The sequence below is a fragment of the Mustela lutreola genome, chromosome 14 (assembly GCF_030435805.1).
Source record: "Mustela lutreola isolate mMusLut2 chromosome 14, mMusLut2.pri, whole genome shotgun sequence".
In the NCBI taxonomy this organism is placed as follows: domain Eukaryota; kingdom Metazoa; phylum Chordata; class Mammalia; order Carnivora; family Mustelidae; genus Mustela; species Mustela lutreola.
The window spans coordinates 44329822-44618179 of NC_081303.1; the positions used below are offsets into that span (position 1 = coordinate 44329822).

Genomic DNA, 288358 nt, shown 5'->3' on the forward strand with positions numbered 1-288358 from the left:
TTTTGCTGCTAGCCTGCCTTCTTAGCTTCTGATTTCCCTCTGAGGAGCCAGTCCCTCCTGCCCCATAGTGATGGAAATCCTGTCTAACCAATGCCTTGATTTACATAAGCAACACTGATTGAGTCCGAGATGGACACGTGACCCAAGTCAGGCCAATGAGACTCAACTTTGGGAATTGTATACAAGTTATTAAAGTAAGTATTCTTTTCCAAGGGCTCAGGGCCTGGAAATCCATGATGCTAGAGCTGCAGTGAGCCGAGAAAAGGAGAGAAACTGGATCCTGGTGACGTCATTGGTGCTGCTGATTCCAGCAGTGACTAAAGCCAAAAATAGTCTTGGATATTTTAGTTACATGAGCCAATAGATAGCTTTTTGCATAAGTCGTTTTAGTTGTATTTTCTTTGACATTTTCAGGCAAAAAAAAAAAAAAAAAAAATCTTATGGGATACTCCTCACTGTTTCCAGTTATTCATTTTTTTCAATCCACTGTGATCTGTTTTTTAGTCTCACCACACCACTGAAAGTTCTGTCACTCAGGTCATCTCCTCTTTGCCGGGTGTTATTTTGCTTGTCTTTTCTGTAAGATTTGAAAATATCCACCAGTCTCTCCTGGTTTGAAATTACCATATCCCTTGAATTTCTTCATTTCATTTTTGATCGGTTTTCCTCCTGCCTCTCTGTTTTCTTTTCTCCTTTCCTCAAATCTTAAATCTTATCACAAAGTACCATCCTCTTCTTATTCTCCAAATCTGTATTCTTTCCCTGGATGGTTTCACCAGCTCTCAACGTTTTAATTATCATTTATATTCTAGGAGTTTCCAAGTTTCTATCTCTCTGTAATAAATCCTTTTTCAAACTCTTGACTCTGACAGCCAAATGGCCTTAGGCATCCTCACCTAAATGTCCCAAACTACAAGTACCATCTTCCCCCCAAGCCCTTTTCTTATGTTTCCTGTATTTTCTTACATTTGTATATTCATCATGGCTAGCAACAACACTGCTAACATCTCCAGCTTACAAGTTGGTCACCATCTTTGGCTCTCCCACCTTCAGCCCTCTTCCCTACACCTAATTCATCACCAAGGAGCTGCATGACCTTGTGGAAATGTTCTAGGCTCCAGTTTTCTCATAACTAAAATAGAGGTCTCCATAGTATTTGTTAAGACTAAATGAAATATTCATATAAGGCACCACAGATAATGTTTGGCACATACAATGCCTTAAGGAAATTTTAGGTTTTGTATCAGTTGTCTACTGGTGTGTAACAAGCTACCCCATAATTTAGTAGTTTGAAACAAGCAACTGATAACTGTATTTGCTCATGAAACTGTAAATTAGTTATGTCTTGGAGAGGATAGCTTATCCCTGCCCTGTGCAACATCTGCCGGTTGACTGCAGGGGGACTGGAGGGTCTTTTTCAAGATGGCTCACTCAGATGGTTGGTAAGTTGGTGCTGATTATGGCTGAGCTCACCTGGGTCTATGGCCCAGAAACCAAGGTTCTTCTCCATGTGTGCTCCTCTGCCCATTAGCTGTCCTCACAGTATAAAGAATGAGTTCTGGGGAGATAGGAGGTAAGTTCTAAGAATAAGCACCCTACAGACAAGAAGTGGAAAATGTTAGTATCCTATGGCCTTCCCTGGGCCCAGAAATGGGCACACTTTCACTTTTACCGTGTTCTCTTTTTCAAGAAGTCCTAGAACCCAGATTTGAGGAGAGGGGTTATAACAATTTTCGATGGGCAGATTGTCAAAGAATTGAGTAACCAAGTTACAAAACCACTGTGGCTCTTTCCTTCCACACCACACCCTCCTCCTCTCCACAGCCACCGTTAGCACTTTGCTTTAGCTTCGAGTATATTTCCTGAACTCTTGTCACCGGATGTCAGCTCTATGCTTACTCTCCTCTGATCTCTTCTTCATGCTGATATTTCTAAGACTATGTTACTTCTCTGACACCCATTCATGGCTCCCCATGTTATAAATAATCTCTTAAATTCTCTAGCATTTTTTAGTATAGTGGCATAAACTGTGAGCCAAATTACTCAGGGACATCTCATCAAACTTGGGAGTGGTAAGGTGGATTATTTAAAATTTCAAGATGAACAGAGACATCTATCAGATCCTGCAAAAATGACCTCTAGCTGGAGGTCATTAACACTTTCAATATCGGCTTGAGCTAACTTTCTTGTGGTGATGTCATACCTTTGCAAAGCTTTCTTTTGGGTGATTTCTGTGATGAAAAACAAGTAAATTTCTGTGATAAAAAACAAGTGTGAAAATCAGAGTGGGACTGGGAGTAAGGCTGGTGGTGTGCAATCTGATTCCAAAGCTTGAGATGTTGTTCATTGGCTGATAGACATACATACCCCATTAGTAAATGATTATTAAAGAATGATAGGAAAATTTGCTTTTTTGTTCAATTTATGTGAACATAAATTTATTTTCAAAGAGTTATGTTTTTAGGACACAATTACTTAGGGAATTGTTTGGATCAATTACTTAATAAGCAGAACTGTTAGGTATTTCATTTGTCCCAGGACTTTTGTGAGAATAATTACTGAGTTGCTAAGGGCATGGTAAACTGAGGAAGCTTGGGAACGCTGCACATCTGAGACAGAAATTTAAGAAAAGATATTTTTAAAACTCTTGACTACTTTTCCTTTGTAAAGCCTCTTCCCCAGCCACCCCAGGACCTAGTGAGGAGGAGGAGGTACCTTGTTTGCTTGAGTTTGTATTATTTGACTTTGTGTAACTCACATCCTATTTCCTCTGTCTTTCCCCAAATTGTCAGCCCTCTCTGGCCAATTTTATTTTTCCAAATTCTCGATCTCGTAATACTTTCTGCCTCTTGTTCTGTAATCTGGGTATGTACTCCTTAGCTTCTGGTCATTGTACTCTCTGGAACTTTGTCCATGATTCAATGACTCTCCCATGTCCTGAATTTCTTAATAGCATATCCTACTCTTTAACCAAAGCCAAGTCCTCCCCTGTGTACGTGGCTTTTTCAATAGCCTTCTTAAATGGAAGCTTCTTATTTTAAGTATCTCCTTATATATTCTTTTACTAACTTGTTTTTAAAGCTAATATCAGACCTTTACTTCCCAATCTTTTTGAATTACTCCTACTCCTGTAAGACTCTTGCTGTGAAGTTATATCCTTTAACCTCACCCCCAGCACCTCTGTCATGAAGAGCCTTTTGTTTTTGTCTCCTTACTATACCTTCCCCCATTAATTGATGACTTTGCTTTCTGGCTCACAGTTCTTTTCTCCACCCTGTCTGGTCTCCATCCTGAGTGACCTCAGCAGCCATTGGACTGAGTCACCCAACACCCAAGCCTCCCAATTCCTTGGTCTCCTCATCTCTAATTACCTGCTCTTCAACTCTGTGTCAACCAGCCAGAGTCATAGTCTAGCCAGACTTCTCCAAGTGTGGTCTTGGGGCTGGCTCGACCAGGATTGTCTAGGAAGCTTGATAAAATACAGATTCTAAGGCTGACTGCCCAGTCCTACTGAATCACAGTTTTTGAAAAAGGGTCCTGGTATTTTAGCAACCCTCCCAGGTGATTCTTAGGCAAAGTGATATTGAGAACCACTGTGCTACACTTGGTTGTCATCAAAAACTACCTCAAAATCACATTCTTTAACCAGAATCTCCTGTCTTTCCAGAAAATTTTCTCAACTGTTTCCGCTACAACTGCTCTTGTTATAATGAGGCCTTTCTTTTTGCATTCTTTTTCTTTAGGTGTTCTCTTTTGTTTTCACTTCCCTCTCTCTTTAGCTTAGATCTTTAAAATAATTAAGACTAATAATAATAATGATAATAATTCTTCCCGAGTATTTACTATGTGGCAGACACTGTTCTAAGTCCTTTACTGTATTAATTTTTTAACCCTCACAATAACTTAATCAGGTGAGTACTTGTTTTAATCCTCATATTTTTCTTCCCTGAACTTTAAGTTTTCTTACCCTTTTATGCCTTCTTTGCTTCTGCCTGGCATTCCTCAACCCAGGATCCACCCTCTAATGCTTGCACCCTGGCCACTGAGCACAGCAAGAAAGATTGGTACAGTATGAGTTCGTGGGCACTTGCCCTAATGGGCTGTAAACACTGTATTTCTGGAGCTGCTATGCTCTCTGTCTTGGCAAGCTAGGTCATACCTCCCCCTCCAACCTCTCCCTTCCTTTCAGCAGAAAACTTTGACTTCTACTTCATATAAAATGCGAAATTTCAGAAAAATGCAACCTAAACTGCTCACCGTCAGATCTACAAAAATATTTCCATATCCCCTGTGCTTCTTTCATTGGCTCACCTATTTAACAAACATTGATAGAGTACCTAATGAGTGATCGGCTTCTGCAATGCTGTTTCAAGAAAGTCAAAAGTTGCAGGAGCTAGTCAGACTCAGCGTCTGAACTCCTACCTCGTGGATGGTACCGCTGCCCCACAATGCCCCAGGAGTGTCGTGGCTAAGGGATGGGGAAGCTTAGCAGCTGGCACCCTGCCTGGAGCTGCAGTTCAATGAGAGCAGCTGTTTTCTTACTTGTATTATGTATTGGATGTGTCTTAAGATTTTATTTTAAAAAATTAATTAATTAAAGGAAAATACTTTGTTTTCTTAACAAAGTTGGAGAAACCACTATACCTCATTTCTCCAGTTCCCTTTATTAATAGCCATCCATGATCTATTTCATCTGAGGATAGAGCTGGTGGTTCAAAATAACTTTGTTAACTCTGGGGAATCTATTTGCTTTATCCTCTGGGCATTGAGAACTACATAATTTATTATAGTAAACTTTTGCTTTGTCATCCTGGAAGCTTAGGACCAAATTCCAACTCAATGAGGAACTTGGGGCTTATCCGTTTGCATTGTTTTCTCTTGGGTCTTAACCATCCATTCCATTCCCCCCTCTGTTGATCCAGAGGTTTTCTGTTTTGTTTTGTTTGTTTCTTTAGCATATGTTTTCAGTGAATTGCTTCAAATCCTTTTTGAGCAAGATTTGATACAATCAGAGATAATGTATATGAAAAATTTTCCAAGCTATCACTGTAAACGTACAAACATAGGAGATAAATACAAGAGTTTTAGTCTTTCAACAACTGCCTTATAGTCCAGCTATGTGTCTCAGATATGGTCAACTAAATGTTTGGAGCACTAGATAGAGCTCTGTAATTCCCCATCTCAACTTTCGGCAACATTTGAGGGGAGCACCTACTTGAACTAAGGATTCATTAGTCGGCAGCTAAGAAAAATTGGGATTCCCCTTTCTTTTAGATAGTGTGCTTGCTATTTTTAGAGCTAACTTACTACTCTCATTCAAAAGGACTTTATTCTATGAATATTTTCTCTAATATTCAACTTAATTTGATCTGTATACAATAAGTATACAAGCACCTGTGGACAATCGACTACTCATAATTTTTAAAGAGATGGCTACAGACTTGTTATGTTTACTTAAATTATATAGTTACACGGAAAAGCTCACAGAAGGAAAAAAAAGTACACAATAATATTTTATAAAATAAAAAAAAGTACAAAGGCATTCAACCAACTATTAAATATTTATTGAGTGCCTACTATATACCAGGTGGGGTTCTAGGCACTGGGCACACAGTGATAAAAAACACTGGTGGGGCACCTAATGGCTCAGCTGGTTAAGCGTCTCTTTATTTCAGCTCCGGTCATGATTGTAGAGCTGTGAGATTGAGCCCTGAGTCCTGCTTGGCACTGAATGTGGAACCTGCTTAAGATCTCTCTATCTCTCTCTCTCTCTCCCTCTGCCCCTCCCCTGCTTGCACACTTGTGCACATGTGTGCTTGCTCTCTCTCTGTCTCTCAAAAACAAGCAAAAACAGAGGCAGGGGCTCTACAACCTATAAACTAGTTAAGATTTGCTCAGTCTCAACTATAATCCTGTTTTGGACGGATGCATCCCATTTAAAAATTAACTCATTTACCTAGACTTACATATTTCAAGGATATATCTGATAAGTATACCCATGAAGATGCTATTGCTAATTATTATATTATTATAGAATATTATTATTACAGAATATCTCAGTGAAGTGTGAGATGCTGTACTAGTCTTCTTACTGATTAGCTCCCTGCAGTGATCTATGTAGATCATTGAGAATTTCTTTGGATATTTTTATTTGCTCAAATGTATACTGGATAGCTTATTGAAATAACTCTATTTTAAAAGATAAATAAATATTTAAATCAAAAATATTTAATTTAAATAGGAAATATTGGGTTTTAAGTGATTTATGTTGATAAAGGAATGTGTAGCCTTATAAGCTCTTGGGAGCTTATAAGGGATAAGTTATGAATAGTAGTCACTATAAACTAGCTGCAAAAAAAGAGGAAATGGTATTTAAAAAAATATTTCAGATGTAAGACAAGAGGATATATTTCCTTGAAGTGCAGAGTAAACAATACAGGCTGTTTCATCCATGTCTGTCTGAACCATAAGGTTTACTGGTTTTAAGTTTTGCTACTCTATCTTATTTTTCTAATTTGACTTCATAGTCTACTCTCTTTTCAATTTTTAGAACATATTCCCCAACAAAATAAATAATTAAACTATAGATGAACTGTCAAAAGGGAACATTATTTTAATGCAACATTAACATTTTGGTAATTAACATGGAAGTTAATGCATTTAGCAGATGTAACAACATTAGACTTGTAAATTTTAATTAAAGTTAATGGTTCATGATAGCTGTAGGGAGCAGGCATCCTCTCTAGATACTGAAAACATGTCTAATGTGATTAGAAATACTAATTGTAGAAAAAAGGATAGTGCCGGCAATGACTGTTCCTCATTTCTCACTAAATCAGCAACTTGAAAGTCCTTTCAAATGAGGAAATTGGCAAGCAAATAGAAGTTAATAGAAAAGGTGATAACAAGATTTAAGGGGCTGCATCAAAACATAGAAACTGTTCTCATATACTTCCCTTTCTCTGTGAAACTACCTGAGATAATTCCAAGACAAGTGATGAAGGTATTTAGCAATTTTAAACTAGGGACTACTTTGTCATCTTTAATTCTCTCTGCAGCTTCTAATGGAAGGTTGTCCCAAAACTATATTCACAGGGCTCAGTCTAGATTTTTTTTTTTTAAAACAAGAGAGACAGTGACTTTGATAGGCAAACAAACAAAACCCCTCCATATTACAATTTTGTTAAAATGATAAAAAAGATGATGGATAGGTAGCCACACTTATCAGCTAGCCAAAAGGAAGTGTAATATTCAAGTTCAATCATCTTCATTTCCACTAGCGCCACTCGCTTGAGGTTTACTGTATATCTCTAATTCTAAGACATTTCTTTTTTATTTAATGAGATGTAAGCTCCTTGTCTGTCTTGTTAAGAAAGCAGCTTGGCAAAAGTAGGAACTCAAGAAGTACTAGTTGAATAAAAGAATAAATTTAGTAACTTTAAGTTTAAGTTAAAATATTTAAAAATATAATATTTTAATAGAAATTTAATAATAATTTACATAGAAATTTAAATTTATAAATTAGAATGCATTTATAATTGATATATTTCTTTAATTATACATTATATTACATATACAATTAATATTACTTTATTGTTCTGTCCCCAAAAGCTATCTTAAAATTCAAAGTGTCTTATAATGAGTGGTGGAGTAGAATCCAAATGTAGATAGTTAAAGGTTTCCATCAAATAAATATTCTGCAAAGAATAAACTGAACTCCCCAATAATAAATTATAACCTTTTTCCAAACAGCTCTGAGTGAAAATTTTTCATGAATCTTCACTGAGAGCACAAAATACAGAAGGCTCAATTAGGATGAGCTTTAAATACCAGGGACTTTGAATGCTGGCACTCCACCAAAGAAATCATTCTCTGAGACAGCAGAGCTCACTCATCACTGTCAAATTCCTCACAGTGTAAATTCCTCATAGAACTGGCCAGTGTTAAAACCTTCCTCATTTTTCACTCATAACAGTGGTGAGGTCTGGATTGCAGAAATTATGGATTAAATAGAGACCACTTTAACTTCTTTTAACACTCCATTCTTGGCTTGGTTTCCAACCTCGATGTAGACAGGCTAATTTGCAGGGCTAGTGAAAAGTGGTAGCCCTGAGGTTTATTGTATATTATAAACCCAGTGGAATGTTGAGAGTTAAAGCTTGCTTTCTAATTGGTTACTCTCCTACTCTTTAAACTATTTTTTAAAAAAATGACGAGAAGTACAAGCAGAACAGAATCTGTTGGCAAATGAGCATTCAGCTTCTCACATTTCAACACATAAAACATTGATTATGTAATATTTATATTATGAATTCTAAGCCACTTTCAATAATAGCAGTGACCCCTAGGTCAGGTATTTTCTGGTAATTAGTAACTAGCTGCGTTAGGAGTCCAAATCTCATAAAATATTGTTAAGATGATTTTATGTTTTTATAATTGAAAAGGGTCAATCAGTGAAGTTAGAAAGTTCTGTTTTTTCTAATGGTGAAAATGAACTTACATCTCAATATCATTTGTCATTTTACAAAACACGGACTCTTACTGTCACCGAGGCAGAAATATACAACTGCACAAATTTAAATATTTGAAAACACAGAAAAGGTGAATAATAAATTTGCTTGTGAGCAGAAATTTTAATTCAAAACATGATCTGTGTCAAAACAAATTACTGTGTCTACACTGTCCAATCCAGTGTAGACACAGTAATTTTTCCAGTCACTAATATTTAGGTCACTCCTGACTTTAAGAATAATAATGGTATATCAGCCTGGCATCTAGTTTTGCACCAGAGTTGCCAGATTTAGTAAATAAAAATGTGGATGCCCAATTAAGTTTAAATTTCAGATAAAGACCTTTTTTTAGTATTATATGTAACATACTGATGCTAAAATATTATGTTGTTTATCTGAAATTCAGATGTAACTGGACATCCTGTATTTTTTCTGGCAACCCTGCCTCCTTATCCAGACCCTGATCTCTTTCCCTCACTGGTCTTTCAACACTCTCCAGTCTCCCAAGGGTTGGAGTTCAAGTGGAACATCTTGCAGCAGCTGTGTGTGCTGTCCCACAATTATGGACAGTTGTCAAGGAGCAAGAATTTTTCCCTGAAAGGTCCATCTTGGCAGACTAAGAATCAGATTGCCATGATACAGATTAAAAGGAGAAAATCAAATTTAATAGGATAAGTAAAGGGAGTCCACATAGACATGGAAATTCCAAAGACAGTTACACAAAATGAAATATGTATATCATCTCCAACTAAGGAAAGGGGATAGGGGTCTGGGATTTCAAGGGGGAAGAATAGAATCCTCATCAAGATGAAATAGAGTAAATGTTTGATAAGTCAGTGTTTGCGGGGCCACTCAGAAACAATGGGTCAAAGAGGACTTTGATCAAGCAAGCCTTGCTAGGTTCTTTCCTGACTATTCTACCTACTTCATATCATAATGTAGTTATCTGTAGTGAAAACTCTCTTCCTGGAGCAGTTCTTTCATCCAAATTCTTTTTAGGCAGTTGTCGGGATAGGTGAAGGACTTTTCCTGAATCTGCTGGGTCTTCATTTCTTTTAACTCAAAATAATCTCTATGGCAAAGGGGCCCATTTAGGGGCAGCCTGCCCATGGTCCCTCCACGATCTCAGCCACTTCTCTCTCCCCAGCCCTGCCATACCACTGTTTACACTTCCCTGGGTCTGTCCTATGTTAGGGTGGGACTTTGAGGTCCTCTCTTCCTAGAGCTCCAGGGAGGAAGTAAGAATAAACACCTGTGCTCAGGTCAGGAAATCTGTCCAGTGGTCCCTAATGACACACCCTTCCAGCATTCTCAGCCACAGGGCAGAAGGCAGTTCGGAATTCTGATCCTGAGGTACTCCAGACCTCCAGCCAGTTCCCCTTTTTCCTTTATCCCCAGGGTCCTCCTCCCACTCTGGAATAACTGCCCCTCCTCTTTGTGAGGCAAAAAAAATCACTCCCTCATCAAGATTTTTCTCACTACAGTATGCTTTAATCACCTTGCTTTTGAATTGGATAACCCGGGTTTCCCATCTGTTGTTTCTGACAGACTTTGAAGACCAATTTTTGGAATTGTAAAGCTGAATATTGAGTATTTGTTTTTACCTTTAATCTATTTAAGGGGAAAGATTGGTTGAATTGGGGGAGGGGTACCAGTCACAATACAACAGAGGACAAAAAAAAAAAAAAAAAGAAAGAAAAAAAACAACTTTACTATTGTAGTTTCACATTATTGGGTAGCTACTCTTTGAATGTCACTTCTGCCTAAATGTTTTGTCGAAAACTACTACTATATTTTTAGACTGAGCCAACGGTCATATTTATCTGAGTGGGCTTATGAAAGTGCTTACCCTTTTTGGTTCTCAGATTTTTGCTGTATTTACAAAATGGAATGTGTTGGGGGGGTTATAAAATATGGTATCAAAAGATTGTTACGTGTCAGGCAATATGAAGTACTTTATTATACACAATACCAAATACAATAATTCCTAACCCATAGGGAACAAAATAGAGTACAAAACATGCATTTGAAATACAAAGAATGAATACAGAAGTCTCCAAGTTTCCTTCTTACTATGAAGTGTATGATTCTATGTGGTGATGTGATCATATTATGTTGTGGATGGGTCACAGAATTTCTGAGTTACAAGGATTCAGATTGCTTAGTTAGTCAAATCTCATTTCAAGACAGCACTTAATTATATTTTTCAATTAAGAGATACAGTTAGGAAACCTCAGAAATAGTCCCACTGTCCTTTATAAATGTGTAATTTCACACTTCGTATTTCGTGTACATCACACTTGCTATTTCATATTTGTCTTGTTAGTATGTGTCACTTTTTAGATTGGTAAGTCTAAATAAAAGAGATCCATCTACCTAAGATTGAGCTGATCTTTACTGGGAATACTATAGTCCTGTGTATTTCCCTCTTAGCTCATAAAAATCATACAGAATAATTTAAGAACCATGACAGGAACAAATGAGTCTATGGTGAAAATGTGTATTAATTACTGATAAAGAGGGGAAAATATGTAATTTTGTAAGTAATCAAAGAACTATCGAAGCACTTGGGTAGCTTGGTTGGTTAAGCATCTGATTCTTGGTTTTGGCTCAGGTCATGAGATTGAATTGCACATCAGCTCCCTGCTCAGTGGGGAGTTTGCTTGAAGATTCTCTCTCTCTCTGCCCTGCCCCTGTTTGCTTGTTCTCTCTCCCTCTCTAAAGTAAATTAAACTACATGTATTCAGACCTGTATAGTAAATACTTGATACTTACTTGGATGACTCAGTTACCTCAAACTCAATACCATAATGGGATCAAGCCATATATATTGTTCTGCGATTTTCTTTTCTTTTCTCTGATCTTTAATTGTGGGTGTTTTTTCATGGTGGGTTTTTTTTTTTTTTCATGATGGTACATTTATATCATTTAAAAAGATAAGCATATCTTAATCTGTCCAGTTTTGCTCTCCATTGTCAATGTTAATCCCCAGTCAGGCCATCATAATAGGTAACCCGGATTTTTGCAAAACTTTCCTTTACTGATCTTCTTGTATCCACTCTTGGCCACTATCAATCTATTTTTCCCTAATTAGCCAAAGTTATCTTTCAAAAATACTAAATTTAGGTCTTCAAGTATTAGCTGTGTGATCTGAAGGACCTAGTAGTCCATGGAAAGGAGTTTGAATTTTATTCCAAATGAAAAGGAAAACCATTAAAGAGTTTTGGGGTGGGGAAGTCACATGCAATGACTTACCCTTTTCAAGGTTTCTTTGACTGCTGTGTGGAAAAATGGATTGTAGGGAGCACTAGTGAAATCAAAGAGACTACAGTAATGAGGAGGCTTTAGCAGTGGTACAGATGGGAGGTGAGGGAGGCTGGGCTGAGGTAAAAGCAGTGATGAGAGGTGGATGAGTCCTTGAAATATCTTATAGATTTAATTGAAAAGACTTTTCAATGGATTGGATGTGCGAAGTGAAGGAAAGAGAGTAATTGGAAATTATGGAAGCTGGAGAAAGGAATTAGTTTAAGGAAACAATAAGAAATGTCACCTTAGGTATATTAATTTTGAGATGCATCCAGTATATTCAAGTATTTTTACTTGAATTTTTAAGTAAGCACTTGTACTAAATCTGGAGCTCAGCAGAGGAGTTTGGGCTAATCAAATAAATTTGACTCATCAGTAGAAGATGGTATTTATTACCAGAAAAATGGCAGAGGGTGGGAATATAGTAAGGGAAATGGACATAGTGAGGAGTCTAAGGAACTGGCACATTTAGAGATTGGCTAGTGGAGGAAAAGCCAGCAATAGAGACTAAGAAAGAACTGTCAGAGAGGTAGGAGAAAAACCAGGAGAAGGAAGTATTACAGAAGCTGAAAATGACTGTGGTTTAAGAACAAGGAAACACTGCTAAAATGTTGTGTAAACTGAGGACAGAAAAGTACCCAATGGATCTGGCAACAAAGAGGTCAAAGAGAATTTTGACATGAGGTATTACTATTATTATTTGTCAATCATAACTTGTGAATCTTCTGCATCAAACATTTATTTGGCTTCTTTTTGGCCTATGATACTGTTCAGAACACTCATTATGGGGCTCCTGGGTGGCTCAGTCGGTTAAGCATCTGACTCTTGGTTTCAGCTCAGGTCATGATTTGGGGTCCTGAGATCGAGCCTGGCATAGGGGTTCTACACTCAGCAGTCTGCTTCCCCTCTTCTCCCTCTGCCCCGTGCACACTCTCTTCTTCTCTCAAATGAATAAATCTTTAAAAACAAAATACTTATCATGTATTTTCAGTCACTCCACATTCCAGTCAGTGTTTTCTATCCTGACCCCTGTCTCCGCAGCCAGAGTGGACTTTTTTTTTTAAACACTTGCAGTTCTGGAACATACAGCGCTCTCTTTCCTCTCAAGGTCCTCACACTGGTCTGAACCAATACTAACTGCTAGACTCTATGGAGAATGAGAAATCACATAACATGGTGGTTCAGAGTACAGACTTGAGAGCCAGCTGACCTGGATTTGAAGTCTGTCTCTGGCTATTCCATTTGTGAAATCTTAGGAAGATCCTATTCTCTACTTCACTTTCTTCAATTCCGATTGGCCCTTCAGTAATATGGGAACAATAAAAATACCTGCCCTTCAGATCATGATCCTAGAATTGAGTTGTACATCGGGTTCCTTGCTCACCTGGGAGCCTCCTTCTCCCTCTACCTGCTGCTCTCCCTGCTTATGCATTTTCCTCCTCTCTCTGACAAATAAAATCTTAAAAAAAAAAACAAACCCAAAACCTTAAAGAATACCTGCCTTATAGAAGTATTGTTTGAGGGAAAAGTCATGTTCAAAAGAACGAGAATTCTAAGACATCAGACTATAGATGCTGAAAAGGTAATAGAATAATACCTTTCAAAGCTCAAAGGAAAAGTAGTTATAATCCATATTCCTGTATCTAGAAAAAGCACAACCCATTAGAAGGGCAAAACTAAAACATCTTTTCAGACATGCATAGATTTAGAAAATTATTGCCCACACTACCTTCCTTGGGAAATTATTTGAATACATACTCCTAAAAATGAATTAAACAAAAAGGATAGGGTGAAGACAGGGAGTGCAAGAATTAGTGACAATAACAAAGAAAGAAAAAGGCTGAAAATAGCTGTTGAGCAGGCTGAGATGACAATTAGTCCTGATTGGAACCAGAGGATGGAGGACTTTAGAAGTTCCAACATACAAAATCCAGAAATTTGATCAGATTCCTAGATTTAAGGTGCTGAATGGTCTGAAGAATGAAATAAATGCTAGCAGTACAAGAAACAAAGGCAATAAGATACTCCAAGATAAACAAAAATGGTACATAGGATATAGTTAGGTTACGGACGTGAAATAAACAACATTTACATAAAGATTAAGTTTCATTGACTCTTAACTTCTGGAATTAACTTATAGACAAAGCATAGAAGATTGAGGTAGGGGGCAAAACCAAATATAAATCAACCTTGGTTCCCTTGAAGTTCAAGTTTAGATGATTAAAGTTGGAAGGTAGAAGGTGGAGAGTTAAGCTGATGGGAAAGATAGGGCCGTCAGCGTCCTCATCTTAGAACACAGGGAATGAAAAGACAATGTCTCCAGTTTTGGGGATTGACCATGGGTGTTACTTGAGACCCAAGCAAAGGAGGGTGACTTTGACTTTACTAAGCAGGAAGGAGATCATTAAAACTATATGGGAAAGCTAACAGTGAGTTTAGTTTTGGCAGAACTAAAACAAAAAACCAGAAAACACTCCCCACCCCCCAAACAAACAAGTTCAAGGCTACTTCTAAGAACAGTACCCAAAAGCATGTTGCAGAACAGGTCTGTAACTCTTGGTGCTGTCCACTGAAGATTGCAAGAAACTGCCTCAGCTGCTTAACCAATTGGACTTTGTTTCAGGAATGCCATCATGCATCCCTGGCAAACCATTGCGCTATCATTGCCACCATCTGCCATCCACTGCCATCCACACACCCACTCAAATGGAAATTCCAGAGGAGCCAGTTTCTTTTCCCTCATGTTGTTCCCATGAAATTGGTGCATCTGGTTGGGAGAAACTAGGTCACCTGATTCTGTCATTGATGCAAGGAAAATGGGACTTGGAATTTGACTCTTTTTCTGGAAAGGAAAGAGTCACAATATAAGTTGCCCCCAAATATGATATTTAAAAGGTCATTGGAGGTAATGGCAGATGTCCACCACACCGAGGAACAATATATAAAAGCATATTATTCAAAGATACAAGGATAATTTAAATGGAAACTAACCCTATTGCTTGATAAAGCAATGATAATTTATCTCTTTTTCTTACAAGCTGAATCTAATTCATGAGGAAATTTTGTTCTACTTTTGAACTATATACAGAAAAGGACCTCTCTTAATTTCTCTACTGCTAACATCTTCATCCCAGCTCCTGCAGTCCTTGCCCTAGATTCCTAAAATAGCTTTCCAGCTGGTCCCCCTGCTTCATTCATTGTCCCTTTACAAAATATTCGAACTCAGGAGCCCCTTTCAAGATGTAAGAAAGATCCTGTTACGTCTCTGCTCACAACCATGCAAAGAATTCACAGATAACTCAGAGTAAAAGTCTAAGGCCTTCTCAGAGTCTTCCAGGTCTCCATGATCTACTGCTCTCCTTCATCCCACTGTGATCTCATCTTCTTGTACTTCTGCCCTTGCTCACTCTTCTTGCCACTGTGGTCTCTTGTCATTCCCCAGATGTGAGTAACGGGCTCCTAAGCACCTGCTTTGGCACTTAGCACTGATTGGTTCCTCCACCCAGGGAGCACTTTTCTCCAGGTATGTGAGTGGCCCACTCTCATGTCTTGAAGACCCACCTACACTCAGTCCTACCAGACTCACTTACCCTTTCTGCTTTACCACTTTATCTTTTTTTCTGTATCTCTGATTATCTTCTATTTATATATTATATATCATTTACATAATTATAATGTTCATCTTATGTCTCAAGAAAGGCAGTAATTTTGTGTCTTTTATCAGTTGATATAGCAAGGCACTTAAAATCTCCCTAAAATAGGAAAATAATAAGCAATCACTGAGTGAACGAATGGACAGATGAATGGATAATTGATTTGGAACTTTCTAGGGAAGAGTTAGAGGAGTTTATTTACCCAAACTCTGGTTTATCAGAGCAAAAAACCAATAGATAGGTCCTAAAATTGACAAACCAAGCATATATTATTTAGAATTGTGGTGGTAACTACCAGAATTGCTAAAAGGAAAAACAAGAAAGTGGTTTTGTCTGGGAACAGGGCTGAGGGAAGAAAGAACTGGGGCAGAGCCCTGTGGCTTTTCACTTGCAGTCTTTCTGAACTCTTTGATTTTTAAAAATCATGTACATATAACATTTTGACAAAAAACTCATTATCTTTTAATGTAATCAATATACAAGTAAATATAATGGTGTAAAAAATTAAGATGAAATGAGGAAGTAAATAATCAGCAAAAAAAAAAATTTTAAATACATAATAAAAAAAAATCATTACATTTTCCTTATTAGTAAAAGGCACAATTTACAATGAGGAGTTGATATGGGCTAAATGTTTGTGTCTCCCCATTCATGTGTTAAAGCCCAATACCCAATGTAATAGAAGGGGTCTTTGAGGGGGATGTAAGAGGAGGGGTCTTTGAGGGGGATAATTAGATTTGGATGAGGTTGGGGGCAGTAGCCTTCATGGTGGGATTAGTACTCTTTGAAGGAGGTGAAGAGCCCAGAGTTCTCTCTTGCCAGCTATGTGAGGATATAATAGGATATTGGCAGTCTGTCACGTGAAAAAGAGCTCTCACCAGAACCTGACCATGCTGGCACCCTGATAGGACTTCCAGCCTCCAGAACTGGGAGAAATAAATTTCTGTTGCACCTAATATATGGTACTTTGTTACAGAAACTCCAACTGACTAAAACAGAAGCAAAAAGCATATATAACAATTATAATAAAAATAAGTAATTTCAACATTCCTTTGGACAAAATATCTTGCTAATTTTTAATTTTTATTAAGATAAATTTTGAGCAAAGAATGAATAAATATACATGTGTCTACCTACCTAGCTTTATCAAATCCTAACATGACCCTTATTTTTAGGTTCCTGTTCTTTGATTTGCCTGATATGAGTCCCAAATATGGATTTAGATGATTCATGAACTTAGGGGTTTGCAACTAAAATACTGACAGATAACTCTACACATTCTTAATGGTAAAGGTAATAATAGCCCACGTGATACTCTGAAAGGAATTTTATAAATTACAAGTAGAATAATGCTGCTGCATTTTGCTAGGCAAAATATAGTTCAGAAGTGCATTTCTAAATATTTTTATGTAATAAATATCAGTGAAACCCTAAAAAACATGGTTTGTATGGGTTTTTTTTCTGGCAACTCAAAAATATGTATAGAATATATAACATATAGGGACACCTGGGTGGCTCAGTCGGTTAAGTGCCCGCCTTCAGCTCAGGTCATGATCCTGAATGGAGTCCTGCATCGGGCTCCTTGCTCATTGGGGAGCCTGCTTCTCTCTCTGCCTGCTGCTCCCCTGCTTGTACTGTCTGACAAATAAATAAAAAAAATCTTAAAAAATAAAAAAACAGGGGCGCCTGGTTGTCTCAGTGGGTTAAAGCCTCTACCTTTGGCTCAGGTCATGATCCCAGGGTCCTGGGATCCAGGCTGCATTGGGCTCTCTGCTCAGCAGGGAGCCTGCTTCCTCCACTCTCTCTGCCTGCTTCTCTGCCTGCTTGTGATCTTAGTCTGTCAAATAAATAAATAAAATCTTAAAAAAAAATAAAAACAAAAAAACCCACAAAAGAATATATGACATGTATGTAAGTGGGAGAACAGGATCTGAAAATTACTTTATGAAGATGTTATATACTCTTGTGCATAACTGAAACTCCATTGATGACTCTAGAAATCTGATTGCTGGGTGCCAGGTTCGTCCCTTGAATAATAATAGAAGTTAATCCCAGTTGTTTCTATTGAAATTTGCAGCCCTATCTCTGATCTGTTATGTATAATGCTGTCTTGATAAGAAATGTATGATAATGTTATCCCCAACAAACCATATTGTTTTAAATTGCCCTTTTAATGACTCTTTAACACATTTCTTTTACCTGGTTACAGTCTACCACTCAGTGAGGACGGTGGGCGTCAGCTGACTGACTGAGGAGGCCACATCACTCTTCAATCTGTCTTCTCACCAAATTAATGAGCTGTATTACCACCTGCCTCGGGGGAGAGTATGTGATCAATTCCCCCAGTTCTGGTAAGGCTGTCATGATGACGAATGGCTGAGAGATAGATTTTGGAGAAATAAACCTAGTTTAGTTAAAAAGGAGAAAGAGCATAACCTATTTTAATAAGAGCAAAATTAGTATAAGCACCCTTAACCATTTTGATCAATGTAACCCTCAAAAATAAGAAAAGAAAAATCTTAACCAATGTAGCTCTTTCTACTTGTTTAGTTTCCTTCCTAATGAGTGATTCAGACAGCCTAGGTTTTGAGCTAGCTGTCAGCTGTAGAATGTATAGGAACAGAGAAAGTAGTTACTATGCACAGTGGTCCTATGCACTGTCTAGTGAATTCTCAGCAGAAACATATTAACATAAAACCCTTGGGAATTACAATTTTTGACTCCAGATTATACTAAACTCACATTAAGGACCAATATTTTGTTAGTGATATGAGAAAGCATTTATTTTCTTCTTGTAACACCCCCAGTTTTTCATAACCATGTTACTGTCACCTCAACATTTTTAAGAACTTGAATTACATTTTAGTTGCTTACAAAACACAAACTTTATAAATTTAATTATTTTTATTGAGATAAATGTAAGGACTTCACAGACAAAGAGCTCTAACAATGTTTTTCTAAGTGTATCTCATTTTTATGGGAACACACCACCAAAACTGATCAGATTTATATGAACTTGCACGTGGTATGCAAATAAGAATTCAGAGAAAGCTATGAAATTAGAAAGAGCTATCAGAACTTATTATAAAATTTAACTAAACATCAGTAAAATTCCAGCTAAGCTCAAATTTAGTAACTGCCCTTCACTGTAAATTGGGCATACCTCAGAAAACACTATACTTGTTAAATGAGTTGAGAAAATCACATACCACTGGAATTTGCAGAGCACTGTTTCTCTCATGGAGTTTTAAAACAAAAGTAAACCTAGAATCATTTTTATTTCTCTTCTAGAATTCTATCCAGCATTCCTATCAATGGAGAATATTGAAGAGTTTTATAATAATTATTTAAAATCCATGCTCCATGTTGGTTCCTTAAAAAAGAAAACTGAATCTCCTCTGATTTTTGGAGCCTTCTATGACAGACTAAAACATGGTTGAGTAATAGCATAAGATTTCAAATATACTCTAGTTATTGTCTAAGATGCCGTATTTGTTTGCTAGGACTCTTACAACAAAATACCACAGACTAGATGGATTAAACAACAAATTTATTCTGATAGTTCTGGAGGCTGGAAGTTCAAGATCAAGATGTCGGCAGGGTTGTTTTCCTGTGAGGTCTCTCTCCTTGACTTGTAAATGATTCCCCTCTTGCTCCCTCTTCACATGGTCATTTCTCTGTGCACACATATCCCTCGTGTCTCCTTTGTGTCTACAAATAACCTGTTCCTTTAAGGACAGTAGTTAGAATGGATGAAGGCCCCCCCATCTTCATTTTAACTTAATCACCTCTCTAGAGGCCCTATTTCCAAATACAGTTACATTCGAAGTCCCAGAGGTTAGAACTTCATCCCAAAATATGAATTTTGGGAGGGTCACAATTCAGTCCATCACAAATGCCAAGCCAGCTCATTATTTCAGAATTTAAGTAATAGTTTTGCAAATAGCCTTCTCAGTGTCCCCCCGCCCACCACTGCTGAGTATGCCTACCTACTACCTACGGTTGTCATTCAAATTGAAAAGAGTACAAACTGGCCCTTAGGATGTTGTATAGGTAAAATGATTATAAACATTCTAAATGGTTAGCAGTTAGAATTGTTAGAATTACCTATGTAAATGAATATGTTTAATTTATCCTCAGATTTACAAAATAGATAATCCACCAGCTCATGGTTAGTGAAGGAGGAATCACTTTTCCACCTAATGGATGAATATGGGAAAGAACAAAGAAACCCGGGAATGGTGAAATAACATATTTGGGACACATGTGGGGAGCAAAGGAAATGTTTGATAAAGACTGCTTATTAATTCCCCCCCTTAGGTATTAGCGATCTCAGTAGGTGGCAGCCTTCCATTCAATGTAGTGAGTGTTTTCAACAAAGAAGACGTATGTAAAATGAGATTGTTTTCTTTTTCCTAAGCCGAGAAGGATGGCACTTTTTATTGGTGAAAACCCTTTGGCATAAGAGCAAATTTTAAAATGCCAAGTTCAACGTTCAGCTTGAATAACTATTGTAAATTTGGCTTATTTCAGTTCTTTTGTAATTATATTGATCTATTTCGCCTCCTCCTCCTTCTTCTCCTTTTTCTTTTTCTTTTTTCTTTTTTTAAAGATTTCATTTATTTATTTGAGAAAGAGAGAGAGAACATGAGCAGGGGGGAGGGGCAGAGGGAAAAGCAGACTCCCTGCTGAGCAGGAAGGCAGACTCGGGGCTTTATGGGGACTCTGGGATCATGACCTGAGCTGAAGGCAGAAGCTTAACTGACTGAGCCACCCAGTGCCCTTCTTTTGCCATTTTCTTGATAATTAAATAATTCAAAGTCTAGTTAGGGAATAGTGGAAGAAATAAGAGAGAATGTTTTAAAAATTTAAGTTTTTTTCACAATGCTTTATTCTAAATCTAAATCTGTCTCACTAAAAGAAATCATAATAAATTTTGGAACAATTCAGAACTTTAAAATATTTGAGGGCCTGAATTTTTTCTATGTCCCTTTGGTGTGCTTTGGCAATGGCTATGAAGTAAAATATAAAATAATTCTTTAAATGAACACTTAGGCATTTTCTAGTACTAAATTTTTATCACTTTACTTTGGTATTTGGAGTCTCTTTACTTAAAATATGAGTAGTAGTATTTGGTTTAAATTAAGAAAAAGGAAAAAAAAATAACTAGTAGAACTTTCCCAAGAGTGTTTATCCTGTGGGATCAGATTGTTCTAAAGTTAAAATTCTCCTTCCTTGTTGCCCAGCACATCTGGTGGAATCTCTCTTAAAGGTGAAGTGACTAATTTTTCACCCTTGAAGGGTAATGATCATGTTAGTGAATGTTAAGTCTGCCTTCCGGTTCCTTAGCCACAAATGTCATCTTGCTACTTTGTCTAAAGCTATTGTTCTGACAGTTTCAAATTGTCAAGTATATGGCACATGAAGTTTTCTTGAATTATTGATAAATCTGCATAATTTGGGGAAGGTAAAAATGATAATGTGGTAGAATTAATAGTTGCTCTAATTCTATCTTCAGGGATATGGTATTCTTACATGTGTTGCACAGAAGGAAGATCTTATAACTAAATAGCTCATTTTGTAGAAAGCATATTTGTGGAGGAAGATATAAAGGATACGTAGAAAAGAAGTCTTGTATCATTCATCAGTACGTGCCCGTGGGTATTTCGTACCTTATAGTGAGTCTTCAATAAATACTGGTTGAATAAATAGGTAAGTTGAGATGGAAACAAAGCAAATGCGGGTATATTAAAATTCAGACCGTCAAGAGCACTAATTCTCAGCTCCAATGCTGCCATTCACTGGTATGCTGCAATCTGATATACTATAAGCAGAAATTCCAAACTTTCTCAGTTCATGTATCAGTAATTTTTTTTAAACTGAAGTCCTTGGTAAAACAAACCAACCAACCAACCTAGCAGTTTAGTTCACCAAGTAGTTAAATCTAAACAACTTGGAACTCATGCCCTAGCAACTTAGAACTTACATCCTAACAACTTAGTAGTCATTTGAAAAATAATATGTATAATTTGAAAGAACAAATGCTATTTTTATTTCATTTTTGAACAATCATAATTGCTTACTAATAAAATATGCTTGTGTGTTGGACAGTGCCCAGCTTCTTAAATCTCAGTACCAGATTGGACACCCCCTCATCATTTTTGGTTCCACAGTGATTTTCTCATGCTATTTGCTTTTTTAACCTCAGCAACCTTCCAAGACGTAGTTGCACAATGATATGCTGTCCTGAAAAGGAGCGTAGCTCTATTTGATGTCCAAACAGTGAACTACCTAGAGTTAGTAGTTCATAAGATATCTGGCAAATGTCTCCAGTATTGCTGTGATTCCCTTGAATATTTCAAATATCCCTAAAGATTCCTAGATGAGTTCACTGTGATGAACACAGTTTGAGCAAATAATGTGTTACCAACAATAGTTAGAATGCTGAGGATATCAAGCATTTTCTTAAAAATAAGAGTGTATCCAAAGTTATCTTTATAACAATAAAACTCACTCATGGACTTCTTTTCTGTACTTAGAGGGAAGCAATAAAGATAACAGCTAGAATGTGGGGACTGTACATAGTTAACAACCCTGTTTATCTATGACAATGACTGTTAAGGATGTGTCATTAAGGGTCACCTGGGTGGCTCAGTGGGTTAAGGCCTCTGCCTTCAGCTCACGTCATGATTCCAGGGTCCTGGGATCAAGCCCTGCATTGGGCTCTCTGCTCAGTGGGGAGCCTGCTTCCTCCTCTCTCTCTGCCTGCCTCTCTACCTGCTTGTGATCTCTGTCAAATAAATAAATAAAATCTTTAAAAAAAAAAAAGGATGTGTCATTAATATATTTTGTAATTAAGGCTTAAGGCAATGTTTTTGATTACAGGCAAAATTTATTTCAATACCTAGATATAATGTCATTCCCTACCCCTAACCCCCAAGATCATATTCACACAGATGAACACTATCCCCAGAAGGAAAAAAAAAAATGTGGCTTATGCTAGTGGTTTGGAACTTTTCTGTGAATTAAAATCACCAGGGAGCTTACTTTTTAGTAAGATTTCTAGAATCCTTAGGCCTAGGCTCTGGAATTCTATAGTCCTGGGGTAGGGCGATGATATTTTTAAAATCCACCTGATTTTAATGCAGACCATGTTTTAAGAAACACTGGTAGAGGGGACTGTTTGTGTAGCACAATGAAAGAAATAATGAGACTCTCAATTTTTAAAATATATGTCTTATTAATGTGCTGTTTGAGTATGTATGTGTATGTGCACATGGAAGGTTCACATGCCTCCTACCAATACCTAAAGATGATAGTACTAATCTAAGTCTCAAAAGTACTTAGCATGATAGTGGTAGAGTTTATAATGGTTCAGGATCATATTATTGTGAATTCTTTATATATCTTATTCTTTATATTCCTCGGGACACTTAACTTTATGTTCCTTAACCCTTTATAACCTCCAAGTGTACTTAATATGGAGCTTTAGCCATAGTAGGAACTCAATAAATATCAATTACTTGTCATTCGTAACCAAGGCCGAATATTAAGATCACTTTGAGAGCTTCTTAAAATATGAATTATCAAAGACATCTCTCTCGAACTAACGGAAGCCGAATTTGTGCAGGTGAGGTCTGGCAGAGCCAAGGTTGAGACCACTGAGCTGTATCTTTCCTTGGGCCTCTATTTTTACCAAATGCATGCATCCATCTAATTGGGCTTATGGGTATCTGTGTGTATGTGTGTGTAAGTGTGTGTGCATATGTGTGTGCACACACGTTTTTATGGAGCTCTTCCAAGATAATACTATAAAGGAGTACTTCTTTCTTTTTCTTTGCAAGTATTTGTTACTCCCACCTTTTCTGGGCACTTATTATTCTTTCTCAGTTCATTTATGGAAAATGTGGAGAATATCACCAGTCTACTTGCTAGCTCCTGAAAGAGGTTTTTTTTTTTTTTTTTTTTTTTTTTAACATTTTAGAGTTTGCTTGGCAACTCATTCTTTCATTCTTGCGTACTCTCGCCTGCAATTAAGCTACTCAGCCACTTGGTGGTGATAAGTGCTTTATTCATAATGGTCAATTAACGTGTTTTTTGAGATCCAGTCAAAGTTATTTTTCCATTATTTTCAGATTTCTACAATTATTAAAACAATGAAAGTAGAAAATATTGAATTGTAAAGTAAATAATTCTAAGTCTAACTTGCAAAGAAATATGAAAGATCTGATTCAATGACCTCCTTAATAATCCTTGCATATAATTTACTTATAATTTGTATTTCATACTCAGATTTCAATAAAAATATTTTGATTAAAAAAACCCAGAGATTCACTGTTTGCATCATTGTATCCTAGGTCATTGATGATATAATTAGCTATGGGGTGCATTCCAACTCACAGAGGTTAAATGTTAAAAAGAAAAAGTGCGAAACAATGAAAATGCTATATTTGTAGAATCCACTAAAGTCTTAATGCATGGAAGACATTTAATAATCCTGCATCGGGCTCCCAGCTCCATGAGGAGTCTGCTTCTCCCTCTGACCTTCTTGCCTCTCATGTTCTCTCTCACTATCTCTCCCATAAATAAATAAATAAAATCTTAAAAAAAAATAAACACAGAGATAGGCACTAATGCTTAGTACTCTTAAAACTGCAAAACTGAAAATGTATGCAATGATGAAAATGTATGATTAATCCATGATAGTAAATGGGAACAAAGATCAGTACCAAGGAAAATAAGAGTGAAACAAGGACAAACTTGACTTCGTTTTCCTGGAGCTGGACTGCTAATTACCTATACTATGTACGCTTATTGTGACTTATGTCAACTAAAAGGTATGGGCATATGTGATTCTAGCCCATCTTCTTGTGTCTGGGCAGTTTATATTTGAAACCAGGCCAGAGGTGTGCCTGGGTGGCTCAGTGGGTTAAAGCCTCTGCCTTTGTTCGGCTCAGGTCATGATCCCAGGGTCCTGGGATAGAGCCCTACATCAGGCTCTCTGCTCAGCAGGGAGCCTGCTTCCTCTTCTCTCTCCCTCTCTGCCTGCCTCTCTGCCTACTTGTGATCTGTCTGTCAAATAAATAAATAAAAAATCTTAAAAATGAAAAAAACAAAACAAAACCAGAGAGATAAGCTAAATTCCATTTTAAAATTTTATTAGAGAAGGGTATTTGAGAACCTATTTTTGCAAGGTTAGGAATTGCTTCTTACACTTAATTCTAGGCTGTGTTTTTTCTAAGTTTTTCCTATTTCGCTTTAGGACACTTTACTACTCTGGAGTTTCAATCTCCCTTTGCAATCTTGGGATGTGATAACAGGAAAACCTTCCTTTGCTTTTTATAGTGGGCACCTTTATTCCCTACCTCAGCCCTACCATCTTTTCCTTTGCATCACATCACACTCTGTCATTCCAGGTAGAACCCAGAGGTGGAATACTGATGAAATTCTATCCCAAAGCTGTATTGGTCCCAGAGCCGGTTCATGAGCTGCTGCCTTATCATAGTATGAAAATCTCTTAATATAGCAGCTGATTATCTCTGTATGTGTTAAGAATGGAGGTATTGATTTTGAGTTTTGTATAGTTTATGTACACATAACTTTAAGTAATTGTGAAATAGGGAAATATATAGAATATCCATAAAATGAATTAAAATATTAGATTCTGAAAGTGATAAAAGTGGATTCTAGCTCTTAGGGCCTAAATAATAAGCAGCAAAGATGCAGATAACATTGATTGTTCTGACTTAATATAATCTTTTTACACATTTAGATTTAGGACAGTACAATAGCCTAAAATATCACTAGGTAGGTATTAGAAATAAAGGCTTGGTTATGTAGTGGCTACAGGAATGTATTTAAAACATTTACGTAGGAAATTAAAACTAATTCATGACATAAATCATTTTCATGTGTTTTTCTAGTCATCTCTAATTTACATTATGCTATTTCTACAAATTTTCTGTTGTAAAGAGTAAAACATACCTGCCTACTTAGACCTGATAAAGAGTTAATTACATTTAATTTAGAACATAAAGAACTAATACTTTCGCTATTCATTTGTCTTCAGAAAAAAGCTGATTATTTTTATCTTTCAATCTGAGCAAGGAAAGAGCAAAGAAAAACAACAGAATTTTAAATAGTTGCATACTTTGGCTATGTGTGTGTGTGTGTGTGTGTGTGTGTGTGTTTATGTAATTTAAAATTATTTTAAAAGTTATTTATATATATAAAAACTTTAAGTAAAATTTAAATGTATATACATCTTTAAAATAAGCTTTTAAAATAACCTTAAAAATAATTAACTTATATACAAAAGTAATAATTGTATATTTATATATAAATAACTTAAAAATAATTTAAAAGTTCTGTGGATTGACGAACCTATCAGCGATATAACAATAAATAACACCGATGAGAGGCACCTGGGTGGCTCAATAGGTTAAGCCTCTGCCTCTTGATTTCAGCTCAGGTCAAGATCTTGGGGTTGTGAGACCGAGCCCCGAATAAGGGGTTCTGTGTACAGTGTGGAGTTCGCTTGGGATTCTCTTTTTCTCCTCCTCTGCCTCCCCCTGCCACCTGCTCTCTCCCTCTTTCTTGCAAATAAATAAATAGATAGGTAAATAAATAACCAACCAACCAACCAACCAACAAACCATGATGAACAAATGTAACACTATTGTTCACTTAGGATGTTTGCGGTTTCCATGGCTGACAGTCCACTGTTAGTCCTCTTACACTGTTTCAAAGAACGGGTTATCCCATAAACCCATATGTAAATATTGGCTTGCCTTCTTTAGTAGTTGAATGAATTTACAGTTTTATGAATTTAAAGGTTCTTGCCCTGACTTTGAGTACAGGCACTTCCTCATGTTTTTAAGCACATCCCTGCCGGGGGCTCTTTGCTCAGCGGGAGCCTGCTTTCTCCTTCTCCCTCTGCCTGCCACTCCCCCTGCTTGTTCTCTCTCTGTCAAATAAATAAAAGTTTTTAAGTACATCTCTGATTTTTGCGCCCAAATTCTCAGCTTTGGAAATGATCCTGTTTTATTCTGTAGAGTGTTATTCTCGGGAGCCCTTCCTCTACAGAATGCTAACTTTTAGATGGAAAAGCTGATATAACAGAGTGATTAAAGAAATAAAATGTCTCCTTAATTTGAATTTTACCCAACAGTGACTTCAGTGGCAGAATTATGGAGGGTACTGAGGCTGTTTATGATTAACTAGGTTTATTGTCATAAAGACAATAAGAGCTGGTTTTGAGTATATCTTTGAGTTTGATGTGGCCAGATTCCAAATCTGGTTTACTCACATCCTGTATTTCCAAATAGATTGAACATTAACAGTGCAGTTGAACTGCTAAAGAAATAATTACTTAAGTATTTTAAAGTACACTTAGGGCATTAGAGAGAAAAGTTGAAGAAAAGATGAAGACCCGTAGGTTTTGAGCAATAAAGTCTGAAGTACGAGCAAAGAGGGTTAAAAGGTGAACACAATAGTGAATGCAACTTTTCACCCTTGTGTTGATATTATTAGGATGTGCTTTTGGATCTGTAGTACTGAAAGTACTACTGTCTCAATTTAACCATGCGAAAATACTAAAAGTGAGCAGGAATACTTATTATTTGCCATTTTTTCCCCTACTTAGTAAATAGAAATTGCTCCAGCTGTTCTTACCTGAATGGATTTGGTGCATCCCAAGATTAAGTGAAGAGCACAAAAGAGGGCTTGATGAGTCAGAAGATGTAGAGGGAGGCAGAAATTAGGTAGACCTTTTCAAGACCTTTCCATTCAGCTTTGTGAAATCACAGGGTATTTGTAATATCCCTTTCTCAGGGTAGATGCATGCACACAAAATACTCCAGAGAAATGTGTACCTTTAAAAATTATCTTTAGGATTTGGTTACTGTATCACCACAACTCTCTTTGAAAATAGAGAATTAAGAGGGGCTTGTGAATATGTGAAAATGCTATCATTGTTGAGGAGAGCGTGTCCTGTGAAATGGACTCACTGTTTGGCTCCACATCAAGGGTAGAGTGTACAAGTGTGAAAAGGGAAGCGATTTTTGAATATATTTCCTTCATTGCTTTGACTTTTGGCCCATTGCATATTGGCCTTAGGTTTTTAAAGAGACAAAAAGCATAAATTCCACTGGATTCTGTTAAACAAAGAGAATTATAATATAAACATGACCTACCAGTTGTACTCTTTCTTCTGTATTTTGCAAGCAATATAAACTGTTACATTTCCCTCCATTAAGAGTATGTATTTAAAAAATATGTATATAGTGTATTGAAATGTTTCCCCAGTTTTGTAACTACTACAAAAATAGCCAGGAAAAAACCACCATCAGTGTGCCCCAATTTTAAACTATGACCTGTATTTTCAAAATACCATAAGTAGATTCTAGGGACAGAGCAGAATTGCCTTCTTGTGATTTTGAATTCCAGGGATTTGGTGTGAGAATAAAATGAAGGCAGATTATTTTGTTTACATAGGAAGCTCATCTACATGATCCACTAAAAATTAATGCAAGGGGCCATTAAAGTGAAAAAGTAGCTTTCTAATATTTTTCACGAGTGTTTTCAAAGAAAGATAAAGATTTATTTTCTGATACTATATGGTGACCACAGCCAGGACTCGAGAAAAGTGATCTCCCTTGGGTTGTCTGCAGTCTGCACTTTGACTTCCTCCTCTTGGCCCAGTTCAGTCCAGACATTTCAACAGCTTGACTAAGCCTCATCACCATTTAGCTGCCAAGTTCAGTGGCTGCCAATATCACTAGTAGCTTTTTAAGTACACCTGTTGCCAGCACTATGTTTGTGAGTCAAGAAGACTAGACATTTCTGGTCTACCCCAGTGGCTAGGATCATTTTCAAAGGAAAATTATTTTTAATATTACTTCACCCTCCTTCATCAGGAAAACACTCCCCCCCCCCACCCCCGCAAGCTTCTCTTCTTACAGAGAAGTTGCATTTACCTTGAACATGGTATGTAACATCTGGTCTGGTTTAGCTTATGGATAAAAATGGTTTTAGTAATCAATTCTACATTTAATTTTTACTTTTAATTATGTGGGACCAATGAAGCTGTATGAATAATAAAATAGGAAGACTTGGTATAAGCTGATAGGCTCTCAGTGAGATAATCAAATATCATTTACAGCAAAGTTAACCTGATAGTTAATGGTATGTATTGTGTAGTAATTAGGTATAAACACAGCTCATATAAAGGACTGTGATTAATGCACTTCATGGAGTCAAACAGCATTTTTGGAGCAAGTTTGTTGGGAGATGAAGAGAAAAGCAGTTAAAGCCAGCCTCTGTTCTAATGATGGCTGGGGCCAGAGGAGCCTCTTTGGCCAGATCTCTCTGTTTTTCCATTAACATTTGCTCCAGGCCAAGAGCCAGTGGCTGGGGCAACCCTCCCTTATCTCCACACAGGGTGATAAAAAGTCACAATGAGAAAGTGCAGTGGATTCAGTTCTGACAGTTTTAACAACCTTGAAAACACTTTACTATGAGGATGTAGCTTTGTAGTCTTTTAAGGTGAAAGAAGAGGGCACATACAGATGATTTCAATACTTTGGGCACCATAGAGCCACTAAGAGGATATTAACTAGACAAAGTCTTTGTGGCTATTGGGGCTTTGTGAGCTAGTTTTGATTTACTTGCCTATTAGTGTTCATAAAGTATATAAAACTTTTCCTCATACCAATGATAATATCTGGTTTATATATGAATCTGAAGTTTATTTAAACTGGGATATTTTACTATCTATCAATCTACATTTTTTTTAAATTTATTTATTTGACAGACAGAGATCACAAGTAGGCAGAGAGGCAGGCACAGAGAGAGAGAGAAAGAGAGGGAAGCAGGCTTCCTGCGGAGCAGAGAGCCCAATGCGGGGCTCGATCCCAGGACCCTGAGATCATGACCTGAGCCGAAGGCAGCAGCCCAAACCACTGAGCCACCCAGGCGCCCCTATCTACATTTTTTAAAAGGTGGTCCAAAAGATAGTAAAATACAAACACCCCAACAAACCTTTAATCATACTTCCTATACCATATCGGGTTGAAATGTCTTCACCCTGGGAATATCTGGTTATTTTTCCTGCAAGATGTGCCTTTGTATGACTCAAGTGACACTGTTCTTATTTGATGGACTGATGTTAATTTGTTGTAATGTGACAGAATGATTTAGTTCAAATACCAACTTTATTGGCTTCATCTTTGCCTCCTTTCTTACCCCACATCCAACCCATTGGCAAATTTTAGAAATATATCTGTAATCTGACCATTCTTATTACCTCCACTATATGCTCGATGGTCTAAGTTATCAGTACGGTTCACCTGACCGTTAGAATAGTTTCCTCTTCTAGTTGTTATTAACTTGCAATCTACTCTTCACAGTGCGGCTCTTGTATCCTAAACGGAGCATGATTTGGTCACCCCTCCAATGACTCTACATTTCATTCAGAATAAATTCTAAAACTTAACAAGTTTCTACATTTGTCCCCTTCCTGTACCCCAGCCCCTTTTCTGATCGAATCTGCTTGTGCTCTCCCTTTGTTCCCTGGATTTTAGCTACACTTACCTCTTGGCTATTCCTCACAGATGCCAAGCCCACTTCCACGCAGGCAGGGTCTTTGCATTGCTGTTCCTTCTGTGTTGAACGCTTTACTCCTAGACCGACATATGGCTTATTTTCTCACTTCCTTCAGGTCTCTGCTCAAATGTCAGAGAGGCCTTCCCAGGTTAATGTATTTCAAACAGCATGCTCCTTGTCCCGTTTCCTTATCCTGCTTTATTTTTGTATGAATCACCATTTGACATAGTATGCATTTACTGGCTTATGATGACGATTATTGCCTTTTCTAGTACAATGTAAGCTCCATCACAGCAAGGACTTTGTATCTTGGTAACCGTTGCACCTTCATTCCTTAGAACAGTGACTCGTACATTTATTATTACTTCTTGAACCAAAGGAATCAACATCTCCTCTTGAGATCTTGACGTTTTTTTCCTTCAAAAAATAAACTTTCCAAATCTTAATTCCATAGTTGTAACTTCTTAAGTCTTTGAGCTATAATCCACTCATTCTTGGGTTGAATCCCTTTGGGGATTCAACTAGTGAAAGACCTAGGGGCAGTAACAACTACTTAATGAGTACTTATAAGCTAGGTTCTTGTATTTAAGTACCTTGCTTATCTCATTTAAGTCTAACCTTAGTCCCAGAGATCATTATTATTACCATTCTTGTTTTATAGACAAAGAGAATGATACTTCGGAGAGGTGAAATAACTTGCTGCCAGGTCACAGAGTTAATCACTGCACAAAGATTCAGATGAAGGCGTGGTTGACTCCATACTGCCTCCTAGCTGTCATCTCCAGTAATACGTACCCAATTATTCAAGTAATGAAGTCTTTTGCAGTTCGTGTACTAGGGGTCTGGGATATCCACCCCGCCCCTCAATGATTCCCAATACCAAACAAAGTCTTTACTTTTCAGAAATGTCCTAAAGGCCACTGTTCTTTATGCTAGGACTCTTACTTAAATGTAAGGTGTGCTTAGCGCGGGGAAGTTGGCCCAAAGAAGGGGAATGGGGCTCAGGAGGCAGATCGACGCACCCCACCCCTCGCTGGGTCTGACAACAGCGATCCGCACGCCGGAGGGGCCCCTCAGAGCAGCTTCGGCTCCATCGGGGAGGTGACGGGGCTCCCTGCGTTCACACAGCGCCGTGCGGAGCCCCGCGGGCAGCCCGGGCGCGCAGTCGGCGGGACCGGCGGCGCGGGGCTCCCGGCGCGGGGAGGGGCCGGCGCCCGCCCCGCCCCTCTCCTCGGGGATGCCGGGATGTTTACACTCCTGACAGCGGCGGCCGGGGGAGGAGGAGCGGGAGTCGCGGGAGGATGGGCCGCCGCTAGGCTCGCACTCGGGACGCGCCTCGCCGTGCGCAGGGTAGGGGCCCGCGCCTGCAGCGAGCGTCCGCGGGGGCGGCGCGGCGGGAGGTGGCGATCGGCTCCCGGCCTCGCAGCCACAGCCCCCGGCCCAGCGGGCCTTTCCGCGGCGCCGCCTGGCCGAGCCGCCCTCCCGCCCCGGGTCGCTTGCGGGCAGGAGATCGGAAAACTCCCAACTTCCTGGTGAGTGGCTGCCGGGGTCTCGGGCGCCGGGGTTGGGCCGCCCCGGCCGGGTGGGGCAGCCTGCGGGAGCCGGGCGGGAAGGGGGAGGCCGGGAGGGCGCGGGGCGGCCTCCGGGATCCCCACGCCGGGGGAGGTGGGGCGGGGCGCGCCGCCCTCGAGCTGGGTGGGGGTTTCGGTCCGGGTCGTTGGCCGTGGCGGGAGCGGCGGCAGGAACTTGGTGCCTGGCGCTGGCTTTGGCGGCCGGAGGCCGCCGTGGGCGCCGCGGTAACTAAGAAACTCCGCGGCCACCGCGCGGCGGCAACAGGTCTCTGGTTTCAGGACCCGAGGAACTTAGGCGAAGTCCCGCCTCCCACCCTCCGGCTGCTGCTCATTGGCGCCGTCGGTTATTTATCCGTCGCGGATTGGTCAGGTCCAGCTGTCAGGATTCGGCAGCAACCAGACTTAGAGGAGTGAAGTTCGCGGGGAGAGTGGGTGGTGGGAGCCGCGCAGCGAAGGGAGAAGCTGAAGTGTCTGGAGAAGTACAAGGGAGGACGGCCTAACCTGTCGGAGGCTGGGCTTTCTCGGGGCCCTGTCGGGATCAGCAAACGTGAGAGAGATCGCAAGGCAATAGAGATGGTGATGGTGGCAATGGCAAGTAATTACTTTGAGAATTGAGGCCAAAGTCAGAGAGAGGAAGGGGACCCCACGAAAGAAAAACGAGAAGACCACATTGTCTTAGGACAGTGTCAGGAAGCAACACAGCAACCTAGCGGATGGTACAGTAAGATCTGAAGAACTCTTGTTGCCTCTTTTCTGTGTACCGCGGGCCTCGGGAGATGATGTGTCAAACACAGATCATGCGCTCTCTTAGCTGTAGTCCTTATTAGGGGTAAATACTAAAAATTTACTTACCTTACAGTAGGTTCTCTCTCATCCTCCAGCAGTTCTGGTGACGGAACTGAAAGTCTGAAAACATCACAAAAACGAAGTGATTTTTCCTCGACCACTGATCGTAAGGACGCTGTTGAAAAAAATCGAATGCGTGTAATTCGTAGAGCATTGTGTGCCCATCATGACTAGAACCATTGTTTCTAATCCTTACTCCGAAGAGTTTGTAGTTTCCAGAAGTATGCATACGCCGCGTAGGCAAGAGCAGTTGTGTTGTCAGGTTGCTTTACAGGATAAAGTACAGCATGCACGCGTGATAAGTCTGTCCTGGGGCTTGAGCTGCTGCGGGTGTGGTCGAAGAGTGGCATAGTATTAGGGACAACCGGACAAAACCCTGAAAACGGTGGACAGTTCAACAAGGGATTCAGTTAACCCTGTCATACCTTGTGGCAAGTCTTACTGTGTGGACACCTAGTATTCTTGGCTTTATAGTACTTGGAGAAGGCCAGTGCCCTTAAAACAGTGGACCGAAGACTTAAGCAATTATCTCGTTGCCAGAGGAAGGAATCCTCTGCTACCCTCGGGAGATCCAGTCCACAGCTTGCTTCACTCCTAAAACCTCAGCATCTTTCTGTTTGGTCCTAGACTGGGAGCTTGTTGGGGTGGGAAAGAGATGTTGGAGCTTTGAAAAATTGCCGCGTGGAGGAGTCAAACGGGCAGAGACTGGATGGGGACTTTAAGAAGAGGGCCCGCAAAATAAAAAGGAGAAGGAACCCCTAGTGGACGCTGGCCGCTTTTTCTGGGGGTGGGGAATCCCCGGACCCTCGGAGAGGAGCGGGCCTGAGATTCTGCTCTGAGCCGGGAGGCCCCGCCCTCTGCAGCACTGACGGCTTCCGCAGCCAATGAGCGGCGAGGACACTGCCGTTCCCTGCTCGGGTGGGCGGGTACTTCCTACCTCGGCTCTGGGCTCGGAGGAGGGAGAAAGTTCCTCTTCCAAGGATGTCTGCTGGTTGAGGGACTCTAGTGTGAGGGATGAGAAATAAATGCGTACAAGTAAAGGGGTGGAGGTTCCAGTTTCTTCTGACTCCTCGTGCACGTCTCGTTTCATAAGTGAGCTACATCTTGAACACACTTCTGCACCTGAAGCTTTCTGGTCGTTAAGAAGCGAAGGTGGCCCTCAAATTAAATGTCCAGATGGACTGATGGAGTTTTGCTCCGAAATTATCTGTAAATGAAAACCAAAGAATGTCAGAATCTAAATTGTGAAGCTTTTCCACAATACTTGGGAGTCTTGCCACGGTTAAAAATCTTGATCAATTTAGAAAGTAAAGAGCGTAACTTGAGTGCAGATTTATTCTATACTTGAAACTATCTCGGTTTATTTATGAAGATCACACCTGTAGCACCTTCCAGTCCCTTTCCCACTTACACATTTTCTTGGCTGGACAATTTCAAGAGCTCTTTTCCAGCCCAATAAAACAGCACTTACTCCAAGAATGAGGAAAGCACATCTGGTGTGATGGCAACATACTGGTGGAGGAGGGGAGATTTAAGGCCAGTATAATAACATAACCCAAATCATAAAAATCAGAATTGTCGTTTTAAATGAGCAGAAGTTGCAGTTTTAGTTTGTGTAAGTATTTAACCTCATACTTCCCTTTGTCTTCCTGGTGGTTACAATTGACAGTTATGGGCTCTGATTTATCACCAAAATTTAGGTATTCTTTTTTTCTCATCTATTGTGCCTTTACTGAAATGTAGGTTTCTTTTTTCACTTAAAGATGTGGTCTGAGATATCATTAGAGAGTTTGCTGAGTTTCTGGAACCAAACTCTTTCATGTTTTAAAATGTATCTTTGTAATGTTACAAATGTAGCCACATTGGGGTATCTGGACAGGAGAGAATAGTGATTACTTAAATGCAATTTTGGAAAAGAAGTTGCTTAATTAGATAATAAGTTGAAAAATTCAGGTTTTGTTTTCTTTGATCTTTTTTTTTTAATGGGCTTTGGTATTTAAAAAATTTGCAATGTAGCTGCATTTGCACAAAGCTGCACTTTGTCCACATTCCTGGTTTCCTTCAATTAAAATATTTGTCCCTTTAGATATTTGCTCTAGTTAGTACAATATGCATAAAACATGGCCGTATACTTAGTATAATACTTGAGGGTGTCTTGGAAATGACACATATAGTTATTGTTTGCTCTGAATTGCTTTATCAACAATTTATTGACCGTTCCATAAATACATAGCTAGATGTTTTAAGAAGTGTTTCTTCATACTTTTGATTGTTTCAGTTTACTTCCTCCTCCCCTCATTTTTGAAGGGAATATTGGTGAGTAACATTTAGTTATATGACTGTAATGAAATATATTTATTTACAGGATATAATGGCCACTTAGAATATTTAAATATATGTAAAATTAATGTAGAATGATTCATTCTTAGATTTATAAAACTTCTAAACTGCTGATTCCTCTTTTGGTGACTAATAGTTTGATTATCTCTGTATGATACATTATAGGTCTATATAAAATATTTTTTTCATTCTGATGAAAACACTGAACGAACCTATTTCATGGTTTTTAGTGAGCGGTGGGAATGAGAAGGACAGATGATCATGAACTATTTCTTAATTTTCTTGTGCAGGAAGGCTTTTTTAAACTTTTGTCAAAATAATTGCTCTGCCATACTGTTTATATAATGTGCTTACAACGAGCTGTTTTGTATTAGCTATCCAAGGTGTTAATCAAAATAGTGTATACATGAATGAAACTTATTTAATTGGTCTGTAAAAATTTAGAAATACATGTTTTCTGTTACTTCATGGAAGTAGACCTCTTCCTGTAAACCTTACCATTGGTCTTCTGTTGATAATCAGTGTAAGTCATTAAAGGTAACTTTTTTACTCCAGGCTGCTTTTGTACAGAACAGGAGTTTGTAAAGTTTCTAAAGGGCCAGCTAGTAAATAATTCTGGCTTTGTGAGCCGTGTGGTCTCTGTCATTATAGTCATGGCCAGTACCTGAACCAGTTGGTCATGGCTGTGTTCCAATAAGGCTTTATTTATACAAATAGGTTGGAGGCCCACCCCAGCTCTAGAATATAATACCAAAGATCTAAATATGATTTTGGGCCATTGATACTTGACTTGATGTGGATTTTCCACAGCAGTATTTATAGCCTTTTTTGTTTCTTGAACTCAAAACCCTGAGATCAAGACCTGAGCTGAGATCAAGAGTTGGAGGCTTAACCAGCCAAGGAACCTGGTACCTATGGCCTTTTTTGGTTTTAGACATTTTTTACAATCTCTTGATCTTTCCCAATCCCCTCAGAATAATGCCCACTTATTCATACCCCAATTTTCATTTCAGAGGCTTTGTAAGTATATGAACCTCTTTTAGATTTATCTGCCTTTTCAGGGTTTTCTACCATTCTTTGCTCCTTGGGGATCCCACACCCATCCTGAGACATTGAATGACTATGTAACTATCCAGCTTCTTCCTTACTAAACCAAGATGAAATCTGATGTCATATATTTAATCTTTGCTTGATTGACAGATAACACTAATATAAAAGTATTTTAGTGTGTTTCTTTAACTCATAGTTTTCATATTAAACCTATTGGAATGACCACCTTTGTTGCTTTTAGAAGGAGTTTCTGGCATGAGCGAGAGGGTAGGCAGACTTTTTTTTTTTTTTTTTTTGAAAAAAATTGACTTAGTCTTTTATAAAAGACTTTTCCCCCCAGTTTAAAAAAAGAAATACTGGAAAAGGCCTGTTTGTGGGAGGGCCAGCAGTCAGGGTGTGTGTAGCCTGGGGATGTGTGGGTACCTCCTCCCTTTGTTTGAAGAATTGGCTGTAGGCTGACCTGGGTGCAGCTACTGAGAAGCCTGAGAATGGAATGGAAAATGCAGCCGCTTTGACATCAACTCGGTAGAGTTTCCTAGCCCTAGCCAGGAGTGGGTTCTGGGTGTGCCAGAATTTTCCTCTCTCAGCGGTCAGGTAGCGCCCAGGGCATTCAGAGCTACCAGGCTAGTTGCCATCAGCTACAGTGAGCCTCTTTATCAGAACCTGTGCACAAGTATCATTTTCTGTTTTTATTATGAAAAACACGAAGCCCAGGTTTGTCTCCTTAGTTGAGTTACTTGATTTGTTGGGACTATAGTTTTCTCAGCTCAGGTAAGATTGCTTTGAGGAATAAATGAAAACATCTTTGTAAAAATAGGATAGTAGGCTCTAAGTGTTAGTTTCATTTCACCTCTTTCTGTTTTTAGATGTTCCGCAGTAGGAAACGCATCTGCTGTTCTCAGTTTTTCTGAGGCAGGCTCCGTTGCCCAGCCTGGGCCCAGCTTCCCATTCTGCCTGGGCCCAGCTTGATCTCACCAGGCTTCCAGCTAGCTTTCCTGCCATCTCTACCTTCTTTACTTGAATTCTTCTTCCTCTTTACCTTGTGATTTCCATATTCATAATTAAGTGGTTCCCATGTTTGAGTTCATGTTTTTATGTTTTTTGGAGAATGGGAAGAGGCATTAATTCTTGGTTCCTCATGCAGGAAAAAGCACAAGAGGCTTGGCGGGGCCTTATACTTTGGACAGTAAAAAATGGGAGTTGCAAAAAAGATCCTTAAGTACTGATTAAAAATGGCAAAACTAAGAATATTCTTTCTAGTAGTCTTATAATTTGGATTTTTAAAAAATCTTTAGAATGTTTTCCTCATATTCTCATATATACCTGACAGATTAATGTAATTTTTGTTGTAGTTTTAATCATAACGAAGCCACATATCCTCTATTACATTATGATTGGGAAAATTGCATAGATATGTTTAGAAAAGTTATTGTACTTCTAAAAGGTAAGGGATTGCAAATCTTCCATTGCCTTTTATATCTAACAGGTGGACCATATAGTAAAATAATTTGATAGGCTTATATACTGTCAAAAAGACACCCAGAACTGGAAAGTAGTTAATTTTTGTAGGCAAATGGCATGACCTTATCCAAACAATTTATTTCCAGGCATGGTTTGTCATTTAACAAATACAAGTAAATTGAAAGATAGACAGAAAGAATGCTTATTGATGGCTTGAATTTATGGGAAAAAAACTGATGTTTATTCTGTTTCTCATGGCGGCTTACAAATTAACTTCTTTATAGTCTTTGGTGTTAGAACACGCTAAGAATAGTGTAGTGGCAGGGAATGTATTCAATAAAAACTGGCATTTTTTAACATCTTCAACATATATCTAACATAAAGTTTTAATATAGTTTATACATTTGATAAATATTTTCATTGTCGAATGGCATATTGTTTTCAGCTCTGCTTTATTACTTTATGACCTTGAGTGTTTAAATATGAACTGCTGGTAAAGAATTGTATTTTATTAAACAGTTCTCTTGTTCCATAATCATTCTCTTTGTTTTTGTAAAGGAACTTACTGCATTGTATTTAATAGTATTTGATGGTTGTGGGGCACAGGGTATTTTGCTTCAGCAAAGTTTCCCAATACCAGGCCACCAAGGGAGTTGCTGCCTCATTCTTGATCTTAAATCTGCCAGTGTGAGAGTACACAGTCTCTATCCTGATGAAGACACAGCCACAATAAGGAAGATACTGCTGTTTTGGCATCTCTAGAACCATACTCTGCCTGCCGTGGTCCAGGAAATGGACGCTCTGGGCACTGGCTCTTAACACTTGTGTTAGTTCCCTAGGGCTGCCCCAACAAAGTACCACAAATTGAGTGGCGTAATGCAACATAATTTTATTCTTTCATAGTTCCAAAGGCCAGAAATTAGAAATCAAGGTGTCCATACAGCCATGCTGTCTTTGAAGGCTCCAGGGAGAATTTATTCCATGCTTTCTCTTAGCTTCTACTATTGGCAGCATTCCTTGATATTCCTTGGCTTTAGACATTTATCACTTCCGTCTCTGCTTCTGTCACATGGCATTCTTCCTATGTGTCTCTCCTCTTTTAAGATCAGCAGTCACTCTTGCACTTCAAGTTTAACAAGCTAAATCGATACTTTTTTTTTTTCAGATTCTTCAGCATACAGATTACAGATTTCTGATCTTTTTATTCTGAACAGAGTATTTTAGGATTGTGCAGAAATTATACCCAAGAGATAAAGGTGCCCAGGTTATCCTACATATGTAATCTGCAGTTAGTACTCTTTTTTTAAAAGATTTTATTTATTGGGGCGCCTGGGTGGCTCAGTGGGTTAAGCCTCTGCCTTCGGCTCAGGTCATGATCTCAGGGTCCTGGGATCGAGTCCCGCATCGGGCTCTCTGCTCAGCAGGGAGCCTGCTTCCCTCTCTCTCTCTCTCTGCCTGCCTCTCCAACTACTTGTGATTTCTCTCTGTCAAATAAATAAATAAAATCTTAAAAAAAAAAAGATTTTATTTATTTATTTTAGAGAGAGAGTGCGCATGTGCACATGAGTGGGGGGAGGGGCAGAGGGAAAAGGAGAGACTCTCAAGTAGACTCCCGGCTGAATGCAGAGCCTGACGTGGAGCTAGATGCAGGGCTCCATCTCATAACCTTGAGATCATGATCTGAGTCGAAATCGAGAGTCGGAAGCTCAACCAACTGAACCCTGCAGGCGCCCCTGCAGTTGGTAGCCTGTTGCTACCACAAAACAGCTGTTCCAAACTCAAGTTTTCCATTTACCATTATCATCTTATAGTTTCCTTTAGGAGACCTAAGTGTATGATTCACTAAGTCAGTTATTTTCAGAACTGAAAGGAAACTTATAAGTTACCTAAACTGACCTTCTTCATTTATTGTGAGAATAAACAAAACCCAAGGATGTAAACTTGCTAACCCACACTCTGCTAGATTCCTTAACAGTCAGTATTGCCTCTGTTACCTTTGTAATGTTTCTGATAGTAGGCACAGTGATTTCTTTTTTCCCCACTTCTCCTAATTTAACAGAATGTTGCTCTGTTCATGGTACTTGCTTGATAGAGACTTGCTGGTGGAGTGATGACAGTATATCTCTGATTGCCTACATCAGGGCCTTGATTTAAGTTTCAAGTGTTTGAGTACCTGATCGCACAGGGGTGAAGTATTTCTTTTCCCTCTAAAATGAGGAACAGTAGGGTGAACAGTAGGGTGTGTTGCTGTATCCTCACTATTTAATAGTATCCAAGTGGGACAAGAAATTTATCATTACGGAGGCCAGTCCCAGGAAGGAGCGTTTCGTTAGAGGCAATTCATAGGATACTAATGGCTAGAAAGTTCATGAGTGGTTGTGTGGTCAATATTTCATAAGTACATACTTCATTATATTAGACACCTTGACTCATAAGAGCCAGCCTTCAGGTTGCTTGTCATTTTGGTATATTGAAAATAACTTATGTGCCCCCACTGCTTCTTGTATATACACCTGAAATGTTCTGCAGTGCCACTGACCAGTTTCTCCTCTAGTATCTTCTCTTCTTGCTGTGATTCAGAGATCGTGATTGGCTCTATCTCCTTTACTTCTATAGCCATAACCATCTCTTAGAAGTTGGTTGTCCATTCATTTATATGTTCCCTGTTTCAGTGAAAATTCTGCTTTACAAAGCAGAATGATTAGAGATTAATCAAATGAATCCTAAAGGATTTATTCATGATTCCTTGGAAGAGTTGTATCTGTTTATACATTGAAGATGATTTACAAAATTTGTACAGTTGTTCAAGAATATATGGGTGACTTTTTTGCTACCACCAAGATAAGTTGTATTTTCAAAGGATTTGTCCTATTACTGCGTTGCTCAAAATACAAAATGTGATCCTCAAAATGTCTGTATCAGAGATTCTGATTTATTAAGTATGAGCATTGGCATTTAAAAACAAGTACCTGGGGGGTGCCTGGCTGGATAGTCTGTAGAGCATGTGACCCTTGCTTTCAGGGTTGTCAGTTTGAGCCCCATGTTGGGTATAGAGATTGCTTAAAAATAAAATCTTTAAAAAAATAAAATGTAAACAACCAAGATGATTTTTATAATAAATACAGATTTGGAAAGCCTCTGGTCTGTGATGAGAACCCAATTGAAATAAGTACTGCAGGTGATTCTAATGTAGGTGTTCCTCAGGACACACTAAGAAATGCCATGTGGTCTTTTAAAAAAATATTTTTTAATTAAAAAAAAATATTGAGGAGGGCACGTGTTGGGATGAGCACTGGGTATTATATGCAACTAATGAATCATTGAATACTCCAGCAAAAACTTATGATGGACTATATGCTGGCTAACTGAACATAATAAAAAAATATTTATTTGTAATGAGAGCCCATTCCTACTGCTAACATTTCTGGCCTGGGGTGTGCAGCCCTTTGGAGCACTTTATATCTAATAATTAGACTCTTCTAGCATGTGTAACCTGTGTCTCAGCTCAAACACGGGATAGGTGTCATTGAAATGATGGTTATAAATCAATGAAAATCACTTAGATAAAGTATAAATATTTTATAAACAACAATCGAAGTAATAACAAATGAGAAAATTCTACTTCAAACAAGTAAAAGAAAATAATGCCATGTAAGTATTAGATTTTGTTCTGTCCCAACAAATGGTCCCTTGTTAATGTACTGCTTATGGTGCATGCTGTTCTCACCATTTTTGGCATTTCTACAGTATTTCTCTCAGCTAGGTGTGAAAGCTTACCACTTCCTTACCTCTGAGAGGGTTTGCTTTTTGCTTAAGGCTAACAGCCCTTTGCCTGCACCTAGAGAGTTTGCCTCTACTCACCATTACCTTGCTTCTACCTATTTGTTTCTGGGCTTGGCTGCACCAAGCTTTTATGTCTTGCGTATCTGGCCATGTTGGAAAGTATTCAAGAACATCATGATGAGTAACCTGTTCCTTTTTCCATGACTGCCTTATTTCCACTGATAACAAGTGTCTGGTACTGGAGTCGCCTCTAACTTCCCTCCTTGTCATTAGATACAGATCTCTGCATGCAAGTTGTGTTCTTTATTCAAGAAAGCCTCCTTGGTCATTCATTCATTCATTCATTTATTCAAGTTCATTCATTCATTCAAATGCTTGGTCATTTAAAAATTACTTTCTGTTGGTGTTTTTTAACATGTTTTTCTTAATTTGGAGTTCATCAAATCAGTCCAAGCCCTTGTTGTTTTTGACCCCATTTCTACTCCTATCTTTTTTCACATAATAAGAAGAGGCAGCTTGATAAAGAAGGTATTGAAGTCCTGGAGTACGTTCCGTTCATTTTTATATCTTTTCAAATGCCAAGCACAGAGTCCAGCTCTTAGTGTGAACTAAATTAATATTTATAGAATTCAGTTTAGGAGTTGAGTGTCTAGCCTAGGGGAGAGCATTGGTAATGTGATGAATAGTTCAGATAATAAAATGGAGCCTGGACTGTAATGCTGCCATGAGGATGTTGACATAGTATATATTGGGACCCTTGTCCCAGTGTGTGGTCCCTGATAAGGTAGTGCTACTACCATTCCAAGGCCTTTTTGGTTCATGTGTTGTGTTGTTATCTCTTGAATGTCACTATTTCCACAGTAAGACATGAATGCCCATTTTTCTTTTTTTTTTTTTTTTTGTGAACGTTGTGAGGGTATTTGCATATGTTTTTCAGAAGATGATCCAGTGGGTTGGACAGGGGTGAATGTTAAGCTTAGTTTCACAATGAGGTGAGGTTTCTCTGAAGTTGGACGATTTACATGCCTGCAAGCCAAGGGACAGACCATTTGATCTCTGGGCATCTCCAGCATTTGGAAGATGAATGATTCTGTGATTCTCTTCACTTTATTTGTTCTTTAATGTTCTCCCATTTTCCTACTGGGTTGCACCAATTCTTGGGTTGAAGAAGGAGAAATTTGGGGGTTGTTGGTACGTAGCTGGGAGTGAGTAATGAAAAAAAATAATCTAAAAAGATCTAGCTTTATGCTTTTAAAAATATTTCAGTTTTTATTAATCACAGAATATGGGAGCACAGGAATGACCAAACAGTGCATCCTATTGCCTGGCTCTACATTAGAACCTCTGCTTTCAGCCTGACCCTGACCTATCTTTCTAGATTCACTTCTTTATACTCTTCTATATTTTAGTCATGTTTGACCATTTTTTTTAAGTTAAATTTTATACCCTTTATACCCTTTCTGGCTTTACTACTTTATGCATTTCTCCCTCCTTTTAATGCCTATTTTCTGTGCTTTAGCTATTCAATCTTGCTATATTAATTATCTTCATCCTTTGAGGCTTTTCCCTAGTATAGTGATATAAAGACATCCTTCTGCTTCTTTGGGCCTTTAGTACCTATTGACTCTCCCTGTAGTTACTTGTCTTAGCTTCCTTCCTGGAAAATAAGCTTCTGGAAGGCATGAATCATGTCCTGTACATACTTGTGTTTCCTACAGGGCCTGGGACCATCTTTGTCAGAACTAGCCATTCAGGGGATGACAGGTGATTGCCTCCCAGTGATGATATGGGGCGGAAGGTCTGGGCAGATCCTAGAGTGAAAGAATGTCCAGAACAATTGAGCAGTTGGTTTCAGGGAAGTCTGTGATGATGGCCAGCTGCATGTCTCTGCAGGGCCCATAGGGCATGGTAGGAGGAACACATTACTGTGTGATAGAGAAAGATTGATCAGTAAGTGGTAAGTGTTGGGATATTCAGAGATCTAGTTTGGGAGTCTGGGTTTGGTATCTGAATTTTGAATTTAAGTTCTGGAAGATCTCAGAATAGGATAACATGGGAACAACCAGGACTAGGATAAATGGGTAGATGTGAAGTTGGTAGAAACGAGAAGAGTTATGGAGTCAAGAAGGGTAAGTTTAGCAGGTAGGTACAAGTTAGAGACTGGGGCAACAGGGAACAAGTTGAAATTAGGACATGAGGTTAAAACAGGACCAACAGTCAGATTAATTTGATGTGAGCCTGATTTATTAAACCGTATATCACATATCCTTATAGCTCTCTTCCTTAGAGGCAAGCCCATTCCTAGTTCAAGTTCAGTGGCCAGGCAACATCTCTCTGCCAAAAAAAAAAATTCTGACCATGTTGTGTTCACCAAATGAATCCCGTTTTGATGTTCTGACAGTCCCCTCATGAGGAAAACATTGAACTGAGTTAAATAAAGAAGTAACTAGGTTACTACTGGAAATTAGTCCCCTCTTAAGTATAACTACTAATTGGGAATTGATGAAGGTTATCCTTTGATTTGGGCCATCAAATGCTGATCTAGAGAAAAAGGTGGATCCTCTTCAAATAGATATATTTTATTTAGTATCTTTTCGTTGCTTTCATTGCTGGAAGTTTAAAAGAACAATCACAATGTCAATAATTATTTTAAAAACATTTAAGCTACTTACAAAAGGCCTGTGTCAGGTGGACCAAAGATACAGTGTATTTCCATGAATTAAAGGACAAGCACATAGTAAATGAGTCTAGAAAAGATACTCAGATATTGCATTATGAAAGGCCCCCCATACAATACTAAGAAGATCGGCCCCCTTCCTCTCCTTTAATATGACTGTAAGGAGTTATTTATACCTTTATGTTTTCAAATTTTGATTGTAATAGCAATGAAAGCTATAGTGCTTTGATATCTTTTTACTGGTTTTTAGGTGATCACGTATCAGGAACTAGTGTCAGAATTGAATCAAGATTATTATAAAGGCAGCCATGAGGTAGATTTGTTAAAAAATGTATTAAGAAAATGTGTTAAGGGATATATGAAAAAAGTTTAGACTGGAAAGTCCAGGCTTTGGTGACAGTATAGAACGCTTTTAGTTTACCAAGAAAAAGTGTTATTTTGTTTTTTATAAACAGAGCCTACTGTAGTTTCTGCTTTCTTTTTTCCCCCTTTTGAAATTTAGTATTGGGTTAAATTTATTTATGTATTTATGTCCTTTTCAATCTGTGTGTGCTTTTTTTTAAACATTTTAATTTTTTTTTGAAGAACCACCCTCTATACCGTCTACCCACTTAAGGTTTTTGTTGTTGTTGTTGTTTTGTTTTGTTTATTGTTTTTTGTTTTTTCTTTGCTTAACATCCTTCACTTAACTATCTTTGGAATAATTTCTAATCCCTTCGTCTCTGAAAAATGTGATTTGGGCCCTTGGCTCTTGGCGTCTGTTGCGTCAGACTCTCTTGTCTTACTGCGTTACTTGAGGTTCCTTCCTTGTTCCCTGCTTTAGTCAGGAATGTCCTGCCTCTCTTCTGCCTGGTTAGCTCCCACGCATTCTTGAGAACTCAACTTCCCGTGTCTCCTTTGCAAAGCCTTGCTGACCTGACAGCCTGCTTAGGCACCTCTCTTGCCAGTTCTTGTAGCAGTTCCCAGGGATGGTGTCTGTCAGAGTACTTGCTTCCTTATGCTCTCAAAGTCCTTTCTTCTGTCTCTCCTGGGAATAACTTGAGGGATCCAAACTGCCTGAATCCTTTTTGTATTCCAAGCAGCTGTAATAGACCTGTCAGTTGTGCTCAAAAGTGGACCTGCTGAATGGGTTGGGATGGGTAAGAGAGAGGAGGCGTCTAGGAGGGCCCACAGTTTGGGCAGGGGCCTGAAGTTCTAGCACCTTTATCTCCCTACCCCACTCGCCCCCACCTTTGAGTAACTGTGGCTTTAACTGAAAAAGGATGAAATAAAGCAATTAGCAACTTCACTTAGGACGTTTTATTTATGCCGTGGTATTTGTTGCCTCATTGAGGGTAGTGCTTTATATAGATGGCTCTCACTAAGTGTGGAAAGGTACAGCCTTCCATTTTTATTGGCATATTTTCTAATTCTTTTGCAATTTTGACTTTCTTCACAGTCTTTTATAGGCAGTAAGTAGTATGATCAAACTTTGTCCCGGTATGGTTTTAGAAGCCTTCTCATGTATTTACAAAATGTGTTTGCAGTTGGTCTTTGCATGTCATTTTAGTGTTAAGATAACCGTATAGGTCCTCCCATGCAGAGTCCCTACAAATCAAATGACTATCAAATGGTATATACATTTCTTCTTGTTGGCTAGAGAAAGTGAGAGTTGAAGTACTCTAAGATACAAGGGAATACAGTTTGCTTTAGTCATAGATAAAGTTGTCATAGTGCCTAATGCTGATGAAGAACAAAAAAGAAATCTTAACTGGATCAGCTTAAAATTCAGAGTCCTGGTGTTTAAGCAGAGAGTAGAGAATAACGTGTTCAGTTCTCATTGACGCTACATTCATCAAAACTAGCCAAGTGTGGTGGGAGGAGGAGGCCTCTCATGTTGAGTTTGGGCTGTTTGTGGGATATACAAGTGACCCTATTTAGGCAATTGGTCATACGGAGCTCCAGCTCAACAGTGAAGTCTTGCCTGGTGTAAAGCTGTGGTGTCATCAGTATAGAGGGGCAGTGGGTTATTGGGGTAGCAGGGAAGTCTGTTTAGAGAAGGTGTGTCAGAAGTCCTGTTCATCCTTGCTCACTTAAAAGAAGATAAATAAATACTCAACAAAATACTGAGAGAAACTAAAAGTTAACTCACGTGTTGCTGTCGGACTTTAAGTATATACTATGTAAGGTAAAGTGTTTTGTTGTGAAAACCCAAATAATGCCATTTGCATCCTTAATAAAACAGTGCTTCTAAAGTTTCTTTCTCTTTGCTGTCTTTCTAAGATTTTATGATTTTTTGGTTAGAGGATTGGATTTTCATAGATTCAGAAGGTTTCTGAAAATAAAATTTTAGATATCAATTATATATATTTTAGTGTTGGTAAGTCTATAATCACTATTAACCTGATTTTAAATTTTTTTTGTGAGTTATTTATATTTCAAGTCTGTCATAAAATCCCAGATAGCTTCTGATGAACAAACATTATGTTTATTATTCCTGTTGCTAATTTAAAATAACAATCCTGGGGCATCTGGATGGCTCAGTAGGTTAAAGCCTCTGCCTTCAGCTCAGGTCATGGTCCCAGGGTCCTGGGATTGAGCCCCACATGGGGCTCTCTGCTCAGTGGGGATCCTGCTTCCTCCTCTCTCTCTGCCTGCCTCTCTGCCTACTTGTGATCTCTGTCAAATAAATAAATGTAATATCTTTAAAAAAATAAAATAACAATCTTTATTCTTCGGTAGTATTTCCTTAAAGTCATAGTTTCACATAGTAAGTATGCCAGAGAAAGTACATTTGTTTGTATATGTGTTTGTGTATGTTAACAGATACACGGACACAGTTTGGCATGATTTCGTGGTGGGTGAAAAAGAGCAGGAGGGGGATTGCAGGATGGTGCAGGTCAGGACTGAAATAACTTGGCAGAGTTTGGTGAGAATGTTTGCTTAGCAGCTGTCTTGGTTAACTTTGTATAATCCACTCAAAGGCTTTTTCAGTTCTGTGTTATCAAGAATAAAATAGCAGCAGCTGCATTTAGTTTCTTAGAAGGCCGATTTTATTTTATTTATTTTTTTAAAAAAGATTTTATTTATTTATTTGACAGAGAGAGAGAGCGAGAGCACAAGCAGGGGTAGCGGCAGGCAAAGGGGGAGAAGGAGAAGCAGGCTTCCCAAGGAGCACGGAGTCCAATGTCCCGTGACCCTGGGATCATGACCTGAGCCAAAGGCAGGTGCTTAACCAACTGAGCCACCCATGTGCCCCATAAGGCCAATTTTAAATTATAAAATATAATCATGATTTACCTTATAAGTAAATACATTGAAAAATATTTTTATTAAAGTTAGGAAAGTTTTGTGTAGCCTATGAGTAAATGGCTTTTACATACTTGTTCTCCTTTCTTAATTTTCTCTTAACTTGCTTTGCATTGGAAGTCCCTGCACAGTAAAAAAGAGATGAAGAAAATCGAGAGATACGGTTGTTCTTCTGCTTTCTTTCTTTTTGAGTGGAGAAGAGAGCAGGCAGGAAGAGGGAAAAGGCAGTTTTCCCAGAAGTAAAGTAACACTAGCTTTGTTTTTTAAACACTGATTATGTCCTACTAACCTAATTATCCATTAGACAGACTCTGTTTTTAATGACTAAGTCAGATCTCAAGAACGTTTTGAGGGTCTGGGTGAGGGTTGAGTGAAAACGTTCACTGGACCTGTGTTGGGGTCATTTTTTACTACTTAGTTCTAGGTGTCAGTTTACTTGTTTAATTTTTAGGATCATCAAAAGAAATAATTGATAAATCTTTTAAAAACTATTATGGTTACTGTAAACTATAGTATGTAAAGAAAAGAGGATTTTGGAAATTCAGGAAAAAGTACAAAGAACAGTGCCTAGTAGAGTGGGTATGTGAAAAAGTATGAATAAACAGCAATTAATAAGCTTTTAAAAATAAGGATAAAATGTACAATCATGTGTTAATTCTGGAAAAAATCTACTAAAACTTCCCTTTATTTAAATGAGGAGTGTTTTTAATTTTTTTCTGATGACTCTTTGGTTAGTGAGTACTTGTTACAGACCAAAGTCTGTTAAAACAAATGACCTTACAATAAATAATTCACAAAAATGGAAGCATTTCCAACTACTATTATGTATTCCACAGGGTCTTATCAGCTTTGTTATGATAGAATTCACTGCTATGAATTATTTAGTACAAGGAATTCAGTGGGATGTTTTTTATAATCAAGTTGGGAAATGGGTCCAACCTATTTAATCATAGCTCTTTATTTGTCGGTCTTTTTAGCCTGGATGGTATCATTCAGTTGCCATGATTTTTCTAGTGTTAACAGCAGAATGGTTAGCTTAGTAATCATGTGCTTTTGCCAAGGGTTAGTTGTTGCTCTGTGAGTAACTGAATGACATGGCGGAAATATAAGGGAAAATTTATTGTATTTGTAACAGAGTCTTTTGCCCACAGTAAACTAAACAAATGGAAAGTCTGTGTTAAGCTTTTGGGCCAAAGTTCTTTGAAATGGCTGGTAAGGGATCACTTGTCTCTTACATCCGCTCAGGGAGATTCTTCTGTAAAGATAAACAGAAAAGATCATACTATCATTACATTTGTATACACATCACTTAACGCTTTGAGAAGCATTAATATTTTATTCTTCCAACTATTTCTTGGCCATAGGAAGCTCCTGTATTTGTTACTCTAAGGTAAGGATTTAGACCTTGCTGTCACCACATGCTATGTGCTTATTACGAACCTCCTTCAGAGGGAACTAAACTGAGACTTAGGGAGGATAGCTGGTTTTTAATTATTCAGAAGTAGATGCTCATGTAAATTCGAATTAATTAGGACCTGAATTTATGATAACTTCTCATTTTCTGAATTTGATTATTCAAGTACTTATTAGACCTCAATATGTACTGGAGGTAAAAGGAAGAAAAAATGGATTCTGCCCTTAAGTAGTAGTTGCTATAGTGTTGTTAATGATTAGGACCTCAGATGGACAGATGACTGATTCACTAGAATACTTTAAGACAAATATTTCAGAAGGTATTTACAAAGCACCACTGATTATTATATTTTAAAAATATTTTTACAAATTATTAGAGAAAGAGTGCACACGAGGGAACGCAAGTATGTATGGGGGTGGGTGGGCAGAGGGAGAGGGAGAAGCAGACTGCCCGCTAAGCCGGGATCTGAAGCTGGACTCTGTCGCAGGACCCTGAGATCATGACCTGGACCAAAGGCAGATGCCTTACCAACTGCACCACCCAGGCAGAGGGCCACTGATGATGAAGCGAGGTTGGCCGGGCAGACTGGCTTGGGAAGGGTGCTGTCAGTAAGTTAGCACAACCTCTGTCAGAGGCACATAGGTATGAAATAGCCTAGAATTTGGAGGAAGTATCAGTGGTTATGAGGGCTGACTACAGGATTTATAAGAAGGAAAGCACTGGCAAACCAGAAGTAAGGCTAACCAAAGTGTGTTTCATTCGTTAAAGGAATATGCCATAACTAGATTTTCATTTTAGGTAGATCATTATGGTGAGTGCATAGAGTGGGAATTATATTGCCAACGTCAGGCAAAACAGTTGTTAATAGTAGTAGCAAAGATTGTGAGGGTTCAGGATAAGCAGAGAGATGTTTGGGAGGTAGAGTGAGTAGAGGACCTACATGGCGTTGAGGTAGTAAGAGCATCTGGTATAACCTAGGAACTATATGGGATGACTGGGTGGCAATGACATTCACTAAGAAAGGGAGTAACAGTGTACAATGGGTTGGAGAGATTTCAGATTTTAGACATTTCTGTTTTGGCAATCAGGCAGAAAGAACAAGTAGCGTTGGAAATGAGGTTCCGGAGCTCCCGGTGCATAAATCACCAGTGTGCAGGACGCAGGTTATGTGCCAGCTGCAAATGCATTATTATTGATTTAAATAATAAAAGGATGAATAATCAAAGGAAACCTGAGCAAGAGAATCAGCAGAATTGCTTATTGATCATAGAGCAAAAGATGTATTTTGTATAGAAATGAAAAAGGCAGATAAAAGAATATCCTATCATGCCCCTTAGAGTGGTGAATCACATTACTATCTTGATTTATTCTAAGCTGGTCCTAGATGAAGTAATAGCAAATACATACACACTTTTTTTTTTTTTTTAAGATTTTATTTATTTATTTGAGAGAGATCACAAGTAGGCAGAGAGGCAGGCAGAGAGAGGCTGGGAAGCAGGCTCCATGCTGAGCAGAGAGCCTGATGCAGGGCTAGATGCAGGGCTAGATGCAGGACTCAATCCCAGGACCCTGAGACCATGACCTGAGCTGAAGGCAGAGGCTTAACCAAATGAGCCACCCAGGCAACCCCTACATACACACTTCTTAACTGTAGCTGACAAAAGTCACTGGAGCTGATATCTTTATCTGAGAAATTGGAAAGGATCAAAGTATTCTCTTTGAACACTTTAAACACAGCAACACAAAATGCAAGAAGTGACAGAACAATTGCTTCAGAGGTGTACAGAGAACAAAACAAAGGGTTGTGGCCAAAAAATTGTATACGCAGCCAAATTATGGTTCATGTGTGAGGAAGATGGAAGGGTATTTTCAGATTTTCAAGAGTTCGAGAAAATGTATTGCATGTGTGCTCTTTAAATTTTTTTTCTTAAATGAGAAAAACTTAAATGAGAAAATTCAAAATGGGGGAAAAGGACATTTTTGTCCAAAAGCACTAGGAAATAAGCATTGAAACAAATTAAATGTAGAAATAAGACTAAGCAGCTGTTATACATAGGATTGGAAATAGTGCGGAGTACCAGAAATAACTCAGAAAGATAGGCCGTGGTTATAAGATTTACAGTCTGATAACTCAGGGCTAGAGTATGAGGGGTAAGTGTCCTGGTACAATCAGTCCTTGGCCAACCTGCATCAGATTATGTATCATAAGATAAATTTCATTTTTTCCTTTGATAATCCACCAAAAAGTAGTGAGTGAAGAACTATAAAAAAAATCTGGGAAGTCACCGTTAGTAAAATTTAAAATAAGAGAAGACACATATTTGTTTTCTAAATAGCTAGACAAGATTAAAGATTATGGCAAAAGATGGAAAAAGAAAACCAGCAAGGAAACAATAAGGTTTAAGAAAGACAAGTATCAGCAAAACAGTTTACATATGGTTTATTATATTTCCCTTTTAAAAGACTGAATAAGGCTAAAAAAATGATCCTCAACTATGTACTGTTTTTGAAAGGTATACTTAGCACAAATAAACCTAGAAGAGTTAAAAGTAAAAAAAGGTAGGTCAGGGTTTATTGGGAAAACACCACAGAAAAGGTAGAAGAGTAACAGTACAAATTCCAGAGTAAAATTTAATGAAGAAAAGAACTAAATAAGGTAAAAGAACAGTTTTTTAAATTGACTGAAGATGTAATAACTTAATAGACCAGTAACTATGGAAGAATTAAAGTTAACATGTTGCCTTCACAACAGACTTCTAGGCCTGGCTTTTAATTTCTTTTTTTTAAGATTTTTTTTTTTTTTAATTTATTTGACAGAGATCACAAGTACACAAAGAGGCAGGCAGAGAGAGAGGGGGAAGCAGGCTCCTTGCTGAGCAGAAAGCCCGATGTGGGGCTCGTTCCCAGGACCCTGGGATCATGACCTGAACTGAAGGCAGAGGCTTAACCCACTGAGCTTTGAATTCTTAAGGTGGTTTTAAATTTGGTCTAATGGTTAAATGACAGGAAATTTGTAAGGATTCTTAAACAGTAAAGGGATATTATGAATACTATTTTAAAAAGGATTATTCTGGTTTTTTATGGCTGAGTAATACTCTGTTATATATCATAATTACACAAATTATATTTATAAATTCAAATGTTGCTGTGTTCAAGGGGGTACAGATATCTTTTCAAGTTAGGGTTTTCATTTCCTTTGGATATTTTCCCAGAAGTGCAATTGCCGGATCATATGGTAGTTCTGCTTTTAATTTTTTGAGGCTCCTCCATCCTCCATTTTAATTTTTGAGGATTTTACCATAGTGGCTGTACCAGTTTACAATCCCACTCACAGTGCACGGGGATTCCCATTGTTAAGACGTCCCTGCCAGCCTTTGTTATCTCATCTTTTTGATGATGGCCGTCCTAATTGACGATGGCTGTTCTAAGAGGCATGAGGTGGTATCTTACTGGGGTTTTAACTTCCATTTGCTACAGTGTGGACGGATCTTGAAGGCATTATACCAAGTGAAGCAAGTCAGTGAAAGAAGTGCGGTATGACCTCACTTATATATGGAATCTAAAACCAAAGACACCAAAACCAAAAATAACCAAATTCATAGAAAAAGAGATCATCAGATTTGTGGTGACCAGAGGCAGAGGAGCGTGAGGAGAGGGAGAATTGGAGGAAGGTGGTTAAAGGTTACCAACTTCCGGTTATAAGGTCAATATTACGGATGTAATGTATAACCCAACTATAGTTAGCTCTGTATAGGAAAGTTATTTAAAGAGTAAATCCTAAGAGTTCTCATCACAAGGAGAACTTTTGTTTCCTTTTTTCTTCTGTTTTTGCTCTCTATTGTGTTTATATGAGATCATGGATTCTTGCTGAACCAATGTAGTGATCATTTTAATCATTTCACAATGTATGTATATCCATCATACTGTATGCCTTACACTTCTGCTGTCAATGACTCATTACTCAGTAAAACTGGAAAGCCCCAAGCGTTCTCCTGGTCAGAAGTATTATCCTTGGTAAAGTAGGATGCATAAGGAGGACTCTTGTGATGGCAGAGCTGTTTGTTCATGTAGGAAATTCAAGGGATTTTGGACCTGAGGCTGGTTCAGGATGTGGTTGGATTTTGAGCTGAATAGTTTTCCTATGGCCTTAGGACTGCCTTACCGCCCATGAAACCCTAGCCTTGAAATGTGGCTTTGCAGGGCCTGGGAAAATTTCATTCATATGCAGATTTCTGCAGTCTTTCAATTTCCGGGAAGAAGCTGCCATTACAGCCTGTGTCTATATATAAACACACAAAATAGCCTGCATGTGGTACTGCTTTAGAGGAGTCTGGAAATCTGAGTTCTAGTGTTTTCTTCTTATGTAATCTTGGATAAGTCCTCTAGCTTTTCTCTTTTGAGTTTCCTCATCTGTCATCTGGAAATTCTTCCCCATTCACTCCACTGTGAAGTTTTGAGAAGATACCCATGAAAACTTCTTTAAATGTACAAAACTGGTAAGTGTGTAAGATGTCAGTAAGCATATTGGTACTCATTTTGCTGGAAGAGTATGTGTAAACACAGAATTTGGAAACTAAAAATCATGGCAATAGGGAAACATGAAGATTTTTTTCCTTTTTTTTCTTTTGGGTTTTCAGTCGCAAATTATGAATGAACTTTTAAATAACATTTAAAAGCCTTTGCAGGGTGCCTGGGTGGCTCAGTGGGTTAAGAAGCCGCTGCCTTCGGCTCAGGTCATGATCTCAGGGTCCTGGGATCGAGTCCTGCATGGGGCTCTCTGCTCAGCAGGGAGCCTGCTTCCCTCTCTCTCTCTCTGCCTGCCTCTCCATCTACTTGTGATTTCTCTCTGTCAAATAAATACATAAAATCTTTAAAAAAAATAAATAAAAGCCTTTGCATTGTAGGGGCGCCTGGGTGGCTGAGTTCTGTTGAATATCCCACACTTGGTTTTGGCTCAGGTCATGGTCTCAGGGCTCAGATTGAGCCCAGGGGTGGGCGGGCTCAGTGCTCACCACCTTACCTCTCCTGGGGATTCTGTCTCCCTCTCCCTAGGCCCCTGTGGCCCGCTTCCTCCTGCATACAGGCAGGCTTTCTCTTTCTCTCTCTCAATAAATAAAATATTTAGAAGCCTTTGCATTACAGAGAGAGAATTAATGTGCAGTGCCATTATGTAATAATTCAGAATCAGTATTTATGTTGCTAACATTTCGTTACGTATTATAAAGTGTAATTTATTCAGGATATACACTGAAACCTGTTGTTTTAACTGTATTGCTAGATGAAAATATGACAAAACAGGTTCAAATGAGTTTTCTTTTTTGGTAAGAGTTTGCTTGAGGGATGGGCAGGCTTTTCCTCATTTGACAGATGGCCCTGAGAAGGCAGATGGATTTGCTAAGCTTGCATTTGCTGGATGATGATAGAGGCAGGGCTTGAATTCTTAACTTTTGTTGTTACCTAACATGTTTTTCCCTTTTGGGTACAGCATTTTCTTGTTGATAATTATGACTGTGTAGTAATTTTTGGTAATCATCATACTCTTTTAGGAAAATAGTCAAATGAAATGTAGCTTTGCTTATTGAATGAGAACCCACATGAGGTATTTTCAAGAGGACATATAATTTCCATTTTCAGAAAACAAATTCTCAGGCTTATTAAGTAATTTTATATTCATATAGTCGCAGTCGTTTACTGAAAGTGTGAATAAGGAATGGCTTTGTAGCTCACATGCTTTTCAGTGTTGATTTATGATAGGAAAAACTGTTTAAAATACTCCATGTAATGATGCTTTAAACATACACTTATAACGTGATTAACTTTTTGAAAAATTATTATTTTTTAAAGTTTTATTTATTCATTTGAGAAAGAGAGAGACAGCATACCAGCAGAGGAGAGATGGAGAGGGAGAGGGAAAAGCAGACTCTCCAGGGAGCAGGGAGCCCAGTGTGGGGCTCAGTCCTAGGCCCTCCAAGATCATGACCTGAGCTGAAGGCAGACAACCATTGGAGCCACGCAGGTGCCCAAAGATTGACTTTTCTTTTTTTTTTTTTCAGATTTTATTTATTTATTTGACAGACAGAGATCACAAGTAGGCAGAGAGGCAGTAGAGAGAGAGAGGGAAGCAGGCTCCCTGCTGAGCAGAGAGCCAGATTCGGGGCTGGATCCAAGACCCTGGGGTCATGACCTGAGCCAAAAGCAGAGGCCCAGCCCACTGAGCCACCCAGGTGCCCCCAAAGATTGATTTTTAATATGAGAGAAATAACTGTGTGGGAAAAGTTAAAAGTGGGTAAGTTATGAAACCGAGAATGTCACCGGTTTTATATATCGTTTTCCATTAACTTTAAGCACAAGGTAATTCCCAGGCTACTTCGAGGAGACTAATAATTAGAAATTGGAATCTTAGAGCATTGCATCCATCATCTTTAAATAATTCAGAAAACAACAAATTAAGTATTAACTTAATTTTTTTGTGAGGTTAGCTAGATACTTGATATGTCATTCAAAGCAATCAAACCTTTTTCCTTCTTGGTATTTTGTTTTTCAAATTAACTGACCATTTATTGACTGTTCCCCAGTAGTGCTGTCTTCCATGAAGACTTTAATAAGGGATGGCTTGGGAATTAGTTGTGCATTCCTAGGAGGCTCTGTTCTGTGATAATAACAATTTATAGCTGCTATTCCACTTGAATAAAAAAACCTCTGAATTTATCCAACATGACTTTTTTTGTTTATTATTTGTTTAAGAAATTAGTATTGAGTGGACTTTTGAGACTGGAAGGGATTTTGGAGATCATGTAATCCAGTATCTTCATGTGATCTTTGAGGTAACTAAGGTTCTGAGGGATTGGTCAGATGTCACAAAGAAAATGGCTTAAGAGTTGTTGCCTCTTTGTCATATTCTAGTGTTTTTCCCCTTGTATTATTTGTGTCTGTGAGATTCTCCTCTGTAATATTGGTAAGATTACCAAAGGAGTAAACAGTAACAAAAATAAAGTTCTAAATTAGCAGGTTGCATGATTCTTAGAGTTCATGCAGTGCCATAATGGAAGAAATGATTATTTGGAAAATTCTGCCTGGATGGTGAACTAATCCACATAATGAATTTAAACTGTATTTTAACATTTACCAGCATATGGCAAATCAGTTTCTTAAACGTAGCATGTGAAAGGGTAAGTGCTTGAATTGAAATAGAGACCTTGTTAAACTGTGTCAAATAAAATAATTGCATTTGTTAGGACACTGGGTTTTATTTTTAAATATAAAAATGATAAAATGTACAGTTTAAAAATGTCTTTGTGTTTGACATATTAAACAAGATATGGGTAGATGTTCTTTAGATTTATCTCTGTTTGATGGAAATAAAGAGTGAAATAATCAAAAGATAGGCATTAGAGAGAAGTCAATAGAGGGTATCAGAATAATCAGCTTCTATATGCTTGATATTTGCCTACAAAACTGTAAATCCCAGAAGAGTTAGATGTGTACATAATCTGTGATGGTTAGCTTTCAGTTAGGGAGGTGTTGTTGGACATGCATTAATGGTTTCACCATTCTAGATTTTTCTCTATTGTTTAATTGTATATTAAATAATAAGTAGATCAGTTTGACCTCTATTTCTAAGTGGGCAAGGCTGCTTTAATCTTAGGCTTTGAATTGGAAAGAAAGAAAATGGACGTGAGTAAGTGTATGTGTGTGTGTGTGTGTGTGTGTGTGTGTGCGAGAGCCAGCAAGAGAGAGAGAGAGAGAGAAAGATAAATTTGTATATGCCTGCTCTCTTATTATGGTCCAAGATTATAATCATGAATTAAGACTTAAGGTTGGTTTTCTGGTTGGTATTCTTGGTGCTAGACCTGTGGCTTTAATTGCTGTAAGTGTTATGAATAATTAAGCTATCTGGAAAAGAACAATGCAGGGCTTTTAGGGTTATTTTTTGGGAAATCGTGCTTCTGTTTTCGGACTTGAGGAACTGTTCTTTTTAAACTCTTTTTTCTTTGTTCTGTGCTAACCACCTACTTACGGACTTTCACACACTCTAATGTTTCAGTAGATACAATCCAACTGCTGATAATCAATAGTTATTCATTTTATCTTGTGAAGGCGTATTGTGGAAAAAGAACTGTGGTAAATATGGTGGGAGATTCAGAGGAATCTACCACAGCCTTTGTTATCAAGGACTTTAAAATCTGGACTGATAGTGTCATTAACAATATAAGGAAGGTCCTTAGAGGCTCGGAAATATGCCCTAGGAGAGGGCTGCTACTGCGACATCAAAGGAAGGGGAGTTCTCTTTTGATTTGAATGGACTCCAGGAAGGTCCCATGGGAGCATAGGGATTTGTGCTGTGCTTTGAGGGGAAGCCATTGCGGTAGATGAAATTAGGATTTCTAAAGCTCAGAAATGTCCAGTTTGGCAAAAGTAGTGGGACATGAGGCTCTGATTCATTTCCCTTATAGATGCCAAAGTGGTATTTGTAAAATGAAAAACCAGCTCTATAACTCTCCATCTGAGAACCAATCTTGAGATTGTACCTAAGAGCCTGAAACTTGAGAGTTTAAAAAAAATTTTTACTGGCTGTATCTCTGCCAGATGCTTCTGAACACTTCTTCACTAGGTTGTGAACTCTTTAATGGAAAGGTCCATTTGTTGTTTATCTTTTTATCCTTAGTACCTGCCAGCTTCAAAGAAGAAAGTCAGTACATTCCTGTTGAATAAATAGGGGCCTGCAATCCAGGCTAAGGAATTTGAACTTTATTCTAAAGATAGTGGAGAACAATTTGAGATTTTTAAACCAAGGGATGATACAGTGGAAGATATAGTGACAGATATTCTAAGATAATTGCTTTAATTGCAGTGAATTGATTATTTTGCATGCTAGCCTTATAAACATTTTACTCTGAAGTACTTCTGACTTACAGCAAATAAACATTTACAGTTAATGATGTCCAAAACGTGTGTAATAATCAGTTCATGAAACAAAATTCCAAATTCCTGATTTTCTTTTTCTTTTTTTTCTAAATTAGCAATAAAAGTCAGTTTTTAGGGCACCTGGGTGGCTCAGTTGCTTAAGCGTTGAACCTGCTTTTGGCTCAGGTCATTATCCCAGGGTCCTGAGATTGAGTCCCTCATCTGGCTCCCTGCTCAGCAGGAATCCTACTTCTCTCTCAGCCCACCACCACCTACTCTCCCTCATACCCGCCCCCTCGCAAAAATAAATGAATAAAATCTTAAAAAAAAAACCAAAACAACTTTTTAACCACTAGCTTTTTAAACTCACTAAGACAAAGTGGGATTAGGTAGACCTTATGTTTTTCATTCATTCAGCAAATACTTGGGTGCCTACTGTGTGTCTAACATGTTCTAAGCATTGGGGACACAGTGTTAACAAGATTAACATAGCAAATGACTTCAGAAGGCATTTTAAATGTCTTTTGTCATCAGGAACCCTTAAGTAGTTCAAAAATCATGTGAAGAAAATATAAAAAAAATTTTTTTCCTCTTTTGTATTCTGGTTTCTTTTTATATGTTTGTTTTTGTTTTTGTTTTTTTTGTAAGAGGACATCACACATAGAAATCTGGGAGTTTAGAGGCCTCTCTTGGACTTATTTGGACATTGTGTGGATTGGTAGTACCTGTTCCATTAAACAGTTTGATGCTTAATTAACAATCACTCTTTTTAAATTGATTTTTTTAATGAGATATGCATATGCCAGATTGTTGTTTTTAAAAAATGTGTTGATGTTGCTTAATATTCCTTGATTATCCATGATATAGTAAGTTCTCTAGTAGTGTGCAAGGCTTTGACATTATTCATTGGACTGTTTTCACAAATGGTAGATACATTATAATTAAATGTGCATAATATTTTACTTAATTAGGCATCAGAATTCTTTATGATAATTAGTTTCTGACTTTATAACCAAGTAGTATTTTTTTGAATGAGTGGATAAAAGCACTGTGCAATTCTGAACTTTATTTCACCAGTTGTTAGGCTTGGCTGACTTCCTGTCAGCCTGTTTGAGAGACCAATTTTACATGGTTATTTTTGGAAAATTCAGAATATATTTTCCATTTTAAATAGTTAAACTGCTTAGATATTTATAGAGCTCTTGCATTATTTTTCTAGATCGTTCAGAAATCTTGAAGATTTGGGACTAATGGTGGACTTAAGGATTCTTAATTTGGTTTTTGTTTAAAGTAGCTTTACCAACTTTAAATCATGTATGCACATAATGCAACACAACAGTGATGGAAGCAGTGATTACAAGATTATCCTTATCTTCATTAATGCAGTGACAAAATATTCTAAGCCAAAATAGAATACTGCTGGTGGTTCTGGGAGAGTCTGGGGACAAGACACTTCAGAAAGGTACTAAGAACATTTGTATTAAAAAGAATGTCTTCACTCTTCTGTTTCCAGAATACAAACAAGCAAGACACTGGGTACATTAGTATAGATTTCCATCTTCCCCCTCTGAGGTGTTTCTTTTACCTAGCAGTTACTGTCCATGTTCTGTATTTTTCTTTTCTCAAAAGGGAAGCTTTTTTGCTTAGTCTGTGTTTCAACTTTGCTTGTTATGATTGGGAATTTGCATCCATCAGTTGAGATAAGCCAGGTTTTCTGGCAGATATTTTGTTTTAAAGAAGTGTTATCAATGATTGCCTCCTTTTGTGTGTGATCCAGATTTGTGAAACTACTTTAGACGTACATTTTTCACTTTATACCTCCCTGGGAGGGAGGGAGTGAATTTCTCTCCATTCAAAAAAGTAAAACTTTTTTGATAGATCTATTAAAATCGTATTCAAGTCTTGTTCTGACTTGAACTAAGAATGTCATTTCTTGAATTATAGTGGTCTAATATAAAATGTAAGAAATTCAAGAAATACCAAGTTTTGACATATTGAAAGTTAACAGCCACCTCTGACCGTCCGTGAAATGTAACCTTTCTGTATATAAATGAGTACTTGGAAGAGACAGACTACCTCCTATCCGGAGACAGTGCTGCCCGCAGTGCCTTCTCTGTGCCAGTCCTTCCCCTTCCGGTATCCCCTTACTGAATGAAATCCTACTTACCTGCGTATACTCTGCAGTGGAAGAGTTCCTTGACAGTCCCCTACCCCACACTCTATTATATGCTCCCTTATCACCTTGCATTTTTCACTTGTCAAACTTCTCACACTACCCCTCAAAGTCAGTCTTTTTAACTAGATCACAAGGTCCTTGGGGGGCAGAGCCCGTGTCAGTTTTGTGCAGGTGGTTTTGTGCAGAGTCTAGAATAGTCCCTGGCATATAATAGGCCCTTAAATAATGTGGTAAGGGTGTAAACATAAAAATATTCAAATGGATTGTTAAAGGTTTTTAATTAGATGTGTCATTGACGATGTCATGACAATGTCAATGTCATGACAATGTCATGTACACATGACATTGAGTAAAACACAAATTGAATGGGTCTGAAGAAAATAGAAGAAAAAGGCAGTGTGATTTGTGAATTGCCAATAATTGGAAAAGACATACTGGATTAGGAGATTTGATCTATAATTATACTGACTTGCTTCCCATTGTGCATTTTGACCTAAAAATAAATTTACCAGGGCCTTCCCCCAAATCAGCTATGATTGTTTTATTTTTATCTCCCCTAATTTTGTGGCTATCTATGCATTAAATGTGTTAAGGTGACAGCTATATTGCCTTCCTAATGACTGAATCTGGGTTTTTAGCATGTATGATTTTCGCTTTGCCTAACTGACCAGGTTCTCCTCAGAACTTTAATGTTGTGGCTGATGTTTATGTTTCCTTTCTTGGAAAACATTGATCTCCCTATTCCCCCCGGGTATGATGGATTTGGAAGCTATTTTTGTTACTGTTTATTGCCTTCTGTAGTGACCTTTTGATGTCTCCCGAGTGGTGGGAATAAGTTTGATACTACAGATATAAAAGGAGCATACATCAAAGAGTGTGCCTTTTCTTTTTCTTAATTCTTTTCTTTTTCTTAATTGTGCCCAAACCGATTTAAACATTAAAGACTATTACTCTGACATTTTTCCTCACACAAATGAGTGTTGTACTGCGTACAGAACATACCTGTGAACAACAATTATGAAGTGTAGGTTAATTTATGAGTGTGTTTTTTCTTGTATTCTTAAAAACTGAGAGCACCGCATTCATGCTAACTCAAGTGTCACCCGGCGAAACAGCCTTAGAGAGCTGAAAATTGTTGATTTTGATAAGAAAACAGACACTTTCCTCAGATAGCCTGAACTGCAGTTTTTTTCTGCACATTGTATGGTCGGTGTTTAAGCCTTAACTACAAATTGGTGAGGGAATAACAATGGATGAAAAGGGCCAGAGAGAGGAGAAAGATAGTAACTGTTACTTGTTTCAACAGAGTTTGCATAAGAAAATTATATGTAACTATATAAAGCTGGGTTTTGTTTAGAGAAGGACTCACTCAGTTCGGGGATTGGTTGCTGGTCGTCTTCCAGATGTCATTTCGATTTCAGTTTCCTGAGGATGTACCAGAGGGTGCATACTGAAATATTGAAAGTGAAAATAAAAATCTATAAAATCATTTTCTTTTTAAAAGCATATACACAGTATCTTGGCCCTGGAAGATGGCCTTGTCTTAAGGGAGCTGTGCAGTGCAGGAAAGAGATAATTTATGCCACCATTTTTTTAACTAGTTGCAAGATTTATGGTGCTTGATCACCTTTCTAATGGTCATTTTATTTAGACTTGTGATAAATGTGTTTAGAACAGTAAAATGATTAGTGGAGATTTTTTTGTTTGTTTGTGAAAGGATAGAATTGATATGATTTCTATAGCTGTTGACCCGTTATCTTTCTGCTTACTTAATTTTCTGTTTGGAGATGCATTCAGGTGATATTAAGGCATTATCAGTTGTGATGTTTGGTGAAATCAGAAGTTAAATTCATCAAAGTAAAATCCTGATTTGTGGAACTTTCTCTTCTACAATTTCTTTTAAAGGTTTACGTGCTGGCTTGCTGTGTATGGAACAAGTTGTTACTGTGTTGTTGGTTAGTACTGTGACTTGCTGGCCATTGGTGCAGGTTGGCTAGGAGTACCAAGGCTCTAAAGTAAGTGACGAAGCAAGCAAGTAGGATGTCTTGCCACAGCTCTGTAGGTCTGAAAGTAGACGGTGAGACTCAGAGACGAGAGCAAGAACCGTTCATTGTAGCAGAGCAAGCAGCAGGAACCTCCGCATCACCACATGAATTCTCTTGCTTGCAAGTCCCGAGGAACAGTGAGATGGACCTGGATGGTTGCTGTGCTTTCGTTGAGCTGGGTCAGTGTCAGAGGCCAGGGCTACAGGTGTAACACTGATGGAAGCAAGCCATAAGCAGGCCTGTCCCCCTGGCTGGGGATCCAGCAGGGAGCAAGTAGACTCCCTCAGTCATCCTGTGGTTGCCTTGACCTACATCACTAGCTACAGCTGGCTGGCAGACAGGGGATCGGTTGGTGTACTTGCAGTTTGGTGCATTTGGTGAGGAGGATATATAGGGGCTCTTGGGACCCATGATGGGTAGCCTTTTCTAATAGTTACCTTTGGCCCTAATTGTTCCACCATCTAGTGGTATTAATTCGTACATATTCTGCTCTGCCAGGGTGTAGTTTAAGGCTAGAGCGTTATCCATTGTGGCTTGTGCAAGAGAGTTTAAACTGACCTACTAATCTCCTTGAGCTTGCATGGTCCCACGGCTAAAATTAAGGATCAGGGGGCACCTGGGTGGCTCAGTGGGTTAAGCCGCTGCCTTTGGCTCATGTCATGATCTCAGGGTCTTGGGATCAAGTCCCACATCGGGCTCTCTGCTCAGCAGGGAGCCTGCTTCCCTCTCTCTCTCTGCCTGCCTCTCTGTCTGCTTGTGATCTCTGTCAAATAAATAAAATCTTTAAAAAAAAATAAAAATAAAATAAAAATAAATAAAATTAAGGATCAGTTCCTGACCATTTGCTCTAGGGCATGAATTCTCCTGCCAGGGAATAGTACTTGAATTGCTTTATGGAACCAGGAGTCTGTGTAACGCTAATAGGATCGCCTAGCGATCGCATGTTGTCTCCAGTCCCCAAACAGTCCAACTTACTGCCCGGCCTCCTTTTTAGTAGCTGGAGGCCAGAGGATGAGTAATTTTTCCTTTACTGACTCAGGGTAGCTCACATTGCCCCAAGTATTTGCCTTGGAATTTGCAAGTCCCCATGTCTTATCAGGATTAATGAACCACCCCTGGGCTTTCGTGTGAGTCAGTTTCTGTTCCAAAGCCCTTGCTACCTGCTCTTTTTTGATTGAGCCTAACAGTCAGCAGGATATCACGAACATATAGTGGAACCAAGTCCTTCCTGAAGGGAAAGGCCTTCTTCCACATTGCGTTTGTGGAAATGCCAGGAGAATTCTAGTGCCCCTGAGGCTATTTAGTAAAAACCTGTCTTAGAACCTGCAGGTGAAGGTAAACTGATACTGATCTTACCGTGCCAAAGGGATTAGGAAAGAGGCATTGGGGGGAGCGGGAGGAAGATGTTAGCAATGGCGGAGAAGGCGGCATACCCAGTGTGGTCAGTTCGCGCCGTTGGTTCAGTCACAGTCACGGTACTGGGAGTAGCCAGAGCCAACAGGGGCGACAACTGAATTCAGGGGGTGGCAGTCCACTGTAGGCCTCCAGCTCCCAGTAGTCTTTTTCACAAGGCCACACAAGCTGATTTTATTGAAATATCACATCTCAGTATTCTTGCTGCCTTGGGGTTTTTAACCAAAATCGTGATTTCTTTTTTTTTCTATTTGGAATTCTGTATTGTTTTTGTTGTGTAACATAAGGAGAGAACTGCCAGACTAGGCAATCTGTTATGCACTTGTTCTGTGATCCCCTCCAACAAGCGTATCTTCTGCATTGAGAAAAGACCCCTTGGATTAAATGAGCACATACAGTACAACTACAGTACGTCAGACATTGATACCAAGTGTATCTTCAGCAGTGAGAGGAACTGTAGGTGGCAGCGCACAGCAGGGATTCAAATGTCCCCACCTGGAGATAGGGGACTTCAGCTAGTTGAATGTGTGGCTTCCATCTTCCCTTCAAGAGAAGCTGATGAGATAGCTACTTAGTATCAGTACCAAAAAAGCCAGAAAAGCTTCTGTCTCTCACCTGTCTTTTCTTCCCCTGCGGTCCTCCCTTGGGACTGGAGAGATCTTGGCTCCCTCTCTCCATCTTCTTTAAATGCTGGTAAGTCAGGGTGCAAGGGCACAAAATTAGGTAGTGGAGGTACTGAAGGAGTATTGTGTTTAACGGTGGTTGCCACTCAGCTTTGTAGATCTTCCAGTAGTTGGGGATTGATTTCCAGGGAGAAATCTGGATCTGTAGAGGCATTTTTGGTTTCAACCAGACTGCTTTGGTTTCAGCCTGTTGTATGCTTTGGGTCTCCCATAGTTCAGTACCAAATTTCTTGGACCAAATTTCTTTGGTGCTGATTCCATCCATCTCTTTTCAGGGGACTCGTATTTTAACAGTTGTCTCCACATTGTCTTCTAGCTGGGCCCTTTTGGAGGAGTTCCAAAAAATCACTGTCTGTTTCGTATCTTAGCATACTACTTGGACCAAGATATTTCCAAACCTCATAGAGAATGCATGAAGTAACAAGATCCCAAAGGAAATCACTAAGAAAGCAAGCAGGTTGGTTTGCCACAGCTTCATAGGTGCGAAAGTAGGCAGCGAGACTTAGCTATCAGAGCAAGACGGTGTTTAAAATACACCAACAGCAAGAGCATCAGTATGGGTCGCCGCTGGCTTTCCTGCTCACAAGTACTGTGGTGAGACGTGACATCTGGGTGGTGGCTCTGCTTTCAGGGAGATGGCTTACAGCTGAGAAACGTAGGACTAAGGGCTCTACACCTTTTGTGGCAAGTAGCAAGCAAACCTGTCAACGTTCACCTAGGAAAGGAGCAATTGTGCTGAAGTTACACTGTGCTTACCTTGGTCACTAGATACAGAAAGGGCTCAAGGTCAGCGCACCTTGTAGTTTGGTGTACTCAGTGAGACTATTCAGGGCACGTGGGACCCATGACAGACTGGCTTTCTTGATAGTACTTTCTAGGTAAGATGAAAAAGATTATAAGAGTAGTTATTTTTCAAATAACATATGTGTCATAGTATAGTAACCTATTGCATTTGAGGTCTGCTTTCAGAGTTCATAAAACATATTCATAATTTATGTCATCAAGTCATCTGTGAAGTAGGTCATGGAAGTGTCACCATCCCCATTTTGCACAAAGAAGAAAACTGATGCTCACTGAGATTCAGTAACATGTGGCAGGTTATATGTGTAAGAAGTAGAACCTGATCTTGGATCCATGTTTGTTGACTCTCATGTTTTCTTTTTACTACCCTGAACCAACTTGAATGAGTAGAAAATAATCATTAGTAGCTTATAAATAAGATTTTTATGCCAGTGATATTTCAGTAAAATTACTACTCTCAAGTATCTTTTTCAAAGTCCTCAATTAATGATTTGCTTAGGAAATATGTCAGGGTTAAAATTTAGTTGAAATGTGGCTTATTATGTATTTTGAATTATGATTTAACTGGTTCTAGTATGGCATTGAAAAATAAAATGAAAAATGTTACAGACACTTAAAAATTTTGTTATTTTTGTTTATTATGATGTAGTAAGGCCTTGATTGTATGAACCAGCTTCTTATAATTTGATTAGTTATACATAAAGCACAATTGAGAGAAAAAGTAGATTATTGGTATTTTCAAGTTGAGAGAACTAAGGATCATTCAAACTCTGAGTAGAATGAACATTCATAGGACACTGCTGAGTAGAATACCATCATAGCAGTCAGGCTGATGTTAGGTCAGACTTTCCATTATTAATTCTTCTTTTGGTTTTTATAACTTTTGGTTGAAAATTCTTTCCAGGGAACAACTTGTATACAGATTTTCAGCCTGGGAGCAAATATCTCATGACCCACTTACAGATCTCTTTAAACATTCAGATTGATGTTAAGAACTTTTAAGATGAAGGCTAATTGTATGTTTCAAAATATTTTAAAATATTTATTCTTTTAGAATCAACAACTTAAAATTATTTTATTCATTCCTTGTGCAGCTGCATTGTATTTTTAGAACTATGCTCAAAAGAGCCCCGATGATAGGCTTTTAAAAATAAATGTAACAGGGGCACCTGGGTGGCTCAGTGGGTTAAGCCGCTGCTTTCGGCTCAGGTCATGATCTCAGGGTCCTGGGATCGAGTCCCGCATCGGGCTCTCTGCTCAGCTGGGAGCCTGCTTCTCTCTCTCTCTCTCTCTCTCTCTGCCTGCCTCTCTGCCTACTTGTGATCTCTGTCAAATAAATAAATAAATAATTAAAAAAAAAATAAATGTAACAACTCAATTGAATAGCATTTTTAAGAATTTAAGATTTTAAGAAGTTGTCAGAATGAATAAAGATTTGTATACTAATTGATTTAAAAGTTAAAACTTAGCTTTAGGTTTTAGTAATTTAGAAAAAGGGGGATCATTCTTTTGTGTTTATGTAATTATTTGATTTGTATTGCTCTACAAACAAATGTTAATTTAAGAGTACAATATTGTTTTAGGGTTCTCCAGAGGAACAGAACCAATGGGATACACCTACCCAAACATACATCTCTCTATGTGTATGTGCTTACCTCAGCCTATGCCACATGCTATATTTCTAGCTCTGTACACACACACACGCATACATGCACACACGCATACACACACACATACACACACAAAAGATTTATTGTAAGAAATTGGTTCACATGATTATGGAGACTGGGAAGTCCTGAAATCTGCCATCTGTAGGCTGGAGGCCCAGGAAAGCTGGTGGTGTAGTTCTGGTCAGAATCCAAAGGCCCTGGAACCAGAACCTATTTTGTATGTTCTAGTATCAGTGTAAGGGTCTGAGAACCAGGAGAGCCAGTGGGATAACTTTTAAGTCTGAAGGCTTGAGAACTAGTAGAGCCGGTGGTGTAATCCCCAGTCCAAGAGCAGGAGAAAACCAATGTTCCAGTTCGGTAGTCAGTTGGAAGGGTTGAATTCTTTCTTGCTCAGTCTTTTTTTTTTGTTCAGGTCCTCAAAGGATTGGATGAGGTCCACCCACGTTGGGGAGGACAGTCTACATAACTCAAGTCTACCAATTCAAATCTTAATCTCATCCAGAAACACCCTCACAGACACACTTTGGAAACAATGCTTAACCAATATCTGGTCACCCCATGGCCCAGTCAACTTGACACACGAAATTAACTGTTCCAAATACCATGAATAATTCTTTCCTATACTCTTAGTCATATTATTTCCAAAAGTGCTGGTATTATACTTGAAACAAATGAAACAGATGAAAATGTTCTGATGAAAATATTCCTTGAGCAGTTTTTTTCTCTTGAAAATGTGTAAAAAATATCCAAAATCCCTAATATGATCAGAATTGCCATCAAAATCCACTGTGAAAAACTGTAATTTAGTTTATTTTACGGCAGTCATATGGGAACATGTTAACAGTTTTCAGTTAGTTGTAACAAATGTAATAGACTTTTAGAGACTCCTCAAAATTTTAGCATGCCTCCACTTTCCTAAATCTATATCCTGATATTTTCTCATGAAACAGGCAAACCAAATTAAACTGTCTGGTGGAGTTTTTATGCCATTAGTTTTCTTTAATGCTTTTAGATGGCTTAAGATTTAACAAAATTCATACTTAATTGAATATGCTGTTTTATGAAATGATCGAATTAAAATATAGTTTTTCCAAATGAATAATCATTATCATAATTATAAATTTAGAAATTTAGTCCTTTTTTTTTTCCTGGACGTATTTTATTTTGTTCTTTAATTTCAGCATGTATTAGGAGGTTGGCCCAAGAAGAGAAGGATGATAATTTTTATTTTATTGGCAATAGGTGGAACTTACTAGAGTGATAACTTTACTAAGTCCACAGAAGGATTTTGCTACATTTTCTATTAGATAAATAGAAAAGGGGTAGTCATAGATTTTATATAGTATTTTCTTTGGTGCATTGGCTGTTACTTTATTTGCTGTATTTCCGAATATCACTTTTACTTGTTTAAAGTGTCTTAAAACACTAACAGATCAGCATTCAAGTTTCCAAGTCACTTCTATTTTCACTTAGTGGATTAGGAGCTCTCAAACTGGAACCCTGGAGGGTGAAGCCATCCCAGGCAGTTACTCTCCTCTGGAGTTAGGGAAGGGGGCAGGTGGGGGTTGGCAAAAGCCAGTGCTCTTGACAACAGTTGCTGTTATAAACATTGTTTCCCTAAACATTCTTGTGTATGTCTTTTGTGCACATGTGGGAATTTCTTTGGAATATATTACCCAGAAGGGGAATTGGGAAGTCATGGGGACACTGCCCTCCATTTAATAGTATATGAGAGTTCCAGGTGCTCCATGGCTTGGTTTTATTTTGCCAGAATGTTAAGTTTTTAGCTTGATGATGGATAGGATAGAAATGGCATTCTATTGTTAATTTAATTTGCATATCCTTGATTTGTACTGAGATTGAATATTTTTTCAAATGCTCTTTTGAAAATTACCTGTCTGTGTCTTTGGCCAGTCTTGAAAAAATTGGATTATCTTTTGTTTATTGAGTTCTTTACAAATCCTAGATGCTAATATAAGTTGGTTTTATGTATTACAAATATTTTCAAGTTGGTTCTATATATTTCAAGTAATTTTTTTTTTTCTGGTCTGTAACTTCTTTTTGCACTTTTCAGTTGTCTTTCTTGATGAATAAACTAGATTTGTTAGGGGGGGAGGAGTCAAGATGGCGGAGAAGTAGCAAGCTGAGACTGCTTCAGCTAGCCGGAGATCAGCTAGATAGCTTATCTAAAGATTGCAAACACCTGAAAATCCATCGGCAGATCGAAGAGAAGAAGAACAGCAATTCTGGAAACAGAAAAACAACCACTTTCTGAAAGGTAGGACCGGCGGAGAAGTGAATCCAAAGCGACGGGAAGATAGACCCCGGGGGGAGGGGCCGGCTCCCGGCAAGCGGCGGAGCAACCGCGCACAAAATCAGGACTTTTAAAAGTCTGTTCCGCGGAGGGACATCGCTCCAGAGGCTAAACCGGAGCGAAGCCCACGCGGGGTCAGCGTGGCCTCAGGTCCCGCAGGGTCACAGAAGGATCGGGGGTGTCTGAGTGTCGCAGAGCTTGCGGGTATTGGAACGGGAAAGCCGGCTACAGAGACAGAGCCGACAGTAAGCTCGCAGCTCCGTGTTACCTTGAACCGGTCGCAGGCTCGGTGAGCTCGGAGCGCGGCCGGAGGTCAGGCAGACGGGAGTAACTGGGCGCTGTTCTCTGAGGGCGCACTGAGGAGTGGGGCCCTGGGCTCTCGGCTCCTCCGGGCCGGAGACCAGGAGGCCGCCATTTGTATTCCCGTCCTCTGGAACTCTACGGAAAGCGCTCAGGGAACAAAAGCTCCTGAAAGCAAACCCGAGCGGATTACTCACCCCGGCCCCGGGTAAGGGCGGTGTAATTCCGCCTGGGGCAAAGACACTTGAAAATCACTACAACAGGCCCCTCCCCCAGAAGATCAACAAGAAATCCAGCCGAGACCAAGCTCACCTACCAAGGAGTGCGGTTTCAATACCAAGGAGAGCAGCAGAATTCCAGAGGAGGAGAAAGCCAAGCACGGAACTCATGGCTTTTTTCCTGTGATTTTTTTTAGTCTTGCAGTTAATTTAATTTTTTCTTTTTCATTTTTTTTTTTTTTTTTTTCTCGCCTTCGGGTAAAATTTTTTTTTTTTAACTGTTACCTTTTTCTTTTTTAACGATTTTTTACTAGTTTATCTAATATATATATATATTTTTTTACATTTTTCTTAGGTGTTTTCTTTTTTAAAAAAAATTCTTTTCTTTTCTTTTTTTTTTTTTCTTTTTTCTTTCTTCCTTTTTGAACCTCTTTTTATCCCCTTTCTCCCCACTCACGATTTTGGATCTCTTCTAATTTGGCTAAAGCATATTTTCCTGGGGTTGTTGCCACCCTTTTAGTATTTTACTTGCCCCTTCATTTACTCTTATCTGGACAAAATGACAAGACGTAAAAATTCACCACAAAAAAAAGAACAAGAGGCAGTACCGAAGGCTAGGGACCTAATCAATACAGACATCGGTAATATGTCAGATCTAGAGTTCAGAATGACAATTCTCAAGGTTCTAGCCGGGCTCGAAAAAGGCATGGAAGATATTAGAGAAACCCTCTCGAGAGATATAAAAGCCCTTTCTGGAGAAATAAAAGAACTAAAATCTAACCAAGTTGAAATCAAAAAAGCTATTAATGAGGTGCAATCAAAAATGGAGGCTCTCACTGCTAGGATAAATGAGGCAGAAGAAAGAATTAGTGATATAGAAGACCAAATGACAGAGAATAAAGAAGCTGATCAAAAGAGGGACAAACAGCTACTGGACCACGAGGGGAGAATTCGAGAAATAAGTGACACCATAAGACGAAACAACATTAGAATAATTGGGATTCCAGAAGAAGAAGAAAGTGAGAGGGGAGCAGAAGGTATACTGGAGAGAATTATTGGGGAGAATTTCCCCAATATGGCAAAGGGAACAAGCATCAAAATTCAGGAGGTTCAGAGAATGCCCCTCAAAATAAATAAGAATAGGCCCACACCCCGTCACATAATAGTAAAATTTACAAGTCTCAATGACAAAGAGAAAATCCTGAAAGCAGCCCGGGAAAAGAAGTCTGTAACATACAATGGTAAAAATATTAGATTGGCAGCTGACTTATCCACAGAGACCTGGCAGGCCAGAAAGAGCTGGCATGATATTTTCAGAGCACTAAACGAGAAAAACATGCAGCCAAGAATACTATATCCAGCTAGGCTATCATTGAAAATAGAAGGAGAGATTAAAAGCTTCCAGGACAAACAACAACTGAAAGAATTTGCAAATACCAAACCAGCTCTACAGGAAATATTGAAAGGGGTCCTCTAAGCAAAGAGAGAGCCTACAAGTGGTAGATCAGAAAGGAACAGAGACCATATACAGTAACAGTCACCTTACAGGCAATACAATGGCACTAAATTCATATCTCTCAATAGTTACCCTGAATGTGAATGGGCTAAATGCCCCTGTCAAAAGACACAGGGTATCAGAATGGATAAAAAAACAAAACCCATCTATATGTTGCCTCCAAGAAACACATTTTAAGCCCGAAGACACCTCCAGATTTAAAGTGAGGGGGTGGAAAAGAATTTACCATGCTAATGGACATCAGAAGAAAGCAGGAGTGGCAATCCTTATATCAGATCAATTAGATTTTAAGCCAAAGACTGTAATAAGAGATGAGGAAGGACACTATATCATACTCAAAGGGTCTGTCCAACAAGAAGATTTAACAATTTTAAATATCTATGCCCCCAACGTGGGAGCAGCCAACTATATAAACCAATTAATAACAAAATCAAAGAAACACATAAACAACAATACAATAATAGTAGGGGACTTTAATATTCCCCTCACTGAAATGGACAGGTCATCCAAGCAAAAGATCAGCAAGGAAATAAAGGCCTTAAATGACACACTGGACCAGATGGACATCACAGATATATTCAGAATATTTCATCCCAAAGCAACAGAATACACATTCTTCTCTAGTGCACATGGTACATTCTCCAGAATAGATCACATCCTCGGTCCTAAATCAGGACTCAACCGGTATCAAAAGATTGGGATCATTCCCTGCATATTTTCAGACCACAATGCTCTAAAGCTAGAACTCAACCACAAAAGGAAGTTTGGAAAGAACCCAAATACATGGAGACTAAACAGTATCCTTCTAAAGAATGAATGGGTCAACCGGGAAATTAAAGAAGAATTGAAAAAAATCATGGAAACAAATGATAATGAAAATACAACGGTTCAAAATCTGTGGGACACAACAAAGGCAGTCCTGAGAGGAAAATATATAGCGGTACAAGCCTTTCTCAAGAAACAAGAAAGGTCTCAGGTACACAACCTAACCCTACACCTAAAGGAGCTGGAGAAGGAACAAGAAAGAAACCCTAAGCCCAGCAGGAGAAGAGAAATCATAAAGATCAGAGCAGAAATCAATGAAATAGAAACCAAAAAAACAATAGAACAAATCAACGAAACTAGGAGCTGGTTCTTTGAAAGAATTAATAAAATTGATAAACCCCTGGCCCGACTTATCAAAAAGAAAAGAGAAAGGACCCAAATAAATAAAATCATGAATGAAAGAGGAGAGATCACAACTAACACCAAGGAAATACAAACTATTATAAGAACATACTATGAGCAACTCTACGGCAATAAATTTGACAATCTGGAAGAAATGGATGCATTCCTAGAAACATATAAACTACCACAACTGAACCATGAAGAAATAGAAAGCCTGAACAGACCCATAACCAGTAAGGAGATTGAAACAGTCATTAAAAATCTCCAAACAAACAAAAGCCCAGGGCCAGACGGCTTCCCGGGGGAATTCTACCAAACATTTAAAGAAGAACTAATTCCTATTCTCCTGAAACTGTTCCAAAAAATAGAAATGGAAGGAAAACTTCCAAACTCATTTTATGAGGCCAGCATCACCTTGATCCCAAAACCAGACAAGGATCCCACCAAAAAAGAGAGCTATAGACCGATATCCTTGATGAACACAGATGCGAAAATACTCAACAAAATACTAGCCAATCGGATTCAACAGTACATTAAAAAGATTATTCACCACGACCAAGTGGGATTTATTCCAGGGCTGCAAGGTTGGTTCAACATCCGCAAATCAGTCAATGTGATACAACACATCAATAAAAGTAAGAACAAGAACCATATGATACTCTCAATAGATGCTGAAAAAGCATTTGACAAAGTACAACATCCCTTCCTGATCAAAACTCTTCAAAGTGTAGGGATAGAGGGCACATACCTCAATATCATCAAAGCCATCTATGAAAAACCCACCGCAAATATCATTCTCAATGGAGAAAAACTGAAAGCTTTTCCGCTAAGGTCAGGAACACGGCAGGGATGTCCATTATCACCACTGCTATTCAACATCGTACTAGAGGTCCTAGCCTCAGCAATCAGACAACAAAAGGAAATTAAAGGCATCCAAATCGGCAAAGAAGAAGTCAAATTATCACTCTTCGCAGATGATATGATACTATATGTGGAAAACCCAAAAGACTCCACTCCAAAACTGCTAGAACTTATACAGGAATTCAGTAAAGTGTCAGGATATAAAATCAATGCACAGAAATCAGTTGCATTTCTCTACACCAACAGCAAGACAGAAGAAAGAGATATTAAGGAGTCAATCCCATTTACAATTGCATCCAAAACCATAAGATACCTAGGAATAAACCTAACCAAAGAGACACAGAATCTATACTCAGAAAACTATAAAGTACTCATGAAAGAAATTGAGGAAGACACAAAGAAATGGAAAAATGTTCCATGCTCCTGGATTGGAAGAATAAATATTGTGAAAATGTCTATGCTACCTAAAGCAATCTACACATTTAATGCAATTCCTATCAAAGTACCATCCATCTTTTTCAAAGAAATGGAACAAATAATTCTAAAATTTATATGGAACCAGAAAAGACCTCGAATAGCCAAAGGGATATTGAAAAAGAAAGCCAACGTTGGTGGCATCACAATTCCGGACTTCAAGCTCTATTACAAAGCTGTCATCATCAAGACAGCATGGTACTGGCACAAAAACAGACACATAGATCAATGGAACAGAATAGAGAGCCCAGAAATAGACCCTCAACTCTATGGTCAACTAATCTTCGACAAAGCAGGAAAGAATGTCCAATGGAAAAAAGACAGCCTTTTCAATAAATGGTGCTGGGAAAATTGGACAGCCACATGCAGAAAAATGAAATTGGACCATTTCCTTACACCACACACAAAAATAGACTCAAAATGGATGAAGGACCTCAATGTACGAAAGGAATCCATCAAAATCCTTGAGGAGAACACGGGCAGCAACCTCTTCGACCTCTGCCGCAGCAACATCTTCCTAGGAACAACGCAAAAGGCAAGGGAAGCAAGGGAAAAAATGAACTACTGGGATTTCATCAAGATCAAAAGCTTTTGCACAGCAAAGGAAACAGTTAACAAAATCAAAAGACAACTGACAGAATGGGAGAAGATATTTGCAAACGACATATCAGATAAAGGACTAGTGTCCAGAATCTATAAAGAACTTAGCAAACTCAACACCCAAAGAACAAATAATCCAATCAAGAAATGGGCAGAAGACATGAACAGACATTTCTGCAAAGAAGACATCCAGATGGCCAACAGACACATGAAAAAGTGCTCCATATCACTTGGCATCAGGGAAATACAAATCAAAACCACAATGAGATATCACCTCACACCAGTCAGAATGGCTAAAATCAACAAGTCAGGAAATGACAGATGCTGGCGAGGATGCGGAGAAAGGGGAACCCTCCTACACTGTTGGTGGGAATGCAAGCTGGTGCAGCCACTCTGGAAAACAGCATGGAGGTTCCTCAAAATGTTGAAAATAGAACTGCCCTATGACCCAGCAATTGCACTATTGGGTATTTACCCTAAAGATACAAATGTAGTGATCCAAAGGGACACATGCACCCGAATGTTTATAGCAGCAATGTCCACAATAGCCAAACTATGGAAAGAACCTAGATGTCCATCAACAGATGAATGGATCAAGAAGATGTGGTATATATACACAATGGAATACTATGCAGCCATCAAAAGAAATGAAATCTTGCCATTTGCAACAACATGGATGGAACTAGAGCGTATCATGCTTAGCGAAATAAGTCAAGCAGAGAAAGACAACTATCATATGATCTCCCTGATATGAGGAAGTGGTGATGCAACATGGAGGCTTAAGTGGGTAGAAGAATAAATGAAACAAGATGGGATTGGGAGGGAGACAAACCATAAGTGACTCTTAATCTCACAAAACAAACTGAGGGTTGCCGGGGGGAGGGGGTTGGGGAGAAGGGGGTGGGATTATGGACATTGGGGAGGGTATGTGATTTGGTGAGTGCTGTGAAGTGTGTAAACCTGGTGATTCACAGACCTGGGGATAAAAATATATGTATATAAAAAATATATGTTTATAAAAAATAAAAAAAAAAAAATAAATAAATAAATAAATAAATAAATAAAAAAAAAAAAAAAAAAAAAAAAAAAAAAAAAAAAAAAAAAAAAAAAAACTAGATTTGTTAGTGTCTAATGGCCATACCTTTTAAAGAAATAAGTATATTTTTTTCTACTTTGATGCCATGAAGATACTTGTCTGTTTTCTTCCAAACATTTTAAAGTTTTACCTTTCACCTTTAGGTCTTTATGCTTGTGTACAGTCCAAGGTGGTTATTCTTATGTATGTAGGCATGTAAGTGTATTTTTTTCTTATTTAAAATAATTGACAGCCAGTTGCTTCCATACTACATACTGAATGGTCTGTACTTCTTTCTTTCTTTCTTTTCTTTTTTTTAAAAGATTTTATTTATTTGACAGATAGATCACAAGTAGGCAGAGAGGCAGGCAGAGAGAGGAAGGGAAGCAGGCTCCCCGCTGAGCAGAGAGCCTGATGCGGGCCTCGATCCCAGGATCTTGGGATCACGACCTGAGCAGAAGGCAGAGGCTTTAACCCACTGAGCCACCCAGGTACCCCTGGCCTGTACTTCTTTTACTTAAAGTGTAATGACTCTTCGATCAGGCATGAAGTTTTCATACATGAGCAGTTCTGGTTCTGGGCTGTTTGGCTGTTCCGTTGGTCTTATTTTTTCCTGCTTCATTTGTACTTTCGATAGCTCTTAATATGTGTTTGGAAAAAGCCCTTTACCTTGGTAATGTTTTTCAAAAATCTCTTGGCTATTTTTTGATTTCTTTTAATTTCATATTTGAGAATTAGTTTTGTACACATGCAAACACATGTTTTTTAGGAAACTGTCCATTTCATCTTGAGGTTTTTAGACTTACTGACATAAATAATTCTTACTATTACTTGTATTCTTCTCTCCTTCTCCCCACATTTCTTATTCTGCTGATTTATAGTTATGCCCCCTGAGATTCTTATTTACCCTTGCATTCTTTTCTCTTGATCAATCTTGCTGTAAGAATGTTTGTCTTAACTTTTTTTTTTTTTTAAGATTTTATTTGTTTATTTGACAGAGATCACAAGTAGGCAGAGAGGCAGGCAGAGAGAAGAGGAAGCAGGCTCCCCACTGAGCAGAGAACCCGATGCGGGACTCAATCCCAGGACCCTGGGATCATGACCTGCGCTGAAGGCAGAGGCTTTCACCCACTGAGCCACCCAGGCGCCCTATCTTAATTTTTTTATTATTTATTTATTTGTTTAAGAATCAGCTTTTGGTTTTGTGGCATTTTATGGTCTTTATTTTCTGTTTATTTTCACTCTTTTTTATTGTTGTAATTTGGTAATTAATAATAATAATTTGTGATTGGATGTGAGAGAGACAGGGTTGAGCGAAAGATATTCCAGTGTCTATCATAGTGACCAAGTGGATGGCAGTGCTTACGGGTTGAAGTAGAAAATGGCTGGAGGCAGTTTGTGGGGGAAAATGGTTAGTTAGTTCACTTTTGGATATCGAGTTTGTGGTATCTATAGGAAATCCAGGTGGAGCTGTATTTAGGAGAGGCTGGGCCTGAAATAGTGATTTGCTATTTGTTATTGGTAAAGATAGTGCAGAATAGTGGGAAGAAGGAAAGACACAGTGATTGGACGTCAATGGGAAGCCTTCCTGGCTCTGGTCATACTGTCCCCATCCCTATTTCTATTCAACTTAAAGGCTTTTGTGCTTCCAGGAGCACTTGTGCCTACGTTTGCAATATTTGACATGTTTGTATCCGTCACTAGACAGAAAAGACAGGGAACCTTGACCTTCTCATAGGACCTAGGGCAGCCAAAGCATTGGGTGTGTATTTCTGGAATCAATCCTATTGACTCTCCTTGAGTTTGGTTGTGTATACATGGTTTCACAGGAATGTGTTACAGATGCTCTAGAGGATTCAAGACAATTACCAACTTTAACCACTAAAAATATTGCCCTGTTACTATAAACTGAAAGAGGTAAGGATTGACTTTTTAAAAATCAAATTAAAATTTGATTTTAACCTGAATATGAGAATTTTTTGTTTGAAGAAAACATTAATCTCCCATATTTAAGGAGGAACGAGTTACTTCTTTTAATGAAAAGATATCTGCAGATGTATCTTCTGTTACTGCTTCTGTTTCTAGAAGGCATTTATCTTCTTGGATTTAGGTCTTAATGTGAAGATTAAAAGTTGCCAACTAAAAATACTGCAGACTCTATGTACCTCTGTATTCTAGGAAAATTGGAAAAAGTTTAATATTATTAATTCTGTAGCTTAATGCTTCTGAAACAGCAGAAGGACATTATTGTTCGCATGGTAGTGTATAAAAAGCTCTATACTTCAAGATCATGAAGGGGTCATACAGGTTTATTCAGTACAGCAATCAAGTTAAAAACAATGACAAGAGAACAGAATTCTTGAATGATTTATCTTCTTGATTTTTTTTTTACAGATTACAGCTGTCTGGCTTTGAAACAAGCATTGATATGTGGAAAATACATGTATTTACAGTTTGGAATAAGCTTTCCTAGAAAAATTATCCCGTTTGAGGCTTTTGGAGTTTTGAGTCTCTGTTCTGTATTCACTAGCTCTGTGACAGATCTGTTAGGAATGCATTTAGCTTCAAGTAACAACAATGGCATAAACAAAAAGGGGGTTTATTTTCCTTAGGTAATGAGAAATCGGGAAGTGTAGATAGCTGCTGGCTTTGGTGTAATGTTCAGTGAGGTCAGGACTGGTATCTCTGATTCTTTGTCCTTTTTCCTGGAGCAACATGGCTGCTTCAGCATGAGGCATCACATCCACATTGCAGGCAGGGAGAAAGGAAGGACAGAAACAGCACGCCTGTGTGTCTCTATCTCTGTATCTATGTAGTAAGGCGGATACTGTATTAATTAAAACTATTCTTTCGGAAATGTCAAGAAGACAATCTTCAATTACCCATTAAGTGACAAAATATGACAAGTGTAATCAAATTGTGAACATTTCTGTTAATGTTGTTTAATAAATTGATATGCTTAATCACCGCACATACTGAAAACAAAAATAGGTATCATTTAGAGGTTAATAAATGTCAAGCACTGGGCTAAGTGCCTTAAATTCATTATTCATGTAATTCTCATAATCTTCATTTGTGGAATTCTGAATAAATACACTTATAAGATATTGTTCTAAGATCTGAGCGATTTAATAGTACACGAAAAGCCCCAAGTCCCACCTAGTGGTGCTACTGCTATCCCCAAGAGGACATTGAGGCTTACTCAGATCAGCACGGAGGCAGAGACTGTAGACTGACCAGCCTCACCTTTGTTGCCACCTTCTCCCTTGCATATATCTGCCACAGATGCTAAAAAGCAAATTAGTCATCTCCCCGCCTATATTTCAGGAAAGATTGATCATGTGACCTCGTTTTCCAAACATAAACAGAAAGTTTCTTCGTCCCGCCCACCCCAAATATCAGCATCGGTCTTTTGTCCCATTGAAAGCTTGGGAAGGACACAAGACTGAGCAGAAGGAGGTGAATTGCAGTGTAGTTTGCAACAAAGGCTTCAGCCAATCCCATGGGACCATTCAGGAGCTAGTATAGCCCTTCAGGATTGTCACAGATTGATGCAAGAGGTCTGGACCTTTGTACCCTCACACTGACCAGTCACTGGGTGCAGCTGCCTGGTGCGGGACTCAACTGAAAGCCCCGAGCTGCTATTTTTCCCTGCCCCATGGAGGACGAATGCCTCAGCCCTAAAAAGCTATCTGGGGGGCCCACCACAGCATCCGCTGCAGATGCTGGCTTTTGATTTTCAGACTTTGTTCTTTTCCAGGGCTTGCACTTTAATGCCATCCGTTAGTTATTGGGCAATTTAACTCTTTCCAGCATATACTATTTAGTTTTTTGGTCTGCTTGGTCTGTTTGTTGCTGAGAGAGGTATTTTTAAAACCTGCAACTCTCAATTATAGAATTGTCTTTTTTCCTTTGAGTTCTATCGGTTTCTGCTTAGGGTTTTTGGTGGTGTATCCAAAGGTAGAATTGTTGTGTCTTATTGTCTTGTTGAGTCTTTTATTTTTATGAAATATAATTCCTTATTTGTAATAATGCCTTTTGTCGTAACAACTACTTTGTCTAATATAAATTTAGTTACACTAGCTATTTTGGGCCAGTGTTCACATAGTATTTCTTTTACATTCTTTTAAAATATCTTCCTGCATTCCACTATGTAAGACCTATCTCACAGGCATTTAGAATTTTAAAAAATCTGATCATTTTTGTCTTATAATTGGAATTCATAGTTCATTTATATTTAATGTCATTATTGATGGATTTGGACTTGAGCCTGTTATTTATTTTCTGCTGTTCCAGTTGTTCTTTGTTCCTATTTTGCCCTCCCTTTTGGCTTTCCTTTTTTAACTGTTCCGTTTATGTCGTTGTTATTCTACCCCCTGCCCTGTCACCTTGCTAGTTATTCATTCTCTCACTATTCTATTAGTGCACACCCTGGGGATTGCCGCGCGTCTTTGATCTGTTTGAGCCAGCGTTCAGTTAGGACTTTTGTTTGTTTCTGTTGGGGATTAGTACATTTGTCTCTTTCTGTAAATTTTGGTTTTTGGATGAAATTCTCCTTATTTTCAACTGACTTATAGAACATATTAATCATAATTATTTTAAGGTTCATCTCTGATGGTTCTCAAATCTGGTTCACTTTGTAGACTGTTTCTGTTGTCTGACTCCCATCCGACCCTTCTGTTAGGTTCTGTGTATGATTTCTTGGCTAGCCTGGTGATTTTTTTTTTATTGCGTGGCATGTGTGTCTGAAAAGTTGTAGAGACTCTGAATGGTGTCACCATCTCCAGAAAGGATTCAGTTTTTTTCCTGGTGGGCATATGACCTTTCATCTTGATTAAGGGGAGGCTGGTCTATCTTAAGGGTCTTGGCTGAATGTCTGAGCTGTTTACCCAGACCTCTGCTCCTTCGTGCTTTCTGTACCCACTTTTCTCTCCCCAGCACCATGAGTCTGCCAGAATCTCTGCTTTGCTTTTTATCATCTCAACTGCTTTCTCTTTGATTTCTTGGATTATTTATAATAATAGACTTACTGGGTGCCTTCCCTCGATTTTGTACTTAATCATATTGAGTTGTTGGGATCCATAGGGTTTTTGATAGTGATACTTATGGTCGGAGGCAGTACAAACTGGTTAAAATGGAAAAATGGTTAGTTCACTTTTGGATATTGAGTTTGTGGTGTCTATAGGAAATCCTGGTGGAGCTGTATATGGGAGGGGCTGGGCCTGAGATAATGATTTGCTATTTGTTATTGGTAAAGATAGTGGAGAATAGTGGGGAAAAGAAAAGACACCATGATTGGAGGTCAGTAGGAAGCCTTCCTGGTTCCTTACTTACAACCCACCTTATGTTATATGATCATGGGGTTTGTTCCATGTATAATTTTATTTATTTGTGGACTTTTTAGTGGGAGAAGGTTATATTTGTGTGCATGATGGTAAGGAGGGAAAAAAGAAGTGTAAATTGGGTAAAGTGTAAATATGGGTTAAAGCCTCTGCCTTCGGCTCAGGTCATGATCCCAGAGACCTGGGATCGAGCCCCGCATCCGGCTTTCTGCTCAACGGGGGAGCCTGCTTCCCCCTCTCTCTCTACCTGCCTCTCTGCCTTTGTGATCTTTGTCTGTCAAATAAATAAATAAAATCTTAAAAAAAAAAAAAAAGAAGTGTAAATTGATGAGCTCCTCTAGAAATCTTTCCATAGGGCCTGTCTAAATTCATGAAGTATTTAGGATAACCACAAAATATTTTAGTCTTATTTCAATATGAATTTAAGAGGTCTGTTTTTTGTTTTATCTTATTGACTCATTTTATTAGTTCCATTTGAAAAACCAGGAGTTTGTGGGAGAAAAGGGCAAGCCCCAAGTTCACTATAGAGGGTGTCAGATAACAAGGGCTGACAGAGTACTTTTGAGGTTCCAGATTTTCACTGGGCCAAAGAGTAACAAATGTTACTTCAGATCAAAGGTTGGCAAACTGTGGCCCGTGGGCCAAATGTGGCCAGTACCTTTTTTTTGTAAATAGAATTGTGCTGGAACACAGCCAGTCGTCTTCCTTTATATATGCTCTGTGGCTGCTTTGCTGTTCCAGAGTTGAGTGAGTTCAGTAGAGGTTGGCCTGTGGAGCCCAAGATGTTTACCGTCTGGCCCTTTATAGAAAAAGTTTGTTGATCTCTGTTTTAGATGATCAAACTTAAGAGATTCAGTTCTTTTTATAGAATCCATCATTAATATTCTGAGGAATTGGCTGTAGCTTTAAAAGTGCATTTTTCTGTCTTCTCTCTTATTGTCCTCACTTGATTTTTAAAATTGCTTTTTCTGTTCCCATTTCCTCTCTCTCTGGAACCTCACTCCGTTGATCGTCTATCAGGAGAGTACAGGTGACACTGAGAGACACTTAGGGTTTCTGTACTGGAGCTGTGTTAAGTGTCGAGGAAGCAGTAAGGGTGGGAGGTGTGGCCTTTGCCACACAGTGGCCATTAACAAGAAGCACTTGAAAAGTCACATTTAAGCTTTATTTCAAAATAGGTGATATATTGCCACTGGCTGGAGACAAACTCTGGTTTAAAGCCATCAGAATTGGGAGGCCCTTTGTTCAGCAGAAGGCTTTTTATAAACTCTGCAGCAGTCACAAAGAACACTGTAGTTTGGACTTAGCACCAAGCTAAAATTTCATGTCTGAGGACAGTTTATTACAATCATTCATCTTGGGCATCCAGTCTGCTGACTCTTTTTGGCCGAACCTAAAAAGTCAGAGGTACTTCAGCCACGTCTGTTTCCAAACCAGAAATAACTCAGACGTGGCCTGAGCAGCACTGGAGTTCCACATTAGTTCCACCGGCCGAGGATTCCAGGGCTCGCAGGCATCAATCATTGTATTAGCGTTTTAGGGCCCTTGTCGGTGTTGTCAGGAATATGAAAAAAATGTGACCTAGTCTTTGTTCGCAAGGATGACTGGAGAGGGCTGGTCTGGGGCCCTCCTCTCTAGCGGATCCCCTGTCAGTCATTGAGCTACTCGCCTCAGCCCTCAGTGTGGAAACTTAGTACTCTGGAAGGTGTTATTTTTGGGTTGGAGGCAGATGGCTGTAGCACCTCAGTAGTGCTGTGCGCACAGCCCCAGAGGCAGGCGGTGCTCGGCTTCCATGTTCTTCCTTCCATTCGCACCCCCACGGTCTCCCCAGGAGTCAGGGCAGGGGCAGCCTTCCTGCTGTGCTCTCTGGTCTCCCCCTTCTCTGGACAGACTCTTGGGTTAGGGATGAGGAGGCTCAAGAAAAAAAAAAAAAAGCAAACAAAACTTTGTTGGCAAAAAAGCTTTCCTGATACTTTTTTTTAAAGCTAGACTTGACAATTGGAATTATAAGTGTTTTTATTTATTTTTTAAAGATTTTATTTATTTATTTGACGGAGAGAGATCACAAGTAGGCAGAGAGGCAGGCAGAGAGAGAGAGAGGAGGAAGCAGCCTCCCCACAGAGCAGAGAGCCCGATGCGGGGCTTGATCCCAGGACCCTGGGATCATGACCCGAGCTGAAGGCAGAGTCTTTAACCCACTGAGCCACCCAGGCGTCCCTGTAAGTGCTTTTAAAATAAAATACTTAATATGAAATTTTTATGAACTCTCACACGGCATTTGTAACCCTTTCCCCTTCCTGCCAGTCATTTCTGAAGTCTGTTAATTTTTGTGATTAGAATTATTATATAAAATTCAAGGGGGTTAAAGATACAGATGTAGTGAAAAGAAGGGCTATCTGTACCCCAGTGTTCATAGCAGCAATGGCCACGCTTGCCAAACTGTGCAAAGAACTAAGATGCCCTTCAACGGACGAATGGATAAGGAAGATGTGGTCCATATACACTATGGAGTATTATGCCTCCATCAGAAAGGACGAATACCCAACTTTTGTAGCAACATGAACAGGACTGGAAGAGATTATGCTGAGTGAAATAAGTCAAGCAGAGAAAGTCAATTATCATATGGTTTTGCTTATTTGTGGAGCATAAGAAATAACATGGAGGACATGGGGAGAGGGAGAGGAGAAGTGAGTTGAGGGCACTTGGAGGGGGAGTCGAACCATGAGAGACTGTGGACTCTGAGAAACAACCTGAGGGTTTTGAAGGTGCAGGGAGGGGGGAGGTTGGGTGAACCTGGTAGTGGGTATTATGGAGGGCATGTATTGCATGGAGCACTGGGTGTGGTGCATAAACAATGAATTCTGGTACACTGAAAAGAAATTTAAAAAATTAAAAATTAAAAAAAAAAGCAAAGGCTGAATAATATTCCACAAAAAAAAAAAAAAAAAATTCAAGGGGTTTGAAATAGATGATGTATTACATCCCTTTAGATTCCGCAACAGTGAGATTCGGGATGGAGTGTCCAATTATTACCGGTCATACTCAGGAATGTACCTTGTGAGCCTGGTGCCTGAAACCATCTTCCTGGGCCATCAGTTATACTTGCAGATTTTTTGGGGGAAAATGTTTTATATAATGAAGAGGAGAATGAAAACTTTTCCTCATCTTTCCAAAAGAGAAAGGAGACTCTGAATGGATTTCTCCTTTACGTGGACTTCTAGCCACACTCCTTAGCTTCCATGAGTAGGCTTTCTCCTCAAGCTCATGGAAAAGTTTGAGAAGCAGTGTTTCAGACCAACACTTAAGAACTCTGTTTCTTTAACGGCCAAGAGAAGCAAGGATTTTTGTGGGGCATCCCTAACTCTATAAAAGAAGGGAGAACATGATCCTATAGTGGACTCAGTTTTACTGGATTTTGCACAGCAAAACCCATTTTGGGGGGGAAGGATTGAGAGGAGTAGGTAAGTAAAATTACGTATATGAAAACTCTTCCTAATCAGTAGCAGGAATAGTGGCAGAAATAAGAGAAGAATCAACCCCACTCCCATGCCTAAAGCGGGGACTGCTAATAAAAGCCTAGAAAAATAAGCATTAGTTTAATCCATGGGTTAGAAAGTGACAGAGGTTGAATTCCATGGGCTTACTTTGGTTTTCCTCCCTCCTTTCCTTCCTTCCTGTTTTCTTTTATAATTTGTTTTTCGTAGATCCTTTTCAGAAGAGTAGTAGTCTTCATATTTTGATGGTAAAATAGAGAACTCTAGAGATGAGAGCATGTCTCAACATTTATTTTTTGCTGTGCTGTAGTGTACTTTGGCTCATGTCTTAAACTGGCAAGTATTAAGATGGTTACTTTTTTTTTTTAAGTTCAGTAGCTTAGGCCTGTATCTTTATTATTTAAAAAATAAACTCATTTATAGGTTTTATCTGAAATAACTATTCCAAATAGTATAATTTGGGGAGTAAATCAGTTTATATATGAATTTGAAACTAGTAAAGGACTTCAGATGGTCTTTAAACAAGGGGATATTCACAAGAGACTTCTGTATGAGATCTTTGCATTCTGCCTCAGTTTTCCTTTTTTAAAAAAGATACTTCATAACATAAAAGAATGACAGTATTGACAATGGCAGGAATCCATTGGGATCGTCCAGAGCTCCTGCTGCTACTACAGCCCCCCTTTCTCCTCCTTCCATGAAGTTACTAATCAGTGTCCCTGAGTAAAAACACATTGCTTGTTTCTGTTTGGATCTAGTTTAGACTCAGAAGGAAGTGGAGCCTGAGCTGCTTCCTCCGTGTTCTTTGCCTGAGTCTAAAACAGCCTTATTATGGGGCCAATGCATGTGACAGTTGGGCAGCCCTTGGTCATCATTTTCAGCCATAGTGACGCTCCTGGATGCAAAGAGCTAAATTGCATATTGACTGAAATCACTACCTGTTAAATTCAAATACTGTAGTTCTCAAATCTAGTTGTGCATCATTATTACCTGTCTTTTTACTTATTTGTTTTTTAATGGAGAAATACCGGTTCTGCTCACGGATCTGTCCAATCAGAATCAGAGAATGGGAATGGGTTGGGGTGGTGGGGCGGTGGTGAAAGCAACCAAATAAAAAACCCCGTAAACCTCCACACATGATCCTGCTGGCCAGCCAGGGTTGGCTGATTCATAGGATGTACTCAAGGTTAATTTTATTTAAAATCCTATATTAGAAAATAACTAATATTTAGATTTAAAAAATTATTTACTATGAGAGAAATATATTAATGCATAATTAAGAAATGAAGGAAAAGTATTTACTCAGCCTACCCTGCACACTTTGTTTTTGGCTTGCTCCTACATTACATTAGGTACATTCTTGCATTGGAGTTAATCCTTTCCCCTATCTAATAGAAATATTAATTTTATAGAATTAATAGAAATTTAATAAAAGCAATAATTTTAAATGAAATAACCATCTTAATTAGATTAATAAATATAAAATTTATATTAATAAAAATGTGGAGTCTGTTTCTTATTAGGTTTGCTGAACTAGAGAAACAGTAGTAAAAAGATAAGTAAAAAGGTGGCTTACTATTATATAGTAGTTCTTTTTCTTAAGGAGGTATTTAAATTTATCTATTTGTTTTTGTTAAGAATGTGAAACACTGAAGTTTCACAGAGGAAGAAAGTGCCACTTCTTTTCCATATTGTTTTATAATGAGTTTAGGGCAAAGGAGGGTGGTGAAGAGACAATAAAATTTTGAGGTCTTAGTAAGTCCCATGTATAACTGTTTTACAAGTACAGGATTTTGGATTTGCTAAAGCAAACCAAAAATTACTGGTATATTTTTAAAGACATCTACTTTTTGGCATTTTTGAGTTCTAATAATGTGATCCACTTAGCTTTTGCAGGTTAAGTAAAGAATGTAACTTTAATCTGAGACTTACAGTCTCAGAATTAAAGAAGGCAGAATCAAAATATTAGGTAAGAATTTAATTAATTAAAGTAATTGGGAAGTGAGTTACAGTAAAGCCAAACACTGATTTCAATAAGTCAATGGATATGGGAGGCGATTATTTGAGTGATGTGTGCTCATTTAGTTTTTGAGTCAGTGGTCCATGGATTCATCTAAGGATTCTGTTTTTTGTGGTACAAAGCTTCATATCTGAGACTTTTAACAAATCAATATATATCAAGGAGGAAGATAAAATTGAACCAGCAGGTGTCAGCAAGAACCGTAATAAAAACATTAGTCTGGTTAACTCAACCTTTATTTTGTTCCTCAGGGATGCTTCAGTCAACCTTCAAATGATATTTCATTGGATACTTATTTGCATTTTAATGTAGAATCCTATTTTTAGCAGTTTTAGGGGACATGCCTAAAGTTTAGCACTAGCTCCAAAAAGGTTTAGTTCGAAGAAAAAGATGTTCGCCAAGTGCTATGAACTTTTCCTCATTTCACTGTCTTGAAAAAACATTACCCACAAATTATCCTAAATCAAAAAAGCTTATATTTAACAGTTTACACATTTCTCTGATTATCTGCATCATATTTTTTTTCAATATGCCATTCCTACAAACACGTTAACCATATACATTTTATAGGAATAGGGGTAGGAATACATAAACAATGGCCTTAATTTTGCAATGAAAATACAGCATTTTTGTTCTTTCAGCATACAATTAGCTATTTTATTTTAGACCTATTCTAATTGAGTCAGGGGAAATAATGTCTATTTTTTTTTTTACAAAATTGAAAGATTTATTACTCTTCTTGTTTTCCTATAATTTTTATTAGAAATCCTGTCTCTTTTTTCCTTCCTCTTCACTTGATGATTTGACAAAAATACAAATCCAGTAGGCAAACATTATATCCAGTATTTTGTGATAATCTTACTAGGGCCCTGTAGCTTTGGCGAGGGGCTGGGATTTTAGTCTAAGTACAGTGAGAGTGTTATGAGGTGATTTATGCTTTCAAAATATCACTGTGAAAATGTGGAAAAGAGGGCCTATTAGTCGGGTATTGTAGTATTTCCTGGTGGAGATATAATGATGCCTTCAGGGTCTTATTGTGGTGATAGAAGACTGTGGACAAATCTAAGATATATTTTGGAAATAGAACAAATGGCATTTACTGATGTGTTAGATACGGGGAACTGGGAAGTGAAGGGGGTAAAAAGAATAAAGAATGAATTTTGGGTTTTTGATTAGACCACCTTTTCCTGAAAGTGTGATCTGCAGACTTCTGGGGATGGTGGAGGTGGAAGGTTGGGTAGGACCCTTGAGTCTGTTTCAAGTGGTCAGCAAGATCAGACAATTTTTGTAATACTAAGACATTTATTTTTTTAAAAAATTTGTTATTTATTTATTTGACAGAGAGAAGATCACAAGTACAGGGAGCAGCAGGCAGAGAGAGAGGGGGAAGCAGACTCCCCACTGAGCAGAGAGCCTGATGTAGGGCTCAATCCCAGGACCCTGGGATAATGACCTGAGCTGAAGGCAGAGGCTTAACCCACTGAGCCACCCATTATTATTTTTAAGACATTTTTTTTAAGCCATTGATGTCTTAGCTTGAGTCAGTGTACACTCTAGACTGTACTAGTCTTTGTGTTGTTTAAATGTTCTGAATTTTAATAAAAAGGTGACTTTCATTTTTAGATGTCTTTGTTGAAGCACAGAGTATTATTATTTTTTTTTAATCAGATCTTAACCTTTGAGTACATGTCTTTTAATATGTGTGATGAAGTGGGAAGTATACTTAACTTAGTACTACTGCACCAAATCAAAGTTGTATCAAGGGGGGAAGCATTTGTGCAGTTGTTTGAAGAGCAAGCCAAGAGCTGCTATTTCCACAGAGCACTGTTTTTACTTGAAAGAATGACTGAAAGACAAACTTTGGTTCTTCATACTTGGGTGCTTTTTAGAGATTTTTAAGATTTTATTTATTTATTTGACAGACAGAGATCACAAGTAGGCAGAGAGGCAGGCAGAGAGAGAGGGGGAAGCAAGCTACCTGCTGAGCAGAGAGCCTGATACGGGGCTTGATCCCAGGACTCTGAGATCGTGACCTGAGCTAAAGGCAGAGGCTTTAACCCACTGAGCCACCCAGGTGCTCCCTGTAGATATTTTCTTGAAAATTAAGTGCCTGTCATTTAAAGAAAGATAACTGACACTATTCGTCACTAATGACAAGATTCGAACTTTCGAAAGAAAAATTGGAATTTTGGAGAAGTTATATGCATCACTATGACCTTGACATTTTCCTGGTATATAAAGACTTTTCTGATGAGATTAATTGTAGTAGTAAGGAAATTTTTTTTTATTTGTATAATGAAATGGTCAACATTTAGATGATCTGAGTAACCCAGTGAACTAAAATTTTCCAGATGACCAATGTGTGGTGTTACAAAATCAAGCATGAGTAAAAGGTCTATTCAAAGGGCAAGAGAGACCATTGGATTTTAACATAACAGAGTATAAAAGTTCATTGATTTGAGCATCTACATGGCAGTTAACCTTTAAGAATTTGCCACCTGTCAAGTTTGGTGTATTATCAAAGGAGACTATCCACAGTGATATCCATATTGGTTATCAAAATACTCTTCTGTTTTCCAGCTATACATTTGTATAAGACCAGATTTTTAAAAATATATTTCTGCCAAAACAACATATTTGAACAGATTGATGTAGAAGCTGCATCTCTGAAGACAGACATTAAAGAAACTTGCAAAATATAAGATAGTGCCTCTTCTGATTTTTTAAAAATGTAGCTATTTTTCATAAAAATATGCATAAACATGTAATAGTGTTATTGCTGTTATTTGTAAATGAATTAGTATGTATTTTAATCATTTTTCAGTTTTAATTTCAATTATGCAAGATACTGATAGAGACATGACCCACATGAACAAAAGATCTTCAGGGTCCTCAGATAAAGAGGTCCAGAGCCCCCCCCACCCAGAAGCTTGAGAATTTGGGGGCCAGACCAGCTGAGTAGATGATGATACATATAAAGAGAAAAAATATTAAAGGAAGAGCATTATTTTATTTTATTTTTTTGGAAGGATGGGAGATGGAATCCTCAATTCAAGGCGGTATCAGACAAACAGTTGGATATTGGTGTTGATAGCCCAGAGCTTAGACCATACACCTGTGGTAGAGATAGAGATTTCAGAGTAATTCTGTAGAGACCATATTCAAAGTCATGGGACTAGATGGTATGACTTCAGCAGAGATAACAGGTTTTTATAAAAAAGATTTTTTGTAGATTAATTATTTTGGGAGGGGTGGCGAGTGCATGCACACATGAGTTGGGGGAGCAGTAGAGGGAGAGAATCTTCAAGCAGACTCTGCACTGAGCACAGAGTGTGAGGCGGGGCTCACTCAGTACACTGTCCCATGAGAGCATGAGCTGAGCTGAAACCAAGAGTCAGATGCTCAACTGACTGAGCCACCCAGGTGCCCCTTAAAAAAGATTTAGGTCTTAGAGCACTCCAATATAAATGTTAGATAGAAAAAGGAACTTAGAATAGGTCTAGTGTGGGAGAAAAGTGAGAACAATAAGAGATCACAGAACATTTTGGGAAAGTGAGATAGTTGTGTTGAAAGCAGGGTGAGGTCAAGAGGACCACAGGGGCAGCTGGGTGGCTCAGTCCATCAAGCATCTGCCTTCAGATCAGGTCATGATCTCTGGGATCAAGTCCCATGTCAGGCTTCCTGCTCAGGAGGGAGTCTGCCTCTCTCTCTCTCTCTCCCCTCTGCCCCGCCCCACCGCTCATTCTCTCTTTTTTTCCCAAATAAATAAAATCTTTAAAAAAAAAAAAAAAAGATCTTGATGAGGGGCTTTTTCATCCCTTGACTGTTGTCATAGCTTCTTAACTGATCTTGTTTATGGTTGTGAATTCCTCTACTCTGTTCACATGGCAAGAAAGACTGCTTTCCCAAATAGTGAAATCCTCTCTCTTAGCTGCTTGAAACTCAACATTAACTCTCTGGTACCAACTCTTCATTATTTAAAACCCAATTTAGGCAACACCTTCTTTGGGCACCCTTTTTTGATTGAAGTTTGCCAGATTTGTTGAATGTGATCATGATTTTTCTCATCATTCACTTTAGACTTGTTAAACTGTAACAAGAATTATTTGATCGTTTTATGGCAGACATACATGCATCTGTTAATTAAATAAATGTTGATTCAGCATCTATTTTCTGCCAAACATTGACCTAAGCCCTGGGGACACAGCTATGGATGGCACATAAAGGTCCCTGCAACATGGAATTTATAATCTAGAAGACTGAATACATAATTAACGTATTTTATATCTTAAGATGTGTTTTTATTTTATTTAGGAGATTAGCAGAAAGATAAAATATGAATATTTTTAACCTTTGAAAATATGATAGTGGTATGAAATCAATATATAATCATTGACATATTCTTATTTTGTAATAGCATGAGAATCTAGTGACACATGGAATCATGTTAGATACTATGTGAAGAAAACGCTGTTGCTTTTTATTCATCGTACTTATTAAGCTTACGTGAACTATGAGGACTTCGTACAGACGTTAATTTTCCAAGCAGAGGCCTTTTGACATTTGTCAGAAATACAATAGAAGTGAGTTCCCTGTTATGCAGATGTTAAGTTAAATTACTCATATGAGTTTATTGGTTTGGTGTTTTTTTTTTGTTTTGTTTTGTTTTTTTACGTTGGCTTCCTTCATAATTTTATTAACTTACACATTGTCATTCAATAGTATGATAAAACCCACTTTATTATAAACTAGCACAAACTTCTTAGGTGTATTCTTGGTATTAGTCAAGCTGTGGGATATTAGAAAATATTACACAAAGAAAACATTTTATGATTAAATAAGTTAAATATAAATGAGACTTTCAGTGAATTTGTTATTTATCAGTTTCAGGCCTGCTTGGATCCTTTAGTGTGCTGGCATTTATTATGATGTTCTAAGAACAATATACATAGCAAATAGTATTTCACAGAGGTCTTTGACCTGGAAGCCCTTTTTTTCATGACTGTTTTTGAAAGTACCTGTGGGACACTAGATGTGAAATGCTGATTTTAGTGGTTTATATTTCACAGTAAAAGATTCTCTAATTCATTATTAGAGTTCTCTTTCTCCTTCCCTCTCCTCCTCTCCTTGGATCGAACACTCTATAAAATCCAGTCCAGAAATAGAAAATATGGTTATATGTCATACTAAATGATGTTCATCCCAGAAGTGAATACCAGCTTAACATCAAAAATGAATCACCATACTTGAACATTTTAACAAAAAAAAAACCTGTATAATCATCTCAGATACATAAAAAGCATTTGACAAAAATTTAACATTATTCTTTATAAAATCTCTTAGCAAAGTAAGAATAGAAAGGCACTATCTCAGCCTGATAAATTAAGACATCTATGAAGAATGTATATCTTTTATTCATATGAAAAATGCTTTTGTAAGGGAGCATATTTTTCTAAAATATATCTTTTTAATAATTATCATTTTGATTATTTTAAGCTGGTTATTTACTTATTTTCTAAAAATTTTATTTATTTATTTGACAGAGATCACAAGTAGCCAGAGAAGCAGGCAGAGAGAGGGGGAAGCAGGCTCCCCGCTGAGCAGAGAACCCAATGCGGGGCTCCATCCCAGGACACTGGGATTATGATCTGAGCTGAAGGCAGGGACTTAACCCACTGAGCCACCCAGGCGTCCCAAGCTAGTTATTTTTAAGATGCTGCAAACATAGAAGTTCTGAAAACTGAGTATAAGTTACCTTCTGTTATGAGACATTGATATTTATAAGAAAAATCTCCATTAGTAAGGTGTCTCCCTTGCTGTACCAGGAACAGGGTTTGACTCAATTTCTAGAAACTATTACTGATAGAGATGGCAATGAGTTGATCTGCATAACAACCTTACTCTTGTTTGTTGTGCTTTTCCTGGTAACCTCCCATAACTGAGTCTCAACATCTTTCGTCTTTAGCTAAAGATGGTATTTAAGTTGATGGCTTTGACTGTTAGGGGGAGTTGCTCTATTTTCCTGAGTTGCTTCTATATATATAGAAGGTATATATTTTATCAGACTTTTCTCCTGTGACTCTGTCTCATGCCAATTTGATTCTTACAGCAGCTAGAAGAATCTTGAAAATTTTTCCTTTCCAACACTTTCTTCCTGCTAGGAGCAATAAAAGAATGTCTACTCTCTACTTAGGTTCATTGCACTGGAAGTTCTAGTCATTAAAATAAGGCAAGAATCCCCCCCAAATCTACCTGGACTAATAAGTGAGTTCAGCAAGTTTGCAGTATGTGTGGGGTTGCATGTGTGTTTATGTAAATATATGTTGTCATTTGATATATGGCAAGAATGACATAGTAGTAGTAGTGTTGTGGGGGCTGATCATTTCAATATATGATTTGAACTCAATTGGATATCCATATAGAAAAAAGCCTAATATTGACTTCACCTTGTATCATACAAAAGTTTAATTCCAGGTCAATTATAGATCTAAACTTGAAAGGTAAAACAATAAAGCTTATGTTAGAAGATAATATATGAGAAATTGAACTATAGGAATAATTCTTAAATAGTACACACAGATATTATAAAGGAATGATTGATTAGACCATATTAAATTTATGAATTTCTGTTCATTAGTTAATTGAAAGATGCCATTAGGAAGGTTTTAAAAAAGAGAAGTTACAGAATGGAAGGAAATATTTACAAATAGTCATTTTTTTTTTTAAAGATTTTATTTATTTGACAGACAGAGATCACAAGTAGACAGAAAGGCAGGCAGAGAGAGAGAGAGGGAAGCAGGCTCCCTGCTGAGCAGAGAGCCCGATGGGCGACTCGATCCCAGGACCCGGAGGCCACAACCCGAGCCGAAGGCAGAGGCCCAACCCACTGAGCCACCCAGGCACCCCAAATAGTCATTTTTAAACTTTTTTTTTTTTTTAAAGAGTATAGTGAGGGACGCCTGGGTGGCTCAGTTGGTTAAGCAGCTGCCTTCGGCTCAGGTCATGATCCCAGCGTCCTGGGATCGAGTCCCACATTGGGCTCCTTGCTCCGCAGGGAGCCTGCTTCTCCCTCTGACTCTGCCTTCCACTGTGTCTGCCTGTGCTCGCTCTCGCTCGCTCTCTCTCTGACAAATAAATAAATCTTAAAAAAAAAAAAAAAAAAGAGTATAGTGAAGTGAGGATGTGTTTTGATATCTCTGTTAATCCCATTTAAATGGATCCTAGTTTTTCAATCCTTACATTATATTTTAGTTATAAAATAACACTTATAAGGAACCTAGAAATAATTGATGTTGTATAGAAAAAGTGTTGGGTGGAGCAGTAGCTGTGTCTTATTTGTAGTTCAGTTCTTGAACTACACTAGGTGCAGTAGGTGACAGAATTAGTAGTAGAGGGGCACTGGGTGGCTCAGCGGGTTAAGCCTCTGCTCAGGTCATGATCTCAGGGTCCTGGGATCGAGCCCCTCATCAGGCTCTCTGGTCTGGCGGGGAGTCTGCTTCCCCCCCTCTCTCTGCCGGCCTCTCTGCCTACTTGTGATCTCTCTTTCTGTCAAATAAATAAATAAAATGTTAAAAAAAAAGATTTAGTAATAAACATAGAATTAGTGACATAGAATTAGTCTTCATTTTATGTTAACTGAGTTATGGCTGAGTGTATGCATACTTTACAAAGTATGCATAAAAAAGGAAACCCCCTCATAGGAGGACTGGCCTTTTAAGTTTAAACCTAAAAATTATGGTAAGAAGTACGGTTGGACATACATAACAAAAGTACTAACATTTTTAGAATATGAAGATGAGGTGCATTTTAGAATTGTAGAACATTTACCACATTTATGGGAAGCTTATGGTAATTATCTTTGCATATTGCATGGGGAAGGGAAGCCTGGTGCGTGAGGTTTAATGGAGAAGAGAGAATTTCATCTCATAAAATAGGATTTTTCTAAGCACATGATACTACTTTGGAGAATTGGACTTAGTTGAGACGGTGAATACCTTTTGTTTTAGCTAAACAGAGCTTGGATTTAGCAAATGACAGTTATAAGAGTATGGGATATCTTAATGGATGCTTTTTGAAACATTAGGTAAATCCAGTATTTGAATGCAAGCCTTAGGCATATGATGAGCAACATGACTTGGTAATGATTATGTCATTTAAATTACAACTTTATATTTTTGCAGAGTTCTAAAGTTCCTGTTGCTTCAGACAATGGATGAGCAATCACAAGGAATGCAAGGGCCACCTGTTCCCCAGTTCCAACCACAGGTAATTTCTTTTAATGAAGGCTGGCACGCACGCGCGCTTGTGTGTGTGTGTGTGTGTGTGTGTGTGTGTGTGTAAAAGTTCCTTTAAGAAATAAAATAGCACCCAAAATGCTAATTATGAATTCCAAGTTTTAGTCAGAATTGTGTATATTTCTTTTCTTTTCTTTTTTAAAAAAATATTTTATTTATTTGACAGACAAATCACAAATAGGCAGAGAGGCAGGCAGAGAGAGAGAGAGGAAAGGAAGCAGGCTTTCCGCCGAGCAGAAAGCCCAACACGGGGCTCCATTCCAGGACTCTGGGATCATGACCTGAGGCGAAGGCAGAGGCTTTACCCCACTGAGCCACCCAGGTGTTCCAGAATTGTGTATATTTTTAAATATTGTTTTAGAATACTTAATTCTTATGTACAAACATTAAAAAGCTGGCAGCTTTAGATTTTGACTTAATTGAATGACCTGTAGGCTTTGAGAGTTAATATTAGACTTACAGAAAAAAGAACACACATGAGGCTGTGCCCACCTTGTGGGGATGCCTGTGTATTTGGTCCCGTCTTCGCTTTGGCTGGCTTGATCTGCCTCATCCACAACTGCCTTCCATTATTGCTACTTTTCTCATGTTCTCTGACGTGGAGTATGTTTCTCCTGTTAGGTGGTTGCTTGCTTTTTTGTAAAATGAAATGAAGTAAAAGGAACACTTCCCATGACACAGAGCTTCCCATTAAGCTCAGGGTGTAATGATATGGTTGCAGTCACAAACACCCCCATATGGGGCAAAACCTCATTTTTATTGTCGTTCATAAAAGCCATATTTCTCCGTTTTGTGTATGAGGCATTCGGTAATATGTCTCAAGTTTACTCTGCTTATCTTATGTCAGTTTTGCTTAGATAGTAATTCTGAAATTGTTGGAAGAATTGATGGATGTTCTTTCAAATGAGTTCTGTAGTCATAGGTTAGGGGGACTTGGGCTGAGAGTCACTTTATGACTATCCTTGCTCAGAGCCTTTCTTATTCTAAGGTGCATTTTAAATTTCCAAGAGGACATAGCCTGTAGTGTTTTTTACCTTTATTTGACTGTGGGACCCCAGTGAGACTTTTTTTAAAGTGTCTGTCGACTTCTTCCAGGGTTGGTGTCTAAAACACAGTCCCGAAAATACTGCCCACATGTCCACCACCTTTTCTGCCTCTGTGATTTTGTTCACTTGGCACCTTCATTTGTCTCTCCAACTTTTGAACTCTTGCCCATCTTTCAGGCACTACCTGAAAGATTTCTATTGTGAAGTTTTTTCTGATTTTCTGAATGTAATATTTTTTCTTGGAAACCTGATGATACACATTCTTTGTATGTCTTACGGTATTTCTGACACCTTTGTGTTATTTTATGTGGACATTTTCTTGTCTCTACCAGGTTAAACTCTCTTTGAGGAAGAGGACTTTCTCTTACTTGGTACTGTACTTCCTTACATGGAGCAGGGTCTCCACAAGAATGTGTAATTGAAGCCAACCAGGGAATTGCTCAAATGAAGATGTTTAAATTAGCCCTTTACCTAATTGAATTTTACATTGCTTTTCTTTGTGATACTCAGCTGTATTCTCTGTATTCAGAAAAGAGACCCTTCAGCTTAATGTAAGGGCAATATTTTAATTTCTTTATTTTTGTTTTGAATTAAATTCCAGATCGTTAATATATAGTGTCCGATTTTTTTTTTTTTTTTAAGATTTTGTTTATTTATTTGACAGACAGAGATCACAAGCAGGCAGTGTGGCAGGCAGAGAGAGAGGAGGAAGCAGGCTCCCTGCTGAGCAGAGAGCCTGGAGCTCTGTCCCAGGACCCTGGGATCCTGACCTGAGCCGAAGGCAGAGGCGCCCCCTACAGTGTCCAGTATTTTAATTTCAAGATGGTTGTTTTGTGAGATCTACTGCCTGTATTTTGTGTTCTGGTCATAAATTACCGAGATTGTACTAAGCAACTTCTAACTATCAAAAAGATGTAAACACATCCTAGTGCCCATTTTACACATCTAGACAAACACTGTTGTTTCATAGTATGCTGTGTCTAGTGAAGACAGTAAAAGAAGCACTTCTGAAAATTTGATGGTTCGTATAATGATTTTGAAATCCACAGTTTGGAACAGCCTTTAGTTTCAAAGGGGGGGAAAAAGCACTTTCATTTTTGCCTCCTACTGAGTCACCAACCAGGAAAGGTCGGAGTGGCAGTAGGAGGCAAACATGAAAGTAATTGTTTTCCTATGAGACACAAGGCTGCCACACAGCATACATTTCAAGATTATATATGCGGTTCTGCATCTCTTTTCACACTGTTCCCTTTAGTTTTTGTGTCCTGCTGCTGCTCTTGTGTGGGTGGACCTCTCTCCCTGTTGGAAACAGGCAAGTGTCATCCCAGGTTCTAGCTGCCTGTGGCACGTGGAGGAAGGGAGGATTTTTCCCCCTTCTCTGCACTGATAATGTGAGATAGTGAAGGAAAAATTACCTGACAAGAGCTTATAGGCGTTATTGCTTATTAGGTCTGTGAAAGATGTTACTGCTCTCAGTAGTGTTATTTAAAGGGCTGCGAAAGGACAGCGTCTGCCCGGGGTTGACAACCTTCTTTTGTCTTGTTCCACACCATTGGCCTGAATAACTGGGGTGATATGGCAACATATGGTTAGCCAAGTGACTTCTTTCACTTTTGTCATGCTAATATCAGTGTGGGCATAAACAGAAATCAAGGGAAGTCAGCTTTTTAAGTGTCAAATACCAATTATACCCTGTTATAATGATGAGTGATGTGTGTTCTTGGCATATCTATTCTTCCCTTGTTCCAAGATGAATGCTCTAACCCCAAGATGCATAATATATGGTCTTATTTTTTAGTATAGGAGTTTTTCTTTTTTTCGTTTTTTTGAAGTTTTAGATTGTGAGATTTATTTATTTTTTCGAATGTGTTTTTCTATTATTGCCATTCTTTTGAACTTAGGGAAAATTTGTTCTCTCAGCTTCCATTTTTTTCCCTCTTCCTTCTTTCCTCCTTTGATTCCCTCCATGAAAGCCCAGAAGGTATGGCAAGGATTTTGACTAAATTTTATTCTATATATTCTTACTGCTATAGAACTCCTATTTGTGGAATAATGGATTTGGCTTAATTTTTTTTTTAAATGACTGTGTACAATATAATGACAGATAAATAGTAAAATGTTTGCTTTCAACTCTGAGACTAAACAAGGAACGTTTACAACTAACATTTTGTGAGAATTTCGATTTATGGGCATTGATGGAAGAGTGCTATGGTACATTCACATTTTTATCATAAATGTAAATATGGAACAATTATTAATCAGTACAGTTCTAATGATTTCTGGAGGTGATTAGAAGGGGAATAGTTTTTTTTCAGATTTTATTCATTTATTTGACAGACAGAGATCACAAGTAGTCAGAGAGGCAGGCAGAGAGAGAGGAGGAAGCAGGCTCCCCGAAGAGCAGAGAGCCCTATGCAGGGCTTGATCCCAAGACCCTGGGATCATAAACTGAGCCGAAGGCAGAGGCTTTAACCCACTGAGCCACCCAGGCACCCCGAAGGGGAATAAATTTTAATTGTAATAATCTTCAGGGCTTAAATTATAATTATTACTTGTAAATTTGTAGATAACTAGTGTAACACTTTGGCTACCTTTGAAGGAGGGAGAGTACCCCACATTTACAGGTAGAAAAATAGACAGTCTTTGTTTTATAGCTTGGAAGGTATGAAAATCTTGTCTTGCTGTTTTCTAGTCCAGGCAGTAGGGTAGACTGACCATTCCTTAAAGCTTCATGGCAGCCCGAACTACAGTCCACTTGTGCTTTTTGCATCTCTGTGAAAGGAATGTGAAGAGTTGAGATGAGGTTTACCTCATAGCATATCAAGCTAGTAATCCGGGTGCACTGTGGGCCAGAGCGATGCAGCCCCCAGTAGACTTTGTTGAGTGGATAGGATTTTTGGACATGAGAACTGTATTACCTTCCTCTGTCTTTAGCTCATCTTAGAGAATTACTTTCTTTGTGAAATAAGGTGATCATTTAGTTTCTTTTGATAAATTGATTTTGCCAAGGCACTTTTCATATAGCATTAAGTAGAGCTTCTATTTTGGGGAGTCTTTATATGTAATGTTCTCCTTTTAACAGTTTAGTTCATTGAATAACATTATTGATAAAGGTACAGGAGAATGAACAGCAGCTGTTTTGAGGAAAGAAGACTCTTGCTATGGTTTAAAGTCATGACCGTGAACCTCAAGTAACCCTTAATCATATATGTCGGCAGCAATATCCTGAGTGCCTCGGCTCCCCCACTTCCTCAGTGACGACTTCATCTTTTTTCTCCTCAGCTCCCAATACTTTGTCCCCCACGCCCACTCTCAGCTAATGCCCTTGCTTCCTACTTCACTTAAAAAAAACCTGAAACAATCAGAAGAGATCGCCCACAGACTCCTGCCATGGATATCGTCCTCCCAGAACCTGGTATACTCCTGTGATCTGCTTTTTCTGTTATCAGGTGAACTGAGACAGCTGTCCTCAGAGGCCAGCGCTCGCATGAGCCCCAGATCCCATGTCCATCTCCTGCTTATTTCAGCTTTCTCTACTGAGTCCGTCCCTTCACATACTATTGTGCTGTTATTTCTTCCATCAAACAACAAACCGAACCAAACAAACTCAAAAAACAGCTTTTGAAGTCCTTCTTCTCTCCAGCTGTTGACCTATTTCTCTGCTGCCTTTTATTGCAAAATTCCTAGAAAGATTTATTTGTAGTTTTGTCTCATTTTTCCTTTCACTCCCTGAAATGTACTCCAATTCAGCTTTCTCCCTGACAATGCCGCTGAAACTGCTCTTGCCAGGATTGTACTTCCATGTTGTTCAGTCCAGCTGTCTGTTCTCAGGGCTCTCTCTTCCTGACTTACCAGCTACATTTGATAGCGTCGATCATCCTTTCTTCTTGGAAGCCTGTTCATTGCTTAGTTTCCGAGAACTTTGTTTTTCTCTTGTCTTAGTGGTCCCTCATTTGCTGATTTCTCCTCACCTGAACCTCTAAACAATTTGGGATTCTGAATATGATCTGTATGCTGGTGACTCTCAGATTTATATTTCAATGCAGACCTGTGTCCTGAATTTCAAACTCATGTGTCCACTTGGATACTTGACATCAGTTTTGCATGCCCCAAACCTAACATGCCTGAAACGGACCTCTAAATATTCCTCCTAAAACTGTTCTATCTACAGTCTTCTCTTTCTCTCTCTCAAGCTCATCCCTCTTTTTAAAAAAAGATTTTATTTATTTGAGAGAGAGCATGAGCTGGGGGATAGGGAGAAACAGGCTCCTTGCTGATCAAGGAGCTGGACATGGGACTCAATCCCAAGACCCTAGGATCATGACCTGAGCCGAAGGCAGATGCTTAATCGACTGAGCCACCCAGGTACCCGGCTACAGTCTTTTCTATGACAGTTAGTGAGAGGTCCATTTTCTCATTTGCTAGGCTAAAATTTTTAGAGACATTCCTGACTCCCTCACATCCCTGTCATCTAATCTCTTATCTGTTAATAGATTCCATAGGCTCTATCTTTAAGATATATTTAGAATCAGAATACTTCTTACTCTCTTACACTCTGGTCAGAATTATTTTAACTTTTCACATACCTTATTGTGATAGCCTCCCACTTGGTCTCCACTTCCACCCTTGCCTCTCTTTACTCTCAACACAAAAGACATTATAAAATTATACAAAATTTAAATATAAAATATAATATTATAGTCAAGTGATGTCTGTTTAAAACCTTCTAGTAGTTTCTCATCAGCTTGCTCACTCATCTTCTTCAAGTATATATTTAAAGATCACATACTTTGATCGTTCAGTGAAAATTGAAATTTCATTCCAACACAGTATGCCTTTGCTGCCATATTTTTTCTCCATGGAATTTATCACCCTAGCACTCCTTCTTTTGTTCATTGTCATTGTTCTGCTAGAGTAGAAGCTTTATCCCTAGTGCCTAGAATAGTACCTAGGCACTTAGTAGACATTCAGTAAATATTTTTGAATGAATATAAACTTGGTGTGAAATCGATCAATTCTCTAAGCACCACCTTTTTGAATATGAATATTAAAATATACAAGTATCTACAGATTTTCTCTTTTACTGTACAAGTAACTACCTACATCCCTCATTTCTTACTGAACTTTTTTTTTTCCACTTCTTTGTTTTTAACTGGAATGTACCTCTTTCCCCCAAGGACATTGGTTTTCCCCCTTAACTGTCTCAAGTAGAGTCTTCTTGTTCTCTAATAGCCATAAACCGTAAGGATCAGGAGGAAGCAAGAGCTCTACTGAGGCTTCTGCTTCCCATCTAAAGGATTTTCACCTTTCTGACAGCTGTTATCTCCTACCCTCCTCATCACTCCTCACATTAGTTGAAAACTTGACCACACGGCTCACTGTCTTACCACCTTCATCCTGCTTTTGTCTGGGGCAGTGGTATGGCCACTACTATTGGCACCTACTGATTATTGAATTCTTAAAATACACCTACCTTGTGCTAAGCATTTTGAATACATTGCCTCATTTATTTCTAACAGATAACATACAAAGCATTATTTTTCACACTTTACAAATAAGAGACTGAGGCTCAGACTAATTAACTAATTTGCTCATGGTAACATAGCTAGTTAGGGGTAGAGCTGGGATTTGACCCAGGGTTGTCTGACTCCAAGCCAGTGATTCTTTAACTTTTGCAGAGAAAGTTCCTCATATGTTTCCTGGCCAGTTTGATCTTAATCACCATGACCCTTAATATTTTTATAGGTACCTCAAGTTCTTAGTCTTCAAGATGAAATTCATTGGATTTTGCCCAATATTACATTTTTGCTTGTGATTATTACCACCATCTATCTGGTTGACCAAGCTACAAACAAGGGAATCTCATATCTTATGTTTAGGTGGTTTCCATGTTCTCTTCATTTTATTTCTTAAAAAGCTATCAATTCTTCTGATTCTCTACATCCTGACTTGACTACTCTAGTTAAGATTATTGTCACCTTTTGCCTGGGTTATTGCAGGAACTTTATGTAACTGAGCTCTTTACCTTTCATTTAACCATTTCTAGTTCATTCTTTACATTGTAGCATGTCTTATCCTTTTAAAGTGTACATTTCATTATCTCATGCTTCTTAAAGGGCTGCCTTTTTTTTTTTTAAGATTTTATTATCCAACAGAGAGACAGTGAGAGAGGGAGCACAAGCAGGGGGAGTGGGAGAGGGAGAAGCAGGCCTCCTGCAGAGCAGGGAGCCCGACGTGGGACTCGATCCCAGGACCCTGGGAACACGACTTGAGCTGAAGGCAGATGCTCAATAACTGAAACACCCAGGTGCCCCTAAAGGGCTGCTTTTTTATTGCTCTTAGGGTGAATTCTGCATTTCCTTATATGACTTAGAAGGTCTTGCATCATTTTGTCTCCTTTTACTTCTCCAATTACATTTTGTGTCATTTCTTTTCTTCTTTTTTTTTTTTTTTAAAGATTTTATTTATTTATTTGACAGACAGAGATCACAAGTAGGCAGAGAGGCAGAGAGAGAGAGAGGAGGAAGCAGGCTCCCTGCTGAGCAGAGAGCCCGTTGCGGGACTCGATCCCGGGACCCTGAGATCATGACCTGCGCCGAAGGCAGCGGCTTAACCCACTGAGCCACCCAGGCACCCCTCATTTCTTATTTTGGACTCAGATTCAGTCATATCTTGTTTATACTATGCTATTTTTCATCTGCAAGTCTAAGGTAGCAAGGTAGTGGTATTCAAAGATATTTAGTCACTAATGGAACATAGTGAGCGTAAAAGCTCATTATAATGTTACATAAACTACATTTCATGATAGAGATACTAGGAAAAATGTTATAGTTGTGGAAGTATATAATTTGGAGACAACAAAAAGATAACTCTCAGAAAAAATAATGGCTAATTATTGGCTAATTTATACTTATATGCTTCCATTAAATAAGATTATACTTTGAAAAGATATATGCATCTGCATGTTTATTACAGCATTATTTACAATAGCCAAGATATGAAAACAACCCAAGTGTTCATTGATAGGTGAATTGATAAAGAAGATATGGTATGATCTTGCCATTGATGACAATGTGAATGTACTTATAGGATAATATATTAAATAAGTCCAATAGAGGAAGAAAAAACCCATATGATTTCACTTATATGAACAAACAACTAAAAAAAAAAAAAAACCAGACTCTTAAAAACAAAGAACAAAATGGTGGTTGCCGGAGGGGAAGTAGGTGAGGGGATGGACAAAATAGGTGAAGAGACTAAGAGGTAGAAATTTCTAGTTATATAAAATAAGTAAGTCACAGAGATGAAGAGTACAGAATAGGGAATATAGCCAATAATATTGTAGTAATGTATGGTGACAGATGGTGACTATACTTAATTGTGATGAACATTGAATAACCTATAGAATTATTGAATTAATATGTTATAAACCTGAAACTAATATAACATTGTACATCAATTGTGCTTCAATTAAGAAAAATAATATACTGTGTCAGCAGTGCAGTATTCACTTTTGTGGATCATATTTTATGTCAGTTATAGTAGATAATAGCTATGCAGTAATGTTTGTTAAATAAATTAATCTCTAAAGGTCTACCTCAAGAAGCAAGAAAAATCTCAAACAGACCTAACCTTATACCTAATGGAGGTAGGAAAAGAAGAACAAACAAAACCCAAATCCAACAGAAGGAAGGAAATAATAAAGAAATGATACAAAAATGTAAAGAACAATAGAACACATCAGTGAAACCAGGAGCTGTTTCTTTGAAAAGATTGACAAAATTGATAAACCTCTAGCCAGACTCATTTAAAAATAAATAAATAAATAAAAGAAAGCAAAAGATAGAGGACTCAAACAAAATCAGGAACAAAAGAAGATAAATCACAACAAATAGCACAGAAATACAGAGAATATTATGAAAAATATGAAAAATATGCCAATCTAAACTGGACAATCTAGAAGAAATGGATAAATTCCTAGAATGTATAACTTACCAAAACTTAACAAGAAGTAATAGAAAATTTAAACAGATCGATTACCAGCAAGGAAATTGAATTAGTAATCAAAAATTCCTAACAAACAAAAGTCTAGGACCAAACAGCTTTACCAGTGAATTCTACCAAACATTTAAAGAAGAGTTAATACCTGTTCTCCTCCAATTATTCCAGAAAATTAGAGAGAAAGGAAAACTTCCAAATTCATTCTATGAGGCCAGCCTTACCCTGATTTCAAAACCACATAAAGATACAGTAAAAAAGAGAGCTACAGGCCAATATTTCTGATGAACATAGATGCAGAATTCTTCAACAAAATATTTGCAAACCAAATTTAACAACACATTAATAAAATCATTCACCAAGATCAAGTGGAATTTATTCCTGGGATGCAAGTTCAATATTTGCAGATCAATCAATGTGATACATCACATCAATAAGAGAAAGGATAAAAACCATGTGATCATTTCAGTAGATACAGAGAAAGCATCATGCTCATTGGTGAAAAACAGCTTTCCCTTAAGGTCAGGAACAAGGCAAGTATATCCACTCGCACTATTTTTATTCAGAGTGGTACTGAAAGTCATAACCATAGCAATCAGACAAGAGAAAGAAAGTAAAGGCATCCAAATTGGTACGGAAGAAGTAAAACTTAGACTGTTTGCAGATGACATGATACCACATATAGAAAACCCTAAAGACTCCACCAAAAAAACTATTAGAACTGATAAATGAATTCAGTGAGGTCACGGGATACAAAATCTATATACAGAAATCTGTTGCATTTCATAAACTAATAATGAGGCAGCAGAGAGAGAAATTAAGGAAACAACGCTATTTACAGTTGTACCAAAAATAGTAAGATACCTAGGAATAATCTTAACCAAAGAGGTGAAAGACCTGTACTCTGAAAACTATTAAACATTGTTGAAAGAAATTGAAGACAACACAAAGATATGGAAAGACATTCGATGCTCATAGATCGGAAGAACAAATATTGTTAAAATGTTTATACTACATCTACAGATTTAATGCATCCCTATCAAAACACCAACAGCATTTTTCACAGAAGTAGAACAAATAATCCCCAAATTTGTATGAATCAAAAAAGACCTCGAATATCCAAAGGAATCTTGAAAAAGAACAAAACTGGAGGTATCATAATTCCAGACTTCAAATTACATTGTGAATCTGTAATAATCAAAACAGTATGGTACTGGCACAAAAATAGACACATAGATCAATGGAAAAGAATAGAAAACCCAGAGAAAGAACCCCCCAATTTATCGACTAATCTTTGACAAAGGAGGTAAGAATATGCAATGGGAAAAAGACTGTCTCTTCAACAGATGGTGTTGGGAAAACTGTACAGCAACATGGAAAAGAATGAAACTGGACCACTTTCTTATACCATACCAAAAAATAAACTAAAAATGGATTAAGGGCCTTAATATGAGGCCTGAAGCTTTTACAAATCCTAGAAGAGAGTACAGGCAGTAATTTCTGTGACATTAGATATAGCAACATTTTTCTAGATATGTCTTCTGAGGAAAGGGAAACAAAAGCAAAAATAAACTGTTGGGACTACATCAAAATAAAAAGCTGCACAGCGAAGGAAACAACCAACAAAACCGAAAGACAATCTACTTGAATAGAAACAGATATTTGCAAATGACATATCTGATAAAGAGTTAGTATTGAAAATAAAGAACTTACACAACTCACCCATACCTGAAAGATATGAAAAGACCCCAAAAACTAATAATTGGATTAAAAAATTGGCAGAAGACATGAAGAGACATTTCTCCAAAGAAGACATACAGATGACTAATAGGCACATGAAAAGATGCTCAACATCAGGGAAATCTGAATCAAAACCATAATGAGATATCACCTCATACGTCTCAGAATGGTGAAAATCAAAATCGTAAGAAACAACAAGAGTTGACAAGAGTGTGGAGAAATAGGAACCCTCTTGCGCTGTCGGTGGGAAAGCAAACTGGTGTCGCTACTATGGAAATCAGTATGGAAGTTCCTCAAAAAATTAAAAATAGAATTACCCCATGGTCCAGTAATCATATGGCTTACCCAGAAGATACAAAAACACTAATTTAAAGGGTCATGTTTATTGTGGCATTATTTACAATAACCAGATTGTGGAAGCAACCTGAGTGCCCACTGATGTATGAATGAATAAAGAAGAGGTAGTATATATGTACAATGGAATATTATTCAGCCATAAAAAAGGATGAAACCCTGCTGTTTGCAAGTACATGGATGGATTTAGAAAGTATAGTGCTTAGTGAAATAAGTCAGAGAAAGACAGACACCATAGGATTTCAATCATATGTGGTTTTTAAGAAACAAAACAAAACAAAGGGGGAAAAAAAGACAAACCAAGAAACAGACTATAACTATAGAGAACAAAAACAGATAGTTATCAGAGCAGAGGAGTGTGGGGGGATGGATGAAATAGATGAAGGGGGATTAAGAGTAACTTACCTTGATGAGCACTGACTAATATATGGAATTGTTGAATCACCGTTTTTTACATCTGAAATGAATACAACATTGTATGTTAAGTACACTGGAATCAATTTTAAAAAATTGTCAGTACATTTAGGATATCTTTATATTTTCCTTTATATCATTATTATGTGAATATTATGACTTTTTCATGGGACTGTGATTATGTTTCAGACAGCTTTCTCGTTAAGTATTCATAAAGCAAATATTTCTTATATTTAGAAATTTTGATAAGTACCCCTTTTATCAGCCACATTTATATAGAATAAATTTAATTATGCATCATTTCTTTTTCTTTTTTGACTGGATCTCATTAAGTATAGATCAAGGGGAGGTAGATCAAGGCAGAACAAAGAGATGGAGGAGGAGTTTCTAGGAGAGTTGTGATAGGGTGTCCAATAGAGGGTGTGGGGGATACCTGGAATCAATTAACACTAACTTCCAGAACCAATGAATGGGTGAGATTGAACAGTGAATTAGATTGCCCAGAGTGAATGAGTAAAGTGAGAAGAGAAGGCCAAGGATAGTACCCTGTGGAACATAGAAGCATTTATCTGTAGAGTTGCTAGAAGGAAACCGGGACTGGCTATGTAGTGTGGTGGTTGAGAACATGAACTCTGAAAACAGATTGTCTAGGATGAATTCTGAGATCTCTCATTTTCTTGCTATGTGATGGAGAGCAAGTTATTTAACATCTGTAAAACTTAGTTATCAAGAAATGAAAAGAATAGTATTTTTCACTTCATAGAGTTGATAGGGAGCTTTTAGTGTGGTGCTTAGCACATAGCACTCATTAATTGATGGTGATGATGACCACGTCAACCGTGACTATGATAGTGACAACTTTCTGCCAGTAATTATTTGGCCCAAAGATTTCTCTACCCACTGATTGTTTGTATATCATGTTATAATCTTACTAAATCTAAATGTAATCTAAAAATTACATTTTTATTGCCTATGTTCTGCCCAAACTGCCTCTCCTTTTGCTGTGTTTATCCTAGTAAATGGCATCAAGATTTGTCTGCATGCTCAAGCCAAAAATCTATGACTTATTCTTGATTTCTCTCTGCCCCTCACTTCTTATATTCAATTCATCAGCTGTTCCTTTGACTCTATCTCAAGATTATATCCTGATTCCAGCTGTTGTCGTATCTCACTATATTTCCCAGGTCAAGTCCGTTACCTATGTCTAGTCCCCGAGCTTCCACTCTAGCTTTACCCATCCTCCTCTCCAGTTCCTTTTCCACGCAGCACTGTGACTTACCTTTGTAAAAGATATAGTAGATCAGAGCACGTTGCTTCCTGTGTAAACTTCAAACTCCTTACTCTAGCCATCAGAACGCTATGTAATTTTGTCAGTGCTTACTTACCTCTTGAGCCTCATTCCTTACCATTGTCCCCCTTGACAGCCACACTGTCCTTTTTACACCATCATTTTTGAGACATTTTCTCCAGCTGTTCTTTCTGCTGCTTCCTTTCCTTGGGGTCTTTTAATTACAATGTAAATGTCACCTCCTCAGGTCATCCCTGAATTACCCAATCTAAAATAACCATCTTCTCATTTTCCGTATGTCATCCTATTATATTTCTCTGCGTAGTAGTAAAGAATGTGGAATAAGTATTAGATACTATTATGTATATGTTTACTTTCTTTTTTGTTGTTTTGTATTACGTATGCATTTGTTTATATCTCCTCCCCTGTTAATACTTGTGGCATAAATGAATAAACTTCAGAAAACCCCTTCCCTCTACTTCTCCCTATCTCTATCTCTGTTCTCTTAGTAAGAGACTTTTTCTTGCCATATTTAATTTTTCCAGGTATAGCTGGTGGTGCTCATCGGTGGAGTGGGGGAAATGAGAGTATCTTTGTCATTAATCATCTATTCTGCTCATGATAAGGTGGCAAAGATAGTATTTTTGGTTATATAACTTTGATACAGTAATTATTATGCTAGGAAGTATAACTAATGATGATTAAATGATACAAATACTAGGGTCTTATACATGTTTAGCTAGATAATTAGTTATATATGGTCACTCATTTTCTTTTGCTACAATGAATTCCCTCCTTTGGTAAAAAGCCAGTAGTAATGATTAATGGCATATTGTTCAAACTGGTGCAAATCTCCAACACTTACTAATCTTTAGGAATTGGTTACCTTTGAAATAGTTCAAGAAATTCTAAGGAGGTAATTGTTCAAATGTGGAAAAAGCATGGATCATTAGACTTTGCTGGTGCATGTGGTGTTTTTTTGTGTTGTTGTTGTTGTTTTGGTTTCCAGTGAGCTTGATAGAAAGTTTTTAGAAAATAATATTTGACAGACTTGTTTAAATATTGTTAAAAGGCTGTTCTAGTTTGAGTAGATTGGTGATAAGTAATACCATTTTCAAGATCAGAGCATGAATTTTATTGCTAAGTAAAATTGAAGAGCATTTTGAAGTTTGTTACTCTTAAATTTTGGAGAAATCCAGTAACATTAATACAAAATATAAAGCAGGTTATTAACTTGCGTAATTGGTAATGTGAAAACCACCACTGAGGGATAAATTTGCAATAAAAATGAAAACCTTATTAATGATGTTAAATATTATAATTAATACTGGCTTGTATATTAGATCATTGATAACAATACCACTAGGAATTATCAGGATATAATTTTCTCCCTGGGGAGTTTATTGAGTCCATGCTGTGACTCTGCTAATTTCCCGAGAGAGAATTGTCATCATAATGTTATCCTGAATTATCTTATTGCTCATTAAGTGTCCTTGCCTTCAAACTTAAAGCTAGTTAAAGAAATTAATTTAGTCCTAGGAAATCATTGTTTAAAGAGTCTGCACCTGTTGTAAGACTAAGAACCACTGGCACAACAGAATCATTTTTATTTTAAAAAGAGAAGTTTTATATGAAGGAAGCAGGAGAAGTTAATCCCAATTAGTAAGATCTTACAGGATTAGAATGCATTCAAATCAACAAGAGGCGCATTCGTAAGAAACCGGAACATTTAAGGTGTTAAATAAAGCTTCATTCACTCCAGGGTTTGTTTTCTTAGTTGTTATCTATAATTTTGAATATTTATTTTATGTTTCTGATATTTCAGAATACTTTTATAATACAACCTGTTAGTATATAGATTCAGGAATGTTGTGAGGCTAAACATAATAATTTACCACGAAAATGTAAGATAAATTCTTCCAAGAACAGTTTTAATTATGCTCTTTAAGTCAAGAGTTGTGGTTATCTTATGGTTAGTAATTATGAGATAAAGTAATATTGAGAAACAACTTATATGGGCTTATAGTTATGTTACCCATGTTAATTAGTTACGTTTTAAGACTTCTTCCAAAAATTAATCTGTTTGAAAATACTTCTGTGGGGTATGTAGTCTTTATCTCAGTAATTCTAGAAGATGCTGTGTACTGGATTAGCCATGTCCTTTCTCAGTTTTCTTTTGTCATGAAGCCAGACAGTATCAGACTCATAGGGTTTATGGGTTTTGAACGAGTTATTCCCCTCTTTCACGTGCCTGCAGTTCTAAACTTCATTTTAAGCATGTTCTAACCAAATAACCAGATTATAAACATGGTGTTTTTCGGTACTAAATGCCCTTCTCTCAATAATTGTTAGAAGGACATTGGGTGGCATAACTGTGTCGGATCCACTGTACTGTCATCGAAGTAGCTTCGTACCCAAGGAGCTAGGCTAGCTTCCTTTGTGAATCAGGCAGATAATCCACATGATAAATGAGGTATCCCTGTTGGAAGGCAGAGCACAGGGTGGGGTGATACTAAGAACTCCTAGTAAGCGTGCTCTTGGCATTGGGAAATCTGGCAGCAAACGAGAGGACATTAAAGGAGGCTTTTCAACGACAAGAGCCCTGTTAGAGTGAGTTGGTGGAACATTGTCACTGCTGGTACTCTTGGGGAAAGGAAAGTCTTCTTTGATACGGAGTATGTGCTCTGTGCTTGGCTCTGTCCTAGGTACTTTATAATTATAGTCTCACTTGGACACAGTTCTTTGGGTAGGCTTACCCCTATTTTACAGACGTAGGAAACAAGGTTTGGGTAGCTTGCTGCACAAAAAGACACTGAGCATCAGAGCTGGGATTTGAGCCCAGGTCTTGCCGATGAACTGCAGAACCTCTGCCTTTTCTAAGGGGCTGTTTGGGAACTCCGTGGATTCTTTCGTAATGCCATGCCTAGTCAGGCTTCGGAGCAAGATTGATTTGAAACACAGTGTTTAATGCTTCCCATAGTACTCTAATGAGGATTGTGGATTATGACTAAGTGTCCTTTAATAGCGAGGAATAAGGGAATTCTCTGTTTCACCTGTGTGGAAGCTATAAGAGGCGGAGACAGTTGTCTTGCTTTGTGGGACTGAAGTTTTTTCCACTGCATCGCACTGCATTTCTACCTGCTTCTACTCAGAGCCTCTCAATAGTTACAATCATGCCGTATGTATTTAAAGCCTTTTCCATTAAGTTCTTTTGGTTGCATTCACTTATTTAGTCAATACTGATTATCTAGTTCATGTCAGACCACCTTCATGGCAACTGGATACAAAGATAAAACGTGGTTTCTGGCTTTGAGAAAGTCAATTATGTGGAGGAAAAATACATATATGTAAATGAGTAATGAAATCCAGTGAGATCCAGAAACTTGCTCAGTGCCAGAGTTTGTACAGCTGTTGGTAGAGCTGAATGACTACTCTCAGTTGCTATGGAAGGAGCCAGTAAAGCTGCCCACAAGCCGAAGATGATTCCTTAGAAGGCTGGCAGTGGAATCTCAAAGATGAGTTGTGGTTTGCCAGGTGTGAAGAGCAAAGTAATTTAGAAGGCATGGGGATAAGCACATGCTTTGCATGGAGAGGCCAAAGCTCATGGTGCACTTGGGGAACACTTGGTATTGCTGGTAGCGGAGGCCCATGGCTCAGTATAAAAATGACTTGGCCCTGTGTCCTAGGAAAGGCCTTATTATCTTTATTTCAGCGGAAGAAACAGCAGAGGTGTTTTTATTTTTATAAAAATTTAAGTTCCTTTAAGTGACTCATACCAAATCCAAAAACCATTTTGTACAGCTCAGAAAAATATCCTGATCATTAAGGGACTGTAGGAAACAGATGCAGTTTATACACCAATTTGAGACCAGGAAAAAAGCAATTTAAGTGATTTTATTTGGTCCATGTTTCATACTGATTTGAATCTCATTATTTTGCTGGGTTATTTATTCCCAATATACCTCAAATGCTAAAATACCTCAAATGCTATGTATACACACACACACACACACACACACACACACGGAATTGGACATCATTCAAAAAAGAGAATATAGCTCTTTCCTAAAAATAGTTCTTTACTTGTGTGGGCACTCGTTTGATGATATCATCTTTTTATTTAAAGCACCTAATACAGTGCTGCCTACAATAGGATGTAATTCATGAAAATGAAGTATGGCATTGAATACAATATAATAGAATCATTACTAATACACGTATGTATTACGTGTCTGATCATCTCCTAAAGGAGAGCTCCTACTACACAGGCTTATTTTTATACAAATTGCAGTGTGGCAAAGGGACCCAGGGGTAGCTGGAGACGTGCAGCTATGCTCCTTCTCATGTCAGCTTTCCATGTCTACACTGGGTGACAGGACATGGGAGCAGATGAGACAAGCTGTCACTCACCCACACTGCCCTTTGAAGAAAGGCCATAGGGGGAGAAAGGTGCCGCAAATGGGCTGTGAAGTTTACATACACTGCCCACTGTTAAACAGATTACGTCTAATGAAGTGTCTAATGCTCAGGCCATATCAACCTAATCCTTGGTGGCAGTTCATCCCTCAACTGCCAAAAAACACCGCCCTGTGGCCCTCTCTCGCCACTCTGGCCGCCAAGCGCAGGGAGGTGCCCAGTCTTAATAAACCAAGACAGTGTGTGATCTGACATGCAAATGTAGGTCATTGCATATGTAAATGTGTGATTACAAACCTGCATGCCAAAACACATTAGTGAGACTTTGCTCTCAGCATGCGGTTGTCACACTGTCTTAGCAGTTCACGCTAATATTTGTCAGTTACTGTGCAGACAGAAGATGGAATTCCCAGTTAAACTTAATGTATATGGATTGTATGATAGTGTTCCTAATGATGAAGTTGTATTTTCCTGTTGAGATTGACAGGTTTTTGTCAGGAGAAAAAAGGGTATGTACATATATAGCGGAAGAAGGAACTCTCTTTCTTAGAGTTTGCAGACTACCCTCGTGTGTCGATATTTAAAAAAAAAATTTCTTAGGAAAGCGTAGAAGTTAAAAAAATCTCTACTCTTTAAATGAAACTTTTATTAACAGTTAAGAAACTACAAAAAGTTGCTACTGTCTATTGACTATATCTAAGAAGTGGTACTTTGTAAGTTTCCTTTCTTAAATAGGTATCTTGTTGTCACAGAGGCACTTAATCAATTAATCTCAGTGACTCCAAGAAGAAATCTTATAAATGAACAGCATGGGGTTTGATAATTTTTATTTTATTTTATTTTTCTTATTATGGTGTGTATTTTTATTTTCATTCTTAACATATGTTTTTATTTCTGACTTTTTTTAATCAAAAGATTTGAAATTGAAAATATTTGTGAATCGTTATGTAGGAGTCCCATAATATTGAGTCATATTGTAGATTTTGTTTAGTGATTGTGGTAGCATAGTAAAGGCTATACTTGGGAACCAACTAGACATAGGTTTGGTTTGATAACATGAGAACAAATTAGATGACATATAAAGTCCTAATATATAGGAATTGTTAAGTTGTAGGTACAAAATGGAACCTTCCTTTATTATGGTAGTTGCTACTATTATTCTGTTATACCAGTTATTCATGGTATTATATTTATGGAATGAATTTGTAAAATTTCTTGTATACTGGTTATTTTGCATGTCTTAAATGAAGAATGGTATTTTTCTTGACAATAGTTTGGACTTCCAGAAGAAAGAAAATCAGTTTCTCTTTTTGAGAAACATTGCATTTGAATTACAGTGAAACTTCAGCAGAATTTTTGAATTTTTGCTAGCATGATAGATATAGTAAAATCAACAATGCTAAAAATATTGTGGTTAAGGTAAAGTACTACCTGTATATTAAAATAGCCTTTTGCATAAGTCATGGGGTCATCAGGCTTAACAGAGGTTTATTTGAAGGACTAAGATTTCAAGTTCAATTTAGTGTGTTTACCAGCCAGTGCTATCTTTGATTACATTAATAGACATTTAATGTTCACTCTTACTAGTCAGTGCACTAGTCAGACCCCATAAGAATGTCATGCGTACTCCACGTTGGCTCAGAGAATAGAGGAGGTCCAGAAGGATATGAAGAGAATGGTAAAGGCTTGGAAGAGTGTCCTTACAAATAATCCAGGGACCTCAGAACGCCTATGCATATTTGGCCAAAAAAGAGAAGCTATAAGGGTATTTGACACCTAAACTAGGCTATTTTGTTATAGTTTGGTTTTTGGTAGAGGGGCTGAGATAGATCATGAGTGTTATGAGGAACCTAAAGGCAGTGTGTGTTGGGTACGTGTTGTAACTTCAACAGTGGCTGACTGTAGTGGGTATTCAAGTAATGTTTACTCTGTAACTGACTTAATGACTGAAAGAGTCTATGAATAAACAAATGAACAAAAGTACTAGGACAATGGATAAAATGTATAAGGAGTTGGGCTTTGTCTCAAAATAGGAATGACAGTTGCGCTCCCTTCCCAATACCCTGTAACTGTTTCTCTCATAGCAGTTAGGAGCCTCTTCCATATGTTGGGGAAGCTCTCTCAATGCAGAAAGCATTTCTGGTTCATCTCTATTTTCCTAGCAGCTAATACATAGTAAGTACTAAAAAGTGTTAGAAGTGATTTTTTTTTTTTTCACGAATAACAGCAAAATATTGTTTAACAATAACGGCACCTGGGTGGCTCAGTCTGTTGTGTCTGCCTTCGGCTCTGGTCCTAATCCCAGGGTCCTGGGATCTGGCCCCTTGCACATCAGGGAGCCTGCTTCTCCCTCTCCCTCTGCCTGCCACTCCCCCTACTCGTGATCTCTCTCTGTCAAATAAATAAATAAAATCTTTAAATTTAAAAAAAAAAATGTACTAAGTGAAAGAAGCTTATCTGAAAAGGCCACAGACTGAGTGATTTCCACTATATGACATTCTGGGAAAAGCAAAGCTATGGAGACTGTAAAAAGGTGGGCGGGGTGTGTTATTGGGGAAGGTGGGGTAAATAGGAGGTGCAGAGAGGATTTTTAGGGCCCTGAAAATACACTGTGTGGTACTATAATGATGGATACTTTTATACATTTGTCCAAAGCCATAGAATGTGTGACACCAAGGGTGAACCCTAATGGGTGCTAAGAGCTTCGGGTGTCAGTGTAGGTTCATGAATTATAACCAAAGTAGCCCTATGGTGGCGTGAATGGGGAAAGCCATGCATGTATGGGGGCAAGGGCCTCCTCACAGTTTTGCTGTAGCCCAGCACTGCTCAAAATAAAGTCTTAAACAAACAAACAAAAAACAGTGACGATGTGGTGGTAAATTCCCTGCCCCTGGAAATGTTCTTTGTCAAAGTTAAGTAACTCTCAAGAAGTTCAGATTTTCACGAATTAGTTGGCAGGTTGCACTGTGTGTGTTTGTGTGTGTGTGTGTGTGTACAAATTCTATTTCAAGTCAAAGATTCTGTGAAAAAGAAAGGAAATATCAAAGGAGTACTAGATTGAGTGGGACAAGTTTATATTCTAGGAACTGAAGATAATTTTATGGAGTGCCTATCTAAAATTTCAAAAGCCTCCTTCCCTGATATTTCATGTCCTTCTTCCTTGATTGATTAATTGATTTTTTTAGCCCTTCCTATCTTACACACTGTATATATATTTTTCATGTTTACCCTTTTTTTTTTTCCCCTGCCAGAATTTTTCTTTTGAGGGTAGGGATTATCATGTTTACTTTGCTACTGTCTCCCCAGGATACAGAACAGTACCTAGCATGAATGGCTCAATATAATATTTGTTGAATAGAATAGATGTCTGTAGGCTTGCCATAGGTATCACCTATTTATGTCCAATAGTTAATGATTGTGTGAATATTGTGTGATTGAAAACTTATTCTGACTTTTTTAATTACAGAAGGCTTTACGACCGGATATGGGCTATAATACATTGGCCAACTTTCGAATAGAAAAGAAAATTGGTCGCGGGCAATTTAGTGAAGTTTATAGAGCAGCCTGTCTCTTGGATGGAGTGCCAGTAGCTTTAAAAAAAGTGCAGGTAAGATTATTTTAATTATGTAAATCGATGTAAAATTATACTATATGAATAATAAATAGAGGAAAGTATGTCCTGAATGATTAGATAATGACAGACTTAACTTGAGAATGCTAGAAAGGAATAAAAATTATACTTTAAAAGCTTGAATTGAGTGTAGTACACAGTGGAAATTAATTATTAATTTTAATATTACTTCTACGCTTTAAAAATTTAGCTGGTTTTGTTCACCCAGATTTAGTACTGACTGCAATGATCCTAGAAAAGCTTTTACAATTCCAGATTTTAGGGGGCAGATTTGACTTCTCACCACTTGCTCCTAACTCAACAGGTAACTCACAAGAAGAAAAAAGACTTTACAAAATGTATTGCCTAGGGTTTGTAAGTGGCAGTCCAGGGTATTATATTAATGTGGAGAACCACACTGGCAATAAATGAAAGAACAATGAAGTTAACTTTCTTTATTGGAAAATTTTAAAAAGAATGAAATGGATTGAGTAAATCAGAGGATTGATGACATGTTTGGAATTGCCCTCTTGTGTCTGTATCCTTCTGGAATCAACTTTGCTCTCCAATCCTGACTTTTCTTTTGTTTCCCTCAGATTCATTTATCTTGTTCTAGCTCCTCTTATCAAGTCCTGACCTAACCCTAGTGGGCTAGTCCCATTGAGCTACCTGCAGGCGTACTTGCCAGAGCCCTGGAATTTTCATTTGCCTGAACAAGTCTAGAAAGTCTAAAGTCACTTGCCTTGTTATTGTGTCGCAGGGTATGTTTGACATCACACAGTTTTGCTTCCCGTTTTTCAGATAAGGTAGTTATTGTTCATACCTGCCCATAGACTTCCTGTTTTACTCTGCAACCCTGATACCTTTTTTCTGTAGTGACCTGTGAGACCAAAGTTTCCTGTTTGTGTGTGTGTGTGTGTGTGTGTGTGTGTGTGTGTGTGACTTCTTAAAGCATCAGTGTACTTGAAGTAGCCATTACAGAGATGAACAGTTTTCCCTTACCTTTTTAAGGAAATATTAAATGTTTATAAAAAACGTTATGTGGCATACATGATATGAAGAATAATAGAAATGCCCTCATATCCACCACCCAGCTTAAGAAATAACAGCATTAAAATTTTTTTTTGATCTATAGCCGCCACTCCCTTCCTGTAGAGGTAACCACGTCTGGAATTCCGTGTTTAACATTCCTTTGCTTTTCTTTACAGTTTTCCCACATCTGTATAAATTTCTAAATAGATCTGTTGTTTGCTTTGCATTTTTGGAGCTTTACATCAGCGTCATCACATGTTGGTGCTTGTGGCTCTACATTAACCTTTTCACTGCTGTATTGTATTCTGTGGTTCGTGTTACATGTTGCTTGCTGGTTGGATTGTTTCTAAGTTGTTTATTATGGTAAACATTACTGCTCTGCTAGTCTTCTGTGTCTCGCAAGCATCTTGTGTGACATGTGAGCATTTCTCTATTGTCTGGGCCTAAGAATGGAGATGGTGAACCACAGGCGATATGCATGGTAGGTTCTACAAGTTAATAGCAAGTTACTTTTCACAGTTGCACCGGTTGACTTTCTCACGGGCAGCATATAAGAGTAGCTGTCTTCTCTTGCTTAATGTGCCACTTAGAACTTAAGAAAACATAATATAGAATGCAGATACTAATGTTCATGAAGCAGATGACTTTTGGAAGGATGATTCCCTTATAAAAGAACTCTGATCCATTTTTAAAATGTATTTATGAAATTTCTACTGTGCATTACTAGGCACCGAGGGGAAATAAAAAGGAAGCTAGTCATAGTATTCCTGCATTCCAGAGAAAAAAGAGTCTATGTGGAACAATTAAAGGTTAAGCCTTGTGGCATGGATTCCTGATTTAAACAGGAGTTCACAGAATGGAGATGTCCGTTTGGGCCATTGGTGGAATCGGAATATAGGCCAGGCTGCCAGTGCGAGACCAGCTTCTGGAGAGCACTGGAGCCTGGAGCAGGAATTTGTAGAATAGGAAAGTAAGGAATCAATATGGATCCTCATGTAGAGGAATAATCTTTAAAATTCATTCATTTAAAAGGAAAATTACAAACCAAACGCACAAAATGGACTGGAAAGAAGTCAGCTGCTTATTTGCCGTAGGTAGTGAATGCCAGAGGGTAGATGGATTGAGAAATTACCTGGAGGTCTCGAGGCTTCTCAGCTTCCTTCTTCAGCTTCTAACTGACTCTGAGTGTAGAGAAAGAGACACGGCTCCATTCTACCTGTTGTCTTCCTTTTGATTGGAAATTTGAAAGGACATGAGTTAATTTGGGCAGTCATATTTCCATTCAGTATTAGATGCCCCTCTAACTGTTCCCATTCTGCACCGTGATAAACCTCAGATGGCGGTCTCCTGCTGGGTGAGGTCCGTTTGTGCTCTTGCATTAGAACATTCTTTTCCGCTTTATACAGCGTTAATACTGGGGCATGTTCCAGTTTAAACGTAGCTACTTTATAGAGGAGAGAGATGCTTTTGTAAAGATATTCGTAGCTTATTTAACTAGGAAATGGTGTCTTAAACCTTTGTGAGGAGAAATGTGTTTGCATTTCAGATATGGTATTGATTTTTGTGATGTATTACATCACTGAACAATGAGTCCTATGTTTCTTCCTTTAAAAAAATCTCTGTAGCTTAAAGTGAAAATGTTTTAAAAATATTGTTAACTAGACTATCTTCCTTTCTGGAAAGGAAGCCCTTCTTCAAAAAATTCATGAAGAATCAAATACTGGATTTCCTCATGCATCTTGTCACTTGTCTGAAGATCTGTATTACTGTTCCAGCTCTTCTAGAATCTTTCCTGAATACTGTGCTTGGGTTCATAGGCTGAAGTGCTACTTTTATAGTTCGTTTGTCTGCTTCCGTATCATTCAGGAGACACGCCAGAATTACCATCTAGATTCTTCAGCTTAGCTTTCAAGGCATTTCTTTACTTTGTCCCACACCATCAAGTTTCACTTTTTCAAGACTTTAAAAAAACAGTGTCCTAAGCCCTGGTGATGTTCCTGTAGGTTTGCCTGTTACCTGTGTGTGGAAAGAAGAGTGAGTGTCCTGAATACCTGAACGCATAAAGAGATCTGAGAGCCTACAGTGCATGGCAGTGTTAACCAATCTTTTCAAAAATGTACCCACATCTCATCATGATTCATTTGCCAAAATTAAGATGGTGCCTTAGCTGATGTGACATTTTTGAAATTCCATGAACCACCTTTGCTTCTGTCTCCCTGTTTCCCTTTGACATTTTCCTTCTTACCACTCATTCACTCATTCCATCCGTGTTAATATTTGGATCAGCTCATGTTCAGTGGTCAGTGTGGAAGGCTTTGGGAATGCTAAGATAAATAATAGGGCTCATGGGATTCCAGTAGAAGTGCAACAGAGAAATGTCTGAAATCCCAGGATAGGCACTGTAGTTAAGAGTAGCCTCCAGGAATGTTGGTGAGAGGGAGATTGGGATAAGTCTTCATAGAGGATGTGACCTGGGTCTCAGAAGCTCTGTTCTTTATGTTAGAAGACTGTCAAAGAATTCTTTTGATCTGGTACATATAATCTCTATTTTGTTATGCTTAGTTCATTGATTAGAGCTATGTAATTGGAATTGATTTTTATTTTAGCAATCTTACAACACGGTACTAACATGAATTTTGGGTCTTGCTGTGTCTCAGTCCTTTGATGTTTGTTACCCTAATTTTCGGATAGTAGGTGAAATATTTAGATCTTTAGTTCTGTTTGCCTAGTCTTAAGTTATATGTCCAGATAACACTGTTTTCTTATGGGACATTCATTGTGTGAGATACTTATTGGAATAGAAAGTACTGTTGTATAGTACTAACAAAGATAAGGTACTAATGTATTTTGTTCAAATTCATCCTTTTGATACACAGGTTAACTTTCTGAAGAAACGGTATTCTTTGATGTTCATTGCTTTACTTATATTTGATTATTATAGTAAAACATTTATCAAGAAAATCACTCTTTAAAGTATATTGAGTTTACCTTGCTTCTTTTTACATATGTTGATTTTAGTTTCTAGCTTTTGCATGTATTCATGTATTAGAAATTGGGATTGCATGCATGTAGGAATTTGTAAGCTATGATAGCTTCTTCCATAATGCATACAGATTAGAATACATTCCTAATCTCTACAACCATATATCCAATCTGTATTTCAGTGTTCACAGTGATCACTGAATTCATCCTGCAGTTTTTATCAGCTTCATTATTTGATATCTGTAGATTTCCTTTGAGCCTTACAATAGTTATTTGGACAAATGAAAAGTAGGAAGCATTTGTAAGAATAATCTGTACATTATATATTTTTTTAAATTGGAGAATAATTTAGTAATTGATGTTAGTTTAGTTGTTAAGGAGACATAGTCTTTTATCTTAAAAATGAAAGCTTCTTAAATTTATTTATTGTACTTGTAATTTTTTAAGGCATTTCTTAGGCATATAAGAAATAGAGAAAATTTTTAGTTTTATTGAAGGTTTAGGGAATAGGGCATTTTAGTTAACATTTTAGGGTTATAATGAATTACACACATGGCATAAATAGATTATGAACATTAAAATATTGAAACGACTTAATGGATATCAATGAAATAATTTAGACCTATGTCCTTTTTAGATGTTCCACATTGTTTTTTTCTTTAGCATCTTATGGTGCCTTAGGGTTTTTATTATGCTAGTACAGGTTTTGATTGTACCAGTTGGTGAACTCTTCTAGTGTCCAAGCCCAGTGAATAAATATAGTTGAAGTAACTTTTTATTTATAACCTTTGAAGATTTTTGATATGCTCATTTAATATTTACTGAGGACCTACTATGTGGCAGACATCTACTCAACACTGAGATACAACAATTGAGTTCAACATTTTTGGTGGGAGGTATAGACAGTAAGTCAAATAATTATAGCTAAGAAGGAAGTGACTGTCCCATGACAGGAGAGAAAAATTAGGTGGGGGGGGAAGGAGTGCTTTTTGATAGAGTGTCTAGCAAAGCTTTCTCTGCGTATGTGAAATTTAAGCTGAAGTGGAGGATAAGGAGTCAACCATCTGAACAGCAGGAAGCAGAGGATTCCAAGTGTAGAGAACAGCCTTGAACAATAGGATTGACTTGAACAATAAGACCGACAGAATATATTAAAAACTCATTGTTGTGACCCCCGTAAAAGGAGTGCGGAAGAGAAGTAACATGGGGTTACAGAGCATGACAGGAACTAGAATTTGAGAGTTTTGTTTGTGAGCCATGAAGAAAGGTCTTGTACATTTATGTGTTATATGTTGTAAGGGTAATGAATAGCTATTGGAAAAGTTTAAGCGAGTGATGATAAAATCTGGTATATTTTTTAAAGACTGCACAGACTGTTGTGTAGAACATGGATTCATCCTTTCAGTACACAGTGATAATAAGACCAAACATTATTAATTGAAAAATGATTAGCTCTTAAATAAATAATATTATTGGCAATATAAACAAAAATAACAAAATAAGAGATTTCTAAAACTTTGTAAACATTAAAGCTAAAAGAATATATAAAAACAAATAGAGTCATATGATAGTTTTCATGTAGGAGGCAGATTTTAAGAGGTAGTACGTTTGACCTTTTTTCCACAAATAGTTTTTTAGTTCTTTTTCTTTAAATGAGTCTTGCTTTGCCTCTGACGTTTACTCTTTCCTCACAACCGTCACCAACGTCATGTGCTTCTCTTTCTTGACTTGAGACACCGTGGAATCATCTTCATTAGGGCTTGCTTTCTCTACCATTCCAGACCACATTCTACACTCAACCATCTGTCATTCCTCCATCTTTGAAACTAGTGTCATCCAGTTCAATGTTTTTTCCCCCCATCTTTGTCCCTTGTCTACCAGTCTGAAATAGTTTTTCTTTGTTTTTTTAAGAAAAAAATTTTTTTCTCCACCCATTGCTTGATATACCATATTGACTCGGTTGAGCCCAGACATCATCATTTCTCAGCATGGCTCACTCCGTGACACTCCATCAGCTTCTCAGTCCATTATCAGGGCGTACCCTACACTTACTGATTCTAATTCAATCTCTCAAAATTCCTTCTCTAATTAAATTCCCAATTCTCTCCCATTCCCTCTTTCCAGTAAAACTTGTTCTTTGACCTCATCTTGATTACCATGGACACTATTCCATATTCTCCAGATCTCTTATTTAAGGTCTGATTTCAGTTACTCCCTTCTGTGGACCTTTGTCAGCGATTTGAGCAATGCCCCTCCTTTAGAATCTCTCTCTGTGTTGCTAATTCCCAGTCATGGTTAATCTCCACTGTGTGTGTCTTTATTTCTCTATTCATGTGTAACATTGTTTTGTGTCCCATAGCGCAGGAGGGTTAAGAGTATGTTTTGGAGTTCTTGTTTGCTTGGACATGCGCTTTCTTACACCTCCCACTTGGGAACATTTTAATCACAGTATAATAAGAACCCCAAATCAGAAGACATATGATTATAATGTCCACAGTGGAAATTAAAAACTACTACCCTGAAGCCTCAGCTTCTTCCTGGATGCATTCACGTTCAGTAGAGAATGCCCCCTCCTGTTTGACAGAAACAGTCTTTGCGTCGGTTGTGTTTTCACGATCACGTAGCTGTTCTGATTCTTCTTCTGCTAACTCTACCTGTGCTCTGGAAGGAATTTTTCTTTTCTGTTGTCCTTTGAGACATTTTCACCAGTTGCCCCATTTGTCCCACATCAGCCTCCCATCTCTGCCTGTAGCATCGTCGTCTGACTTTTCTCACGGACCCCACCCTACAACCTGTTGCTCAGCACCTGCCTGTAGCTTCTTTAAACTTGCCTCTTGTGTTTTCTGGGATTCCATGCTCTTGATTCTCTTCCCTCTCCGGTATCCCTCTTCTGTTGCCTTCAATCCCTTGTTTTTTCCATCCCCTTTAATTGATTCTATTTTGGGGTCATGTCTTAAGAGTTTTTAATTTTGGATCTTTTGCGTCTCTTTGAGCCACATTCTCCCTCACAGCTTCCAGTCTCCTCTATAGGGTAGCTTCTTAATCTGTAGAAGCCCTGACTAAGCTTTGGTGAACTTTAAACTATAAAATCTGAGCAAAATCTTAAAATCTGAATGAATTTCTTATGGTAATTTTTACAGGTTTTCTTTTCTTTTTTTTAATTTTAAGGAAGTCTACTGAACAGGGCGCCCTGCTGCACTTGAAGTCAAGTCACCTCTAGCCTATTGAGTTAAAAGCATTCCCTTGGAAACAAAAGTTTTTTAAAAGTCAAAGAGTAGTGAGTGCTGCACACGGATACCTAGCTCCATACCATCAGGACATTAAGGAATCCACAAGAAAGGAATCGAGGCCTGTCTTGCCATTTGCAGTTCAAACATGTTGATGTATTAAGAGAGGAAGGCAAACAGAAGCTAGATCACAGGCTCTGGTGTTATAAAGGGAGGAAGGTTTCTAGCATCTTCTGTACTCACCTTGGTTAAGTTTCGTACCACTAGCCCAATCTCTCCACCCTGTAGAATGTCTCTGGATTTAGTCAGGCTAGTGCTGGTGGTAGACTTCAGTTATGTGGCCGCTACTTGTTCGGTGATTGTGATTTATATCTAGAAGACCTCACAGCCTTTCTGCTATAGATTTTCCACCTGCCCCCCCCCCTCCATCCTCTGTCCCTTCAAATAAAAGAGAGAGGCTCTGTAAGGGAAAGTCTGCCTACCAGTCAGCAAGTAGGAGAACCAGAAATTTGCAGGCTGATAGCAAAAACATTCCTTAAAGCTCCTCTCCCCTCACTCAAGCAATGGTAGGGGATGGTCTGTACAGGCATCAGTCAGTTGGAATAAAGGGATGGAAGCATCACTTGGGCACCAGGTCAAAAGGACCAAGAACACTGGGATGAAAAATAGCATAATCCAGGGGTGGCTGAGACTTGTCACTTGGAATATAGGGACTCAATTTAGGCATAAGCTGCTCAGTTCATTTATTCAGGCCCTATAAATTGGGGAGGCCCAAGAGATAATTTGGTTAGGATTTTCATTTATATAAGACTTATTTAAAGTGAGATATATCAGGTTTTTCAAACTTTCTAGTATACATTTTTAAGTACTTTTCATTGCTACATTTTAAGTGTTTTTTCTTCTAACAGATTGACATACGTCTTTGCAAGGACATTTCTATTAAACTACTTGAAGGCCTCTTTTTCCTCTTAAAGATTTCCTTTTTGGTTTCATTAGTCATGAGTAATTTTTTGGCAAAATTTAGAGATGACAAAATAAAACTTTTAAAATGATTGAGAAAGTACCAAGAACTTATTAGCAAATACTTGCCTAAACGCTGTTATTAACTTTGCTCTTACCAAGTATACAGTAAGTTTAAAAACCCACAGAAACTTCGGTAGAGCCCAGAAAGATGCCTTCTGAAGATAAGCTTGTAAATATTCTAAGAAAAGGTTTTTTGTTTTGTTCTGTTTTGTTTTACTAAATCCAGATTTTTCCCCCCTTATGTGTTTTCTTTTCTTGCTCATGAAATCAGACAGTCTTGAATCTGTCTGGAAATGATTTAATCTAAAGATGCAGTTTTTATTTTTGTCTGGACTTACTGGCGAAGAGAAGAAAAATATACGATACTACTGAATTCCCAATTAAGTGTATTTATAAATGTATTTGATTCAGAATTTAGTTTTCCCTCAAGTGGGCCAGCAATACTTATCTCTCAGTACTAAGGAGAGTCTTTGCTATTACTGAGAATTCAGTTAAAAATATGAGTTAATTTGTAATACTTATTTACTTGTAAATTGAATTAAAACTTTTTTTAAGATTTTATTTAATCTACACAGAGAGAGCTTGAACAGGGGGTGCAGAGGGAGAAGCACGGCAGACTCCCCACTTGGCAGGGAGCCCAATGCAGGGCTTGATCTCAGGACCCCTGGGATCATGACCTGAGCCAAAGGCAGACATGTAACCTACTGAGCCATCCAGGCACCCCAGAAATTCATGATTTCTATGGAATACCCTCTTTTTTGGTGTTTTGTGTCTAGTTAGCGTTTCCTAAAGCTCTTGTACACGTCTTTCTCTCATCTCATTCACTAGCTGTGCTTTTTAAATATTTTTCTCATCATAGAGATATTGATTATTGGGAGATTAAATTTATACATGTCAAGTTTGTGATTTTCTTCATTTTAGTCACTAATACCAGAATTATCCTTTCTCTTTCTCCTTAAAAAAAGTTTTCAGGAATTCCTTCAAAGTCAAAGACATTTAAAATTTTATACTTCCCTGCATTTCTTTGAATTATCTGAAGTCCATTGTGACTCATAGTTCCTGAGAATGGCATCAGCATTCATAATATGGAGGGAATCCGTTAATTCTTTTGCCACTTTGACTTTTAAACATTGTGTGTGTATGTGTGTGCATTTCATATCTCTGTAACTAATATCAACCTCAACATTTTATTTACATTAATATTTGTTATTATTTAACAGGTTATATTAGTCATGTCAGTTTTTTCAGCATCAGTTGGCAATTTGGGGAATGGGTGGCTTTTCTATATGAAGTTGCTAGGTATAAAGCTTATTCCTTTATAATAATGGTCTTTTGATTTTACTTAGTTCTATAAGAACTCTTTCTGGAGTGTATCATACTTTGCTGCATCTCTGAATCCTGCATGTAGAGTCCCTGCCAGTCCTACTCCCCCTTGTTAAGGTTCTCCCATCACTTTGTACAAGCAGCGTTTATTAGATTGTGTGTTCGTGTTCTGTGTTCCAGTCTGCATCTGACAGCGGCAAGCTTGTTTTTTTATTTGTATCTACAACAAAATCTAGTAACAAGTTGACAGCATGGTTTTATGAATGAAAGAAAGCAAGAACATGAACAAGTTATGTTACTTATGTTAATCATCTGCATGTAGAATAAAACTATGACGCTCTTGAAGAGGTTTGTGTTTATATGAGGTTTTTCCGTCAATAGGTAGTGTTACACTGTTTGTGCTTTAATGCTGGTCGTTGCTGGTTTGTTTTTTTTTTTTTTTTTTTTTTTTTTTTTACCCCTGCAATTAGTATCCATTTATAGCTAATATATTCTCTTGTTTTACCAAAGTTTGATATATATGAGCGCTTGATGGTTGCAAAAAATTTCTCTTAGTAGATATTTTATGTGAACTTTGTGACAGTGATTTGCCACTTATAATCTTTTCTTTCTTTTCTTCCTTCTGTTGTGTAATCATAGTAGTCAGTGCAAGTTGATGATGGTCAAATTAGTTAGAATTACTACTAATGGAGAAGAGTGAAGCCATGCTCTCTAATACATGTGCTAGCATACACATTTCTTTTCTGTTGTTTGTATGAAGTGGGAAGAAATTTGATGCCACCTTGTGTATCTCACTCCCTTTATAAACCATTAAAGGGGACGGGCATCTGGATGGCTTAGTCAGACCCATCCGACTCTTGATTCAGCTCAGGTGGTGATCTCTGGGTCTTAGGATCAAGTCCTACATCAGGTTCCATGTTCAGCTGAGAGTTGGCTTGAGATTCTCTCTCTCTCCTTCTGCCCTTCCTCCCTCACACACACCCTTCTGCTCTCTCTCTCAAATAAATTCATAATTTTTTTTTTTTAAAAGAAAAGCCCATTAAGGGCGCCTGGGTGGCTGAGTGGGTTAAAGCCTCTGCCTTCGGCTCAGGTCATGATCCCAGGGTCCTGGGTTTGAGCCCCGCATCGGGCTCTCTGCGGAGCCTGCTTCCTCCTCTCTCTGCCTGCCTCTCTGCCTACTTGTGATTTCTGTCTGTCAAATGAATAAAGAAATCTTTAAGAAAAGCCCACTAAATAAGATAAAATTCTATATTTTTTTCAGATCTTAAAATGTAGTTCTTAGCTGTTTCACATTAAAACTTGAAAAATATGATACTCAAAATTTTTGTTAGAAAATTAAATAAGTAAATAAAATAAAGAGGGCATAGAAATAAGAGGAGTATTTTGCTATAGTGTCAGGTGAAAACACATATATACCATATTGCGCCCTGCTGCTGTTTTCACTTTCTGACACACGTACGTTTGTACAAGAAATGGAAGGGAGTGAGCAAAAGCTAAAATTCTTTAAGGAAGTGAGTTTGTGGATATTTTTGTTTAAAATTTTATTTATAACTTTCTTAATTTTTTTTTTAAGATTTTATTTATTTGACAGAGAGAGATCACAAGTAGGCAAAGAGGCAGGCAGAGAGAGAGAGAGGGAGGAGGAAGCAGGCTCCCTGCCTAGCAGAGAGCCTGATTCAGGACTCGATCCCAGGACCCTGAGATCATGACCTGAGCTGAAGGCAGAGGCTTAACCCACTGACCCACCCAGCCAGCCCCATTTCTTAATTTTTTTAATAAGGGGAAGATTAGAACTACATCTATGTTTGGATATTAAGAATGTTATTGAGCAAAAGTTGTGTATTACAATTTGTGATTATACCCCCATATTCTGGTATTACCTTTTATGCCTTCAGTATCTGTTGTTTCTTACATTGTCCTCAGAGTTCAGCTTTAAAGTTACCCACTACTCGCATGGGGATTCCTTCTTTAGATTTCTCATACTACACTTTGCACACACATGTACTTACTAGCTAGTGGTGTATGCGTTAGACTTTACAACCACCTGGGACATTGAAGGAAATGCAGACTCTGGAGCTGGAATGATCTAGATTCAAGTCCTTGTTCTGTCCCTTACTAATTTTATGACCATAAGGAGGTATTTAGCTTCTCTGAATCTGAGTGGTCATTCTAAACTGGAGCCAGTACTACTGACTTTATAAGAACACAGGCAGGATGATAGCACCATCTGGATGTAAAGAGGCTACACCCTCTGGTGGGTGTTCAGTGATTTCTTCTCAAGTCAAGAAGACTTGGATCATGCCCTCCTTTGAAGTTACACACCTACTTTACCTGGAGCATTTTGACTGTCTGAATCAGGAAGACTTGGCCAAGTTGATGACTATAAATGTTATTAAAGTTGTTTTGTTATGTGGCTAGGGTTTTAATCGGCTCATAGTAGTGACTTATCCAGATATTTTCTACAATATTTAGCATACTGATTTTTTTTATTATTGTTTATTTTCCATATGCTTAGAACATTGAGAGAGTTGTTTTCAGAGACATCATCAATATCCCTTTGATTACATTATTTATTATTTTGTTTTTACATTAGACCAGTATTTCTCAACCTTTTCTTCATTATCAACCCAAGGAGTCTTTTTAGGTTTTTTTTTTTTTTTTCTAATTACTCCCCTCCCTTATGAAATTTTAATTCCACAGATAACAGTATATCTGTTTATGTGTTGTATGTATATCTGTGCTTTATCTTTAGTAAGGGTGAGACTCTCTCTCTGTTCTCTCTAAAGAACCGAATTTTTATCTCCTTCAAGTGCTATGATCCCAGTCAGGGTGTGCATTAGACCTTTTAGACATGATTTGATTAAATAGATAATGGTTCACAGCTTGGGATATATTTGGATAACTCAGAGTGAATTCTGGCTGCTCTATTAATTAGCTGTGTGAACTTTTGTCAGTTTCATAAGTTTTCTAAAATCTGCTTTGTCTCATCTGTAAAATGGGAATACTGATGTTAATTGTCTTCAACTGATTGGGTGACAGTTAAATGGTAGTTAATGCAACATGTTTAGTAAATATTAATTGTTAAATATATATTCTCATTTTATTATGACCACAGTATCCATTCTATTTCATTTGAACCTGAGACTTGAAATATCTAGCAGTTCTCTTTTCTCATTTAAAAAAAAGATTTTATTTATTTATTTGAGAGAGAAAAAGCAGGAGTAGAGGGAGAGGGTGAAGCAGGGAGCCTGACCCCAATGCTTATTCGCAGGACCCTGAGATCATGACCTGAGCTGAAGGCAGATACTTAACTTACTGTATCACCCAGGGGTCCCTCATTTCTCATTTTTAATACTGACTGCCTTTGGAAGGAAAAATGTAAACTCTAGAGGTAACATGAGGTAAAATACAGTTCTTCATAGCTCTTATAAAGCTAATCAGGAAGAAAATTTCTTAGTGTGTGTATAACCATATGTGAACTTTTACAGTGTATTTACATGGTTCTTGAACCATAGATTATTATTTTATTTAATAATTCTGGATTCTCTTTTTAGATATTTGATTTAATGGATGCCAAAGCACGTGCTGATTGTATCAAAGAAATAGATCTCCTTAAGGTAAATAAATGAACTATTGATTATTTTGAACTAGATGAGCATGTTGATAAAAGTGACTTATGAAAATATTACACTTAACAAGCAAAAGGATTTTTTAAAAGATTTTATTTATTTGACAGACAGAGATCACAAGTAGGCAGAGATACAGGGAGAGAGATGGGGGGAAGCAGGCTCCCTGCTGAGCAGAGAGCCTGATGCAGGGCTCCATGCAGGGCTCTATCCCAGGACCTTGAGATCATGACCTGAGCTGAAGGCAGAGGCTTAATCCACTGAGCCACCCAGGCACCCCAGCAAAAGGATTTTTAGAACTAAACTTAACTTATGCCACACTGGTTTGAAACAACATTATACAAATATGTATCTCAGTATATGGAAGAATGTAGTTATTTTTTTAATTCATTGTAAATATTTAATCAGATTATTTGGTAGGATTAACTCCCCTCCCCTACCTTTCAAACTAGGAAATAGATAAAATGGGCAAAAAATATTGAAGGAATTTTTTCTTGACTGTCCCAAGCAGATATATTCTAAAGCTTAAGTAACAAATGAGTATTAGTATTAACTCAAGATGTAATATATTGAGAATGTGGACTGATCCAAATGGGTACATGCTTTTTGTAATATTTCTCTGTTTTTTCCAGATTTAGAAAGGATGATATAAAGAGTATGTTAGAATTAGCTTTTCAGTTTTTCATCCACTCAGAGAATATGACTGAAATTTCAGTTATCTCTGCACTGGTTTTATTCTAGTAAAATTTCCTTTGAGGAATGCTGTACCTTATGTTATATTTTTAACTGTTGGATAAGACTTGGATGTTTTTTATGCTGTACATTTTTGTTTGTACCTAAAATGAATTCAGTTTATCAAGAAATATAAGAGTAAGTAAGAGTAATGCTTTCCAGCTGTTCTGTTAGTTGTAATTATTTCCTGGGCCATGAAGTAACTGCTCTAAATATATATATATATATATAAATTGTTATTAGAGAAATAATATATTAGCATAGAAGATGTGGAGGAAAAACTTATAAGTAGAAAGAAAAGAAGAAAATCATGTATATGCCCTCTGGAAGAATTCTTGAATAATTTTTTTTGATAAACTATTTGTCTTATGTTAACTTGTTTAAAGATTGAATAGAAAGCAAATTGTACAAAAGGATTGTCAGTACGTAGAGACTGATGCATATATTTCTATAAGGTGCAGTTTTTCTTAAGATCATGTAATGTATCAACCCTATAGGTAAACTCAGTATGTTTATACTATTTGATGTAAAAGCTGTGTTCAGATAGAATACACCAGATGTCCTTTTATTTTGTTTTAAACCACTGGCTGCAGTTAGATAGGATCAGGTCAACTTCAAAATAGGAGTAAAAGGAACACTTTATTTAGCATTGAATGCCCTTAATGACAGTTCCCATTTCAAAGGGTATAATTTTTAGGAACTGATGCTATAATTCTGCAATTCATTTATATTTATATACTTATTGAACATAGCAATACATACTCTAAAAAATTTTATGTGTAATTTACTCTATTTCTAATAAAGAGTATTAAAACTAAATTATCTAGTATCTAGTGTCTAGTGTCACTTTCAATAATTATAATATCTGTTTCAAAATTCACTGAAGAAAAATATACTGTCATGTTAAGATTTCTGTAACTTAAAAATGAAATACAGCAACTAAGTTTATTCTTTAGTTAAGAAACTGTAAGTGATTCCTGGGAATTTACAATAAGAAAACTTTCTGGTGTTTGTTTTTGTGTGTGTGTGTGTGTCTGTGTGTGTGTGTGTGTGTTTTTCCATCAGCAACTCAACCATCCAAATGTAATTAAATATTATGCATCATTCATTGAAGATAATGAACTTAACATAGTTTTGGAATTAGCTGATGCTGGTGATCTGTCCAGAATGATAAAGGTAAGGTTTTGTTTTGCTTTTTTAAAACTTAAGTATTTTTTTTCTGATAGAATTGCTCTATAAACATATAGGTATATCAGGTATTTTAAAGACCTCGGTGAAATACTTTAAGATATGGTAGATACCTAATGAATGATAGTAGTGTTAATTATGATTATGAAACTGGTTTACCTGGTAAAACTCACTCTGCTCAGTTGAGATGTGTGGACACTCAGAAACCAACTTGGAAATAGATCAACAGATTTGTCTCTTCTGTAAGCTGAAGTTCAAATTTTGCAACTTGATTTTCTGAGCAGACCACCCTTGATCCTTTATCTCTGGACATCGGGCAGAGGAGACAGAAAGAGATTCTAGAGAATCCTGATCTTTTCCTGGGAGGGATTCATCAAAGAATAAAGTGGGCTTTGCATTCAGACCTTTTTGGGGTTTGCACATCAAACCCCAGCTCAACCACTTTAAAGTTTATTTAACTTTCTTCTCCAAGAGCATGTTAATTGGGTTTAAGTTCAGCTACAAGTTATAGAAACCCCCAAATTACAGTGTTCTAAAAATTACTTGTTCTTAGGCAGGTTACTTCTGTGTATGACAGTTTCTCAAAAAACAAAATAATAATAGAACCTACCTCATAGGATTGTTGCAAATGACTAAATATTTGACATTTATTAAGACCTAAGAACTGGGGGTGCCTGGGTGGCTCAGTGGGTTAAAGCCTCTGCCTTTGGCTCGGGTCATGATTCCAGGGTCCTGGATCGAGCCCCACATCTGGCTCTCGGCTTGGCAGGGAGCCTCATTCCTCCTCCTCTCTCTCTCTCTCTCTGTCTCTCTGTCTCTCTGCCCGCCTCTCTGCCTACTTGTGATCTCTATCTGTCAAATAAATAAATAAATCTTTAAAAAAAAAAAAAAGACCTAAGAACTGTCTCACACATAGTAAGGTCTATGCAAATGGAAGCTACTGCTGTGTTATTACTGTTATTAATCATATTTCCCTGTTACATAAAATTCTGGAGGTGATATGGCAGCTCTGATCTATCAGACTCTCAGAAACCATGCCTATTTACAGCGGATCAAGTCAGCTCTCTGAGGCAGGAAGGGACACAGGGTACTTGCTGGCTGTATCTTGAGGCACATTACTGGATATGGCCACATAACACTTTTAGCTTCGTCCCTTTGGCCAGAATTTAGTCTTATGAACCTAAGTAGCTGCAAGGAAGGCTGGAATATAGTCTTCATTCGGCTGGTCATGTGCCAGCTAAACTTCTCTTACTCAGAAGACATTTTGAACAGGGTGGGAATCAGTGAAAACCAACCAAATGAGAAAAGCAAGGCTCTTTATTCTGAGCCTGCTAGAGCGATGGAGTCAAGCATTGTCAGTAACATTTTGGCAGAAATTCAGAGGTAGGCAGAGGAATAGGAAATCTTTATAATGGGAAAAATAAGCCTTTAGGGATGACCCAATTAGTTGTTGGCACAAAGAAGCTGTACATGAGCTACTTAGAAGTGAGGTATCTCACCTGGCTTTCTCTGATTGGTCCTAAGTTGGAAGCAGGGACAAAAGTTAAGGAAGCTGTCAGTTAATTCAAGTCCTGGCCATTTGAGGCTGATTGTTCCAGAGTTACTGCTCAGCTTCATGCATTGTTGCTAGAGATGGCCGTCTGGCTTCCTGCACACCGGACATAGGGGGCTGGTGTCCTGGGATGTTTGTTATGGATAAAAGATTGGTTTTCTGGTCAGGTTGCTCAAAGTTGTGGTTCAGAGTTCCATTTTTATATGATTTGGACATTGTCTGTATAGTCAGTCTCCCACCAGATACTGGAACACAGCCACTAATCCCTGCTACGTGGAGTTATTGTAAGGCGTTCTTAAAAACAATGTTAGAGGCTTTATATGCATTGCCATGTTTATTGTTCAAAAGGATTTGGGGGCTAAATTTGACGTTTAAAGAAGATAACCATCATTACTAGTAAATAGAAGAACTGATGTTTGAAATTAGGGTTTATCTGATGCAAAATGACATGTGTTTTCCTTTAGAAGCCCTTAAAGATTTTTATATCGCAGAACTCCTTTGAAAAATCAGATGAAAACCCTTGACCTTCTCCCCAGAGAGATGTTGATGCATACACACTTTGCCTTCCATTACTAAGCCTTCAAAGATTTTCTGATCAAGGTGCTCACTGGTTCTCTGGCAGTAGCTAGGAACCCTGCTATCCAGTGGGAGCGCCCTGTCACCTGGGTCAACTCTCCTGCCATTTAACTTCTCTTAGGCTTAGTTGCCTCATCCGTAAGATGGAGGCAGTTTTGAGATTACTTGCTACATTATAAAAATACTGCATGACTGGGAGTTAATATTTTTATTATCACAGAATGCTATCAAGCTGACGCTGTTTAAAGTCCCATGGTGAGAGTGACTCACTTCTAATCAGTTATCTGATCTTCTGTTTTAGGGACTTCCCAACACTAGCGCTGTCTTTCCACATTAATGAACACTAACTTAATTAATTAATCAAGTAATTAATTAATCAAGTAATTAATTTGCAGTTTTAATTTTAAAAAGAAATGCAAACACACAAATGCCAAATTTATTAAATTATTATTGATCAAGATGAGGCATATAAAAGCAAATGTAAGTAGTCCTTATAAGAGAGACAACTGAGATGCAATTCTTGGCTTAAAGTGCAAGAGTTCTTTAAATGCTTGTAATCAGAAGCAAAGAGAGCAAATCTTCATTGGGCAAATACCGGCTGAAGGCAGATAAAAAACAAACAGTTTCAGTTATCAATTCTTGCTCCCAATTGAGAGATTGATGTTTGGGGGTTTTCATTCTCTTCTAGAGTTTTTTGCTCTTTTCTAGTGTAGCGCCCTTTCTTTGCAATGGTTCCTCCACACCTAGAGGTTGCTGTCCCTGCCCATTGCCAAGGCACGCCTGAGTCCATAGCATTCACCTTGAAAGAATACTCCTGTCCTTTTACCACTTGGGAAAACTAGGGCAAGATCAGAGTGCTTTATAGAAGCCCTGTGATTGCATCTGTAGCAGATTTGGATTTCTTAAACCTGTGAGGGAGGAGAAATTTGTCAGTGTGTTTTTACATTTATTGTGGTGATGAACTCAGCTCACTTATTTAAATGGATATTGCCATCAGTTGAGATTTTCAAGGAATTTTTTAAATTAACTGAACCAGTGGACATAGTAAGATCCGTTCAGAACAACAGATTCTGTGTTTGGTAATGAATAGTAACATACAGTTGTAGATTGATAACTATACTCTTAAAGTATCCTTGGGGCTTTTGACTAAAATTTGAAGGTATCTATCATGTAAAAGATTACTTAGGAAACTTTTTTTTAAATAAAAGATATCAACTTATTGCTAGTAAGCTATATATTTATAGAACAATTTATTGTACTTTGATAGAACTGAACTAGTTCAGAGAATTGGTAATACCATTCTTCGTTCCTGTCTAGTAGACATTATTGTATAAGCCTCTAGTGATCCTGGTCTTTATTGTAGGTACCCTTAGTCTACCTCATCAAGATGTAAGAGATTCTGGGTTCGATGTCCCAGATTCTCTTGGAGCCCTCCTAAAGGTGGAAAGTTGTATTGCAAAGTTACAGATCTTAGAATAGTCTCAGCATATTGGCCATAACAGAAAGCTATTCCAGTCCATAAAAGAAAGTCTGACATCTGGTTACATTTATGTATGTCTTTTATGATAAATAAAGAAGGACAACGAGGAGATGTTGCTGTTCTAAGTAGGCTGATGAAAGAAGACCGTCCTGACTTCCGTCTTGCACTCCCACCTCCACCAGCCTTTTCCTACTTACTGTCCTGGTTCCATTTTTTTCTTTGCAGACACCCACTCCTGACCCTGTTCCCAACACCACCAGAAATGGTTCTTGAGGGGTGCCTGGGTGGCTGAGTTGGTTACGCCTCTGCCTTTGGCTCAGATCATGATCCTGGAGTCCCAGGATCAAGCCCCGCGTCTGGCTCCCTGTTCAGTGGGGTTCCTCTCCCTCTACCCCTCCCCCTGCTACTTCTCTCTCTCTCACTCTCTCTCTCGAATAAATGAATTAAGTCTTGGAAGAAAGAAAGAAAGAGAGAAAGGAAGAAAGAAAGAAAGAAAAAGAAAAAAGAAAAGAAAAGAAAAACCTCTTCTTAAATCCTTCTCGAGTTTCTACTTGGTGGTAAAGATGTTTGTCAAGATTTACTCAACCTGTGGGATCCAGCATAAGCTCTCAGAGGGAGGAATCTTTGTTTGAGGACCTCATGAATCCCCAGTGCTTAGGACAGTGCCCTGCACAGAGCAGATGCTCAACAAATATCTCCTGTAGAAGGTATAGATACCTTCAGTTTCTAGGGAGGTGCCTGGCTCATAGTAGTATCTCAGTAATCACATGGTCAGTGAGTATGTAAAAGGTGCTATTTCCTCTCTCCCTCTCTCTCTCTCCCATTCTTCCTTAATTCCAAGTTGACTCTTGACCTCTGCTATGCTTCTCTGTTCTGGGGACCAGTAGGTGAATATGGGTGGTTGTTTCTTGCTGTTTCACTCTGGTCTCACCCGGAGTTGCTAAGATATTGAATGGTATGCCCGTGAGAGAGAAGACGGTGTTTCAAGCTGATGCAGGAAGGGTATTTTTCCCCTGCAAGAAATTCAAAAGTACTTTTCTAAACATTCTTATTTGTGCTATAAGCTGATCTTTATAAAAGAGACTGCATTAAGGGAAAAAAAAAGTCATAGGAACTTCTTTTATGAAGGAGCATGATGGTGACTTATGCTTTATAAAAGACAGCAGTAGATACTTGAATTGTAAGAAAATGATTCATTTCTTTTTAGGGAGTAATATTGTAAATCATAGTGCATCACAACAATATATTTCACTGTCTCAAGTCTTCAGCTTAATTGGGGTAGAAGAGAAAATATAGCTCCTGGTCTGTATTCCAGAAACGAACCTCTGGATAGCATTGCATCAAAGATTTTTACAAGTAAATAATTAATTGGTTTAGAGCAAGCTGACAAATATAATTAAGCAATTTATAGTTGAAATATTCAGTATTTCTCTAATTAGTGACAAAGGAATACCTGAGGCTGTGGTCAGATGAAATACTTCCCAGATGAGTTTTAGGATAAAAGGAAATCTAGAATTTTTCATCATATATTTCTTTATCATCAGTAATCAGAATTTTAAAGGAAAAATAGACTCTTAAAAAACAGATTTCAGTGTACCAAGTTGTGATTTATATACTATGTATTTACTTTATCATACCTTAAATTAGACCAATAGTTTCTCCATTTTGCCTTATTAATACTGTTTATTTCACTCTTTGTACAGCAAAGAAACAAATTTGGTGATATAGATTTGGTATAGAGAAGATGAGAAACAAATATCAGAAGGGTGTAAACAAAAGCTTTTTTTTTTAAGGTGTCAATAGAAATATTGCTAAAATGTGTTTAAACTTTTCATAGCCCATTTTTCCAATGTGAGGTTTATTCATTGAATTATTTATAATTTTTTATATTTATAATTACCTCTTAAAAAGTTAGTTTGGGACAAAAGAAGAAATTGCATATCTTTAACATTATATTTATAAAAACCTTCATTTTGCTAAAATGTCACTAAAATACAATATAACCCAATGTAATAAATCTCTTAGGGGGAAACTTTGAAGTTTATTATCTGTCAAAAGATTTTCATACCACAGCACACTGGCTAAGAAGTCAGTCAGCATTATACTTGCAGTTTTTTTTTAGTGAAATATTTTTAGTGAATATGGATTACTGATTTAAATGGATATCTACTTTGTGTCAAGAGTTTGGCACAATTCCAAATAACAAGTTAAGACTATCTCTTTTTTCCATGTTTTATTGAGATGTAATTAACATATATCACTGTGTAAGTGTAAGATGTGCAGCATTATGGTTTGATTTATATATATTGTGAAATGATTGTCGCAGTAAGTATAGTTAGCATCTGTCATCTCAAACAGATACAATAAAAAGTCTTGTGATGACAGATCTTAGGATTTACTTTTATAACAACTTTCCTGTATATTATTCAGTACAAGTATTTGGAGTCATCAGGTTGTACATTCCATCCAAGTACTTATTTATGTTGTAAGTGGAAGTTTGTACCTCTGACCACCTTCCACCCATCCTTCCTCTGCCCCACCCCCATCTCTGGAGACCACAAATCTGGTCTCTTTTTATGAGAGAGAGAATGTGTGTGTGTGTGTGTGTGTGTGTGTATGTGTTAAATTCCGTATATAAGTGAAATTATACAGCGTTTTCCTTTCTCTGTCTAACTTATTTCACTTATAATGCCCTTAAGGTTCATCCCTTGCAAATGACAAGTTTTCCTTGTTATTTTTTTTAATGGCTGAATAATTTTCTTCTGTGTGTGAGTGTATGCGATATATATATATATATATATATATATATACACACACACACACATATAAATATATACACAAATATATATATATATATCACAACTTTTTTCCATTCATCTGTAGTGGTCATTTTTGTGGTTTCCGTGTCTTGGGTATTATAATTAATGATGCTATGAACATAGGGATGCCAGATATTTTTTTGAGCTAGTATTCTCACTTCTTTTGGATATATTCCTGGAAGTAGAATTGTGGGATTATATGGTAGTTCCATTTTTAAATTTTTAGGGATCCTCCATACTGTTTTCCATAGTGGTTATACCAGTTTACAATCCCACCAACACTGTACAAGAGTTCCATGGCAGCATTTGTTATCTTTTGTTTTTGTTTTTGTTTTTGTTTTTGGTGATGGCCATTCTGACAGGCATGAGGCAATATCTCATTGTGATTTTGATTTGCATTTCTCTAATGAGTAGTGTTGTTGAGCATTTTTTCATATATCTGTTGTTCATTCATATATCTTCTTCAGAAAAAATGTCTATTTAGGTTTTTGCCCATTTTTTAAATTGCATGATTATTATTATTATTGTTACTATTTGCAGTTGAGATGTATTAGTTCCTTATATATTTTGAGTATTAACCCATTATCACATATATGGTTTGCAGTTTTTTTCCCCATTCCATAGGTTGCCTTTTTGCTTTGTTGATCATTTCTTCTGAAGTTTTTAAATTCAATATGATGACCCTTGTTTATTTCGTTTTTGCTGCTTATGCTTTAGGTATCCTTTCTGAATAATTGCTGTCAAGACCCAGGTCAATGAGGTTTTCCCTTTTTCTTTTCTTTCTTTCTTTTTTTTTAGGAATTTCATGGTTTTAATGGTTTCATTCTAATTTCGTTCTTTTACATGTGAATATCCACTTTTCTTAGCACCATTTATTGAGGAGACTATTTTTCTCCATTGGGTATTCTTAACTCCCTTGTCCAATATTTAATTAACTGTACATGCTTGGGTTTATTTCCAGTCTTTCAGATCTGTTTCCTTGCTCTCTTTGTTTTTATGACAGTACTATACTGTTTTGATTACTGTAGCTTTATAGTATAGTTTGAAATCAAGAAGTTTGATATATCAAGATGCCTGCCCCTTTGTTATTCTTTCTTAGGATTGCTTTGACTTTCACTATTTGGCGATCTTCTGGTTCTGTGTAAGTTTTGGAATTGTTTTTTCTACTTTCATAAAAAATGCCATCAGAATTCTGATAGGGAGTGCCTTGAATCTGTAGATGGCCTTTGGTAGTATTAACATTTTAACAATCTAAAATTCTTCCAGCTCTGAACACAGGATATTTTCCATTTATTTTAGTGCCTCCTTTGATTTCTTTCATCAATGTCTTGCCGTTTTTAGACTAGAAAACTCCTTGGTTAAGTTTATTCCCAAGTATTTTATAGGTATTGATGCTATGGGATCATTTTCTTTATTTCTTTTTCAGATAACATATTGTTAGTATACAGAAACACTACTGATTTTGTACATTAATTTTGTTCTGTGTTACTTTATAAATTCATTGATTAGAGTTAACATTTTTTTGGTTCTATCTTTAGGATTTTCTGTATATATAAAATCATGTCATCTACAAATAGAGACAATTTTACTTCTTCCTTCTTTCCTTTCTAATTCTGATACCTTTTATTTCTTTCTCTTGTCTGATTGCTTTGTCAAGGACTTCCACGATGTTGAATAGGAGTGGTGAGAGTGGGCATCTTTGTTTTGTTCCTGATCTAGACTATCTTTTCTTAATATATTTAGATATATTTCATATTCCTGAATATGCAGCTTGAATTTTCTGCATTGTTACCACTTATATGGCATTCCCTTTAAATTTGGTAGAAGCCTTAAAACTCCTTTACTTTATACACACATAAAGTTACTTTTATGTGTTGATTTTTACGGTGTTTAGAAATTCACTTGTAGGGATGCCTGGGTGGCTCAGTGGGTTAAACCTCTGCCTTTGGCTCGGGTCATGATCTCGGGGTCCTGGGATTGAGCCCCGCTTTGGGCTCTCTGCTCAGCGGGAGCTTGCTTCCCCTCTCTCTCTGCCTGCCTATCTGGCTACTTGTGATGTCTCTGTCAAATAAATAAATAAATATCTTTAAGAAAAAAAGGAAATTCACTTGTATTTTTCTTTTATGACTAATTATCACAAAGTTAGCAACTTAAAACAATACAAATTTATCTCACAGTTTCTGTAGATAAGTGAGTTCACATACTGGTTAGTGGGTTCTCTGCTCAAGGTCTTAGAAGACTGAAATCAAGGTGCCAGCTGGGGCTGTGATTTCATCTGAGGATTAGGGCTTTCTTCCTTGTTTGCTCGTTGGTTAGAAGAATTAATTTCCTTGCAATTACATGACTATCTTTGTGGTTATCAATTGGGGACCATCCTTGGGTCCTAGAGGTCTCGTACTGTGCCTGCCACATGGCCCTCTCCATAGCCTGGCAGTTTGTTCCCTTGAGGCCAGCAGTCGAGTCTCTCTGGCTTTGAATTTCTAACTTTTATGAAGGGCTTACTGGGTTAGCCCAGGCCTACCCTTTTTGGTGAACTCAAAAGAAACTGATTTGGAGCCTTAGTTACATCAGCAAAACCTTTCCTGCCATGTAAGACAACACGATAGAAGAATGATAATTCATCATATTCACAACTCAACTTACACTTAAGCGGAGGAATTATATACAAGAATTTCGGGATTTGGGGGGGGGGCGTTGTCCTACAATTTTGCGTACCATAGGCTTTGATAAATTAGCTAAAATACTAACAGTGTTTTAAAGATAATTATTAGCTCCAAATATTAGAACTTAACAAATCTTGTTCACCTTTTTGGTGTGGTTGCTTTTTACATTTGCAGACACATTTTTACTTGCACTTATCCAAATTTAGAGGTTGGACTAGAAATAAAATCACTTTGAGATGTCTTTTACACTTTTGACCTTTGAATCCTTAAAGCAATAAAATCTTCCCAGTAGTATCATCTATCTTGGATGACTCTGATTTATAGTTTACAAGGACACCTACACTTTCCATTTCAGTGTCTGGTATAAAATGTATAGTCCAAGCCAGGCAACTATGAGAATAGCCAGTGATTTCAAATGTGATCTGTTTCCCTCTGAGTCTTTTGTATAAGATTGTTGTCTATGTTGCATATGACCTTAGAATTATTTGGAAGTTGAAGGTTATAGATCAGTGGCACTATTTGAAAAAAAATCCATACAGAATTGAATATTACATACATATGTATATGTACATAGTTACCCACTCATGCATGGGCAGCCATGTGTTTGTGTATTTATATAGATTTATGCCTACATTGATATGTACATGTAGCTGTGTTATACAGAATTATTTATATAAAAGCAGTGTTACTGATAAAATATCACCTGGGTTTTCTTCAATACTTAAGTACTTTGATATAATAAAGTAGTATAGAACTTGGGGATTTTAGTAAATTAAATCCTAATGACCATTATGTAATTCTGTGAGTATAACTAAAAGGTGATATGTAACTTCAAAACTATATTTACTTGGGAAAATTAGAAAATAATTCTTATTTTTTATTTATTTTATTTTTAAAATTTATTTGACAGAGAGAGAGAGAGACAGTACAAGAGGGAACATAAGCAAAGAGAGTGGAGAGGGAGAAGCAGGCTTCCTGCCCAGCAGGGGCCAGATGTGGGGCTTGATCCTCAGGACTCTGAGCTCAAGGCAGATACTTAACCGCTGAGCCACCCAGGTGCCCCTAGAAAATAATTTTTAAAGGACGACTTGCTCTTTACATTTTAAGGTAACACTGATCCTAAAACTGCCTTTAAAAATTTCTGTAACATCACGAGCAGTCATACTGGTAGCTATAACAGTTAAATAGAGAAGAGATACAGACTCCCCCCACTCCCCCCGCCCCAGTGAATTTCTGCCAAGAGACTTTTACTGTCTCATTATTGTTCTGTGGTGTTTCCCTTGTCCATTAAGAATATTGAAATATCTTTTCAAGCATCTTACTGATGTCTGGTAAAGCAGAACCAGAAAGAATGTATTAAAGAGGCAAATGTTTCTGTTTATCTTTGTGACCTTGTGTATTCCTGAAGATTAACTTTCTGCTTTTGTGCTCACTCTTTCTGTCTCTAGTCCTCTAGTGCATCAGAGAAAATGTCTTAGATTTCCAAGTGTCTTCTCTATTAGTTTTAGTAACATAGAAGCTTCTCTTAAAAATTAACCATGTGGCAGCAGTTCGGGGATTAATTCTTGTAGTAATTCTGATGCATTCATCTATTCTTACTGATTTTTTAATGTCCTAAGTTTCCTCAGTATGAATGTGCTAATGTTCCGAAGGCAACTTCTTTGGAGGAAAAACATTATAGGAGCTTATTTTTCTTTTTTGCTAAATAACTTAAGGGTTTTTTTTTTCCCCTCAAGACTTAATTGCTCAGAGAAAAATCTTTACCCTTCCTACCTTAAGATGAAACATATTTCAGCTTCCTTAATTACCCACATAATTTTGGTATGGGAGAATGAATAGATTATATTGGTATTCTATTAAATTATAATCTAAAAACAGCTGTATACTCTTAGTGGGTTTTCTGACGTTACGTGAAAGGAAAAAAGACAAGTGGAGCTTGCATGGGAAATAGCAACGTAATAAACTCAGATGCCAGTGATGAGTATTTTCAGTGGTCTCATGGCTGCCAGGCCCATTCCACTTCACACCTGCTAGAGCGACTGCACGTTGCTGGATTTTATTCAAGAGTGCCAAGAGTGAAAATATTCACATGCTGCAAATTAGTATTACAAACCCAAATTCTAATTGAGACATAACTATTTTACACATTTATATAATTCTCAAAATTGTGTATAGCAAGTATTGTGTGACTTAGTCTGTTCAGACCTCCTTATACCCTTCAGAAGAAAATTGTTTTTACAGAAAGATTCATACGTAATACAAATCACACTTAGAACCATCAGTTACGCTTTCAGAAGCATTCTATACTTTCCATCACCCAGTTTCTGTGCATTGAATTTCTTTGAAACAACCATTGCAAAATATAGCCTTATGAAAATGCATTATAGTTACAGAGATGTGTTTGTCTGGGAACATAACATCCCTTCTGATGGTAAATGTTTGACCTATTGCAAGTTTCTCTAACTACCTGTCATCTCATGTGAAGATCCTTTATAGTGTTAACTGGATCTATGGGGATCTCTGAGGTATTACTATTATTATTATTTGCTTTGTTTTTATTAACTGGAGATTTAAGGGATAGGACATAGCATTATTTTTATATGTGAAAATGTGCCAAGTAGGCATTTCTTTATGTAAGTTTTATTTGTGCCTGAGACTGTAGAACCATAGATTCTATTTTAGAGACATTGGGAACCTTATAGCTCATCTCTAAACTCTGTTCAATATAGGGAGGAAATGGAGGCCTACCCAGGTTTAGTTAAGTGGCGTGCTCAGGGTAACACAACCAGTTATGTCAAGGCTGATAATCAGGTCTTTATAAAAGATAATAGATATATTAGTAGCACATTAAATATCCGATGACATTCCTAAGCAGGAAGTATGTCCTTATATTAACATGAATTATTTACTTCCTCTTGTTAGTTACTTGGAAGAGATAGGCTTGGGGCTTGTAATTCTAGTTTTCTTATTACCTCATAATTTCTCATTATTTAATTATCTTTTTCCTGATCTTCTACAGAATGCCTTGTGTACCCAGGATCCCACTTGCTGCTTTTTGTTTTTGTTTTAACTACAGCAGTACAATCTAAAAGATTACGTGTATATTATTCTGGGACCAGCTACACAGTTGTGGGTCCTTCATTGTAAAATTGTTAAGAATTTCAGGATGGCAACAAGAGAGCATTAAACTAAATACAGTGTCCTGCATGACTACACAGATCGCTCATGAAGCCAGCCCTGGCTGTTCTAGATGTTTTGTCTGAAACTTTCTTCTTTAAAGAATAACATACCAAACTGTGGACTTAAATATTTTGATACACCATGGAGATTAATTTTTTTAATAAAACAGGAGTATAATTTTCTGCTTTTTCTCTGTGGGTGAGTTTATTATAGGTAATATCATTGAAGCTTTCCCCAAAATTTCTTGAAAGGAATGTTAGAATGGCAAAACTTAGAAATAAATAATGTAGACGTTCCTTTTGGATCGATGGTCTAGAGTGCAGATATCAAGTCATCCAGCTCAGTCCAAAAAATGGTCCTTAAATATGCAATCATCCACTATATTACTGGATTTGGTGTTGGGTATTTAATTTGGAGGAGGATGTTAGGTGATTTTTTTTCTAAAGGGGTGACTATTTTCCAGCATCTTCAAATGGAAGCAGCTTGCCTTAGCATCCTCTTTTATATTAATAAATATGTATATACATTGTTAAAGTGGCAATATGAATATATTTTACCAGGTGTGCTGAATTTTACCTAAGAGAAGGCTGGTAATCTTTTCACACATAAGTGAGAATATAATATACTGTGATTTTTTATATTTACGTTGACTAGCTTTTTGATACGTCTGTTTCTTGAATTTGAATAATGTTCAGTGTTTACTTGAATGACGTTAATGGAGATAGTAAATAGGTTTATAAAGTAAACAATATTTGAAGCTTTGCATAGTGAAAAGACTATCCTGTTTTTTAAAAAAGACTAAATAAAAGTTAATTCCAAGTGATAAGGTATACCTGAGTGCCAATTTCTGCCTCTTTGTAAATTTTCAGATACTTAATTTTCAGATTAAAAAAACTTGAAGTTCAGTTTCATAATGCAAATATAGTAAAGTGCCATATTGGACAGTCTTCCTTTTCACATAAATGCTTATTGATACGAACCTTTAAAAAATTTGGCTATGTTATTTCTTGCTTTATTAAAAACTTACCACATGACAAATACGTGTGCATTTGTAATTTCTGTTTCTTGGCATTAGATTTTTTTTTTTCCTAATCTAGTGCTAAGTAGTTACATAGGGCTGTCTTAATTTTAGAAAAAAAGTGGATTTTTGAACAGTAATGCTATTTGACTAAAGAATTAGCCGATATGTCTATATTAGAATAAATTTCAAGAAAAGTTTTTTTTTTTTTTAATACTTTGGCATTGGGAAAGTTTCTGCCCTGTAATGCTAATATAAATTTTACCAGTATAAAAAAAAAATCAAATTTTCATTGCCTTTTTTCCAGTCATCCTCTTTTTAAGAGATGGCCAACAGTGCCACCATCAGAACAGACAGGCTTTTCTCATAAGTATTGGTTTTATAAAACAAACAAAAAAACAAACCCCTGCACTTAAGAAGTGATGGAAAACTGCATGTGGTGAAACAGATAAGACTTATTTGTGAGATACCAATGACATAATGAAACTGCCTCTGATTTCTTTTATGAGCAAATCAGGTTCGTAAAATTATTCTTCAGAAACCTGTTACTGATTTGGATACTTACGTTTTTGCCAGGTCATTCTGTCTAGGTAACATTGTATTGATATCAATTTATTGCCTTCATCTTTAATTTGTTGTTCAAAGAGATAGTCTCAATGCATATAAAAACATGAAAATGGTCAGACCCTCTTGGTCTGATAACATCTTCCCTAATGGTGCATTTTAAGGGCCATTTTTTTCATTCTGCTTTCTCCTATATATATGATTTATTGTTTAAATAATGAGACTTTAAAAGTAATGTGCCAAATTCATTATGACTATGAGGATTTCAGAATCTGTATTAAAGCATAAAATTGTTCTTTCATGGTCTGAAGCTTACATGATGCATTATATTTATTTTTGAATGAAAAGAAACCTGGTCCCCATCTTCCTGTTGACATCAAACAGTCTTCTGATATGCTAATCCAGCATCAGGGAGAGCACATAGACAGGCTTTATTTGGACTCATTCCAAATCTGAAAGAAAATTATGTGTATAGAACTGATTTTGCAGCATGGCCCTTTAGAATGAAGAGTGATGTTGATACAGTCTGCAATTAAAAATACTGAATATTGAAACATGATATGGGAGGTTTTCAGCATTTTAGTAATACTCTGATTTGCTCTTTAATTACCTGGTCATCTAATTGTTACTTGTTTTTTCCTACTGATGTTAATAGCCCTTGAAATTACTAAATTCATTTCCATAGTTAACATTAATCTAAAGTTACTGGCTTTTCCTTGAAGATTTATCCTTTTGGTATATTGAGTACATATGAGACAGTAGATATAATCTTTTACTAAGTATGAAGTAGGGATATCAACAGATTTCCCTATGTTCTTCTTTCAGCCTGCCCTCAACTGGTCACAGCGGTAAAAAATTGACAGAGAAACTTGCTTTGCAATTACCCAAATTATAGTTTCTCCATTTTCAATAATAAATCAAATCAGTTGAACTTCCAAAAACTTTTCCAGAAAAAAATGCACTATAGTACGCACTTAAATGTTGATATCTGTTAATAACTATTTGTGTTTTTTAAAAGTTAAAATTATCAGAAGATGTCATAAAAACTTCCTTATATGTAGTATTTCATGTTGGTCATTTGTAAATATCGTTAAACAGGAAACCAGTTGCATTTTTGTGTTAGAAAAATAATTTTTATGTAATCTTTATGAATTTTAGGAAACTAAAAACTTTGTTCTTGAAGGAGATATATTCTTCTAACAATGTAATATAGGAAAATGGGCATAAATATATACCTCTGGTTTTGTAGTTCTTTGGGTGATTGAGGGCCCACCCTTTCCCAGCTAGGTTGTTGGTGCTCAGCTTTTTGCCTGGACCTTCCTATAATGTTTTTCTTCTATGAAGTTTGGTTTCATCCATTCAAAGTACAGGTTTTTTTTTTGTTTGTTTGTTTTTTTAAGTAATGTGCCGTAGAAATATTCATGAAAACTTTTTACATAAATCTGTTATTTAATTTTTAATAAATTAACTGATATTTCAAATCACCAAGGTGGTTCAATATTTAAAAGGAGTTCTATAGTGAAGCCTTCTGTCAGGAGAAGAATTGTCTTTTAATGAACATAATTACCTTCAGGTTTTCAGACTATTTTATTCTGTGTTTCTTAAAATGAAATTTGACATCATCCTTTTAGGATAGGAAATTATTTTAATAGATGTTAATTTTTTGAAATCTTGGACATCACAAAGATGTAGCTTTATGTGGCCTATGCTAACTTCAGATATAATAGTAAGAAATTCAAGCTAATATGTCAGGTAAAAATTCTTGAAATCATCTCACTGTGGGAAATCATATGCTTTTTAGTTGGCAATAGATAGATAAAACTAAGTGTTTTTCTGACGTAAGGCATTTTGCATGTCAGAATGTAGTCTGAAGATATTTTAATTCCTAATAATTCTTATTTAAATTTTTTAAAAAGCATTTTAAGAAACAAAAGCGGCTAATTCCTGAAAGGACCGTTTGGAAATACTTTGTTCAACTCTGCAGTGCATTGGAACACATGCATTCCCGACGAGTCATGCATAGAGGTAGGATAAAAACCACAAATAATTTCTAAAGTTGTTTTAAGTGATGCAGGTTATTCGGCAATTTAAGAATAAATACCTTCCAGTCATAGCATAGTATCATGCTTTCTCAGTTAATTTATTTTCAAATTATCATTTACTAGGATGAAAAACCTTTCAGTAGAGCCCAGTTTTAAAGAAAAATGAGAATTAGTTACTGTTCTGCTTTGCCTCTTCTGAGCATCCTGCTAATAATGTTGGTAACTTAAAAAAAAAAGAAAAGGTGCAGGAAAGCAGTTGATTATGTGTAAGGAAAATTCAGCGGACAGTATCTATCAGGGCCACTTCATTTCTTAATTTTTAACATTAGCTCTTAATATATTCTTGATTGTCAATCAAGTAGTTGGGCAGAGCATGTAAAGATGGCATCACTTAGGAACTGATCCTCTGATTTTGGGGTGTAAAAAATGTCAATACAGTTTATTTAAGCAATTATGATTTGTAAGGTCATCTAAATAAATAATTATGTTCATAGTAGAGTTATGATTTTATATTTTATGTAAATGTATCAATAAATCAATGTTTAATAAGATATTTAATATTGATATAAAATGGGCATAAATTTATTTTGTGCTTTGCATTTCACAAAAGTTTCTTTGAAAATGCATTTTAAGTGAAGATCAGGAGCAATCTCTATCATGCTGCATTGATGATTATTTCTTTATCAGAGGACTAAGAACTCAGAAATAATAAGGCTCTATCAAAATTACCCAGAATGAAGCAATTGGGTCAAAATTCAAACTGACTTTCTTTCATTTTTAAGATAGAGTTTAAATTCTGCCATGGAAAGTATTTTAATCCCTTGAAAATACCTAAGCTGACATCATCTTTCACCTGATTCCTTCATCTCTTCACAGATATAAAACCAGCTAATGTGTTCATTACAGCCACTGGAGTGGTAAAACTTGGAGATCTTGGGCTTGGTCGGTTTTTCAGCTCCAAAACCACAGCTGCACATTCTTTAGGTAAGAGACACAGTATAATTTCATTCAGTTATCGTGTGCGTGCATGCGTGCTTGTGTGTGCATGTGTGTGGTGAAAAACATCATAAGGGATGTACTAAGTATATGCCAGCTCTTACAGTCTAAAGACAACTGTTTTTAAAATCATCAGATTCTGAGTAGATCCCTATCATTCTCTGTTAAACATAATGTGTCCATTCACATGACAGTTGGATACTTCTGTTAATTAGACCCCAGGTAGACATTTGGTTAAAAACAAAAAATACTAATAAACAAACTTGGTTTTAACAGTTGCTGTGGAGCATTCCTTTCATTCTTCATTTAACAACATTGAGATTGTACGGAGATATGATGATTAAACCATATCATGGAAGGGTACTTCACCTGACTATTTAAAAATAATGTAGTAATTTGTAAATGTTTGTTTGTTAAAATAACACATATCGATGTGATTACTACAGAGGGGAAAACCTTAAAGATGGTCTAAAACTAATGAGGAAAATATTCTCCTAAGTTATATTGAAGATATCTGCAGTATATTCATTCTAAAACTAATAATATAGCAATATCCCTTATATCTAAAATAGAACAGAATGTAGTAGCTGTTACATTATGTTAACGATGGAAAAAAGTTGTGTACTTCAGAAACAATAGAAATTACTAGGAAGAAATAATTTTTAAATCTAATAACCTAAAGAGAGAGACAGAGCTTCTCTTAAAACTCTTCATATCACATTTTGTTCTTGTAAATATAAAACTTAAATAAAATGGTAACAACCGGAATAAAATAAGAATTAAGATAAAAATAAGTTGACTTTAATTTAATGGTACCCCATCTTTGGTATCATAATTTCACTGAAAACCATTAAATCTTTTTATACAATTGTGTTTAAATGTGAAATAAAAAACTTCAAAATGGCCTGATGAGGAATAAATGAATTACAGTAGATAGTAGGGTAGTGAAATGAGCATCTAAAATGGTTGACTAGACTTTTTAAAGTTTTTCCTGCTTTGTTAGTAAGACTCTCTGTGGCCCTGAACCTTGTCATTTAATTTCTTTTATGTTTAGAACAGGATCTGGCACAGAAGTAGGCAACCGATCACTGCTGAATGACAAAATACTGGATCCTGGGTTAAAGAGTAATAGAAAGATAATACTTTACCATTTTCACAGAGTTTTTATTTTGTCAAGTGTTCTAAGAAAATTAATTTTCAACTGATGTCGAGTAATACTGTCTTGTTCCCTTTCACTTTACATTTATTTTTAGAGAGCATTAAAAATTTTTCTGGTTAAGAAGATTTGATAAGAAATGCATACATTTTAGTGGCACTTTCACAAGTTTTATTTGGAAGTTACAACTCTTAACAATGCAAACATGAAGAAAACGTAGACTATTCCATGTCAGTGTCATTTCTCACAGTAAAAGTAACATGTTTTTCACTTAGTTACTCACCTGAATATTTTAACAGAATTCTGTCACTTAGTTTACCTAGAAATGCTAAATTACACTTACAGACACAGACATATGTACACACACACACATAAACACACACACTGCACGCCTGCCTACCCATGCTCAGGCGCACACGTGTGTTTCTTAAATGCTGCTTTGCAGACTGTCACTGTGAGCATGCTGTCCCCTAACTCTAAGGCTCTGGGGAGTGAAACTAACAGCAATTTTGGAAATGGACTTCTTCAGCTTGCCTGCCCCTGCCTTGTACAAAAGTTCCAAACAGGGTTGACAAACGTGCATCTTCATGTTTTGGTGATGTGTTAGTTCAAATTATGTGATATGGAGAGTAAATTCATTAAGAAATTCTATCATATCAGGGTTTGTCTAAATCACTTTACTTAGGGTCATATAGTTTTATGTAGCTATGTAAGTATGTATGTGTGTGCATGTGAAATAGACGGGGACACCTGTAATGCAGCCAGTGAGGAAGTAGCAGCGAGACACTTTCTTTGATGAATGAACCAGTAGAAAAATAATTTCTTTCACAAGTACTTTTTCCCATATTATTTTGAGAAAAAAAAAATACTCTTAAAATAAGAAAATGTCTTTTGTTCCTGCTTGTCTTCTCTGCAAAGTATAGATTTTGATGGTCTGAAACTAAAGTTCAGTAAGCAAAGTGTAACATGCAGAATTAAAGATTGAATTCTGGCCTACCATGACTCTGTGGACCCAATAAAAAACCTATTTAGAAGGATCAGGAAAAATTGTCTGCTAACCAAGAATATGCATAAAATAACAAGGATATAAATCCTGACACAGACTTATGTTTGTTGACTTACATTACTTATATTTATTTATTGTTTTAAAAGATTTTGTATATTTATTTGATAGAGACACAGCAAGAGAGGGAACACAAGCAGGGGTAGTGCGAGAGTGAGAAGCAGGCTTCCTGCTGAGCAAGGAGCCTGGTGTGGGGCTTGATCCCATGACTCTGGGATCATGACCTGCACTGAGGGCAGATGCTTCACGACTGAGTTACCCAGGCACCTCAACTTATGTTATTTCTAAAAGAATTATTACCCTTATATATTATTATCATGAATTTTTATTTTTAAGAGCAAATCCTAACTTTGCTTCTAAAGAGTTGATTATGGAAAAGCAGTTGAAATTGTGGCATCTATGTGAAATTATTTTGCTTATAGAAAATATGATAGAATTATAGATTTTATTCTGTGTTGATTTGTTTTCTGATTTTACTAGGGTAATATCCGTAGGGCATGATTTATCACTAGGGCAGATCTAAATTTGAATATAACTACAAATAAGTGAGATCTGTGTGTAGTTTATACTGTTTTTACATCAAATGAAGTTGATCTTGGAGCCCTATTTCATTTAACTTTGTAAAGGAGATGTTTTTAGGAATTTAATTTAAAAAAGCAAAAATTAATAGGATTTTAAAAACACCTTGCTACAGTTACGCACTTACATTTTCTGTTTTCCAAAATATATATTACTATTCAGACATGAAGTTAAAGGATGCTATTTTTTCTTACTTTGATTCATAAATAGGAATTCACACTTCCAACATTTCTTATTTTTTAACAATCTTTAAAAGATTGTCAAGCATTTGAATTTTTCAATTTTCTGTTCATTTGTATCACTTATTTGTATTCATTTATAGTGTTTTCAGAACCACTTTTCTTAATTAAAAATATGTCAACAAGGAATAGGCTTAAAAATTATAAATATAAAATCTGATGTTGCTGGATGTTCAGACTATGTTCAAATCCTCAGAATAGAAAAAAAAAAAAAAAATTCTCAGAGGCCTTCACTTTGCCCTCTAGTTCCTCCCTGCTCCCAGCATATATGTTGAGTCACAGTCTCTCTCTTTTCTTTTCCCGCTTGCTTAATCCATAGTGACTTTATGTTTAAACTAGGAAAATGTTCTCCCTTGTTTCTACTATTTTAAGAAAGTCAACTATATACATTTCCAGCAGACTTACCTTCCTAAAAGAGATTATCTGATTATATCACTTCCCCCCAAATCGTTGATTGTTCCCCTTTGCCTAAAGAATGTCGTACAGAGTCCTTAAGTAGTCGGGGTCCTCTAGAGTTTGATGTCCTCTGGAACTTTTCATTCTTGCCATTGACTACACAGCATCCCTCCTTCTGTGCCGGCCGTGTTTCTCCTCTTGCTTTGTTCCGAGTGTGAGAAATAGCATGATGTTTGGGAGAGAATGGAGGATATCTGGATTTACATGTCCCTTGTACTGTAGGACTTGGATCAAACCATTTATCAACTTTTCCCACTTCTCAGTTTCCAATTGATGAAAATAGAAATGTGGATAACTGTTCTATGTTTTGCCCCAATCTCTAATAATACATGAACATAAAGGTGTTTTCGTTCACCGTAATGTGCTATTAGGTTGCTTAGGTGAATACGAAGGTGGTATTGGTGGTGAAGATATAGCAAAGGGATGAAGGGAAAAGGGAGAAGGAATTCATGTACTGTTTATTGTTCTTGTAAAGTACCTGAATTGAATCATTTAAAAGACAGTTTTAGTACCTTTCTTATGCATGTGCTGTTCTAGGGACCAGGAACAAGCCTAAACAAGACCAGTGATCTTCATAGATCTCATTGTGGGGTGAGGGAGTAGATAATTATCTGATGCTTTCGTTTTTTTGTTAGCCATGTGACAGAGCGTGACTAGGAGGAAGATTATGTTAGAAGAGACATGGTCAGATAAGGCCTCCTCGAGGAGGTGACTTTGAACCAAGATCAGGATGCAGAAGAACCAGCTACATATGACCTAGGGAACAGTGTGTCAGACTGACGGAAGAGCATTTTACACAAAGGGGCAGACGCAGGATAAGCTCTGTCTGTGGAAAGTTTGCTGGAGCAGCGTGAGGGAAGGGTTGTAGCCAGATGTGGGAAGAGCTCCCACATCTCATTCTAAGTGCGGTGGCGAACTTCTGCGAGACGGTAATTGGAGAGCAACGTGACATGCTGTGAAGACTGAAGCCATGAGCCTCTTTTGCCTTCTTCGGGATAATCATGCCCACTATTGTCTGCTGTTTTCCGTTCTTCTGTGTCCGGTGGTGGCCCGCCTTTGTCTCTGAGAGCCTCTCAGGATGTGCTACCCAAAACTGAACAGAGATACCACATGAACTCATTAGCTCATAGTATAGAAAGTTTGTTGCTGCCTATAATCTATGATTTAGACAGTTCCTTTGTTTTTGTCCCCCTCCTCCTTTTGTTTTGTACATGAAGTTATGTTAAATCAGATCTTCATTTAGTTCTTTTGTATTGATTTGGACAGAGGGTGTTGCTAGGGAGACTAATAGTAGGATTATATATATCCCTGTGAATCTTGCCTTTTTTTTTTTTGTATTGTCAACCTTATAAATGTTACAGGTGTTAAAAAATCTGTTTTATATATATAGATATAGATACATATATCTATATCTATATAAAATTTAAATGAGGACACATCTGTCTCCCTTGACTCAAACTTCTTAACAGTCTAGGTAAGTGGCTTTTAAGTTTCTTGACAATGACCCCAGCCACAATGTGATTGCAAAGGAATGTAACCGTATATAATTGAAGCAAAAGGTTCCTGAGACAGTGCTTTACATTACAACTGAATTGTCTGTTCTGTTTTATTTTACTGAAAATAATGCTAGTTGCAACCCACTAAATTGATTTTACAACTCATTAATTGATAATGGCCTGTAATTTGGAAAACACTGGTCTTTGTTTACAATTCATCCATCCATCCATCCTTCCTTCCTTCCTTTCTTTCTTTTTCTTTTTTTAAGATTTTATTTATTTTGAGAGAGAGAGAGAATGAGAGAGAGAGAATGAGCTGGGGAGGGGGAGGGCAGAGGGAGAGGAAGAAGCAGATTCCCAGCTGAACAGGGAGCCCTACACTGCTTGATTCCAGAATCTTGGGATCATGACCTGAGCCCATGGCAGATGCTTAACTGACTGAACCATCCAGGCCCCCCGAATCATGCTGTTCCATTACTTAAAGACAGATTCCTGCTTTCCACAAACTTTTAGACATTCTCCTGACTTGCTGCTTGGTTATTAGGTCATTTGATCAATCAAATTAACCATTTACAGTATTCTCTGTGTTTCTAGGGGTGGGTAATAACATGCGTGGGGGCTCTGTACAATTTACAAATCATTCCATTCCCTAAGACCCTTACTGAGATGTGTGAACTACGGGTATGGATTATTCCCCTTCTAGAGTCACAAGAACTGAGGCACAGAGAGGTATATAGCTAGAGGATAGTGAGCGGGTCTGTGGCTTCCTATGCAGGACTTACTCTCCCAACAAAACTGACTTTTTTTCACCGTATCAGTACCTTGTGGCATGTTCTCCTACTCTAGTAATGTTTTTTCATTTGTTGTTTTTATTTTCGTCTGCAGTTATCTTGTTCTGTACTGTACATTGCCTAGGAACCCACATATGAGACCAGAGTTTACCCCCCTCTCCTGGACTTGACTGCTCTTAATGCTCCCAGATTCAGAAATAAACAGGAAATAGACCTCAGGGATATTGAGGTCTTTCTTCACAGCCATTCTGCCTACGGGCAACTTTGGCAAATATTTCTAAGTGGCTCTTCTAACCTGAAAAGTACAGTTAGAGCAAAACCTGTGAAATAGGAACATGGTAATCAGGGTATATTTTTCTCAAGTCATGAAACACAGAATATACTTTTGTTATACTTTTTCCTTAACTTACTCTAAAGTCTCTTTTCAGGAGATGTCTGACCCAGAGGCAGATTGCTAAGGGATCAAGTATCTTTACCTTTGGATATTTAAAAACACAGCAGAATACACAGAATAATTTTTATGTATTCCAAATATATGATTTTTAGTAAAATCATATCACACTACCCTTATTTCCTATAATAATGACCCAGAGGAATCCTCTTCTGCTATGAACTAGCAACAGCAGTAAGAAGAAATATGTATATAGCATTGTGTAATTTACAAGCAGTTTTAAAGGACATTTTCTCCTTGTTCTTCAGTGTTCTCTAACTAGGTAGATTGGCTGTTACAAAGTAGGAAACTGAGATTCCCTGATACTGAACCTGACCTCTGCTCTTTTACCCTCCCTAGAATTCCTGATCCTTACCTTGTATAACTTTTCTTTTCTCATTAGGACTTCTTACCTCCAATATGCTATATAATTTATTTGTCATGCTTTATACTTTTTTCTCTCTCCTCCAGCTAAAATTTAACCTTCATGAAGAAAGGGGTCTTTGTGTTTTTGGTTTCGTGATGTGTTCTAAATACCTAGAAGAAGGCATTGCACATAATAGATAATGAGTATTGATTAAATGATGAATGGGTGTAGAGACAGGCTACACATCAAAGGATGGATTTAACGGAGTCTGTCAGTAAGTGTGGGTTAGATTATGCTCAGTAAGCAGAGGTCAGGTTCAGTATTAGAGGATCTCAGTTGCTTGGCACTAAAGCATATTCTGGCTGGTCCCCCAAAGTCCACTGTGGGCCTCGTGTGGCTTGCTAGGGCAGCTGCCCTCTCTCCATGCGGCGACTTGGCATATCAACGTAAGCTTTTGCTGTCTCATGAGGGTGGAAGAACATGCTCAATCACTTACTGGCTCTGAATTAAACCCATTCTACTTCATTATAACACAGATAATGCCCATTCATACTTTATTGTCCAAAACAAGTCTCACGACCTTACCTGTCTCAAGGGAATGGGGTAGTATAATTTCCGTTTGTTAAGGAAGAGGAGAACCAGAGATAATAAATGTGAGCATTGTCCATGGGCATGAGATGAAGCAGAAATTACTTGACTTATTTTTCCAATTGTTTGTTTTGTATTCTTTCCCTAATTGTTCATTTTTGTGATACATTTGTTGCGGTTGCACCTAAAGCATAATTAACTCTCTCAGTGGGAATGTGTGCTAGTGGTGAATGCAGAAGTAGCCATAGAGAGCCTTAGGGAATTTTCATTATTCTAAAAGGAATTTTTGAGCAGAGATTATTATTAGAGCTGGGACTAGGATTATTTTTCCTTCAGAGAAATTATTTTTCACATCAGAATAATTCATGAGACTGTTGATCCCTCATGACTCTTCTCTTGATCGGTAAAGCTGTAGTTAATCCCTGCTGGATGTATTTATGCTAGGGACCTTATTTTGGTCAATTTAAAAAATTTGTAGTAAAAACTACTACTTACCAAGCTTCAAATACCAGCTATGGAGTAAGTGCCATGTAGCACATGAACTGTTTTCTGTGTCGATCTCTTATTCAACATTAAGGTAGTTGTGATTACCTGGATTAGTGTCGTATCAATTAATGAACAAGCCAGAGTTCATTTAAATTACAAAAGACCATAATTTATTCTTTTAGTCTTCCTATGGTAAAGAAGACTTCTCTTACTACCACGCGCCCCCCCCCCCCCCGCCTCCTCTAAAAAACTCCCCAAAGCATAACTCATCCCATCCCAAAATAATCCAGTGAGCTCGTAGGGGTCAAACATTTTTCAAACCATATATGCTTCTCTTTTTAGCCCCCATTGCCTAGTGTAGTTCTTGGTACATAATTGGTTCTCAGCTCATTGAATTGAATGTTCCTCTCTCCCATGCAATGCATTAATCATTAGCACATTTCTTTTTGTTTTCAATTATTGTCCTAATAAATTACCATAAATTTAATGGCTTAAACCCTTTTTCACATCTCTACAACCAGCAGTGGCAGGTGGAATTCCTCTCACACTTCGGGTCCCTCCTGCCCCTTCCCTTACATCTCTCACTGATAATCTAGGATAATCTATTGTAAAGTCCATAATCTTACATCTCTGCTGAGCAGAGAGCCTGATGTGGGGCTCAGTCCCAGGACCTTGAGATCATGACCTGAGCCGAAGGCAGAGGCTTTAACCCACTGAGCCACCCAGGTGCTCCTGTAAAGTCATTTTTGCCAGATAACATGGCTTATACAGTATGACACCAGAGGGCAAAGATTATGGGGGCCAGAATTCTGCTTACCACACTGTTTTAGTAGACATTACGGAGAATTTGTTTGTATCCTCCTTTAATGACTTGATAAGGTGAAGTTGTTTAAAAGTTGGAGGTTTAATGAAAGTTTGCATTAAACTAAGCACTTTCTTTTTTGGACAGATATTTTGACATTAAAATTTCACATTTTTATTATAAAGCTTTATAGGTGTTTTATTGAATTATGATGTACATTTTCTTTTTAAGGAACACTATACCATACTTGGCATAATATAAATTTTGCAGACAAGTTCTCTCTGTCTTATTGTTAGTTTATTGCACTTTTTTGTTTTCTTTTGTTTTGTGTGTATGTGTGTGTGTGTTTAACAAAAGTTTATTTAATTCTCAAGGGACTTTCTCTCCTCAGTTCCAGTTCTGCTTCTTGAGTGGCTTACTCCCTCATGGATTAGAATATAGACGGAGATAAAAAATAATTTTAATAATATTAATTAGGAAAGCTAATCTGCTACAAAATCTAAACACATTATGTACTCCAAATGTGTATGTAAGTAATTGGGGGTAGTTAGCTGCTATTTAAGCAAATCTATTTGCGCCAGAGTTGCATTTATTATACACAATGAAGTGTTTCCTATCTGATTGCTAGAAAGAAGAAAAACAAATGAGAATAGTTAGATTAATAATGTTTCAATATCCATTTTACTTACTTTCAATATCCGCCCTTCCCTGAAGAGAAAAGATGGAAAATTTTATTTTTGCATATACATGTGTGACTTTAGCTATTATATGTGTTTGTTGTACATCATGAAAATGTAGATTAAAAAAAAAAAACAAAAAACAAAAACCGAATTAGGACTCTCTGATACTGATCCTTGTGCTAGATAATATTTGAAACCCCTTGGGGGGAAATTGTTGTTTTTGTTGTCATTAGAAGATTTTTTGAACTTCTCTTTACCTTCCGCAGTGAGACAAATGGTTCTCAGATTTTGTGATATTATCAGAAGAGTAAATGCATGACCATCACTCAAACCAGATACCAGCATTTTCACACTGGAGTCTCTTGAGTGTACAAATCATGTTCCCCACACTATTTCCAAGTGTGATATAGCTTCTGATTTCAACATGGGAAATTAGTGTTCTTGAACCAGGCATTATAACAGTTTCATTTTTGGTGCCAAGTGCCACCTGTGGTCACATACTGGTTTTTCCCACACCTTTCCCTAGCACCTCTCTGCGGAGCTTTCTTTGGCTTATTCCCCGTCAAAGTCCAAGGCGACTTGGGGCCGTAAAGGCAACATATGTTCAGTCAGTGCTATCGGCTACTTTCGCTGATTTATTTTTAACTTTCAGCCCTTTCTAGACTTCAATAATGGCTCCAGGAAGAAGCTATGATCTAATTTTAAACTGTGCACATTTAACCTCTCTGTCACTCTAAGGAGCACATGTTTAAAACAGAGTAGCTACAAAGTAGTATAATTACCACGTGTAACCCATCGAACCCAGACCCTTATTCCTGGCTTTTTGTATGTCCATCCTAACTTGTAGAAGATTTCACTGTGTCTTAATGCGGAAGGAGAAGGATACAGAATTTCGTTATTGTTGTTATCGTTTAGTTACATTTCACAGTGGTCAGTTTTAGTGGAATAACCGTCTGTTTAAATGCATGGGACAGAAACTATGTGGTTTGAATTCCAGGTCCACAACTTACCCATTTTGTGATCTTTTACAAATGAGATGATCTCCCAAAGCCTCTTCTCTAAAACGAGGTAACAGTAGTAACATCTTCTGAAGCTACTTCATAATAGTCCTCTTTTCACTAGTGCATGAGCCCCATACGGTCAGGACTTAATCCGTTCACTTCTTTCTCCCCAGTGCCTAGAACAGCGTGTGCCCTGTAGTAGGGACCTGCTAAACATTTATTCAAAGTTCAGCCAAATAATACGTGGAATGCATTTAACCCAGTGCCCAGAGCAGAGTAACAGTAACAATACAGTTTCCTGGGTTTTTCCTCCCTCCGCATTATTAAAGCTCTTCATGTCATCAGGGGCACTTAAAAGATGACAAATTTTATTTTAGATTTGTCTTTTGCAGAAAAAATACTATTCTACTGCCCAGCCATTCTGTATTAACCTTAGATGATACTCCTTACAATTAAATACATTGGGCTTCCCTCCTTCAAGTCTGCCAACATGACTTCTGGGCTGACTTAAGAGTCTGAAGGAGAGAATGGAAATTAATTCTTATTCCCTGAAGTTATGTGTATCTATTTTTTACAATCAAACCAAGGTATAAGATATCTCTTGTCCTTTTAATGATCCCAACAAGACAGGTTCAAAGTTTCCTTTCTGTAGTTTGCTTTAATTCTAAGAGAAAAAAGCAACATTTCTAAACTGCATTTGCTTATTTGTACTGTGTGATTTAAAACACTTTGCACAGCTCTCCTATGTAATAGTTTTAAAAAAGAGTATATTGCTTTTTTCCATTTCATTTTCCATAAGGATTTTTTGTAGGGTTTTTGTGAGTCCTGCAGAATTTAGAGCAAAATTGTTTCAGAAACCATCTCCTCTTTCTCATCCCTGCATCTTAGAGGTAAAGAAAGTGAACAAAAAGAGAAGTGAAGTGGTCCTAGCTAGTTAGTGAGGTACGATGTGAAATGGAGTTCCTGACCTTTGTCTGGTTTTGCCCTGCCTTCCTTGTTTAAAACAAAAAAAAAACCAAAAACAAACAAACAAAAATAGCAGCCAACTCTAACCATATAAGCAGATGCCTCCGTAGTGCTATTGTTTTTCTCAATTCAAGTCTTTGCAGAAATTGTGCTACTAAATGTTAAAAAAATTCTGCATATGACTTGTTTTGATAAAAGGGAAGTTATTAATTAATTTAGTCATATATTCTATGACAGCATGTTAGCAAAATTTTTTTGACTCTCCTAAACATAATGTAGAACTTCTGAAAATCAGTCTTTTGCTCAGGATAAATTTTAGAATGTATGTATTGTTAACAGAGTATACAAAATATGAAACTTTTCTCATTTAACTAAGAGTAAGTCAATTGATGGAATTAAAATCTGTTTACATTGGAATGATTTCATATATTTTAAAGAAAAGTCAGATAGCATTTTCAGATGTTAGCAATTTTTCCCTAAAATCAGCCTTTCTCTGTTTTTTTTTTTTTTTATGATGTTATCATCCATTTCTTACTTTCATGCATACCAGGAGGTTCAAATGGCATAAGTATGTGCTCTAGTAAAATACATTCTCATATTAGCTACAGCCATAAATTCTCAAAAGATCAGTGAAGTTACGCAACCTGCCTCTCCATGCCCCCCAGTACATAGTAATTTGCATGATCGTTTACTGTGTAATCATATCACTCTACAACTCTCCCTTTCCTGGTACAGCTGTTAAAAGAAGTCACAACATTCTTGAGGCAATAGAAATAATAGACACGGCTGTTGTGGATTTTTTAAAAAGGCTTTTAGGAAATAGTTGTGTATCCCTTAAGTTTGAAATGTGGAAGACCTATCCCTGCATTTAAATGTATTTCAGGTTTTCCTGAGCAATTTAAACTTTTCGACCTCTCTGCTAGGTAGAGAGGAAGGATGGGTCTGTTGGTTTGATGGGGCTCAACCTCTCTGCCCCGTGTCCATTAGCAGGAAAGCCCTTGTCCACAACGGAGGCGCACTTTAGGGATCACGTAAGAGGGAGCAAGTGGAAACTCCCTCTTCAGCCGTGCTAATTAGGAATCAATGCGATGAATAATTGTAGGGCAGGATCCAAACTTTCTCTTCTTCCTACATAATGACTCTTTTGGAAATGTGTCAGTCATAAAGGTGAGTGGCATCGTTAGATTTACATTTTCTTATCTCTTCGAGATCCATATAATTTAAATATTAAAATAAAGTGTGCATATTTAGCATAAGGAACTTTGCTGTTTACAAAATGAAGAAGAATCAGTGTCTAAGTTTACAGAGTCAGTGTCAACCCGATATGTCATTTTTTAGAATGACCTCCAGCAGCTCCCCAGAAAAGGCTTTTCTTCACATGAAAATTTTTTACATGATAAGTTTAGTTGAGTGGAATTCCTGATCATTCTTTTCCTCTGCTTCCTTCACTCGCGGGTCGTCTGTGAGTTCAGTTGTGTTGCAGTTAAGGTGTTATGTGGGGGCTAATCTCTGTAAAATGCTAACATTTGTTCCTCTTTTTCCCTATCATCAATCTTTCACACTCATATCAAACCCCTAATGTATCAGCAGGTTTCCCAGAGCTACTGGTTAAAATTACCTTTGCTTTTGGTAAACTCTGAACCTTCAAGCCTCAGTGTTTTCAGATGCCCCCTGTGGATTCCGTGAAGCCTCTCTCTACACATTCCTCACTGCCAGTCACTTGCTTTATGTCCTGAAACCAGGAGCCTGTGCACAGCCCCTGATTATTCCAGCTGGACCCTCCACCCTTCCTTAAATGGAGAAAGGGTGTAAATACCTCTGGTAATCGGTGTGGCAAATGCAAACGATAAGGGAAAGGGGTTGGAACTCCCAAAGCTAGAGAGCTTGTGTTTATTTTACCTGGTAACAGTTCAGATGGTTTAAAACTCTAGCTATTTCTGAAAGTTTCTTGGCTTTTTTGACCCCGACAGAGATCGGCAGATTTACCTGTCTTCAGAGTAGATGCTACACCGAGATAATTTATTTCTTAAGGTTTGTTTTACTAATTGCCTGTGTGAATAGTTCATATTTTATTTAAATTTATTTTATCCTCCTGTGTACCTGTCTCCATTTCTTCACTTCCATAAATACTTCCCTTTTGTCTATTCTGACTAGGACTATCCCCCTTGTTAGTAAAAATGGATTCCAGTACTAGGTGGGATTTCTTGCAAATACATGGTTGGTGATGATTTCAGCTTTAGTGCAGTGTAGTTTCCACACACAACTATTAGGTTACAACCTTATTCTTTTGGAAAACTGACTCCTGCCTTTGAGGAAAATGCTTTGATTATTGGTGTGACTCTTCCTGTTCCCTGTTCAGTACTGGGAGTTATAGTCTCATTAAGATTTACCCTAAATATCTGGGGAGTTCTTGAAAATTAATAGAAAAAGGAGAATGCCCTTCTCTCTGTGAGTAGCAGCACATTTTGGGGAGGTTTTGCCTCAAGCAAGTAAATTCCAAAATATTGTTCTCAAACCTGGACTCTGTATTTGGCAAAAAGCCCTAGGCTAATGGTGTTGAAATAGCCATGTAAATTAGAAATTGAAGATACTCACTTTAAAAGTCACGCAAGTGTTTTTACCCTTCAAACTATGACATACATGCTTTGCCTATTTTAAATGCTTAATAAGAATTAATTTATTACATTATCATTTATTATGTTACCCTTTTCTAAAATGGCCATAAAAAGTATAAGCACCTCAAAAGAAAGAAAAATAAAAATTATCTGGAGTATCTTGTCTTTAAGAGAAAGTCTCAGTAATAATAACCCAGACAATTTTCCAGAGGTGTCAGTGAACTTTCACATATGTTATTATATAATCCTTTGGTGTACAAAAGTCTGTTGTTCCTTTTTAAAATGGTAGTAAGTAGAGTACTGAAGGTTAGTGATTATATCACTTATAATTTTAAAAGCTACAGCTGTATTCTGAGGAATGTTTCTATTAAAAGTTAATGAGCAAGATTTATTTATACACACTACTGAATTGTTATAAATTAATGTTTGTATTTAAGTAAATGTTTATATGATTATGCTTAATTGTTTGGGATATGCAAGCCATATTTTTTTCAAAATAAAGAAATGAAGCCAATGTGAATCGCTTAAGAGGATTTTCTTGTTAGAATTCCTCATTTTTCCTTTAGTTAAGCTCCCTAGATTTTCCCTGAATCGATCAAAAGTTTAACTCACCACACCCTTTTTAATATAGGGTGGATGTCGATGTGCTGCTTAAGGGTCAGGGAGCAGAGGAAATTAAATAGTTTTAAGTATTCGCAGAAACAATTTCCTGATTCTGATGAGTGATTTTGGTGACATATTTTAATCCAGAATAGTGTGTATAGAATTTCTTACCACAGCTGCATCTTCATTTTTATATTCCTCTGGTTTGGTTTGGTTTGTTTTTTGCAGTGGGCACTCCTTACTACATGTCTCCAGAGAGAATACATGAAAATGGATACAACTTCAAATCTGACATCTGGTCTCTTGGCTGTCTACTGTATGAGGTAGGTAATGTTGATAAAGTTCACATATTGATGTATTTTTAGTTACTGTTACAGATTTCCTCTGTCCTTATAGTATACACTTATTTTTTCTGGATGGTGTTTAAGAATTAGCTTTTTAATTAGGAAGGGTTAATCCATTGACTTAATAGCTGCTTTTATAATGGAAACTATACATTCCTGCACATTTACCTCCTCTAAATATTTTTAAGTTTTAGGGAGAATTTTATTTTAAAAATGTTCCTAATGTTAATACGATGTTTCCCTGCATATCTTATTTATAAAAATGTACATTTGAACATCTGTAAAATAACTTGCTTATCCATACATAGCAGGAGAGGTATGGAATGGATTTAAAACATGAAAGCGTAGTAAATGGTAAATATCTTTTCCAATATTTCTTTTGCTCTTACTTAGGATAATTTAGCTTTAAGGATAGTAGGCAAAAAGATAATTTTTCTAGGTTGCCACTTTGTTTGATTTCCATGAGTAACAGTTGCATTGGTAAAGCTTAGTGAAATAGTCTCTTTCCTGTTCTACTGGTCATAATTTGTCAAAGGAAAATGGAACCATCTAGCTATATCCTCTAACATATTTCAACCCAGTAATTTGGATGGGTAGAAAAAAAGCACATTATGTAAAAGCACATTTTACATCCATGTTACAGAGTAATGGTATCAAAAAGCTCTCAAGACTCTACTGTTATGTAAATTTATTTTTTAATCAAATGGTCATTTTCCTAATAATTTCAGGCTTTAAGTCAGAGCTGCTAATAAAGGTTAGTCTAAATCTGAGTAACTAATAAAATAAAATGAAGGAAAATAATACATGATATCATTTTCATGTTTTAATGTATACGATAGAAGTCCAAAGTAGATAGATGGAAACCAGTATATTTCGTACTCTCTATTTTGTATTTCCTGTCCTCCTGACTTAAATGAAATATATCATGAGATCATCTATTTTAATTGCCCAAACATTACCTGGAAGTAGAGCATTAGAAGGTTTATTTTTTAATGTATATCATGATCTTTAATTATTATAGTTTACAGATTCAAATTTCTTTAAGGAACCTGAGATTATTTATTTTGTTCTTCCTAGTTAAGTAACTAATTACCACTTTAAAAGAACAGATTTTTAAATGTTCTTCAGTAACATTCCTAGGACAATTTTTTAATAAAAAATTATGAATTAGTGATATGACAAAATGTGTTTAAGTATGCACATGAGATGAAAAGAGACTATGCTCACTATATTATATTGTTACTAATTTGATATAATGCTGAAAAGAATTGGTTTGATTATATTAAATTACTGTAATGTTTAAAGTCACTTCATACATTTTAAAATATTTTATATTCCTCAGGCCATAGTCTAATATTATCAAAGTGGCATTTCCTTTTTAAACACCTGAAAGTAAACAGCAAATTGGTTTGTGCTAACAAGATGAAATTTAGCAATGAAAAAGAAAAAGTTCAATTAAGGTAATGCTTTTTGAGAAGTTTGCAAATTCTTTTAGGGCCACTGGATTCTTATGTCAAAACTGAAATAATTCTTCACATTCTGAATATGCCTTTGAGAGGCAGTGTCCCACTTTTATGTGTATTTAAAATGATCACCAAAATAGAAATTATTTCTTTGGATACTTCTATAGCTGTGAGTTTTATGTGTTGTGGATGATTTTGAGTTAAAAGTATTTATCATGGTAAACGTTGGTTTTCATCTCAGTGAATTTTCTCAGTTCCTCTATGCATGTCATGTGGAAGAACTAAAATTTTTCTAAAGATTTCATTTACCTTTATATTCTATCTCCTTCCAGATATGTTTCAATATAATGTTAATAGAAATACCCAGGAACTTAGCCTTAAAAAATTGGCCACAACCTCTCATGGACATTTTATATTATATCCCTCTAAGAATTTACTATTCACAATGAAGGAGTAGGAAGCTTTTTTGAAAATGTATTTTAAACTCAGAAAATTAGACTTTCAAATATTCCTGAAACCTCAAAAAAAAAAAAAAAAAAAACTAGCAGTAGTACAGTTTTAATTGATATGCAACAAAGTAGACTTTACTAATTAAAATCAAGATGCTGTGCTTTTGCTACACGGACCTTTACATGGAAAAGTAGGTTTTACACATTTCCTTTATTGTTCAGCGCAGCAATTGCATCCTTACAGGGTTGTAGGTTGGTGGCTTACAGTTCAAAAAAAAAGAGAGCTGCCACCAGCCCCGAAGACAGACAGTGGGCTTTCGTCCCTCCGACACCCCCAGAATACTAATCAGGAAAGTCAGACCCTGGAGGTCAGGGAGCAAGTCAATCATTCTAGCGATCGTCTCAGTGTGGAGGATCAAATTAGCCTGAAAAATTCAGCTGCTGGGAGGAGAGGGCGAGCAGCTGTCAGGGGCAGCATCGAGATGCACTAATGAACCAGATGAATAGTGCAAAAGCTTGAAAATAAAAACAGGACAGTTGACATTTTTCATCTGTCAAAGCAGGAGATGCATGAAAATATACTATTCCTGTTTTAACTCCTTAGGGGACATTCAGATTTTTTTTTTTTTTAACACTCTGCAGTATTGAGACAAAAGTACTGTAATGAACTCCTAGCATATGATAATGAATATACGTACATTTACATAGGGTTTTTGCAAACATGGAAAGACTGTAGTTTATTTATACAGTGTATTTTTTAAGGTGCCCTTATAATACTCTGTCATCAAGTGTCCTTGCATTTTAAAACAGAACAAAACAAATACATGTTATTACTGATAGCTCCTCTTCTAGAAATTTCCTCTCAGATGGAGGGTTTTACATGTTTAGGGCCATTTATATTCTTTTTACTTTTCTCCCCTCGTGTGGAACAGCCTTTCCTGAGGTGGTTTCATACCAGGTTTATGTAGGTTTCATATAAAATGTAGGCTAAGTAAAACTACGTCAGGCTACTTTGCAGGTTTGATTTCCAGTGTCATCCCCTCCTCGTTTAAGGCTCTGAAGGAGTTAAAGCTCTGCCTGGAGCACCAGAAGACAGATGAGAGCCATTTTCAGCTTGTCCTGTCCCCACTGACGCTCACTGAGTAGCACAGCATGGACTAGCGTGTTTCACACACACTCTGCCTGTCTGGGGAATGTACACATTGTCCTTCCAAAATCAAACTTATTAGCACATGTAGAAAAGGGTGACTGACTTTGGGGCAGCCTCGCACTCCGTGTTGTATTCTCGCTGCTGCGGTTCAAAGATTTAGAAGGTTTTGAACAGGATGCGAACATTTTAAATTGAATTTTTTAGTTTGTAACCCTGCTTACCACAGTACTTGCTTGCTCTTTAAATGTCAAGTTAGAACCTTGTCTTAAAATAAATTTAAATTCAATAATGTCTTTTTTAAAGTTGATCATTTTTGAGTCTTTTTTTTTTCCCTACATAAAAATCTCATTCAGATGCCTCAAAGCAGCGGCTGTGACTCAGAGAGCTTTTGAACATATTTAGTGTTTTTGAGACATTATCAAAAGAAAAGAAGTTCTAGTTCATTGTAAACCACTCGAGAGTCAGTTATAACATTCAGATTGAGAAGACTTTTTTTCCTCTCAAAATAACCCTTCCCTACAGAAACTGTCATGTATAAAATGCTATACATTCTACTCTCAACTGTTGCTTAGATTATAATTCATTTTAATTTCTGTTTCATTTTAGTGATATTTTAACTATTGAATGGTTGATACATACCACCGATGTCTGTTTAGTCATGAGATATATTACTTGTTTTTATGATGGTGTATTTACAAACAGTTTTAAGTTACTGTATGTTCTTTTTCTTAGTATTACTTTATGTCATATATGTATGTAATACATATGTAAGTATGTGCTCACCATTTCTCCCTTTTACGGTATTTTAAATATTGCCCCCAAAAACCCCCAAATTAAAGTAAGATTTTTAGAACTTACTAAATACTTCTCAGAAAGGAATATTCCTAAAAATCAAAATGCCAAGATAACTTTATTTAAAGTCTTTGTAATTATTTTCTACCTGAGTCTAATATACTTGATAAAATCACCTTTAAAAGTTAACATGTAACTATATCAGTTTCATTGGGAGCATTTTACAGATGGCTGCGTTGCAGAGTCCTTTCTATGGTGACAAAATGAATTTGTACTCGCTGTGTAAGAAGATAGAACAGTGTGACTACCCACCCCTTCCTTCAGATCACTATTCAGAAGAAGTAAGTCATTTTTCAGTCCATGTGTTTGTCTGTTGTTCATTTTGCTAATGTTAGCATTTTATGAAGAGTTTTTTGTTGTTGTTTTGGTTTTTTGGATTTTTTTTTTTTTTTTCCTGTCCAGCAACACAAATGACGAATATGGTAGCAGAAATAGCACTTGCCATTCTGTTTTCCTTCTCTTGGAGACTTACTGTTTAAAGAGTTGGCTCTGCAGCTCCTACCGTGGAGTGGAGCACAGCACAGCACAGCGTGCGGTGTGAAACTGGTCACTTCCTAGGTGTGAGGAGGAGAGCTGGCTCTGCAGCCTTGCAAGCATGGCAAAGGGCAGAATGCATGCTCAGACCCCAGCTCAGGTGGACCAGCATGTCTGGTGCCCTTCTTAATAAGACCACTCCTCATTCTCACAGCCTCAGAGCAGCCATTGTAACTTTCTGCTTAAGTAACGGCTGATTATACCTTCCCTCTCATCTGTGTTTTCTACAATGTGAAACGTCCATCTCGTAACTGTGTGTCTGTCCGCCTTGTTCTTTCAGCTTTGCCCTGTCTCCCTTGGCCGTGCCTGTCCCGTCACCTCCTCCCTGCTGCAATCAGATTCCTGTAGGAAGTGTTCTGACGTTATCATTAGCAGACACGTGAACAGGTGTACTAGATGGGACTGAGAATTTTAGAAGACTCTGCTATATGAGAATCTGAGTCTGAATCCCTACTTGCTTTGGTAACCCTTTGAAATGAGTTGTTTTGTCTTAAGCCAACTTACAGTTTTTCACTGAACAAACATCTCCCATTTTAGCCCCGTACCTAGTGATTTTTGCCAGTATTTAAGGAGGAGATGGGCAGAACAGCAGTATCTTGGGTTAACTAAATGTGTTCACATAACTCTTTCTGGAAAGCTTACTGGGGAATCTACCCAGAGAAAACACTGTCTTGAGTTAGGACATCTCACCCTCTCATGAGCAACAGATTTTTTGCCCAAGGGAGGTAGCAAGGAGCAAAGGAAAAATATAAAACAATTATAACATTCACTTATTAGGTAGTCTTGTCACTCTTTCTATCTTGCAATGAATAGCAATCAGTTTGAGTCTTATATAAGAAAAATTGAGTCCGTGTAACTTGAATAATAAATATCTCTAAAGAATTTTTACCATACGTCAAGCACTTGAGGCCCTCGAATGCTATAAGTACCTTTTTTCCCCCATGGTTTTGATACTAATAATCAATGATGCCTGGGTTTTTGTGGTTGTTGTTTGTTTCATAGCCTTTGTATCCAGGTAATTAAAATAAACTTCTATAAGGCAGTGATGATAATTTAAAAGTATTATCTCTATTGGATGTTAATGCGGTTATGTTAGCCATTTTTAATTACTATTTTGGGTATAGAATATAAATATGGCATTTCACAAAACCAACTTCAGAACTCCAGGCCTGGAAATACAGTAGGGTGTGAACAATAATGCAAAATGATGGCAAGAATGTCAGGGGCCGCTCTTTGTTGTGTCATTCATGCTGTCTCCTTTTTTCCATGAAGCGCATGAATATTTCACATATCTGCATCCTCATCTCCTATTCTTCTTGACTAATTTTCAGACTGTCTGAATTTGCATTTCACATGGTAGCTGATTAGGAGATGCCGAGTGCAGCAGTGAAGCCTCAGCAGGCGGTTACCATGGTGACCTTCAGCAGGATTTTAATGATGATACCACTAGTGGTCCGTTGAAGTCGGCCTGCCTGCAGGGCTACTTTACTGCCGCTAAGTGTGAAGCTGGATATGCGGCTTCTCAGCCAAGGGGCAAATATCAAAGTCTGGCCCAGATAGAAGAAGGTCTTAGAGTTGGGAGAGGAAAATAAGATTCCACTTTTTACTCCACTCTGTAGAGTTACCAGTTTCGAAAAGAGATACAAAGCAAAACACGTTCTATGGCGTACTCTCCAGAAAAGACAGGACATGCAGCACCTCATGTGGGTAAAAATCCGTCCTTGTGCTGTGGGCAGCTAGGAAGCTATAAAACTAGGTAAACATGGAAGCTAATTCTTACGACAGAAATGAGGTATGAAACATACAGACTAATTACGTTACTTGAGTCTGTTCGGTTATGTAGAGAAGTTCTCAGAACAAGAGCTTTGAAATGCAGATGTGCTAATAAATATTTTCTCTCCTTAAGCAGAAACTCTGTTTATAAGATAATTATTCAGAATCTATGGCAGCAAAAAACCTGGACAGATTTGATGCTGCCGTACTTAAAGGATATCTTAAATATTCCCTTATATAGTAAGCTTTTACCATCTTTCCCATGTTCAAATGGCCATTTAATTTTTTAGCATGCCAGAAGATAGGAAACAATGAAAAGTAGAGTATAAAGTTTTTAAACAGTGAACTTTCACTAAGTGTCCATTTTACAGCTGAAATGGTAGCAGTCTCTGTAACTGTTTGAAGAAAGAAAAAATTAAGCAAATTAATATACCACTAAATATCTATTTGAAAGCTTATCAGATTGAGTTAGCTACGGTTACATTTTTAAGGCTGTTTCCCAAAGAGGTTTTGAAGGGAACATTTCATGAAAATATTGGCTATGCCCCCAACCAGCCTTGATCAGTAGGAATAAGGAACTCTGTAAGATTTATTTCTAGGTATAGTCATTCCAATTAGAAGAACTCAGAGTTTAAAAGCTGGGAGTTTTTTTTGTTTTTTTTTTTTTTTTAATTTCGTTTATCCTAAAAAAAAATAGGTACACTTAAGCATTACACACCAAAAATAAGAAATAGTGTCCTTTGGAAAAATAAGCCTATATGTCAGGTCTTTTTTGAATTATGCTGTTATTATTATTATGTAAAAATGGTTAAGATTCTAGATTGAAATATGTCAGCTATACATGAATGATATTCGGATATGTATGTTTTGTAGCTTAGTAAAATAGTTTTGTTTATGACTATCTTTTGGTGTTCAGTATTCTTTTTTTTTCCAGTAATGATCTCATCCATATATCAGTGGGGAACTACAATACTTGACCCTAAAAATCTTGAATTGAAAAGATAGGTTTTTTTTCCCTTAGATATCTCTTAAGCTTAATTAAAGTTGGTATCATTAGTGATTGTGAAATTAACATCTGTGAAGCCAACATTTATTGAATATTTACTGTGTACAAGGAATTATGACTCAAAAGGCCCCTTGTCATCTGACCCCAGCTTATCTCTCCAGACTTCTGGATCACAGGAGACACTCTTCTTTCCCCCACTCTACCAGTGTAGGTTCTACTGAAAGTTCCATGAATGTCCATGATTTTGTGGATGCTGTTTACTCTTTCTGAAACATCCCTTCCCCTGTTCTTTACCAGGCAAACTTCTCTCTTTGAAGAAAAATTTGGGCATCATTTTCTGCATGAAGTTATCTTGCTTCCTTTTCTTCTCTCCCCATATCCGCACTCCCACTCCCACTCCCACTTTGGCAGTACACTGCGTGACACTTATTTCTTTGCGCGTGAGCACACACACACACACACACACGCGCACACACACCCCCTCACCCCTGTCTAGCTCCTGCGGAGGAACAGTAACTGCTTTTTAATGTGTGTCTCTCTAGGGCCTGGCATATTAAAAAGTTTCAGTGATTGAGGGAACGAGGAAGGGAAAGAGTGAAATTAAAGCAATAAATGAAAAAATATATAAATGCACCAATTGTTTGACAATTGAATGAATGAGGGAAACTTCTCCAAAGATCTCTCCATTCAGTAATGGTAGAAAATTACTCAAAAGACAGGCCAGAAGCTATGATAATTTTATTTTAATGATATTACCCATTATATGACTTTCCGTTCTTATCAGCAATCAGTGTCATTTCTGGAATGCCCAGTGTCCATTTACTGGAAAATAAGAGAAACGGATTTTTTTTTTCCTTCAGTTTCAGTATTTAATTTCTTTGAGAGTCACAGGAGTGGTCATCCAAAGTATGGATTTTCAGGACGCCAGGGTGGCTCAGTCCATTAAGCATCTGCATTCGGCACAGGTCATGATCCCGGAGTTCTGGGATCAAACCCTACATCGGGCTCCTTCCTCAGTCAGGAGCCTGCTTCTCCTTCTGCCTGTCATTCCCCTGCTTATGCGCTCTCTCTCTGTCAAATAAATAAATAAAATCTTTAAAAAAAAGTATTCATTTTCACTGTTCACTAAATTATCTCATGACTCTTAAATTGAAGAAAAAAACAATATATAGTTATATTGATAACTATTTAGAAAGTACAAAATGCAACTGAGTTCTTTTCAGCCAACATCTTTCTTGAAAATCTGAGCATTAATATCACGCAGAATATAGATTCTGTCTCTTTCAATGTTTTTTTATTTATTGTAAAAAAAATTCCTAACTTAAATAGTGAAGGCATGAGAAAGATTGAACAGAACTATACCTTGGTGATGCTTTTAGCAGATGTGTCTTCATTTTAGGTTTGAACAGAGAAGCTTGGATGGAAGCTCTAAAAGTTGAGTCAAGGGTTTGTAGACGGAAGTGAAAAATGGGAATAAGTAAGGGAGAATAGGGTGATTGTGGTTTGAGAAAACAGAAATTAAACGGAGGATTTGAAAAAACAATGGTTTGTGTGAAAAAGAAATTCAGCACCTACCGGGCACTGGTGAGGGGGTTAAAAGCTCTTCAGTGAAGTCAGCGGTATCATGGCAGCGCCTGTAGGTCTGACCTGATGGCCGTGGCAGATACTTAGCTGTTTAGGGGTCGTTTTAAGTTCATCGTAACTAAGAAAAACTTGTGTAGGACACAGTATCTGTGATTGTCTTCTAATTGTATTTTTGAGAACTCACTAATTCAGTAGGCCATCTTCATTTTATTCCTGGGGAAACCAAAATGTAATTTGGGAAATAGAATTATTGAGCCAGTAATCAATTTCCAGATCATGTAATCCTTCTCTTGTTGTGCATTAAGTGTGTTCGTTTTGCCACTTTTTATCTCCAGCTCACAGGTAGAAAGGTATCTGTTTTTATTAAAAATCAGTGAATGGGACTGCTTCTCAAGTACACAATTATCTTCTTAAATATCAGCCTGAAAGGTCACATCTAGTCAAAGCAGTAATGGAGAATGAATGAACTCTCATAAGCTTTTACCTCATAAATAACGAACTTCTTTTTGCCTTAGTCTCCCACTCCCCCCTTTTTAAAGAGAAATGGAAGTCAGGAAGGGAAGGTTTTGTTCTTTCTACCTTCCCAGAACTAGTTTAGTGGTGCAGCCTCTGCTTTACTTATATGCATTAATTGAGAATATCTAGCACTAGAGGCACAGGGGTGGCTCGGTCATTAAGTTCAGGTCCTAATCTCGGGGTCCTGGTTGGACCCCCACATTGGGCTCCCTCTGCTGCAGCCCCTCCCCCTGCCTCATGCTCTTTATCACTGTCCCTCTCTCTCTCTCTCAAAAATAAAATCTTTTAAAAACAAATAAATTCAGAATATATTTAAAGAAACTTATTAAGAAATTGGGAGTCGGTAACAAAAACCTGACCTTTGTTTTAGGCATAAAAGAACTACTTTGTGTCTATAAGGGAAGAACTGAAAGTGTCAGGTACAGATTATTTTTGCATATTTTGAAGTTAAACTAAGTTTATTAAGCTTTTTTATTCATTGGAGCAGTCTAAATAGTTCCATTTTATACGTACTAGATTCACAAATTTTAATAGAACTTTATAAATTCCCTGGAGTTGTTAGTCGAAATTAACCAACGTTAATTTAAATTGGTGCTGGAATATTCTTCTAATACACTATCCCAAGAATATTTAAATGAGAGGTGTTACATTAAATGGCACAATTAATGTTTGGAGCTAAATCTGTTTTCACGATATTTCTGTATCCTTATAATCATGTAATCCAATGCTAAGTGAGATGAGACTGTTTATAATAATAACTATGTAACTGTGCCATTATTTATTAAGATTAACTTAACATTGGAGGTTTATCTCAAATACTGTAATAATATTTGATTTTCCTTCTTAAAAATGGGTTTATTAAGTTAGATAGTCTTATCACTTAAAATATCAATTGACTGCCTTATTTGGAGTTGCCATATAAGATTAGATCTTTAAGCTTCGAAGGTTCCATTTTTGTTTAAAAAATATATTTAAGCAGGCCCTTTTGTTCACTAGTGCTTCTGAAGTGGCACAGGGGACTTGCTCCTTGAAGACACGAATCCAAAACGGTGCCCTATATTTCACATATCCTCTGGGGTCCTATAAAACCGTGTAACTTTCTGTAAGACTTTGGCAGTTTTCAAAAGACACATGGAATGATCTTCAGTTGTGAAATATAGACATTACATTACCTTATATCTGTGTAAGATTGCTTTCTTTCCCCTTTTCCCTCTACCCCCAAGTCAATCACTAGTGATGCTTTGGTGTACAAGTTGGATACGCCTAATCATTTTGTATAAATATCTAAAGCTCCGAAATATAGTGTACTTTAATGTATTAGACCCACTTTGGGGTGCTAAAATGTGTCCTTGGGTAGATGGAAATTGGGTATATCTGGGAGGCTGATATAATATAATTGGTCTCAGAGGGATTAAGATGGGGGTGAAAAAGAAACAGTACCAATAGCACCAGTCTTTATTATTCTATTGAGAATTGTGTTAGTGACCTAAAGCTATAATGCACAAAGAGCCCTATTGTTATTACCTGTACGTGACTGAACTTGATACGTAATTGGGTTATCACCCTGACAACAATGGCTGTTAACACTCTCTTCTTTTTAATATTTCTGGTACTAACCCATATGCTTTGATATTTCTTTGGAAATATAGATGCAATATATATTAGTATATTAGTATTTTCTGCACTTTATTGAAAACAAATATATTCATTAATTTCCATATGACCTTCTGATTTCATAATCCTGTAGAAATGTTATAAAGAACTCATTTTATTTTCCTACATGCTTTTTCTCAATTAAATGTTTCTGTATTGCATTTTAAATTTCCCAAAGCATCTGAATTAAGCCGTTTTTTTTCTTCTCTGATTTTGTAAAGGCTTTTGTGTTTGTATTCTGACCTCTATTTATAAAACAATTAAAAAAAAAACCCAAAGTACATGTTTTTACAAACGTGTGTTAAGTAATGCAAGCTAAATAAATTTTTTGACATAACATAAACTATGAAATGTTTCTTTACTTCTATTTATTTTTTATTAAAGTTGTAAAGTCTACTGGTTTGGCTTTATTTTGAAGGGTTAAATGAAAGCTAATTCCCTCAATTCGAACACAAATTTTTTTTTTAGTAAGTTACCTAATGAGGCTATTAGAAATTGAAGCCTGGCATGCAGGAATATATAGCCTGGCAAAGTTATTGTATGAACATCTTTTCCTCAAACATGGTTAGTAATATAGTACTTAGAATTTTTCAGAATATTAGATAAATGTTAAAGGTTTTTAATTTCTTTTCTCCCAGAGGCTTGTAGGAACTTTAAAAAAAAAAAAAAATGTAAAGGCTAACATTGAGGGAAATCTCTAAGGTAATTATCACATTCTGATTATTTAATGTCTGACTTACTGATAGAAAGATTAGAGACTTTTTTTTTTTATAATTCATCAAGATACTATGTAAGTTTATAGTCTGGCATAAAGAAATCATTCCATGTTAAAATTCAGCTACATTTTATTTGTTTGGAAGGAGTTACTGTCACTTTAATAAGTGAGTCAGATTAGAAATAACATTAAAATTGTCACTCAGACCATATAATACTAATCTTAATATTTTTGTGCCATCATTTAAATGTATTTCTTATGGATAAAGTAGGCCTGCATCTCATTGTGAGTTTTATAGAGCCCTAGAGAAAATTTCTGGGTTTGCTTTTTGATCAGAGTTGGTCCATGAAATATGAGGACAGATAGATTAATTTAGAAACTAGATGAGCCAGTGTTAGAGATAGCATTCTTTTGAGAGTCAGATAGTCTAGAACTGTCTTTGTCCATCTGGAAGGTCTCCCACTTTTGTGCAGAGGTGGCCATGAGGTTACCTACAGACCACGTTAGGATTTTTCTCAGGCTGTGTAACACAGTAACTGTAAAAGCCCAGACTCTGAAGCTGGACTACTTGAGTTCAAATCCAGGCTATCGTCTTTATGGCCTTTATGACATTGGGAATGTTACTCCTCTGTGAAATGTTACAGTAGTGCCTATCCCAGAGTTGTTGGGAAGACTGAATCATTAAGGCATGTAAAAATGTATAGAACCATGCCTGACTCATGATTAGAACTCAGTAAATACCAACTTTTAGGAAATGGTTTTCCCTCAGTGCTGGTACTAGAAATACATATAGTCAAAGCCGCAGAGTTACCTTATAGAACATGAAGATCTTACCATATAGAACATGAAAATGTTCAAGGAACTATATTCCTGTTTTTCACTGGAAACCTAGGAAAACTAATGACTGGTTGTATGGAGTTTCTCCATCCAAGTAACGTGTCCACAGGCTGCAAAAAGTGAAACTATGAGTAACCAAATGAACCTGTTATGGGTAGTTATTTAACAACTTAAAAATTTGGAAACTGTCTGGCAAAGGTAAAGAGTTTTTCCTCTTGCTCTACTTAATAACTTTTAAACTCTTTATTCTGTCTCTTGATGTTTCTGGTTTCTGATATGTAGGTGACAGTTTTATACTTCTATTCATTATATCAGGAGCACAAATAACTCTACCATGGAAAAGTGGAACTGTACTTTTGTATACATTCAAAGAAGACAGGATGAGATGGGACCTTATTTATAGAACTTGAATTGTTATCTGATATGACAAGAGACCATTCATAGATCCATATAAATTTGTCATTTTAAACCAAATTATTAAAGTTAAAAGCATAAAACAGTCTGTGGCTATTTGTAACATGAAAGTAAGTTTTATGTTATGATTTTTCCCCCTTTTACATTGCCAAAGACTATTGTAGCTGATTTTTCCTCCACCACGTTAACGAGTCTATTTAAATGTACCTTTAGAACAGCCAGTAGTTCTCTCATTTGTATCAAGGAAAACTGCACCCAGTTAAGAATGTAGGTCTACGTAAATCTCCCATTTTCTCTTACAATCAAAAAGGATTTGAGGTACCTCAGAGTAAAAGACATGACTTGGGGCACCTGGGTGGCTCAGTCGGTTAAACGTCTGTCTTTGGCTCAGGTCATGATCCCAGACCAGGGTCCCGGGATCGAGCCCCATGTCAGGCTCTCTGTTCAGCAGGGAGTCTGCTTCTCCCTCTCCCTCTCCCTCTGCTCCTTCGTCCATTGTGCTCTCTCTCTCTTGCTCTCTCTCTCTCTCAAATAAGATCTTTAAAATAAATGAAAAAAAGACATGACTTAACAAGTTATTAAAATAGAAATGGAAGTACAAATTCAGAACCAAGGATAAAAGAGAATGTAGGCCCACCTAGCTTCCTGGCCCCAGAGTTGCCCTGGTTGAGCTGTTCATCTACTTACTGCTTCCTTTCTGTCAGTGCTCAAAGGGTTGTTTCTGATTTTAAGGAGGAAATATACTCGTACCTCAGAGAAGACAGAGTTTTCTCCTACTAAATTATAATAGAAATATCTCCGATAAGGGCCACCTGGGTAGCTCAGTTGATTAGGTGTCTGCCTTCGGCCCTGGTCATGGGATCAAGCCCCGCATCAGGCTCTCTGCTTGGCAGGTAGCCTGCTTTTCCTTCTGCCTGCTTGTGATCTCTCTCTCTCTCTCTCTCACATAAATAAATAAAGTCATTAAAAAAAAAAAAAAAAAAAAAGGAAAGGAAGAAAGAAAGAAATATCTCCTAGAAGGATCTGTAAGTAATGTACCAGGCAGTGTCTTTAGTAGCAACTATACAGAAAATACCTATGTGGTATTTGATAAAAGCCAAAAGCAAGCATTAAAGCATGGCTTTGGAAAGGTGATTTGGCAGCTTTGATAAACCATTGTGCTCCCGTGATGCAGCTTCTGGTGTCCCAGTTTGATTAAAGGGTAGAGCTAAGATTATCCAAAGTCATAAAGATGAACAGAGTCTTATATATAAAGATACAGAGTCTTCCCTAAATTTTCATTGTCTTAGAGGAGTTTGATAGGGGCTATGTAGCACACTTTTCAGTACTCTTTGAACATTCAGATCTTTCAATATTCAATACACCGTTAAATATTCATTGATAAGGACTGAGAGTGGTGGATTCCATGCTGCTGATTTGCCTAAGGGGAAACAAACAGCAAGTCAGTTTTGACACCGTTGATTAAAGCTGAGGCATCTCACCACTGTGTTCATTGGACGAAGTCAGACCAGCCTCTGAGAATTTGAATAAAGTACCTGAGATGTTCCGTTCTCTACTCTGTGATGGTCACCACATAACTGGTATCTCCTGTCAATACCTAGTATCGCATCCTCTTGATCGGAACTTAGATAATACCTCAGACTAAGTGATAGCCCTCTATAGTGGTAATGCTTTGAAACTCAACCAGTTAGTGTTACTGAGAAATCATTATATATGCAGAGCTGTATTAGGCATTATGAGGAACTCAAACCAAAAGGCCAAATTAGATAAAAGTAAGCAAGCTCTCAACAATGGTAAGTGGAAAAGGTCTGCATTAAAAAATCAAATGACTTGGTTCCAGTTTGTGTTTCAACATTAATTTTTTAATTGGCTCTTGGGTTGTTTCCCTGTGTAAACTGAGATTGTTATGAGAGATTACAACACTTTAAAAATAAAAAGATATGGGGGGCACCTGAGTGGCTCAGTCAGTTGGGTGTCTGCCTTCAACTCATCCCAGGATCAAGCACCACACTGGGCTCCCTGTTCAGTGGGGAACCTGCTTCTCCCTCTACTCCTTACCCCACTTAGGCTTGCTCTCAAATAAATAAAATCTTAACATAAATAAATAAAAGGATATGGAAGATTTTATGAAATATGAAATGCTATATAAATTTAGGATTTTTAAAGATCCAGGGGAGCCTGGGTGGCTCATTGGGTTAAAGCCTCTGCCTTTGGCTCAGGTCATGATCCCAGGGTCATGGGATCGAGCCCTACATCAGGCTCTCTGCTCAGCAGGGAGCCTGCTTCCTCCTCTCTCTCTCTCTGCCTGCCTATCTACCTACTTGAGATCGCTGTCTGTCAAATAAATAAAATCTTAAAAAAAAAAAATCCAGAATGATACCTACCATTAAGTGAGACTAATTAACACATGAATATTTAAGAGAACCATGCAATGCAAAACTATGTTCAGGATAGGTTTATAAGTTTTCACTAAAGCTGTCTCCTCTATCTTCATGATCTTAATATGGGTAGAGTCAAAAATTATGTAATATATAGAATTCAGTTACCTAGAGATAGATACAGAATTAAACACCCAAATTCAGGAATTCACAGTTCTGCCCAGGTTGCAATCTGTGAGTACCTCACAGGTGATACCTTCAAAACTTAGTGTCCCTGTTGCCCCTGCAAAACCAGTCTTCCTTCTTTGTCACATACTTCTGTTAGAGGACACAATGTCCTTTCACATACCCTGATGGAAACTTCCTGTGAACAATATTTCTTGCCTGAAATCTTAGAGCAACTTTGAGCATTCTGCTGGCATTGCTCTGTTTTTGCTCTGTCTTGGACTATTCCTAGAAAGTATTTTCCTGAAGTGCACTTTTAGTGACCTCTGCTTCCTGGCTTAAGTACTAACTTCCTGTTGCTCGTAGCAATAGATTGTAAACTCCTTAAACCTTTACCTTATTTGGCCTCAGTTTATCATTTCATCCCTGTTGCTTGCTCCCCAGGCATGCAGAAGTACTAGCACTGCTTTCACACACCTCACCCTTTCTTCGGCTCAGCACCTTTGTTCAGTCTGTTACCTCTGCTTGGAATTTTCTCTACCATTTTATATGTCAAAATTGTGTTCGTGCTTTGGACTTTCACTCAGTTACCACAACCACAAAACCATTCCATTTTCCCTCACTCAAAAGTTACCCATTCATTCTTTCACTTAACCTGTTGGTGAGCACTTACTGTTCATACAATATCCATCTTCCAAGTCTTTCAGTTTAATAGGAGAACACATATTAAATGAAGGACAGATTAAATGAACATATTAATGGACATATAAAATATGTCCTTATAAAATATGACAAATATATAAATATAAATATGTCATTATAAAATGTGTCAATATAAAATATATAAATATAAAATATGTCCTTATAAAATATGACAAATATATAAAATGGACATATTAAATGAAGTGGTAGAAAGGCTTTAATTAAAGTGTGCAAACACCTGAAACTAATATAATGTTAATGTCATACCTCAAAAAAAAAAAAAAGTATGTGAAGGGTATGATGGAAAACGAATAGAAAATACTAAGATATGGATGGCTCCTGGATGGCTCAGTCAGTGAAGCGTCTATCTCGTGATCTTAGCTCAGGTTTTGATCTCAGGATTGTGAGTTCAAGCCTCAGCCCGTTTGTATGTGTGTGTGTGTGTGTGTGTGTAGAGTTGTTATGAAAGGCTCTGAGAATGAGTAGGTGACAGGCAAGGGCGGGGGGGATTTCGAGGCAGTCTTTATAAGCAGAGACGCAACATACTTAAAGATTCAGGGCATAACACAGTTTGATGAATGAACACAGACCTGAATGCTTTGTTATCATTAGGTTGTAGAGTGGGCCCGGAGAGAGGAGGGATTTGGGGCTAAATGTGAGGCTGGAAAGGTAAGCAAGAGACAGATGTTAGAACCCCATAATATACCATGCCAATGGTTCGACTTTCTAGAGGGCAGCGAAGAGCCATTGAAGTGCCTAACGTTGAACTGTGGTCAGCTTGGTGTTTACCGGCAGTGCGAGGGAGATTGGAAGAAACTAGAGGTAAAGCTGTCAGTTGGAAGATTATCCGTTGAGTGTAAGCAGTGGAGCCTAAGGCAAGAAGAAATACAGTCAAGGAGCAGTAAGACTTGGTAGATGATCATTGCGCCAGGGGGAAGAAATATGAGGAGGTGTCTTGTATGAATTTCAGATTTCTGGCTTGAGAAATTGGAGGCACTGCCAAAATAGAACTGGTTTGGGGAGGAAAAAAAATAAGATCTCAGTTCCAGACATGTTTAATATGAGGTATTTGTAGGTAGATATGCTCAGAAGCCGGGCGGAGATATGTGAATGGAGCCCATGAAGAGGTCTGGCCTGAAGATACATATGTGTGTGTGTGTGTGTGTGTGTGTGTGTGTTCCTCAGCGTGTTGTGTTGGTGATTATTAAAGCCAGGGGAGTAAATAAAGTTGTGTAGGATAAGAAGGTAGAGGGAGAAAATAAAAGAGATGAGGAAAGAAATGAACCTCGGAACACACTGACAGTAGAGGGATGGCCAGAGGAAGAAAAACCTACAAAGGAAGGAAAAGTCAGAGAAGTGAGAGGAGAACCAGTGTGCTGTGTTGGACCCAGAGGAGGAGCAACACCCAACAAGGCTGTGATCAGAAGCATCGGCTCTGCAGAAAGGTCGAGTACCAGTACGAAGAGGTCAACAGGAAAGAGTTCTTCAGATTTAGCAAATGGGAAATACTGCTAACCTTTGCCAAAGCGATTTCAGTGAAATGTTCTTGGGGGGTGGAGGAGATGAAAAAGTGATTATAGTTGGCTTAATAAGTAGATTAAGGAAGTTGATGTAGGGGTTTTTTCCCCCTACGCCAAAGAAATTTGGCTATAGAGCAAATACATTAGATGGGGCACTGGTTAGGAAGTGAAACTTGACTATACTTACAGACTGTGATGAAACAGTCAACAAATGAGGAGAGGCTGGAAATACGGAAAAGTAATAACAGACTGAATATTCACTCATTAGACATTCACAGCCAACTCTATTTCAGGTGCTGCTGTATGATGGTGTATAATGTATAGTCTCTTGAAAGAGAGTCCAGTGATAGAATTGAGAGTAGTAAGAAAAAATATATTCTTCTGATGCTAGAACAGAAATGATATGGACCAGATATTGACAAGGTAGGTTGAGATACCGAGGAAAATTTAAGCCTAACAGTGTTGATTTTTCTCTGTGAAGTAGGAAGCAAGGCCTGGGGGAGAAAGAATTGAGGCCAGTGCCTACGGATTAGAGAAGGTTGAGATTAGCCATAGTGGGAAATGGAGTTTATCGTGCAAAACATTTGGATTAAAGAACAGCTTTCAAGGTCCAACTGCAGTTGGAACCGTGAATCTGGTGACTCCGGATTATATGGAGTCTGTGATCTTCTCCAGCAGTCCTTCACATCCTGGTAGAAAAGCAAAGAAAACAATTGTCAGGTTTGATACTGTGAAAAGATAAAGGATTATTAATGGTGCTGCCAAAGAAGTTGTTCAAGGATTGTACTATGAGGTCTAGCCTGGAAATGGATGACGTAAGTTGATGATTGATGAAGAGGAAAGGTATTGGAAAGGGTCTCAAATCAAAGCACAACCATATTGGGGGACAGGTGGGAGCCCTGGAAGGACAGGGGCTTGTGTCCACATTTATTATGCGACCCAGGACATTGTAAAGCTGAGGTTGTGCCCTAGGGAGGCAGAGACTAAAATGGAGTAAAAGTGAAGATTAAGGCCAGGTCGTCAAGAATTTTGTTTTAGATAGAGGATTCAAATGGGCATCAGAGTGACCAAAGATGTGGTTGTTGTACTTGGGATGAAGAATATGGTAGGCTAGATATCCTCAGTGAATGAGATGAAACAACTCGGAGCTAGGCAGATGGAAGGAAAAAGAGGAAAGTAATGATTGTCTCTTCCGGGCGGCCATCTACAGTCTTTTTGCCTCAAACTATCTCACAAATACCTCTTGAGATACCTATCACTTTGTAGATATGAGAGAATTAGTTAATATGGTTTCCTCAGTCTCACGTTTGTCAGTCTTTCTTCCCCCACTAGATTGTAAGTGGCACAAAGGCAGGTGTCATGTGTATTTCATTTATTGCTTTATCCTTACTACTTAATAAAGGATCTGGTGCATAATAAATGCTCAATAAGATTTTACTGAATGAATGAATACATGGAGAAGGGAGAGGTAGAAAGGAAAGAAGGGTCAGATTGTCAGGAAGGAAAATGAGTCAATCTCTCACTTCTTTCCTAGACAATAGGCCTGCCTTTCTGGGCTGGTTTTTCACCCTGGTGTACCCTCAGTGTCCTCAGATGCCTACATAGTGCTCTATTCTAGATGAGTGAGGATCACTACTCAAGCATATTTTAATTTTATAGGATCTTGTTTTCATATTTTATCAACTTGTTTATTAGGCAACAATTTAGGGAAAAAATTGATCAGATTATTTGATTCATAAATATCCTGAGGTATGCCTACTTTATGTCGTATATGATTTTGTACTACGTGACTTGTTAGAAACTTCTTTGGACAAGATAAATCTTGATGACACAATGAACTACACTTCAGATGGAGATCAAACCACGTGAGAAAGAGGAAGAACAAATGCAGTCTTGCCCTGGCTCTGTCTACCGTAGTGTTTCTGAGTCTCCTGTCAGTCCTTAGGAAGGCTGTCCCGAAGGAAGGGGTTCAACATGGTGGCTCAGCCGCTGTCCTCACTCCCTCTCCATTTACTGTGTTGTTGGCTTCTCTTCCTCTTGATTACATCTGGTTCTCATCTCCTGCTTTGGAGATCCAGAGTCTTTGTCTTCTTCGAGTACATTTATATCCATCTATCTTTAATCCTGGGGACTTTCTCCTCTGGGCAGGAGAACTTGAGGACCATTTACTACAGTAGGTTGGAAGCGTCACCCCATTCTGACCTATCAGGCTGGGAAGAGAAGCTTCTGGACTGGTTTGAAGGATGTGGTAGTTTTATTCAGTCAAAAATTGCCATTACATCTGCATGTATTCTGGTTAAATGGAATGAATTTTTGTACCACAGTTATCTTTTTCTGTCATCTTTCCTGCTGCTTTTGTCATTTTTATCTCTAAACAAAATATCTAACAACTAGGCGACCTGTTAGAACACATTATCTTTTAAATACAAGTATCATTACAAATGTTTTTCCTGCTGCTTTCTGTATTGTGTATAATTGGATGTATTTGTTTTTATTTTAATGGGTAAAATGCCAGCCTCTTTCTGATTTAAATTTCTCTCAGATCGCCATGATAAAATGCCTTGTGGATTTGCTGTACCCCTTGAGGATTTTCAATGCTATTGTCTGCTGCATTACAAGGAATATAAATTGAAATTCTCAGACCCTCTCAGTGGATGTAATATTATCATTAATATTTACTACATGCTAATAACTGGCCAGAAAGAATTAGTGCACATTTTCAAAATATCTAAGCTATTCCTCAAGACATACTTCAAAAGCCAAAGAATCTGGCTCTTCCTCTTCATTTGGCTTATCATCTGTGAGAGGTCACACACATGGTGCTACGAAGGCACATAGTGTCACAAACTGATGCCGTTGGAATTGAGAATGAAATCCCATGTACTTCTACTCCCTGGCTCTAGGACCAATCCCCATGTATTGAGATGTGCTTATTTTCTGTAATGGAAATACGTCAGTAAACTTCAGCTCTCTCTGTAAAGTGAAGATTCTAATACTGCTTCATGCAGTTGAGGGTTGGGATTGGGGCACAAATAAATTCATAATTTACCTTGCTTATACTTGATTATTCTTAGTTTAGAAGAGTACTTTTTCTTTAATATGAGTCTAATAAAAGCATTTTATATTTATATAAAATGATTTATGATAAGTGCATATGATAGCCATCTACCTTATGCCTCGTATAAATTTAGATCTATAGATACATGCTATATAATTATGAAAATTTAAACTTAATATCAAGGCTAATGTAATACATTCTAGATCAAATAAATGTATATATATCTACAGTTAATTTGGAGCCTTAGAGATAAAAACCTGTTGTCCTTTATGACTATTGTCTTCTGATAAGCTTTTTTTTTTTTTTAAAGATTTTATTTATTTATACAGAGAGATCACAAGTAGGCAGAGAGGCAGGCAGAGAGAGAGAGGGAAGCAGGCTCCCTAGTGAGCAGAGAGGCTGATGCGGGGCTCGATCCCAGGACCCTGAGACCATGACATGAGCTGAAGGCAGAGGCTTAACCCACTGTGCCACCTAGGATAAACTTCTTTGAAAAATAGTAACATCATTGTAAAGCCTCTGAGTGTAGACAGTACTTTTTCTTGACCTTAACACTTACCAATGATTATACATACTTCTTAGACTTCAACTAATTGTAAAGTCATTGACAGCAGTCAGATATATTCTTTTTTTTTTTTAAGGTTTTTTCGTTCTCATTCCATTATAGTTAATGTACAGTGTTACATTAGTTTCAGGTGTACAGTACAGTGATTCAGCAATTCCCTGTGTTACTCAGTGCTCAGCATAAGTGAGCTTTAATCTTCTTCACTGATTTTGCCCACCCCCCCACCGACCTCCCCATCAGTATTCTCTGTAGTTTAACAGTTTGTTTCTTGGTTTGTCTTTTTTTTTTTTCCTTTGCTCATTTGTTTTGATTCCCAAATTCCACATATGACTATTTATTTAGTCAGAAATTATACTTTCCTTGTAAATCTATATCTAGCCAGAATATTTTCAATAATTAACTGAAATGGTTATTTATTTATTTACTTAAAGATTTTATTCATTTGCCCGAGAGACAGCACAAGTAGGGTGAGCGGCAGGCAGAGGGAGAGGGAGAAGCAGGCCCAGACTTGGGGCTCGATCCCAGGACACCGGGATCATGACCTGAGCCAAAGGCTGACACTCAACCAACTGAGCCTCCCTGGGCGCCCCTGAAATGGTATTTTAAAGTGTCTTGTATTTTCTTCCTCTGTAGCTACGACAGTTAGTGAATATGTGCATCAGTCCAGATCCAGAGAAGCGACCAGACATCACCTACGTTTATGATGTAGCCAAGAGGATGCACGCATGCACCGCTAGCAGCTAAATACGTGGAAGATCATGGAGAATACAACCAAACTAATTTAAGTATTTTTGTGCAAATCATACCTCCCCGTTTTCGTCTGGGTGTTAAGATGAATCTTTCAGAGCTAATGTGCTTTGAATCCTTAACCAGTTTTCACATAAGCTTCATTTTGTACCAGCTTAAGTCACCTTCTTGCAAACAAATCCCAAATGACTTTGGATCGTCAGGTTGCATGTTAGGAGAGTAAATGAAACTTAATGGTTTTTAATGGCTAAAGCTTTTAAGAATTATTTAGTTGTTTTGTTTTTTGTTTTTTGTTTTTTTTCCTTTTTGCTGATGAATTGTGTTCAGATAGACTCTCAGTGCCAAATGTTGAAGGCGCAGCTTGGCACTCATCAAGATAGACTTGTAACCTGAGGAAGAGTATCTGAGCACATGACTTGTTTGCTTTTTTGTCATTTATGGACATTGAAAATTAACACAGTTGTGAACTTTTGTGATTATTTTATTCTTAAAAGTTTGAAGTATGTGTTTTAGTTCTTAGCATTGTAGCTTTCAAATATAATTCTTAAGATAAATGTAGACATAAACTATTTGAGAAACACTTAAAATTCTTAGCTCATACATTCAAAGGGCAACTCTTAAATGTGAAAAAATTGGGGGACAAAATGTGAGTCAGACACTGAAGAGTTCTTTGCTTTATTTTGTTTCGTTTTAATCTCTCTGATAGTCTTTTTGCATTAAAATGGTATAAATGAATCCATTTAAAAAGTGGTTAAGGATTTGTTTGGCTGGTGTGATAGTAATTTTGAAAGTTGCACATTGCCTGAGGCTTTTTTTGTGTTTTTATTATTGTTTGTACATTTGAAAAATCTTTGAATAATCTTGCAGTGCTATATTTCAACTTCTTTATAAATTTAAATTCTCTCTTCATAATTGTACACTATAGTGTAAGCATATGTTTTTATGCATAGATTTTATTGAAGTTCTGATTGGTCCCCTTCAGAAATTTTTTTGTATTCTTCAAGTTAACTTTTTTATTTATATTGTATGTGCATCTTATCCATTATGTTTCAGATTTTCTGAGAACATAATACCCTTTAAAAAATATTTGGTATACCAATACTTTTCCTGGATTAAAAACATTTTTTAACTTTTATAAAATTTGGGCCACCCTGTATGCGTGTATTTTGTCAGAGAGGAAGAAAGAATGTGTGTTGCATTGTACCTGTGAATGTTGACACAGTTTCAGTTCATTTGACAAGGTTGTAATTTTAGAATATGTTTAAAGCAGTGAAAACTGGCCATTACCATAGCCAGAATTTTTATGAGATTAACACTTCTGTTGAGAAGCTTTTAAGCCAAGTATTGTATTCATGCATGAAGATGACAGAGATGGTAACGCTTCGTTTAGTTTAAGGACATGGGCAGAGTTTAGTAAATGCTGTTGTGGAGATGGGTTTTCCCTGAGTGCCTTCCTGTTAGTGGTGACCCGTTTGTCACAGAATCGTGAAAGCCAAAAAGCCAAGTGGCAGTCACCGTTCAAGGACACCAGGCCACCCTGGAACCCTGGGATGGATAATCCTCCCAACATGGAAACCTCGTGTTTAGAGAGTACCTACCTTTAGCTGATGTAACCTCTGGTTTTGTCTTCTCATATAAGTATTTTTCTTACAGTCGTTTGAATACTTTCAAGACATTTGTAAACTTCAAAAATGGTTTATAAAGGGCAAAAGCATCACCTCCCCTCACTCCCCAAATGTAATCAGTTGTGGTATCTGAAGGGTAATTTTGTCTTGGGAGAGACCGAGAATGCCCGGGTGGTCCTTTAAATGAGGACCAGATACATCGTTTTTACCAGATTCCAGTTACCTACAGCTTTTACACTGAGCATCGTAGATTTTCTCCAGAAGGATGAGTAAGTAGGTTATTTCTGTTGACCATTAGTGTCATGTTCATTTTATTATAATATAATTGAGAGGAAATTGTTCTGAGGTTGGAACAGATAATCTCCTTTTTCTTACAATCTTTAGAAAAATAAGTGAACCTCAAATTCATTTGTGTAACCCCTCCCAGTGACTTTTAAGCAAAAATTTAAGCTTTTCTTTGTTAGAAGGAAATAGCTAGGAAGAATTTAATGATCAGGGAAATCCATTATTATTTTCTACAAGTGGAAACTTTTTGTTTTCGATATTGTATCTTTTTCCTATCTAATTGTTCATATTTTTTCCTGAAGAAACAACTGTGTAAACAACAGATTTTAATTTTGAATGAGATTGTTTCAGAGAATTATGAAGATGATTAGAAGCTTTAATTTTTATAATCACCTATGAAATATTCTCTTTATATTTCTGTTTATAAGTAAATTTTGTACTAAGTAAAACATATGAATTGAGTTGGGAAACAGTAAAATGAAAGGTACATCTGATTCTAAACCTTATTTAGACTTTGGTACCGGTTCCCCAGAGGAAGATGTGGGGTAACTGTTTTTGTATGCTGAGGTTTAGGAATGGTGGGTGAAGTGTATCCCTGTATAAATAAAAGTGCTCAACAATGTGCAATGCTTGTAAATTTAGTAAGATGTTACAGCCATTTCATGAATGCTTTACCATTTTACATAGTACCCTATTACAAAACACCTTTCTTGTATCAATATACTTCAGGTGTTGCTGTTAACATTTACATGATATTTATTTTAACCAAAATGTTATTCATATTAAATGTTTCTTCTTTAAAATGAATGTATTATGTTTATAACCCACAAATGCGTAATTATCCTATGCCTCATATTTCAATAGTACTGTAATATGGACTTTTTTTGTGAAATACTTTTATTTTGTTATGCTTCAAATACACATACTAAAAAGATTCTGTTGTTAGCTTTGGAAATTGTATAATATCCTAATATAAATAAAAACAAAATTAAACAATGGGTACAATAAAATTTTTATGTATCTGTGATTTTTTTTCCCACTAAAGTCTGCCATTGTTTATTTCACTTAAGCTACAGAAGAAACAGCTCTTGTTCATTTCCATGACGTTACCATTTTGGGAGAAGCCTAAGAATTGAAACAGTTGAGGGTGATAATGGAGCTCTGACAGACACTAAGAAGTAGTTTAATAAATATACATTAAACTAAGTACATCTCCACATGTTCCTACTCTCTTCAGTACATCATTTTCTGTCCTTTTTTTTTTTCTTTAAGATTTTAATTTATTTATTTATTTATTTGTCAGAGGAAGAGAGAGACAAGCAAGGGGAGGGAAAGAGGGAGAGGGAGAAGAGGACAGAGCAGACTCCCTGCTGGATCCCAGGACCCTGGGATCATGACCTGAGCTGAAGGCCACCCAGGCATCCTATTTTCTGTCTTTGAATAAGAAAAGGAACTTATCCTAGGCTCCTGGGATCCCGCATCGAAATCCTTGCTCACACGGAGTCTGCTTTCACAGACCTGTACCCCTGAAGCAAATAATACATTATATATTAAATAAATAAATAAATAATAAATTTTTAAAAGTAAGTAAGTAAATAAAAGGAGTTAGAAGGTGAAAAAAAAGTTTTCTCAGATTATAAAGTTATGAGTCTAAAATTCAGGTAAGCTGTTCCATTCCAGTCACCGTTAACACGTTGTTAGCAATCTTAGAAATAGTTCGAATGTTCTTTTCACATAAAAAAGTGAAGATTAATTTCTGCATCTAGAAATGCTGTGGCTAAAAGATCTTGATGGGGTAAAATCCTTTAAAAAATCCACCAAAAACCCTACCAAACTTTCATGGCTGACATTAAATGTAGTTTTTCAGGCGCCACCCAGACTGCATCGTGTATGTCTCCTTTTGGCACTTACCCAACTGTTTGTAGCCAAATGATTCCTTGTGTGATTGTTTACTTTCCGTCTCCCTGCTAGAGCCTCAACTCTTGGTGGACAGGTACTTCCTGTGTTGTTCTGTGTGATACGCAACACCTAACACAATCCTCTAGATAGTCACTCATCTTATTTTTGTTGAATTAATAAATGAACGTTTTGATGCCATAGGTGGAACTGAGCGCTTCAGGGGGATACTATGCAGAGATGCAAAGCTCGCAGAAATCGGGAGAGGCAAGGGCGAGTAAGGGGATGAGAGAAGCAAACACAAGCTAAACTAGAAGAAAAATTTTAAGTTACAAGTTGCCATCAATGACAAAGAAGTTGGAGATCATAGGATTGACAGCCAGCTCCTGGACTTCCCAAGAAGGCCACGGTCATACAGGTTCAGTAGAAGACTGGAGTGGAAAACAAACCCAGGTAAAAATCGGAATGGTGATGGCAGGTGAAGGAAAAATAGAAGGTAACCAGAAGGAGTCATAGCTCACGTTTTAAGGTCAAGTGAACTTAAAATGGTTTGAAGATTAGGAGAGCTAGCATGTGGAGGAGAAATTGAAGATACCGGACAGGGAGTTCAGAGGTGATAAGAAAGAAAGAGGTCCACAGAAAGGATTTATCCATTGAGCCTGCAAGTGTTTATCATGTATCCTCATAGATCCTGTATTAGTCTTGAGAAAAATATTTCTTTTTTTCATGGAGTTAAAGTCAAGTTGGGTAGAAATGCATTTACAGAAATAGAAATATATAAATGCAAATCGTTACGGGTGCTATGGAGGAAAGGAGACACTAAGGAGGGAACATTGAAGTAAAATGACCTAAAGGATGAAAAAGGAGTCAGCCAAAGAACAAACAAGGGAACGAGCCTGCTGGCCTGTGGGAAGTTAGCAGGGCTCTCTGAGAAGCAACAGTTGAGAGTGGGTGGGTTGGGATGGAGTAATGCAAGGTAGATTTAGAGATGTGTATTTTCTCTATATTTGCAATAATCAGTAATATAAGGGTAATAAGTAATAGTAATGTATTAGTAATATAAAAATTCATAATAGGGATTATAAAATACTTAGAAATAATTGAGCAAGAAACATATAGAACCGATATTTAGAAAATTATAAAGTCTTTTGAAGAACACAAAGCAAATACAGAACAAATAGAAAAAGAGTCTGTGTTCCAGATGGGAAACTTCATATGAAAATCCGGTACTGTATAATATTGGTAAGGTAGTGTCTATCTGAATCGCACCTTTTTTTGGAACCCGGTAAAATGACGTCAAAGTTCATGTGGAAAAATAAATCTATAAAAATAGCTAAGAACATTTTTTTTAAAAAGTCATCTGCTCTTGACTTATCATGTGCTTAAAACTTACCATAAAGGTGCTTAAATAAAGCAGTTGTGGTATTGGCAGAGGAACAAGGTCATGGAATGGTGGAACAAAAGAAGGTCAAATACACAAAGAAGTATTATGGGAACTTGGTATATGAAAGAGGAAAGTTCGGTTAAGCGACCCACTCTGAATTTCGGCTCGGGTCATGATCTCAGGGTCCTGGGATGGAGCCCTGTGTCGGCTCCGTGCTCAGCGTGCAGTCTGCTTGAGATTCTCTCTCTCTTTCACTAAAATAAATATATCTTTAAAAGCAAACTATAGGGAGTATGTGTTTGTATGTGATCATTTGAATATGGAGAAAGCTGAAGGACACAAACTAAGCTAACTTCAGTTACCATATGAGTGTGGGTGACAACGATAGGTAAGTTCTTCTACCTCTATATTTTTCTTTTGTTCAGTACAAAAGCATAGACCTTTTTCCTACTTAAAATAACTTTTACTTTTGAGTCTATGCCTCTTTTTTAAACTTTCAATTTGCAAATAATTTCAAACTTACAAAAAAAAATATTGCAAGGTTAGTACAAAGAACTCCTTTAGAATTCTTCACTGAGATTTCTCAGATGTTAATATCTTGCCACATTTGCTTTATTTTTCTTTTTAAATCCCAATATCTATATAGATTTTTTTCTGAACCAACTGAAAGTAAGTTGCAAACATGATGCCTATTATCCCTAAATATTTGTCGCTTTCCTTAAAAAGACCGTCTCCTACATTATCACAGTACAATCATAATAATCAGGAAAGCAGTATCATTACTATTATCTAACCTATGAATCACATTCAAACTTCAAACAGTTGCTCTTTATAGCAAAAACCATTTTTTAAAATTTTCTTCCAGGATCCAAGCAGTGGGTGTGGCGTTTAGTCATAGACCTCTCTAGTCACCTTCAGCGGAAAACAGTTCCTCACTCCGTTCTTTATCTTTCGTGAACTTGACATTTGTTTTCTTTTGGTTTTATTTATTTATTTGACAGAGAGAGATAGAGCAAGAGAGGGAACACAAGCGGGGGAGTGGGAGAGGGAGAAGCAGACTTCAGCCAAGCAGGAAGCCTGATGCGGGGCTCGATCCCAGGACCCAGGACCATGTCCTGAGCCGAAGGTAGACGCTTAACGAGTGAGCCACCGGGTGCCCGAACTTGACATTTGTTAAAGGTACAAACCAGTTATTTTGTTGAATGACCTTTAATTCAGGTTTGCCTGATGTTTGCTCATGAAATGGATTATTACTGAAACAAAGCCAAGTTTATCTGCATACAACATACCAGGAAGCAATAATGTCAATTTGCCCATTACTCTTGGTGCAAACTTTGATCACTTAAGTTGGTGACCTTAATTATGAAGTTATTGTTTTTTTGCTTTGTGTTTAATAGTATGTAGGAGACAGATACTTTGAGAATATGTAAATACCACATTTTTCAACAAACTTTTGCCCACTAATTTTAGCATCCACTGATTATTCTTGCCTGTGTTATTACTTTGATGATTGTCAGATGATGATTTTCCCATTCTGTCATTCCTTCTACATTTATTAGTTGACATGCTACCCTAAGGAGTAACTTTTATTTTTGTGTTCCATTATCAAATTTTAACTCTTATCTGACAGAAAAGAAACCTGGCTCACACTACCAATGTTTGCTCATTGCCACTCTCCGAAACCAGTTTCTGATCTCACCAACTACCTCCTTGGCTCAGATGCTTCCGAGGTCCGGGGCTCCATGACTGCCGCCACCTCCTCTGTTCCTACTGAAAATGTCACCTGCACGAAACTGGATATCTCAGTAATGGCGGCAGTAGAAGACAGTCTGAGAGTTTATGAGGCTGGAACTAAAAGTGTCCAGCACAGAAGTCTAATCAGAGTCCTTTTCTCCTTGCTGTCGGCCACCATTCAGCGGGAATCCAGAGAGCTGGCTACACTAAGGGGTGGGTCGCTTTCATTTGCAAGGGATTTGGTTGAAAGGAATTCTTCATTGAAAGACTGGAGTTTGAGGGCTCAGGAAGGACTGTGACTGGTCCAAGGGAAGCATGAGGGAACAGGACAGGGAAAGGGCTGGGAAGGATACAGAGTAAATGTCTCTGCAGTTTTGCCTAAAGCTGGGATGAAGTACCTGGCAGAGAGGCACTTACTACTTTTTCGATAAATAAATGGATTAATGCATGACATATTGAAAGCTTCTGCCAATCAAATTTGCCTGGTTAACAATGCATAAGGAGTATATGTTATTGACTAATGTTTGTATTTTTCTTTATTATTTACTTCTGTATCCTCAACAGCCTGAAAGGCATGTTCGAATACCTCAAGCATCATGTATGTGTTTGAAGTTATGGGCTATTTAAATAATGTATTTTTAATTTTTAAAATTTTATTTCTTACTTTTTAAAAGATTTATTTACTTATTTATTTATTTGAGAGAGAGAGAAAGAGAGGGAGAGAGAGCACGCATGTCCGTGAGCAGGGGGTGGGGCAGAGGGAAAGATGAGGAGAAGTAGACTCCCGGCCGGGTGTGGAGCCTGACTTGGGACTTGGCTTCACGACCCTGAGATCATGTTGGGAGATGCAGTCAGAGTTGGAAGCTTAACTGACTGAGCCACGCAGGTACGCCATAATGCATTTTTTTAACAAAAATGAAGTAAATTGAGTAATCAGGAGACATTTCTCCATTTTAATGGTTGCATGAGTCCTGGATCCAGGAAAATAAAATTCATTTCTTATATACCTTGCACTTACCAAATATTAAAAATGAAGCTGAAATCAAATCTTTGTTTTACTCGGGCTTTCCTGACATTCCTGACCATTGGCATATACTCTGTTAACACAAAGTGTTTCTCTCTTATAGCACATGCCACTCTTATAATGAAATACTCTGCCATTATTTTGTGTCTGCTTTTCATGCAAAGTTAGAAGCTCCCTAATTAGGTGGAGGCAATGTCTGTCATAATTATTGCTACATCCTCAGTGCTTAGCAAAGCACCTAGAACATAGTACGTACCCAACAAATACTCGTGGAATAGATATTTACATACGTGAATTCATTTGTATGTATATTTGTTAATATTCCTGCAAGTTTGGTGTCATTGCCCCCATTGAGCAGTTGAGAAAACCGAGGCCCAGACAAGATAAAGCATTTTCCCAAGGTCACTGAGTCAGATCTTATTTTCGTTCTTCTGCTCAAAGTCTCATGCTGTCATGTTGACTACGGAGGAATTTTCTGAGAAAATCCAGAGTTGCATGAAAGAGCTAAAATATAGATGAGTTAAGACAGTTCCTTTACTCTTTATTGTTCTTTTCTTTTTGTGTCCGGCTGGGAGGGAGGAAAGCCTGCTCACATATGTGTGTTGGAGGCCACACTTGATTAAAGAATGACCTGGGGATGGAACAGTGGTGGCTTTAACACTGAGCTAGTGGAGAGGGAATTGAGAACAAAGCTCAGGAAGGCACTTCTTTATCGTTCCATGAAGATCTCTGTTAGTGGTCATCAAAGAGATAGAAAAATGGAGTGTATTTACATTTAACTTGTATTGGATAGGGATATTCTAAGCGCCAGGTGTAATACTTAGACACATCCCTCATATTAATTTTTTTAAAATTGTCTCACTTAAGTAGTTGTCGATATTATCTTCAATTTTAAAAAGTTATCAAATTAAGTTCAAAATGTGGACTTGCGCAAGGTCACAGAGCCTGGAAGTGGTAGGAGAAAGTCATCATTGTCCGTGACACACTCAAAGCACATCTTTGTGGGGAAAATCAATGCAGGAAAAATTTCAGGGGGACAAGCAAAGGGAAGATTTGGGAAAGAATACTGGGATGTTGCTAAAAGTTTCGGGGAATTGGTTCATTTAAAAAGATAATGGCTCCAAAGTGTTGATTGTGCCTTCATTAGTTCACTTTCTGTTCCACTAAGATTGTAAAAACAGGTGTGCTTCTCTACTATTTTATTTATTACAATAGGGTTGCTTTGAAGACAGGTCTGTTTTAGCAATTTGTCAGTTATCTCGTGAAGAATGGAGTTATCCTACTGCCCCAAAACAAACATAATGCATTTTTTTTATCAGTTATACGGTAGATTATGATGTAGAAACCTGAAACATGCACAAATGCTGTAGATATCAGCTGAATTCCTTAATTTAGGCTGCATTGTGCTAACGTTTTCAGGGAAGTTAGGCCTCGATTTTAATCTCACCAACACTTAGAAACAAGTCTTTAAAAAGGACACAACAGCCTCATACTTGTACTTGTTAGCACAAAGGCAGTTTAAGGAAATTCAAGAAAATTTAAACGTGACACAGTTCTTCTGAGTTAGGACCATCACTTCTATTTTCCTTTTTACTCTCAAGCGGATGCCAGATACAGCATTTGGGAGAGGTGTCCTGCTGAGTCTCCCCCATAATAATGAGGCAATAATGAGATAAATTAGGTGTAAATCACATCAGTGGAGTTTTTACCTGCTTCTCCTGATTTGTCAAAACACTTTACCATCGAAAAGCACAAATGAAAACAATGATTTTCTCTCTGTAACTGAGACAGCATGCTTTGGGGTGGGTGTTTGGCTACAGACTCTGAGAGCTCCTTGACTATAAAGCTCTCTGAGCAATTCTCCCAGAGTCCTGTGAACCAGCCAGCCTTGCACAATCTCTTTCTATCATGTTTTCCTCTGTGTTCTGTGCAAGGCTCTCTTCCAGTTAAGGATTTAAAGCTAGCTCTTATGTACACAAAAATCAGATTTATATCTTTGTACCACAAAATGAAGCAATTATTTTGTCTTCCAATGGATTCCGCTTCCTCTGCGTTGGCACCGGAGCGACCCACTGTTGTCAGCAAGGCAGTGACACTGGTGTAAGCTTCATTAAATAGAGCCCCGCTGATACTGACCATTGATCCAGCAGCTAGCTCAGGTGCATTGGCCACAATATTTTCTCCCTCTGCTCTTTACTTCTCTCCAGGGATAACCAATCAGAAGAAACGACCCTCATGCCTAGTGTTTTGAGAAGCAGAGAGCAGTTTGATTTCAATTGCCAACCTGTCCACTAGCTTGGTAAATCAAATTTCAATCTCCTAAGGGCAAAAAGAACATGGAGCTTGCTTGTGTGTGTGTGTCTGTGTGTGTGTTTGTGTGCGCGCACATGCATTGTACTCTAAGATCTGGTCTTTCCATAGGTTAAACCACGGGAATTCACCTGGTAACTGAAAAATGAGGAATTCAAAGAGTATGTGCTCTTTAGAAGTGAGTTTAGTGTTCTTTAAACACCCACTATTCCTTGAAATGTGGGATTACGTGTCTAACGCTGGCTATGTAAAATGAGCAAACATAAATTTGATTCACATTGTTATAGAAACCATGTTCTCCTTTTTGTGTATATTTGGTGGCAAAGTGTGAAGAAGGATATATATATCTATAAAATATATTTATATCTATATTTTATCTCTTGTATCTCTGTTAAGTCATCAATCTAGGAATCTAATTTCTTTCAATAAAATTTCAAATAAAAGCCATTCCCCCTCAAATTTGTCCTGTGAGACTCTAGGAATGACAACCAATCTAGACACTAATCTTACTGCAATGCATATAGGACAGCTAGATATGAAAACGGTGGTACTATGCCAGCTTACCTTGAGCCTTATACACTTTTTTTCTCTTAAATATATCATCTGCTCAAATAAGCCAAAGATCTTTTCTCCTCAGTGTTTCATAGGCATAACTAGTTGAACGACACAAACCAGTCAGTTCTTGCTTTTTATGCAGGTTGATTCACTGGTTTGTGTCTTTAGAGAATCAAACTAGTTCCAAATTTTGTATGATGATACTTCTCCTTTTCAAAATATGTTATTCCAGTTTTAGAGAACCTAGAAATTCTTTTTTTTTTTTTTTAAGATTTTATTTATTTGACACAGAAAGAGAGATCACAAGTAGGCAGAGAGGCAGGCAGAGAGAGAGGAGGAAGCAGGTTCCCTACTGAGCAGAGAGCCCAATGTGGGGCTCAATCCCAGGACCTTGAGATCATGACTTGGGCCGAAGGCAGAGGCTTAACCCACTGAGCCACCCAGGCGCCCCAAGAACCTAGAGATTCTTTAATAATATTTCTTTTAAGACACCAAGCATCAGTCGTTGTTCAAAACCCTTATCGTCATGTGTTGTAAATAAAACCCAAAGTTGCTCTGGTTATAGAAGGAATAGAAATGGTGTATAATTCAGCAGTTCCTTTAGCAATACTTTTATCCTCACCTCCCGCCCCACTGCCCCGCAATGCTGTTCCCTCCCTGGATACTAAGCATTTTGTAAGTGTATTTATAAAAATAAAAACTGAATTTCATGTATCCCTGACATTTTATGTGATAGCCCACGTCTGGCATCCCCCATAATTGACTTGGTCATTCTTTCTCAGTTTCTCTGTACCCACTGTTTGGTGATGTTTTGAGTCCTCGCTCTTGATGATGTATATAATATTCATCCAATTACAATTTTTATATTTTTAAGTCATATATGGCTGTCCTTTAACTAAAATGGAATCTACAAAATTATTTGGGAGAGTGGCTAACAGAATATTATGGTGTTTTCCGCCTAAAAGTTACTAGTGTTTTGAAAGTTTTATTTTAATTCTGGCTCTGAAGATAAAAGACCTTGATCCCTGCAATGAAATATCCGTCCGTGCTACATTCATGGTCAATACATTAGAAAGTTAACCCTGAGAAAATTCTCCCATGCTCTGCTAATGGAAGCTGTTTCTTCACTAAGTCAGTAACAGGAAGTACAACTGTGAATTACAAAGTGACTTCATACCTTCAGAGATATTTTTCCGTTATTTTCGTTTACGTTAATCACTAGTCATCACTTAGGCTGGTAATTCTCACCTGAAAAGATTTTGCACCCCAGAGGGCACTGGCAATGTCTTAAAGACTTTTTTGATTGTCAAAAGTAAGGGGTGCGAGTGGGGAAAAGATACTACAGGCATTGAATGGGTGAATGCCAGAGATGCTGCTAAATACTTTTGTTTGTTTGTTTGTTTGTTTGTTTTAAGATTTTATTTTTTGACACAAAGAGAGAGACTTTGAGAGAGGGAATGCAAGCTGGGGGAGTGGGAGAGGGAGAAGCAGGCTTCCCGCCCAACAGAGAGCCCAATGCAGGGCTCCATCCCAGCACCCTGGGATTATGACCTGAACCAAAGGCAGTTGCTTAAGCAAATGAACTACCCAGGCGTTCTGATGTTGCGCAAGACAGCCCTTAACCATAAAGAATTGTCCTACCCCAAATGTCAATAATGTTGAGGCTAAGACATCCTCGTGGACACCAGAGAAGCATCATGGAATGGTGGAAATTGAAAACTAAGTTGGATTCCTACACAAAGATAGTGTCTGTAAACATTATCAGAGTGAGAGCTGCTAATTATGTGATATAGAATGGTTCATGTACTTGTCCTTGAGACAAAATTATCTTTTATCAAAGTCAGACAAAAAGCTCATTGTCTTAAGTTTACCATCTATAAGGACTTTGGTATCCTTTCTAATTTAGCTATAGATAAATTAGGATGCATTTCTATAAAAAGACATGGTATGGTTGAGAATGCTAATCTTCAGCAAAAAGTTGAATTAAAAATAACCAGGTATTTAATTTTTTTTTTGTCTCTCCAGCTGAATAAGCAGTAGTATCATTGTCCATTTGTAAACTACCTTTCATTCCTGTGAGTTACTGTGACAACCAAAAAAGAAGGTATTTTATTTTTCAAGAAATAGCATCCACTTTAGTATTTTGCATTAAGTCCAAAGGAAAACGTAAAGTTGAGGTCCAATCATGAAAAGATGTGTTTCATTTCTTAAGTTGCTTGTGACCTAAAATCAATTAATGTATTGTACATATATATGCAATTATATTTCTGTGTAATGATTTACAAATAACCAATTTACTAAATTAGGCAAATGTTGGCAGTCCTCTGTGTTTAATTCCACATGTCACTTGTTTTTATTACCTCTGCCAAGTTAATTGTTGGCTATTCATCCTTCTCATTGCCTCTGGCAGTTTTTACTGAACAATATTATAGAATTGTTTACCATTTTTAATATTAGTTTTTGAGGGACGTCTGGGTGGCTCAGTCGGTTAAGTGGCTGCCTTTGGCTCAGGTCATGGTCCCAGGGTGCTGAGATCCAACCCCTCATTCGGCTTCCTGCTCAGGGAAGAGTCTGCTTCTCCCTCCCCTCTATTGCTCCCCCTGCTTGCACTCTCTTTCTCAAATAAATAAAGGAAATCTCTAAAAAAAAAAATTAATTTTTTAGGGCTACTGTATCTCATAGTAAAACATTCTGAAGTGACTTACACCAATACTGTATATTTTTGTCAAGAGCACAATGTGTAGGTAGGAAAAGATGATTCAGAAATTGTCTATTCTTATGATTCTGAATATGGTTTGCATACTTACTATAGATAGTAATCCAGTAAAAGTACCTTAACAAGATGCTCCTTCTCTACCTTACACGTATTTGTACTTATCAGTGGGTTTAGAACCTTGTAAATACTAGACTGTAGCCTCATTAGGACAGAAATCGAGTATACTTTGTACATTGTTGCTGCTCTAGTATTTAGTTTGGTGAGGTCCGAGATGGACCTCCATAATTACTGTATTCATGTATTGTTTGCTGCAAATGACTCAAACATGATGGTTTAAATAATATCAATGTATTCCTTTCCAGTCCTATAGATCCACAGTCTCACATGAATATCATGGGTCTAAAATTGAGGTCTCAGTGGGTTGTGTTGTTCTGGGGGTTCCAGTGGGAGAATATGATCTGTTCTTTTTCCTTCTTTAGTAGCTGCCTACTTTCTTTGATGGGTGGCCCCTTCTTCCATCTTTAAAAGCCCAAAATGGTGCATAGAGTCCTTCTCAGGCTGCCATCTCTCTGCAGCGGATAAAGTCTCCCTGTTTTTAAGGACTCATGTGGTTAGATTGGGCCCACCTGGATAATCAAGAAACTCTCCCAGTCTCAAGCTCCTTAATCTTAATCACAACTGCATAGTCTCTTTTGCCATATAACACAAGATATTCACAAGTTCCAAGGACTAGGGCATGGACGTCCTTGGCAACCTACCATAGTGTTTGTCAGATGAAGAACATTCCTGTGACCAACTTCTTAATTTTCATCACCAAATCCAGCGAGCTACTTCTAACCATCTGGTAAGCACCACTTACCACCTCAGCTGAACACCACTACTTCCAATGGGCATCTCTGCCAAACTTCCTAAGAATCCCTTGCTTCAACAAGTCTTGTTCCCTCTTTTTCTGTGCACCTCTGCCTCTGTTCCTCATGACTCCACCAGATCATTGGTCTACCATGAAGGGTCACCATCACCAATAAATGGGGTGGGAGGAATCTTCCAAGTGCCAGAGCTTCAAAAGGATGTGTGACAAAATGGGAGAGAAGTGGGTGAAAGAGAGAATACCCCTCTCTCCCCATTTTGAATTATATGTGGTGAAAGCATAACAGAGCAGTGTTGTTGGCAACCATTGTACAGGCTTTTGAGTAAATCATATTGTTGGTATTTATTTATGGTTCCATAGAACCCTGACTTGAGTCTATGACACTGGATCATGGTCAGAATCAAGTTACAAATGCAAAGAAGTGCTGTTGAGCTTAATAAATAGATCAATTTGTTGTGTTTGATTCATCCTTTTCTGACAGTGAGATTTTTTTTTTCTTTTACTGGAAAAATAGATTTTTGGTTGTATTTGGACATGTCTGTATACAAGCTGAGGCTCATGTGCGGACCTTCCTACTTTGGGTCATTTCGGTTTTCCTGCCCTTAGCAGATTACAAGCAGCACATGTTATTGATACTAGACAGAAGTATAATGGCAAAAACAAGGAATGACAGTTTATTTTCAAAAAAACTTGTTGGGCATGTATTAAATTCTAAGCTCTGTTCTTGGGACGAAGGATATAAAAGTGAGAAGAAACAAAAATGGATTTTGACAAACAGCTAGATTGATTAAAAAGACATGAAGTCTACAGAAAGCCACAAGTAGAATTCCAAGAACAGAGCTATCAGACAAGGACAGTTGGCTATAGCTGGAGACATCTTCTGAGTCTCTTTCATCATTGCGTATTGTCATGAAGAAAAGTTAGATCATGATTCTATTCTATTGCCACTGAGTATCGATTACGTGCCAGAGACTGTCTTAAACACACTTATTCCACACAACAATCCTACAAGGCTGCTGGTATTATTATCCCCATTTTATGTATGAGGAAATTGATAAAGGTGAACAGAAAGGTTAAGCTTCGTGCCTGATAGTAACAGATGGGAAGTGGCAGAGCCAGAATTTGAAGCCAGACACTCTAGGACTAGACTTTACACCCCTGAGCACCACGTGACACTCTAAGAAAATGTGGGATGTGTTTCAAAAAGGGCCTCATAAAATGGTTAGAGTAAAAAGAAATGTCATTACTTTGTGGTAATTCACAGAGCTGAATATGTGTAGGATGAGTGCCCTTTTCTATATACAGTATTCTTCAGTTTTTGAAAAAAGAGGAATATCATGGTACTTAAAAGGCTAAATCTAAGTTATCTGAAAGATTGTTGGAAAAACACATAATTTCCGGATGGTGCTATTGAACTGTATTTATTCACAAGCAGATGGATGGGGCGGGAAACAGAGAGGCAGTAGGTGTCTGTGGGGAAGAAGTAGCTTCCAGTGGGCAGGAAGACCTTGAGCGAGTCTTGCCTTTTCCGTTTCTGTATTTCTTACACTTGGACATCTGGGGGTTTTGTTGACTCTGGATAGACTGCTCCTTTTATTGCTAGCCAGTCTTTAGAGACAGCAAATGACTCAACAGCTAGGGTGACTTTCGTATGCACACCAGCCAATCCAGAGCCCCTCACCTCCAAACATCTTGTCAGGTTCTTACATTCTGGGGTCACCATTCCCTGCTCGAATGGTCTCCTGGCTGGATATCAGACAACTAGGGACATCCCCTACACCTACTGAAATGACTCAAAATTAGTCAATCTTAAATCTCCTTATCTGTTTACCCTGCCTCTTCCAACCTTTCCTGAAAAAGCCACCAGCAAGGCTCTTGCGCAGGATTCCATCTTCAGCCCTCACAACCCCCAGTGCTTCCCTGTGTGGCCCTTGCATGGCCCTTGCATTGGGGAGGAGGGTGGCCTACAAGAGTGCCACCTTCTCATGGCAACTTTGAGTAACAAATTATCTTTCCAGTGGCAGGAATCGATGTATCTGTTGGCCTCACCATGACTGGATTATGGTAAACTACATGTAAGTTTTAAAACAAAGTCTCCATCTATTCAGTATTTCCACCACATTTTTTTTTTAAATCCATGACATACTTGGGTAAGTAAGTGTCTTATAAAGCTAAATTCAACATTTTTTGAGGACGCATTATGAACAGGTTAGTTTTAGATATTACAGACATTTCAAAAATGGGTAAGGCAGGGCGTCATTGGTAAGGGATCTCTTTTCTATCACAAGAGATATCATACATTGGTTATATACATTAAAAGAAAGAATGTGTGTGCTATTAAAGTGGGTCAAATGAAAAGTTATAGAAGTGTAGGAGGAAATAACCATTGAAACTTGTTAAGAAGGTCAGGGAATGCTTCATGAAAAAGAGCATCTGAATTGAGCCTCCAGGGTTATGGGGCATCCTGAGAAATGATTATGATTTTGGGTAGAAGCAACACCATTAATCTTAATTGAACTACACAAAGGCCCAGAGACAGGAGGACAGAAATCTCGACTATTTTCATCGAATAGAATCCTGGGGTCCCTGCCTGGGAGGAGGGCTAATCACAGAGATAGGGGGTAAAGCTTTGGAAGGCCTTCACTAAGGAATTAAGATGAAGTTCAGTAAAAACGTTTAGGTACTGGTCGAAGCATAAACAGGTTCTATAATTATGAATTATACATGACTAGGGCGAAATATTGGTAAGAGGGAAAACCTTTTCTGTCTTCCTTTTGTAGCCAGAGACAGGTGCATAGTAAGTCAGCCTCCGTCCCCACAACTATATGGAGCCTTGGGTTTCTCGCCGCCAACACTGAACACTGGAGCAGAATTTTTGGCAGAAAGTACCATGTCTCTTTGGGAGAACATCTCCCTCCTCATTTTTTATTTACTGGTGCAAGGCCATTGTTTCTCCCTCCTGCCCCCATTCTTCATGAAAAATTAACTTTAGGTTAAACTCAAGTGTATTTATTTATTTCCAAAGAAAGAATTCTTCAGAGGGTGAGATTTTACGTTTTTAAAATTAAAATGGCAAGTGGGACTTAGGCATAAAGCCTAACCCTACAGAAAATAAATAAATAAATAAATAAATAAATAAATAAATAACGTTAGCTTTATAAGCCGCAGCCTTGTGCTCTGGTGGTTCCTTTATTCTAAAGCGTCGGATAGCCACAGGCCGGCAGGTACTCAGCAACAATCAAAAATGATTGTTTATTTGGTTGAATAACCTGACAACATATAAAAATCAAAAGTTACTGCGAGAAATGCTATCTTCCCAAATCCAAAAGAGAGCCAAAGATTTGCTGGCAAACAAGTCCAGTGGTCGAGGTGCTCGCACACCCTCTCTCCCGTGTGATCAGCGATCACCACGAAGCTGACCCTCGCCTTCATGCCAGGCAGGCAATGTCAGAGCCCATCCCGACAGCCCCCTCCCTGCGCTGTGTTGCTAAATCATCCTGTACTCAGCCACAGGGAATAGGGAAAGAAAGAACGAAGCTCCTGAAGAAAGAAAGGCTTTCCTACCCGTCTTCCCGCCCTCAGCTGTTAGAACCAGCATGGAAAGGAGGTTTTGAAGTGCCTCTCTACCAAATTGCAATAAACAAACAGGAGAAACTTTATTGATTTCCTTATTCTTTGAAGAGCGAGGAAGCAGTATAGGAAATTGTGAAACAGCAATATCACGGAGCTCAATAAGTCTGTTCTTAGAGCAGAACCAAACAGACGAGGGAATTTACAGATCACCTGCTGTCCAGAGACTACTGGGCTTTGTGTATGTATTTCTGAATACAGAGAAGTTGAGCAAACAAGCATTCATCTTTTGCCTTGCTGGGTAGGAGTCTGGAATGGACCTTATTTCTTCTTTGATACTTTCACCTATTTAGAGCTGAAGTGCCATGCTGGTGACTGGCATTCTGAAGACCGGCCCATGAGCCAAAGTCTACCCCCTCTTATTACAGACACATTTTTTTTTAAGCATCAATGTCTCCAAAAAATCCTTTTGTTTTTAAATGAGATCAAGTGGCTCGCCACATACGCCACTACAGATTGTACTCTTTTCTAAACCATGGAGACGTTTGCGATGGTGCAGCTCATTGGCGTCAACCCCTGAAATTTACAAACGTAATCTCATTGCTCGGGATATCATCAGGCGATGGGGTCTGAAGCAGAGTCAACGCTATGGGTCAGATCACACGTTTTGTTAAATGGTTACTAAAAATGACTTGTTTCCAGAATCCCAGTATCATAAATCGCACTTTACAGGACTCTCGATTATTGTCTTCCTATCTACTCCAAAAGGCCTCTCAAGTTGAAATGCAATATTTCATCTCTGACATTTAATCTATGAGGATGTCCTTGGAGATCTATTATGTCTTTAAAATAATTTACGTATATTCCTTAATGATTGTGCTATGCTGAATGTGTTACCAAAATGCTTTGGGTTTTATAATTAGGTGCAATGGGAAAGTCAGAGTCAAACGTTTCTAGTTAGGAGTTACTACTGAACTAGGGTCAATCAGAAAAAATAAGCTCTTGGTTCCGATGGTCACCCGCATTCTCAAAGTGGTACTAATGCATGGATGTCATCCTTTTTTATCATCAGCTAAACATTTCTAATAAACTATCATGGAAAGAGCACAGTTTTGGAATCGGACAAGCTTGGCTTTTTCTTCTTTGTTTGCCACCTTGAACTACTTAGCTTGGGTCATTTCTCTGAACCTCATTTTCTTCATTCCTAAAATAGGGAATTAAATATCCCTAATTCACAGTTTGGTTGGGAGGGTCACGTAAGCCCTCTGCCCAGGAGCTGTTATATTACTGGTAAGGCTAGACACTCGTTTGCTTTCAAGATCGGTCAAGCAGGTCACAGTCAACCTGCTCCCCCATTGCTCAGAATCTTTACTATGTATTATTCTGAAGATGAAGTCCAGAGGAAGCTCCTACGTGGTCTCCAAACTCACTCTCAGAGACAACCCATGAGCAGCGATCGCATCTGTAGAGGGTGACCGTGTTCTGTAGTATTTCGGTAGGAGAAGACCACAGAAGTGACACAGGTCTTTATCGGTGGTTGAAATGGCTGTATCCTTCCTGTCCAAGTGGCATGGCACCTAGAGGTGTTACGAGGTGACAATTACTGGCATCCTCAAACCCAAAACCAACCCCTCCGATGAGATTTCTAAATACTCAGGTGGAACCTTATCACCTCTAGCGCACTGAGCCAGTGTTTACAGGTCATGCGGTGCCCCCCCCCCCCCTTGGCCACACTCTGCTTAGATTTTTTTTTTAAAGGATTTTGTTTATTTTTTGACAGAGACACAGCAAGAGAGGGAGTACAAGCAGGGGGAGTGGGAGAGAGAGAAGCTCCCACCAAGCAGGGAGCCCAATATAGGGCCTGATCCCATGATGCTGGGATCATGACCTGAGTCGAAGGCAGAGACCCAACCCACTGAGCCACCCAGGTGCCCCTCTGCTTAGGTTTTGAGCATGAGTCACTGTCGGTGTGTTTAATAAGTAAAGACTACCAATGGGGGTGATGTAGGACCAGGGACAGAGGAAACTAATAAATGAAAATGAGTTGACATGAAAGAAACTTGTCAACATATCCAGGTGTGAACTCATTAATCATGCTCCCAAAACCAGAATTCTGCCTTTTATCTCTGTAGCATTTAATAATGCCAACATCCCTTGCAGTCTTCTTAGCTAGAAATGTCATCATCCTCAACAGCTCTCTTCTCCTAATCCACACATTTATTTACCTGATGAACCTTATATTTTCTTGCAGAAACATCCTACTTTTGTAAGTTTGGCAAAAACAAAAAACACATCACAACACAACACAACACAACACAAGAGCCCCACATGATTCTGTTAATATGTTATTCTGCCCTTTCACAGAATTTGGAAGCTTCAGCTTTATTAATTTCATGAAAAATGTGCTGCTGATGACAAGCATCCTAATACTGACTTTCTCAGGGGCCTGTCGGAGCAAACCAAATTGCTAAATTTTAAAGCCTTGGAGATTTGATGCTACTCCCCCACATTCCCAGCTAGAATCTGCCTCTGGTGGTCTACATGAGTCCCCTGCTGTGGTGAGTTCTTCACTGACCTGACGGTCCTCCTGGATAGGGCAGTGATCCTATAGGACATGATGCTATCCTTACTGCCAGCTTGACCCATGGAAAAATCATCTCATGGAACAGTCTAGAATATGCCGGCTGCTATTCAGCTGTGCTGGCCCAGCCTCCTTCTCCACTCTATCTCTCTCTGATTCTCTTTTCTTGTTTTTTTTTTTTTGCTCAAGCAAGTACAGGGCACAGATGAACAAAACCCATTATGAGTTCAACCAGCAAAGAATGCCAATCTCCTTTTCTTGTGGACATCCTAATTTTCATGGATTGCCCTCTTGTGCTTTGGGGGAAGAGGGAAAGAGAAGACCCTGTCAGAACACTGTACCAGACTGAACACCCGTAAGTCAGATGGTTCTTTCCTTCTTTCCTCAACCATTCATTTAGGAATTTCAGAGATGAGGGTGGGAACCGGGAACAGGATGGACTATGGTAAGGCTCATTCTGAGGCTCTTAGTGCATCCTGGAAGTGCTATCTATCTCCAGTTGTTGGTGTTTATCTCAGGGTATGTCTTTCATCTGCGGATCTTAGTTGTGATCGCAAGATAACAGAAGAAGATAATTCATAAACCAGAATCTCATTTTTAGGCCAATTTAGCACACTAATCAAGAATTTATAGGCCCACCACTGTCCATAATTTGTTCTATTTTCTGTCCAGGCTACCGGTCTCTTTCTCTCCCCCTATCCTCTGCTCCTCCTCTCTCTCCACTTTCCTCCCCTTCTCTCTCCGGATGTCTTCTTCCTTTAAGATAGGCCGTTTTGGATTCCAAGGAGCTCTTTAATTAAGAAAAAAAAAAATGTGAATATCATATGGTCTGGTTATTTTCATACGAACGGTCATTGAGAGCTCTCCTATCCTGATAAATATCTTTACGAGAATCCTTTCTGGACCTTCTCCATTCTGAACAACCCTTGATCCAGCCCTCTCTCAGCTGCCTTTAAGAAATATCCTCTCCTTGGGACGCCTGGGTGGCTCAGTTGGTTAAGCAGCTGCCTTCGGCTCAGGTCATGATCCCAGCGTCCTGGGATCGAGTCCCACATCGGGCTCCTTGCTCAGCAGGGAGCCTGCTTCTCCCTCTGCCTCTGCCTGCCATTCTGTCTGCCTGGGCTTGCTCTCTCCCCCTCTCTCTCTCTGATAAATAAATAAAATCTTAAAAAAAAAAAAAAAAAGAAATAGCCTCTCCTTAAATCATTCTTCATTTCAAAGCTTCTGCAAATATCTTTATTTTCCCGTTTTAGCCTTGATCCTTCCCTGTTCAGTGGCACACAGTGTGCCAGGTGCATTCATATTTCTGACTTCACTGCCCTTCGGTTGCCGAGCACTCATGAAGTAAGCAGATCTACTTTTATACTGGGTAACTTTTTGTTCGTTGGGAGAGACGGGGTCACACTTTAATAGGTGGTAGTCTTTGGAAGACGATGTTTATTCACGGCCACAAAGTCAGGCTGATTTAGTAAAATCGCACATGTGGTTAAAGCCCTTGCTTCAAGTAAAAAACCCAAAGAAAAGAAAATAATCCTCTTCAAGCCCCCACCATACAACCCCCCCCCATCCTAAAAAGACAATAACAAAAATTCACACTGTGTATGCATAACGAGACTACAGTAATGGGATGGGTGGATTATTCTGGAAAAAATATATATTTTTGATGTTTAAAAATACTGTGTGGTGTAGAATCATAAAAGAGCAGGGAGAGAACAGAGAATTCCCCGAAGTCAGTCTATCTTATTGACTGACAGACTGAATCAATGGGAAATAGATTCTTTAAACTTTTAAAGTTTCCTAGTCAAAGATGAAAATTAAGTACAAACAGTCTAATTTGTACCATTCTTAAATTTTAAGACACAAGAAAAATGACTTCACAGAAAGGTGCTCCCCTGTCAAGTATCTTCAGTGTGGATTATAACGTTTCTTGGTTTGAAATGAGACTTTTTAGTCTAATCTGTCAAGTCTTGCAGGCCCGCAAAGGCTGTATCAAATATGTTGGTATCTTCTGCAGCTTTAATAATTGAGTGACTTGAACTAATCTTCAGTTAAAAGAATAACTGAACCCCCCTATCCATTCATGGTCTTTTAGTTAAGGTTGATGTGTAAGCCTTACGCTATTCAAAATCATTTTGTTCCTGTTTCCACTTGATGTTATTCTTAAAGTTCTCAGTTGCACGGTGCCTCTTAAGTCTCAACCTGTGAGCCATTCTGGCTGCTTGTCAGCTTTGGTTTTTAACTCTTCTGTTCTCCCAGTGTTTACTCCATTGCTTACAAATAATACTATACAAAGACTGATTTTTAGAGGACTGTGCATTCATGATTAAGATACGAAAATTCTGGGTTTCTAAGCTGTGTATCTCCTGTCCATATTGTTCTATGTGTATATAAATCAGATATATGTGAAAAGGAAGACAAGAGCTTTAAGTAAAACCATAGCAGGTCCAAACTTATATCAAAGATCACATAGTCTTGAATATTTTTAATCTTATTCGGTCAATGCGTTGGTTGAGAGCTACTAACCAACAGAATTTAACAGATTAGTCTTTTCCAAGAGTGATTAACTTGATCTGGAAAAAGGGACACTACCCCTCCCCCATCCTGGGAAGCTACAAGATTCTTTCTGCAGAAACAATACGTTATTGGCAATTTGTGCTCCCTCTCCTCCTCCCAGGATTCCAAGGTAGATTAATCCCCAACTTTGAGCAGCTTTCCAAGTTCCCAGGTCACAGAATTAAGTTTGCATCTGAGTTTTAGGTTACGATTTTCACACAACTGAAACAATTCGGCATGACCTCAAGCCTCTATAAGCACCTTTGTCTATATCAAAAAAAGGAATCTCTGTCCTCAAGACATTTTCTTTTCATCTGTCAGAAATTGTTATAATATACTAATTGATTTAGAACGAGACTCTTTACTGCCACCTACTGGGAAAAATGTAATAAATACGCAAGTCTATAAATGGCACAGAACCGCTTATGGGGGCCCTGAGGTGAGGCTGGAAAACCCAATAGCTTTTAATGAAGTTTAAATTCTCTTGTTAATAACCACAGAACTGTAACAAGATCTAAGATCTTTGTTTTTCTGGCTTGGTCTCGGTGCAGAGTATAGTTTTGTTGATGGAACGTTGTATTTCCAGAACAGAAGTTTTACATTTGTTTCTTTTGCTTTAGGTTAGGTTTTGTTTTGTGACTTTAGGATTTTTCTTTGAATAGCATTTGTATGTCAATACCTATCTAGATAATGCTTGATTTCAGATGTATGGGAGTATTAAAACATCACATTTAGTTTGGCAAGTTACAAGACCAGTCTGTGTCTCATCAGGGGTTGATCCAAGTTTGGGTGGGCCTGAAGCTTATTTATTTTGGGGAAACTTAAATAGAAATGTATAAAATTATCAATATAGAGTTAAACACAAAAGTGAATATGTATCCAGAATTGAGCAAAGAACACACAATTGAGCAAAAATACACAATTTTATTTTATTTTATTGAAATTTTAATAGTTTTATTTGGCAAAAAGAAGCCTAAGAATTCCTTAAAAAAACATTTCCAGAGGAAACATCTTTTTACTATAAAAAAAGTTTGTGTGATTTGGGAGGACACATTTCAAATGGATACTTTTTAATATATGTGCCAATTTTATAATTAATACAAAAAAAATAAAGTTGAAATATTTTAAAATTGTAAAAACCAGTCCAGGCAACATAACTACACAATCTTGCTATAAAAGTACTTATATCAAATTCTGCACCAAATATGTATGCAATATGGTAAATTTTAGTTCCTCAAGTCATTCTTCACTGCTGGCCGGCTATGCCATTTGCAGCCGTCTCCATTCCATTTTCCTCTTTAAGATGTTGATACACTTCAGCTCTGTTATTAACAAGTTCAAACATCCAGCAAATTCCTGATGTTTTCTGGAACTGGCAGTATTGATTCTCTTACTCCACAAGGATAATAAGGACCCTGGCTCTTTTGCAAATACAAAATTTTAAAATGTTGACAGATACCACCAACATCAACAAATTCAAAAAAGACACACTATTTTTTATTAATTACCTGCTTGGATACTCTTGATTTTCCTCTTCAAATGACAAACATTTGTCACAATTCTAGTTGAGAAAATAGAAAGATAATTTGTTTTTTTTTTTTTTCTTACATCATTGGTAAAACTTCTTTATCATTGTTAGATGAGATGCATAGAACATGGGATTTCACAGATAAATGTTTTCGTTGTATGTATACTGCTACAGGCTTGTGCCCTAAGAACAAAAGAACTCTTATGGATTCTATTTCATTTTAATCCCATCAAAAAAGAAAAAAAAATATGTATGGTGCTTTATAATTATATATGCTTCATTATCAAATAATAAAGAGAACTTCCATTTTGACTAAGTAATTTAGGAGAGCTGAAGCCTCTGCTTACCATGTTTGTGTCTAATGACTGGAAGAAATCGCCACAGATTAGCTTGCCTTTGTGTATTTTACACCTTGTTTCTTCTTCACCTCTCATCGCTCACATACTTCCAGTACTGGTTGCCAAAATTCCCATTTTGTGTGGTATTAGCCACACACCTTTGTGTTATAATGTTCAGTGAAGAGGCACAGTGAATCCTGAAAGTCGTTTTTATAAGAATGATTGGAAGTAGATCAACTAAACAGGGAAGTGACAGAAAACCACATAAGAATATCTAGTCCCGGGGCACCTGGGTGGCTCAGTGGGTTAAAGCCTCTGCCTTCAGCTCAGGTTGTGATTTCAGGGTCCTGGGATCAAGCCCCACATTGGACTCTCTGCTCTGCAGGAAGCCTGCTTCTCCGATTCTCTCCTCCTGTCTCTCTGCCTACTTGTGATCTCTCTCTGTCAAATAAATAAATAAAATCTTAAAATATAGTTCCTCCACAGAATACTACCTGGGCCACTCTATTGACACCATTTTATTGGTTGAAATTGTTGAGCAGGAACTTGAAATGCCTTACTAAAACAGATGTGAATGAGAGAGTGGAACCCCACTGAAGTTCGGGTTCTTACCACCTCAGTTAAAGTTTCCAAGAGTGTGAAAGTCTGGAGCATGCCAAGACATCCTCTCCAAAATGAAAAACAGGTCGCTGGACCCTGCACCATCTATGACAAACTTTTTGAATTTTGGAGGCATTGGATAGATACCATGTTTGAATGTGCTACTTCAACTCATCCAAAGAGTCATTTGTAACTCTGCCAGTTTGAAGCTGACAGTGAGGAAGGGAACTTAAGCTTGGCTGCTTTAGAGCTTAGTCCACAAAAGGGAAAGGCTTCCATAGAGGGGACACAGCAGTTCTGCCACTGAGCTGGAAAGGGAAAGGGACACGTGGCCATCTGGGGCCCCTGATGCACTGAACTAACAGGCAAACAAAAATGGGTTCATTTTCTAGCTGACGTGATTATACCTGTTTAGCTCAGACGACTTGGGTCTCTGCTACAGACAATGTGGGCGGTCTGGAATCCATAGGGGTCTCTGGGATGCCTTTAGATCTTGCCTATCCAAGAGTCAGGGTCATAAATGACCAGAGCAACTGAAAAAGGGAAGGGCAGCTGAGTGCTCAGACCTTTGTGGAATGAAGGTTTGCATCACTCCCCCAGGTAACAAACGCAGAACAGCTGAGCTCCTGAAGGCAATGGAAACACAGAACAGAGTTGGAAGAAAGAAGCCAGAGATAACAACTATGACCTCACAGACAATTACAGAACAAGGACTGTCATGGCTTTCCGGATTTTCTCTTCTTCACATGTGCGTGTTTAAGTATGGGTACCTATCATTTTTTTTTCTTTTTTCTCCTTTCCAGTTTGACTTTATATACAGGTTGTTGAATGTTAATTCTGTAGTTTAGTCTTTAGGTAATGGAATTTGCACTGGCACTGGGACTGAATATGAGTGATGATTAATATAGGCGGCAATGGATACCATGACAGTTGGGATCACGGTTCTTATTTTGAGGAGTGAGAACATATTCATGTATAAGGCATCTTGTTTTAGGTGTAATTATAGAGTTGTTCTGTTGATGTACAGGAATTCAAATATGTGGGCAAGTAAGAATGCATGCAGAAGCTGAATAGCAAAAGGGGTTGACTGTGCTGCTTACGGATTCATTACTCACCTGCAAATTAATTGCCTGCTTTATGAAAAGGGATCTGGGCCCTTTATTTCTATTTTTTCCAAAGTCAGTGGGCACAACATTAAACTTTGTCAGTAGAGGGTGGTGGAGAGACGTTATAGGAAGTAAGGGTTTCGCTTCCTGTTTCTGGTATGCTCTCTGGACAGTTTCCTTAATGCTCAGCTCTTGCAGTGTGACGATCTCGGCCATCAGGCTCCTGGAGCTCTCCTGCAGGGCAGTGACCAACCACACTCAGCACTTCATGGCTTCCCCAGTATTCTCCCCGAGCAGTGAATGGCTTCTCTCCCCTAGGGTGGTTTCATAGTGGAGTGTTTTACCAACATTCTTTCCCATGAACAGCCTTCCCTGGCACACTTGAGGTTGATTTCTTGTAAGTTCTGCCAGCGTGGCACCATGATGACTTCTCTGCCATTTAGGGCACCACGACCAGGCCCTTTCCAGCAATGTCTGGATCTCCGTTATGGAGGCTCTTCCTTGGGCACTCTGTCTCAGCCCTAGGGGTGGCGGTTGTTCCTTGTATCTGCCTTTCCTATATTGGTCAGAGCTTTCTTTGTAACAGGCCTATCTCTTTGCACTCCAATCCACTTTTACAATTAATAGTTCTTTATATTGTCTTACCACTTTAAATTACTGTAATTTTTATCTCCTGATTTGACCCAGACTAATACTCCAAATTAAATGTAATGAACCTTTAACTTTTAAATGTAATTAACACCTTAACTTCCCCTCTGCTGTCTACTAAAAATGCCTGCAGCCACTCCATGCCAGCTCTCTCAAAAGTGGAAGGAAGAAGGAAAAATTGGAGTAGACATCCTGGCAATCCATGTAGCATTTTATTAAATCCTATAAAAAAAGCAAAAGTTGCCTTTCTGATTGCTCACCCATCACCTCTGCTACCCTTTATCCATTTATTTTCTTTCTTTCTCTCTCTCTCTTTCTTTCTGGATCTCTTCCAATGAGGAAAACAGGAATAGCTCATATTTTCGTTTGAAAATTCTCAAACTTCAGAATTTTTTTTCCCTAAGAAAAGCATTTTACTCTTGAGGGTTGTGTGCCCCGGGGAGTGTTGGTAATAGGACAGTATTCTGTCCGCCTCTGCAGATCTGTTGTCATCATGTCAACAAATCTTTCCTGGGTTTGAAAGCATATCTGTTATGTACTGAAAGTTAGATTACCAGGCATGGCCTACCTGTCTTCTTGGGTAAATAAAAAATAATTACCATTAGTTAATAAACATATATATTTGGACACGAATTTATTTAAAAAAATTTTTGTCTAAAGATTTATAAATCCTAAGAGTAGAGGAATTTATTCACTAAATACGGAGCTTTAGAGGAAATTGTCAACATCCCTTGTTGAAATTCATGGCTTCTTTCTGTACTTCTCAGTTCTACCTTCCGCCATTTACCCTTAGTATTTTTATTCATTCTTTTAACTGAACAATTCAGAATCCGTACTCGAACCTTTCATCAAACTCTCACTGAATCCAGCTGTTTCCCTCTCTACCCACTTAAACAAGTTCAAACACGATTCTGATTGACATCTTTTATTCCCCAAACGGACATCAGCAAATGAAAAAAGAAGTATCTTTGGGCAATGTTTATTAGTTACCAAAATGTATGGGTGTTGACAATAGTGTTTATGAAAAGTACTCCTTTAATTACATTCACACAGTGATTGAATACTGTCCAGACATCCAAATATACTACTGTTTTTTTTGTTGGACAAATTAAAAAAAAATTTTTAAGATTTTATTTATTCATTTGACAGAGAGAGACACAGTGAGAGAGGGAACACAAGCAGGGGGAGTGGAAGAGGGAGAAGCAGGCTTCCTGCCAAGCAGGGAGCCCGATGCAGGGCTCGATCTCAGGACCCTGGGATCATGACCCGAGCCGAAGGCAGACGCTCAATGACTGAGCCACCCAGGTGCCCCCAATTTTAAAATATTTTGTGTTTATTTTTATGGGAGCACAGACTCTGTTTCCTAATTCTTTTGTATATTATAAGCCACGGATACTTAGATGACAGCCTAACAGTGAGCAGTTTGAGAAATGGATCCGTGCTTGCTTTGGTTGCTGAAATGTTTTCCCAGCCTTTACTCCCAATCTAATTTCAAGAGGCTTTGCTCTCAAAAACTTCAGAAGCTAAGGACAGATCGGTGGTGGAAAACAAGAAATGCCACCTCCTTAAATGGCGAAGCCATGTCAGACACATGGGACAAGAACTAAACTGAAGGGAAAATGATTTATTTTACTACAAAATGTTTAGGATCTGGTTTTTGTTACCTTGCAGTTTAGAAAGGATGGCATTGATTTGACTGAAGTGAATACATCAATGAAAACTTAAGAGGGGGCTGAAGGGGATGGATGCTTTTTAATTAGGACTGTGTGGATGGTTCAGATTCTGAATTATTCCATGCCCTTATACAGGTTACCTAGAAATGAACACTGCTACCTGTATACATGGAAATGACCATAAGGCTTGCTTCATTCATGAAAATAATCTGTGTTGATCATTTTTATAAATTGCTTAAGTGTTTTAAGTTTTTTTTTTCTGTAATAAATAACCACAAAAATGTAGAATTTGTATAGAAGAGATGAGTGTTAAATATTAAAAAATTTTTCACAAGTAAGTTAAATCTTAATTTATTCAGAGAGTTAAGAAATTCTTTTCTTTTCTATATCTTGCAGATTTGTGAGGTTTAGAAAAAATAAAGTACATGATGCAAGTTCGACAAATTGATTGCTAATATAGTATTAAATGAGTGGATGAAACTAGTAGGGAGAAGAAAAATTTGGATGATATTAGAGTGAAGGAAATGATTATGGGATTCTCTTTTTTTTACTAAGATTTTATTTATTTATTTGAGAGAAGGGGAGAGAGAGAATAAGCAGAGGGGAGAGGCGGACAGAGAAGCAGACCCCTCCGCAGAGCAGGGAGCCGGGTGTGGGGCTTGATCCCAAGACCCCGGGATCATGACCTGAGCCAAAGGTGGAGGTTATGCTTAACCAACGGAGCCACCCAGGAGCCCGGATTATGTGATTCTTGTATAAGCGATAAGCAGTCCATTTACGAGCATATTAGAAAAAGTCTTTCTAAACCTTGAATAAATTGAACATGTAGCGTTGTGCAAGTTTAAGGTGTGGCATGTTATTTTGATACATTTATACATTGTAATCTCACTGTTGATGTTAAAATATTTACCACGTTACTTCATTATAGTCTAATACTGCTGTCTATATTTCTCTTATACCACCCATTAGATCTCTGTGGTTTATGTACTACTCATTACAAGTTTGTCCCCTTAAACTCCATCACTCTTATTCCTGCCCTCCATCCTTCAGTAATCATTTTGTTCCCTGTTTTGACAGGCTTAACTTTTTTAGATTCTGCAGTAAGTGAGATCATAGAATATTTGTCTTTCTCTATCTGACTTACTCACTTAGCTCAAGGTCCATCCACATGGTTGCAGATGGGAGGATATCCTCCTTTCTCATGGGTGAGTAATATTCCATTATGTGTATGTGCTACATCTTTTTTTTTTTTTTTAAGATTTTATTTATTCATTTGACAGACAGAGATCACAAGTAGGCAGAGAGAGAGAGGCAGAGAGAGAGGGGGAAGCAGGCTCCCTGCTGAGCAGAGGGCCCTATGCGGGGCTCGATCCCAGGACTCTGAGATCATGACCTGAGCTTAAAGCAGAGGCTTAACCCACTGAGCCACCCAGGCACCCTGCCACATCTTTTTTATCCATGCATCCATTTTTGGGTATTTGGGTTGTCTCCATCTCTTGGCTACTGTGCACAATGCTGTGATAAACACAGGAGTGCATGCATCTCATTGAATCCAATTTTCATTTCTTTTAGGTATATACCCCAAAATGGAGTTGCTAGATTGTATGATAGACCTATTTTTAATGTTTTGAGGAACTCCCCATTGTTTTCCACAGTAGTTGGACTAATTTACATTCCCACCAACAGTGAACATGAGTTCCCTTTCCTTTCATTCTTCCTGGCACCTGCCATCTTTTTTCTTTGTGATTATAGTCATTCTCAAAAGTGTGAGGTGATATCTCATTGGGGTTTTTATTTGCGTTTCTTGATGATCAGTTATGTTGAGCATCTTTTCATGTGTCCGTTGCTCATTTGGATGTCTTCTCTGGAAAAATCTATATTTTGTCCTTCTGCCCACTTTTTAATTGTATTTTTTGTTATTAAATTGATTTCTTTATATATTTTGGATATCACCCCCTTATCCAATATATGGCTTGCAAAAATTTTATCACATTTTGCAGGTTGTCTTCTCATTTTATTAATTGTTTCTTTTGCTGTGCAGGGACTTTCGACTTTGATGTAGTCCCATTTTATGATTTTTGCTTTTGCTGTTTGTGCTTTTAGTGTCACGTCCAAAAACCGATGCCAAGACCAGTATTTTCTTCTGCTACGAGGTTTATGTCATCAGTGCTTATGTTTAAGTGTTATCCATTTTGAGTTATTTTTGAGTGGTGTGAACTACGGGTCCAATTTCATTAGAAAAAGTCTTGATGAGGAAAAAGAAGGGTTACTTTTATTTATCCAAAGGAAGGAAATGCTATATCCACAGAGATAAATAGGATTCTTGCAACTATGAAATGTGAATGTGTAATTTATGAGCTCCTAAATGACATTAGATTGTATTCTGCCTCTTTTCAACCTCCCCACTAATAGCAAGGTTTGATTGTTACAGTTCAACCAGGCAACAAAAGGCCTGAATTTCTCTAGAGGGGAGGCTCGTGGGCTCCTTATGGTCTTTGAAAGGGATGTTTGTACTCATGTTCTGGCAGATCAAAATTTCGATTTCTTCCAAAATCCTCCATCTTAGAGTAGGATGTCACATCCACGAGGGCATTTTCCCCCCTAAAGGTGAGGAAGAGGAGGAGGAAAGAATCAAGGATATAAGTTTTCTTTCTTTTCATGCAAATGTCAGGCTCATGCTGGAGGTCACTGGGAGTTCTGGGAGGCAGAAAGATGGAAAGCGTGCAAGAAGCTGGCCTTCTGGAGTACTTTGCTCCATTTCTTTATGGGGGAAGCAGCATGGGGTTGTGGAAAGAGACCTGAGTTTGAATCCTGTCATAGCCACATAATAAATAACAACCTCAGCCAAGTCACTTGACATCTGTAGATTTAGTTTCAATTGCATAATGGTGATAATACTACCTGTCTTTGAAAATTGTCATGTGTAAAACAGAGATAATATTAAAGTGACATTATACTAAAGTGTGTTCTGGAGATCCCTTACTTCCAGGAGATATAAATCTGAGCTCCAACAACTAAAGTCTCTGTGGTCATATAAATGTAGGAAAAACTACTTTACTAAATCCCCTTCTTGGAGGTTCACAATACACAGGCTGGCAAATATATTAACAGTTCTGAGAAAATCTGCATTAAAAAAAGGAAATTTGGTTAACAGGTTAACATATCAAATTATTTGTTTGGGACTTTTTAAATTTTTTTTCTTTCCATGGATCACCTAATTACATCCCATGAAATATTCTTACCTTAACATTGTTTGGGGAGCCTTGGGCTAGTGCAAATCATGGAGCATGATAGATTTCAGTAAATGATAGCTGTTATCTGTGGATTTCCAAGAGTACAGCTTGAGGATAACAAAGGATAGAAGGGTTTGTCTTTCATCCAATATAGAGCTAATAATTAAGATGGAAAGTTCCTGTAGAGAACAAGGCTAACATAATTAGGTCACAGTTAATCTATGTGGCTACTTTCTTTCTGTCTATTTATAGTGAACTAAATCAATACTGGAGGTGCAAGGGTTCAGATATATATTTTGGACTTACATAAATGATCTTTGACAAATTAAGCACACACACATTCCTCTTAAGTCAAAGACAATGTAAGATGTTGTCTCCGTTTATTTTAATTTAAAAATAAGCCAGTTTAAGAACTCGTTTGGTACTTATCACTAACCAATCCCCTCTGCCTTTAATGATGAGATTTCCTTCCTGTATTTGGGAGAATAATTATGTTTTCTAATTAAAAATGGAGACTGTGGAGCCAGATGGCCTGGGTTGACTCTGAGTTCTACAGTTTATCAACCGTGAGACCCTGTTATCTCATTTATCTGAGCAGTATCCACAGCAAAAATGTATTGCAAGAATTAAATAAATTAACTTCTATGAGGGACTTACTTTAGCACTTGGCATATGGCAAACAGTCAATACATTTTATTTTATTATTATTTGTAAAGATTTTATGTATTTATTTGACAGAGAGAGAAAGACAGTGAGAGAGGGAACACAAGCAGGGGAAGCCGGAGAGGGAGAAGCAGGCTTCCCACTGAGCAGGGAGCCTGATGCAGGGCTCGATCTCACGATGCTGTGCTGAGATCATGACCTGAGCTGAAGGGTGCCCCGCAGTCAATACATTTTAGTTATTATAGCTAGAGTTCAAATATTTCTTATTTAGAAAGGCAATTCAAAATATGTTTTTAACAGAAAACTAATCTACCTTGTGCTGAGTATTGTTCTAAGTGTTTTACGAATCATTTAATCCTTAGTAAAACCCCATGAGGTAGATACTATTATTTTCTCCATTTTATATTATGAGACTGACACACAAGGAGGGTAAATAACTTGCCAAAAGTGACACACGTACTGTGCTGATCTGGGAGTCCCTCCCAAGAGGCTTATCAGGACGCTCCGCTGCCCTTGTGTAGGACGAGGTTATTCATGAAGAACAGCAGAGGTTCAGGGACTCCTCAATTTTCCAGCATAAAATGCTATTTTTGCATTCCCTTCCCTTTGTTCAGGTTTGACATACAAGTAGTTTTCAGTTTTCTGTTGTGAAAGCAGTGAGCGAAGTTTCATTCTTTTTTTTTTTTTCTTTAAGATTTTCTTTATTTCTTTGACAGAGAGAAAGCAGGAGAGCACAAGCACGGGGAGCAGCAGAGGGAGAGGGAGAGGGAGAAGCGGACTGCTGGGTGAGTGCAGAGCCTGGTGTGGGGCTTGATTCCGGGGACCCTGGGATCATGACCTGAGCTGAAGGCAGACGCTTAACCTACTGAGCCACCCAGGCGCCCTGTGAAGTTTTATTTTTATTGATGTAACACAAAAGGGGGATTTATCCTTATAGATCTATGGTTTTGATAAAGCTTTCCATGCAAGCCGTCTTGTTTTTGTTACGACATTCTGAAGAGAAGTTTAACTTTATCTAATCCTATTCTCCAATTTACTGACATGAATTCTTGGCCCGCTTCATTCCTGTAATTGTTGTCCATTGTAAATACAAACCTAACTGCATGCATCTTGGTAGTAAGTTAATTGTCAGGATGTACACATACTGTCTTCTCTTTCATGGGAAAATGCCAGACAATTTTTTGGAAGGCAATTTTTTGCTTTTGTTTTTGGAGATATCTGAGTTGTCTAATCTCACATAAATTTAAAAAATACTGTGATTTCAGAGGCACCCTTCAGGCTGAGGTGTTTTGTAATCAGACCTAGAGTAAGGGCCAGGGTCTTGAGTTTTGGATAAATTATTAACTTTTTAAGCTTTCCTTTTTCCTTTCACAGTTGTAAAGATTCAATGAGATAACTCATGAAAAGTACCTAGCATGGGCCAGACACATAATAAATGTTCCAACAATATTAGTGATTATGTTATTTTAATAACAATAAAACAAATGATATTTTTCTTTGCAGGTAAGACCAGTTCGGATGAATTTCTTGCTTCCTTTTCATATGAGTACTGCATAGAACATTTGGGTTACAAGTAATATTTTATCTGTAACCAAGATATTTTAATGATTTTTGTTTTGTTTTGCTTTTGAAAAGGTGTTAATTCTCTTTCTGCCCTCTAAGTTTCTATAATACCACAGACAAATCAGACCTAGCCAGAACCTTTTAATCAGAACATTTATTGGGTATAAACCTCCTTGTCCTCAGAGAAATAATTTGTGCTTCCACGTCCTTGCTGAATAATTTATTTGTATAGAGAGACTTTGGAAAATTGAATAAACAAATGTTTCACTTTCATATTATATGATTATGGACAAATATAAACTCATCTGTGTGTGTGTGTGTGTGTAAGCATGCACACGCACCCACACTCCCCCATGCATTTCTAGCTTCTTTCTGCTAAAATTATAAAGAGGCGGATATTTTAAAAATAATAATTATTTTTTATTAACATGTATTGTTTTATTATTGTAAAACATTATTTTATAATTTATTATTAACTTATTATTAACATATGATGTATTATTAACATTATATCATTAACATATAATGTTGTTATTATTATAACATATAATGTATCATTTGTTTCAGGGGTACAGATCTGTATTTTAAAATAGTTCCTGTCAATTTACGCTTCAAACAGTGCCCCCTACAGGACTAACACAAATAACGTCTGTCGGTGAGCCTTGTTCTTGCCAGGCACACAGCTAGTTGCTTTTCACAAATTATGTTAATGCCTACATCTCATTTCCACAGTTTCCAGATGAGAAAATTGAGGTTCAGAGTAGCTTAAAGGAAGGAAGCAAGTCTCTGGAAGTGCCAGAACTGGAATCTACACACCGATGCTTCTATCCATAGCACGTGCTGCCTTCACTGAACCTTTTTGCCCCCAGCTCCGGGGGCTGACCCCCACTTCTGCTCAGTCACGGTGTGCACAGGGCTGAACATTCTCAGATGGCTCTGTGCTCAGGAGTCCTCCCGTGTGCTCATTTTTTCCATATTAGAAGTTTGCTGGTCATGTGAAATATGTTTGCCTTTGGATATCACAAAACCAAATCACTGAATGATAAATGTGGTCCAATAAAAGAGACGTGACTGATCAAATAAGAGAGAGAAGGGATTACCCCGAAGTGGCAGTTCTCGTAAAGTCTTCCAAGCCCTGAAAGATTCAAACAACTGCAGACTTCCCTCCATGCATTAACGCAGTCTAGGGGAATAGTGGTATCCCATTCTTTGCCATTAAGTTCTCCCTAAATTAATTCCTAGAGAAATTATGAGCAAATAGCACCTTCCCCGCAGCGCTTTTTTTATGTTGTAAGATAAGGATTAAGAAACCCTGTGGCCCAGTAAGAAACCTATTTTGTAGTCTCTTTGTACTGATAAAATTTCTTCTGGCACTGAACTCTCACTGTCAAAAATACTATAACATTTTACTAGTTTGCAAAAGATGAAAATGTTACCAGATGTTAAATTCAAGGAGCAAGTTAACAACTTCTGTTTTCAAATGGGTAGGTTTCCATCTTAAAAAAAAAAAAAAAAAAGACTCTGTTCACTAGCCACAGTTAAAAAAAAAAAGTCTAGTCATTTCTGAATTGAATTTTATAATTATTTATACTCACAGGATTGAGCTTTTGAATAATGGGATATGTGCTAATTATCTTAATTCCAAGTAGGCTTTATAAATGCCTTCTTTTGAACCAAAAAGGCTGGGGTTTCCAGAACGAAGTAATTAAATAACTTTCACCTAGTGACATTATGGCCACAGATAGGACATGCCTCAATGCGGGAAATTGTAACTATTGTTCGTGTGTTACATATCTTTTGCTCTACCATGACGATGTCTTTCCTACCCTGGCCTGGCTCCTTAGCATAAAAGGTTTATTGAAATGAAAGCATTTCAGAGGTCATTTCCTCACCTGACTCGTTAATCAGGTCTGGCATTTTTACCCAGTGCTGCTCTACTCCGCATAAGTAAGATGAGTAGATCTGCAGCCACACAGAAAATGCGAGAGAATAGGAGAAATGAATACATGTATCAAGTGAGTGTGGGCCTCTGTTTTTATTAGTCTTTTGATGGATTGCACCAGCTACTTGGAGGAAACACACATGTGGCATTTTTCAGATGTATCCCGAAAGGATTTTTCAATGTTTCACCTTAGGTTCTTCAAAAAATCATTCTTTGGTTCAGTAATAGCTATAGAAACCTTCTCCTTTGATATCCAAGGGTGGTAAGGAACTCTTCTTTTGATTAAGGAATGCTCGGGCGATTGAAGAACATGACAATAGATGAAATAAGGAGAGTACGTCAGTCATATCATATTAAGTCAGCCCTATATTACAGACAAAATTGAGTTAAGTGTAAAAGAATATTTGATTCTACATATTAAAACATTCAGAGTGTTTCTTACCCTGTGTAATTTTTCCTTCTTTGTTTCTTCTTATGATATGCTAATCATCTCTTTCCTTATTCTGAAACATTCTTGGTGAAGACAGTATCAAAATGATGAGAGATGAGCTCGATATTAAAGCAGCAAATTGACTCCGTAATGGTTGTTGCTTAAATACAGTATGGGTGTGTTTGTTGTAGATCCTGAAAACTTTGATTTTAGGGTTTCATTTCTCAGATTGTGTCTGTTAGAATATCTGCAGTTTGCTGAATACTTCTATGTTGTCATTTGAAAAGTGATCCTGAAAATGGGTTATTGAGGACATTGTGGTACTCCGTATGGGAACACAAGGAAACCTTAATTGGTCACTACATCTTCAAGATGCTTTAAAATTGAGATAGAATACTATTTCAGTTACAGATACTACTTTAAAAATCCATTGTGTAGAGCACCTGGGTGGCTCAGTCCGTTAGACATCCATCTCTTGGTTTCAGTTCAGGTCATGATCTCAGGCTCATGGGACTGAGCCCCTAATAGGTCTCCACGCTCAACAGGGAGTCTGCTTGCGATTCTCTCTCTCCCCCTCTCTCTGCTCTCGCTCTCATAAATAAATGAATCTCAAAAAAATTAATTGTGTAGATGCAACTTTGCTGGAAATAAATATATACATGTAAATATGCCCTTCAGCCAGGAAGAAATTTGCTGATTTTCAAAACCCATATTGGAATGGAGGCGTTAAAGCTGCATTTATGCAGCAGCACTGATTCAATAGCTTTCAAATCAAGTCTGAGTTTTATGAGAATGATCCTATTTGCTGACCTGTGCTCTTCTCTCCTGAACTCCCACTTCAGCCACTATCCCTCAACTTTCTCCTTCTTTCCCCCTTGCCTCGATCCCATCTTTCTTTCTTATACAAATAAAACTGAGTTCCTAGTCTGTACCAAGCAATATGTCATGGGCATCTGTGGAATTTAAACCTAACAGGGGGGCACATTAAGGATATTTCACAAATACATATAGCATTACAAATGGGAATGTGACAAACTTTCTCATAGACATTTGATCCTTCTGTCATCTTTTCTTCTCTCCATTGTAAGTAACGCCACCCACAAACATGAAATCCGGAGTTCTCTTTCCTCTGTCCTCAACGTCCAACCTCTAAACTAGTTGGGTCAGTTACACTTTTTAACATGTGCTGGGTCAGGCCCTCTGGCTAATTTGATGCTCTTATTTCTCCCACCTGTAGTTGAATAATTGTAAAAGTAGTCTCTCTTCAGGGCATTCCCCCTCCCATATGGCTTCATATTCCTTTTCCATCATCAAATACATATGGAGTGTCTGTTAGGGCCAAACATGGTACTAAGATCTCTCTTCAGCAAATATCTGATAATGTCTCCCCTTTCTCCAAGCTTATAAACTTCTGCTGCATTGTCATAAGCTCTGGGATAAATGTCTGACTCAGTTCCTCAATGGTATGTATATATGGTCTTTCCGACTAAGCCTCAACACTTTTCTTTCTTCCTTCCTTCCTTCTTTCCTTCCTTCCTTCCTTCCTTCTTTCCTTCCCTCTCTTTCTTCCTCTCTCTCCCCACCCCTTCCTGAACCTTCTCTCTTGCCAGCCAGTCCTTTCCACCATTCCATGGTTTCTTACCTTACCAAATGTTTTCATTACTCTAAGTCTTTTCACATAATAGTCTCTGTGCTTCTTATCTCCTCTTCAACTGACAAAATTCCTGCTTATTCTTTACAATCAGTTTTAATCCTTTCTATACTCACTTCCACACCTTGTTTATGCTCCTATTTTGCGCTACCGTGCTACATTTATATGTGCACCACTTGCATTAGACATGGAGCCCTTTGAGGCTTGGAGCTGTGTCTCATCTCTCATGTGCATGAGTCCCAATGCCTATCTCATTACCAGCAACACTAGATGGCCAGTGAAAACCCAACACACGGCATTGTAGCTTAAGGAACTGGCAGGAACAAGCCTGAACTGACATGTTTTTCACTTTATCAATTTGTTGCCAAATATTCTTTCACATAATCACATTGAACTGGTCAAGGAGATTATTTTATGATTAATTTTTACTTAACTATCCTGTGAAAACTGGAAATGTCTAACCAGTATCACATTTAGATGCTGAGGTTATGGAGATTTATTTGGGGAGGGATTCCTTGTTTTTGTTTTTGTTTCTTTTCCCCCCATTCTGATTGGAAGGGAGGGAGCCGTTGGTGAGCATTGGATGTACCTGAGAGATCCAGAATGAAGGCAGACTGAAGACAGGTAGTTTTACAAGCAGGGCTGTGGAAAGAGATGATCTTTGGGGACACACATCTTAGAACCCATATTTTCTTTTCATCATGAATGTTTTCCACAACTTGCCTGTTTTCTTCTCCAAAATTTGGCACAGTAAACGTAATTTTTCTATTACTGTTTGTAGAGTAAGTTACATTGTCATGCAGTTTTCTGTCGTGACTGTCTCTTAGAACACGGAATTTGTGCTGTATTATTCACCACGTGCAGGTACATCACCTTGATGTTGTATCCTGAGTGAGTGCCTGTGTGCATGCTTGTGCTTGTGAACGGGGGGAAGAGAGATGCGTGGTGCCTTCTTCTTAGGGCTACATATGAGAGATTTAATGCCTGTAGAAGAGGAAATTTCATCCTCCTGCTTCCCAAAGATGTGCATGCATTTTCATTGGTCTATCTAAACAGTTTCTACAGTCTTTTCAGTTGAATATTAAAATTATTTATTGACTTTTAGAATGAAAGGTATAGTCAAATTTCATTAAATAATAAATGTAGGAAATATATGATTACATTGTTGTTGTTCAGACCCCCCACTGCGTAGTCTGGTTGGTACATTGCACGTATCTGGTTTCCCTAGAGCAAGGTGATTGGCAAGGATTAGGATAAGTCTGTGGCTGAATACCGGGAACAATTTCTCTGTCCTACAGGAGAGCTCTCTAAGGTCAATATTGCATTTGAAGGCGGCTTTGCTTTGAATATGACAGATAGGTTACATAGAAGACCACGGGGAATCAGTTGGTTCCTGGAATAAGTAATAAGAACTGAAACAGTAATCTTTTCCTCGAGTGCAAATTTGACAACTGAGCTATGTCTGACTAATATTGAACATCCATATCGACCTGTTGAGGTCAATAGTTGGGCTTAGTTATGCTCTGTATTGACTGCTTACATTTTCTAAATGAGAAAGAAATGGCCCAATGGGAAAATTCAATTGCACCTGGAGAACAGTTGGTTTCTTTCCTTCTTTTATTTTTTTTTTTAAGAATAATTTAATTTTACATAGCAAATGAAGTCTATCTTTTGAAAAATTGGTCTTAGGTTTTATTTTGTTCACATGAATTAATCCTGTAGAGATCAATGTGTTTTTAGAGGAATTAAGGTGAAATAGTTATGTTCATGCAACTGTAAGTCTTGGCCAAAGTTGTTTTTATAAACCAAGAGAAAGTGGAGCATATTAGAAAGAGCCTTTGACTTTGGATCCACAGAGATTTGAAGCTGAGCCTTGGCCCCATTTATGTTAGATGGCATCCTTGGACAAATGCCTTACGCCATTTGGTTCTCATTTTCTTAATTAATAATTATATAGCAGAAGTCCTCTGATCTAATCCAATTAACACTGATTGTTGATTAATGAAAAAATAATTTAAATGAAGAAAAATTCTAAAAAATCTGTACAACACAAAACTTTAATTTTACTTAAAATTTCTAAAAGTATATTCATTCAGCAATCTTTTGATGACAGACCAATGTCAATTCTCTAAATTTTGCTGATTAGAAAAAAAAGAATTTTTTCTTTTTAAACCTAAGTTATATGTATACCTGATGAGTCAATTTAAGACTGGTTTTGAGAAAATAGTGGGCACAGGTGGGAATGGATAAATACTTTGTAAATGAGAAGTTCAAAATACCACTACACTGTATGAATATACAGTAGAACATATATTATGTTATTATATAAATACATAGTGGAAAAGACTAATAGAGGAAGCCCAGTGAAACCTATCTCAGTTCCAATGGGCTGAGGACAGCATACGTGCATATACAATTAAAAAATGCATACATATGTGTGTGTGTGTGTGTGTGTGTGTGTATGCGTATATATAAAGTTAAAATATGTAAACTTAAAATGTATTAATGAAGGAACCTAGCTGAGACAGAAGTATGAAGGAGAAGTAGAAATCTGCCTGCCAAAACCTATAAGGGGGAAGAGATGACAGAACAGGGATGCAGGCAGAGCTGATGCACGTGTAGGTAGTGCAAGAGAAGAGAGAACCCGCCAGGGTTAAGGGAACAGAATGAAACTGTGGGTGCTAGAAAGGAGATTAGAAAGCTGAAAGAAGGATGGAGATCTCTACGTTTAAAGCTTTTAGCACACAGCTTTGCATGAAACTAACATAAACATAATCATTTAATTGATGAATGAGCCAGTGAGTAAATCTGTACACAAACAATACATGGTATGTTTTCTTTGTTGTTGTTTTTTGTTTTGTTTTGTTTTCCTTTTTTGGATTTTTACAAAAGTTTCTGAATATGTGGACAACAAAATTATATACATTTCTCACCCACAGGATCTAGGGAAAACTAATTTTCAAGGAATTAAGAACATCTTTGTGAAACTGTGCTGCATGTAAGGATCTTTGACTACTCAGACAGCCGTCTGCGAACTTGCGATCGCTCAGACCATCATTATGGTAATGGATTATCAGCGTACTGAGAAATGTGCACATCCTTGTTAATAGAGATCCCTGGCTGATAGAATCCTGGGTGACAGTTTACTTTTTTTTTTTTTTTTTCCTTTTCTTCATTTAGTAACATTTCCTTTCAATATCCATGCCCAGGACTGTCCTACAATCCAGAAAAATTCTTGGATTCAACTTCTAAATGCAAAGCAAAACACATAAATAAATAAATATAAAAAATAAATAAGATATGCTTGGGGGCCTATTTTGATTTGTTTTTAACCACAGCGGTAGCTGATTTTGTTGGGTTCTTCGAGGTCAGTGGATGGGGAGCACATGAAAGCCGGCTTTTAAAGTGTTCCTTAAAGAAGCCTCAGTATTGTGAGGAAATTGCTTCAGAAGAGGATGGCTCTCTTCAGAAAGCATGAAAGAAGGTAAAAGGGGGATGAAATCAAAGAAAGAGAGAAGAAAAAAATTATAATAAAAGGCTCATCTGTTAAGGAATGTCATTTGGGCTTAGGGAATGGGATGTGAATGAAATGGAGATGAAATGGAGAAATCTCGAAGACCCCATAAAACAAAAGGCCTTTGAAGAAGAAACTGGCATCCTGAAGAGAAGAGAGCTGTTTGCTTAACAAGGAGGATTCGCATTTGATCTAAATACTCATTTAGACGAGATGAAATGGTATAATAAAGAATTAATTTCCACTGTATTTTGTCCATATGGACTTTAGCATTAGTTTGAAATCTCCATTTACTTGACATGCAGGAGAGGCTCAACCTTGCACTGTAGTGGAAAAGATGTGATACAAACATAGTATTGAATTCAAATTCTAGAACCGATTTCCAGAGAGAATTAAGGTGAATCACGTTTTCTATCTCCCATTTCATATTTATTCCTTCCTTTGGAAATTGAGGTTTGTATGGATGTGTGCATCGAAGCTGAGTTTGAGAAAAGTGGGAGACATTATTTGTAAATGCTTTGTAAATGGAAACTGGAAAATGCCTCTGGCTTCAGTTCTAGGAAGCTCATCTAGCAATTCGGAAATGTTCAAGGTAGTGAAATGAGGAACTCAAATTATATGTATCCTATGACTACCACTCAGAAAAAAAAATGAAGAAATAATTAAGATGGTAGAGACAATGACTATCTTTTTCTTCATATTGTTTTAGCATGATTTATACAATATTTATGAGGTGATAAAGAATTGACATCCAGATGCTAGGATGCTGTCTTCCTCCTTCCGTGTGTCAAGTCCTCACTCCACATGCCATTTGAAAATATTAAGATGGGGGCACCTGGGTGGTTCAGTGGGTTGGGCGGCTGGCTTCAGCTTGGGTCATGATCCCAGGTTCCAGGATCTAGCCCCTTGTTGGGCTCCCTGCTCAGCAGAGAGCTGCTTCTCCCTCTCCCTCTGCTTGTGCTCTCTATCTCTCTGTCAAATAAATAAATAAATAAAATCTTTAAAGAAAAAAAGAAAATATCGAGATGACAGATTACTTACACTCACAATATGTCAGAGGGGACTTCTGTCCCAACATAGGAGAGAGGGGATTCTTTATAGAGAAAAAACTGGGACTGGTGGGGGGTGGAGGGATGGGTGGGGGTAGTGGGGAAAACCATGGACCACCTGGTTTCATCCTACTTGTAAATACCTATTTCTAGTACCAGCCGCTCCACCCCCAACTGTGCATAGTTAAAGCCAGAATCACATTCCAGGGACTCCCCTAAGGAAGTAATTTCAGTAGCTCCAGAAGGATATGCTCCCAAGTTATCTCCCTACTGAAGAGCTATTCCTTTGTCTTAACTCTCTTTCTTAAAGGCCTGCTTTGAAAGGAAAATAATCCCAGGAGTAGCCATGTAACAAATCCCCAACCCTTAGTATGAATTAATTCTTCAAAATCTGACATTAGAAAATACTCTGCTTTTCTGCAGACCACTTTACCCACTGTCCTTCCCAGACTCTCTGATTTCATTTCCTCCATGTTCCAAACCATCTCTCTTCTGTCATTATTTTTCTTTCTAAAACTTGGATCCAATGTATTATCCACATTTTAAAACCAATTGCCTATAGCAAATTTTCTTTCAGATTGAGGTCATGGTCAATCTGAAGGGTTATAATGGACCTTCAGAAAATGAAATAGAATAAAATTAAATAGAAATATTAGTGTTTTATGAATTGGAAGGGTAAGTTCGGTTTTGTGAACCTTTTCCTTTATTTAGTGCATATACACTGGGCTGCATATATTAAGTATTTCTTTTTTGCCTGGTGGTCAGAATTTTGAAAGCCACAGGATAAGCTGACTTTCAGCCTGGCTTATACGGTTTTTCCCAAATGGACTTCACAGCCTTGTTGCTCTTGCTCCTCATTCTTTCAAGCATATCATCTCACTGCCTTCTCCCCCACACACCTCCTTTTATGTCTTGATGCCTTTGCTTGTGCCTCTACCCCCATTTTTCTGCTTGATGAACCATCAAGGCCTAGTTCAGTATCATCGTCTCTGTGTTCTTCCCTGGCAGAATTAAGCAATTCCCATTGCATTTTGGATCCCTCTTTCCCTCTCTCAGTGCACATAGCACATCCTGTTATATTTACTGTGTCATCTCTATGTGATGGGAAACTCCTCAGAAAATTGCCGGACATAATGCCAGGCTCTCAATACCCATTGAATAACTGAACAGAAACACAAACAAAATAATAAATTATGTAAAGTATCAAAGAATTATTTTGACTGCATAATTGTGGAATTTTGAGGCCATCTTGGAGGAAGCAACATGTTGAAGGCCGTAGTTTGGGAAGGAGCTTTTATCTAGCCAATGATGGTTGAGAATTCCACAGTGAAGTAAGATGTGAAGTAGATATATAATAGGTAGTTAGCTTGATTTTGAAAAATTTTAAATAAACTGCTCATCTTTTAAAATTTAAATTTAGAATACTAGCTACTTTTTAATATTTTCACTGATCATTTTCAGTGATAAAAATATGTCATGAAGCCGTTGTTAAGAGGGTCAGTCAGTTAAGCAGCTGCCTTCGAGTTGGGTCATGATCCCAGATTCCTGAGATCAAGTCCTGCATCAGGCTTCTCTCTCAGTGGGGAGCCTGCTTCTTTCTCCCTCTCCCTCTGCTCTTTCCCCTGCTTTTACTCTCTCTCTCTCTCTCTCTCTCTCTGTCAAATACATAAAATCTAAAAACTAATAGTTGGTAATAGTTACTGATGGACGAGAGACTGCCCAGTGAGATATTCTGTCCGTTTCATCCCTAGTAATTTTACTATTTCTTAGACATTTGTTCCTTTAAGTTAAAGATGTTATTTTGTTCACATTTCTTTTCCATTTAGTTATTTTTTTGTATAACAGTTTTTTGTTTCAAAAATGTGAAGAATTTCTAAATGGCACAGTTAATTCTTATGAGAACAGAAACTGGTAACATAGGACTAACCAATAATTATTTCTACACCTGACAAATTAATCCACATCAGAGCTTTCGTTCACTAATATCTGCACTTACACTCATTAGCACAGTTCGCAAGAGATTAGTGTATTTAGGTGTTCTCACTTCGGTCATTGAAATGTGTTCCTCTTTCCATTCCTAGCATGTTGATGATCATCAGACCTGTGGTTTATCTAATTTGAGTTGAATGAAGCAGAACTAGATTCATTCCAGGGGGGATTAGAATTAATAAGGACAAAGACCTTGTGTTCAAATTTTATTTTAAGAAAAGCCTGACACAAATGAGAATATAGGTACAGCGGCGTGTTGCTCAGTTCAAATCATTTTGGGGGGAAAATACCCAACTTCTGATCTTTGGAAGAAAAGCAGATCTCTTTTTCTTCCTCAACATTATAAAACGTTTATAAAATATGACCGTTGTTTCGCCTTTAATTTGCTTTTGCATTTTTCATCACGGTGGATTCCTCTTCCCCCTCCTTTGTTGTTGTGGCTCTTTAATTTCCCCCTCACTTCTTCCCCCTCCTTCTTGCTTATCCCCAGTTTTCTCTCTTCCTCCTCTTTCCATTTCCTCTACTCTCCTTCTTTTTATTTTTCTCTCTTTAAGCATGCTGTAAACTTATTCATTCCCCAAAGGCAAAAACAGCTATCTGAGCAACACTTTGTCAGCATAATACATTTACAGAATGCATATTTATGAACTTTTGAGCTTTTATTGTTCCACAGGGCAAATAAAAAACATGAAAAGTAGCAATATAGTGTTTCAAAGGTCCCTCAAGGAAAACAAAAGTAGCTGGAAATAAATTTGGAAAAAGGTTCTTCTGTAAAAACAGAACCTTGAATTTGTACATGCAAAAGGTTGAATAGTAGAAACCATTTTTGTTCTTCCTCCTAAACTAAGACTTAGGAAATTTTAAACTTTTTAATAGGTCTAGCCTCTTAAAGTTTGGAAAAGAAAATAATTTAAAAAGAGGATTGGACATAAATGTTTATAATCCTGAGAATCTTAAAACAGCATGTTGCATTTGGCTGTAATAAAAAAGGGTGATGGGGGGATTTTAAATTGAAAAGCCCATCTTACTTCCAAATTACAAGTTTGGCTTCCAGCATGGAGTCCTATACTAAATTAGCTAGATTAAAGAGCTTGGAAGTACAAATGAAAATCTTATAAAATGTCTTATGATAGTCTTATTTTAATTGATCTTAGCAGAGTCATTAAATTCTCATTGTGTTCCCAAACTTTCCAAAATGAATAGATTATTCATATATAATGCCTGGTGGGGAAGCAGCCACAGGTCCTTTTGACTACATCCAAGCAAAGTGGGATAAACTGAAGGAGGTGAGAAGCCTACAGGTGAGAATTCTGAAGAATTCTGAGGGACCTCCAAGTCCCATGTGTTGGTTTAGATATCAAGGTCCAGGAGGGTGGTTTTTTCAAGATCTTCTCTGTCCTTCAATACATTTCATTGATTGATGCCCTAAACTTCAAGCTCTCAACCGTCTAGTATCCCGAAGTTCTATGTCTAAAAAGTATCAAAATTGAGCTTCCAATTTTGTGGGTCCTGCAGTTTGGTTAGAATTGGAAGATGCTTTCTAGAACCATCGCCTTAAAGTTAACCTTTCATCACTGGGCAAACAGGACTTTGCAATGAGTTGTACCTAAATCAGGGACTGAGTTCGAAACAAAGAATAAACTAAAACTGGATTCTAAATTCCATTTGAAGTGGGAAGAATTGTATACTTCTTGGGTTGAGACATTTAAGACATTTAATATTATGTAATTTCCATTGGTTAATGTGTGCTGGAGAACAGTGCGTTCCTAATGATCGCATTCATCTTGCCATTGTATACTATAGGTGTAAGTCTGCAATAACATAACCTTTGGAGGAAGTCTTCTTTCCTACAGGGGACAGAAGAGAAGCCCCAGTCCTCAGCCTTGTTCCATACCAGCCTTCAACGATAAATTTCTTGATCTTCCCCTCTTCTAGTCAAGTCATTGCCTTCTATTCCAGACAAAGGAACAACCCCATGTAGTGGCAATATGTAAGTCCTAACAGCATCTCAGCCAACCCAAGATTAGGAGGAGCTTTTGTTAATTCTGTGCCATTCCTTACCTATCATTTTGTTAGTAAGAAAACCAGGTCTTGACGGTGAATTCCAAAATTTCCATCAAACGCCAATTGGGAGAAAAACAGTAAGCACCAAGAGAGCAGAAACAGGTCTATTTCATTTGTCACGATACATACAGCTCGTGTCTGTTAATGTGTCGGGGATATAGTTGGTAGGCAACAGATATGGCTTATGTTAATGAATGTAAATTACAGTTTAGTTTTTATGAATTGCCCTCCTTGATTAATCCTTTACTAACTCTTACTGCACACATTGTGTTTGTTCTGCTGGGGTGTTAAACAACCATCTCTGTATTTCACTGAGAAGAACAAAGGAATTGATTTTTATGCCTTTGACATTAAAGCATGTCACATTTCCCTCTCTTTCTCTCTATTTTATCTGCTTCTTTCTCTTTTCCTGCCTCCATTGTACTGATTCCAGTTCTATGTGGGACATTAATAATTCTAACAACTGCCTCCAGGAAAACCTACACACTGGACCTCTGTGCATAAATACCCAGAGTGTCCCCATCATCTAAGGCTGACAATTAGGAAAATATTTTAAAGAGCAGTAGTTAAATGACATCTGATAGCACTGAGAACCATGTAATGTACTATCTGTCTATAGCGTTATTCACTGAGGGGAGCATACTAGGACCGGTGGTGCTCAGGAAGAAGAAAGAAAGAAAATGACCTCAAAAACTAGATAGCTTGGAGGGGTCTCTCCTGTTTAGTGGCTCCTTACCTACATGGGTTAAGATTTAGTTTCCTAGAATGACATATGAAATCCCACTTATATCTCCAATCTTTTTTTTTTTTTTTAAAGATTTTATTTATTTATTTGACAGGCAGAGATCACAAGTAGGCAGAGAGGCAGGCAGAGAGAGAGGAAGAAGCAGGTTCCCTGCTGAGCAGAGAGCCCGATGTGGGGCTCGATCCCAGGACCCCGGGACCATGACCTGAGCCGAAGGCAGCGGCTTTAACCCACTGAGCCACCCAGGCGCCCCTATATCTCCAGTCTTATCATCAATTTATTTCCTATACATACTATGTCCTTTCTTCACACTGAACTACTCTCCGTTTTCTGAGCACTAAAATTTTTTCTTGCCTCCCTGACTATTTTTACGTGTTTTATGTGCCCAGCAGACTCCTACACGTCTCTCAAAAGACTGGATTATGGACTCTAGGAATCTAATCTAACACCATGGCCCTCCAGAGCCCTCTTTATCTCTGCTAGATCATTCCTAAACTTTTGCTGTAATTCCAGAATTGTGGGATTCTTGAAGGGATTGGCTGTGTGTGGTTTATTTTTATATCTCTGAGGTCTAGCACAGTGAACAGATGAATAGGAGGATGGGTTAATGAGAGATTAAGGACTTAGTGGGATATTTTAGGGTGACAGAGCTTGCGATATTTGAGATGATGATAATGTGTAAGAAAAGTAGAGATGGAGATGGCTAGAAATGCAGTCTGCCTCTATCAGTATTAGTTATCCCTTATGTATGTATTTTATTTTTTTCCCTAGGTCTTACACATACTATCACCATCTTTTTGTATGAAATCTCTCTCCTTTTTTCAGATAAATGTTGCTGAAATTGATTTCTGAGATCATCAGTTGGCCAGCATTTTAGAGACAGTATTCATCAACATTGATCCTAGTGAACAGACAACAAAGTTCACTGTTTTCTTTAAACACTCAAGTTGTGAATAAAGATGTCTATAAATCCTTTGCCGTTCTTCCCATCTAGAAGGAAAGTCCAGTTCCCATCTTCCGGCATCCGAGCTGGCATTATGGCTTGTATTCACTAATGGAATGTGGTAAAATTGAGGATATGCCGGTCTTGTGTGGAGGCCTTCAGAGAACTGGTGGCTTTCAGCTATATTCTTTTGGAATCCTAGGCTCCCACACAAGGAATTCTGGCCACTGTGCTTCAGAGATCATATGAACAGAGAGAGATAGCCAGCATATTTCCAGCTGTTCCAGCCATCTGAGCCATGGGGACAGACATGGGAATGAGGCCATCTTGTATTTCCAGTTACAACCACTGGATGACTACAGCCCCATGAGTGATCATGACTTAGACTTCTTCTGAAGAACCACCTTCCTGAGACCAGCCTCGATTATAGAATTTTGATTCAATGAAGGCTTATGTCCTAAACCACTGAGTTTTGAGGTGGTTTATTAAGTAGGATAATGGGACCTCTCAAGAACCTGTTTATGATTACTTAAATCAGCTTTAAAATGGTGTCCTGAATGATGTATTGTTTTAGCAATAAGTCTGTCAACATATGATCCCTGTAAAACATTCATTATAATTTGAGGAAAAATGCATTGTTAGATACATTTCATAGTTTGCTCTTGCATGGCGGTGGATATGTTCCTTATTTTTCCCACTGCCCTCCTCAACGGCTCCCTTTTAAGCTGTGTCAATGCTACAAGAGTAATGTTTTCCTGCAATTTATAACTTAGCCATAAGATTTTGACCGAGGCTGAACCTTGGTATCTAAAGTGTCAGAAGGGGACATTTTTATGTTTATCCTGTAATCGGCTCAAAGAAGTATGTACTAACCTTATGTCTTTTTCAATGTGTATGTTCTCAGTAGAGCAACTTTCAATGTCCAAGGACACATGAGAGCATCTGAGTTTTATAGAATCATGGATCTACTTACCACTCGAATTTTTCATTAGACTTTAGCTAATTCTATTAGAAATGTTAAGTTGGAAATTTTGATGAAGAAGCAAGTTACAATTGATATGATTTTTCCAACTTCTTCTAGGAACTGAGTTAAAAAGACAGCCTCACAACTCTTGGTCCACATCCATTCCAGGGGAATAAAAAGGTTTTGGTTGACGAAGATTTTATAACGAGAACTTGCTCAGAGGGAACTGAGCTCTGGGATCTTCTGACAAAGGGGAAGGTAGAAGACATATCCCTCTGATTACCAAGCTTAGTGAGGGCACTTCAATGGACTTCTTGGAGAGTGTGGAACATGTCTTTTGCAGTCATGTGCCACAATGGGTCCTGACTCCTATTAAGGACCACAGATTTGTGGGCTGCCTCTGGGAGTGCAAAACATGATCTTCTAATAGTAGGGTTACATTTGAGAGAATATCAGGGAGTAGATGGGAAACTCTTAACCTAACTCTTAGGTCCTTTTCGAAAGGGATCTTACCTAAAAGGGATTTTCAGGTGTGGGACTCCAGAAGGGATGAAACAGAGTGAATGTCAGGAGAGCCAGATAAAAGGATCAGCCTGTGTTCTTCTGGCACCAGGGCGTTGTGCCTCAGGAAAGCAAGGCGGGCTCAGAAATCCTGTGAGAGAAAGTCAGTTTTAACAACAGTAGCCCCGGGAGCACCAAGGCAGCTTCTAATAGTCCTGGCCAGGAACATCCTGCTTCTCCTCCCTGCTTTTGCCCCTGGAATGGGTCAGAAACAACTAGGAGGAATGAGGTAGAAAGAAAGAGGAGGAACCATATGCCTTCCTCTACAGTAATGGTGGGCCCACAGTAGAACCCAAACCTACATCTAGGATCCTGGGAAGAGGAAAGTTTTCCTCTAAATCAAGTATGAAGTTATGATCATTATCAGAGCCTGGACACTTTTGCCTTAATCTAAACTTGGCTTTTGACGTGTGATTGTAGGATGTTCTCTTTCTCAAGTTAGACCAGAAAAGTCATGAGTAAGAAGAAAGAAAAAACTATTTCTACTAAATACATTTTCCATGGGTAGAGGAAGAGAAAACTAAATTGCATTGTGATGATATTTCATATAATCAGATATATTGTACATCAATACAATGGTTATATGAACTGAGGTGATGTTTTTAGAATTGCTTTTTTGAAGTATTTAAGAGGAAATTAAAATCCATACTTATCTCCCTTTACAACAATAAACTTCATTTATTCCCTGGTTCTTTACTTTTCAAAAAAATATGATAAATGTAGGGACTGGGTCACTTTGGAATGATCTGAACAATAAGTATTCTAAAAACCAACTATTATTTATTAATATTAAAATATATGCTAATTCTTGACAGGCCAACCTTGGTCAAAAATGTATCATGATCACAATTCTTAACTTCTTAATTGGTATAATATATTGATACATTATCACCACAGATAAAATCTGCTTTTATACATCTTGGGTTAAAGTGTGGTAAATAGTATACAGAACACATAGGGAAAAGAATTGATGTAGCAATTGAATATGACAATAACCATAGTAATACAATGTCATGAATTTCTATTATAATATAATATAATATAATATAATAAGCAGGATAAATGAACAGATTTTTTTCTAGCAATAATTTTTCTCCAAAGATTTCTAAATTCTCTCTCAAGATGTATTATTTTTATTTGTGAGAAGGAAAAAAAGAATTACAGGAAGGCTAATGGACTTGCCCAAGGTTAGATATGAAATCAATGAGAGGAAACCCAGAATTCCTACCTGGAAGCCTCAAACTACCAGACTAAATGTAAGTTCTGGTGAAAACATAGGGAAGAGCACAGCTTCAGTGGGAAATGAGGAAGGAGGTATATATCCTATGAGGGAACCGTTAGATCTTTTCTATTTCTTGTTTTTCAGCTTGTTTGAGTCTTTATGGAGTTCTAAATTAGATGTATCTGACATGTATCTAATAAAATGGTCTCTGGATATACATTTTGGCACACTGTGCCTCGCTTCCATTGTCTATAATTGAGAGTACAGGACCGGTCTTGAACTTTGCCAACAGAAGTAAAAGAAAAAAAAAAACAAAACTCTTGGTAGTGAAATACACAGTTTGACTTCATAAAGAGGAAGTTTTAAAATAAATGGAAAATATGCAGGAAAATAGAAGTAACTGGGAAAATAATACTCAGAGATAGTTTTTAAAGCATCATCAACAAATTTGTCTATGTTGAAGCAGAAAAACACTCAGGTCCAATCCTCTTACTGATGTTTCAGTCATCTATGGTGGTATAATAAATTACTCCAAAAATTACTGACTTTAAGGAGTAAAAACTTAGGATCTCATGGTTTTTGCCAGACAGGAGTCCACCAATATCTTACCCGGGTTCTTGTTTTCATCGTCTTTCCCATAGCTGGAATCACAGTGTTGACCTGGGCTGTGGTCTCATCTGAACTCCGGACTTAGGGAAGATCTGCTTCTAAGGTCACTCGTGTGTTGTTAACAAGATTCTATTCCTTGTGATTGTTGATTTGAGGAGGGCCTCAGTTTCTCACTGGCTGTTCTCTCTGGCTGTTTCCACAGAGGTCTCTCCATAGGGAACTCACAACACGCCAGTTGTCTTCTTGAGCAGAGTCAAGTGAGAGAACAAGAGAGGGAGAGCAAGGTGAGTAAAACAGAAGCCAGAGTCTTTTTGCAAACCAATCTCAGTTGTGACATGCCATCGCTTTTGCAGTATTTTATGAGTTAGAACAAGTTATTGGGTCCAGCCCATACTAATAGGGAAGATACTGCACAGAGGCATAAATACTGGGAGGAAACGACCGTAGGGAACTACCTACCATATCAGATTCTGCAAACCAATAATATGCATGTGGAGCAAGTGCTATCTATTGTCTACTACCCAAAATAAAAGTCTGAGAGCTTCTGTCCCCTGCATCTTGGAATCACAGTTACCAAGGAAAATACAGTGCAGTCAAGCACCAGAAAGAACAACACTTCACTCACTTAGAGGAGACACAGAGCACAATCAGTAGTGGGCATTGAGTTTCCATGATCAATGGGTCCCTCCCAGCAGCCAGTGTAGGGCTCTTGTCCTGCTCACATCCCTCTTGCTCTGCAGCAAGACCTCATCCTGTCCCCACAAAAGGCAGATAGAGTAGTGGGGTTGGCCAGATGCCGTAGGTGGCACATGCTTAAGTAGAACAAAGGAGCACATGTTGAGTCTGAAACATGGAAACACTTTTCTACACAGGATTATAAACCCAGCATAGATTAGGAGGATTCTTATCTCTTGATAAGAAAGTGTTCCAGGTGTAAGGTCCACTTTTGTTCCACCAAGTGGAGTTTGAAAGACTGTGTGCATAAGACTGCTTTTCCTAAAAATGTGAATTCAGGAAAGTCACCTCAAAAAATTTTAGCTTACTTATGCATAAAATGAAGAGTTTGGACTTGTGTCCTCAATGAATTTCCATTTTTCTAGGTCCATTGTTCACTCATTACCAGCTTAGTTAAATAGTAGATATAAGGGAAAGACTAACTACATGGCAAACAGTATTTTGGATCCTGTGAAGACAGTCACTGCTCTTGTGCTCAAGTACTTGCTTGGTACTTGCCCTACTATCCTGGGGACTTTGAGTTCATGTTTTAAACCTGAGGATGAATCTGATTTCTCCATCTGGCTGGAGTTGGTGGTATAGTGGTGAGCATAGGTGCCTTCTAGTCTCTCCAGCCAGAATATGCCCCAGGACATTGTTTCATTCAGAAATACTTTGTTGCAGCCATATGATACAGTTTATAACTGATAATAGGTGAATACAACAGGGATCAAATAGTTTATTGTATCTTGCTTTGTGGAATAAATATATTTCTGAAAATATTAAACAGACTCAAAATTGATTATTCAAGCCAGAATTTTATTAGGACTGCAAATGCTTTGCTCTAACATATGTGCTTTTTTTTTTTTTTAAAGAGAGGAATAAGTCCATGGCATTCATTTTGTATAGAAATATCATTTATGTGTGGGTTGCATGGTTTTTAGGAAAAACAGGGTTTTTTTTTTTAAGTCTTTGTGTGTTCTTCAAGAAGAGAAGCAGAGAATAAAGTACAAAGTGAGTCTGTAGAAGGCTCAGATGTGTAAATTCACTAGGGAGATTCACTAGTGCTTTCCTTTTTCCAACTCTTATATCCTTTGTTTGCTCTTACCCTGTCTCTATGAGTAGAAGCTCAGACATTTTCATCTTTTCATCCTTCCTCATCCCCATCCTAAACATATAAGCTCCCCCCTCTAAGAGGTATGGGTTGGATCTCTGGACTATCTCTGTTCTCACGGTGGTATGGCTATTGTATACTTAGTCCAGGGACTGATGGAGAGAAAAGGACCAGACTGAGAGACCACAGAAGTAGTGGCAGTTGTGCCCTCAGGAACAGAGACAATGATGATCAACAGTCATTTAGGACATGTTGTGTGCCAAACACTGTAAGTGCACTATCTTGTATATTTCTCAGATAATAACTCAAATAAGTAGGTATCTATATCATTCACGTCTTACGGATGACAAAATGCAGACGTAGACAATTCAAATCTTAGGTAATTATTGACTGAGCCAGGTTTGGAAATCAAGGTCTGAATTCAAAGCTCTATACATTACTGGCATGATAAACTTTAAGGCAAAACATGGTGAAATCAGAGAGATGTGTGATGGCCTCTCCTTCTCCTAGACTTTGGAAAACTCGCTGGAAAATTGCTCGAGTTTCCTTTGCCAAAAACCTGAGGAAAAGAAACATTTATTGAATACCTACTATATGTCATGCATTTTCACATTATTTCATTCTAATATTTGTAATTAGCCCAGAAGATATTTATTCATTCATTTGACAGATACTCAAGGCATGTCTACAATGTGACATAGCCCTGGAGGGGATACAGAAGTGAATAAAACATAGATAGTTCCATGGGGTGCCTGGGTGGCTCAGTCATTAAGCCTTTGCCTTTGGCTCGGGTCATGATCCCAGGGTCTTGGGATTGAGATCAGCATCGGGCTTCCTGCTCCACAGGAAGCCTGCTTCTCCTTCTCCCACTCCCCCTGCTTGTGCTTCCTCTCTCGCTGTGTCTCTCTCTGTCAAATAAATAAATAAAAATCTAAAACAAAAACAAAAACAAAAACCAACCCAATATACATAGTTCCTACCTAGGAACCAGACAGAAAAATGAACAGACGTTTATCATACTGTATAATGAATGGTGTAGTAAGCAAGTCTTAAATGCCTAAGGGACATGGGAGGAAAAATTCCCAAGTGCTGAGAGGTCAGAAAAGACCATTGAAAATACCATATTTTTTTTTCTCATATCTGCAGATTTAAGTTATCTGACATGGTTTCCTTTGTATGGTGGGTGCCTGCAATCAGTTGTAATTTAACAGCAGGAGAATGCATCATTCCAATCTTTTAGAATTGATTCAGTAAGGCCAGATAGTACCTGTGGAAACTGAATGGCCATTTCTTCCACATATCTAGGTCAGAAGCCTACATTTTTAAAAAGAAGATGCTGAATACCTTGCTCACTTTTTGGATGATCGTCAAAGCCCATGGATTTCCTATTAATTGCAAAGGAATGCCTGCACTCAGGTTTCAGCTTGGAAAAAAAACAAAACCAAACCCAACTAAACAAATAAAAACTTGAGCCGACTCTTTTCATTCTTAAGAAGTTTGGTTGCAACATTATGTGGCTTGCCTAAAGGCTATGCAGTCTATTGATTCATGGCAGTTAATAATTCATCCTTGAATCCATCCAGTTTATTAGAAAGTACAAGTGGGATGACATGGACTTGCCCTTGTGTAGAGTTCTTTTATGAATGGAAATTTGGCACTGTACCAAACATGGTGGAAGGTGTTACCATGTGTCTAGTGTTCTTTTCTATGAAGATTCAGGGAAGGAATTTTTCTTAGTTCTTGGAAAATCAGTCCTGACTCATGACTGGGTAGATTTGAGCTGTTGCAGGTTTGCTTTGGATGTTAGGAAGCTCAGAATCAAATTCACAATGTAATTCCGGACACTGTATACAAACATGCGTGATTCACACAGCACGTGTTAGTTATGATACCATCTTATTTCTCTACTCTCATTTTCTCTTTATCCAGCTTTTTTCAGCTTTCTTTTAAAGCCTGATTATATTTCTTAATTAACTCTCTCAGATTCTATTTGGGAAAAGGTGAGCCAACTCATGAGAATAACTGAGCATTTAAAATTTTAGGACATTTCCTACTTTAACAATATGTGCAAGCCATGCATCTCTAATTTTATTTTGATTACCCCAAACTCATGTGATTTTCCATAGTAAAGGAGAGGAAGAATGTACAAAGTTTTCTTAAATTATGAGAAGCTCCTAAATAATTTATTTGTATTTGGCTTGAAATAAACTTTGTCATTTACTTATGACCATGAATTCATCTGAGTTCTCATTCAAAATTTTTCGGGAAACAAACTTTAAGTCATTATATCATTTTAACTTAGGAGGACCTGCGAAATTATCCCCCAAATTTCTGTTGTCCTTTGCTTACATATCATCTTTCTCTTTTCTACAAAGGAGGGGGCCCATTATTTTAATCTGATGTCCAAGAACAGCCTGAACGGAACTGAGATCCCTTTCTCTCTCTCTCTTTGCTTTTCATTGGGGTGGTTTAAACTTCCTAGTTTAGCAGAGAGAATATTTTGGCTTCGAGTTTTTGATAAACTGCAAATTGCTTGCAGGAATCCAAGTAAAAATGAAAAATATAACAAGGGACAAGTTACCCAACTGCACCCAAAAGAACTTGAAAGAATCAAATTCATATTTAAAAAGTACATTAGCAGAAAAATTATTTCTCCAGTGTAATTTTATTATGTCTGATGCGCACGCGCGTGTGTGTGTGTGTGTGTGTGTTATATTTAGGACAGTTTCTATTCACGTTATTCAAGTATTTTTAGAAATTAAAATTGGGTTAGAATATAATACTCATGGTTGTGTGACCAATAAATCGTATACAGAGCATGTTTTCCCTCTGTTTTCAAATTGCCTTAATTTATTTACCTCTTTCACACAGAGTTCATATATTATAAATCACAAGGATGTTTCAGGGCATGACAGACCCTCGTTCCTGAAACAGAATGGTCTCTCATGCATAACTTTCTTTGATCAACAACTCAAGCCAAATGAGTTTAGGGTGAAAAGAACATGGAGCATATTTAAACCAGGGAAGACAACAGCATATGGATTGTCTGTGGTTTGGTGCAATAGATGTCTATTGTTAGCCTGGTGCTCTGTTTTCACTCTTTATGAAAACAAATGGATTTCTCAATAGGCCATATATGATAGATTTTTTTAAAAATAGATTTTAATTCTTAAGATTCAGTCATTCTTTTTGCAGCTCATAAAAATAAACATTTCATCTGATTTTTAAAAAGATAAATCTAAAAACCCTGAATTTCTTTCTGATTTAGTTCTTGGAAAATTAATGAAACTGGTATCCATCCCTAATTCTAAGACAAAAGGTAAAGGTTTTTTGAAAAGAGGACCAATGGTAATATGAGTAAATATTTACCCACAAAGAAATCTTTGGCTGTGATATTATAAAATCTACTTTTACAAAAATATTATGAATAATCCAATTTTTACTGCTTAAGAGAAATTGCAAAACTTTAGATTGAGATCAAGATAATGATTGACTACTCTAATGTTGATTAGAATATAATTTCAAAAGTTAGACCTAAATCTATAATAAATTAAAATGTTTTGGGTTGATTTTTTTATGTTTTTGAGGCTTATTTTTATTTCATCACCAACTATATAATCCTTATGATTTATGCAATATTAGGTGAATCTTTTGCTAGTAAAGTTAGTTGATGTAATGTTTACCAAATTCTCATTAGCCTAAAACCTAAATGGCATCTTCTGTGTATTTTCAGCATATTTAATATGAGTTTTGGCCCGAACTTTTTTATTGGAATGTCTACAGTTTGATTATATATTGATGTGATAAAACAGACTTTTTCTTGTTTGAGCATATGATACTCATTTAAAGAAAACACCTAATTATGTAATTACATGGAGAGTTTTAAGTCATTCCAACTTTACAGGTGAAAAATATAGTATATTAACAAGGGTGGAAGGGCTAATTACATATTTATCAGAGAGGAATATTTTATTTACAAATAATATATTCGAGTACCTTAGATAAAATGTCTTTTGTTAAATAAACTTCAAGAGTTGATAGTGAAGATAAATTTTAACTTGAATAGCACATATCAAATAAATACTATCATTCCAGAAATGTTAAAGTTAATTCTCTTGTAATTGGAAAGCTGTGAACTAAATTGTTTAAAATAGTTCATTTGCTCTAATACATAAACAATACAAAAATCCTTTCAATCTTTCATTGTCATCAAACAAATATTTTAGTAAATGTGTTTATATTCTTTAAAACAGATTTTTATTTATTTATTTGAAAGAGAGAGAGAGAGAGCACAAGCAGGGGCTGGGGGTGGGCATAGGGAGAGGGAGAAGCAGACTCCCAGTTGAGCAGGGAACCCAAAGTGGGACTTGATCCCAGGACCCTGGGATCATGACCTGAGGCAAAGGCAGATTCTTAACTAACTGAGCTACCCCAGCATCCCTAAATGTATTTACATTTAAATGCCTTTAATCTCTTTCAGTCAATGCCTCAGAAGAATGATATATTTATTTAAAAAACATTTTAAGTGGTTATACAAACAGTGTTTTCTTACTACCAGTGAGATTCACTAATTTTCATGGTGATTTCTAAATGTTTTTATGTTTAAATTTTTGTCAAACTAATTCAACTCCATAGCTAACTCCTAACATTCAGAAATTGATTGTTCAGATTCAGGATTATTCAAATTCTCTGACACAACACCCTATCTCTTTTGATCACTGTGGTTTGTAGCTGTCTGTCCATCCGTTCATTTGATCATCATTCTACAGTATTTACACAGTTCCTACTGTGTGCTAGGTTCTATGCCGTGGTATAGACACATTCGTGCTCAAGACAGATTTATTTCTTCTCTTGTGGCTCTTTCATCTAGACATAAGCAATGTCACAAGTGATTATTAATCTTATTGAGATAGAAGGGGCACAGTGCTCTGAAAATATTTAATGGAAAGAAATGACTAGCCTTGGGGAAAATGTGTGGGTGGGGTCAGGGCAGCAACCCTGAAGACTTGGCATTTAAGTTTAAACATGAAGAATGATAGTTTTTGGCCCAGAGAAGGGGTATAATGGATTAGTCGAAGGGCATTCCTGGCACAGGGAACAGTATATGCAAAGGTACAGAAATGGAAAGGAGATTAGCAGTCACTGTATAGAAACGCCAGAGCGGGGAGGGTGGCTGTAGGTGAGGCCAACAAACTTGATAGTGGTCTATTGCTTACACCACCTGTCAGAGGGACAAGACATGAAGTGACTTGAGTGTCAGTTCATGATTTCTCACCGTGGCTCTCAGAAAGCTTAGAGGAGGGGGGGGAGGGAAAGAAGAAACTAACACTGGGACCAGGTACTTTTTGTCTCTTTTTCCATAAGGCAGAGACAACTATTCTGGAACTTTCACTTTCTCCTCCCGTGGCAATGTTTCAAACTCCTCCAGTCTAATTCTCTTTCTCCTCATTCCACTGTCTTGTGAGAGGTCTCTGATATGGAGAAAATGCCATGAAGATGGTTTTGAACACTTCCAGATAATCTTGTGAATGGATTGGACTTTTTCTCTTTTCCCTTCATGTTTTCCTCTCATTGCATCCCTCTATGTTCTCAGTGCCCACCTCTGCTATCCAGTGCCTGGACCTCTGATGCCAGCATCTCTATTCTATGTATCGTGGCCTCACATTCCCTCCCAGGTACACGTTCTGTGACCCATTGTCTTGAAGTCTTACTCTTAAATAGTTGAGAATGGTTTAAAGCAACAGCAATCAACTTTTGCTTCCAGGACACATTAAATGGGTGTGATTTGAATGCATGACACATGCCCATGAATATGTACCCAAGTGGTTTTCTTTCTGGGTTGCAGCACAAGTGAGGAAGGCTTCACGGTATAGTTGATTTCCAGTGTACTCACTACAACTTAGTTCCCTGGTTTCTAGAATTTCTACGAATATCTGTGAACATTCAAAATGCACATTCTCCCAGTAATTCCATTTTTAAGACGTTATCTTCAGAGATGCTCCCACATGTGCCCAAGGATATACATGTTGGGATATTAATTGCAACCTTTTTAATAATCATAAACATCATAAACAAATGTCTATTGACAAGAGACTGAGTACATTTTTGCAATTATCTAACTACTTATCTACATTCATGATTTTTTTTTTTTTTTGGAAATGCCTGTGGGTTTGAGCTGAAGGGACAGCAAAAGGGGACCTTTGTGTTTTATTCCATAGTTATAGTTTAATTTTTTTTTTCCCAGTGAGCGTGCATTAGTTTTACATAAAAGTCAATAAAAAGATCTTGTTCCTCCAAAATTGTGACATTTTAGGCATTGAGATAAGCCAGGGAGACAGGTACATTTGGAATAAGAGCCCTTCTAGGCACCCCGTGTCTTACCCGGTGGGGAGTCACCTACTTTGCTCATGTATAAGGCTGTCCTTTGCCAGTGACATTATATGGGGAAAAAGAGAAATGGGAGTGAAATACTCAGTAAGACTTTCACTTGTGGTGTTGAAATTATGGGTGCCTAGACAAAGACTCCATCTAATGGCCTTGCCTAGGTCTCCATATGTGAGAAATAAGACCAGTCTCTGTGGATTATTATTGCTGAAATGCAGACTAATGATTTTAGGTTCCTTAGTCTAATGAACTACATGAAACTTGGCCCAGTGACCCTGGAATAGGGTCTTCAGAATGAACTTTGTTATTTGGGATAGGGTTAGAACTGGGTAGAATGGTTCAGCCTTAATATTTCCTTGAAAAAGAATTTTTATTTTTATTAAATTTTTATTTGATTAACTATTTAACCTTTATTAAAATAAGGAAAACCATGATCCTATTGGTTTTAAGTGGGTCAGTGTGAATTAGTTTCAGGAAGACTGGGAAGCCCTTCCTAGAGCCCCAATGGGCCAGGATCGTTAGTTTTGCTTATGAATCTGCCTCCTTCACTTCATGGTAAGTTTCTTAAAGGGAGAAAATTCTGCATTCTCATTTTGTTCTCTATTCTTGCGCCTGGCACATCACACCATGCAATAAAATACCCTGAACTTATTAAAATCCTCTACTCTAATTTAGCCTAGAGAAGATTGGTAAAAGGGGTAAAATAACTTAAAAATTTTTTAAATTTATTTTTATTTTATTTATTTATTTATTTATTTATTTATTTGAGAGACAGAGATCACAGGTAGGCAGAGAGGCAGGCAGAGAGAGAATGGAAGGGAAGCAAGCTCCCTGCTGAGCAGAGAGCCCAATGCAGGGTTTGATCCCAGGACCCTGGGATCATAACCTGAGCTGAAAGCAGAGGCTTTAACCCACTGAGCCACCCAGGCTCCCCAGGTAAAGTAGCTTTTACCAATCTGGCCAATGTGGTACAGTCAATACAGTCAAAAGTGTGAATGTGTTGCCGTCCTTTAGAGCTAGGTCAAGGATGTTCACTAGTTGTATGTTCTTGGACACATCAAGCCCTGTGAGACACTGTTTCCTCAGATGTAAGGTGAGGATCTTAATAACTTATAGAGTTGGGCTATCAGTGATAATATACATAAAGGACCTAGGACCTACTAGAGGCTTAATAAATGGAAATTGTCACAGGCTACTGAGCTGTGGGACACAGAGACATCTTAAGTTATTGTTGAAATTATAATAGACCTCAAGTTCCTAACACAGGCCCTACCACTTCTTCCTGCATCCTCCATTAACCATGGCTGGTAGAGGGTTGCTTTATCTAGAGCAGTCATTGTGGCTTACTACTGAATTTGTGGCTTGTAGCAGGACATAGAGAGTCAAACAGATGGAAAAGTTAGGTCTGGTGTGACGGCACAATTATTATACCATAGGAGATGACAAACCCTTGAGGGGATTCTTTACGTCCAAGGTATGATCTCCATCACGGGTATCCCCTGTCTGCCACGGCTCTAGATCTCCAAGGGACATCAAACTCATGTCAATTTTATGAACATCTGAGTTGAGAGTGACCTTTTGGTGCAACAGAAACATTAAAGGAGATTATAGGGCCAAATCCTCAGAGCAGCTACACTCTGAAGTCCCTAGTCTGCAAAATGGCAAAGCTGCTGGAAATTTGCCAGGAGAACCCCACTGAAGCAAGGGACATGAATAAATAATAGCTATGGGCCTCTCTTCTTCCTTTGTTTGAGCTCCTAGGGACAAAGACAGCAGCACTGATTACAGTGGATTTTACATTTCTTTTACTTTTTAAAATAATTTTGTTCTACTTCTTTGTAACTTCTTTCATATATTACCTATCTTGTATCTTTCCATGGCTCCATTGTTTTTAATTTCCCCATGAGTGATCTTTGCTGATCATTTTCTCCTGTTCAAACATTTTCCTTTGTTCTTGAGTAAAGTTTCACTCTATTTATCAAGGTATTCATTGGTTTACCTCTGTCATCATCTTCCTTCACGTTTATTGTGACCCCAAATGTTTCTTGTGTTTGACGCTTTTGTGACCCCAAACTGTACTTTCCTCCCCACACCCACCTCTTCCCTTTTATTTTCCATTTTAACAGTCGTATTGAAGTAAAATTCGTGTAGTGAATTGAAAAGATTTTCGGTCTAGAACACTCATTCTTTATTTCCCGACTCCTGTTTGTGAACTGTCTCTCTAACGTAGCATGAAGATGTCAATTCTGCACCCATAAGTAATGTAAGCTTGCATATTAAGGGTGTAACAAGCCCCAGGAGTAAAGACCCTATAAATGTCAGAATGTAAAACCATTTCAGGGTGGTCTGAAATGCCTGTGTGTGGCTTCATGACTAGACGTTTCCTTCATGTTTGTGAATTCTAGGTGATTTGTCATCTCACTCCCTAAGTTCTTTTCAACATCTTAAAAATAAAAGACCATGCAATTTTCTTAAAACCTTGATAAACTTGCCACTGCTTGTCTTTACCTTTGAGAGTTCAAATACCAGCTCTGTTCATTAAAGTTGAAGTAGACTATGTCCTTGGACAGCTTCTCAGTACGAAGCTCGCCCTGGGAGAGGCTAGTGTTTACTGCCTTGTTCCCAATTAACCTTGGGGTTTTGCGGCATCCCTCATGCCTGCCAAGCAGATTATGGCTTAGTGGTGGTATGAAACTCTGCCAATGCCAATGTTTTGCATAACAAACTTGTGTTGGCTTGGTGGGAGGATGCCCCCTCCCCTGCCCATGCAGACAACATGTTTCAGCAGAACATATGTGCCTGAGTGCATGGGTCTGCATGGGTTTGCACACATGCACACACATGCACACAGAGAGTGTCTACGGTGCGCAAGTTCCTCCCAATTATCAGAAAATTCTGCTCACGTAGGCATGATTCATTTTGACGAAGAGGCTTGAGTGAGTGAGTAAGAGGATCTTTTTTACTTAGTGGAGCATTTAAAAATTCCCACCTAGACCCACGGATATTCATGAAGACCTAAAGCACGAAGAACAGAAACTTGTCAGCCAGAACTGCAGGGGGCATTTAAGCCCAGAATCTCAGAATTTGAAAGAGGCTTAAAGATTGCCCTGGGTAGCCCCTGTCTGGTGCTGGAGCCCCTCCTCTCAGCAAGGTCTCCCGGAAGCCTTCCTGGATGCTGTGAACGCTGCCAGTGAGTGGGAACTCACTGAATTACAAATCGGACACAGTTTCAATCCACTAGCTGGTTCCCAAAATTTTCTTTAGTAGCAGTTCACTTTCTATCCTTCAGCTTTTTCTGGGGAGGAAAGGTTGAAGTTTGAAGGTCTTCAGGCACACTTTTTTTTTCCCCCTCCTCCTCCTCTGTAGTCATCTAGACACTAAGTATGTGTTGATAAGGGGAAGGGATTAGAAGTGGCTATGTCATGCAGTCACTTTGGAAAACAGTACGAAAGTTCCTCAAAAAATTAAAAATAGAACTACCATATAATCCAGCAATTCCACTTCTGAAATAAATCCAAAGGAAATGAACACACCAGCTCGAAAAGATATGTGCACCCCATAACTCACAGCAACATTATTTACAATAGCCAAGATATGGAAGCACCTGTGTCCACTGAGCGATGAATGGATGAAGAAGTGGTAGATATATATTTATATGCAATAGATATGATTTAGCCATAAAAACAGGAAATCCTACCATTTGCAACAACACGGATGTACGCGAAGGCATCATGCTTGTGAAATAAACCAGATGGAGAGAGGCAAATACGGTACCACTCCACTTGTGTGTGGAATCTGAAAACAAGAAAAAAAAACTTACTACACTCATAGAAAAAGAGATTTGACTTGTGGAGACCAGAGGCCCCAGGTATGGGAGGAGAAGGAATTGGAACAGGGTGGTCAAAAGGTGGAAACTTCCAGTTATAAGGTAAGCAAGTACTAGTGGAAGGTACTATATGATGGCCGTAGCTAATATTGCTGTGTGCTGTACAGAAAAGATGTTCAGAGAACAAACCCTAAGAGCTCTCATCAAGGAGAAATTTTTTCCTTTCCTTTGTATTGTATCTATACAAGAGGATGAATGTTAACTAAGCTGATGTGATGATCGTTTTACAATAGAGGTCAGTAAAACTATCATGCTGTACACTTTATACCATGTTATATGTTGATTATTTCTCCATAGAACTGGAAGAAAAGAAAAAAGAACTGCCTGCCTCGTGCCTCTATCAGTTTAGTGTGTCGGTGGAGGAACGATTCCTTTTGTGTGTAGATCACAGAGTCTTCTTGGGTCTGTTTTCCCCTTGGCTGTGTGGCCACTGCTCGCCCTTCCTTGTTCTCTGCTTCTCTGTGGAGAATTACAGAAGACTTCCCTTTGGGCACTAGCTCAGCTCTTATCTTAGGCATCACCTTCAGAATATATTTAGTTAATGGCCCTTCTCATGCCATCTTCCAAAAGTGGTGTATGGAAGTAAAATTTTCACATATGTGGTGTCATGCGTTCTGAACAACACAAACAGCTTCTTCATATGTAACTGATACACAAAACCCGTACTCATAAACCGAATATCCACAGAACTCTGGAAACAGAGTTAGAGTGGCTTGACTGTGTAATATGTAGTTAGAAGACTGGGTATTGGAGGCCCTGGTGAACTGAAGGTTCCCTCAATTCTCTCTTCCACATTTACCACCTCTCAGGTCTGCCTATGTAGAGAGCAGGTTGAACATTCATTCTTACATTGAGCTGAAATTTATCTTTATGGGTTTTCCAACATCTGTTTAGGTATAGAGAGTCACTTCAATCTGTCTAGCAAAGCCTTACAAATAAGTGAAGATGATGGCCGTGTTCCCTACTATTATTCTTTTTCAGGTAAAACAACCTTAGTCTCTTCCTTCTTCTTATGACCTAATTTTGAGTCACATTGACTATTGGGTTCCCCTTCTCTCTGGGTAGTCTTGTTTAACTATGTCTCTCCTTATCAGTTGTGGCACCTACACCTCAGTTAAAATTATAGGTGCTTCCTGTTGTAGGGTGTTGCCTTTTCTAGATCTGGGGTTGAGCACTGTATACTGCTTCCTACTGAACATGCTACCCCTCAGGACACACATAACACATTGCCCTATACTACCTTCATAAAAGTGGTCTGGGGTGTTCAAACCCAGGATCCAATGTCATGCTGGGAAATTTCGCTTTCCTAGATGCAGGCCATCATTTCAACTCAAGAAGTTCCTTTTGAATCATGACTTAATTATTGAAGGAACTGACATTTCCTCTTAGCCACAGATTTGACAGGTATGCCCTCTAGATCTTCATCCAGATCATCAAAGGTGATAACGAGTTAAGCAGGGACAAGGGCACTATGATGAAGGGAACCTAGTTTAAGACTGACATCGGCACAGTAACTATTCAGTGCTCTTTGTACATGATAGTTTAACCTGTTACCTTCCTAACTAAGGTTTCTTGGATCCAATCATATCACTTCATCTTTCCCTCAAGGACATCATTTAAGCCATGACAAATTCGGTGCTTCAATACTAAATATCTACCAGATTGTGGAGTCCGTGAGGACAAGAAATATGTGCGAGTCATCTTTGCATCCTTAAGGACCAGTGCATCTCCTGACACACAGTAAATACTTAATAAATTATCATCATCCAATAAATGAGGAAGATACTGCTAGAGTCTTTGAAGAATTCAAATGTAGGACACAATCTCTGTCTTGAGGAATCTCAGGAAGGTCAGTCTTATGCGTGAATATCGCATTCTTCAAGCTGTGGTTTAAATACCTAACACATGAAACAGGTAATACAATCAATGGAGAGAGAGAGCACACTTGATGGCTCTCAATCTGTGGCTAAGAAGAAATGTCAGTTCCTTCAATAATTAAGTCATGATTCAAAAGGAACTTCTTGGAAGTTCCTGCATGATGGCCTGCATCTAGGAAAGCAAAATTTCCCAGCATGACATTGGATCCTGGGTTTGAACACCCCAGACCACTTTTATGAAGGTAGTATAGGGCAATGTGTTATGTGTGTCCTGAGGGGTAGCATGTTCAGTAGGAAGCAGTATACAGTGCTCAACCCCAGATCTAGAAAAGGCAACACCCTACAACAGGAAGCACCTATAATTTTAACTGAGGTGTAGGTGCCACTTGATGGAGATTAGAGTGTCAGACGTGCTTTCAGAGGAGGAGAATCTGAGGAACTTAAACTTAGTCAAATAGAAATTCCACTCCAGTCCTAAAAATTCTATAATTCCCGACTACAAAAAATGTCTAGGAATAAAAGGAGGGGAAAATTCATCACTTAAATGAATAAATAATGGGTAAAAACACATTGAAAGGCAAGCACAATTTGTCAAGTTGATGTTAAGTGATTATACTTGATAACATCTATTTACCTGAATGGCCAGGGAATAGATTTCTCTCTTTGTACCAAGAGTAAAGGAAGATTCCCTCCGGATCTACTTTTTAATGTTTTTTTAGGCTCTGGTTTCTTCCATGTCGTACTTACAACAGCTGTGGAGTATGTGTATTCTGAGCCTCTTTCAGGCAATAATGGGTCCAGGAATTCTAACCTGGGCAGAACTTAAGAAGTAAAATCTACCTCCCTCATTTTACAGATGGGGCAGCTGAGGACAAGAAAAGTTAAGGGGTTCTTCTAGCTCAGCCTGTTTATACACAGCCCGAGATAGACTCACATCTTTGAAACTCCTATTCTTATCATTTGCAAGAGGAACTTCATCAGAGAATTTCTTGGATAACTGAAGTATAATGTCCAAGTGACCACAGGAACATTAAGAAAGGGATATTATTCTCGAGTATCAGTCCAATCACATAGAAGAAATATCTTTTAAACAAAAATTTCCCACAGTTCTGAAAAATTTAGAGGCTCAGAAAGTGTATGAAGAACGGAATTTAATCCAGTGGGAGCTGGTCAGTGAGTCTCTTGAAGAAGACCGACCAACAAACCCGTTGTCTAGTCCTTGGCCCTTGAAACCTGGGAAGAGATACAAAAGGAAAATCAAAACAGCCTAAGTTGTTCTTCACCTCATTCGATCAAACAGTGTTTTCTGAGAAAGAAAATCATATGGCCTTATTTTTTAGTAGAAGTTGGGAAGGCTGGATGGAAGTCACTGGAATGTCCAGCAATGGTGGCCACGATGGCAGCCTAGAGAAGGTATCAGCTCTGAGGCAGCTCGGCTGGACCAGTGTATAACCCTCATAGGGTTTTAGAAAATGATTTCTATTCAGATGTATCGGAGACACATTGTTTTCCCTCACACCAGTGGCACACTTTGCCCCTCGGTTTCCTAAGTGTTCCTTCACTTTAGCCCTCGTATTTCGGAGACTCACCCTAGGGGTGACATTCCCCTCTCCACACCCAAGATAATTTAGTCATGGAAGCCACTTGCATCTATATATTAAAAATTTTCTACAAGCCTTCTGTTTCAACAGTAGAATCTTGCTTTAAGGTGATAGCAAAACATATGCTTGACATCAAACATTCGAATTGTTTTCATAAAGGCGTCTAAAATTTGTTTGGCCTACTTTTACTAGTGTAGACACCCAACTTCATTCCCGGTTCTTTATTACCAGCCACAGGCTAAATCTCGGACCGTGACGCTCAGCTCTGTAATTAAAGGAGGACCTCACTTGGGTCGCAGATTCAGCAGAGGCCCAGTCGGGCAGGCCCACCAGCTGCGGATTTGCTAACCCAGAGAGCGACCGTGATTGTGGTGCACGGAATTCCTCCCAGTCATTCCCATCTTATTAATGCTTCAGTGTAGCATAAAGCTTCATTCATTATTCATAATAATCCAGTCAGAGGGCACTCAGAGACCTGATAAATTCTCACCTAAGTGACAACGGCTGACAGGGCCTAGGGTTTTATAGCCCTTCTCCTGCCATAGCAAGGTGCTGTGGGCAAAGGTCCAGAATGATCCTCCACTAATGACCAGTGTGATATACGAGCAGCTGCTGATTTCTTGACACCAAGGCTCCTCGGCTGAGGCTCCCACCTGCAAGCTGTGAGCCGGAGATGAATATCTGTCAGACTGTAAAACGCAGGAACAGACCCCAGTGCGGTATATTCTTGGGCATTAACAGGTTAATTCTGAGAGTGGGAACATAAGCATTAAGCCTGAGAAGAAAAGAAGAAAAACCAGCGGCTCAAATCCCACAATGGATTTGGTGTAAATTTGGGATTGTGGCACTGGGCTCCTCTGACGGAGATTCTCAATCCTGTAAACTCTACTTCGTGGCCATCTTCGTGGCTGAATTATCATGATTTTTAAGATCTGATAAACTGGTTTATAAAAATCAATGATGAGATTTTGAAGAACGTTAACTGCAATCTCCATGAAGGGTAAAAACTTTGGACTATTTTAGTTTTAAATGAATTTTGGAACACTGAGAAGAAATAAAATAAAATAAAATGAGGGAAAAAAGCCATCTTTGCTATCACAGGATGTGAGAGAAAAGCTTTCTTTTTTTTTTTTTTTTTTTTTTAAACCAGTCCTACTCTCTTAAAAGCACATATATTATCTTCCTCTCAGTGTTGCAGATTCCAAACAGGCCTAAGTGTGGTTGTCAGCATTTTCCCTCAGCTTTCTGAACTGAGTGATGACCCCTCTGAGGTTCCTCTTAATTCACCTTTTTTTTTTTCCTTTTAATTTTTACATTATGTGTGTGTGTGCTTTACATTATCTCTAAATTTTAAAACTTCTGGAGATTTTTCTTGACTGAAAAAGGAATGGAAGAATGTGAACCGTGGAAAGTCGGGGTCTCAGTAAGCTTCTCTTGGATTCTGGCTGGTGAAGATGTGTGTATTTTATACTTCTGCTATACTAATCAGTATATGTATACTTAAAAGGAACTGTTCATGGGAACAATTCAGCTCTATTGATCACACTACTGTTAAGAAGGGCATTTTTCTAAATAACCTGTGCTGCCTTCTCACCTACTTCACTCTGGAGAAGAGGGTGAACTGGTCAATTTAGGAGGTGAAGGCAGCCATGCGTCTCTCAGCACAGCCTTCTCCTCTCCTTCCAGAAGACCTCCTTTCTCAGCAAGCTGCTGTCTGGTCTGGTCTTCTCTGCAGAACGTCTTGCAGAGGGCAGGCCCTGCTCCTGAGGGAGGCCCAAGCCTGGACAGGCAAGCTCTGGGCCGGCGAGCCTAGGCCTGCTGGGGAGTGGAGCCACATCTTCTGCCTCCGTTTCCATCTGCAACAAAGACTCTAGTGTTATTTCGTTGTGCATTACTGTTTGTCTACTGTTGCTCTGACTTAGAATTCAAGTGGAGAAACCAGTAATATTATTTATTGTTTCTCCTTAAAATCCTAACAGCATCTATGTTAATAATAAGCATTTACAGAGAACTGGAGAGGTACAGATCAGAATATATGAGACATAATTCTGTCCATTGAGCTGATAATCTAGATTTATCACCATAGCAGAGTCTTCTTGATAATTGGTAGGCATGTGCACTTGGATGTAAATGTTACTTAAATTAGGGTAAATGGAAATTGTCAGGAAAGCAACTGAGCTTTAAAGGGAAGCTCTTACCTGAAGAATAAAATATTTCTCTAGTCCTCAGCATAGCATTCTGAATGTCATTGTTTTTTCTACTTGTCTATAATCTTCATGTGTCAGTTTCCATTGTATTCTTGATTCTACTTGAGTAGTGAAGCCTTTTTTTGGGTTATTTTTATATTGTGCCTTATTTGGAAATAAAACCAGTGTGAAAAATACCCCCAAACCACAAAAACAACAAAATGGTGGGAAGCTCTTTGAATTCTAGTGCCAAGGAATAGATTTCTTTTTTCTCTATGGTTAACATGTAGCACTGCTAGACACATAGAAAACCTCTTAAGAATTTTTTTTTTTTTTTTTTTTTTTTTTTTAGTTTTAGAGGTCACTCTTTAAGGAGGATCTCTATTCTATTTTCCCTTTTCTCTTTGCTTATAATAGTCTCCCCAAAGCTATTTGGAGTCATCAGTGCCTTTCCCCTTGTTCTGTTTCAACAATAAAGAAGTAGAATCTATTTCCTTTCCCTTTGAGTTTAGGATGTTCTTGTGGCTTTCTGTAACCAGAATGTGGCAAAAGTCAAGCTGTGTGTGTTCTGGGACTAGACCTTAATGCAGACTGGCCGCTTTCACCTCCTCACTCTTAGAAACCATAGGTGTGAATACTGTAAAAAGCCGGAGACCACCATATTGTGAGGAAGTCCAAGCTAGCCCTGTGGAGAGGTCACCTGAGGAAGCGTTGAGATATTTGCCATGTGAAGGAAGCCTTCTTGGGTTTTTCACCCTGGCCTGTTGAACTACTGAATGCAACTGAGTAACTCACTCCAGCTGACATTAAACGGAGCAGAACGTTCTATGTGAGCTCAGTCAACCTCAGAGTTATGGGCTATTTTTAGTAATCATTGTTATTTTCATCTATGAGGTTATGGGATTTCTTTTTCTTTTCTTTTCTCTTCTTTTCTTTTCTTTTCTTTTTTTCAACACAGAAGGAGAGAGCTAAAGCATCCCTTAGCTTATGCCTACTCTGCCTTTAAAACCAAACTTCAGTTCCAACTGCTACACAAAACGTTTCCTTGATCAGTTGATCAGTCCACATGAAGGAGTGCTTCTTGACATGTCATTCCACTTATGGTTAATATGGCTTAGTTGACATTATTTGCTACAAAGGTTAAGTGACTTTTCTGTGTTGAAGTTTTAAGCCACTAATTAGTTTATATACTTGTTGAAGGCAAGAACTGTTTTTGTCCCTCTCTATACACTCTTTATAGCCTAAGAGTTTAAGTAATGTAGGTATTCAGTAAACTTTACTTCTTAATCATTGATTACTGAAAGAATTTTATAATTTTTTTGTTTTTATAAAAATACATATAAAGTATAAAAAATAAAAAAAATTATATATTTTTTCATCTAAAAAAGATCTCATTGGGGCTGTTGGGTGACTCAGTCGGCTGAGCATCCAACTCTTGATTTTTTTAATCTCAGGTTTATTAGATTGAGCCCCACATGGGACTACATGCCCAGTTGGGAATCTGCTTGAGACTCTCTCCTCCTGCCTCTCTCTTCTGTTCTCTCTCTCTCTCAAATAAATAAATTAATTAAATCTTTTCAAATAATAAAATAAAAAAAGATCTCATTGATTGTTTGTCACAAATATTCTTAAGAAATGTGAGGATAAGTATTCTGACCACCTCTTTTTTTCCCCCTAATAACCCAAACTTCCAAGATAGTAGCACATTCAATTAAAAATATTTTTAAGCTTACTCAGATCTTAGTCTCAATACACCCTTGTCCTTAACCATTTTCAAAGATTTTTGTCTGAGACTTTTGTGTCTACTTGTTGTTTTTAATACCAAAAAAAAAAGGACTAAACAATTCTCTAGAGAGAAAAGAGACTTTAAAGTCTAAAGGAATATTCTTGAATTCTTGACAAGGATATTTCACTGCTTTTTTAGAAAGATAAACAATGAAACACTACAATAGAGAAAACATTGATTTCTTCCAAGAGATTCTTTGTAGATTTATGTTTTGTCTGAAATTCTGAAGACTTCTGATCCTTTGGTGGAGGAAGGAAACAACACATTGTCGGAGCACATGTGTTTTAATTCCCTTAAGAATTTTTATGGACTTTATGTCCCGCAGGGTCCAAATAGACACATTAAACAGGGAAAATTCTCTTTCTCATTCTGTCCTCTTCCCTCATTTATTAGTCTAATTAATTTATTTTAATAAAGAAAACTGCATTCTTGTTCAGTCAGAGCCCCAGGCCATCAAGGCTGGGAATTCTTGTTTTCAGCTGTTTCCTTTAGCATTTCCTGGCATGGCAGCAATAACCCCTTTGGTTTTTTTTTTTTTTTTTTTTTTTTTCTGCGCAGGAGGGAAAGTGTCTTCTGTGCAGAAATTCTATCCCTTCACAAAATAAGTAGAAAAAAAGCATGCTCCTTCTCTGGAAGTAAAGGCTAAGAATGTTTTAGTAAGGAATTTTACTGGGAATTTCTTGAGAGAAGATGCTGCCCTTTCTGTCTTGGAGCTAGCCCCCTGTGTAGCAGTAGAGTAGCTGGGAGAGAAAAACCTTGGGGCTGAAGCTACTGCTCAGCAGCAGGGTCATTCTGTCTTTCTCAAGCCTAAAGGATAACAGTTACGAATGAGGGCTCTCACTGAGCAAACAGACCCTTGATTGGCAAATGGGTTGCTTTCTGGACATTTGTCACTGACAGAACATGGCTTTGGTGGGTTCTTATGCTTGATTAGGGGTTGAAAATGGCATGAGCATACTGTGTGATACTCAGCCCAGCCTCATCAAGGACAACTCAGTTTGCTGGGTTTCTTCCGTGTCTTGCTTATTATGAACCAACTTTCCCAGCTCATCATTGATAGTCTTTTGTGGCTATTGAGTGGACACAGACTTTCATTTCAAATCCTGTAGCAAAAGAAGATAAAAATAATAGAAATATTTCTTTTGGAAAGTCCCTAGGCCTGCCTGCAGGTGCAGAAGGGGCTGGTTTCATTTTACTTTATCAAATCAAGTGCGATATCTGCCCATAAATCCAAGCTTGAGTTCCTTTCATGGCAGGTCATAAGTACAGTGGTTCACACTTCATGTTTGTGGATGGGGGTCACTTTCTCAACAAATTCTCATTTTCCCAGTCCTTGCCTTGGGCTAATAGTTAGTTACAAAGCTCAATCTCAAAAATGTCAAACCTAATGAAAAGAAAGTGGAATCATAAAAGAGAAAGATGGCTGCAGTTACCACCCTGGGTCCCTCTCACTCAGGCTTTGTAGATCCATCAACCAGTTAGAAGGGCAGGCTACTGCCTCTACAGCTCTGGCTACCATTGCCTCCCTAGTATCACTGGGGTACTATTCGTCAAAGAACACTTCTGGAAGAACAATATAGCAAGACCTGGCTGCTGAGTAGCAAAAGAAATCAAACCATGTTTCCACATTCCTCAGTCTATTCACCGCAGCATTTAAATCCATCACAAGTGTTAAAAGCTATGAACTTTTAATTTATAGAGCAGATGGCCTACAGTCCTTGTAGGCGGGGATGCCTGGATTACAGGAAGGCCAATGCAAAAGGGCAGGAGGAAAGATTATGAGGGCCTCTTAGAGTTTTAAGTAGCTATCTCACTTTTCTAACCCAGATCTGGCCATGGCGAGGAAGCTAGAACCCGCAGAAAGCATGCAATGATGTAGATCTCTGGGACTTAAAAGAAATGAGCTATAGTTGTCTCGACCGGAAGACAACAGAATCATAAAAGCATCTTCTCCCTCCCTGCTTTCCTGTTCCCTCCTTCTTTCTCCCTTTCTTCCTCCCTCCTTTCCTTCCTTCTTTCTTCCCATCTTTCCTTCTTTCTGTCTGATATGTATTTTCTGAACATCTGTTATGCACCTGGCCTAGTACTATGTATGTGGTCTGTAATAGAAAATAGAGACCGTCCTTACCCTCATGGAGCTTAGGTTTTCGGTGGGAAGACATATTATGTTTTAGCTGGGAAGGCATATTTAAGAAAATATTCACAAATACGTATAGAACTATTACTGTGGTATGTGCTGTAGGAAGAGGAACAGAACATGGGGCCATGCACTTATATAATAAATTAATGGAGTGACTGACCTGTAGCTCCTGAGAACTGTCGTGAAAACCCGCCTCTAGGTGTCCAGTCTTAGAATCTCAAAGTCATGCTTAGAAAGGAAGATTATATATTCACTGTTAAAATTCAGAGTTGAATTAGACCCCTGGAAGGGTTTCTGTTGCTCTCCTGGAAACTCGATTCACGTTCTACCTGATATTTGATCCCTAATCTCAATATGTTCAAAACAAATATCATAAAAAAAAAATTCATGCCTTTTCAAAACAATATCATTGGGAGATAACAATTATTTGGAAAATGTAACCGGTGGTAAAGAACAGACATACTTTATAGGAATTAATAATAATGCTAAATTATGACAAAATAGGGGCTTGGGAAACCTCATTTATTCAGCTGGTTACATAATGCTTCCTTACATGAATACGCCTGGTGGTGGTCATGTTGTTGTCTCCTAGAGGCTCAGTGTAGGAGGTGAGGGTCCCAGGGGATCTGCTGACTTACGACTTAGACTCAGAGTCCTTTCTTGGGCATTTGCAAGGCTGTTTTCATTCACTGAACGTTCCTGAGCATGCTGTATGTTGCAAGTGCAGTCCTAGATTCTGGAAACACAAAAGCGAACAGAAAGGCATGACCCCTGCCCCCATGTAGTTATATTCTAGTTAGACCATAAAAAAGACCAATAATAAACTATATAATGTGTTAAATGTAGACTGTCAGGAAATTATGCTCCATGAGCATTAATTAAATGTGAAATTAATTAAATGTGAAAAGAGCATTTCATATTTCTGTACTCTCAGGGCATTCCTAGCAGAAATTACTGGTAACCTGGCTTAAAAGCATGGAGGAATAGCAGCTATGGAGACGGAGACTTCTGGAGAGATAGAGAACCACTTATCTTCCCACCTTGACACCACTGACTTATATTCTTTGGACAATGAAACCAACCTGGACCCATCTGCTTATACTTTAAGGTGGTCTAAACCCAAGAATCTTCCCTTTTGCTCTCCAGAAAGGACTTGTCTGCATTCCAGGGTAGAGATTGCTGTTTTGCCATTTCTGAAGGTGAAGAGGGGGCAGTTAGAGCCTGCTGCGCTATAAGCTCTAATTTTTCCAATTCCTGAGTTCCTCTATGGAACAAACCCTAATATACATGAGATGGCAAGAAGACCCGATCATGTCTCCCTATGGGGAACAGACATAACATCTTCTGTGAGTGTAGTGGGTAGAATGCTATATCCTAAAATGCTGGGTCCACATACTAATCCTAGGATCTGTGAATATTATCTTGTCTGGAAAGAGATGTAATTAAATTAAGGATCTTGACAGGAAGAGTTTGTCCTGGGTTATCTGGATGGGCCCAAAAGCAATCACACGTATCCTTACAAGAAAGAGGCAGAGGGAGTTTAGAGATAGACCCACAGAGAAGGGGAGGAGGCAACGTGACCCGGAAGCAGAGATTAGAGTGATCTGGTTGCAACATAAGGATGCCTGGAGCCATCAGAAGCTGAAAGAAGCAGATAACCTGTTCTCCCCTAGAGCTTTCAGAGGGATTGCGGCCCTGCCAACACCTCAAGTTTGGATTCATGTCCTCTTAACCTCTGAGAGAATAAAATTTCATTGTTTTAAATTAACAACTTTGTCATAATTTGTTACGGGAACTGCAAGGCAGCACATATAGTGAGTAAGTAAGTTTGTCTTGAATTCAGAGTTTTATTAGTTGGTTAGCGTATGTTTATAAATCTGTACACACACACACATGCACACACACATGCACACATGCACATGTGCACACGTTTACAAACTATATGTATGTGTATGTGCATATATATATATATATATACACACTCTGAAAGTAGGTTAACATCTCAGATCATTCTTACTTTTGGAATTAACATTGGCAAACTATGAAAAATAATAAAGCAAGGAAAGAGACTAGGGTTGGTAGGGTTATTTTTTTTTTTTTTTTTTTTTTTTTTTATTTTTTATAAACATATATTTTTTATATACATATATTTTTATCCCCAGGTCTGTGAATCACCAGGTTTACACACTTCACAGCACTCACCAAATCACATACCCTCCCCAATGTCCATAATCCCACCCCCTTCTCCCCAACCCCCTCCCCCCGGCAACCCTCAGTTTGTTTTGTGAGATTAAGAGTCACTTATGGTTTGTCTCCCTCCCAATCCCATCTTGTTTCATTTATTCTTCTACCCACTTAAGCCTCCATGTTGCATCACCACTTCCTCATATCAGGGAGATCATATGATAGTTGTCTTTCTCTGCTTGACTTATTTCGCTAAGCATGATACGCTCTAGTTCCATCCATGTTGTTGCAAATGGCAAGATTTCATTTCTTTTGATGGCTGCATAGTATTCCATTGTGTATATATACCACATCTTCTTGATCCATTCATCTGTTGATGGACATCTAGGTTCTTTCCATAGTTTGGCTATTGTGGACATTGCTGCTATAAACATTCGGGTGCATGTGTCCCTTTGGATCACTACATTTGTATCTTTAGGGTAAATACCCAATAGTGCAATTGCTGGGTCATAGGGCAGTTCTATTTTCAACATTTTGAGGTACCTCCATGCTGTTTTCCAGAGTGGCTGCACCAGCTTGCATTCCCACCAACAGTGTAGGAGGGTTCCCCTTTCTCCGCATCCTCGCCAGCATCTGTCATTTCCTGACTTGTTGATTTTAGCCATTCTGACTGGTGTGAGGTGATATCTCATTGTGGTTTTGATTTGTATTTCCCTGATGCCAAGTGATATGGAGCACTTTTTCATGTGTCTGTTGGCCATCTGGATGTCTTCTTTGCAGAAATGTCTGTTCATGTCTTCTGCCCATTTCTTGATTGGATTATTTGTTCTTTGGGTGTTGAGTTTGCTAAGTTCTTTATAGATTCTGGACACTAGTCCTTTATCTGATATGTCGTTTGCAAATATCTTCTCCCATTCTGTCAGTTGTCTTTTGATTTTGTTAACTGTTTCCTTTGCTGTGCAAAAGCTTTTGATCTTGATGAAATCCCAGTAGTTCATTTTTTCCCTTGCTTCCCTTGCCTTTTGCGTTGTTCCTAGGAAGATGTTGCTGCGGCAGAGGTCGAAGAGGTTGCTGCCCGTGTTCTCCTCAAGGATTTTGATGGATTCCTTTCGTACATTGAGGTCCTTCATCCATTTTGAGTCTATTTTTGTGTGTGGTGTAAGGAAATGGTCCAATTTCATTTTTCTGCATGTGGCTGTCCAATTTTCCCAGCACCATTTATTGAAAAGGCTGTCTTTTTTCCATTGGACATTCTTTCCTGCTTTGTCGAAGATTAGTTGACCATAGAGTTGAGGGTCTATTTCTGGGCTCTCTATTCTGTTCCATTGATCTATGTGTCTGTTTTTGTGCCAGTACCATGCTGTCTTGATGATGACAGCTTTGTAATAGAGCTTGAAGTCCGGAATTGTGATGCCACCAACGTTGGCTTTCTTTTTCAATATCCCTTTGGCTATTCGAGGTCTTTTCTGGTTCCATATAAATTTTAGAATTATTTGTTCCATTTCTTTGAAAAAGATGGATGGTACTTTGATAGGAATTGCATTAAATGTGTAGATTGCTTTAGGTAGCATAGACATTTTCACAATATTTATTCTTCCAATCCAGGAGCATGGAACATTTTTCCATTTCTTTGTGTCTTCCTCAATTTCTTTCATGAGTACTTTATAGTTTTCTGAGTATAGATTCTGTGTCTCTTTGGTTAGGTTTATTCCTAGGTATCTTATGGTTTTGGATGCAATTGTAAATGGGATTGACTCCTTAATATCTCTTTCTTCTGTCTTGCTTTTGGTGTAGAGAAATGCAACTGATTTCTGTGCATTGATTTTATATCCTGACACTTTACTGAATTCCTGTATAAGTTCTAGCAGTTTTGGAGTGGAGTCTTTTGAGTTTTCCACATATAGTATCATATCATCTGCGAAGAGTGATAATTTGACTTCTTCTTTGCCGATTTGGATGCCTTTAATTTCCTTTTGTTGTCTGATTGCTGAGGCTAGGACCTCTAGTACGATGTTGAATAGCAGTGGTGATAATGGACATCCCTGCCGTGTTCCTGACCTTAGCGGAAAAGCTTTCAGTTTTTCTCCATTGAGAATGATATTTGCGGTGGGTTTTTCATAGATGGCTTTGATGATATTGAGGTATGTGCCCTCTATCCCTACACTTTGAAGAGTTTTGATCAGGAAGGGATGTTGTACTTTGTCAAATGCTTTTTCAGCATCTATTGAGAGTATCATATGGTTCTTGTTCTTACTTTTATTGATGTGTTGTATCACATTGACTGATTTGCGGATGTTGAACCAACCTTGCAGCCCTGGAATAAATCCCACTTGGTCGTGGTGAATAATCTTTTTAATGTACTGTTGAATCCGATTGGCTAGTATTTTGTTGAGTATTTTCGCATCTGTGTTCATCAAGGATATCGGTCTATAGCTCTCTTTTTTGGTGGGATCCTTGTCTGGTTTTGGGATCAAGGTGATGCTGGCCTCATAAAATGAGTTTGGAAGTTTTCCTTCCATTTCTATTTTTTGGAACAGTTTCAGGAGAATAGGAATTAGTTCTTCTTTAAATGTTTGGTAGAATTCCCCCGGGAAGCCGTCTGGCCCTGGGCTTTTGTTTGTTTGGAGATTTTTAATGACTGTTTCAATCTCCTTACTGGTTATGGGTCTGTTCAGGCTTTCTATTTCTTCATGGTTCAGTTGTGGTAGTTTATATGTTTCTAGGAATGCATCCATTTCTTCCAGATTGTCAAATTTATTGCCGTAGAGTTGCTCATAGTATGTTCTTATAATAGTTTGTATTTCCTTGGTGTTAGTTGTGATCTCTCCTCTTTCATTCATTATTTTATTTATTTGGGTCCTTTCTCTTTTCTTTTTGATAAGTCGGGCCAGGGGTTTATCAATTTTATTAATTCTTTCAAAGAACCAGCTCCTAGTTTCGTTGATTTGTTCTATTGTTTTTTTGGTTTCTATTTCATTGATTTCTGCTCTGATCTTTATGATTTCTCTTCTCCTGCTGGGCTTAGGGTTTCTTTCTTGTTCCTTCTCCAGCTCCTTTAGGTGTAGGGTTAGGTTGTGTACCTGAGACCTTTCTTGTTTCTTGAGAAAGGCTTGTACCGCTATATATTTTCCTCTCAGGACTGCCTTTGTTGTGTCCCACAGATTTTGAACCGTTGTATTTTCATTATCATTTGTTTCCATGATTTTTTTCAATTCTTCTTTAATTTCCCGGTTGACCCATTCATTCTTTAGAAGGATACTGTTTAGTCTCCATGTATTTGGGTTCTTTCCAAACTTCCTTTTGTGGTTGAGTTCTAGCTTTAGAGCATTGTGGTCTGAAAATATGCAGGGAATGATCCCAATCTTTTGATACCGGTTGAGTCCTGATTTAGGACCGAGGATGTGATCTATTCTGGAGAATGTACCATGTGCACTAGAGAAGAATGTGTATTCTGTTGCTTTGGGATGAAATATTCTGAATATATCTGTGATGTCCATCTGGTCCAGTGTGTCATTTAAGGCCTTTATTTCCTTGCTGATCTTTTGCTTGGATGACCTGTCCATTTCAGTGAGGGGAATATTAAAGTCCCCTACTATTATTGTATTGTTGTTTATGTGTTTCTTTGATTTTGTTATTAATTGGTTTATATAGTTGGCTGCTCCCACGTTGGGGGCATAGATATTTAAAATTGTTAAATCTTCTTGTTGGACAGACCCTTTGAGTATGATATAGTGTCCTTCCTCATCTCTTATTACAGTCTTTGGCTTAAAATCTAATTGATCTGATATAAGGATTGCCACTCCTGCTTTCTTCTGATGTCCATTAGCATGGTAAATTCTTTTCCACCCCCTCACTTTAAATCTGGAGGTGTCTTCGGGCTTAAAATGTGTTTCTTGGAGGCAACATATAGATGGGTTTTGTTTTTTTATCCATTCTGATACCCTGTGTCTTTTGACAGGGGCATTTAGCCCATTCACATTCAGGGTAACTATTGAGAGATATGAATTTAGTGCCATTGTATTGCCTGTAAGGTGACTGTTACTGTATATGGTCTCTGTTCCTTTCTGATCTACCACTTGTAGGCTCTCTCTTTGCTTAGAGGACCCCTTTCAAGATTTCCTGTAGAGCTGGTTTGGTATTTGCAAATTCTTTCAGTTGTTGTTTGTCCTGGAAGCTTTTAATCTCTCCTTCTATTTTCAATGATAGCCTAGCTGGATATAGTATTCTTGGCTGCATGTTTTTCTCGTTTAGTGCTCTGAAAATATCATGCCAGCTCTTTCTGGCCTGCCAGGTCTCTGTGGATAAGTCAGCTGCCAATCTAATATTTTTACCATTGTATGTTACAGACTTCTTTTCCCGGGCTGCTTTCAGGATTTTCTCTTTGTCATTGAGACTTGTAAATTTTACTATTATGTGACGGGGTGTGGGCCTATTCTTATTTATTTTGAGGGGCATTCTCTGAACCTCCTGAATTTTGATGCTTGTTCCCTTTGCCATATTGGGGAAATTCTCCCCAATAATTCTCTCCAGTATACCTTCTGCTCCCCTCTCACTTTCTTCTTCTTCTGGAATCCCAATTATTCTAATGTTGTTTCGTCTTATGGTGTCACTTATTTCTCGAATTCTCCCCTCGTGGTCCAGTAGCTGTTTGTCCCTCTTTTGCTCAGCTTCTTTATTCTCTGTCATTTGGTCTTCTATATCACTAATTCTTTCTTCTGCCTCATTTATCCTAGCAGTGAGAGCCTCCATTTTTGATTGCACCTCATTAATAGCTTTTTTGATTTCAACTTGGTTAGATTTTAGTTCTTTTATTTCTCCAGAAAGGGCTTTTATATCTCTCGAGAGGGTTTCTCTAATATCTTCCATGCCTTTTTCGAGCCCGGCTAGAACCTTGAGAATTGTCATTCTGAACTCTAGATCTGACATATTACCGATGTCTGTATTGATTAGGTCCCTAGCCTTCGGTACTGCCTCTTGTTCTTTTTTTTGTGGTGAATTTTTACGTCTTGTCATTTTGTCCAGATAAGAGTAAATGAAGGGGCAAGTAAAATACTAAAAGGGTGGCAACAACCCCAGGAAAATATGCTTTAGCCAAATTAGAAGAGATCCAAAATCGTGAGTGGGGAGAAAGGGGATAAAAAGAGGTTCAAAAAGGAAGAAAGAAAAAAGAAAAAAAAAAAAAAAAAAAGAAAAGAATTTTTTTTTTTTTTTTAAAAAAGAAAACACCTAAGAAAAATGTAAAAATATATATATATATATATTAGATAAACTAGTAAAAAATCGTTAAAAAAGAAAAAGGTAACAGTTAAAAAAAAAAAAAAAATTTTACCCGAAGGCGAGAAAAAAAAAAAAAAATGAAAAAGAAAAAATTAAATTAACTGCAAGACTAAAAAAAATCACAGGAAAAAAGCCATGAGTTCCGTGCTTGGCTTTCTCCTCCTCTGGAATTCTGCTGCTCTCCTTGGTATTGAAACCGCACTCCTTGGTAGGTGAGCTTGGTCTCGGCTGGATTTCTTGTTGATCTTCTGGGGGAGGGGCCTGTTGTAGTGATTTTCAAGTGTCTTTGCCCCAGGCGGAATTACACCGCCCTTACCCGGGGCCGGGGTGAGTAATCCGCTCGGGTTTGCTTTCAGGAGCTTTTGTTCCCTGAGCGCTTTCCGTAGAGTTCCAGAGGACGGGAATACAAATGGCGGCCTCCTGGTCTCCGGCCCGGAGGAGCCGAGAGCCCAGGGCCCCACTCCTCAGTGCGCCCTCAGAGAACAGCGCCCAGTTACTCCCGTCTGCCTGACCTCCGGCCGCGCTCCGAGCTCACCGAGCCTGCGACCGGTTCAAGGTAACACGGAGCTGCGAGCTTACTGTCGGCTCTGTCTCTGTAGCCGGCTTTCCCGTTCCAATACCCGCAAGCTCTGCGACACTCAGACACCCCCGATCCTTCTGTGACCCTGCGGGACCTGAGGCCACGCTGACCCCGCGTGGGCTTCGCTCCGGTTTAGCCTCTGGAGCGATGTCCCTCCGCGGAACAGACTTTTAAAAGTCCTGATTTTGTGCGCGGTTGCTCCGCCGCTTGCCGGGAGCCGGCCCCTCCCCCCGGGGTCTATCTTCCCGTCGCTTTGGATTCACTTCTCCGCCGGTCCTACCTTTCAGAAAGTGGTTGTTTTTCTGTTTCCAGAATTGCTGTTCTTCTTCTCTTCGATCTGCCGATGGATTTTCAGGTGTTTGCAATCTTTAGATAAGCTATTTAGCTGATCTCCGGCTAGCTGAAGCAGTCTCAGCTTGCTACTTCTCCGCCATCTTGACTCCTCCCCCTGGTAGGGTTATTTTTAAGCAGGGTGTTCACACAAGACCTTCTTGAGGAGATGACAGAGTCCTGAGGAGTTTGTGTAAATTTCCAGTAGGTGGCATCATGCCATGTTTCTCTGATGTCTGAGCGTATTAGTTCCAACTCTGGTCCCGTGCCAGCAGATTATTGGTCTCTAGTCTCTTGCACCCTTTGTCCTCAAAGAAATCCTATTTCCTAAATCTTTCAGAAATGGAGAAAATACATTCAAATCTTTTAATGTTCAGCACAAGTTCCTCCCAAAGGTTGATAATAATGAGGACATCATTGGGGATGCTGGGTGGCTCAGTGGGTTAGGCTGCTGCCTTCAACTCAGATCATGATCTTAGGGTCCTGGGATCGAGTCCTGCATCAGGCTCCTTGCTCGGCAGGGAGCCTGCTTCTCTCTCCGCCTCTGCCTGCCTCTCTGCCTCTTGTGTGCTTTTTTTCTCTCTCTTTCTGACAAATAAATAAATAAATAAATAAAGTCTTTAAAAAAATAATGAGGACATTGTATTTTCTGGCATCTAGTGCTACCTGTATAAGCACAACTCCTCTTAAGAGGTGGCAAATTCCATATTATCAGCCATAGAATGATATAATGGATGAAATTTCTCTCTACATGTCAGCAAATTCATTTCAGGATTGTGAAAGAATATAAATTATGGTTCATAAGTTTTAACTGTGGGAGAAATAGGCAGGATATGGCTGGAGCCTATAGTGAGGCATGGAGAGAGCCCTAGAGACTCAGATATGGGTGTTTAGCATAAAGGCATTCAAATGAGCGGGTCATGATTCTACCGTAAGAAGAAAAAAATCATTGGAAGAGAATGACCTCAAAACAGAAAACTGCCTATTTTATACAACTTTGATTTGAATAAATTCTCTGTTGTCGTAACTAACACCAAGGTTTGTGAAAATAGCCCTTGTCTTTCTGGAGGCCTGTTGAATAAACAACTTCTTTGCTTGCTTGGATTTTCAGCCAGCCTAGTAACAATTGCTAGTATTACTAGATTGTCAACCATAAGTGCTAAGACCCGCAGACTGGAGAGTTGGGAGAACAACAGCGTGATTCTGGCGTAGTCCAGCAGAGATCATTCCTATAAATTCAGTGTATACAAATGTTCATAATTTGGTGAGATGGAAGCCTGTACAGAGTTCTAGGACCTGATCCTTGCATCTATAATCTGGTCAGAGAATCAGATGACATTACTTAATTTGTGTACAAATTATCCCACGTGGTTCTTGATCTAGCTAAGGCTGCCTGCAAATACACACACACACACACACACACACACACACACACTACTGCTCACCTCAACTAAAGCCTTCTGTTGAGACCTTTATAATTTGGAGTGAACAAGGCCTTACAATGATTTGACAAAACAGCACCCTTCCTCTGTGAATCTGGTAGTTACTCTGGTAAGGGCACCTCAGCTGGAAGTTGCTTTTGGCAAAGCTCTTCCTTTGTGTCACCTGTCACACAACTGTGAAATGCCGACTGATTTATCCACCACCCAACAAAGCTGAAGCTCTCAGAACTGCTGCCCACATTCAGGATCATCATTTCTGTGCCAGATTCTGATGAGTTTTAGCTTTGAAGTAGATCTGAAAATGCCGTTTCTCCAGGCCAATGTAGGAGTGCTCCAGAGAGCTTAGCAGAATGTTTTTGCAGGGAAGAAAAAGGGGAGAAACCTGGAATTAATCTAAAAACACCTTTTATATTTCTGAAGCACAGTGATAAAATTTTTGTGGTAAAAATGGTATGAACTTCCACACTGGGGTCAATGAAGAAGTTGGAAAGACACAGCCAAGGCTCAGGGGCTGAAAGTTGACCTTCTTGTTGTCATTTACCATGTTCCATCACTTTTATGAAAAAACAAAACAAAACAAAACAAAACAAAACAAAATGCTGTGTTTTTGCTTTAAATGCACACTACAGTGGCAACATCTCTTGATCATAGCTCTGTGTCTGTCTTCATGATCGCAGAGTTTTCATGAAGAGTCTGTCTTCATGATTGTAGAGTTTTCCATTTGTTATGGTATTATTTTAAGCACCCCACTTACTTTTTTAACTCCTCACAAAAGCCTTACAAAGTAGGTGTCTTTGAAGTTAACTATTCCCCATTTTAAAGATGAGGAAACAGAGGCAAGGAGACGTTGAGTGACTTGCCCAAGGTGATACAGCTGGTTAGTGGTGGAGCTAACATTTGACATGAACCCATCCTTCCAACCACAGCACTATACTACCACTCATACTGGTGAACAATAGATATGAGTTCAATGCATGAATGAATTCTTACACTGAGTGTCTTGGTTACATTTAGATCTGGCCCTATCCAACACTTTTATAGAAACTGATTTTATAGGAATGGACATTGGGTACTGTGATTAAAAAAAACAAGCTACTAGGAACTTCAAAGTTGGGAAATAAAATAATAATGCTGTACTTACGTATAATGAGGATGGTATCACATACTACACTGGGTTGTTGTGAGGATACATAAGACTACAATGTTTAACCAGGCGTCTGGTCATATAACAGATGTTCAGTAAGTATTTCTTCTTTCTCGTTTTCCACAAAAAAGACCCGAGAGATCATAAACTATACAAATAGCAATATATGATCAACTTGGGAAATTAGTGCATTTTATTAATATTTTCTTATAAGTAGGTATTTATCTTAACCTTAACTCAGCTGAATTCTAAAGAATACTGGTTTGTGCTTTATCATCAACAGATCTATGCTCTCAAGTGACCATGAATGTTCCACCACACAGTGTTGCCAAAAGCTCAAAAGCTTTTCAGGGGATTGCCTATAGGAAAAATTCCATAATTAGTCCCGATAAGCTTATCTCATACCTAGATAATCAGAGATCCTCACTCTTCAACCGTCTTGGATGTGTCCTTATGGAATTAAGGTTGTTATTTTTTTTGTCTTTAGCTTCTATTTGGGGATGATACAAATAGCATCACAGTAAAAATAATTTTTTAAAAAATTAACTTTTTGAGGTATGATTCACAGAAGATGTACACCTTCTAATTGTATGATATGATGAATTTGACACATGTATAAACTTGTATAACTAACACAAGTTTAGTCCAGAGGACATTTGCGTTGCTCCCAAAAGCTCTCCATGCCTCTTTGCAGTCATTTTCCTCGGCCCCCAGCCCTGAACTGCTGCCTGATATTACAGGTGACTTGTCTTTTCTGTAATTTTATATAAATGGGATAATATGTTGCATTTTTTTTTTTTGAGTGTCCCTGATGTTTTTGTATTTCACTTAGCAAAATATTTTGGAGATCCATCCATATTATTGGATGTATCAGTGATTGTTTCTTCATTTTTTTCTTTCTTTTTAAAGATTTTATTTATTTATTTGACAGAGAGATCACAAGTAGGCAGAGAGGCAGGCAGAGAGAGAGAGGGAAGCAAGCTCCCCAATGAGCAGAGAGCTCGATGCGGGGCTCCATTCCAGGACCCTGAGATCATAACCTGAGCCAAAGACAGAGACCTAACCCACTGAGCCACCTAGGTGACCCAATGGTTGTTTCTTTTACTGCTAGGTAGTCCCCCATCGCATGCATATGCCAGTTAGTTGGTCCATTCACTAGCTGACGGACATTTGGGTTGTTTATAGTTTCTGATTATTATCAATGACACCGTCTAGGACATTTGTGCAGAAACCTTTCTGGGAGCATATGTTTATAATTCCTTGAATAAATACCTAGGAATGAAACTGCTGACTTTGGATTCTAACTCAAGCAAAGCAACTATAAAAAGATGTTTATTAGAAGCAGAAGAGAGTATATGGAATACAATGGTTTGTGTAAAAAGAGCAGGCAAATATGAACATGTATACCTCTTTGTCTGCATTTCAAAAGGAAGAATGAAATGATAAATCAAATATTAATAAAACTGATTATGAATGTAGAAGCAGAAAGTACCAAGCTAGAGTTCTCTGTGTTTCATTTTGTATCTTTGGGTATGGAACCACTTAATGTTTTATGGAGTTAAAATCAAATCAATCAAATCAAAACCAAAAATTTTCTCCCAAATCAAAAATTCATCAAAGCAACTGAACCTAACTGTATAGCAAGTTGCTACAATAACGACACATGGAATAATTATTTCAAGTTGTTTTAAAACAGTATTTTTTTTCTAAAGATTTTACTTATTTTATTTGGGAGAGAGCAAGAGAGAGCATGAGGGGGTGAGGGACACAGGGAGAAGCAGACTCCCTGCTAAGCAGGGAGCCCCACATGGGACTCCATCCCAGCACCCCAGGATCATGACCTGAGGCGAAGGCAGATGCTGAACTGACTGAGCTAACAAGGGACCCCTTTAAAATAGTATTTTAACTGTACAGACCTAAGACAAAAGAAAAAAACAAACAAGAAGCTCCAGTTAGAGGGCTTACTGTTAGTGTTAGTGTTCATCTTGTTATTTTGGAAAAATACATATCACAATACAACAAATAATTGTTGTAATATTTTCAGAAATCCTAGTTTTCAGAATAAGAGAAATAAAATCAATTATAAAATACAGTCTTTAAGTAAAATATAATTCTTGATATAAATTGAAAATATTAGAATGAACTCAGGATTTATTTTTATCTTTATCAAAAGTATTAATTCTTATTTCTATGCATCGAAAGGCCTATGATTAGTAGGAGGATCATAGCAACAAATATCTCTAATGCAGAGATTATGATCCCTTAATATGATGTTATGTGAAGGAAATCAAGGATTCCTGGAAAAATGGCTGATTCCAAATCAGGAACAGGAAGTGCACAAACTAAACCTACTTGATAGCAAGGAAGCTATCAAAACTATTGGAATAATGCAAAACAAAACAACACAAAACAACACAAAAGGATGCATAGCCAACTGAAGGGACTTTTACTGGCCCAAGATGGGTAATTTCGTCATCAAGAAGAAAAATACCTGTAAAGGATTGATCTGACCAAATATATAAAGGTTTATGAATTCATAATAATCCTCAAAAACAAAACAAAATCTAATTGATTGAGTTTAGTATTTGCTGAGATAAGGAGTTATAGGGTAAACATGATAAAGTGCAAGTTTCAGACATTTGCCTTACCTTTTCCTTGGGCTGTTTTTCAGTGTAAACAATACTTAAGAAGAGAATGTTCTTATTTATAAAAGAATTGCAACTAGGGGTGCCTGGGTGGCTCAGTTTTAAGCATCTGCCTTCCGCTCAGGTCATGATCCCAGGGTTCTGGGATGGAGCCCCACATGAGGCTCCCTGCTTAGCGGGAAGCCTGCTTCCCCCTCTTTTCTCTTCCTCTGCTTGTGTTCCCTCTCTCCCTGTGTTTCTCTCTGTCAAATAAATAAATAAAATCTTAAAAAAAAAAAAAAAGAATTGCAGCTCAAGTAAAAAAATAAGGGACTCCAAATGAGCAGTGACACAACAGAAACATCTGATGTGATACAATATATACGCAATACAGCACCATCTTTGAAGTAACTTTTTGCCAAAATGTTCAACCTGAATCTAATCAAAGTTTTAAATATAATGAGTAGCTTACAAGCAACATAAGAACTAATGAAACATGTTAAACAATACCATGAGGACATAATTGGCCAAATTTAGAATGTGGGAATTGCTATGGGAAAATAGACCAGTTTTTTTTCAATGAATAAACATTAATTCAAATGGTCTGTTATTATAGGCTTAAAAGGCATATCAACCGACCGTGTGGATTTTGGATTCTGATTCGAACAAACCAAGTATGAAGAGACATTTCTGTGGGGTGCCTCTGTCGTGCAGTCGGTTAAGTGTTTGCCTCTGGCTGGGGTCATGATCCCAGGGTCCTGAGATCGAGCCCCACCTCAGGCTCTCTGCTCAACAGGGAGTGTGCTTCTTCCTCTCCCTCTGCTTGCTGCTCCCCCTGCTTGTGTTCTTTCTCTCTCTGTGTCAAGTAAATAAATAAAATCTTAAAAAAAAAAAGAGAGACACACATTTTTGAGAATTTGGAGAAAAGGGAGTACATGCATTAGATTACATTAAGGAATTGCTATAATTTGGAAGAGGAGTTTGAAAATGGCTTTGATGAAAAAAGATTTTATCTGTTAGAGATAAAACAAATAGATGAAGAAAATAAGGCTAAATGTTAACAATTATTAAATTTAGGTGATGAGTATTTGGAATATGCTGTGTTCAATACACTGTACTTCCTACTTTTCTGTATTTTTTAAATTTGCCATTATAAAAGTCTAAAAATAAATACAAAATAGTTTTATATATCTATATTTGTATTTATTGGACAATTATAGATTAAAGCTACAGCATCATTGAAAGGATTTAAACTAGTTAAATCGTTTAATCCATTAATAAAACTATAATGTTCAGTGTTGGTAAGTATGTTGCAAGATGGACATTCTCTTATGCTGTTGGTAAAATCTAAATTTAATTGTAGACAAGCAAAATTTCTGGAAAACAAGTGGGAAACACAAGTCTTTTTTTCTTTTTTTTAAGATTTTATTTATTTATTCGTCAGAGAAAGAGAGAGAGAGAGAGCACGTCAGCAAGAAGAGCAGCAGGAAGAGGGGAAAGCAGACTCCCCTCTGAACAAGGAGCCCTATGCAAGGCCAGATCCCAGGACCTGGGGACCATGACCTGAGCTGAAGGCAGAGACACTTAATTGACTGAGCCACCCAGGCGTATCAGGAAATACAAGTCTTAAAAAAATTCATACTTTCTCCCTTTGTGAATAGGTGCTTATTTGTGCTTTTATTAGTTATTCATTTTGTTAGTTCCATACATTCATATGTAGGATTAGAGTATCACTTTATGGAATCAAATTCCATCAACGTAAAATCTGCAGTGTTTAAATATGCCAGACTAAGAAGCACTATTCCTTTGCCTATATAGATATAATCAATTAAACTCTGGTCAAATAAAAAGACAAGACTTACTTAATTTTAAAGGCAAATAAGCTGAAACAAGCTGTTTTCTTTTTTTAGAGTTAAAATGTTAAGATCAAATGTTTCTCTCCCCTTAATTGGAGAGAAAACCTAGCATTTAATACTATAATAACATAATCCGATCTTCTTTTTTGTTGGAATAAATGTATTTGAAACTAGGGAGTTTTATTTTTCATTTTAAAGATTTTATTTATTTATTTGACAGAGAGATCTCAAGTAGGCAGATAGGCAGGCAGAGAGAGAGTGAGAGAGGGAAGCAGGCTGCCTGCTGAGCAGAGAGCCTGATGTGGGCTCAATCCCAAGATCCTGAAATCATGACCTAGAGGGAAGGCAGAGGCTTAATCCACTGAGCCACCCAGGTGCCCCTGTTTTTCATCTTATTTGTATCTTTTCAAACACTCACAATGCAGTTAGAAAAAATTCAATTTTTTGAGGAAAATGTGCTTGTCTTAAGGAATGTGGGGGTAGGAGGGTATTGTTCGTTACATATATCTCTGATAGTCTATATTTTTTACCTGGCCTTCTGATACTCAGCTTAGTTTTTCTTGTATTAGGATTTTATTTAAAAACGAGGCAGAAGAGAAAGGTATATTGCATTTATTTCTCAAACTGCAATAGGAAGTGATGGCTTTGCACAGTGGCATTGTTAAGAGAATTCTACCCATCCTCAACCGACAATAACATAAACAGGTTATGACCTGTTTATCACAAGTTTCACAAATCACAAGTTTCACCTTGTGATGTGAATTCTTTATCATTGCTGTATTTCTGTTATACTTGGATTTGGGGTTTGTCTTCTCTCTCTTCCATTTTCTCTTCTTGTTCTTCCTTGTTTAGCTTACATTTTCCTCAGTGGTAGCATAACACGGCTCACAAGGGAGAGAAGTTATTTTGTTCCTTAGGGAACCTCAAAAACAGAGAGAGAAAAAGTTTTCTTTATGTTCCAGACAGGAAAAGTTCATTCTGCCTCCGGTAAATAAAAATCGAACCCCATAACCTCACATGTGTTTTCAATTTAAAGCTTTGAATAATTTTCTAACTAAAAGACTCACTTCCCTAATTTTTAAGGGCCATGGAATTACATGAAAATAAGTGTTTGTAACAAAAAAAAAGAAGCGTTTGTAGGACCCATAATAACCTTAACAAACACTTCCACACTCAAGAGTTGAAAGGTTCTCATAGATTGAGTGTGTTATGCTCATACTTAAAGTATTTTTGAAAAGCATTATGAAAAGACAACACAATATTCATATTGCCACTCTAGAGACAGCTTTTGTGTAAAAAGAAAATAGTTTCTTTTTCTTAAAACCTAGAAATAACATTAAACATGAGCCATAAACATTATGCTCCAGCTGAGGCCTCAATAATGAAATGGAAATAAGCAGGTCATCATTGTAGCGACATCCCACTAGCAATGCCACCATATTTTGTTGAGATACACAACAAAGACTGCGGGTTAGCATGTGTAATTCACTTGCCTCCTGCAGGCACTGTGAATGTCCTGGGACTTTCTGCCTGTATTTTTTCCCTACATTTTCCCCTTCAATATTCTTTTTGGAAACTAAGCCTGAAGGAAATAAATTTCAGAGACTGTGTGAAAGACGCTAGAGCCAGGAGGAAATGAAGCCCATTCTGAAGTCCCAGCCACAAGATGGTGAAGTGAGTCTCATAAAACCATAGGTCAGGCTGGTGATCTCTTGCCTTTGGGCTTTTAGACAGATTTAGAAACATGAGAACCCTGAGGAATGCTGATCTAGTGTCTCTCTCCCAACTCCAAATTTTATAAAAGAAAAAAGTGACAAACTAATGCTATCTCCAGTGTTTGCCAAGAAGTTAAGTTACCCAATTTACCAAAAAGTTTGACTTTGTAACTCTTCTGTTCTGCAAGAAGACCCCCTCACACCCTCTGAAGGAGACTATTCTCCATCCTCATGCCCCAAAGCCCCTGACTTCTTGTTCTGCCAATGCCCTCATCCACTGCCTGAAATTTCCTTTTGCTAACAGCACATTCCAGTCTTCCCCAAAATTTTCCAAGGTGATAGCAGACATAAAAGTATTCAATTAAACACAAATCATGTTTCCTTTTTTTCCATTTTTGATAGGGTTATTATACTTAAGAACAGGAAAATACTTAAGATAGTATGGTTGTATGCTTAGAGATATTTTGGTAAATAAGTTAGAGAAATATAAACTAAGTGATAGTTAAACTTGCAGTTTGTTGAACACTGTACCCAAAAGATCGTTGGTTAACAGATTTATATAAAACTAGGGAGGTCTTCCCTAACATCTCTAAGGTCATGTATTCATCTAGTCCTAGCCAATATTTTTATTAGTGATTTGAATAAAGATAGAATACTTCTTACATAATATATTAAGCACCTGCTATGTGTTGGCCTTGTTCTAAGCACTTGTCATTTATTAACTAATCCTCATTCAACCCTGAGAGGTAGATATTATCAGAAGACATTATTATTTCATCCATTTATAGATAAATTCTGCCACTTGTAAATGTTTTTAACCACAATTAGAGCATCCTTTAGAAATCATGAATGTCAGGTGCCTGGGTAACTCAGTCCATTAAGCCTCCGACTCTTGATTTTCAGCTCATCTCATGATCTCAGGATTGTGAGATAAAGCCCCACACAGGGCTCCGTGCTGGGCATGGAGTCAGCTTAAGATTCTCTCTCCCTCTCTCTGTCCCCCTCCTCCTCCCCTCCTTGTGTACGTTATCTTACCAAAAAACAAAAAAAAAAAAAAAAAAGAGAGAGAGAGAGAGAAAAGAGAAAAGAAATCATGACTGTCAACTATAAAGAAAATGAACAACTGGGAGTAAGTGCTGCTGGTTTGTGGTTGTGAAGGTGATTTGGCAGAGGACTTTCCTCCCATAAGAAATAATTCAGCTCACCTGGCTATCTATGATTGTGAACATTTTCTCTCGTTCCATGTATGTCCCTAGAAGCTGTATGCATAATTGAAGTGTCAAATACTTGTTCTATAAAATATCACCAAAACAACCTGTGATGAGACAAAGCTGAATTTATTTTTGCTCAGTAAGAAAGAATACTAACTGGACAGAGAGAGCATCAGTGCTCTCTCAGAGAGGGGAGGGGTCTTTAAGGAGATGCTGAAGTCTCGTCTGAGGCAGGTCTTTTTTAGTGTAGAGGGTTAGTTAGAGCTATGCAGAGAAATAACATAATAGTTTATGATTAGTGGACCTAGCCAGAGAGGATTTTGAGGCAAAGAGCTTTGGGGTATAAAATGTCATTGATGCTTTCTATTAAAAAATGGATGAATTTTTAGGAAGTTTGTAGAATCAGCAAAGGAGTTATCTGCAACTTTTCTTCATCAGCAAGAGAACCCTGGAGTCTTAAAGTTATGCTGGTATAGAAAGCGGGCTAGTCAAGTCATGTTGTTATAGACAGTAAGCTGTATTGATGGCCTTTATTCTGAAGCTCAAGTTCCTATGATGCATTAAATGATGGAATGAAGATACTTTTTAAAAACTCTTAGGCTTGATTGAAAGTTATAAAGTGAAATTTAACTAGTCAAATGCAAATTTCAGTGAACCATACAAGTACAGAGTGAAGATGAGCTGACTTAATATAATACTAATTCATTTGTTGAGGTTGGAAATGGGAGAACTCACGTCAGAATCTTGATGCTTCATTTGACTGTAACTCATAAAATTAGAAATATGTTATTGTTCCACAGAAACTAATGAATTTTGACTTGGGCTAATGAAATATATTATAGAGTATGCAAAGTAATAGCCCAGCACTCAATTGGCTTATATTAATGTATTCATCCATCCATCCATCCATCCAATAATTAATTGATTAATTATTTGAACAAACTGTGTTTCCTCGGGATCTATAGTTCTCTGGAACTGGATGTGAGGAAAGGGAGAGCCAAGATAGTTCAGGTTCCTCAAATCTTCAAACAAGCAGTTCCATTTCTTTTTTTGTCAAAAAGCATGGGCAGCTAAACCCAATTTGGAAGCATTTGCCTTAGGGTTTCTATGCTCTACTTCAGGCACAGGAAGTCTTTTCTCTCTTGGGAGAACAATTAAAAATGGCTACTTAATGTAGGCTAGAAAGGTACTGTAGTGATAATGGGAAATTAAAAGAAAGAAAAAGATAAGGCAGAATACTTTTAATATTTGATAACTATTGCTAATCATTTAAATACAAACATGAGATTTGGGTCCTGTCTCCAATTAAACTCTGAGCTCCTTGGGGACAAGGGCTATTTCTCACTTATTATATTGTGACCATATCTTGTATAGGCTTAACATATCTCAGATGGTCAATAAATAGTCTTTGGTTGACTCAAACTGTGGTAACTGAGGTCACTGAGGTACTGAGGTTATTAAACTGAGCATAATCTGCCTGTATATAAATATTTTATTAAGAATGAGAAATTTGTAAACAGCAATGCCATAGAGTGTGATAAAAGAAGAAGTGTATGGTGACTGAAAGAGGAAGCAGTTAATCTCTGCTTGGAGATGGGAAATGTTTGACCGAGCAGTAGGCATTGATGAGGTTCAGCACATGCTCGAAAATATGGCATTTTGGCATATTGAATATCTTAAGCTGAAAGAATTTAAGAGAACAGCAGAAGCAAGAAGGTCAATCTGACCTCCTCCTCCTCACCCTTCCTTCCTGAAACAGGTCATCAAGCTCTCATGTGAAAGGACCATTCCTGTATCAACAGGAAGGAAGACATTTTTAATACCATAGACAGGGAATTTGGGGCTAGGAAATCTGTAAAACAGACCTTGTTTAAACAAACCCTTATCTTCCTAGTTACCTCTTCACCATTAATGAACCCTATTCCAAACCCTTTTGTATTGTCAATTCTTCACGAATGTATTACTTGTCTAAAAGTTATAAAAAAAATTCACTAAATTTGTATGTTTTTCTCTTGTTAATCATTTTAATTTTTCAGATCCAGCCTAAGATCATGAGAGGTCGGAAGAAAATGTTTTCTCCCCTATAGGGTTTTCCAGACCAAGAAGCAGAGGAGCACTGTGGGAAAAGTCATACCTGTAAAACAGGATATAATGTTCAAGACTTAGCAAGTAGTTTTGCTGGAGCATAGGCTGTGTATAGCAGTGGCAGCAGAGAAGACTGGGGATTTAAATAGGAAGCAGCTTGTCAGTGGCCATGGATGTTACAGTAAGGAGTTTGGACTCGATCCCAAATGCACTTTTAACACCGTAAGCAGAAGTGTTAAAAGATAATTTTCAAAAAAAGAATAAAATCATGATTCTTGTACAGGTATAGAAATGAGCACATGTTAAGAATTTATTTAACTCATGAGGGAACCAGGCAGATGTTAAAGCTGATTTGTAAGTGAAGTCAAGAAGCACAGATTTATATGGCGTAAAGGAACGTTGAAATCAATGTGTAACAGATAAAACTGGCTTCTCCACACCGAAGAAGGGAAATCAATTGAATCACCACCAGACAGATCGGAATTTGTATGTCTATCCATTATCTAAAATGTACAAGGCTTAAAATTAATTTAAAGATAAAGGAAAATTAGAATCAGTTAATCTTGACTAGTGTCCTCTAGGGGATTCTTAGCATTTCATTGATACACAAATTATTTTTTTCTATGGGGACTTCTCTGGTTTGTGTTTTGAAAGACCACTCAGTGCTTTAGGATGAAGAAAAGAACAAGGGAAATAAGAGAGGTAATGTCTGAACCAAAGTAGTAAGGATGAGAAGGGAGAGCTAAAATTGTGAAATGATGAAGCTAGAAACTGTGTGACTTAGAAAGTGATTGAAAGTGGATGCTGAGGAAGAGGAATGGTTTTACTTGGGCCACTGCATAGACTATCTTCTAAGATCTGATGTAAGGAAAAAAAAAATAGAAAAGGTATGAAGAGAATAATAGATTAATTTTAGGGTCCGTGGAGTTTGATATGCCTTTGAGGCATCCAAGAGGAGATGCTTGCTTGGCAGTTGTTAGGAAACAGATCAGCAGCAGAAATACAAATTTGGGAACCATCCATGAATCAGTGACCCTAAGTCTTCGCTATTAATAGGGACTTTCAGAAATAGTAAGAAAAGGAGAAGCCTGGGACAATATTTCTGCTGAATATCAACATTTAAATAATACCCAAAGGAAGAGGACACTTTTAGAAGATTGAGATGGAATTTAGAAAGGTTGGTGGAGAATAAGAAGAAAACATGGCATAGTAGCTGCATTGTTATCCATGCCTTCTCTAATACTGTATAAAAATTATAGCCAAAATTTAGCAACTTAACACAATAAACATTCAACACAGTTTCTGAGAATCAGGAATCTGGGTGCTGTTTATCTGGATGGTTTTGGTTCGTGTCTCTCACAAGGTGGTAGTCAGATGACGGCCTGGGTTGCAATCACCTCAGGGGGAGGCCCCAGTTCCTCAGTGGTTGTTCCCTGGGGACCTTTGTTCCTCCTGGTGTGAACCTCTCCAGGGTGGTCTGAACAACCTCCCAATGTAGCAGCTGGATTCCCCCAGGGTATGTGATAGGAGAGATCTAGAGATAGGGAAAGAGAGGATGAGAATGTGAGAGAGAAAATGCCCAAGGGAGATAGCCCTAGACTGAAAGTGGAGTATTCTAAAGCCTGAACTTTCTAGTGATTTATCAGTGCTTTTTCCCGATGCGATTCATCACACAAACTAACCCTGGTCCAATGTGGAATGGGTCTCAATAAGGGTGTGAGTACCAGGAGGCTCTGATCATTGGGGCCATCTTGGAGGCTGGCTACCACATAGTTAGAAAATAGTTTTCTATAGGGAAAAGTAGTTAGAATAAAGATGCACTCATAAATATATATATATATGTGTGTGTGTATGTGTGTGTGTGTGTATGTATATATATATATATATATATATAACCATCATATTTTATCTTTCAAAAATGACCCACATTAGAGTATAACTAGATAGTGAAGATTCTATAAATATTCTACAAAGAGGACATTGGGGGTATATGATGTTTAAAGTGGAAAAGATAATTAATTAGAAAGAACATGCCAGCTCTGTTAAAATATCCATAAGGCTCTCATTTTTGCCTTTAAAGGTCATTTTTTTTGAAGTTCTTCAAGTTTCAAGGAACAGAGATATACTTAGGCAATAAAAATGGTTGATGATTCATGAGAAAGATTCACAAGACTAAGAAACAGTCTTTTTTTTTTTTTTTAAGATTTTATTTATTTATTTGAGAGAGAGAGAGAGAGAGCCCAAGCAGAGGGAAGAGGCAGGGGGAGGGGGGAAGCAGGCTTCCTGCTAAGCACGGAGCCCTGCGCTGAGTTTAGGCTCAGGGTCCCAGGATTATGAGCTAAACTGGAGGTAGAGGCTAAACTGACTGAGCCACACAGGTGCCCCAGGAAACAGTCTTAATAAGCACAGATTTTATGCCTTCCAAGTAATGGAACAATCTGGTTAACAATCATACAAACATTGTTACAATCACAATGTTGCATATTCAGGTTTGAAGAATTGAAACTGTTCTGGCTATACCATTATATTATGACTTAATCTTACCATCTGTTAGCATCAAGGGTGTAATTGATCCTAATCATTATAGTGACTGAGAACATCTCTGTTACTGTTAACCATCAGCTGAACCCTCTTTTCTACTTTTGTTCAGTCATTGTTTCCACTGTCTTGTAACTTTTGCTTATTCTTGTACTCTGTTATGTTTTTCCTACTGCCTTCTGATAGTGTGTCTGTTGGCTTGTGTCACCATACTACTGGAATGGAATCTCTCTCTCTTTCTCTCTATCACCTGTTCCCCTCACTCCTCATGGCTCTCTGTTTCCTTACCTTACTTCAGTCTTCTTTCTAGCAGTTATCTCTATTTAACATCGCATACATGCATTCATTCATTTGTGCTCTCTGTTGGAATGTAGCCCCATAAGATCAAGTTTTTAATTTTGTTTACAGATGGGCCCTGGCATATCAGGGACTCAATACTCATTTTTTAAAAATTAACTAATGTGGCATATTTTAGTAATACCAAGAACCCACCTCTCACCTGATTGTCTGGAGGTAATTTCTGTGGGCAAGGCAGGTTCCTCTACCTGCGGTAGTGCCATAGGTTGTCTGAACTGCATCATGGGAAGTATAACTATGGAATGTGAACTCTTTTTAATGAAAAAAACAAACCAACCAGTATTTACTATCAGAAGTGTTTACTACTTAAAGAAACATTAGAAATGTAGAATGGTAGTATGTTTTTAATCATGAAACTTCAAAAATTCTAACTTTATTAAGGAGAATAAAATATCTTTGATTTTGTGTCCACTCAGTGAAACAAATTCTTGTTTACCTTAGTATTAAAAGAACTTCAGTTTGAATAACTTGTCTTCTTGAAAATTTATTATAAAGGAAAATAAGCAAATAATGAATGAGTCGATAAATCTTCTCTAAATGAGAGTGATTCATTCTCTGAATGAATGAGTGATAGATATTCTCTATCACATTCATATTAAGTTCCATTTCTCTTAAGTTACTGTAACTACTCTAGCACAGTGTAGGCATTACTCTTATAAATTTATATTTATTTTTTCCCAGTTTTATTAAGACATAATTGACATGCATCATTGTATAAGATTAAGTGTATAGCATGATGGTTTATCTCCATATATTGTTAAATTATGATCCTAACAAGTTCCAGTAACATCCACCTCCTCATATAGATACAATATGAAGAAGACAAAGAAGAGAAGAAAGGAAAAAATTTCCTTGTGATGAGAATTGTTAGGATTCACTTTTTAAACTTTCTTATACATCATAGAGCTATATTAGTTATAGTTACCATTTGTACACTACATTCCTAATACTTCTTTATCTTATAACTGGAAGTTTATGCCTTTTGGCCACATTTTTTCAATTCCCCTTCCCACACCCTACACCTCTGGTAAACCTAGATCTGATCTCTTTTTTCTTTGGTATTTTTATTGTGGTGGTGGTAGTGGTTGTTTTTTTAGATTCCACATGTAAGTAAGAGTAAACAGTATTTGTCTTTTTCTGTCTGACTTATTTCATTGAGTATAATGGCTTCAAAGCCCATTCATATTGCAAATGGTAGGATTTCCTCTTTTTTTTTTTTTAAGATTTTATTTATTTATTTGACAGACAGAGATCACAAGTTGGCAGAGAGGCAGGCAGTGAGAGAGAGAGAGAGAGAGAGAGAGAGAAGGAAGCAGTCTCCCCGCAGAGCAGAGAGCCGATGCAGGACTCGATCCCAGGACCCTGAGGTCATGACCTGAGCCGAAGGCAGAGGCTTAACCCACTGAGCCACCCAGATGCCTGGATTTCCCCTTTTTTAAGGCTGAATAATATTCCACTGTATCTGTATGCTGCAATTTCTTTTATCCATTCATCCACTGATGGACACTGAGGTTGTTTCCATGTCTTGGCTATTGTAAATAATGCTGGTATGAACATGGGGCTACAGATTCCTTCCCACGTTAGTGTTTTCATTACCGTTGAATATATTTCCAGAAGTGGAATTGCTGGATCAGTCCAGTAGTACTAGTTTTAGTTTTTAATTTAATTTTTAATTTTTTTCAAGGATCCTCCACATTGGTTTTCATAGTGGCTATGCCAGTTTATAATCCCACCAACAGTGTATAAGGGCTCCCTTTTCTTCACATCCATGCACATTTGTTATCTTTGGTCTTTTTGATAAAAAAGTTCTGTCTGCTCTCTTCTCCACTTCAGCCCTGTTGGGCCCTGTAGCTTCCAGGAGTTGCTGCCAGCTCTTCTGCTCAGATTGGGCTGGAAGATACTCTCTGTAGTGGGTGGAGCCATGTCTCAGTCCCCTTGCCTGGCAGGAAAGGGGGAGGAAATGCTCTCAGCTGCTCTCAATTTCCCAAAGAGGCCAATTTTCCATTTGGCCGAGCCACTGACTGACCTCCTACCCTCAATTTTTCCTATGAGTGAATCTCCTGTCTGTGCGTAGCATGGACACCTGCATGGCTGGTACTGGTCTTGCTCTGGGGACAATCAGCTTTGCTTAGCCCCCTCTCTCCCAGGCTGAACTGCTTCCAGGAGTTGTCACCAGCCCTTCTGGACGGATGGGGCTGGAAGACATCCTCCACAGTGGCTGGGGCTGTGATCTAGCACCTTGTCTGATATGAGCAAACGAGACTATAGGGCTGACGGACCTCCTCATTTAAGGATCTGAATCAGGGAGATCCACATTCTTCCAAGTTCCCAGCTATGAGCACATCTCTGTCTTAGGATCAAAGCAGGGCTCCTACAAAATGACCCACAACGCTAGGGAAGGCTCGTTGCCTACCTCTCCCATGTTGTTCTCTTTTCCCACTAGAATAATGTGGCAGCTCAGGGAAGACCTCTCCAAGTAGTACTCTTCTGTACTGGGGGATGGGCAGTGTGGTCAAGGGGTAACTGCTGCTCTTAACCCCCCCCCCCCTTTTTTAAAGATTTATTTATTTTAGGAAGAGAGAGTGTGAGCATAAGTGGGGACCAGGGAGGGGCGAAGGGCAGAGGAAGAGAGAGGATCCCATGCAGACTCCACCACTGAGCATAAGCCCAACTTGGGGCTCACAACCCTGAAATCATGACCCGAGCTCGAACTAAGAGTCCAACATTTAACATACTGAACCACCCAGTCTCCCCTGCACTTACCTTTCTAATGCAACCTATTTTGGTCACTGTAGTACAGGAGGAGTGCTCCAGCCTCACCACATTCTAGGAGTCTCTCAGTAATGTCTTGTTCTTGGAGAGTGGTTAGTTATTATTCTTGCGAGGGGGAGTGAAGTCGGGAACAACCTGTGTTGCCATCTTGGTGATGTCACTCTCCAACTCTAAAGCTCAATTTCTTTGAGATAAAATCACATTGAATTAAATTTATTGATTTTTAAAAATATCAAATTCTCATCTTCTTAGGTAGACTTAATGGTTTTTTGGGAGGTGTTATCTTTCAAGTCATGGACTTACATTATTTCTGGTTAGTAAACCTCAGTGCCTCACACATAATTGATGCTTAATACAGAATAATAATAATAATAACTACCATTTTTCACTGTTTAAAAGCATATGGAATTTCAGGAAAACCCTATCGATAAGTTCTACTTAACTCTCATTTTAAAGATAGTAAAACTGGGCCAGAGAAGTTGGGTACCAGAGCCAAAGTTGGACATTGAACTCTCTTCTAACTTGTCAGTTGATATCCAGGATGTTTGACGTCTGTTGATGATGCTGATTTGTCAGAAAGGAATGTTCCTGGGTCCTGCGTCCTCACAACTTTACAACATTTACAACAACTTTGAAACCAAATTCTTTTCAGATATCACACTAAGAATAGATTGGCTGTTCTCTGGTTGATGTCCTTAATTTGGAATAATTCTTAATTATTTTGGAAAGAAAATATTTTTTGAGAGTATGGCCCCATGAGATGAGCACATGGCGATAATTCACTTTTGAATAAAATTTTTATTCTACAAGTAATTACTATTTTAAGTGCCTTAGTTTCTTTTTGAAATAGATTGAATTGGTTTATGGATTAAGTCACAATTTAGGATGAATGTTTTCATTAAAAAATAGGACAGAGTTCACCAGGAAAGCACCATGACCAGAGTATTTTAAGAACCATGTGTGGACAATGTGGCTCTAAGATTTACCAACTAAAGCAAAAGGGAAAATCTATTGAGTCATTTTATTTTTATTTTTATTTTTTTTTAACAACAGAAAGAAAGTACATTGAAAAGTTTTTAAAAATGGTTATTTTCCTCCCTTGGCTTAAATGTCTCCCCTGCAAAATAAAGACATTACACAAGGTAGTCTCTTAGTTTCCTTTCTGCTCTATGATTTTATAAGCTTCAATATAATATTACAAAAATAACATAAAAGGCACTTCTTACAGTAACCTTCTATAAAGGCATAGGACATAGTAGAGTGAAAGTATTTCTCTGAAGGAATATAATTCAGAGCCCAGATGCTCTGAATTCTGATAGTCTCTAAATTAATACAGGTTAAACAATCACAAATAAAGAGTGGTTTTAATAAATTCCATGAAGGCTTTCTTTACAACCCATGGTTATTTAAAAATAACCAGTAGGTTAACCAAATTTTTTTGTTAAATTAAAGACTCATTGCATATTCTCTCTCTTTCTCTACACACAGCTTGAATCAATGACTATGGAAGCAAAGTTTCACCTCTACTGTATATTAAATTTTCTCTGTATTTTTATTAATCTGGAATTTTGTTTTTTCTTTTTTTACAGTAATAAAAGGAAATGGGACAGTGAGGAATAAAACATTTTCCTTCACTTGCTCTCTTGATCCCTTTCTCTCAAGAATTTCTGCCGTCAGCAACTTTTCAACAAACACTTATTTAATGTCTGCTCTGAGTCAAGTCCTGAACCCAACAGAGATGACTCCCAGATCTGTATCTGAAACTCCCAAACCTGACCTTTTTTTTTTGGTTCCCAATCAAAACTTACAGCAGCTTGCAGGGTATATCTTCACCTTTTTGTGCTGTTTTCGTATCAAATCCTATATACCTCTAACTGAGTCCTTTCTAATTTTTCTGAAAGATATTCCTATATTCCTGCTTTATAGGATAATCAACCCATTAATTCACTTAACACTTGACTTAGCTCCCTCTACATGACAGGCATTTGGCTGGGTGTTAGAACAAGAGTGACAAGGTTCCTGCCGGTATGCAGCTTTCGAACAAGGAATAAACAAGTAAAATGTAAAAAATACATAAAGTAATTACATGGTAGTGTGCAACCAGAGATCACATCAGTACTGTCAGAGAAGTCCTCTCTGAGATCTGAAAAAGGGGTAACCCACCATAGTAACTATAGAGTCATCCCTACTTCTCATTTTTTTTATCCACTAATTCACTCATTAATATTCATTTTGTATACATTCACTGAATGCCCATTAATAGGAGTCAGTGTGAAAATGCTTAGGATGCAAAGGTGAATAAAATGTATCTTCTGTTATCCCTGAATGTTACAGTCTAGTGAGGAGGTAGAACAAAAGCAAATAAGGTCAATTATGTGTTGTTATTTATTATTTTAGAATGCACCTGGTGCAAGGCAGGGGAGCAGAGGGAGAGAGAATCTTGAGCAGGTTCCATACTCAGTGTGAGGCCCAAGGCAAGGCTCCATCTCACGACCCTGAGATCATGACCTGAGTCCAAAAATCAAGAGTTGGAGACCTGACTGACTGAGCCATCCAGGTGCTCCTAGTGTTGTAATTTATTTTGATGCATACCGATATGGGTCTCAGTAGGGGTAAACAGCGCGAAGGGGCTTACTCAAGGATAAGCTTAAGAACATAATATGTATTTTATTCCTCTTAATATCCCCAGTACAGGACCTGCAAACAGGCTCTCAAAGGAATGTGTTGAATGAATATATGAATAACATCACTCTGCTATTTATGCCGGAGTTGAGAGTAAAATCCTATTGATTTGCTTTATATAGCCATTATTCTATTTTCCAGAAATGGTGTATTTCTCTTCATATCAATCTTTATTTTATTATTTATAATCCCATACCTGGCATTTTAAAACACTTTTCTTTCTCTGGAGATTCCTTCCAGTAATACAAAAGATAAAATATTGTGCCATGTCTCAAAATACCAACAAAGATCACAAAAACAAAACCAAAAAAATCTAATAAAATTCTAACTGTTATTTCCTTGGTATGTCATAGATTCTGGTACATGTATTATCTACTTTACCCCTCACCTCAAAAAAAAAAATTGAGTGATTTCCCCAAATCACAGGATTTACAAATGACATAGTGAGGTGATGTAAACACTGGTCCTTGATACAGATGAACAGAGAAGAGTCTTTCTTGTCCTCTCCACATTTGACATTTTGCAAAAAATTAAAAGCCTGGGTCTTATCTCCATTTCCAGTCATGTGAATTCTAATACCACTTATCTCTCATTATTGGTAAGTTCATAATTATTTTTAATTGTGTTCCTTGTTGCTATGTATAACTAGAAATAGTTTTTATCTTTCCCCAGCTTTGGTGTACTGGAAAAACAGCAGATAATCTTTCATTCTTAAGAGATTTTCACAGGTAGAAAGATGAACTTGTCCTTCAAATGTCTCCTCATCCAGTTAAGTAATCCTTTTTGATGTTTTTAACTCATTTTTAAAAAAAGCTATCTCTTTAGTTTTGAAGAAGGTTAATTATTTCTTGCTAAAACAAAAATTATTTCTTACCTAAATCTTGTGCTAGAAATATGGTTTTAAACAGAAGCCATACCTGTTGTGAGTTTTCCTCAAATGTGTTCATATTTGGAAGACATCAGTTACACAGTTCACTAGAAAATCATTACTGATGATATTCCCATTTTTATTTTCTTATTAATTGACTTTATAATAACCCCAAATTCAGTAGAATTATATTATGCAAAAATGGGAACATTTAAGGTAGTGCTTTTTTTAAAAATCCATGTTACTTCCTGTAACCATCCATACAAATAATTTCAGAATGCCCATTGTTTCTCTGATATGTTTTATCTTCTAGAACAGCAACCTAATAAGTTGATAGTCTTTTTCTTTTAATGTACTTGAAAAAATTCGAACATCTGTCTGATTTATTATATTCACTGTAGACCATATAAACTTGATGGTGGGAAGAAACAAAATCTTTTCCAGAGATGTTAACACTTCCATACATAAGAGTATTTTTTAATGGGGTTTATGAACAAGAAAAATTCTTTTGATAGCTTGCAAGTTTATAGGCAGTTGATAAATGTGACTGGAAATCTTGATACTTTAAAAAATATAGCAAATTGAGCAAGGCTCTATAAAAGGTAACAGTTCCTCAACCTCTCACTCTTGGGACGTAAGAACAAAGTTGCCTGATAAACATGACCCTTTGGGGGCAAAAAGACACTTTTACAGAATTGAGCCTGAAAACAATGCAGAAATCAATCTTTTTGTTTCTTCCTTAAACTTTAAGGTAACGAGGTCAGAACGGAAGTCAGAATCATGGTGCTATCCCAACAAATGTTAGGAAGGAGCGTTGCTAAGAGAAGGATGGTACTGAATTGGAAATGATGACAGAAGAAAAGTCATAGTTAGAGAATCCCCAGCATGGAAAGCAAAAACCTAATTGTAAGGCCTACAGCCATGAGCGTGCACAGAAAGTACCTTAGGTTTGAGGTCCTCTGGAATAAATCTTTGGTGATAACAACACAGTCCACAACAGGGATACTTTTATATTTATAGTTTATTCTCCATTATTGCCAGAGGTCTCAAATCCCACATAGTCAAAATCTCCATTCACTGCTGCCTGCTGGGCATTTAACAAGGGCTCTTGTAACAGGACCCAGAACAAGTATGAACATGAATAAAAAGTGCAGGGGCCAGCCAGGCACCACAGGCTGTGAGGTAGCCAAGTGGAGGCATTGGAGAGAAACAGAGAAAGCATACAATGACCCTTAGAGCCTCAAGGCATGGCTTCAAAAGGTGTCAACACCAATTAAATTGTAAAAGCTCTGTCAGCTTCTGAAAAGTCATCCAGACAGGGACAGGACAGTACATAATCAAAGGGCTGGGATATGATTTTGTATGGT

General features: G+C 37.8%; 1 protein-coding gene across 3 annotated transcripts; it reads left to right on the forward strand.

Moving 5' to 3' along the window:
- Positions 1–31340: 31340 nt before the first annotated feature.
- NEK7 (NIMA related kinase 7) lies at positions 31341–186422 on the forward strand. Of its 3 annotated transcripts, none has more exons than XM_059144908.1 (10): positions 31341–31423; positions 93757–93841; positions 114593–114733; positions 127878–127940; positions 129747–129857; positions 145638–145746; positions 146640–146747; positions 161306–161400; positions 165503–165616; positions 183389–186422. In XM_059144908.1, the coding sequence occupies exons 2-10, from the start codon at positions 93785–93787 to the stop codon at positions 183497–183499; spliced, it is 909 nt and encodes a 302-aa protein (XP_059000891.1). In that variant the 5' UTR covers positions 31341–31423; positions 93757–93784; the 3' UTR covers positions 183500–186422. The 3 variants fall into 3 exon arrangements, 2 of the variants coding, with proteins under 2 accessions (XP_059000891.1, XP_059000890.1); XM_059144907.1 differs by having other exon boundaries at positions 31354–31605; XR_009347236.1 differs by lacking the exon at positions 31341–31423 and having other exon boundaries at positions 165481–165616.
- The last annotated feature ends 101936 nt before the right edge of the window (positions 186423–288358 follow it).

Excerpts from the sequence above, each read along its gene's own strand:
- NEK7 (XM_059144908.1), top strand. The coding sequence starts at position 93,785 with ATGGATGAGCAATCACAAGGAATGCAAGGGCCACCTGTTCCCCAGTTC. Across the intron at positions 127,941-129,746 it reads AAGAAATAGATCTCCTTAAG|CAACTCAACCATCCAAATGT; the intron begins GTAAATAAATGA and ends TTTTTCCATCAG. Across the intron at positions 146,748-161,305 it reads CACAGCTGCACATTCTTTAG|TGGGCACTCCTTACTACATG; the intron begins GTAAGAGACACA and ends TGTTTTTTGCAG.